Below are 244,826 nucleotides of genomic sequence, written 5' to 3'. Positions count from 1 at the left end.
GTGCAAAAAAAGAAAAGAAACCCAGCTGATGTAACATCTGAGGTCAAGATCATCGTAATAACTGCGATTGCCCCTAATTTCTCAATAGAGACAGGTGCTGTGACAGATGCTTTCCATAAATACCTGACAAGGCAGGGTTTATCAAACTCCACAGTGGAGAGCCCAAGGCTCATAGAGCTAGAGTTTGGTTTTGTGCCAAAATACTTAAGGCTGGTAAATGACAGAGCTAGGACTAGACTGCTCTAAACTACTGTAGCGTACATACTGTTCTTCTCCCCCCACCCTGAGACATACCCTTGTCTTGTCTTTTAAACAAGTACTTTTAACATTTGATATTTCATTTCCCTTGTGGCTCAGCTGGTAAAGAATCCTCCTGCAATGTGGGAGACCTGGGTTTGATCCCTGGGTTGGGAAGATCCCCTGGAGAAGGGAAAAGCTACCCACTCCAGTATTCTGGCCTGGAGAATTCCATGGACTCCATGGACTGTACAGTCCATGGGGTCACAGAGTCAGACGTGACTTTCACTTTCACATGGTAATTCTCTCTTTTGGACTTCCCTGATGGCCCAGGGAAGTCCAGATGGTAAAAGCCTCTGCCAGCAATGCAGGAGACCCTATTTAGATCCCTGGATTGGGAAGATCCCCTGGAGAAGGAAATGGCAACCCACTCCAGTACTCTTGCCTGGAAAATCTCATGGACAGAGGAGCCTGATAGGCTATAGCCCATGGGGTCACAAAGAGTCGGACACGACTGAGCAACTTCACTTTCACTTCTCACTTGTCCTTTTTCTTATTTATTTATTTGGCTGTGCTAGATCTTAGTTGCAGCACATGGGGTCTACTTCCCTGACCAGGGATCGAACCTGGGCCCCCTGCATTGGGAGCCTGAGGTATTAGCCACTGGACCACCAGGAAAGTCCCCACCCTGTAACTTTTATTTCAGTGTTTTTCTCAGTACTTCGAAATTTGTCCTAGGTGATAAAAAAGAATGTCCTTGTGCTCAAGCTACTGCATCAGAATGTGTAGCCAGAGCAGTAAGAATACCAAATATATTTAACCAGAAATGCATATCCCTTATTCAGTACTCATAGATAAATGAAAGAGACGATATTCAGTGACAGTATTAGCATGTGCATTGGCCATGTTAGATAAGCTCTGAAGACCAAGGGCTCTCCATATCATGCTTACAGTCTCTTGTCTGTAGAAAGTAAATCTACCAGAACAGAAATGACATGAGAATCTTCCCCTGGCTGATGAGATAGATTTATGTACTTTTTTCCTCTGATGGATGACCACCTATCCTGGAACTCCTGCCTTGGGCTGTAGCTTCTCCATCTCCTATCACTCCTGGGACAGGGACCCATTCATTCTCCATAGCATTGCAGAGCAAACACAGTTCAAGGGTTTGCAGAGATGTGGAATTTCCCCAGAAGCCTTTAATCCAAGACACAGAAAGCAAGATGAGGGCCCCATGTAGGAGGATTGAGGAGAGCAACACCCCAGAATATGGAGGTTGGTCACTGGAACAGCACTCCCAACTGCTCTCAGTCACAGGGGATCTCAGAACTGTTGGGCTAAGCATGGCCTCGCTTATTCTTCAGGCTTCTCAGAGACCTAAGAAACTTGGTCTTGGTGCAGAGTTCTGAGGTTGGTAGAGGAGAGAGGATCAATCTCTCAGAAATGACAGTGATTAACCTGAATGAGGGTGATGGAAAGATGCAGCCCCATAGTAGGAACCTATGAAGATATACTTGTCCTTATTGGCAAGTATATGAAGTCCAGAACAATCCGGGCTGCTGTAGTTAACACTTTCAACTCAGGTCCCTGGAAGGTAGGGATTTTGGGAATCAGCAGAGCCCTCAGCCTCAGATCAGCAGAGAATAGAGCCCCAGGAAGGGTGCAGAGTCAAAGTGAAGACCCAGGGTGTGGATATGGAAGCCCCTCGACTCACAGCCGACAGGACTACACTTAGCTCATCTTCTCCAGTTAGCCCTGGGAGGCATAGGTAAGTGCTGGCCAGCTCAAGGGCCCCGTGACTTCTGCCTGGTTGGTGTCAAGGAGATGAGGACCTTGGTTTATAGGCGGGCTGTTCATCAGAGAGTGGAAATCCCAGGTATGACAGTGGCACACTCTTGTGTGAGGAGTGTGGCAGGCAACTACCCCATTACAATAAATTCTTGGAAAGCCCTGCAAATGTAATGGGCCCTGGGAGGGAACAGGAAGGGCTTTCAGACTAAGTTTATCCCTTATTTTCTGAAGGTGAATGGCTTCAGGGCCTTAAAGTCCTTGGGCTAATGGGGAGGCCTCATTTAGCTGATGTAGGGTACCCAGTTCCTAATAGTGTTCAATTGATGGCACTGACTGACAATGAAGGATCCCTCTCAGAAAGAAGGGGGCCACGGAGGGCACTGTCCCTGTTAGGTCTTAGACTGTGCCACTTAGGCCTGGTGACATGGTGAGTCCTACTCACTTCCTCCCAGAGGATCACATGGAGGTAAGGAATCTCATCCTGATCAAACAGAGCGACCACAGGTCAGCAGATGGATGATTTCCAGTTTGTACCAGAGGGTAAGGACCCTGATGACTGAAAAGACCATCCATCTCAAAACAGTGGGGGCAGAACACATTGCTTCCACTACTGTTAGCCTCGGAAGACCACAGCCTGTTGTGGCCCGATGAGGCAAACTCCACTTCTTCCTTGGGGGTCTCGGAATTGGGGGCCTGAGGGGAGAAGCTTTAAGGCAAGTCAGGGAATATTTCCAGTTTGTGAATATTTCCAGGTTATTTCCAAATCAGAGTGAGGATGGTAAAACTGTCTAAACATACATACCAGGATGGCCACAGAGAATCTTCCCTACTGTCAGGCTAGAAGGCCACAGGTAGAGTTGTCAGGCCAAGGGGCCCTTCAGCTCTGACTGAAGAGTAGCAGGAAAGTTAGGGTTTTGGTCTGATGGTGGTGGTCCCATGTCAACAGAGGGGGGAGTCTTGGGCTTGGCTGAGAGTCAAATTTGGGACCCTGAGAGGAACCACCTGTCATCCTCAAGGAGCTTGCCACAGCTTTCATTCTTGTGAGACTATGGGGAGGGGTGGCTAGATAAGGCCACTCTTATTTCCTCCTCCAGGCTCACAGGGAGGTATTGGTCTTACTATGAGGAGATAGGCCTCAGGTCAAGAAGGAGGGAATTCCCCAGACCCCACCAGAAGTCAAATTGTGAAGCTCGAGTGGAGACTGAGGGGTCTACTCATCCCTGAATAGAGGGTACAAAGGAGAGTCCTGCCCTCCCCTTTGATGTCAGTTCTAGAAAGCTCAGGGGAAGACTGTCAGGCAAGGCTCTCCCTCACTTCTTTATACCAGGCCTTCTTCTTCTTCTTGTTGAATTGCTAAGTCATGTCTCACTCTCTTGTGACTCCATGGACTGTACCCCGCCAGGCTCCTTTGTCCATGGGATATTCCAAGAATTCCAAGAATTCTAGGCTGGGTTGCCATTTCCTCCTCCAGGGGATCTTTCTGACCCAGAGACTGAGTCTGTGTCTCCTGCAGCTCCTGTATCTCAGGCGGATCCTTTAGTGCTGAGCCACCAGGGAAGCTCGATATCAGCCCTAACGGAGGTCAGATCTTTGTTGGAAAGTGCAGGCACCAGTCATGAGAAGGGAGGGATATGGTGCCTGCCAGGCCCTGTGGCAGATGCTTTACAGTTACCACCACATGCCACCAGTCTTTCCAGACAGGGCTTGTCAAACTCCCTTCACAGTTAAAGAGCCCGAGGCTCTCTCAGTTTAATGATGTGACAAACTTTTCCATGGCTGGTAAGTGACATAGGCCCTTGATCTGAGTTAGTCTAAAGCTCACCCTCTCACTCCTGCAAGCCTGAGCTGACCTGGTACCCTTAATTCCCTTCTTATTCTCATTACTGTGAAATGCATTGGAAGCAATAAGAAGAAAGACTCTGAGGTCGAACTATTACATTGTAATACATAGCCAGAGCAATAATAATAATAATGCCAAAACAAATGTGACATATGAAGAGAGGAAAAAAGATAATATTTGCTGGCAATAAGATCATCTAGGCATACATATGAGGTTTCAAATAAGTTTAAAGATCAAGGACTCACAAAACAATCATCACATAAGCATTTTTTTTTTGTATAGAAAATATCTATTAGATCTAAAATATAAACTTTATTTATTAGAACAGAGGTTGCCTGAGAAGTCTGGCTGAAGGACAGACGGCCAGGTTACCACATTTTGTTTCTCTCATAGGTCTCTACCTGGTCCCCCTTATTTATGCCATGGATTTCCCATCTCTTATCACTCCTAGGACAGGGACTCCTTCTCTGCAAGGTTTGAAGTAGGGAAACTGATCAGGGCTTTTCAGGGATGTGGCATTTCCTAAGAAGCCTTTAATCAAAGGGCCAAGGGCTTATAGGGGGACACCCATACATCTGGACTGAGGAAAGCACACCCAGGAATATTAGGTATAAGAAGGATCCAGGGAGAGACCTCAAGTTGAACATCTCTTTTGTCTGTTGTCACAGTATAGTTGTCAGAGACTTGAAACCTTTTGTCTAAGGAGGGCAATCTCAGGTCAGAGTAGGAATTGTCAAATATATATGTGAAGCCCCTTAATAAGAAGTGAAAGAAATAGCCACCCAGAACCACTGGGGTTCTGTAGTGTCCACTTGCTGCTGTCAGCCCTCGGAGGTCCTGAATTCCATCATAGGATGAGGTAGAGAGAGGCCTTGAGAGCTGAGAGAGAGTGCTACTGCCATGGGCAGGGCACGTTCCAGATCTAAGTCCTCCAGCTCCTCCCACATAGTGACATCCAGGGCAGATCCTTCATCTTGAGGTTGAAAAGAGAAGTAGGTATTCCAAGTAATTGAGTGCCAAGATGGAGCTTAAGGGAATACATTTTATGTCTTTTTTTGTTCTTGCTTGACCTCAGTAACTGGGATATGTATCTTTTTCTGCTTAGGGCTTTCTTTTTCATAGTATTGAAATATTCTTCCTTGTAATTGAAGGTTTCTTTGACTCCCGTATCTGTGTTTATGAACAAAGTATATCCCATTTATTACTGTTTTTCAGTATAAGTATAAAGCTTTTGGTATTTTCTATAATGAATCAGATAATGAATCAGAAATCCTTGAATCTCTGTGATTCAGAGAAAGATAACATGTCAAAAGTATTGGGAGTTTCTTGCCAATGTGAATGAAGACTAAGTGAAATTGTTGATATCAGGAAATAAAGAAAAGGGTCTTGACTGTGTGGCATCTGCAATACAGTGGAACAGGAATTCCCAGCCCCTGTTTCCCTTCAGCAGCCCAGATTTTAAAATTGTATAAGTAACAAAATACCTTTATAGAAGGTCTAGAACCCAATTAAGAAATTGCAGTACCACAGGTAAGCATAAAACTTAGATCAGCTGCACTTGCAATGCATAAGCCCAGTGATTTGACTCTATTGGCATCACCCCCTGTCTCGGGCTGGTACAGCTTGGTACCAAAAGAGATTGCGACCTTTCCTGGTAGGGCAAAGTGACAGTGGGGTGAATGTTTTGAGTGTCCAGGAAACTGTTAGTACTAAGAAAGGTATTCAAGAAAGCTGCAGGACACAAAACAACACAGAAAAGTGAGTTGTGCTTCTAAATACTGACAACAAACTATCTGAAAAAGAAATTAAGAAAACAGTTCTATTTAAAATATGTCAAAAAGAATAAAATACTTAGAAATAAATTTAATCAAGGAAGTGAAATATCTATACACTGAAGGCAACAAGACACTGATGGAACAAATTGGAAAAGACACAAATAAAAAGATGTCCCAAGTATATGGATTGGAAGAAGTCATACTGTTCAAATATCCATACTGCCCAAAGTGATCTACAGACTTAATGTACTGTGTGTCATAATTCCACTGGAATTTTCCAGAGAAATAGAAATGCTAAAATTCTTATGAAACCACAAAAGACCTTGGACAGACACAATAACGTTGAGAAAGACGAGCAAAGGTGGACGCCTGGCTCTTCTTGCCTTTGTTCAAGACAATATGATACCAGCATATACATAGATACACAGACCAATGGAACAGAATAGAGCCTAGAAATACAACCATGCACATATAGTCAAGTAATCTTTGACAAAGGCACAAAGAATACACAGTGAAAAAGATAGTATCCTCAGTCAACAAATAGTGTTGAGAAAACTGAATATTTGCATGAAAAGTATCAAACTGGAGTCGTATCTTACATCATACTCAAAAAATGCAAAATGGATTTAAGACTTAAAAATGAGATCAGAAACCTTAAAACAGTTAGAAGAACACATAGGGGAGAACTCTTTGTCGTTTGTCTTGGCAATGTTCTGGGGATTTTAGTTGTTTTTGTTGTTGTTGTTCTTTTAAATTTGACAACAGAAACACAGGCAAGAAAAACAAAAATAAATGGCACTACATCAAATTAAAAAGATTCTGTATAGCAATGGAAACAATCAACTAAATGAAAAGGTGGAATAGGAGAAAAAGTTTGCAAGCCATATGTCTGATAACTTAATATAAAAGGAACTCAGACAACTCAATAACAGACTAATTAATTGAAAATAACTAAAAAAGGAGCAAAGAACCTAAATATTTTCCAAAGAAGACATACAAATGCCCAACAGCTATATGAAAAGGAGATCAGCATCACTAACCACCAGAAAGATGATAATCCACACCACGGTAAGAGATCACCTCATACCTGTTGGGAGAGCTATTATCAAAAACCAAGTGATAACACGTTTTGGCAAGAGTGTTGAGAAAAGGGAACCTTTGCACACAGTTGCTGGGAATATAAATTGTCACAGCTACTATGGAAAAGAAGTGTGGAGGTTCCTCAGAAAATCACAACTGTAACTATCCTACGACTCAGCATTGCCAATTCCTTGTATGTAGTCGACCCTTGAACAACACAAATTTCAACTGTGCAGGTCCACATATAGATGAATTTTTTCAATAAATACATTGGAAAACTATTCAGAGGTTTGAGATGATTTGAAAAAACAGGTGACTCGCATATCCTAGGGATATAAAAAGATTAAGAAAAAGCTGTCATGAATGCATAAAATTTATGTAGATACTAGTCTATTTTATCACTTCATGAGAAATAGATGGGGAAACAGTGTCAGACTTTATATTTGGGGGCTCCAAAATCACTGCAGATGGTGACTGCAGCCATGAAATTAAAAGACGCTTACTCCTTGGAAGGAAAGTTATGACCAACCTAGATAGCATATTCAAAAGCAGAGACATTACTTTGTCAACAAAGGTCCGTCTAGTCAAGGCTATAGTTTTTCCTGTGGTCGTGTATGGATGTGAGAGTTGGACTGTGAAGAAGGCTGAGCGCTGAAGAATTGAGGCTTTTGAACTGTGGTGTTGGAGAAGACTCTTGAGGGTCCCTTGGACTGCAAGGAGATCCAACCAGTCCATTCTGAAGGAGATCAGCCCTGGGATTTCTTTGGAAGGAATGATGCTAAAGCTGAAACTCCAGTACTTTGGCCACCTCATGTGAAGAGTTGACTTACTGGAAAAGACTCTGATGCTGGGAGGGATTGGGGGCAGGAGGAGAAGGGGACAACAGAGGATGAGATGGCTGGATGGCATCACCGACTAAATGGACGTGAGTCTGAGTGAACTCTGGGAGTGTGTGATGGACAGGGAGGCCTGGTGTGCTGTGATTCATGGGGTCGCAAAGAGTCAGACATGACTGAGTGACTGAACTGAACTGAACTGAATCATAAAATATACACAAATATGAAAATATTAAATTTATCAAAAGTTATGCGTGCACGAACACACACACACACACACACACTTATGGACCATGAATAGCACTATTCGTCCCTAATGAGCAGTTTCAGTAGTAAATTGTGATCTCAAAAAACTGATCACCAGTGGTTTTCAGGTAGTTCTCATTGTGTTTACTATGATATATTGTAAACCTTGAATAACATGATAGGACTCATATGAAGTGCCCCTAGTGGTGCTGGAAGTGCTCTCAAGAAGCAGAGAGAAGTCACGACATTATGCAAAAAAGTTGAATTGCTTGTTGTGTACCACAGTGTGGGTCTGCAATCGTGGTTGCCACCATTTCAAGATGAATGAATCCAGCATAAGGACCACTGTAAGAAGAAGAACAGGAAATTTAAGTGCAGCTACACCAGCAGGTGTGAAAACCTTGTGCTTTTTTGAACTACATTTTTATCTTGTGTTTAAAATATAGCTTGTATGTGGGTGCAGGATTGCTATAAGCAAGGCATACCTATAGACTCTAATATGATTGAAGAAAAATAAAAGTCATTATGACAACCTAAAGCAAAAGGTGGGTGTGAAGGATCTAAAGCTGGAGAATTTAATGGCAGCAAAGGATGGCCTGACAAATTTAGAAAGAGGTTTGACTTAGAATATCAAAATAATAGGAGAAGCAGCTCTTGCGAAATCAACAGGCAACAGATGCGTTCCCAGATGCCATTAAGAAAATCACTGGGTATTAGCTCTTCACGGGATAGCTATCCCAGAGTCTGGGTTGCTATCTCAATTTAGTTCCCTCAGATTGCCCTCGGGGCATTCAGACACGGGGTCCTTACCCTAAGCAATGCAGCCTGCGCCTCCCTGTCAAGGCCCCCCCCTGCCCCCCCACCTTGCTAGTGGCAGACGTGAGTGTCTAGGCTGCTGCTCCACTGGGAGTTGCCATTAGGCATGTAATCTGTAGGTTTTAATTATTTATGTATGTATTTTTTTTTCCTCCCGATTATATTTCCCTCTAAGATTCCTAGGCTCACCACAGACCCGCCAGTGAGAGTGTTTCGTGGTGTTCGGAAACTACTCTCTTTAAGATTCCCTTCCCGGGATGGATTTCCATCCCTACCTCTTTTATCTCTATGTTTATCTTTTATATGTTGTCCTACCTCCTTTTGAAGACAATAAACTGCCTTTGTAGGTTCCTGATGTCCTCTGCCCGCGTTCAGAAGTTGTTTTGTGGAATTTTCTCAGCATTCAAATGTTCTTTCAATGAATTTGTGGGGGAGAAAGTGGTCTCCCCATCCTATTCCTCTGCCATCTTAGGACTGCCCCTTGAAACATGGGATCCTAATTCCACAACCAGGGTTTGAACTCATACCCCTTACACTGGAAGCACAGTTTTGTTTTCTGTAATTTAAACGTTTATTTTTTGCTTGGGGATAGCCGATTAAGAATATTGTGACAGTTTCAGATGAACAGTGCAGGGACTCACCCATACATAGACATGTATCCACTCTCCCCCAAACTCTCCTACCATCAATATTGCCACATAGCACATAACCAAAAGAATTAAGAGAGATAAAGGAGAGAAAGAGATAATGCTCACTAACCATATGATTATCTGCATGTGCAAATTCAGACACCCTCAAGTTATCAAGGGCTTACAAGATTATCAGGTGCTATGCTTCTATGTAGAAAGTAAATACTTAATTTTTTTAATTAAAAATATTTATTTTTGGCTGCTCTGAGTCTTGGCTGTGACACTCGGGATCTTTGTTGCCACATGCAGGCTCTTTAGTTGTGGCATATGAAAGTTTTAGTTGTGGCACATGAATTCTTAGTTCTGGTATGTAGGATCCAATTACCTGACCAGGGATCGAACCTGGGCCCCCTTCACTGGGAGTGCAGAGTCATAACCACTGGACCAACAGGAGGGTCCTGAAAGTAAAGATTTTAGAACCACCCTAAATCTGGTGGCTCAGAAAGTAAAGAATCCACCTGCAATGTGGGAGTCCTGGGTTTGATTCCTGGGTTTGGTACATCCGCTGGAGGAGAGCAACTCACTCCAGGATTCTTGCCTGGAGAATCCCCATGGACAGAGGAGCCTGGCAGGCTACAGTCCATGGGGTTGCAAAGAGTAGGACATGACTGAGCAACTAAGCACACACCCAAAATCTGGCTGAGGAGAAGAAATATATCAGCTCTTTTTCTCTGACAGCATACCATCTGTCCTGAGTTCCTTGATTTGTGCTGCATTTTCCTAATCTTACATCACTTTGGGGACTGAGACCCATTTTCTCCAAGATTTGCTAGAGGGTAACTGCTCAAGTGTTCGTAGGAATATGCATTTCCCAGGAAGCCTTTAATCAAGCAACACAAGCTGATATCAGAACTCCATTAAAGAGGACTGTGGAGACAGTGACTCCTGATTATAGTGGTCACCCAAACAGCTATCTTAGATCAGTAGAAGGAGCAGTCTCAGGCTGTGGTAGATGTAGTAAGGATGCTGAGCAAGAGGAATCCAGAAGGACTCGAGTTGCATCCCTGCTGCCTGTTTTCAGAGGCCCTTCTGGACTACGATCACATGAGGGTCACCCTGACTTCCAACTTGGAATTCTCAAGGAGACTAGGACCTTGATGTAAGACAAGTAGCTTCAAAAAGCAGAGAGTGGAGTTACAGGGTTCGTCCTGTGTCAATGTGAGGACGTGAAAGTGCACTCACAGTAGCACACACTGCATCGAAGGAGGCCCTGGAAAATCTCTATCGCTGTGCTCCCCAGGAATCTCAGGGCACAGATGTCAGGTTGATTTCAGTCTGGAAATTCTCAGTGACGTGAGGCCTCTATCTAATAGGATCAGCCTAGTTTCGTGGGTGGACGAACCTGAGCCTAAGCAGGACCTCAGATGACAATGCTGAGTGTTAGCGGGGACCCCTGGAGAGGGAGCCAAACAGCATTCTGTAAATTCTTAGCTCTGAGAGACCCAGAACAGCTACTTCTAAGGGGTCCCCACATTCCACCTGTGTGAACTCAGGGAGGACAAGGCCTTCTTTAGCAGGATAGGGCCCCAGATCTGCAGAGGGGTTTCATCTTGACCATAACTGGACTTAGGGTGAGGACGATCAGTGCTAATGAGAGGATCTCCCCAGAGCAGTGCTCTGATTCCTTCCACTAGGGACTTGGGTTGGAGAAGGAAATGGCAACCCACTCCAGTGTTCTTGCCTGGAGAATCCCAGGGAAGGGGGAGCCTGGAGGGCTGCCATCTATGGGGTCGCACAGAGTCGGACATGACGGAAGTGACTTAGCAGCAGCAGTAGCAGGGACTTCGGAAGGCAAGGGCTTTGTTTGGGGGCTGTAGGACTTGGGTTCATAGATGGAGGCGTTCGGGGCTCTGATAAACTGCACACGTAGGACCCTGAGAGAGAATCCAGGGACAGATGAATATTGAGCTACCGGGCTTCCCGTAGCATGCTGCCCTTACTGTCGACCCCAGACGACCTCACGTAGGACCCTACGCAGCTCCCCTCCACTTCCGCTTCGAAGGCGAGGAGGTCGACCAGTAGCCGCAGCAACCGTTTGGTGGAGACTTAGTGTCCAGGACTTCTCTGGAACCAAGGTGAGGACCTGAATGTAGCTGAAGGGACTTTCCGAACCCTCCCAGTAATAAAAGTGACCCATCCACATCCCACCCCTGTGATATGGCTCTTGTGGGCCCCTCAGAGCTATCGGCTGAATGTGGTCTAGAGTCTCAGACTAAGGCGTTGGTCTGTGGGGGTAGGCCCAGATTCTACCCCGGAGGAGGTCTAGGACCTAGATTATGGCCCTGAGGGCTGAGGAGCAGAGTTCGACACTGCAAGGGGGCCCTACTGAGCGACTCCCCTATACTGGGCTCTAGGAGGCCTCGGTTAAGCTGGCCAACTCTGGTGCCCCCTGGTGTCCAATGGAGGTGGTTTTGGTGAAGTGAGAACCTTGCTCTAACAGAATAAACCCAATTCAACAGAGGGAGCTAGTCTGCAACATGATTCATGGTTGTGACGCTGAGTAAGGATGGCGGCCACTTCCTTAAGAAACGGGGCCACATAAAGCGCCAGCCCTGTTTTAAGGCCTGGGAGAATTGGGCGTTTTGACATGATACTTCCCGGGACATCTCAGGGAAATGAGCAACCAGGTCAAAGTGGTAGCCTTAGGTTAATTAAGGGAGGGTTTCAGATTTGCCAGGGGTCATGGTGAGAAACTCGGGGGCTGTGAACATGTTCCACACCACATCATTCGGACCAAATCCTCCCTGACGTCATCCCTGGCAGACCTCAAGAATACATGTCAGTCCCCACTGTGGGCTAAGGAGTGGTCAGCTAAGGCAGTGGTGAACAGAGGGAGAGCTCTTAGACCCTGTCATGTGTCAAATGTAGACCTTGGATACTTCTATGTCCTGGCTGTTGTAAATAGTGCTGCAGTGAACATTTGAGTACAAGTGTCTTTTTCAGTTAGTTTCCTCAGGATATATCCTCTGTAATGGTACTGTTGGCTTATGTGGTAGTTTTATTTCTAGTTTTTTATGCAGAGTGAATTAAGTCAGAAAGAGGAAAGCTAATATCATGTATTAATGCATGTATATGGAATCCAGAAAGATGGTACTGATGAACCTCTTTGCAGGACAGCCTGGCTCTGCAGACATAGAGAACACACTGGTGTAAACAGTGGGGGAAGGAGAGGGAGGGACAGATTGAGAGAGTTACATTGAAAACGTACACATTACCATATGTAAAATAAATAACCACTGGGAATTAGTTTTATGACTCAGGGAGCTCAAAGCCAGTGCTCTAACAGCTTAAGAGGGGTGGGATGGGGTGGAGGGGGAGAGAGTTTGGAGAGGGAGGGGACATACAGTATACCTATGGCTGATTCATATTGATGTGGGGCAGAAAATAACACAATATTGTAAAGATATCATCCTTCCATTAAAAATAAATAAATTTGTTTTTAAAAAGACATATAGAAGAAAAGAGAAGCAAAAAAAAAAATTAACTTTGAATTGGGATCTTGGATGGGACCACAGGGACATCAACCTGCCTGCAACATCTTCCATTCTTAGGAGACCGTGTTTGGGAAGATGAGGTCATCTTCACTTCCTCCTGTGGGGACACAGGGTGATTGGCTTTTACTATCAGACTGGTATCAGTTCAGGAGAAAGGGGAGGTTCTCTGCCAGGCGCCCAGTTAAGGAACCTGAGTGAGGACTCAGAGCATGCATCCCAACCCTTGGATTTCAGCCCAGGAAATCTCAGGGATGGGCTATGAGGTTGAACATCTGCTTTACTGTTTTATACCAAGTCTAGGGGAGGGGAAATGTCTTGTCTGAAGGTGCAGCCACCAGTTAGCAAATGGAGAATAGTGCCCAGCATTTTAAGGAGCCAAGGTAAGGACCTTGAATGATGATCCCAGTGAACTCAGGGTAGAAAAGACCCTACTGAGCTCTCAGCACTGGGTGTCCCCTGGGAGGGAGGTGGACTGAGGCATCCCTTCACTTGCTTCTGGATCATGTGGAGGTCTGAAGTGTCTGTATCAGAGCCAGAACTTGATGTGATAATACTGAAGATGAGCAGAGAGGACCCCACTGTCAGCACCTGGTGTCACCTCAGTAAATCCAAAGCAGGGCTGAGAGGATGCAGAGGAATAGTAAGGCCTCTGTTCTTCCTCTGGGATTCTCAGGAGACAAGCTGAGCAGGAAAACAGGAGGCTTGTGGGTTCCTAGGGCAGTGTCCTCAAGGACACCTGCAGAGGTGGCCTTTGATTAAGCCAAGGTAGAATCTCCCTGTTCTAACGTGCTCATGTCACCTCATTCTCCATCCTCCAGGTGCCCCAATCTCCTGTCTATTGGCCCAGACCCCTGCCTGCGGTCCCTGACCACAGCTGTCATGCCTCGTGGGCAGAAGAGTAAGCACCGTGCTCGTGAGAAACGTCGCCAGGCCCGGGCTGAGATCCAGGGTCTTCATGATCAGGCTACCACGTCTAGGGGAGAAGAGACCACCTCCTTCTCCCCTCCTGATTCAGAGAGTGCTCCCTCAAGCTCGTGTGCTGCTGGCACCACCACGGGTCCTCCGGGAGCCCAAGGCACCACCAGTGCTGCTGCAGGTGCTATACGCAAAAGATCTGGTGGTGGTGGCGCAGCACGCTCGAGATCTGGAGTAGGTGGCATAGCACGCTTGAAATCTGGTGGAGGTGCCGAGGGCCAAGTTCAGGGAGGTGAAAATTCCTCCCAGGCCTCAGCTGCTGCTGAGAGCTCTCACACAGATCTTCTGACCATGGAGTCAGAGAATTTGGTGAAGTACATGCTGTTAAAGTATAAGATGAGGGAGCTAATTAAGAGGTCAGAAATGGTGAAGGTTATCCACAGAAGGTACAAGGCACAATTCCCTGAGATCCTCAGCAGGGCCTCTGAGCACATGGAGATGGTGTTTGGCCTGGTGCTCAAGGAAGTCAGGCGCAACAGTCACTGCTATACCCTGGTGAGCAACCTAGATCTCAGCGACAGTGAGTCTATGAGAGGTGACTGGGGGCTGCCGAAGAATGGTCTTCTGATGCCTCTGCTGGGTGTCATCTACCTGAATGGCCATCGTGCCTCTGAGGAGGAGGTCTGGAAGTTCCTGAATATTCTGGGCATCTATGATGGAAGAATGCACTTCATCTTTGGAGACACCAGGAAGCTCATCACAGAAGATCTGGTGCAGGAAGAGTACCTGGAATACAACCAGGTGCCTGGCAGTGATCCCCCTCGCTATGAGTTCCTGTGGGGTCCTAAAGCGCTCACAGAAAACAGCAAGACGAAAGTCCTGCAATTTTTGACCAAGGTCAACAATTTGGTCCCTGACGCCTTACTGCCACATTATGAGGAGGCTTTGAGAGAGGAGGCAGAGAGAACCGGAGCCAGAGCTGCAACCGGGACCGGCCCTTCTGCCTCAGCCAGCGCTGACCCTTCTGCCTCGGCCAGACCTGGCACTTCTGCTGCAGCCAGGGCTGGCACTTCAGCCTCAGCCAGGGCTGACATGTCTGCCTTAGCCGGTGCTGGCCCTTCGGCCTCGGCCAGGGATGGCACTTCTGCTGCAGCCAGGGATGGCACTTCTGCCTCAACCAGTGCCCACTCCAGGGCCACATCCAGCCGCTCATCTGGCCCCTAGTGTGGTGTGAAGCCCATTCTTCACTTTGTGGTTGGAAAAGCCTGTCAACCTGTGTTCCGAATATGCATCAATAACTTGTTGACTTTTTATTCCTCAATTTTCAATTGTTACTTTTTACAACAAAGTTTATTTTAGGTTCATGATAGTATTTGAATTACATGGGTCTCATGCTGTTTGCTGTTTGTCAGATTTAGGATTAAGAGTTTTGTTCTTTGAAATAACATACTGGAAATCCTCAAATCACTTTTGTGATCCAAGATGAGAATAACTACACTTTAGGATAAGAATACCCATAGAAATATGCAAGACACCACACTAAGGCTCAGAACATAGATGCACAGACAAATAGCTGAAAGTTTGTCAATTTTGGGTGTGCTTTACTTACTCTCTGTTTAGTTTCCCTTTATATAAATGTAAAAGATATATACTTTGATTGGATTATATTTTTCAAGAATGTTTGAGAATATAAATTACAGCAAATGATTTATACGTGGTTCTTCTTTTACACAAACATTAATTGAGCATGTGCTCTTAAGAAAACTTCATGCTTGTACTGGCAATATTTAGTCAAAAAAAAAAAAAAGCAGTGCATGCCTCTGCCCATGCAGATACAGTTTCTCAGAGAAGCTGTCATTATTTGGAAGAGGCTGAGTTACTCTCTAAATCAGAAAGAACAACAAAGAAGCAAGGTAAAGAGGGGGTGGCGAGAACATATTACTTTGGTTTCATTGCTAAGCAGAAGTTTGGCTGATTGGGGAGGTTGGATCTTTTTTTATTTTTTATCAGTTAGAACACTGCATAGTCCCTGACATCTCTTAGATGCCAAAAAACAAAAAAACAACAACCCAGCTGATGTAACATCTGAGGTCAAGATAATCGTAGTGATAACTGCCATTGCCCCTAATGTCTCAATAGATACAGGCGCCGTGCCCAATGCTTTCCATAAATACATATATTCCACCAATCCTACCAGACAGAGCTTATCAAACTCACTTCACAGTGGAGAGCCTGAGGCTTATAGAGTTAGAGTTTGGTTTTGTGCCAAAATACTTAAGGCTGGTAATTGACAGAGCTGGGACTAGACTCCTGCCCTAAACTAACATGAGCACTCATACTATTCTCTCCCCACCCTGAGACACACCCTCGTCTTTTTTTTAAACAAGTACTTTTGACATTTCATTTCCTTTTCCTTATTTATTTACTTTTTATTTATTTATTTATTTGGCTGTGCTGAATCTTATTTGTGGCACATGGGATTTACTTCCCTGACAAGGGATCGAACCTGGGCCCCCTGCATCGGGAGCCTGGGGTGCTAGCCACTGGACCACCAGGAAAGTCCCCACCCTGTATCTTTTATTTCAGTGTTTTTCTCAGCACTTCAAAATTTGTCCTAGGTGATAAAAAAAGAATGCCCTTGTGCTCAAGCTACTGGATTGGAATGTGTAGCCAGAGCAGTAAGAATACCAGATATATTTAACAAAAAATACGTATACCTTATTCATTACTCACAGATGAATGAAAGAGACAATATTCTGTGCCAGTATAAGCATGTACGTTGGCCATGTTAGATAACCTCTGAAGACCAAGGGCTCTCCATATCTTGCTTACAGTCTCTTGCCTATAGAAAGTAAATCTATCAGAACAGAAATGCCATGAGAACCTTCACCTGGCTGATGAGGAGATAGATTGATGTACTTTTTTTTTTTTCCCTGATGGGCTACCACCTCTCCTTGGACTCCTTGGGCTATAGCTTGTCCATCTCCCATCACTCCTGGGACAGGGACCCATTCATTCTCTGTAGCACTGCAGAGCAAACACAGCTCAAGAGTTTGCAGAGATGTGGAATTTCCCCAGAAGCCTTTAATCCAAGACACAGCAAGATGAGGACCCCATGGAGGAGGATTGAGGAGAGCAACACCCCAGAATATGGGGTGGGGGGTCACTGGGAGAGCACTCCCGTCTGCTCTCAGACACAGGATCTCAGAACTGTTAGGCTAAGCATGCCTCGCTTATTTTTCAGGCTTCTCAGAAACTTGGTCTTGGGACCGAGTTCTGAGGTTAGATAGGAGAGAGGGTCAGTCTCTCAGAAATGATGGTGATAAACCTGAATGAGGGTGATAGAAAGACCCAGCCACAACAGTAGCAACTGGTAAAGACCCGTCCTCATTGGCAATCCCATGAAGTCCAGAACAATCCAGGCTGCTGTGGTTAACTCAGGTCCCGGGAAGGTGGGGACATTGGGAATCAGCAGAGTCCTCAGCCTCAGATCAGCAGAGAATAGAGCCCCAGGAAGGGTGCAGAGTCAAATTGAAGACCCAGGGTGTGGATATGGAAGCCCCTCAACCCCAGCCGACAGGGCTACACTAAGTCCCTCCTCTCCAGTTAGCCCTGGGAAGCATAGGTAAGAGCTAGCCAGCTCAAGGGCCCCCTGACTTCTGGCTGGAGGGTGTCAAGGAGATGTGGACCTTGGTTTATAGGCTGGCTTTTCATCAGAGAATGGAAATCCCAGGCATGACATTTGCACAGTCCTCTATGAGGAGTGTGTCAGCCAACTACCCCATTACAGATAAATTCTTAGAAAGTCCTGCAAATGTAATGGGCCCTGGGAGGGAAGAGGCAGGGCTTTCAGAGTAAGTGTATCCCTTATTTCCTGAAGGAGAATGGCTTCAGGGCATTAAAGTCCTTGGACTAATGGAGGAAGCCTCTATCAGCTGAGGAAGGGTACCCAGTTCCTAACAGGAATCAACAGATGGCACTGACTGACAGCGAAGGATCCCTCCCAGAAAGAAGGGGGCTACAGAGGGCACTGTTCCTGTTAGGCCTTAGACTGTGCCACTTAGGCCTGGTGACATGGTGAGTCCTACTCACTTCCTTCCAGAACATCTCATGGAGGTAAAGAACCTTATCCTGATCAAAGGGAGCAGCCACAGCTCATAGAAGTATGATTTCCAGATTGTGCCAGAAGGTAAGGTAAGGACCCTGATGACTGAAAAGACCACCCACCTCAAAACAATGGGGCAGAACTTATTCCTTCCACTACTGTTAGCCTCGGAAGACCACAGGCTGTGGTGGCCCAATGAGGCAAATTCCACCTCTTCCTCGCGGGTCTCAGGGAATTGGGGGCTTGAGGGGAGAAGCTTTAAGGTAAGTCAGTGAATATTTCCAGGTTGTAAATATTTCAAGGTTATTTCTAAGTCAGGGTGAGGATGGTAAAGAATGTGGGAACCCACATACCAGGATGACCACGTAGAATCCTCCCTAGTATCAGGCTAGAAGGCCCCAGGCAGAGTTGTCAGCCCAAGGGACCCTTCAGTTCTGACCGAGGAGTAGCAGGAAAGTTAGGGTTTTGGTCTGATGGTGGTAGTCCCATGTCAACAGAGGGGGGGATCTTGGGCTTGGCTGAGAGTCAAATTTGGGACCCTGATTAGGAACCCTGATTTGGGACCCTGAGAGGAACTGTCTTTTATCCTCAACCAGCTTCTAGAGCTTTCATCCTTGTGAGACTATGGGCAGGGGTAGCTAGATAAGGCCACCCTTATTTCCTCCTCCAGGCTCCCAGGGAGGTATGGGTCTTACTATGAGGAGATAAGCCTCAGGTCCAGAAGGAGGGGATTCCCCAGGCCCCACCAGAAGTCAAATTTTGGAGCCTGAGTGCAGATTGAGGACTGGACCCATCCTTGAATAGAGACAAAGAGTGTCATGCCATACCCTTTGATATCAGTTCTAGAAAGCTCCGGGGAGGGCTGTCAGGCAAGGCTTTCCCTTACTTCTTTATATCAGGCCTTCTTTTTGTCATTGTTGAATCACTAAGTCATGCCTGACTCTTTTTTGATTCATGGACTATAGCCCCCCAGGCTCCTCTGTCCATGGGATTCTTCAGGGAAAAACTGGAGTGGGTTGCCATTTCCTCCTCCAGGGAATCTTCCCAACCCAGGGACTGATTTAGGTCTCCTGCAGCTCCTGTACGTACCACAGGCAGATACTTTACTGCTGAGCCACTAGAGTGGTCCTATTTCAGGCCTAAGGGAGGTCAGATCTTTGCTGGAAAGTGCAGCCACCAGTCATGAGAAAGGAGGCATATGGTGCCTTCCAGGCACTGTGGTAGATGCTTTACAATTACCATGCCACCAGTCCTTCCAGACAGGGCTTCTCAAACTCACTTCACAGATAAAGAGCCTGAGGCGCTCTCAGAGAGTTTAATGATCTGACAAACTTCCCATGGCTGGTAAGTGGCAAGGATGGTTGTAGGCCCTTGAGTTGAGTTAGTCTAAAGCTCACCCTCTCACTCCTGCAAGCCTGAGCTGACCTTGTGCCCTTAATTCCCCTTTTATTTTCATTACTGTGAAATGTATCAGAAGCAATAAGAAGAAGGACTCTCAGGTCAAACTATTATATTGTAATACATAGCTAGAGCAATAATAATAATAAAACTAAAATAAATGTGACATGTGAAGAGAAGAAACAAAGCAATGATGTTTGCTGACAATAGGATCATCTGTCCATATATATGAAGTCTCGGATAAGCTTAAAAGATCTGAAAGCTTTACGGTTACACATAAGCTCCAAAGATCAGGATTCAAAAACAAGTCATCTCAGAGCCATTTCTTTGTATAAAGAAATATCTATTAGACATAAAATATAAAGTTTATGTATTCGAACATAAGTTCCCTGTGAAGTCTGGCTGAAGGAGAGAAGGGACAGGTTTGCTGGAGTCCAGCTCCAGCAGCCAGGGAATCAGCCTGAAGGGATGAGCGGTGCCGGCCAAGAATGATGTAGCCTCTGACTCGAGGTATGGGACTACATGTTTATTTCAAGCATCAGGTCTTCTTTTATACTTTGACAAAAGCATTAGGTCAGAGGTTTGACATTTTTCAGTTCCCCCTCACCCAGATTTATTGTCTCATTGTTGCCCTTTAAACAGAGTTCCTGTTTCAGCCATTCTCTCAGAATGGTGTTTACTTGTGATTACATTGTAACTCATGCTTATGTCTGGGCTGCATACCACATCCCTCAGTTTATTTCTTACCTTTCTAAATTCTGCTTGCCCCTAGGATCCTAAGCTCACTCTCTCCTAAAAAGGCTTCTCGCTATTCTTAATTATTCCTAAACCCTAAACTCAGCAAACTTCCTTTGCCATCAACATTTCCCTCACAAACAGGTCTCAGATAACAATCCTTCCCATGGCCTCAAGCTGCGGCCTACATGCTCACCCTGGGACATTCTTTGTAAAAATCCTTGAACAAATGCCAATGGTTACTTTATAGATTATTTTATGGGCACAACTGCAGAAGGCTTTGTGCTTTCTCATAGTTCTCTGAAGAACAATAAGCACCTTAACGTTCTTTCCAGCCAACTCAACCGAAGAAAGAACAAGTCAGAATCACAAAACCTAACTCTTTCATCCCGGGACTGTGCCTGCGGGATGAGGAGAGGGGTTGGGGCCATGCCTCCATTTTGTCAGTAATGCCTAACACGGCTCCCGACACAGGTTACCATGTTTGTTTCTCTCACGGGTCTCTACCTGGGCCCCCTTACCTATGCCATGGATTTCCGATCTCTCCTCAATCCTAGGACAGGGACTTCTTCTCTGCAACACTTGCAGTAGAGAAACTGCTTGGGGCTTTTCAGGGATGTGACATTTCCCAAGAAGCCATTTATCAAAGGAGCAAGGGCCTATAGGAAGATAGCCATGCATCTGGACTGAGGAAAGCAACACCCCCAGAATATTAGGTATAAGAAGGCTCCAGGCAGAGCTCTCAAGCTGAACATCTCGCTCACAGTACAGTTGTCAGGGGCTTGAGACCTTTGGTCTAAGGAGGGCGATCTCAGGTCAGAGAAGGAATTGTCAGATATATATGTAAAGCCCCTTCAAAAGAAGTGAAAGAAATAGCCACCCAGAACCAGTGGGGTTCTGTAGCGTCCATTTACTGATATCAGCCCTGGGAGGTCCTGAATTCCATCATAGGATGAGGAAGATAGAGGCCTTGAGAGCTGAGAAAGACAGAGCACTACTGCCATGGGCAGGGCACGTTGCAGAACCAAGTCTTCCAGCTCCTCCCACATAGTGACATCCAGGGCAGATGCTTCATCTTGTGATTGAAAACAGGAGTAAGTATTCCAAGTAACTGAGTGCCAAGATGGAGCTGAAAGGAACGTATTTCATGTCTTCTTTTGTTCTTGCTTGACCTCAGTAACTGGGAGATGTATCTTTTTCTGTTTAGGGCTTTCTTTTTCTTTTTTGGTACTCTTAAAATACTTTTCCTTGTAATTGAAAGTTTATTTGACTTCCATATCTGTGTTTATGAACAAAGTATATCCCACTTATTGCTGTATTTCAGTGTAAGTATAAAGGTTTTGGTATTTTGTATAATGAATCAAGTCCTTGAATCTCCCTTTGTGGTTCAGAACAAGATAACATGTCAAGAGAACTGGCATTTGCTTGCCAATGTGAATGAACACAGAAAAATTGTTGGTATCGGGAAATAAAGAAAACGGTCCTGACTGAGTGGCATCTGTAATACAGTGGAATGGGACCCAGCCCCTGTATCCCCTCAGCAGCCCGGATTTTAACATTGTATAAGTAACAAAATACCTTTATAGAAGGTCCAGAATGCAATTAAGAAATTGCATTACCACAGGTAAGCATATAGCTTAGATCAGCTGTACTCGAAATGGGTAAGAACAGCAATTTGACTTTATTGGCATTAGCCCTTGTCTCAGGCTGGCACAGTTCAGTACCAAGAGAGATTGTGACCTTTCTTGGTGGGGGAAAGTGAGAGTGGGGTGAATGTTCCGAGTGTCCAGGAAAATGTTAGAACTAAAAAATGAATTCAACAAAGCTGCAGGACACAAAATAACACGCAAAACTCAGTTGTGTTTGTAAACATTAAAAACAAACTATCTGAAAAAAATTAAGAAAACAGTTCTATTTCAAAAACGTCAAAAAGAATAAAACACTTAGAAATAAATTTAACCAAGGAAGTAAAAGATCTATACACTGAAAACAAGGAGACATTGATTGAAGAAAGTGGAAAAGACACAAATAAAATGATGTCCCAAGTATACGGATTGGAAGAATTCACATTGTTAAAATATTCATACTACCCAAAGTGATTTACAGATTTAATGTAATGTGTGTCATAATTCCAGTGGAATTTTCCAGAGTAATAGGCTAAAATTCATATGACACCTCAAAAGAACTTGAATAGATAAAGTAATCTTGACAAAGAGGAGCAAAGGTGTAAGTACGGTGCTTCTTGATTTTGAACTATAGTTCAAGACAGTGTGATACCAGGATAAACATAGACATACAGATCAACTGAACAGAATACAGCCATGTATAAACCCATGCGTATATAGGCAAGTAATCCTTAACAACGGCACTAAGAATACAAAAGGAAAAAAAAATGTATCCTCAATCAACAAATAGTGTTGAAAAAACGGAAAATCTGCCTGCAAAGAGTAAAACTAGAGTCTTATCTTGCATCATACTCAAAAAAATGGATTCAAGACTTTAAAATGAGGCCAGAAATCATAAAATTCTTAGAAGAAAACATAGGGGAAAGCTCCTTGTCATTGGTCATGGCAAAGTTTCGTGTTTTTTTGTTTTTAATTTGACAACAGAAACACAGACAAGAAAAAGAAAAATCAGTGGGGCTACATCAAATTAAAAAGATTCTGTAGAACAATGGAAACAATCAACAAAATGAAAAGGTGAAATAGAAAAACTTTGCAAGCCATATATCTGATAAGTTAATATGTAAATTATAAAAGGAACTCATACAACTCAATTACAGACTAATTAATTAAAAATAACTAAAAAACGAGCAAAGAACCTAAATATTTTCTAAGGAAGACATAGAAATGGCCAACAGCTATGTGAACAGGGGCTCAGCATCACTAATCATCAGTGAGATGGTAATCCAGACCACAATAACAGATCATCTCATACCTGTTGGGAGAACTATTATCAAAAAGCCAAGTGATAAGAAGTGTTGGCAAGGGTGTTGAGAAAAGGGAACCTTTGCACACAGTTGCTGGGAATATAAATTGGCACAGCCACTATGGAAAACAGTGTGGAGGTTCCTCAGAAAATCACAACTGTAACTATCGTACGACTCAGCATTTCCACGTCTGAGTATGTAGTTGACCCTTGCACAACACAAGATTGAACTGTGCAGGTCCACTTATAGATGAATTTTTTTCAATAAATACATTGGAAAACTATTCCGAGATTTGAGATAGCCTGAAAAAACTCACAGGTGACATGCATAGCCTAGAAATATAAAAAATTAAGGGAAAGGTGTCATGAATGCATAAAATTTATATAGATACTAGTCTATTTTATCACTTACTGCCATAAAATATACACAAATATGAAAAGGTTAAATTTATCAAAAGTTGTGCACACACAGACACACACACACACTTATGGACCATGAATAGCACTATTCATCTCTGATGAGCAGTTTCTGTAGTAAACTGTGATCGCAAAAAAAGTGATCACCAGTGGTTCTCAGGTATTTCTCACTGTGTTTAGTACGAGACCGTAAACCTTTTTTTTTTTTTTTTTTTATTTTATTTTTAAACTTTACATAATTATATTAGTTTTGTCAAATATCAAAATGAATCCATCACAGGTATACATGTGCTCCCCATCCTGAACCCTCCTCCCTCCTCCCTCCCCATACCATCCCTCTGGGTCGTCCCAGTGCACTAGCCCCAAGCATCCAGTATCCTGCATTGAACCTGGACTGGCAATAACACCGTTGAACTCATATGAAGTGCTGCTAGTGGTGCTGGAAGTGCTCTCAAGAAACAGAAGTCATGACATTATATGAAAAAGTTGAGTTACTTGTTGTGTAGCACACTTTGGGTCTGCAGTCATGGTTGCCACCATTCCAAGATGACATACTCCTTTCCCTATTTGGAACCAGTCTGTTGTTCCATGTCCAGTTCTAACTGTTGCTTCCTGACCTGCATACAGATTTCTCAAGAGGCAGGTCAGGTGGTCTGGTATTCTTATCTCTTTAAGAATTTTCCACAGTTTGTGGTGATTCACACAGTCAAAGGCATTGGCATAGTCAATAAAGCAGAAATAGATGTTTTCCTGGAACTCTCTTGCTTTTTTGATAATCCGATGGATGTTGGCAATTTGATCTCTGGTTCCTCTGCCTTTTCTAAAACCAGCTTGAACATCTGGAAGTTCATGGTTCCCATATTGTTGAAGCCTGGCTTGGAGAATTTTGAGCATTACTTTACTAGTGTGTGAGATGAGTGCAATTGTGCAGTCGTTTGAGCATTCTTTGGCATTACCTTTCTTTGGGATTTGGAATGAAAACTGACCTTTTCAATCCTGTGGCTGTCTAGGTTGATCAAAGCTTTTCTTCCAAGGAGCAAGCATCTTTTAATTTCATGGCTGCAGTCACCATCTGCAGTGATTTTGGAGGCCAAAAAAAATAATAAAGTCTCTCACTGTTTCCATCGCTTCCCCATTTATTTGTCATGATGTGATAGTATCATGTCATCTGCAAACAGTGCGTTTTACTTCTTTTTCAACTTGGATTCCTTTTATATCTTCTCTACTCTGATTGCCACAGCTAGGGCTTCTAAAATTATGTTGAGAAAACGTGGAGACAATGCACATCCTTGAGATTTTCATATTAAGTGAAGTCAGACAAAGACAAATATCACTCATATGTGGAATATAATTTTTAAAAATGATACAAAGGAACTTATTTAAAAAGTAGAAACAGACTGAACAGGTATACAAAATGAACTTATGGTTACCAAAGAGCAAATGGGGCAGGGAGCAATAAATCAGAAGCTTGAGATGAACATATATGTGTATATACACATTCTGTATATAAGGTAGATGGCCAACAAGTATCTACTCTATAGAGCAGGAAACTCAATATTCTGTAATAACTTATATGACAAAATATTCTTTAAAAGAATGGCTATATGTATAGGTATAACTGAATCACTTTGTAGTACACCTGAGACTTATACAACATTGTAAATCAACTGTACTCCAAGGAATTTAAAAAAAAAAATCCCTGAGGAGAAAACAGATCTGTCCGGACAGGTTTTAATGCAGATGAAAGTGCCCTATTCTGGGGGATTTGCCACAAAGTACACAGATTGGTAAAGAAGGGAAGTGAACTCCAGGATTTGTGACAGAAAGAGGCTACTTCTATGATTTTGTGCAAACGCTGTCAGGTTTTTGTGCAAATGATCAAGACTCCCCTAACCTATAGGGCTGCTAACCCTGAGCCTTCAAGGGAAATGATAAACACCATCTGTCAGTCTTTTGGTTGTACAACCAGAAGGCCAGACAACAGGAACCTTTGTGGGGATTGGTGTCATCAATGCTTCATCCCTGAATTCAGGAAGTACCTTGGGGGTTATTGACTGCCTTTTAAAATTCTTTTGATATCGGACAATGCCCTTGGCCACCCAGAACCCCATGAGTTCAACACTGAAGGCGTCAAAGAGTCTCCTTTCCCCTAAACACAACATCTCTAAGTCAGCCTATAGATCAGAGGGTCAAAGGGACCTTTAAGGGTCATTACACAGGGTACTCTATGAAAATGATTGTCAATACTATGGAAGAGAACCCTGATAGAATATCATGAAGTCTGGAAGGATTACACAACTGAAGATGCAATTGTTGTCACACACACACACACACACACACACACACAAAGACCATGAAAGCCCAAACAATAAATTCCTGCTAAAGAAAACTGTCCAGATGTTTTACATGCCTTCATAGGATTTGTGACAGAGTCAGTCAAGGAAATCAAGAAAGAGACTGTGGATAAGACATGAAAGGGTGGGAGGGGGTGCAGAATCCCAAAATACAGATCTTGGAAAAACCCAAGAGCTAACAGACCCTACAGCAGAGGAATTAACAAAATATGACTTGTTGGAGATGAATGGTTCCGAACCAGAGCTGGATGATGAGGAACAAGATGTAGAAGAAGCAGTGCCAGAAAACAAACTGACATTAGACAATCTGGCAGAAGCGTTCTGAGGACTCAAGACTGCTTTTGACTCTTGTATGGCATGGACCCTTCTATGATAAAGGCACTGAAATGAAAGCAAATGGTGGAAGGAGGATTGATAACACACAGAAACGTTTTTAGAGAAATGAAAAAGCAAAATCTTCAGACAGAAATTACAATGTATTTCCATAAAGATACACTGAGTGTGCCTACTTCCCCTGCCTCCCCTTCCACCTCCTCCACTCTTCCATCTCTGCCACTCATCAAGGTCAACCCCTCCTCTTCCTCCTCCTCTTCAGCCTACTCAGCAAGAAGGTGTGAGGAATGAAGACCTTCATGATGATCCACTTCCAGTCAATGAGTAGTAAATAATCATTGTGCCATATGGGTAATCAGCTTATCTGTTGAGTATGTGTGTGAGTGTCTTTGTTCTAAGAGCTAATAACTGTAGGCAAGGACTGTATGAGATGTTTCTGTGTCATCATCTTCATCATCATTACCAGCTAAGTATTCATCATGAAGAATTTGCGTGCAAGACTTGTATTGAAATGGATAGCCTACCATTGCATAGGCAGGTGAGTGATATTTAATATAAAATTAATAATGTTTCATTTTATTATTGTTTTATAACTTTAGTTTCAAAGATTTGTATTATTGCACACTGTCCCATCTCTCTCTTGTCAATGGATAAACTGCCTATCAGCCTGTCATCACAGGTAAATGTTTTCTCTTAAAGTAACAATGTTTTCAGTACTGTATTTTAAGTATTACCAAAATAGTGTATGCTATAAAAATTTTTAGCTATTCATTCATTACTGTATATGCTCCACTACCATGAAGCAATCCTATCGATTACACTAGGCTACTATAAAGCAGTCATATTGCTGCTTCATTATCAAAGCTTGAGTCATTATACCTGTAAATAAATATGAATTTCTATTCATATTATTTTTTCATGTTTGATATTTAGTGTCTCATGTGTATAGTCTTTTGTGTCATATAAGACAATATAGATGACTTGGAGCCAATTTTTCTTATAAATGGATGCTGTAAACTTACAATGTTGATAAATACAGTCCTGTGAATATATTTTCTCTTATAATTTACTTAGTAACATTTTTTCTCTAGCTTACTTTATCGTAAGAATACAGTAGAAAATACTTATAGCATACAAAATATGCCTTGACTGCTTATCAGTAAGGCTTCCAGTCAACAGTAGGTTATTATTAGTTACGTTTGGGCAGAGTCAAAATTATACAGGGATTGTGACTGTACTTCTAAACTCCACATGGTTCAAGAGTCAATTGTACATCCAAAGGAAGTGAAGTCAGTATCTCAAAGAGACATCTTCACTCCTGTGTTCATTGCACCATTATTTACAATAGCCAAGATTTGATAACAACCCAAAATCTACCAACAGATAAATGGATAAAGAACATGTGGTAGATGCAGATGATGGGATATAATTTCACCTTAAAAAGTAAAGAAATGTTGTTATATGGGACAACATGGAGAAACCACAGGGACATCATTCTAAATGAAATAAGCCAGTCTCAGAAGGACAAATGCTGCATGGTTTCACTTATATGAGTTATCTAAAGTTTATAAACACATTGAAACACAGAGGGGCCATGGGAGGGAGAAATGGGCAGTTGCTTTTCACTTGATATAATGTTTCAGTTATTCATTGAATAAATTCCAGAAATCTGCTGTGCACCATTGTGCCTGTATTTAACAATACTGTATTGTGTGCCTAAAATTTTGAGAGTAGATTTGATGTTAAATGTTTTTGCCACAACAATAATTTGACAAGTTGATTGTTTTGCTCTCTCTCCAGTAGAGAGTAAGCTGAGTAAGTGCAAGCATTTAGAAAACAACTCTTTTATGCTGTTAATGAGAATGTAATGGGTGAAACCACTGTGGAAAATAGTATTGAGGTTTCTCAAAAAATTAAAAATCGAATTATGATATGATTCAGCAAATCCACTTCTGAGTATCTATCCAAAGGAGTTAAAATTAGACTCTCCAAGAGATATCAGCATTCCCATATTTGTTGCAACATTATTCACAATAATCAATACAGGGAAACAGCCTAAATGTCCTTTGATGAATGAATGGATAAATATATGCTCTCTCGCTCGCTCTCTCTCTCTCTATATATATATCTATATATATATATATATATATATATATATATATATATATATATATATGTAAAATGGAGTGTTGTGTGTGTGTGTCCTCAGTCACTCAGTTGTGTCTGACTCTTTTTTGACCCCATGGAAGGTAGCCTGCCAAGCTCCTCTGACCATGGGATTTTCCAGGCAAGAATACTAGAGCAGGTTGCTATTTCCTCCTCCAGGGGATGTTCCCAATCCAGGGATCGATTGAGTCTCCTGTGTGTCCTGCATTGGCAGGTGGATTATTTACCACTGAGCTAACTGGGAAGCCCATAATGGAGTACTATTCAACCTTAAAAAGAAGGAAACTTTTTCATTTGCAATAACAGAGATGACCTAGAAGACATTGTGCTAAGTGAAATAAGCCAGACACAGAATGACAAATACATGATACCACTTAAATGAGGAATCTAAAACAGGCAAACTGATAGAAGCAGGGTAGGATGGTGATTGCCAGGGCCTGGGAGGAGGCGTAATGTGGAAGTGATTGTCAAAGGACACAGATTTTCAGTTATACAAGATGAATAATTTCTATAAATGTAATGTGGAGCATAGAGCCTATACTTAACAATTCCATATTGGATACTTAAAGTTTTGCTAAAAGGATTGTTAATTGTCCTTGCTCCTCCTCACCTCCACAAAAATAAATGAGTAAATCAATAAAGAGTATAGGAGGAAACTTTTGGAGGTAATGAACATGTTTATGGCATAGACTGTAGCGGTGGTTCAGAAGTGTATCAGATCAGATCAGATCAGTCGCTCAGTCATGTCCGACTCTTTGCAACCCCATGAATTGCAGCACGTCAGGCCTCCCTGTCCATCACCAACTCCCGGAGTTCACTGAGACTGACGTCCATCGAGTCAGTGATGCCATCCAGCCATTTCATCCTCAGAAGTGTATATTTATTTCCAAACATCGAGTTGTATACATTAAATGAGTACACTTTTTTTATATGATAATCATATCTCAATAAAGTGTTTTTTTTAAAAAAAGAGCAGATATTTGGTCTTATTTGGGATTGTAGTCTGAGCATAATGCAAAGTGTGCTGCTGCTGCTGCTCAGTCGCTTCAGTCGTGTCTGACTCTGTGCGACCCCATAGACGGCAGCCCACCAGGCTCCCCCGTCCCTGGGATTCTCCAGGCAAGAACACTGGAGTGGGTTGTCATTTCCTTCTCCAGTGCATGAAGGTGAAAAGTGAAAGTTAATTCGCTCAGTCCTGTCTGACTCTGTGCAACCCCATGGACTGTAGCCCACCAGGCTCCTCCATCCATGGGATTTTCCAGGCAAGAGTACTGGAGTGGGGTGCCATCTGCAAAGTGTACAGTAGGCACTTTATATTTAATCAATAAAAGCAGAAAGAAAAAGTATAAATAAGGAAAAGACTGTTAATTTTTGGTTTACCTAACTCCTTCTTGTGCTTTTTCTTCTAAAAATTAAAGTTATATGCTTGTATTTGCTTATATTATTTAGGAATGTAAGATAAATTCTAATGGATTAGGCCGCATGCTTATTCTCTTGTTTATTTCCCAATTATTATTTGAGAAGGAGCTCTTTATTTTTTCTGTTGGCTGTGAAGCATGCTGGACCATCCCCAACCAGGCATCGAACCCACCCATGCCCCCTGCATTGGGAGCAGGGAGTCGTAAACAGTGGACCAAGAGAGAAGTTCTGAGAATGACCTTTTTGGTAGGCTTACTAGTACTGTGGATGCTTTTTAAAAAACTGGAACAACAGCAACCTCCAAAACAAGATCCTGTCCATTGAATTTTAGAGTCTAGGAGGTACTATTATATGAAAAGATGGTGAGATACTCTCTATGACCAAAAGCAGGGTTCTCCAAACTTCAGGCCTCCAACCAGCACCTCCTGTGAGATCAGCAGCAGCATTTAGATTAGAAATAAAATTCACAATAAATGTAATGTGCTTGAATTATCCCCAAACCATCCCCCATTTCCAGTCTGTGGAAAAATTGTCTTCTACAAAACCAGTCCCTGGTGCCAAAAAGGTTGGGGACTGCTGAAAGAACAAGTCAAAAGCAGGGGTAAGGAGGGCAGGCAGTTGGAGTTGAAAGCAAGTGTAAATGGCCTGCGGTGAGGCAGTTTGGAGCCTTGTTGTTGTTCAGTCATTAAGTCATGTCCCACTCTTTGTGACCCCATGGACTGCAGCTCAACAGGCCTCCCTGCCCTTCACTATCTCCCGGAGTTTTCTGAAACTCAAGTGCATCGTCAGTGATGCCATTGAACCATCTTGTCCTCCGCTGCCCCCTTCTCCTCCTACCCCAAATCTTTCTTTCCTAGCATCAGGGTCTTTTCCAATGAGTTGGCTCTTTGCATCAGGTGGCCAAAGTATTGGAGCTTCGACTTCAGCATCAGTGCTTCCAATGAATATTCAGGGTTCATTCCTTGAAGATGGACTGGCTTGATCTCCTTGCAGTCCAAGGGACTGTCAAGAGTCTTCTCCAAGACCACAATCAGAAAGCATCAATTCTTCGATGCAGCTTTCTTTATAGGCCAACTCTCACATTTGTACAGGACTACTGGAAAATCCATAGATATAGGTACCTTTGTCGGCAAAATGATGTCTCTGTTTTTTAATACAATGTCTAGGTTTGGAGCCTTAGGAAAATGCAGAGCCTTCAGTGAGAAGTCATTTTAAGTGAAGTTGTCTAGTGGGCTAGAGAGACAGTGGGAGTGGTGGGCATGGCCAGATTCTCAGATGGAGGGCCTCAGAGAGTCCAGAGACTCCTGCACTGGTGACATTTACCCTGGCTTGAGGGAGCCAGAGACCTTTCCATTAAGAAGGTTACTTGATTGTTTTTATCTTGTGTGTAATTGGGCAAATTCTAGGCAAGTTCTAGATTTTCTGTTGGTACTTAAATACGTGGAAATATTGGTAATTTAGATGAAAGGGTAGCTAGGAGGGAAGATACTGGTCAATGACAAAAATTCTAAGAACTTTGAGTTGTTTGCAACTGGGAAAGATTCTACCTCAAGCACATTCTATGTTACATCCTCTGGTGTGACTATTACATGATTGTCCTTGCTAGGCAACATTTTAATTCACTGTGATTTTCTTTGTCTTGGAGTTTGGTTAATGTGCTGGAGTTCAGAAGGCTAGTGAAACAGTATGTGAAACAATTGACCAGCTTAAATTGCTTTCGCCTCCTCAAAGAGATTGTTGATTAATCACACCTTGAGTCATTTTACAAAGAAAGAACTGCATGTGTCCAAGAAGGAACCCATGACCTCAGGATGACCCTGGAGCCAAGATCCTCAATTTAGGGGAACTCAGAGAATACAAATGTTGCCCCAAGGGCCATTGCAAAATGAGAAGTCCTTCAATAAGGAAAGCCTGGCTTCCTGTAACCTGAGTAGCTGAAACAGAGTAATTGAAGACTAGCCAATTAGCTTCCAAGTTAGAAATTCCCGTGACCCCTTAGATTTCACCCAGGCTGCTGGATTGAAGACAGATTTGATACCTTGCCTCCTGCTTTGGTCGGCCTTGCAGTAAAGCTCTTTTCTCAAAAGCTCTTGCCATAAGTATTGGCTTCTGTGCACATCTGTCAGTGAGCCCATGTTCAGTGAGTTTGGGCAGCCTAGTTGAAATTTAGGACTTGTGACCATCTGCTTGATGCACTTAGCCCCTGGTGGTTCTCAGCACTCACCCTGAGTGGCCACCTCGACTGAGTTTGTCTAGAAAGTCGGCTCTCAGGTACCTGTTTCCTAGCCATGGCACTCTGGGCTCCTTGGGCTTCTTTGGTTCCTTTCCTTTTAAGAAAAGGAATAGCTCCTGGATCATATATCTTTGGGGTGAGTAACCTCATTATAATGTTCCTATAGCTAAATGTGCTATGTGTAGTTAGAATGTGCCTATAGTCTAATAACAGAGAAGGCAATGGCACCCCACTCCAGTACTCTTGCCTGGAAAACCCCATGGATGGAGGAGCTTCGTGGGCTACAGTCCATGGGGTCACTAAGAGTCAGACACGACTGAGCGACTTCACTTTCACTTTTCACTTTCATGCATTGGAGAAGGAAATGGCAACCCACTCCAGTGTTCTTGCCTGGAGAATCTCAGGGACGGCAGAGCCTGGTGGGCTGCCGTCTATGGGGTCGCACAGAGTCGGACACGACTGAAGCGACTTAGCAGCAGCAGCAGTATCTAATAATCTCATCAGGACTGTGGGTTAGAGAGGACTGGACTGCTGAATGGCATCACCAACTCAGTGGAAACGAGTTTGAGCAAACCCCAGGAGACAGTGAAGGACAGGGAAGCCTGGCATGTCATAGTCCATGGGGTGGCAAAGAGTCAGACACACCTGAGCAACTGAACAATGACAACAACCCTGTGGGTTAGGGTCCCGCCTAGTGGAGTTTCTTGCATCTGGATAAAATCCAGAGGCTAGGATGAGGGGTTGGTTAGGGACCCTCCTGAGGGGACAGTGCAAGAAGTTAGAGCTGCTGAGGTATTCAACGATTGGGTTAGAGCCCCAAACACTACTTTAAGGTCCCAGGTCTTTGGATTTATTTGCCTATGTTTAACTATGTCTGACTGTTACATGTGTTGGGATTGGCTAATAGGAAGTTGGCTATTGGATGACTGTGACAAAATTTTATTAAACCTGTTGTTAATGAGGGTCCTCTGAATCGGGAGATAAACGCCTTGCTCCTGGACTGGAAACCTTGCTTTATGGAGGTCATGGAGCTTTTTACTCATGCTTTTGGCCACCTGATGCGAAGAGCTGACTCATTTGAAAAGACACTGATGCTGGGAAAGATTGAGGGCAGGAGGAGAGAGGATGACAGAGGATGAGATGGTTGGATGGCATCACTGACTCAACAGACATGGGTTTGGGTGGACTCTGGCAGTTGGTGATGGACAGGGAGGCCTGGCGTGCTGCGGTTGATGGGGTCGCAAAGAGTCGGACACGACTGAGTGACTGAACTGAACTGAAGGTGATTGCCTGTAGATATTGTTACAGATGGATATCCTTTTTTAAAAAAATACTTTTACTGGAGAATTATTGACTTACAATCTTGTGTTTCAGGTGCACAGCAAAGTGATTCAGTTACATATATATTCAATCTTTTCCAGATTCTTGCCCATATAGGTTATTACAGAATATTGAGTAGAGTTGCCTATGCTATATAGGAGGTCCTTTTCGGCTATCTATTTTATATATTGCTGGTTTGTGTATGTTCATCCCAATTTCTAATGTATCCATCCCCCCGCCATGTTTCCCCTTTAGTCATCGTAAGTCTGTTTTCAGAATGTGAGAGTCTGTTTCTGTATTTTAAATAAGTACATTTGTGTCATATTTTAAAATTAGATAGTACCTTTGAGTGATATACTATGGTATTTGTCTTTGTCTGACTTACTTCATTCATTATGAAAATCTCTTAAGCCCATCCGGTGCTGCAAATGACATTCTTTCATTCTTTTTTATGGCTGAGTATGATTCCATTGTATTTATGTATCACATTTTTATTCATGGACCTGTAGGTAGTTTCCATGTCTTGGCTATTGTAAACAGTGCTGCAGTGACCATGGGTGTGCTTGTACCTACTCGAATTATGGTTTTCTTCAGATATATGCCCAGGTAGTCTATTTTTTAAATGTTATTGGAGTACAGTTGATTTACAATATTGTGTTAATTTCAGGTATATGGCAAAGTGATTCAGTTATACATTTATGTACATTCATTATTTTTCAGTTTCTTTTTTCATATAGGTTATCACAGAATATTGATTAGAGTTTCCTGTGCTACGTAGGAGGCCCTTGTTGGTTATCTATTTCATATATAATGGTGTGTGTATGTTTATCTCAAGCTGCTGATTTCTCCCTCCCTCACTACGTTTCCCCTTTAGTAACCATAAGTTTGTTTTCATCATCTTTCTGTTTTGTAAATAAGTTCGTTTTATCACTTTTTAAAATTAGATTGCACATATGAGGGATATACTTGTCTTTGTCTGACTTAATTCGCTTAGCGTTACAATCCCTGGGTACACCCATGTTGCTGCAGATGGCATTCTTTCATTCTTTGTTATGGTTGAGTAATACTCCTTTGTATTTACAGACCACGTCTTTATCTACTCCTCTGTTGATGGACATTTAGGTTGCTTCCATGTCACAGGTATTGTAAATAATGCTGCAATGAACATTGGGTGCTGTACCTTTTTCGAATTATGATTTTCTCTGGATATTTTCCCAGGAGTGGGATTGCTGAATATTATGGTGGTATTATTTTTTTGTCTTATTTTCCTGGAGTATAAGTGATTTACAGTGTTGTGTTAGTTTCAGGTGTATAACAAAGTGACTCAGTTATGCATACACATGTATTCCTTCATTTTCAGATTCTTTTCTCATACAGTTTATTACAGAATATTGAGTAGAGTTCTCTCTGCTATATAGTAGGTCCTTTTTGGTTATCTCTAGTATACACAGTTGTGTATGTGGACTTCCCGGGTGGTGCAATGGTAAAGAATCCACCTGCCAGTGGAGGAGACACAAGAGAAGCACGTTCGGTCCCCTGATCGGGCAGATCCCCTAGAGTAGGAAATGGAAACTCACTCCAGTATTCTGGCCTGGAAATTCCATGGACAGAGGAGCCTGTTGGACTACAGTCCATGGAGTCACAAAGAGTCCAACACGACAGTTGTATATGTTTATCCCAAGCTCCTAATGTATCCCTCCCTCAACATTTCTCCAATGGTAACCATAAGCTTGTTTTAGGTATCCCAAAGTCTCTTTCTATGTTGTAAATAAGTTCATTTGTGTCATTTTTAAAAATTGGATTCTACATATGAGTGTTGTCATATGATGTTTGTGTTTCTGTGTCTTACTTAGTATGACATTCCCTAGGTCCATCCATGTTGCTGCACATGGCATTATCTCTTTTTTTTTATGGCTGAGTAATATTCCATTGTACCACATCTGCATTATTCATTTCTCTGTAGATGGACATTTAAGTTACTTCCATGTCTTGGCTAAGGTAAATAGTGTTATAATGAAGGTTGGGTGCATGTGTATTTATGAATCATAGGTTTCTCTGGATATGTGCCAAGAGTGGGATTGCTGGATCATATGGTAACTCTATTTTTAGTTTTTCATGGAGCTTCCCTAATGTTCTCCATAGTGACTGTTCTCTACACTCCATCATTTATTGTTTGCAGATTTGGGGATGATGACCATCCTGGCTGGTGTACTTATCATTTGCATTTCTCTGATAATTAGTGATGTTGAGCATCTTTTCATATGCATTTTGGTCATCTGTATGTCTTCTTTGAAGGAATGTTTGTTTATACACTCTGCCTACTTTTTTTATGGGATTGTTTATTTGACACAGAGGTGCCTGAGCTATTTATATATTTTGGAGATTATTCCGCTGTTGTTTGCTTTGTTTGCAAATATTTCCTCTCATTCTGTGAGTTGTCTTTTTGTTTATGGTTTCTTTTGGTCTATGGAAGCTTTTGACTTCAATTAAAGGTCACCTGTTTGTTTTTCTTTTTATTTTCATTACTCCAGGAGGTGGATCAAAAACCATTTTACTAAAAGAAAAAAATACTGCTACAACTTATGTCAAACAGTGCTCTGCCTAGGTTTTCCTCTGAGAGTTTTAGAGTGTCTAGCTTTACATTTCAGTCTTTGATCCATTTTGAGTTTATTTTTATGTATGATGTTAGAGAATATTCTAAATTCATTATTTTACATGTAACTGTCCAGTTTTCAAGGCACCATTTATTGAAGAGACTGTCTTTTTGGTTCACTAGTATTTTGTTCAGGATTTTTGCATCTGTGGTCTTCAGTGATATTGGCCTGTCATTTACTTTTCTTTTTGTGTGTGTGTGTGTGTGTGTGCTTATCTATCTCGTTTTGCTCTCAGTGTGATGGTGGCCTCAAAGAATGAGCTTGGGAGTGTTCCTTCCTCTGTAATTTTTGAGCACCACAGTGGAAAAAATTGGTCAGTCAACTGTAGAGCTCAGTTTGGGCTGATGAGTGGCCAGGAAGAGCCAAGACAGATGACCCAATAGTAATAAATTCCATCCAGTCACCAAAACCCCAACGTTAAAGCAATAGCCTGTAAAGAGACATGTGAAGGAAACAAAGCCTCTGATAATCACCTTTCTTAAATACCAATTAATCCAACCTTGTCAATCCTTATATAACACTCCAGTCCTGTTGGTACAAAAATTGGGGACCTGGGATTATCATTTTCTACAGAATTTGAGACTCGTTAACTAAATTGAGGATGATTTCCCAAAAGCTTGAAGAATGTACAAAGAGAAATGGGGGGATTGAAGCATAAAGCATTGACCAGTTTAAAGTGGTTTTGCCTCCTTAAAACAGGTTGTTGATTAACCAAACCTTGAGTTATTTTTAGAGGCAGGACTATGCATGTGCCAAAAAGGAGCCTCCATTTCCAGGATGACTGCAGAACCAAGAGGGTTCAGTCTGTGGAACTCTCAGAGTAGCAATGTTGCCAGGGGAGAAATGTATGAAGTCCTTCAATACGGAAAATCTGGCTTCTAGCAGCGTGAATAGCGCACATGAATTAATTTAAGACTAGCCAATTAGGTTCCAAGTTTGCAGTTCCCCTAAACCCTTTCATTTTACCTCAAACTCTGGATTGAGGAGACAGATTTGAGAGCCCTACTTCTTGCCTTCTTGCTACTCCACCTTGGATTAAAGTTTGTCTCTCAAAAGCCCATTCCATAGTTTGGCTTCTATGTGCATCAGGCAGTGAGCCCTTGCTGGGGAACACTAGTGACTGATAGGCCTGGAATTAGATTCCTCTCTGAATTCCTCTAGATCCGACGCTGTTATATTCCTCTTGCCCTAAAGCAGAGCTTGTGTTCCTTAACACTCAAATGTATCCTGGGATAAAAGTAAGGACTCTGGATATATTCCAATACACTTCTTTAGGCAGAAAGCCTTGAACGCTACATCAATAAATGACAGGAATAACGAAGATAAAGAGATGATAGGGACAGTAAGATCGTCTCTCTGTGCAATGTCCGATAACCTCAATCAGAATAGCACAAAACCATCTTGGATGGCTTTTTTCCTTTAGAAGTGTACTCATATCTCAGATATGGTGACTTGGGTTCTAGATCACTGCCGTAAAGTGAAAATGGCCTTACAGTACATCATTAGGAATTTGGGGGATTCCCAGTGCTATAAAAGTTGTTAATCCTATTGTACACTTACTAGAAGATGTCTAAAAAATGCACATAGCTTAATTTACAAATGTGTTATAATAGTAACAAAGATAACTAATCAGAGCACCATAAGAAATAAAATAAGGAAAGAGTTTAAAATATTTAAAGAATTAACAATATGTGGAAAAAGGATCCCAAGTGAATACATGATGTTGGGAAAACCATGCCATAGACAGGTTCAAAGCATGGTTACCATAAACTTTCAGTTTGTAACGAAACACAGTATTTGTGAAGCATGATTACATGCAGTAGAATGTTTGAAAAGTATGCCTGTCAATCAATTAAAACAAGTCATGAGTAGAGACTGACTCTGGCTTTTGAAAAGGATGGAGCAGCATTTTTCTCTGGGAGCACACCCCATTCTGCCCCCTGCCTTCTGTGTTATTTTCCCCATCTCAGGTCAAGTCTGGGACATGAAACTGTAAGGTTTGTATTAGGGACACTCCTCAAGAGGTTGCTGGCATGTGGTGTTCTCCAGGAATCTTTTAATCCAAGAGCTAGACAAAATTTGGGCCCCCATAAGTGGGGCAATCCCAAAGAAAAGCAAATGCCAAAGAATGCTCAAACTACCGCACAATTGCACTTATCTCACATGCTAGTATAGTAATGCTCAAAATTCTCCAAGCCAGGCTTCAGCAATATGTGAACCGTGAACTTCCTGATGTTCAAGCTGGTTTTAGAAAAGGCAGAGGAACCAGAGATCAAATTGCCAACATCTGCTGGATCATGGAAAAAGCAAGAGCGTTCCAGAAAAACATCTATTTCTGCTTTATTGACTATGCCAAAGCCTTTGACTGTGTGGATCACAGTAAACTGTGGAAAATTCTGAAAGAGATGGGAATACCAGAACACCTGATCTGCCTCTTGAGAAATTTGTATGCAGGTCAGGAAGCAACAGTTAGAACTGGACATGGAACAGCAGACTGGTTCCAAATAGGAAAAGGAGTTCGGCAAGGCTTTATATTGTCACCCTGTTTATTTAACTTCTATGCAGAGTACATCATGAGAAACGCTGGACTGGAAGAAACACAAGCTGGAATCAAGATTGCCAGGAGAAATATCAATAACCTCAGATATGCAGATGACACCACCCTTAAGGCAGAGAGTGAAGAGGAACTAAAAAGCCTCTTGATGAAAGTGAAAGTGGAGACTGAAAAAGTTGGCTTAAAGCTCAACATTCAGAAAATGAAGATCATGGCCTCTGGTCCCATCACTTCATGGGAAATAGATGGGGAAACAGTGGAAACAGTGTCAGACTTTATTTTTCTGGGCTCCAAAATCACTGCAGATGGTGACTGCAGCCATGAAATTAAAGGACGCTTACTCCTTGGAAGGAAAGTTATGACCAACCTAGATAGCATATTCAAAAGCAGAGACATTACTTTGCCAACAAAGGTCTGTCTAGTCAAGGCTATGGTTTTTCCTGTGGTCATGGATGGATGTGAGAGTTGGACTGTGAAGGAGGCTGAGTGCCGAAAAATTGATGCTTTTGAACTGTAGTGCTGGAGAAGACTCTTGACTCAGAGTCCCTTGGACTGCAAGGAGATCCAACCAGTCCATTCTGAAGGAGATCAGCCCTGGGATTTCTTTGGAAGGAATGATGCTAAAGCTGAAACTCTAGTACTTTGGCCACCTCATGTGAAGAGTTGACTCATTGGAAAAGACTCTGATGCTGGGAGGGATTGGGGGCAAGAGGAGAAGGGGACGACACAGGATGAGATGGCTGGATGACATCACTGACTCGATGGACGTGAGTCTCAGTGAACTCTGGGAGTTGGAGATGGACAGGGAGGGCAGAAAATAACACAATATTGTAAATATATTATCCTTCCATTAAAAATAAATAAATTTGTTTTAAAAAAGACATATTGAAGAAAAGAGGAGCAAAAAAAAAAAAAATTAACTTTGAATTGGGATCTTGGATGGGACCACAGGGACGTCAACCTGCCTGCAACAGCTTCCATTCTTAGGAGACCGTGTTTGGGAAGATGAGATCATCTTCACTTCCTCCTATGGGGACACAGGGTGATTGGCTTTTACTATCAGACAGGTATCAGTTCAGGAGAAAGAGGAGGTTCTCTGCCAGGAGCTCAGTTGAGGAATCTGAGTGAAGACTCAGAGCATGCATCCCAACCCTTGGATTTCAGCCCAGGAAATCTCAGGGATGGGCTGTGAGGTTGAACATCTGCTTTACTGTTTTATACCAAGTCTAGGGGAGGGGAAATGTCTAGTCTGAAGGTGCAACCACCAATCAGCAAGTGGAGAATAGTGCCCAGCGTTTTAAGGATCCAAGGTAAGGACCATGAATGATGATCCCAGTGAACTCAGGGTAGAAAAGACCCTACTGAGCTCTCAGCACTGGGTATCCCCTGGGAGGGAAGTGGACTGAGGCATCCCTTCACTTGCTTCTGGATCATGTGGAGGTCTGAAGTGTCTGCATCAGAGTAGCAGAGAGAAGGGTGCCCAGGCTCCACTAGGACTTGATATGATAATACTGAAGATGAGCTGAGAGGACCCCACTGCCAGCCCCTGCTGTCACCTCAGTAAGTCCAAAGCAGGGCTGAGAGGACGCAGAGAAAAGTAAGCCTCTGTTCTTCTTCTGGGATTCTCAGGGGACAGGCTGACCCAGAAAACAGGAGCCTTGTGAGTTCCTAGAGCAGTGTCCTCAAGGAAACCTGCAGAGGCGGCCTTTGATGAAGCCAAGGTAGAATCTCCCTGTTTTAAGGTGCTCATGTCACCTCATTCTCCATCCTCCAGGTGCCCCAGTCTCCTGTCTATTGGCCCAGACCCCTGCCTGCAGTCCCTGACCACAGCCATCATGCCTCGTGGACAGAAGACTAAGCACTGTGCTCATGAGAAATGTCACCAGGACCGGGCTGAGACTCAGGGTCTTCATGATCATGCTACCACATCTGGGGAAGAAGAAACCACCTCCTCCTCCCCTCCTGATTCAGAGAGTGCTCCCTCAAGCTCGTCTGCTGCTGGCACCACCACGGGTCCTCCAGGAGCCCAAGGCACCACCAGTGCTGCTGCAGGTGCTATATGCAAAAGATCTGGTGGTGGTGACACAGCATGCTCGAGATCTGGTGTAGGTGCCGAGGGCCAAGTTCAGGGAGGTGAAAATTCCTCCCAGGCCTCAGCTGCTGCTGAGAGCTCTCACACAGATCTTCTGACCAGGGAGGCAGAGAGTTTGCTGTGGTACATGCTGTTTAAGTATATGATGAGGGAGCTCATTAAGAGGTCAGAAATGCTGAAGGTTATCCACAGAAGTTACAGGGAGCAATTCCCTGAGATCCTCAGCAGGGACTCTGAGTGCATGGAGCTGGAGTTTGGCCTGGTGCTGAAGGAAGTCAGGCCCAACAGTCACTGCTATACCCTGGTGAGCAACCTAGACCTCAGCGACAGTGGGTCTATGAGAGGTGACTGGGGGCTGCCGAAGAATGGTCTTCTGATGCCTCTGATGGGTGTCACCTACCTGAATGGTCATCGCGCCTCTGAGGAGGAGATCTGGAAGTTCCTGAATATGTTGAGCATCTATGATGGAAGAAGACACTTCATCTTTGGAGACACCAGGAAGCTCATCACATAAGATCTGGTGCAGGAAGTGTACCTGGAGTACCGCCAGGTGCCCGGCAGCGATCCCCCTCGCTATGAGTTCCTGTGGGGTCCTAACACGCTCACACAAAACAGCAAGACAAAAGTCCTGCAGCTTTTGACCAAGGTCAATGATTCAGCCCCAGACACCTTACAGCCACGTTATGAGGACTCTTGGAGACAGGAGGTAGAGAGCTCCGGAGCCAGGGCTACAGCCGGGAACGACCCTTCTGCCTCAGCCAGCGCTGGCCCTTCTGCCTTGGCCAGATCTGGCACTTCTGCTGCAGCCAGGGCTGACATGTCTGCCAGGACTAGGCCTGGCCCTTCTGCCTCAGCCAGTACTGGCACTTCTCCTGCAGCCAGGGCTGGCACTTTGGCCTTGGCCAGTGCTGACATGTCGGCCAGGGCCAGGCCTGGCTCTTCTGCCTTGGCCAGACCTGGCACATCTGTTGCAGACAGGGCAGGCACTTTGGCCTCAGCCACTGCTGATATTTCTGCCAGGGCCACGCCCAGCCCTTGTGCCTCAGCCAGTGCTAGCCCTTCGGCCTTGGCCAGTCTTGGCATTTCTGCTGCAGCCAGGGCTGGCACGTTGGCCTTGCCCAGTGCTGACATGTCTGCCAGGGCCAGGCCCGGCCCTTCTGCCTCAGCCAGTGCTGGCCCTTCTGCCTTGGCCAGTCTTGGCACTTCTGCTGCAACCAAGGCTGGCACTTTGGCCTTGGCCAGTGCTGACATATCTGCCAGGGCCAGGCCTGGCCCTTCGTCCTTGGCCATTCCTGGCATTTGTGCTGCAGCCAGGGCTGGCACTTTGGCCTTGGCCAGTGCTGACATGTCTGCCAGGCCCAGGCCTGGCCCTTCGGCTAAGCCAGTGCTGGCCCTTCTGCCTTGGCTAGTCCTGGCACTTCTCCCACAGCCAGTGCTGACATGTCTGCCAGGGCCAGGCCTGGCCCTTCTGCCTGGGCCAGTGCTGGACCTTCTGCCTTGGCCAGACCTGGCACTTCTGCTGCAGACAGGGCTGGCCCTTCTGTTTCAGCCAGTGCTGACCCTTCTGCCTTGGCCAGAACTGGAACTTCTGCTCCGACGAGCACTGACATATCTGCCAGGGCCAGGCCTGGCCCTTCTGCCTCAGCCAGTGCTGGCCCTTCTGCCTTGGCCAGAACTGGCACTTCTGATGCAGCCAGGGCTGGCATTTCGGACTTGGCCAGTGCTGACCCTTCTGCCTTGGCCAGACCTGGCACTTCTGCTGTAGCCAGGGCTGGCACTTTGGCCTCATCCAGTGCTGGCCCTTCTGCCTTGGCCAGGCCTAGCCCTTCTGCTGCAGCCAGGGCTGGCACATTGGCCTCATCCAGTGCTGGCCCTTCTGCCTTGGCCAGGCCTGGCCCTTCTGCCTCGGCCAGTTCTGGCCCTTCTGGCTTGGCCAGACCTGGCACTTCTGCTGCAGCCAGGGCTGGCATTTCGGCCTGAGCCAGGGCTGACATGTCTGCCAGGGTCAGTGATGGTCCTTCTGCCTTGGCCAATGCTAACCCTTCGGCCTTGGCCAGACCTGGCACTTCTGCTCCAGCCAGGGCTGACATGGCTGCCAGGGCCAGGCCTGGCCCTTCTGCCTCAGCCAGTACTGGCACTTCTCCTGCAGCCAGGGCTGGCCCTTTGGCCTTGGCCAGTGCTGACATGTCTGCCAGGGCCAGGCCTGGCTCTTCTGCCTTGGCCAGATCTGGCACTTCTGTTCCACCCAGGGCTGGTACTTCGGGCTCGGCCAGTGCTGACATGTCTGCCTGGGCCAGTGCTGGCCCTTCTGCCTTGGCCAGACCTGGCCCTTCTGCTGCAGCCAGGGCTGGCACATTGGCCTCATCCAGTGCTGGCCCTTCTGCCTTGGCCAGGCCTGGCCCTACTGCCTCGGCAAGTTCTGGCCCTTCTGGCTTGGCCAGACCTGGCACTTCTGCTGCAGCCAGGGCTGGCATTTCGGCCTGAGCCAGGGCTGACATGTCTGCCAGGGTCAGTGATGGTCCTTCTGCCTTGGCCAATGCTAACCCTTCTGCCTGGCCAGACCTGGCACTTCTGCTCCAGCCAGGGCTGACATGGCTGCCAGGGCCAGGCCTGGCCCTTCTGCCTCAGCCAGTACTGGCACTTCTCCTGCAGCCAGGGCTGGCCCTTTGGCCTTGGCCAGTGCTGACATGTCTGCCAGGGCCAGGCCTGGCTCTTCTGCCTTGGCAAGATCTGGCACTTCTGTTCCACCCAGGGCTGGTACTTCGGGCTCGGCCAGTGCTGACATGTCTGCCTGGGCCAGTGCTGGCCCTTCTGCCTTGGCCAGACCTGGCACTTGTGCTCCAGCCAGGGCTGACATGTCTGCCAGGGCCAAGCCTGGCCCTTCTGCCTCAGCCAGTACTGGCACTTCTGCTGCAGCCAGGGCTGACATGTCTGCCATATCCAGGCCCAGCCCTTCAGCCCCAGCCAGTGCGGGCCCTTCTGCCTTGGCCAGATCTGGCACTTCTGCTGCAGCCAGGGCTGACATGTCTGCCAGGGCCAGGCCTGGCCCTTCTGCCTCAGCCAGTACTGGAACTTCTCCTGCAGCCAGGGCTGGCACTTTGGCTTTGGCAAGTGCTGACATGTCTGCCAGGGCCAGGCCTGGCTCTTCTGCCTTGGCCAGATCTGGCACTTCTGCTGCAGCCAGGGCTGACATGTCTGCCTGGGCCAGTGCTGACCCTTCTGCCTTGGCCAGAACTGGAACTTCTGCTCCGACAAGCACTGACATATCTGCCAGGGCCAGGCCTGGCCCTTCTGCCTCAGCCAGTGCTGGCCCTTCTGCCTTGGCCAGAACTGGCACTTCTGATGCAGCCAGGGCTGGCATTTCGGACTTGGCCAGTGCTGACCCTTCTACCTTGGCCAGACCTGGCACATCTGTTGCAGACAGGGCAGGCACTTTGGCCTCAGCCACTGCTGATATTTCTGCCAGGGCCACACCCAGCCCTTGTGCCTCAGCCAGTGCTGGCCCTTCTGCCTTGGCCAGTCTTGGCACTTCTGCTGCAAAAAAGGCTGGCACTTTGGCCTTGGCCAGTGCTGCCATATCTGCCAGGGCCAGGCCTGGCCCTTCTGCCTCAGCCAGTGCTGGCCCTTCGGCCTTGGCCAATCCTGGCATTTGTGCTGCAGCCAGGGCTGGCACTTTGGCCTTGGCCAGTGCTGACATGTCTGCCAGGGGCAGGCCTGGCCCTTCTGCCTCGGCTAGTGCTGGCCCTTCTGCCTTGGCCAGTGCAGGCCCTTCTGCCTTGGCCAATCCTGGCATTTGTGCTGCAGCCAGGGCTGGCACTTTGGCCTTGGCCAGTGCTGACATGTCTGCCAGGGGCAGGCCTGGCCCTTCTGCCTCAGCCAGTGCTGGCCCTTCGGCCTTGGCCAATCCTGGCATTTGTGCTGCAGCCAGGGCTGGCACTTTGGCCTTGGCCAGTGCTGACATGTCTGCCAGGGGCAGGCCTGGCCCTTCTGCCTCAGCCAGTGCTGGCCCTTCGGCCTTGGCCAATCCTGGCACTTCTTTCCAGCCAGGGCTGGCACTTCGACCTCGGCCAGGGCTGACATGTCTGCCAGGGCCAGGCCCGGCCCTTCTGCCTCAGCCAGTGCTGGCCCTTCTGCCTTGGCCAGACCTGGCACTTTTTCTGCAGGCAGGGCTGACCCTTCTGTCTCAGCCAGTGCCAGCCCTTCTGCCTCGGTCAGTGCTGACCCTTCTGCTTTGGCCAGTGCTGACCCTTCTGCCTTGGCCAGACCTGGCACATCTGTTGCAGACAGGGCAGGCACTTTGGCCTCAGCCACTGCTGATATTTCTGCCAGGGCCACGCCCAGCCCTTGTGCCTCAGCCAGTGCTGGCCCTTCGGCCTTGGCCAGTCTTGGCATTTCTGCTGCAGCCAGGGCTGGCACTTTGGCCTTGGCCAGTGCTGACATGTCTGCCATGGCCAGGCCTGGCTCTTCTGCCTCAGCCAGTGCTGGCCCTTCTGCCTTGGCCAGACCTGGCACTTGTGCTCCAGCCAGGGCTGACATGTCTGCCAGGGCCAAGCCTGGCCCTTCTGCCTCAGCCAGTACTGGCACTTCTGCTGCAGCCAGGGCTGACATGTCTGCCATATCCAGGCCCAGCCCTTCAGCCCCAGCCAGTGCGGGCCCTTCTGCCTTGGCCAGATCTGGCACTTCTGCTGCAGCCAGTGCTGACATGTCTGCCAGGGCCAGGCCTGGCCCTTCTGCCTCAGCCAGTACTGGAACTTCTCCTGCAGCCAGGGCTGGCACTTTGGCTTTGGCAAGTGCTGACATGTCTGCCAGGGCCAGGCCTGGCTCTTCTGCCTTGGCCAGATCTGGCACTTCTGCTGCAGACAGGGCTGACATGTCTGCCTGGGCCAGTGCTGACCCTTCTGCCTTGGCCAGAACTGGAACTTCTGCTCCGACGAGCACTGACATATCTGCCAGGGCCAGGCCTGGCCCTTCTGCCTCAGCCAGTGCTGGCCCTTCTGCCTTGGCCAGAACTGGCACTTCTGATGCAGCCAGGGCTGGCATTTCGGACTTGGCCAGTGCTGACCCTTCTGCCTTGGCCAGACCTGGCACATCTGTTGCAGACAGGGCAGGCACTTTGGCCTCAGCCACTGCTGATATTTCTGCCAGGGCCAACCCAGCCCTTGCTGCCTCGGCCAGTGCTGGCCCTTCTGCCTTGGCCAGTCTTGGCACTTCTGCTGCAGCAAGGCTGGCACTTTGGCCTTGGCCAGTGCTGCCATATCTGCCAGGGCCAGGCCTGGCCCTTCTGCCTCAGCCAGTGCTGGCCCTTCGGCCTTGGCCAATCCTGGCATTTGTGCTGCAGCCAGGGCTGGCACTTTGGCCTTGGCCAGTGCTGACATGTCTGCCAGGGGCAGGCCTGGCCCTTCTGCCTCGGCCAGGGCTGGCCCTTCTGCCTTGGCCAGTCCTGGCCCTTCTGCCTCAGCCAGTCCTGGCATTTCTCCTGCAGCCAGGGCTGGCACTTTGGCCTTGGCCAGTGCTGACATGTCTGCCAGGGCCAGGCCTGGCTCTTCTGCCTTGGCCAGAGCTGGCCCTTCTGCTGGCCAATCCTGGCATTCTGTCCTGCGGCCAGGGCTGGCACTTCTGCCTTGGCCAGTGCTGACATGTCTGCCAGGGGCAGGCCTGGCCCTTCTGCCTCAGCCAGTGCTGGCCCTTCGGCCTTGGCCAATCCTGGCTCTTCTGCTGCAGCCAGGGCTGGCACTTTGGCCTTGGCCAGTGCTGACATGTCTGCCAGGGCCAGGCCTGGCCTCTTCTGCCTCAGCCAGTGCTGGCCCTTCGGGCTTGGCCAGTCCTGGCACTCTCTACAGCCAGGGCTGACATGTCTGCCAGGCCAGGCCCGGCCCTTCTGCCTCAGCCAGTGCTGGCCCTTCTACCTTGGCCGGACCTGACACTTCTGCCAGGGCTGGCACTTCTCGGCCAGGGCTGACATGTCTGCCAGGGCCAGGCCCGGCCCTTCTGCCTCGGCCAGTGCGAACCCTCTGCCTTGGCCAGACCTGGCACTTCTGCTTCAGCCAGGGCTGAATGTCTGCCAGGGCGGGACTGACCCTCTGCCTCAGCCAGTACTGGCACTTCTCCTGCAGCCAGGGCTGGCACTTCAGCCTTGCCCAGGCTGACATGTCTGCCAGGGCCAGGCCCTGCCCTTCTGCCTGGGCCAGTGCTGGCCCCTCTGCCTTGGCCAGACCTGGCACTTCTGCTCCAGCCAGGCTGCACTTCGACCCGGCCAGGGCTGACATGTCTGCCAGGGCCAGGCCCGGCCCTTCTGCCTGGCCTGTGCCTGGCCCCTCTGCCTTGGCCAGACCTGGCACTTCTCCAGTCAGAGCTGACATTTCTGTCTGAGCCAGGCCGGCCCTGCCTCGGCCAGGGCTGGCCCTTCTGCCCGGCCAGGCTGTCCCTTCTGCCTTGGCCAGTGCTGACCCTTCTGCCTTGGCCAGACCTGCCATCTGTTGCAGACAGGGCAGGCACTTTGGCCTCAGCCAGTGCTGATATTTCTGCCAGGGCCACACCCAGCCCTTGTGCCTCAGCCAGTGCTGGCCCTTCGGCCTTGGCCAGTCTTGGCATTTCTGCTGCAGCCAGGCTGGCACGTTGGCCTTGGCCAGTGCTGACATGTCTGCCGGCCAGGCCTGGCCTTCTGCCTCAGCCAGTGCTGGCCCTTCTGCCTTGGCCAGTCTGGCACTTCTGCAGCCAGGGCTGGCACTTTGGCCTTGGCCAGTGCTGACATGTCTGCCAGGGCCAGGCCTGGCCCTTCTGCCTTGGCCAGTCCTGCACTTCTGCTGCAGCCAGGGCTGGCACTGGCCTTGGCCAGTGCTGACATGTCTGCCAGGGCCAGGCCTGGCCCTTCTGCCTCAGCCAGTGCTGGCCCTTCTGCCTTGGCCAGTCCTGGCACTTCTGCTGCAGCCAGGGCTGACATGTCTGCCAGGGCCAGGCCTGGCCCTTCTGCCTCAGCCAGTGCTGGCACTTCTGCTGCAGCCAGGGCTGGCACTTTGGCCTTGGCCAGTGCTGACATGTCTGCCAGGGCCAGGCCCGGCCCTTCTGCCTTGGCCAGTCTGGCACTTCTGCTGCAGCCAGGGCTGACATGTCTGCCTGGGCCAGTGCTGGCCCTTCTGCCTTGGCCAGACCTGGCACTTTTCTGCAGCAGGGCTGACCCTTCTGTCTCAGCCAGTGCCGGCCCTTCTGCCTCGGTCAGTGCTGACCCTTCTGCCTTGGCCAGTGCTGACCCTTCTGCCTTGGCCAGACCTGGCACATCTGTTGCAGACAGGGCAGGCACTTTGGCCTCAGCCACTGCTGATATTTCTGCCAGGCCCACGCCCAGCCCTTGTGCCTCAGCCAGTGCTGGCCCTTCGGCCTTGGCCAGTCTTGGCATTTCTGCTGCAGCCAGGGCTGGCACTTTGGCCTTGGCCAGTGCTGACATGTCTGCCAGGGCCAGGCCTGGCTCTTCTGCCTCAGCCAGTGCTGGCCCTTCTGCCTTGGCCAGTCCTGGCACTTCTGCTGCAGCCAGGGCTGGCACTTTGGCCTTGGCCAGTGCTGACATGTCTGCCAGGCCCAGGCCTGGCCCTTCGGCTAAGCCAGTGCTGGCCCTTCTGCCTTGGCCAGTCCTGGCCCTCTGCCTTGGCCAGTCCTGGCCCTTCTCTGCAGCCAGGGCTGGCCCTTCTGCCTACAGCCAGTCCTGACATGTCTGCCAGGGCCAGGCCTGGCCCTTCTGCCTCGGCCAGTGCTGGCCCTTCTGCCTTGGCCAGACCTGGCCCTTCTGCTGCAGCCAGGGCTGGCACATTGGCCTCATCCAGTGCTGGCCCTTCTGCCTTGGCCAGGCCTGGCCCTTCTGCTGCAGCCAGGGCTGGCACATTGGCCTCATCCAGTGCTGGCCCTTCTGCCTTGGCCAGGCCTGGCCCTTCTGCCTCGGCCAGTTCTGGCCCTTCTGGCTTGGCCAGACCTGGCACTTCTGCTGCAGCCAGGGCTGGCATTTCGGCCTGAGCCAGGGCTGACATGTCTGCCAGGGTCAGTGATGGTCCTTCTGCCTTGGCCAATGCTAACCCTTCGGCCTTGGCCAGACCTGGCACTTCTGCTCCAGCCAGGGCTGACATGTCTGCCAGGGCCAGGCCTGGCCCTTCTGCCTCAGCCAGTACTGGCACTTCTCCTGCAGCCAGGGCTGGCCCTTTGGCCTTGGCCAGTGCTGACATGTCTGCCAGGGCCAGGCCTGGCCCTTCTGCCTTGGCCAGATCTGGCACTTCTGTTCCACCCAGGGCTGGTACTTCGGGCTCGGCCAGTGCTGACATGTCTGCCTGGGCCAGTGCTGGCCCTTCTGCCTTGGCCAGACCTGGCACTTCTGCTCCAGCCAGGGCTGACATGTCTGCCAGGGCCAGGCCTGGCCCTTCTGCCTCAGCCAGTACTGGCACTTCTGCTGCAGCCAGGGCTGGCACTTTGGCCTTGGCCAGTGCTGACATGTCTGCCAGGGCCAGGCCTGGCTCTTCTGCCTTGGCCAGATCTGGCACTTCTGCTGCAGCCAGGGCTGACATGTCTGCCTGGGCCAGTGCTGGCCCTTCTGCCTTGGCCAGACCTGGCACTTCTGTTCCACCCAGGGCTGGTACTTCGGCCTCGGCCAGGGCCAGGCCCGGCCCTTCTGCCTTGGCTACTGCTGGACCTTCTACCTTGGCCAGTCCTGGCTCTTCTGATGCAGTCAGGGCTGGCACTTTGGCCTTGGCCAGTGCTGACATGTCTGCCAGGGCCAGGCCTGGCTCTTCTGCCTCAGCCAGTGCTGGCCCTTCGGGCTTGGCCAGTCCTGGCACCTCTCCTACAGCCAGGGCTGACATGTCTGCCAGAGCCAGGCCTGGCCCTTCTGCCTCAGCCAGTGCTGGCCCCTCTGCCTTGGCCAGACCTGGCACTTCTTTCCAGCCAGGGCTGGCACTTCGGCCTCGGCCAGGGCTGACATGTCTGCCAGGGCCAGGCCCGGCCCTTCTGCCTCGGCCAGTGCTGGCCCTTCTGCCTTGGCCAGACCTGGCACTTCTGCTTCAGCCAGGGCTGACATGTCTGCCATGGCAGGCCTGGCCCTTCTGCCTCGGCCAGTACTGGCACTTCTGCTGCAGCCAGGGCTGACACTTCGGCCTTGCCCAGGGCTGACATGTCTGCCAGGGACAGGCCCTGCCCTTCTGCCTGAGCCAGTGCTGGCCCCTCTACCTTGGCCAGACCTGGCACTTCTGCTCCAGCCAGGGCTGACATGTCTGCCAGGGCCAGGCCTGGCCTTTTGCCAGTGCCTGGCCTGTGCCTGGTCCTCTGGCCTTGGCCAGACCTGGCACTTCTGCTCCAGTCAGAGCTGACATTTCTGCCAGGGCCAGGCCTGGCCCTTCTGCCTCGGCCAGTGCTGACCCTTCTGCCTTGGCCAGTGCTGACCCTTCTGCCTTGGCCAGACCTGGCACATCTGTTGCAGACAGGGCAGGCACTTTGGCCTCAGCCACTGCTGATATTTCTGCCAGGGCCACGCCCAGCCCTTGTGCCTCAGCCAGTGCTAGCCCTTCGGCCTTGGCCAGTCTTGGCATTTCTGCTGCAGCCAGGGCTGGCACGTTGGCCTTGCCCAGTGCTGACATGTCTGCCAGGGCCAGGCCTGGCCCTTCTGCCTCAGCCAGTGCTGGCCCTTCGGCCTTGGCCAGTCTTGGCACTTCTGCTGCAAAAAAGGCTGGCACTTTGGCCTTGGCCAGTGCTGACATATCTGCCAGGGCCAGGCCTGGCCCTTCTGCCTCAGCCAGTGCTGGCCCTTCGGCCTTGGCCAGTCCTGGCATTTGTGCTGCAGCCAGGGCTGGCACTTTGGCCTTGGCCAGTGCTGACATGTCTGCCAGGCCCAGGCCTGGCCCTTCTGCCTTGGCCAGTGCTGGCCCTTCTGCCTTGGCCAGTGCTGGCCCTTCTCTTGGCCAGTCCTGGCATTTCTCTCCAGCCAGGGCTGGCACTTCGGCCTGCAGCCAGTGCTGACATGTCTGCCAGGGCCAGGCCTGGCCCTTCTGCCTGGGCCAGTGCTGGCCCTTCTGCCTTGGCCAGACCTGGCCCTTCTTCTGCAGACAGGGCTGGCCCTTCTGTCTCAGCCAGTGCCGGCCCTTCTGCCTTGGCCAGTGCTGACCCTTCTGCCTGGGCCAGTGCTGGCCCTTCTGCCTTGGCCAGTGCTGGCCCTTCTGCCTTGGCCAGACCTGGCACTTCTGCTGCAGCCAGGGCTGGCACTTTGGCCTTGGCCAGTGCTGACATGTCTGCCATGGCCAGGCCTGGCTCTTCTGCCTCAGCCAGTGCTGACCCTTCTGCCTTGGCCAGACCTGGCCCTTCTGCTGCAGCCAGGGCTGGCACTTTGGCCTCATCCAGTGCTGGCCCTTCTGCCTTGGCCAGGCCTGGCCCTTCTGCTGCAGCCAGGGCTGGCACATTGGCCTCATCCAGTGCTGGCCCTTCTGCCTTGGCCAGGCCTGGCCCTTCTGCCTCGGCCAGTTCTGGCCCTTCTGGCTTGGCCAGACCTGGCACTTCTGCTGCAGCCAGGGCTGGCATTTCGGCCTGAGCCAGGGCTGACATGTCTGCCAGGGTCAGTGATGGTCCTTCTGCCTTGGCCAATGCTAACCCTTCGGCCTTGGCCAGACCTGGCACTTCTGCTCCAGCCAGGGCTGACATGTCTGCCAGGGCCAGGCCTGGCCCTTCTGCCTCAGCCAGTACTGGCACTTCTCCTGCAGCCAGGGCTGGCCCTTTGGCCTTGGCCAGTGCTGACATGTCTGCCAGGGCCAGGCTTGGCTCTTCTGCCTTGGCCAGATCTGGCACTTCTGTTCCACCCAGGGCTGGTACTTCGGGCTCGGCCAGTGCTGACATGTCTGCCTGGGCCAGTGCTGGCCCTTCTGCCTTGGCCAGATCTGGCACTCCTGCTGCAGCCAGGGCTGACATGTCTGCCAGGGCCAGGCCTGGCCCTTCTGCCTCAGCCAGTACTGGCACTTCTCCTGCAGCCAGGGCTGGCACTTTGGCCTTGGCCAGTGCTGACATGTCTGCCAGGGCCAGGCCTGGCTCTTCTGCCTTGGCCAGATCTGGCACTTCTGCTGCAGCCAGGGCTGACATGTCTGCCTGGGCGAGTGCTGGCCCTTCTGCCTTGGCCAGACCTGGCACTTCTGTTCCACCCAGGGCTGGTACTTCGGCCTCGGCCAGGGCCAGGCCCGGCCCTTCTGCCTTGGCCAGTGCTGGCCCTTCTGCCTTGGCCAGACCTGGCACTTCTGATGCAGTCAGGGCTGGCACTTTGGCCTTGGCCAGTGCTGACATGTCTGCCAGGGCCAGGCCTGGCTCTTCTGCCTCAGCCAGTGCTGGCCCTTCGGGCTTGGCCAGTCCTGGCACCTCTCCTACAGCCAGGGCTGACATGTCTGCCAGAGCCAGGCCTGGCCCTTCTGCCTCAGCCAGTGCTGGCCCCTCTACCTTGGCCGGACCTGACACTTCTTTCCAGCCAGGGCTGGCACTTCGACCTCGGCCAGGGTTGACATGTCTGCCAGGGCCAGGCCCGGCCCTTCTGCCTCGGCCAGTGCTGAACCCTCTGCCTTGGCCAGACCTGGCACTTCTGCTTCAGCCAGGGCTGACATGTCTGCCAGGGCGAGGACTGACCCCTCTGCCTCAGCCAGTACTGGCACTTCTCCTGCAGCCAGGGCTGACACTTCGGCCTTGCCCAAGGCTGACATGTCTGCCAGGGACAGGCCCTGCCCTTCTGCCTGAGCCAGTGCTGGCCCCTCTACCTTGGCCAGACCTGGCACTTCTGCTCTAGCCAGGGCTGACATGTCTGCCAGGGCCAGGCCCGGCCCTTTTGCCAGTGCCTGGCCTGTGCCTGGTCCTCTGGCCTTGGCCAGACCTGGCACTTCTGCTCCAGTCAGAGCTGACATTTCTGCCAGGGCCAGGCCTGGCCCTTCTGCCTCGGCCAGTGCTGACCCTTCTGCCTTGGCCAGTGCTGACCCTTCTGCCTTGGCCAGACCTGGCACATCTGTTGCACACAGGGCAGGCACTTTGGCCTCAGCCACTGCTGATATTTCTGCCAGGGCCACGCCCAGCCCTTGTGCCTCAGCCAGTGCTAGCCCTTCGGCCTTGGCCAGTCTTGGCATTTCTGCTGCAGCCAGGGCTGGCACGTTGGCCTTGCCCAGTGCTGACATGTCTGCCAGGGCCAGGCCTGGCCCTTCTGCCTCAGCCAGTGCTGGCCCTTCTGCCTTGGCCAGTCTTGGCACTTCTGCTGCAACCAAGGCTGGCACTTTGGCCTTGGCCAGTGCTGACATATCTGCCAGGGCCAGGCCTGGCCCTTCTGCCTCAGCCAGTGCTGGCCCTTCGGCCTTGGCCAGTCCTGGCATTTGTGCTGCAGCCAGGGCTGGCACTTTGGCCTTGGCCAGTGCTGACATGTCTGCCAGGGGCAGGCCTGGCCCTTCTGCCTCGGCTAGTGCTGGCCCTTCTGCCTTGGCCAGTGCAGGCCCTTCTGCCTTGGCCAGACCTGGCACTTCTTTCCAGCCAGGGCTGGCACTTCGACCTCGGCCAGGGCTGACATGTCTGCCAGGGCCAGGCCCGGCCCTTCTGCCTCAGCCAGTGCTGGCCCTTCTGCCTTGGCCAGACCTGGCACTTTTTCTGCAGGCAGGGCTGACCCTTCTGTCTCAGCCAGTGCCGGCCCTTCTGCCTCGGTCAGTGCTGACCCTTCTGCCTTGGCCAGTGCTGACCCTTCTGCCTTGGCCAGTGCTGACCCTTCTGCCTTGGCCAGACCTGGCACATCTGTTGCAGACAGGGCAGGCACTTTGGCCTTGGCCAGTGCTGACATGTCTGCCATGGCCAGGCCTGGCTCTTCTGCCTCAGCCAGTGCTGGCCCTTCGGCCTTGGCCAGTCCTGGCATTTGTGCTGCAGCCAGGGCTGGCACTTTGGCCTTGGCCAGTGCTGACATGTCTGCCAGGGGCAGGCCTGGCCCTTCTGCCTCGGCCAGTGCTGGCCCTTCTGCCTTGGCCAGTCTTGGCACTTCTCCAGCCCAGGGCTGGCACTTCGACCTCGGCCAGGGCTGACATGTCTGCCAGGGCCAGGCCCGGCCCTTCTGCCTCGGCTAGTGCTGGCCCTTCTGCCTTGGCCAGTCCTGGCCCTTCTGCTGCAGCCAGGGCTGGCACTTTGGCCTTGGCCAGTGCTGACATTTCTGCCAGGGCCAGGCCTGGCCCTTCTGCCTCGGCCAGTGCTGACCCTTCTGCCTTGGCCAGTGCTGGCCCTTCTGCCTTGGCCAGACCTGGCACATCTGTTGCAGACAGGGCAGGCACTTTGGCCTCAGCCACTGCTGATATTTCTGCCAGGGCCACGCCCAGCCCTTGTGCCTCAGCCAGTGCTGGCCCTTCGGCCTTGGCCAGTCTTGGCATTTGTGCTGCAGCCAGGGCTGGCACGTCTCAGCCAGTGCCGGCCTGTCGGCCTGGGCCAGTGCTGACATGTCTGCCTGGGCAGGCCTGGCCCTTCTGCCTCAGCCAGTGCTGGCCCTTCTGCCTTGGCCAGTCTTGGCACTTCTGCTGCAAAAAAGGCTGGCACTTTGGCCTTGGCCAGTGCTGACATATCTGCCAGGGCCAGGCCTGGCCCTTCTGCCTCAGCCAGTGCTGGCCCTTCGGCCTTGGCCAGTCCTGGCATTTGTGCTGCAGCCAGGGCTGGCACTTTGGCCTTGGCCAGTGCTGACATGTCTGCCAGGGGCAGGCCTGGCCCTTCTTCCTCGGCTAGTGCTGGCCCTTCTGCCTTGGCCAGTGCAGGCCCTTCTGCCTTGGCCAGACCTGGCACTTCTTTCCAGCCAGGGCTGGCACTTCGACCTCGGCCAGGGCTGACATGTCTGCCAGGGCCAGGCCCGGCCCTTTTGCCAGTGCCTGGCCTGTGCCTGGTCCTCTGGCCTTGGCCAGACCTGGCACTTCTGCTCCAGTCAGAGCTGACATTTCTGCCAGGGCCAGGCCTGGCCCTTCTGCCTCGGCCAGTGCTGACCCTTCTGCCTTGGCCAGTGCTGACCCTTCTGCCTTGGCCAGACCTGGCACATCTGTTGCAGACAGGGCAGGCACTTTGGCCTCAGCCACTGCTGATATTTCTGCCAGGGCCACGCCGAGCCCTTGTGCCTCAGCCAGTGCTAGCCCTTCGGCCTTGGCCAGTCTTGGCATTTCTGCTGCAGCCAGGGCTGGCACTTTGGCCTGGCCAGTGCTGACATGTCTGCCAGGGCAGGCCTGGCCCTTCTGCCTCGGCCAGTGCTGGCCCTTCTGCCTTGGCCAGACCTGGCACATCTGTTGCAGACAGGGCAGGCACTTTGGCCTCAGCCACTGCTGATATTTCTGCCAGGGCCACGCCGAGCCCTTGTGCCTCAGCCAGTGCTGGCCCTTCGGCCTTGGCCAGTCTTGGCATTTCTGCTGCAGCCAGGGCTGGCACTTTGGCCTTGGCCAGTGCTGACATGTCTGCCAGGGCCAGGCCTGGCTCTTCTGCCTTGGCCAGATCTGGCACTTCTGTTGCAGCCAGGGCTGACATGCCTGCCTGGGCCAGTGCTGGCCCTTCTGCCTTGGCCAGACCTGGCACTTTTTCTGCAGGCAGGGCTGACCCTTCTGTCTCAGCCAGTGCCGGCCCTTCTGCCTCGGTCAGTGCTGACCCTTCTGCCTTGGCCAGTGCTGACCCTTCTGCCTTGGCCAGACCTGGCACATCTGTTGCAGACAGGGCAGGCACTTTGGCCTCAGCCACTGCTGATATTTCTGCCAGGGCCACGCCCAGCCCTTGTGCCTCAGCCAGTGCTGGCCCTTCGGCCTTGGCCAGTCTTGGCATTTCTGCTGCAGCCAGGGCTGGCACTTTGGCCTTGGCCAGTGCTGACATGTCTGCCATGGCCAGGCCTGGCTCTTCTGCCTCAGCCAGTGCTGGCCCTTTGGCCTTGGCCAGTCTTGGCACTTCTGCTGCAACCAAGGCTGGCACTTTGGCCTTGGCCAGTGCTGACATATCTGCCAGGGCCAGGCCTGGCCCTTCGTCCTTGGCCAGTCCTGGCATTTGTGCTGCAGCCAGGGCTGGCACTTTGGCCTTGGCCAGTGCTGACATGTCTGCCAGGCCCAGGCCTGGCCCTTCGGCTAAGCCAGTGCTGGCCCTTCTGCCTTGGCTAGTCCTGGCACTTCTCCTGCAGCCAGTGCTGACATGTCTGCCAGGGCCAGGCCTGGCCCTTCTGCCTGGGCCAGTGCTGGCCCTTCTGCCTTGGCCAGACCTGGCCCTTCTGCTGCAGACAGGGCTGGCCCTTCTGTCTCAGCCAGTGCTGACCCTTCTGCCTTGGCCAGAACTGGAACTTCTGCTCCGACGAGCACTGACATATCTGCCAGGGCCAGGCCTGGCCCTTCTGCCTCAGCCAGTGCTGGCCCTTCTGCCTTGGCCAGAACTGGCACTTCTGATGCAGCCAGGGCTGGCATTTCGGACTTGGCCAGTGCTGACCCTTCTGCCTTGGCCAGACCTGGCCCTTCTGCTGCAGCCAGGGCTGGCACTTTGGCCTCATCCAGTGCTGGCCCTTCTGCCTTGGCCAGGCCTGGCCCTTCTGCTGCAGCCAGGGCTGGCACATTGGCCTCATCCAGTGCTGGCCCTTCTGCCTCGGCCAGTTCTGGCCCTTCTGGCTTGGCCAGACCTGGCACTTCTGCTGCAGCCAGGGCTGGCATTTCGGCCTGAGCCAGGGCTGACATGTCTGCCAGGGTCAGTGATGGTCCTTCTGCCTTGGCCAATGCTAACCCTTCGGCCTTGGCCAGACCTGGCACTTCTGCTCCAGCCAGGGCTGACATGGCTGCCAGGGCCAGGCCTGGCCCTTCTGCCTCAGCCAGTACTGGCACTTCTCCTGCAGCCAGGGCTGGCCCTTTGGCCTTGGCCAGTGCTGACATGTCTGCCAGGGCCAGGCTTGGCTCTTCTGCCTTGGCCAGATCTGGCACTTCTGTTCCACCCAGGGCTGGTACTTCGGGCTCGGCCAGTGCTGACATGTCTGCCTGGGCCAGTGCTGGCCCTTCTGCCTTGGCCAGATCTGGCACTCCTGCTGCAGCCAGGGCTGACATGTCTGCCAGGGCCAGGCCTGGCCCTTCTGCCTCAGCCAGTACTGGCACTTCTCCTGCAGCCAGGGCTGGCACTTTGGCCTTGGCCAGTGCTGACATGTCTGCCAGGGCCAGGCCTGGCTCTTCTGCCTTGGCCAGATCTGGCACTTCTGCTGCAGCCAGGGCTGACATGTCTGCCTGGGCGAGTGCTGGCCCTTCTGCCTTGGCCAGACCTGGCCCTTCTGCTGCAGACAGGGCTGCCCTTGGTCCAGCCAGTGCTGCTTTCTGCCGGGCCCTGGCTCTTCTGCCTTGGCCAGTGCTGGCCCTTCTGGCTTGGCCAGTCCTGGCACTTCTGCTCAGCCGGGCTGGCATTGGCCTGGGCCAGGGCTGACATGTCTGCCAGGGCCAGGCCCGGCCCTTCTGCCTCAGCCAGTGCTGGCCCTTCGGCCTTGGCCAGACCTGGCACCTCTGCTGCAGCCAGGGCTGGCACTTCGGCCTTGGCCAGGGCTGACATGTCTGCCAGGGCCAGGCCTGGCCCTTCTGCCTCGGCCAGTGCTGGCCCTTCTGCCTTGGCCAGACCTGGCACTTCTGCTGCAGCCAGGGCTGGCACTTTGGCCTTGGCCAGTGCTGACATGTCTGCCAGGGCCAGGCCTGGCCCTTCTGCCTCAGCCAGTGCTGGCCCCTCTACCTTGGCCGGACCTGACACTTCCTTCAGCCAGGGCTGACATGTCTGCCAGGGCCAGGCCCGGCCCTTCTGCCTCAGCCAGTGCTGGCCCCTCTGCCTTGGCCAGGCCTGGCACTTCTGCTCCGTCCGGGCTGACATGTCTGCCAGGGCCAGGGCTGGCCCCTCTGCCTCGGCCAGTCCTGGCACTTCTCCTGCAGCCAGGGCTGGCACTTCTGCCTGGGCCAGTGCTGGCCCTTCTGCCTTGGCCAGACCTGGCACTTCTGCTGCAGCCAGGGCTGGCACTTCGGCCTCGGCCAGTGCTGACATGTCTGCCAGGGCCAGGGCCGGCCCTTCTGCCTTGGCCAGTGCTGGCCCTTCGGCCTTGGCCAGACCTGGCACTTCTGCTCCAGCCAGGGCTGACATGTCTGCCAGGGCCAGGCCTGGCCCTTCTGCCTCAGCCAGTGCTGGCCCTTCTGCCTTGGCCAGCCTGGCACTTCTGCTGCAGCCAGGGCTGGCACTTTGGCCTCGGCCAGTGCTGACATTTCTGCCAGGCCAGGCCTGGCCCTTCTGCCTCGCCAGTGCTGGCCCTTCGCCTTGGCCAGACCTGGCACTTCTGCTGCAGCCAGGGCTGGCACTTTGGCCTCGGCCAGTGCTGACATGTCTGCCAGGGCCAGGCCTGGCCCTTCTGCCTCAGCCAGTGCTGGCCCTTCTGCCTTGGCCAGTCCTGGCACTTCTGCTGCAGCCAGGGCTGACATGTCTGCCAGGGCCAGGCCTGGCCCTTCTGCCTCAGCCAGTGCTGGCCCTTCTCCTGGCCAGGCTGGCACTTGGGCCCCGGCCAGGGCTGGCACGTCTGCCAGGGCCAGGCCTGGCCCTTCTGCCTTGGCCAGACCTGGCACTTCTGCTGCAGCCAGGGCTGGCACTTCGGCCTTGGCCAGTGCTGGCCCTTCTGCCTTGGCAGACCTGGCACTTCTGTTCCAGCCAGGGCTGGCCCTTCGGCCTCGGCCAGGGCTGACATGTCTGCCAGGGCCAGGCCGGCCCTTCTGCCTTGGCCAGTGCTGGCCCTTCTGCCTTGGCCAGGCCTGGCACTTCGGCCTCAGCCAGTGCTGACATGTCTGCCAGGGCCAGGCCTGGCCCTTCTGCCTCAGCCAGTGCTGGCCCTTCTGCCTTGGCCAGTGCTGGCACTTCTGCTGCGGCGCGGGCTGACCCTTCTGCCTGAGCCAGGGCTGGCCCTTCTGCCTTGGCCAGGCCTGGCACTTCTGTTGCAGCCAGGGCTGGCCTTTGGCCTTGGCCAGTGCTGGCCCTCTGCCTTGGCCGGACCTGGCACTTCTGTTCCAGCCAGGGCTGGACTTCGGCCTCGGCCAGGGCTGACATGTCTGCCAGGGCCAGGGCTGGCCCTTCGGCCTCGGCCAGTCCTGGCCCTTCTGCCTTGGCCAGACCTGGCACTTCGGCCTCGGCCAGGGCTGACATGTCTGCCAGGGCCAGGCCTGGCCCTTCTGCCTCAGCCAGTGCTGGCCTTCGGCCTTGGCCAGTCCTGGCACTTCTCCTGCAGCCAGGGCTGGCACTTCGGCCTTGGCCAGGGCTGACATGTCTGCCAGGGCCAGGCCCGGCCCTTCTGCCTGAGCCAGTGCTGGCCCTTCGGCCTTGGCCAGACCTGGCACTTCTGATGCAGCCAGGGCTGACATTTCTGCCAGGGCCAGGCCTGGCCCTTCTGCCTGGGCCAGTGCCGACCCTTCTGCCTTGGCCAGTGCTGGCCCTTCTGCCTTGGCCAGACCTGGCACTTCTGCTCCGACAGCGCTGACATTTCTGCCAGGGCCAGGCCTGGCCCTTCTGCCTCGGCCAGTGCTGGCCCTTCTGCCTTGGCCAGACCTGGCACTTCTGCTGCAGCCAGGGCTGGCACTTCGGCCTCAGCCAGTGCTGGCCCTTCTGCCTTGGCCAGACCTGGCACGTCTGCTGCAGCCAGGGCTGGCACTTTGGCCTCATCCAGTGCTGGCACTTCTGCCTTGGCCAGGCCTGGCCCTTCTGCCTCGGCCAGTGCTGGCCCTTCTGCCTTGGCCAGACCTGGCACTTCTGCTGCAGCCAGGGCTGGCACTTCGGCCTCGGCCAGGGCTGACATGTCTGCCAGGGCCAGTGCTGGCCCTTCTGCCTTGGCCAGTGCTGGCCCTTCGGCCGTGGCCAGACCTGGCACTTCTGCTCCAGCCAGGGCTGACATGGCTGCCAGGGCCAGGCCTGGCCCTTCTGCCTCAGCCAGTGCTGGCCCTTCGGCCTTGGCCAGTCCTGGCACTTCTGCTGCAGCCAGGGCTGGCACTTTGGCCTTGGCCAGTGCTGACATGTCTGCCAGGGCCAGGCCTGGCTCTTCTGCCTCAGCCAGTGCTGGCCCTTCGGCCTTGGCCAGTCCTGGCACTTCTCCTGCAGCCAGGGCTGACATGTCTGCCAGGGCCAGGCCTGGCCCTTCTGCCTGGGCCAGTGCTGGCCCTTCTGCCTTGGCCAGACCTGGCACTTCTGCTCCGACGCGTGCTGACATGTCTGCCTGGGCCAGTGCTGGCCCTTCTGCCTTGGCCAGACCTGGCACTTCTGTTGCAGCAGGCTGGCACTTGCGGCCAGTGCTGGCCCTTCTGCCTTGGCCAGACCTGGCACTTCTGTTGCAGCCAGGGCTGGCACTTGGCCTCGGCCAGTGCTGGCCCTTCTGCTTTGGCCAGAGCGGGCACTTCTGTTCCACCCAGGGCTGGTACTTCGGCCTCAGCCAGGGCTGACATGTCTGCCAGGGCCAGTGATGGCCCTTCTGTCTTGGCCAGTGCTGACCCTTCTGCCTTGGCCAGACCTGGTACTTTGTCCTCGGCCAGGGCTGACATGTCTGCCAGGGCCAGGCCTGGCCCTTCTGCCTCAGCCAGTGCTGGCCCTTCTGCCTGGCCAGACCTGGCCCTTCTGCTGCAGCCAGGCCTGGCCCTTCTGCCTCGGCCAGTGCTGGCCCTTCTGCCTTGGCCAGTCCTGGCACTTCTGCTGCAGCCAGGGCTGACATGTCTGCCAGGGCCAGGCCTGGCCCTTCTGCCTCGGCCAGTGCTGGCCCTTCTGCCTGCAGCCAGAACTGGCACTTCTGCTCCCAGGCTGACATGTCTGCCAGGGCCAGGCCTGGCCCTTCTGCCTGGGCCAGTGTGGCCCTTCTGCCTTGGCCAGACCTGGCACTTCTGCTGCGGCCAGGGCTGGCCCTTCTGCTCGGCCAGGGCTGGCCCTTCTGCCTTGGCCAGTGCTGGCGCGTCTGCCGGGGCCAGGGCTGGCCCTTCTGCCTTGGCCAGACCTGGCACTTGCCCTGCAGCCAGGGCTGGCCCTTCGGCCTGGCCAGTGCTGGCCCTTCTGCCTTGGCCAGACCTGGCACTTCTGCTGCAGCCAGGGCTGGCACTTCGGCCTCGGCCAGGGCTGACATGTCTGCCAGGGCCAGTGCTGGCCCTTCTGCCTTGGCCAGTGCTGGCCCTTCTGCCTTGGCCAGACCTGGCACTTCTGCTCCAGCCAGGGCTGACATGTCTGCCAGGGCCAGGCCTGGCCCTTCTGCCTCAGCCAGTGCTGGCCCTTCTGCCTTGGCCAGTCCTGGCACTTCTGCTGCAGCCAGGGCTGGCACTTTGGCCTCAGCCAGTGCTGACATGTCTGCCAGGCCAGGCCTGGCCCTTCTGCCTCGGCCAGTGCTGGCCCTTCTGCCTTGGCCAGACCTGGCACTTCTGCTGCAGCCAGGGCTGGCACTCGGCCTCGGCCAGGGCTGACATGTCTGCCAGGGCCAGGCCTGGCCCTTCTGCCTCGGCCAGTGCTGGCCCTTCTGCCTTGGCCAGAACTCCCCTTGTGCTGCAGCCAGGGCTAACATGTCTGCCAGGGCCAGGCCTGGCCCTTCTGCCTCGGCCAGTGCTGGCCCTTCTGCCTTGGCCAGGCCTGGCACTTCTGCTCGGCCAGGGCTGACATGTCTGCCAGGGCCAGTGCTGGCCCTTCTGCCTTGGCCAGACCTGGCACTTCTGTTGCAGCCAGGGTTGGCACTTTGGCCTCGGCCAGTGCTGGCCCTTCTGCTTTGGCCAGAGTGGGCACTTCTGTTCCACCCAGGGCTGGTACTTCGGCCTCGGCCAGGGCTGACATGTCTGCCAGGGCCAGTGATGGCCCTTCGGCCTTGGCCAGGCCTGGCCCTTCTGCCTTGGCCAGACCTGGTACTTCGTCCTCGGCCAGGGCTGACATGTCTGCCAGGGCCAGGCCTGGCCCTTCTGCCTCAGCCAGTGCTGGCCCTTCGGCCTTGGCCAGTCCTGGCACTTCTGCTGCAGCCAGGGCTGGCACTTTGGCCTTGGCCAGTGCTGACATGTCTGCCAGGGCCAGGCCTGGCCCTTCTGCCTCAGCCAGTGCTGGCCCTTCAGCCTTGGCCAGTCCTGGCACTTCTCATGCAGCCAGGGCTGACATATCTGCCAGGGCCAGGCCTGGCCCTTCTGCCTCGGCCAGTGCTGACCCTTCTGCCTTGGCCAGAACTGGCACTTCTGCTCCGCCCAGCGCTGACATGTCTGCCAGGGCCAGGCCTGGCCCTTCTGCCTGGGCCAGTGCTGGCCCTTCTGCCTTGGCCAGACCTGGCACTTGTGTTGCAGCCAGGGTTGGCACTTCGGCCTCGGCCAGTGCTGGCCCCTCTGCCTTGGCCAGACCTGGCACGTCTGCTGCAGCCAGGGCTGGCACTTTGGCCTTGGCCAGTGCTGACATGTCTGCCAGGGCCAGGCCTGGCCCTACTGCCTTGGCCAGTGCTGGCCCTTCTGCCTTGGCCAGACCTGGCACTTCTGTTCCACCCAGGGCTGGTACTTCGGCCTCGGCCAGGGCTGACATATCTGCCAGGGCCAGTGATGGCCCTTCTGTCTTGGCCAGTGCTGACCCTTCTGCCTTGGCCAGACCTGGCACTTCTGCTTCAGCTAGGGCTGACATGTGTGCCAGGGCCAGGCCTGGCCCTTCTGCCTTGGCTAGTGCTGGACCTTCTGCCTTGGCTAGTGCTGGCCCTTCTGCCTTGGCCACTCCTGGCTCTTCTGCTGCAGCCAGGGCTGGCACTGTGGCCTTGGCCAGTGCTGACATGTCTGCCAGGGCCAGGCCCGGCCCTTCTGCCTCAGCCAGTGCTGGCCCTTCTGCCTTGGCCAGTCCTGGCACTTCTGCTGCAGCCAGGGCTGGCACTTTGGCCTTGGCCAGTGCTGACATGTCTTCCAGGACCAGGCCTGCCCCTTCTGCCTCAGCCAGTGCTGGCCCTTCGGCCTTGGCCAGTCCTGGCACTTCTGCTGCAGCCAGGGCTGGCACTTTGGCCTTGGCCAGTGCTGACATGTCTGCCAGGGCCAGGCCTGGCCCTTCTGCCTCAGCCAGTGCTGGCCCTTCTGCCTTGGCCAGTCCTGGCACTTCTCCTGCAGCCAGGGCTGGCACTTTGGCCTTGGCCAGTGCTGACATGTCTGCCAGGGCCAGGCCTGGCCCTTCTGCCTCAGCCAGTGCTGGCCCTTCAGCTTTGGCCAGGTTTGGCACTTCTCGTGCAGCCAGGGCTGACATGTCTGCCAGGGCCAGGGCTGGCCCTTCTGCCTCGGCCAGTGCTGGCCCTTCTGCCTTGGCCAGAACTCCCCTTGTGCTGCAGCCAGGGCTAACATGTCTGCCAGGGCCAGGCCTGGCCCTTCTGCCTCAGCCAGTACTGGCACTTCTGCTGCAGCCAGGGCTGGCACTTTGGCCTTGGCCAGTGCTGACATGTCTGCCAGGGCCAGGCCCGGCCCTTCTGCCTCAGCCAGTGCTGGCCCTTCTGCCTTGGCCAGATCTGGCACTTTCTGCAGCCAGGGCTGGCCTTTCTGTCTCGGCCAGGCCGGCCCTTCTGCCTCGGCCAGTGCTGGCCCGTCTGCCTGGGCCAGTGCTGGCCCTTCTGCCTTGGCCAGATCTGGCACTTCTGCTGCAGCCAGGGCTGACACGTCTGCTTGGGCCAGGGCTGGCCCTTCTGCCTTGGCCAGACCTGGCACTTCTGCCGCAGCCAGGGCCGGCACTTCGGCCTCGGCCAGTGCTGACATGTCTGCCTGGGCCAGTGCTGGCCCTTCTGCCTTGGCCAGTGCTGGCCCTTCGGCCTTGGCCAGACCTGGCACTTCTGCTGCAGCCAGGGCTGACACGTCTGCCTGGGCCAGGCCTGGCCCTTCTGCCTCGGCCAGGCCTGGCCCTTCGGCCTTGGCCAGTGCTGGCACTTCTGCTGCAGCCAGGGCTGGCACTTTGGCCTTGGCCAGTGCTGACATGTCTGCCAGGGCCAGGGCTGGCCCTTCTGCCTTGGCCAGATCTGGCACTTCTGCTGCAGCCAGGGCAGACCCGTCGGCCTCGGCCAGTGCTGGCCCTTCTGCCTTGGCCAGACCTGGCACTTCTGCTGCGGCCAGGGCTGGCCCTTCTGTCTCAGCCAGTGCCGGCCCTTCTGCCTCGGTCAGTGCTGACCCTTCTGCCTTGGCCAGTGCTGGCCCTTCTGCCTTGGCCAGACCTGGCACTTGGCCTCAGCCAGTGCTGACATACCTGCCAGGGCCAGGCCCGGCCCTTCTGCCTCGGCCAGTGCTGGCCCTTCGGCCTTGGCCAGTCCTGGCATTTCTGCTGCAGCCAGGGCTGGCACTTTGGCCTTGGCCAGTGCTGACATTTCTGCCAGGGCCAGGCCTGGCCCTTCTGCCTCAGCCAGTGCTGGCCCTTCTGCCTTGGCCAGTCCTGGCACTTCTCCTGCAGGAAGTGCTGACATGTCTGCCAGGGCCAGGCCTGGCCCTTCTGCCTCGGCCAGTGCTGGCCCTTCTGCCTTGGCCAGTGCTGGCCCTTCTGCCTTGGCCAGAACTCCCCTTGTGCTGCAGCCAGGGCTAACATGTCTGCCAGGGCCAGGCCTGGCCCTTCTGCCTCGGCCAGTGCTGGCCCTTCTGCCTTGGCCAGAACTGGCACTTCTGATGCAGCCAGGGCTGGCATTTCGGACTTGGCCAGTGCTGACCCTTCTGCCTTGGCCAGGCCTGGCACTTCTGCTGCAGCCAGGGCTGGCCCTTTGGCCTTGGCCAGTGCTGACATGTCTGCCAGGGCCAGGCCTGGCCCTCTGCCTCAGCCAGTTCTGGCCCTTCTGCCTTGGCCAGACCTGGCACTTCTGCTGCAGCCAGGGCTGGCATTTCGGCCTGGGCCAGTGCTGACCTGTCTGCCTGGGTCAGTGCTGGTCCTTCTGCCTTGGCCAGTGCTAACCCTTCGGCCTTGGCCAGACCTGGCACTTCTGCTCCAGCCAGGGCTGACATGGCTGCCAGGGCCAGGCCTGGCCCTTCTGCCTCAGCCAGTACTGGCACTTCTGCTGCAGCCAGGGCTGGCACTTTGGCCTTGGCCAGTGCTGACATGTCTGCCAGGGCCAGGCCTGGCTCTTCTGCCTTGGCCAGTGCTGGCACTTCTGCCTCAGCCAGTCCTGGCACTTCTCTGCAGCCAGTGCTGACCGTCTGCCAGGGCCAGGCTGGCCCGTCTGCCTGGGCCAGTGCTGGCCCTTCTGCCTTGGCCAGGTCTGGCACTTCTGCTGCAGCCAGGGCTGACATGTCTGCCAGGGCCAGGCCTGGCCCTTCTGCCTCAGCCAGTACTGGCACTTCTCCTGCAGCCAGGGCTGGCACTTCGGCCTTGGCCAGTGCTGGCCCTTCTGCCTTGGCCAGATCTGGCACTTCTGCTGCAGCCAGGGCTGACATGTCTGCCTGGGCGAGTGCTGGCCCTTCTGCCATGGCCAGACCTGGCACTTCTGTTCCACCCAGGGCTGGTACTTCGGCCTCGGCCAGGGCCGGCCTTCTGCCTGGGCCACTGCTGGACCTTCTGCCTTGGCCAGTGCTGGCCCTTCTGCCTTGGCCAGGGCTGGCACTTCGGCTTCGGCCAGTGCTGACATGTCTGCCAGGGCCAGGCCTGGCCCTTCTGCCTCAGCCAGTGCTGGCCCTTCGGGCTTGGCCAGCCTGGCACTTCTGCTACAGCAGGGCTGGCACTCTGGCCTTAGCCAGGGCTGACATGTCTGCCAGGGCCAGGCCTGGCCCTTCTGCCTCAGCCAGTGCTGGCCCCTCTACCTTGGCCACACCTGGCACTTCTGCTCCAGCCAGGGCTGACACTTCGGCCTTGCCCAGGGCTGACATGTCTGCCAGGGCCAGGCCCGGCCCTTCTGCCTCGGCCAGTGCTGACCCTTCTGCCTTGGCCAGACCTGGCACTTCTGCTTCAGCCAGGGCTGACATGTCTGCCAGGGCGAGGACTGGCCCTTCTGCCTTGGCCAGTACTGGCACTTCTCCTGCAGCCAGGGCTGGCACTTCGGCCTGGGCCAGTGCTGACCCTTCTGCCTGGGCCAGGCCTGGCCCTTCTGCTGCAGCCGGGCTGGCCCTTCTGCCTCAGCCAGTGCTGGCCCTTCTGCCTTGGCCAGACCTGGCACTTCTGCTGCAGCCAGGGCTGGCACTTCGGCCTCGGCCAGGGCTGACATGTCTGCCAGGGCCAGGCCCGGCCCTTCTGCCTCGGCCAGTGCTGGCCCTTCTGCCTTGGCCAGACCTGGCACTTCTGCTTCAGCCAGGGCTGGCACGTCTGCCAGGGCCAGGCCTGGCCCTTCTGCCTCAGCCAGTGCTGGCCCCTCTCCTTGGCCAGGCCTGGCACTTCTGCCGCAGCCAGGGCTGGCCCTTCTGCCTGGCCAGTGCTGGCCCTTCTGCCTTGGCCAGACCTGGCACTTCTGCTGCAGCCAGGGCTGACATGTCGGCCAGGGCCAGGCCTGGCCCTTCTGCCTTGGCCAGTCCTGGCCCTTCTGCCTTGGCCAGGCTGGCACTTGCTCCGGCGCGGGCTGGCATTTCTGCCTGGGCCAGTGCTGGCCCTTCTGCCTTGGCCAGGCCTGGCATGCTGCAGCCAGGGCTGGCATGTCGGCCTCGGCCAGTTCTGGCCCTTCTGCCTTGGCCAGACCTGGCACTTCTGCTGCAGCCAGGGCTGGCATTTCGGCCTGAGCCAGGGCTGACATGTCTGCCAGGGTCAGTGATGGTCCTTCTGCCTTGGCCAATGCTAACCCTTCGGCCGTGGCCAGACCTGGCACTTCTGCTCCAGCCAGGGCTGACATGGCTGCCAGGGCCAGGCCTGGCCCTTCTGCCTCAGCCAGTACTGGCACTTCTCCTGCAGCCAGGGCTGGCACGTCTGCCCCAGGCCAGGGCTGGCCCTTCTGCCGGGCCAGTGCTGGGTCTTCTGCCTTGGCCAGATCTGGCACTTCTGCTCCAGCCAGTGCTGACATGTCTGACAGGGCCAGGCCTGGCCCTCCTGCCTTAGCCAGACCTGGCCCTTCTGCCTTGGCCAGACCTGGCACTTCTGTTGCAGCCAGGGTTGGCACTTTGGCCTCGGCCAGTGCTGGCCCTTCTGCTTTGGCCAGAGCGGGCACTTCTGTTCCACCCAGGGCTGGTACTTCGGCCTCAGCCAGGGCTGACATGTCTGCCAGGGCCAGTGATGGCCCTTCGGCCTTGGCCAGGCCTGGCCCTTCTGCCTTGGCCAGACCTGGTACTTCGTCCTCGGCCAGGGCTGACATGTCTGCCAGGGCCAGGCCTGGCCCTTCTGCCTCAGCCAGTGCTGGCCCTTCAGCCTTGGCCAGTCCTGGCACTTCTCATGCAGCCAGGGCTGACATATCTGCCAGGGCCAGGCCTGGCCCTTCTGCCTGGGCCAGTGCTGACCCTTCTGCCTTGGCCAGAACTGGCACTTCTGCTCCGACGAGCGCTGACATGTCTGCCAGGGCCAGGCCTGGCCCTTCTGCCTGGGCCAGTGCTGGCCCTTCTGCCTTGGCCAGACCTGGCACTTGTGTTGCAGCCAGGGTTGGCACTTCGGCCTCGGCCAGTGCTGGCCCCTCTGCCTTGGCCAGACCTGGCACGTCTGCTGCAGCCAGGGCTTGCACTTTGGCCTCAGCCAGTGCTGACATGTCTGACAGGCCAGGCCTGGCCCTACTGCCTTGGCCAGTGCTGGCCCTTCTGCTTTGGCCAGACCTGGCACTTCTGTTCCACCCAGGGCTGGTACTTCGGCCTCGGCCAGGGCTGACATATCTGCCAGGGCCAGTGCTGGCCCTTCTGCCTCGGCCAGTGCTGGCCCTTCGGCCTTGGCCAGTCCTGGCACCTCTGCTTCAGCCAGGGCTGACATGTCTGCCAGGGCCAGGCCTGGCCCTTCTGCCTCAGCCAGTGCTGGCCCTTCGGCCTTGGCCAGGCCTGGCCCTTCTGCCTCAGCCAGTGCTGGCCCTTCTGCCTCGGCCAGTGCTGACCCTTCTGCCTTGGCCAGACCTGGCACTTCTGCTCCAGCCAGGGCTGACATGTCTGACAGGGCCAGGCCTGGCCCTCCTGCCTTAGCCAGACCTGGCCCTTCTGCCTTGGCCAGACCTGGCACTTCTGTTGCAGCCAGGGTTGGCACTTTGGCCTCGGCCAGTGCTGGCCCTTCTGCTTTGGCCAGAGCGGGCACTTCTGTTCCACCCAGGGCTGGTACTTCGGCCTCAGCCAGGGCTGACATGTCTGCCAGGGCCAGTGATGGCCCTTCGGCCTTGGCCAGGCCTGGCCCTTCTGCCTTGGCCAGACCTGGTACTTCGTCCTCGGCCAGGGCTGACATGTCTGCCAGGGCCAGGCCTGGCCCTTCTGCCTCAGCCAGTGCTGGCCCTTCAGCCTTGGCCAGTCCTGGCACTTCTCATGCAGCCAGGGCTGACATATCTGCCAGGGCCAGGCCTGGCCCTTCTGCCTGGGCCAGTGCTGACCCTTCTGCCTTGGCCAGAACTGGCACTTCTGCTCCGACGAGCGCTGACATGTCTGCCAGGGCCAGGCCTGGCCCTTCTGCCTGGGCCAGTGCTGGCCCTTCTGCCTTGGCCAGACCTGGCACTTGTGTTGCAGTCAGGGTTGGCACTTCGGCCTCGGCCAGTGCTGGCCCCTCTGCCTTGGCCAGACCTGGCACGTCTGCTGCAGCCAGGGCTTGCACTTTGGCCTCAGCCAGTGCTGACATGTCTGACAGGGCCAGGCCTGGCCCTACTGCCTTGGCCAGTGCTGGCCCTTCTGCTTTGGCCAGACCTGGCACTTCTGTTCCACCCAGGGCTGGTACTTCGGCCTCGGCCAGGGCTGACATATCTGCCAGGGCCAGTGATGGCCCTTCTGTCTTGGCCAGTGCTGACCCTTCTGCCTTGGCCAGACCTGGCACTTCTGCTTCAGCTAGGGATGACATGTGTGCCAGGGCCAGGCCTGGCCCTTCTGCCTTGGCTAGTGCTGGACCTTCTGCCTTGGCTAGTGCTGGCCCTTCTGCCTTGGCCACTCCTGGCTCTTCTGCTGCAGCCAGGGCTGGCACTGTGGCCTTGGCCAGTGCTGACATGTCTTCCAGGACCAGGCCTGCCCCTTCTGCCTCAGCCAGTGCTGGCCCTTCTGCCTTGGCCAGAACTGGCACTTCTGCTCCGACGCGTGCTGACATGTCTGCCTGGGCCAGTGCTGGCCCTTCGGCCTTGGCCAGTCCTGGCACTTCTGCTGCAGCCAGGGCTGGCACTTTGGCCTTGTCCAGTGCTGGCCCTTCTGCTTTGGCCAGACCGGGCACTTCTGTTCCACCCAGGGCTGGTCCTTCGGCGTCAGCCAGTACTGACATGTCTGCCAGGGCCAGGCCTGGCCCTTCTGCCTCAGCCAGTGCTGGCCCTTCAGCTTTGGCCAGTCTTGGCACTTCTCGTGCAGCCAGGGCTGACATGTCTGCCAGGGCCAGGCCTGGCCCTTCTGCCTGGGCCAGTGCTGGCCCTTCTGCCTTGGCCAGACCTGGCACTTCTGCACCAGCCAGGGCTGGCCCTTGTGCCTCGGCCAGTGCTGGCCCTTCTGCCTTGGCCAGAACTGGCACTTCTGCTCGCGCCAGTGCTGACATGTCTGCCAGGGCCAGGCCTGGCCCTCCTGCCTGGGCCAGTGCTGGCCCTTCTGCCTTGGCCAGACCTGGCACTTGTGTTGCAGCCAGGGTTGGCACTTCGGCCTCGGCCAGTGCTGGCCCTTCTGCTTTGGCCAGACCGGGCACTTCTGTTCCACCCAGGGCTGGTACTTCGGCCTCAGCCAGGGCTGACATGTCTGCCAGGGCCAGTGATGGCCCTTCTGTCTTGGCCAGTGCTGACCCTTCTGCCTTGGCCAGACCTGGTACTTCGTCCTCGGCCAGGGCTGACATGTCTGCCAGGGCCAGGCCTGGCCCTTCTGCCTGGGCCAGTGCTGGCCCTTCTGCCTTGGCCAGACCTGGCACTTCTCGTGCAGCCAGGGCTGACATATCTGCCAGGGCCAGGCCTGGCCCTTCTGCTGGGCCAGTGCTGGCCCTTCTGCCTTGGCCCGAGCTGGCACTTTGGCTTGGGCCAGTGCTGACATGTCTGCCAGGACCAGGCCTGGCCCTTCTGCCTCAGCCAGTGCTGGCCGTTCGGCCTTGGCCAGTCCTGGCACTTGTTTGCAGCCAGGGTTGGCACTTCTGCCTCAGCCAGTGCTGGCCGTTCGGCCTTGGCCAGTCCTGGCACTTCTGCTGAAGCCAGGGCTGGCACTTTGGCCTTGTCCAGTACTGACATGTCTGCCAGGGCCAGGCCTGGCCCTTCTGCCTCAGCCAGTGCTGGCCCTTCAGCTTTGGCCAGTCTTGGCACTTCTCGTGCAGCCAGGGCTGGTACTTCGGCCTCAGCCAGGGCTGACATGTCTGCCAGGGCCAGGCCTGGCCCTTCTGCCTGGGCCAGTGCTGGCCCTTCTGCCTTGGCCAGAACTGGCACTTGTGCTCCGACGCGTGCTGACATGTCTGCCTGGGCCAGTGCTGGCCCTTCTGCCTTGGCCAGACCTGGCACTTCTGTTGCAGCCAGGGTTGGCACTTTGGCCTCGGCCAGTGCTGACCCTTCTGCTTTGGCCAGAGCGGGCACTTCTGTTCCACCCAGGGCTGACATGTCTGCCAGGGCCAGTGCTGGCCCTCTGCCTTGGCCAGTGCTGACCCTTCTGCCTGGGCCAGACCTGGCACTTCTGCCGCAGCCAGGGCTGACCCGTCGGCCTCGGCCAGTGCTGGCCCTTCTGCCTTGGCCAGTGCTGGCACTTCTGCTCCGGCCAGGGCTGGTACTTCGGCCTCAGCCAGGGCTGACATGTCTGCCAGGGCCAGGCCTGGCCCTTCTGCCTCAGCCAGTGCTGGCCCTTCGCCCTTGGCCAGTCCTGGCACTTCTGCTGCAGCCAGGGCTGACATGTCTGCCAGGGCCAGGCCTGGCCCTTCTGCCTCAGCCAGTGCTGGCCCTTCAGCCTTGGCCAGTCCTGGCACTTCTCATGCAGCCAGGGCTGACATGTCTGCCAGGGTCAGGCCTGGCCCTTCTGCCTGGGCCAGTGCTGACCCTTCTGCCTTGGCCAGAACTGGCACTTCTGCTCCGACGAGCGCTGACATGTCTGCCAGGGCCAGGCCTGGCCCTTCTGCCTGGGCCAGTGCTGGCCCTTCTGCCTTGGCCAGACCTGGCACTTGTGTTGCAGCCAGGGTTGGCACTTCGGCCTCGGCCAGTGCTGGCCCCTCTGCCTTGGCCAGACCTGGCACGTCTGCTGCAGCCAGGGCTTGCACTTTGGCCTCAGCCAGTGCTGACATGTCTGACAGGGCCAGGCCTGGCCCTACTGCCTTGGCCAGTGCTGGCCCTTCTGCTTTGGCCAGACCTGGCACTTCTGTTCCACCCAGGGCTGGTACTTCGGCCTCGGCCAGGGCTGACATATCTGCCAGGGCCAGTGATGGCCCTTCTCTCTTGGCCAGTGCTGACCCTTCTGCCTTGGGCAGACCTGGCACTTCTGCTTCAGCTAGGGCTGACATGTGGGCCAGGGCCAGGCCTGGCCCTTCTGCCTTGGCCAGTGCTGGCCCTTCTGCCTTGGCCACTCCTGGCTCTTCTGCTGCAGCCAGGGCTGGCACTTTGGCCTTGCCCAGTGCTGACATGTCTGCCAGGGCCAGGCCTGGCCCTTCTGCCTCAGCCAGTGCTGGCCCTTCAGCTTTGGCCAGGTTTGGCACTTCTCGTGCAGCCAGGGCTGACATGTCTGCCAGGGCCAGGCCTGGCCCTTCTGCCTGGCCAGAACTGGCACTTGTGCTCCGGCCAGGGCTGGCCCTTCTGCCTCGGCCAGTGCTGGCCCTTCTGCCTTGGCCAGAACTGGCACTTGTGCTCCAGCCAGGGCTGGTACTTCGGCCTCAGCCAGTGCTGACATGTCTGCCAGGCCAGTGATGGCCCTTCTGCCTGGGCCAGTGCTGGCCCTTCTGCCTTGGCCAGACCTGGCACTTGTGTTGCAGCCAGGGCTGACATGTCTGCCAGGCCAGGGCTGGCCCTTCGGCCTCGGCCAGTGCTGGCCCTTCTGCCTTGGCCAGACATGGCACTTCTGTCGCAGCCAGGGCTGGCCCTGCCGGCCAGTGCTGACATGTCTGCAGCCAGGGTTGGCACTTCGGCCTCGGCCAGTGCTGGCCCTTCTGCTTTGGCCAGACCGGGCACTTCTGTTCCACACAGGGCTGGTACTTCGGCCTCGGCCAGGGCTGACGTGTCTGCCAGGGCCAGTGATGGCCCTTCTGTCTTGGCCAGTGCTGACCCTTCTGCCGTGGCCAGACCTGGCACTTCTGCTTCAGCCAGGGCTGACATGTCTGCCAGGGCCAGGCCTGGCCCTTCTGCCTCAGGCAGTGCTGGCCCCTCTATCTTGGCCAGACCTGGCACTTCTGCTCCAGCCCGGGCTGACCTGTCTGCCAGGGCCAGGGCTGGCCCCTCTATCTTGGCCAGACCTGGCAATTCTGCACCAGCCAGGGCTGGCCCTTGTGCCTCTGCCAGTGCTGACCCTTCTGCCTTGGCCAGACGTGGCACTTCTGCTCCAGCCAGGGCTAACATGTCTGCCAGGGCCAGGCCTGGCCCTTCTGCCTCAGCCAGTACTGGCACTTCTCCTGCAGCCAGGGCTGGCACTTCGGCCTTGCCCACGACTGACATGTCTACCAGGGCCAGGCCTGGCCCTTCTGCCTCAGCCAGTGCTGGCCCTTCTGCCTTGGCCAGACCTGGCCCTTGTGCTGCAGCCAGGGCTAACCCTTCTGTCTCAGCCAGTGCCGGCCCTCCTGCCTCAGCCAGTGCTGACCCTTCTGCTTTGGCCAGTGCTGGCCCTTCTGCCTTGGCCAGACCTGGCACTTGTGTTGCAGCCAGGGTTGGCACTTCGGCCTCGGCCAGTGCTGGCCCTTCTGCTTTGGCCAGACCGGGCACTTCTGTTCCACCCAGGGCTGGTACTTCGGCCTCGGCCAGGGCTGACATGTCTGCCAGGGCCAGTGATGGCCCTTCTGTCTTGGCCAGTGCTGACCCTTCTGCCTTGGCCAGACCTGGCACTTCTGCTTCAGCCAGGGCTGACATGTCTGCCAGGGCCAGGCCTGGCCCTTCTGCCTCAGCCAGTGCTGGCCCCTCTATCTTGGCCAGACCTGGCAATTCTGCACCAGCCCGGGCTGGCACTTTGGCCTTGTCCAGTGCTGACATGTCTGCCAGGACCAGGCCTGGCCCTTCTGCCTCAGCCAGTGCTGGCCGTTCGGCCTTGGCCAGTCCTGGCACTTCTGCTGCAGCCAGGGCTGGCACTTTGGCCTTATCCAGTGCTGACATGTCTGCCGGGGCCAGGCCTGGCCCTTCTGCCTGGGCCAGTGCTGACCCTTCTGCCTTGGCCAGAACTGGCACTTCTGCTCCGCCAGGCTAACCCTTCTGTCTCAGCCAGTGCGGCCTCCTGCTCAGCCAGTGCTGACATGTCTGCCTGGGCCAGGGCTGGCCCTTCTGCCTTGGCCAGACCTGGCACTTCTGTTGCAGCCAGGGTTGGCACTTTGGCCTCGGCCAGTGCTGGCCCTTCTGCTTTGGCCAGACCTGGCACTTCTGTTCCACCCAGGGCTGGTACTTCGGCCTCAGCCAGGGCTGACATGTCTGCCAGGGCCAGTGATGGCCCTTCTGTCTTGGCCAGTGCTGACCCTTCTGCCTTGGCCAGACCTGGCACTTCTGCTTCAGCTAGGGCTGACATGTGTGCCAGGGCCAGGCCTGGCCCTTCTGCCTTGGCTAGTGCTGGCCCCTCTATCTGCCAGACCTGGCAGTTCTGCACCAGCCGGGCTGGCGCTTTGGCTTCCAGTGCTGGCATGTCTGCAGGACCAGGCCTGGCCCTTCTGCCTCGGCCAGTGCTGGCGTTCTGCCTTGGCCACTCCTGGCTCTTCTGCTGCAGCCAGGGCTGGCACTTTGGCCTTGCCCAGTGCTGACATGTCTGCCAGGGCCAGGCCTGGCCCTTCTGCCTGGGCCAGTGCTGGCCCTTCTGCCTTGGCCAGAACTGGCACTTCTGCTCCGACGCGTGCTGACATGTCTGCCTGGGCCAGGCCTGGCCCTTCTGCCTCAGCCAGTGCTGGCCCTTCAGCTTTGGCCAGTCTTGGCACTTCTCATGCAGCCAGGGCTGACATGTCTGCCAGGTCCAGGCCTGGCCCTTCTGCCTTGGCCAGAACTGGCACTTCTGCTCCGACGCGTGCTGACATGTCTGCCTGGGCCAGTGCTGGCCCTTCTGCCTTGGCCAGACCTGGCACTTGTGTTGCAGCCAGGGTTGGCACTTCGGCCTCGGCCAGTGCTGGCCCTTCTGCCTTGGCCAGACCTGGCACTTCTGTTGCAGCCAGGGTTGGCACTTCGGCCTCGGCCAGTGCTGGCCCTTCTGCTTTGGCCAGACCGGGCACTTCTGTTCCACACAGGGCTGGTACTTCGGCCTCGGCCAGGGCTGACGTGTCTGCCAGGTCCAGTGATGGCCCTTCTGTCTTGGCCAGTGCTGACCCTTCTGCCTTGGCCAGACCTGGCACTTCTGCTTCAGCCAGGGCTGACATGTCTGCCAGGGCCAGGCCTGGCCCTTCTGCCTCAGGCAGTGCTGGCCCCTCTATCTTGGCCAGACCTGGCAATTCTGCACCAGCCAGGGCTGGCCCTTGTGCCTCTGCCAGTGCTGACCCTTCTGCCTTGGCCAGACCTGGCACTTCTGCTCCAGCCAGGGCTAACATGTCTGACAGGCCAGGCCTGGCTCTCCTGCCTTAGCCAGACCTGGCCCTTCTGCCTTGGCCAGACCTGGTACTTGTGCTCCAGCCAGGCCCGGCTGCTCTGCCTTGGCCAGACCTGGCACTTCTGTTGCAGTCAGGGATGGCCCTTCTGCCTGGGCCAGTGCTGGCCCTTCTCCCTTGGCCAGACCTGGCACTTCTGCTGTAGCCAGGGTTGGCACTTTGGCCTCGGCCAGTGCTGGCCCTTCTTCCTTGGCCAGACCTGGCACTTCTGCTGCAGCCAGGGCTTGCACTCTGGCCTCAGCCAGTGCTGACATGTCTGACAGGGCCAGGCCTGGCCCTACTGCCTTGGCCAGTGCTGGCCCTTCTGCCTTGGCCAGACCTGGCACTTCTGCTCCAGCCAGGGCTGACATGTGTGCCAGGGCCAGGCCTGGCTGTTCTGCCTTGGCCAGACCTGGCACTTCTGCTGCAGCCTGGGATGGCCCTTCTGCCTCGGCCAGAGCTGGCCCCTCTGCCTTGGCCAGACTTGGCACTTCTGCTGCTGCCAGGCCTGGCAGTTTGTCGTTAGCCAGGGCTGACATGTCTACCATGGCCAGGTGTGGCTTTTCTGCCTCGGCCTAGCCTGGTCCTACTGCCTCGCCCAGTGCTAGCGCTTCTGCCTCGGCCAGTGCCCACTCCAGGGCCACATCGAGCCGCTCTTCTCGCCCCTGGTGTTGTCTGAAGCCCGTTCTTCCCTTCGTGGTTGGAAAAGCCTTTCAACCTGTGTTCCTAATATGCATCTATAACATGTTGACTTCCCCCCCAAATTTTCAGTATTACTTTTCTCAACAGAAACTTTATTTAGTTTAATGATAGAAGTATATTATTTACATGGGTACACATTGTTTGCTGTTTGTTCGATTTAGGGGTAAGAGTTTTGTTTTTTGAAATACATATTGGAAATCCTTAAATCACCTGTGATCCAGGATGAGAATAACATCACTTTAGGATAAGAATATGCTTAGAAATGTGAAAGACACCACACTAAAGAGGCTCAGAACATTGATACATAAATAGAGATATAGCTGAAAGCTAGTCAGTTTTTGGTTTACTTTCCTCTCTGTTTAGTTTCCCCTTTTGTAAAGGTAAAAGTTATATATCTGAATCTGCTTATGTTTTTCAAGAATGTTTGAGAATATAAATTATCACAAATGATTGATTCATGGTTCTTCTTTTACACAAACATTAATTGAGCATCTGCTCTTAAGAAGTCTTCATGCTTATACTGGTGATATTTAGTCAGAAATGTCCCAGCCTCTTCCCATTCAATTATAGTCTCTCAGAGAAGCTGTCATCCTATGGAAGAGGCTGAGATGCTCTCTACCTCAAGAAGAAAAAGAAAAAAGGGTAAAGTGGGGTTGGAAACAGCATATTACTTTGTTTTCATTGCTAGGCAGAATTTTTGCTAGATTCAGGAGGTTGGGTATTTTTTTTCCCCCTTCAGTTAGAATGCTGCATAGTACCTGATATCTCTTAGATGCAATAAAAAAACAAAAACAAAAAACCAGCTGATGTAATCCCATCTGATTATCTGAGGTCAAGATAATCATAGTAATAACCGCCATTGCCCCTAATGTCTCAGTAGAGTCAAGCACCATGACAGATGCTTTCTGTAAATACATGTATTCTACCAGTCCAATAGGACAGGGCCTATCAAACACAGTTCATGATGGAGAGCCCGAGGCGCATAGAGACAGTGTTTGATTTTTGCTGAAATACTTCTGGGTGGTAAATGTCAGAGCTGGGGCTAGACTCCTGCTCTATAAACTACTGTAGCACTCATACTATTTTCACCCCCACCCCAAGACATACCCTTGTCTTTTTAAAAAAATACTTTTAATATTTGATATTTCATTTCCTTTTTCTTATTGATTTGGCTGTACTGGCTCTTAGTTGTGGCACGGCACGTGGGGTCCACTTCCCTGACCAGGGATCGAACCTGGGCCCCCTGCATTGGGAGCTTGGTGTCCTAGCCCCTGGACCACCAGGAAAGTCCCCACCCTGTATCTTTTATTTCAGGGTTTTTCTCAGCACTTCAAAATGTGTTCTAGGTGATAAAAAGGAATGCCCTTGTGCTCAAGCTACTGGATCAGAATGTGTAGCCAGAGCAGTAAGAATACCAAATACATTTAACAAAAAATACATACCCCTTATTCATTATTCACAGATTAATGACACAGTATTTGGTGCCAGCATAAGTATGTATGTTGGCCATATTAGATAACCTCTGAAGACCAAGGGCTCTCCATATCATGCTTACAGTCTCTTGCCTGTAGAAAGTATACTGCTGTTACTGCTAAGTCACTTCAGTCGTGTCTGACTCTGTGTGACCCCGTAGACGGCAGCCCACCAGGCTCCCCCATCCCTGGGATTCTCCAGGCAAGAACACTGGAGTGGGTTGCCATTTCCCTCTCCAATGCATGAAAGTGAAAAGTGAAAGTGAAGTCCCTCAGTCGTGTCCGACCCTCAGCAACCCCATGGACTGCAGCCCACCAGGCTCCTCCGTCCATGTGATTTTCCAGGCAGGAGTACTGGAGTGGGGTGCCATTGCCTTCTCCGGGTAGAAAGTATATCTATCAGAAATAACATGAGAATCTTCACCTGTCTGATGAGGAGATAGGTTAATTTACTTTTTTCCCTGATGGGTGACCACCTGTCCTGGGACTCCTGCCTTGGGCTATAGCTTCTCCATCTCCCATCACTCCTAGGACAGGGACCCATTCTCTGTAGCACTGCAGAGCAAACATGGCTCAAGAGTTTGCAGAGATGTATAATTTCCCCAGAAGCCTTTAATCCAAGACACAGCAAGCAAGATGGGGAGGACCCCATGTAGGAGGATTAAGGAGAGCAGCACCCCAGAAAAGGAGGGAGTGGTCACTGGAACAGCATTCCTGACTGCTCTCAGACACAGAAGATCTCAGAACTGTTAGGCAAAGCATAGCCTCGCTTATTCTTCAGGGTTCTCATAGACCTAAGAAACTTGGAGTTGGGGCTGAGTTCTGAGGTTGGATAGGAGTGAGGATCAGTCTCTCAGAATTGATGGTGATTAACGTGAATGGGGGTGATAGAAAGACCCAGCCACAATGGTAGCAGCCTGTAAAGACCTGTCCTCATTGGCAAGCCCAGAAAAAATCCAGAAAAATCCAGGCTGCTGTGGTTAATGTCTTCAGTGCAGGTCCCGGGAAGGTGGGGACATTGGGAATCAGCAGAGTCCTCAGCCTCAGTTCAGCAGACAATAGAACCCCACTGCTGCTGCTAAGTCACTTCAGTCGTGTCCAACTCTGTGCGACCCCATAGATGGCAGCCCACCAGGCCCGGCCGTCCCTGGGATTCTCCAGGCAAAAACACTGGAGTGGGTTGCCATTTCCTCCTGCAATGCATGAAAGTGAAAAGTGAAAGTAAAGTCGCTCAGTCGTGTCCGACTCTTAGCAACCCCATGGACTGCAGCCTACCAGGCTCCTCCGTCCATGGGATTTTCCAGGCAAGAGTACTGGAGTGGGATGCCATAGAACCCCAGGAAGGATGCAAATTGAAGACCCAGGGTGTGGATATGGAAGCCCCTCAGCCCCAGCCGACAGGGCTACACTTAGTCCCTCCTGTCCAGTTAGCCCTGGGAGGCATAAGTGCTGGCCAGCTCAAGGGGCCCCTGACTTCTGCCTGGAGGGTGTCAAGGAGATGTGGACGTTGATTTATAGGCTGGCTCTTCATCAGAGAGTGGAAATCCCAGGCATGACATTTGCACAGTCCTGTATGAGGAGTGTGTCAGCCAACTATGCCATTACAGATAAATTCTTAGAAAGTCCTACAAATGTAATGGGCCCTGGGAGGGAACAGGCAGGGCTTTCAGACTAGGTTTATTCCTTAGTTTCTGAAGGTGAATGGCTTCAGTGCCTTAAAGTCCTTGGGCTAATGGAGGGAGCCTCTATCAGCTGAGGAAGTGTACCCTGTTCCTAACAGGAGTCAACTGATGATACTGACTGACAGCGAAGGATCCCTCCCAGAAAGAAGGGGGCTACAGAGGGCACTGTCCCTGTTGTCAGGCCTGAGACTGTGCCACTTAGGCCTGGTGACATGGTGAGTCCTACTCACTTCCTCCCAGAGGATCACATGGAGGTAAGGAACCTCATCCTGATCAAAGGGAGCAGCTGAAGCTCAGTAGAAGGATGATTTCCAGGTTGTGCCAGAAGTCAAGGTAAGGACACTGAAGACTGAAAAGAATACCTGCCTCAAAACAGTGGGGGCAGAACATATTCCTTCCACTCCTGTTAGCCTTGGAAGACCATGTGCTGAGTGGCCCATGAGGCAAATTGCACTTCTACCTTGAGAGTCTCAGGGAATTGTGGGCCTGATTGGAGAAGCGTTAAGGCAATTCAGGGAATATTTCCAGGTTATTTCCAAGTCAAATTGAGGATGATAAAGAATGTGGGAACCCACATACCAGGATGACCACATAGAATCCTCCCTAGTATCAGGCTAGAAGTCCCGAGGCAGAGTTGTCAGCCCAAGGGGCCCTTCAGTTCTGACCGAGGAGTAGCAGGAAAGTTAGGGTTTTGATCTGATGGTGGTGGTCCCATGTTAACAAGAGGGAATCTTGGGCTTGGCTGAGAGTCAAATTTGGGACCCTGAGGGGAACCATCTGTCATCCTCAAGCAGCTTCCAGAGCTTTCATCGTTGTGAGACTATTGGCAGGCATGGCTAGTTAAGGCCACCCTTATTTCTTTCAGGCTCTCAGGGAGGTATCGGTCTTACTATGAGGAGTTCAAGAAGGAGGGGATTCCCCAGGCCCCACCAGAATTCAAATTGTGGAGCCCGAGTGGAGACTACCCATCCTTGAATAGAGGGGACAAAAGAGAGTCATGCCCTACCCTGTGAAGTCAGTTCTAGTAGATTAGGGCATGGCTGTCAGCACTCTCCCTAACTTCTTTATATCATGCCTTTTTGTTATTATTGAATTGCTAAGTCATGTCTGACACTTTTGTGACACCATGGACTGTAGCCCACGAGGCCCCTCTGTCCATGAGATTTTCCAGGGAAGAATTCTGAAGTGGGTTGCCATTTCCTCCCCCAGGGGACCTTCCCGACCCAGGAACCAAATCTATGTCTCCTGCAGTTCCTGTACCACAGGCAGATACTCTACCATTGAGCCACCAGGGCAGCCCTGTATCAGGCATAAGGAAGGTCAAATCTTTGTTGGAAAGTGCAGCCACCAGTCATGAAAAGGGAGGGATATGGTGCCTGCTAGGCACTGTGGCAGATACTTTATTTACAGTTAGCACCAAGGCCACCAGTCCTTCCAGACCGGGCTTAGCACACTCAATTCACAGTTAAAAAGCTGAGGCACTCTCAGTTTAATAACGTGACAAACTCCCCATGGCTGGTAAGTGACAGTGATGGTCATAGGCCCTTGATTTGAGTTAGTCTAAAGCTCACCCTCTCCCTCCTGCAAGCCTGAGCTGACCTTATGCTCCTAATTCCCTTTTTATTCGCATTACTGTGAAATGTATCTGAAGCAATAAGAAGAGGGACTCTCATGTCCAACTCTTATATTGTAATACATAGCCAGAGCAATAAAAAAGCAATATATACGTGACATATGAAGAGAGGAAAAAAAGAGATATTATTCGCTGATCATCTATCCATACATATTAGGTCTCAGATAAGCTTAAAAGATCTGAAAGCTTTAAAGATTCAGATAAGCTCACAAGATCAGGATTCAAAAAAAAAATCATCTCACAGCCATTTCTTTGTATAAAGACATATCTATTAGATCTAAAATATAAAGTTTATTAGAATAGAGGTTCCCTGAGAAGTCTGGCTGAAAGAGAGAAGGGACAGGTTACCACATTTTGTTTCCCTCACAGGTGCCTATAGGAGGACACCGTGCACCTGGACCGAGGAATGCAACGCCCCAGAATATTAGGTGTAAGAGGCTTCAGGCAGAGCTCTCAAGCTGAACATCTCTTGCTCTGTTGTCACAGTATAGTTGTCAGGGTTTGAGACCTTAGGTCTAAGGAGGGCAATCTCAGGTCACAGAAGGAATTGTCAGATGTATATGTGAAGCCCCTTGAAAGGAAGTGAAAGAAATAGCCACCCAGAACCACTGGGGTTCTGTAGCATCCAGTTGCTGATATCAGCCCTTGGAGGTCCTGAATTCCATCATAGGATGAGGAAGATAGAGGCCTTGAGAGCTGAGAAAGACAGAGTGCTACTGCCATGGGTAGGACACATTCCAGAACCAAGTCCTCCAGCTCCTCCCACATAGTGACATCCAGGGCAGATCCTTCATTTTGTGATTGAAAAGAGAAGTAAGTATTCCAAGTAGCTGAGTGCCAAGGTGGAGCTGAAGGGAACACATTCTATGTCTTTTTTTTTGTTCTTGCTTGACCTCAGTAACTGGGAGATGTATCTTTTTCTGTTTAGGGCTTTCTTTCTGATACTCTTAAAATACTATTCCTTATAATTGAAGGTTTATTTGACATCCATATCTGTGGTTATGAACAAAGTATATCCCATTTATTGCTGTATTTCAGTATAGGTATAAAAGTTTTGGTATTTTGTATAATGAATCCGAAATCCTTGGATCTCCTTTTGTGGTTAGAACAAGACATGTCAAGAGAGTTGGGATTTTCTTGCCAATGTGAAAGAACACTGAGTAAAATAGTTGGTATCAGAAAATAAAAGGATCTTGACTGAGTGGCATCTGCAATACAGTGGAACAGGAATTCCCAGCCCCTTTACCTACAGCAACCCAGATTTTAAAATTGTACAAGTAACCAAATACCTTTATAGAAGGTCCAGAATGCAATTAAGAAAGTGCAGTACCACACATAAGCATATAACCTGGATCAGCTGCACTTGAAATGGGTAAGAACAGCAATTTGACTTTATTGGCATCAGGCCCTGTCTCAGGATGGCAGAGCTTAGTAACAAGAGAGATTGTGACCTTTCTTGGTGGGGGAAAGTGAGAGTGGGGTGAATGTTTTGAGTGTCCAGGAAAATGTTAGAACTAAGAAATAAATTCAAGAAAGCTGCAGGACACAAAATAACACTCAAAAATAGTTGTGTTTGTAAACACTAACAACAAACTATCTGAAAAAGAAATTAAGAAAACAGTTCTATTTCAAAAACATCAAAAAGAGTAAAATACTTTGGAATAAACGTAACAAAGAAAGTGAAAGATCTATACACTACAAGCAACAAGACATTGATGGAAGAAAGTGGAAAAGACACAAATAAAAAGATGTCCCAAGTATATGGACTAGAATTCACACTGTTAAAATATTCATACTACCCAAAGTGATCTGCAGATTTAATGTAATGTGTGTCATAATTCCAGTGGAATTTTCCAGAGAAATAGAAATCCTAAAATTCATATGGAACCACAGAAGACCTTGAATAGACCAAGTAATCTTGACAAAGAGGAGCAAATGTGGAAGCATGGTACTTCTTGACTTGAACTATAGTACAAGACAGTATGATACCAGCATAAACATAGACACACAGACCAACGGAACAGAAGAGAGCCTAGAAATAAACATATGCATATATAGGCATGTAAACCTTGACAAAGGCACTAAGAATACACAACGGAAAAAACCTACATCCTCAACCAAGAGTGTGGAGAAATGTGGATATCTGCATGAAAAGAGTAAAACTGGAGTCTTATCTTACATCATATTTTTTTAAAAATGCAAAATGGATTCAAGACTTAAAAATGAGACCAGAATCCATAAAATTCTTAGAAGAAAACATGGGGGAAAGCTCCTTGTCATTGGTCTTGGCAAAGTTCTGGGTGGTTTTTTGTTGTTGTTCATTTGTTTTTAATTTGACAGCATAAACCCAAGGAAGAAAAACAAAAATAAGTTGGACTACATCAAATTAAAAGATTCTGTATAGCAATGGATACGATCAACAAAATGAAAAGGTGAAATAGGAGAAAATATTTTCAAGCCATATATCTGATAAATTAATATCTAAATCATAAAAGGAAGTCATACAACTCAATAACAGAATAATTAATTAAAAATAACTTTAAAAATGAGCAAAGAACCTAAATATTTTCCAAAGAAGACATACAAATGGCCAACAGCTATGTGAAAAAGGGCTCAGCAACACTATTCATCAGGGAGATGATAATCCAGACCACCATAACAGATCACCTCATACCTGTTGGGAGAGCTATTATCAAAAAGCCAAGTGATAAGAAGCGTTGGCAAGGGTGTTGAGAAAAGGGAACCTTTGCACACAGTTGCTGGGAATATAAATTGGCACAGCCACTATGGAAAACAGTGTGGAGATTCCTCAGAATATCACAACTGTAACTATCGTACGACTCAGCATTTCCACGTCTGAGTATGCAGTTGACCCTTGAACAACACAAGATTGAACTGTGCAGGTCCACTTATAGATGAATTTTTTTCAATAAATACATGGGAAAACTATTCCGAGATTCGAGATGACTTGAAGAAAACTCACAGGGGACTCACGTAGCCTAGAAATATAAAAAATTGAGAAAAAAGTGTCATGAATGCATAAAATTTATATAGATACTAGTCTATTTTATCACTTACTACCATAAAATACACACAAATATAAAAGGATTAAATTTATCAAAAGTTATGCACACATACACTTATGGAACATGAATAGCACTGTTCATCCCTGATGAGCAATTTCTATAGTAAGCTGTGATCTCAAAGTGATCACTGATGGTGCATGGGTATTTCTCATTGTGTTTAGTACAATACCATAACCTTGAATAACACCATAGGACTCAAATGAAGTGCCCCTAGTGGTGCTGGAAGTGCTCACAAGAAACAGAGAGAAGTCATGACTTTATACAAAAAGTTGAATTGCTTGTTATGTACCACAGTTTGGGTCTGCAGTCGTGGTTGCCACCATTTCAAGATGAATGAATCCAGCATAAGGACCACTGTAAGAAAAAGAAAAGGAAATTTATGAAGCCATCACTGCAGCTACACCAGCAGGTGTGAAAACCGTGTGCTTTTTGTGACATACCTTTTTATCTTGTATTGAAAATATAGCTTGTATGTGGGTGCAGGATTGCTACAAGCAAGGCATATCTATAGACTCTAATATGATTGAAGAAAAATCAAAGTCATTATGACAACCTAAAGCAAAAGGGTGGTAAAGGATCTAAAGCTAGAGAATTTTATCCCAGTAAAGGATGGTCTGATAATTTTAGAAAGAGGTTTGACTTAAAATATCAAAATAATAGTAGAAGCAGCTTTTGAGAAATCAAGAGGCAACAGATGCATTCCCAGATGCCATTAAGAAAATCACGGGGTATTAATCTTGTATCCTGGAAATTTACCAATTTATTGATGAGCTCTAGTAGTTTTCTGGTAGCATCTTTAGGCTTTTCTATGTCTAGTATCATGCCATCTGCAAACAGTGCCAGTTTCACTTCTTTTCCAACTTGGATCCTTTCATTTTTTATCGTCTCTGCTTGCTACAACTAGTACTTCTGAAATCATGTTGAGTAAAAGTGGAGACCGTGGACATCCTTGAGATTTTCATATTAAGTGAAGTCAGAAAAAGAGAGAGATCACATCACTCATGTGGAAATATAATTTTTTTAATTGAAGGATAATTTCTTTACAGAAATTTGTTGTTTTCTGTCAAAGCTCAACATGAATCAGCCATGCTGCTGCTGCTGCTAAGTTGCTTCAGTCGTGTCCGACTCTGTGCGACCCCATAGACGGCAGCCCACCAGGCTCCCCCGTCCCTGGGATTCTCCAGGCAAGAACACTGGAGTGGGCTGCCATTTCCTTCTCCAATGCATGAAAGTGAAAAGTGAAAGTGAAGTCACTCAGTCGTGTTCGACTCTTAGCGACCCCATGGACTGCAGCCTACCAGGCTCCTCTGTCCATGGGATTTTCAAGGCAAGAGTACTAGAGTGGGTTGCCACTGCCTAGGTATACATATATCCCCTCCGTTTTGAAATTTCCTCCCATTTCTTCTCCATTCCACCCCTCTAGATTGATACAAAGCCCCATTTTAGCTTCCTGAGACAAACAGCAAATTCCCATTGGCTATATATTTTACACACAATAATGTAAGTTTCCGTGTTACACACTCCATACATCTCACCCTCTCCTCCCCTCTCCCCATGCCCATAAGTCTATTCTCTATGACTGTTTCTGCATTAAGTTCAGTTCAGTTCAGTTCAGTCGCTCAGTCGTGTCCAACTCTTTGTGACCCCATGAACCACAGCACACCAGGCCTCCCTGTCCATCACCAACTCCCAGAGCCTACCCAAACTCATGTCCATCGAGTCGGTGATGCCATTTAGCCATCTCATCCTTTGTCGTCCACTTCTCCTCCTGCCCTCTATCTTTCCCATCATCAGGGTCTTTTCAAATGAGTCCACTCTTTGCATCAGGTGGCCAAAGTATTGGAGTTTCAGCTTCAACATTAGTCCTACCAATGAACACCCACGACTGATCTCCTTTAGGATGGACTGGTTGGATCTCCTTGCAGTCCAAGGGACTCTCAATAGTCTTCTCCAACACCACAGTTCAAAAGCATCAATTCTTCAGTGCTCAGCTTTCTTTATAGTCCAACTCTCACATCCATACATGACCACTGGAAAAACCATAGCCTTGACTACACAGACCTTTGTTGGCAAAGTAATGTCTCTGCTTTTGAATATGCTATCTAGGTTGGTCATAACTTTCCTTCCAAGGAGTAAGCATCTTTTAATTTCATGGCTGCAATAACCATCTGCAGTGATTTTGGAGCCCCCAAAAATAAAGTCAGCCACTGTTTCCCCATCTATTTCCCATGAAGTGATGGGGTCAGATGCCATGATCTTAGTTTTCTGAATGTTGAGCTTTAAGCCAACTTTTTCACTTTCCTCTTTGACTTTCATCAAGAGGCTCTTCAGTTCTTCACTTTCTGCCATAAGGGTGGTGTCATCTGCAAATCGGAGGTTATTGATATTTCTCCCGGCAATCTTGATTCCAGCTTGTGCTTCTTCCAGTCCAGCATTTCTCATGATGTACTCTGCATATAAGTTAAATAAGCAGGGTGACAATATACAGTTTTTAGGTACCACTTCTCCTATTTGGAACCAGTCTTTTGTTCCATGTCATGTTCTAACTGTTGTTTCCTTACCTGCATAGAGGTTTCTCAAGAGGCAGGTCAGGTGGTCTGGTATTCCCAGCTCTTTCAGAATTTTCCACAGTTTATTGTGATCCACACAGTCAAAGGCTTTGGCATAGTCAATAAAGCAGAAATAGATGTTTTTGTGGAACTCTCTTGCTTTTTCCATGATCCAGTGGATGTTGGCAATTTGATCTCTTGTTCCTCTGCCTTTTGTAAAACCACCTTGAACATCTGGAAGTTCACAGTTCAGGTATTGCTGAAGCCTGGCTTGGAGAATTTTGAGCATGACTTTACTAGCATGTGAGATGAGTGCAATTGTGTGGTAATTTGAGCATTCTTTGGCATTGCCTTTCTTTGGGATTGGAATGAAAACTGACCTTTCCCAGTCCTGTGGCTACTGCTGAGTTTTCCAAATTTGCTGGCATATTTAGTGCAGCATTTTCACAGCATCGTCTTTCAGGATTTGAAATAGCTCAACTGGAATTCCATCACCTCCACTAGCTTTGTTCGTCTCCATTGCTGCCCTGTAAATAAATTCTTCAGTACCATTTTTCTAGGTTCTGTATACATGCCTTGGAATACAATTATTTATTTTCCTCTTTTTGACTTGCTTCACTCTGTGTAATCGGCTCTAGGTTCATCCACCTCATTAGAACTGACTCAAACGTGTTCCTTTTTATGGCTGAGTAATATTCCATTGTGTATATGTACCACGACTTCTTTACCCATTCATCTGTTGACGGACATCTTGGTTGCTTCCATGTTCTAGATATTGTAGATAGTGCTGCAGTGAACAATGGATATATGTGTCTTTTTCAATTTTGGTTTCCTCAGGGCATATGCCAGGGAGTGGGATTGCTGGGTCACATGGTGGTTTTATTCCTAGTTTTTTAAGCAATCTTTGCATCATCTTTCATAGTGGCTATATCAATTTACATTCCCACAAACAGTGCAAGAGCAATCGCTTGTCTCCACACCTTCTCCAGCCTTTATTGTTTGTAGACTTTTGGATGATGGCCATTCTGACTGGAGTGAGATGGTATCTCATTGTAGTTTTGATTTGCATTTCTCTAATAATGAGTGATTTTGCGCATCTGTTCATGTGTTTGTTAACCACCTATATGTCTTCTTTGGAGAAATGTCTGTTTAGGTGTTTTTCCACTTTTTGATTGGTTGTTTGTTTTCCTGGTATTGAGTTGTATGAGCTGCTTGTATATTTTGAAAATTAATCCTCTGTCAGTTGTTTCATCTGATATTATTTTCTCCCATTCTGAGGGTTGTCTTTTTACCTTGCTTATAGTTTCCTTTGCTGTGCAAAAGCTTTTAAGTTTAACCAGGTCCCACTTGTTTACTTTTATTTTTATTTCCTTTACTCCAGGAGGTGGGACATAGAGGCTCTTGCTTTGATTTATGTCATCAAGTATTCTGCCTATGTTTTCCTCTAAGAGTTTTATAGTTTCTGGTCTTACATTTAGGTTTTTAATCCATTTTGAGCTTATCTTTGTGTATGGTATTAGAAAGTGTTCTAATTTATTCTTTTACACGTAGCTGTCCAGTTTTCACAGCACCATTTATCGAAAAGGCTGTCCTTGCCCCATTGTATATTCTTTCATCCTTTGTGAAAAATAAGTAGGTTCATGGGTTTATTGCTGGGCTTTCTATCTTGTTCCATTGGTCTATATTTCTGTTTTTGTGCCAGTACCATACTGTCTTGATGATTGTAGCTTTGTAGTATAATCTGAAGTCAGGAAGGTTGATCCCTCTAGCTCCATTCTTCTTTCTCAAGACCGCTTTGGCTATTTGGGGTCTTTTGTGTGTTCCATATGAATTGTGAAATGTTTTGTTCTAGTTCTGTGAAAAATGCCATTGGTGATTTGATAGGGATCACATTGAATCTGTAGATTGCGTTTGGTAGGATAGTCATTTTCACAATATTGATTCTTCCTACCCAGGAACATGGAATATCTCTCCATCTGTATATGTCATCTTTGATTTCTTTCATCAGTGTCTTATAATTTTCTGTGTACAGTCATTTGTCTCCTTAGGTAAGTTTATTCCTAGATATTTAATTCATTTTGTTGCAGTGGTAAGTGGGATTGATTCCTTGATTTCCCTCTCTGATTTTTCATTGTTAGTATATAGAAATGCAAGTGATTCCTGTGTATTGATTTTGTATCCTGCAACTTTGCTAAATTCACTGATTAGTACTAGTAATCGCTGATACTATCTTTAGCGTTTTTTATGTACATTATCGTGTCATCTGCAAACAGTGAGAGGTTTACTTCTTTTCCGATCTGGATTCCTTTTATTTCTTTTTCTTCTCTGATGGCTGTAGCTAGGACTTCCAGAACTATGTTGAATAATAGTGGTGAAAGGGGACACCCTTGCCGTGTTCCTGATCTTAGGGGGAATGCTTTCAATTTTTTACCATTGACAATAATGTGTGCTGTAGGCTTATCATATATGGCCTTTACTATGTTCAGGTAGGTTCGTTCTATGCCCATTTTTTGAAGAGTTTTAATCATAAATGGGTGCTGAATTTTGTCAAAGGCTTTTCCTGCATCTAATATCATTTTTTTATGTTTCAGTTTGTTAATATGATGTATCACATTGATTGATTTGCATACAATAAAGAATTCTTGCATCCCTGAAATAAACCCAACTTGATCATGGTGTATGAGCTTTTTGATGTGTTGCTGAATTCTGTTTGCTAAAATTGTGTTGAGGATTTTTGTATCTATGTTCATCAGTGATATTGACCTGTACTTTTCTTTTTTTGTGTGTTGTCTTTGTCTGGTTTTGGTATCAGGGTGATAGTGGCCTTGTAGGATGAGTTTGGAAGTGTTCTTTCCTCTGCAATTTTTTGAAAGAGTTTTAGAAGTATAGGCATTAGCTCTTCTCTAAATGTTTGGTGGAATTCTCCTGTAAAGCCACCTGGTCCTGGGCTTTTGTTTTTTGGAAGATTTTTAATCACAGCTTCAACTGCAGTGCTTGTAATTGGGTCATTCATAATTTCTCTTTCTTCCTGTTTTATTCTTGGAAGATTGAATTTTCTAAGAATGTGTCCATTTCTTCCAGGTTATCCATTTTATTGCCATACAGTTGCTCATAATAGCCTCTTATAATCCTTTGTATTTCTACATTATCTATTGTAACCTCTCATTTTCCTTTCTAATTTTATTGATTTGATTCTTCTCTCTTTTGTTCTTGATGAGTCTGGCTAAAGGTTTGTCAGCTTTATCTTCTAAAAGAACCAACTTTTAGTTCTATTAATCTTTCCTATTATTTCTTTCAATTCTTTTTCAATTATTTCTGCTCTGATCTTTATGATTTCTTTCCTTCTTCTAATTTTGGGATATTTTTTGTTCTTCTTTTTCCAGTTGTTTTAAGTGTAGTTAAGTTGTCTATTTGATGTTTTTCTTGTCTTTTGAGGTAGGATTGTATTGCTATAAACTTCCCTCTTAGAACTGCTTTTGCTGCATCCCATAGGTTTTCAGTTGTCGTGTTTTCATTGTTATTTGTTTCTAGAAATTTTTTGGTTTCTCTTTTGCTTTCTTCAGTAACCTGTTGGATATTTAGAAACATATTATTTATTCTCCATGTGTTTCTGTTTTTTTAAGTTTTTGCTTGTAATTGGTATCTAGTCTCATAGCTGGAGAAGGCAATGGCACCCCACTCCAGTACTCTTGCCTGGAAAACCCCATGGACGGAGGAGCCTGGTAGGCTACAGTCCATGGGGTCGCTAAGTCAGACGCGACTGAGCAACTTCACTTTCACTTTTCACTTTCATGCATTGGAAAAGGCAATGGCAACTCCAGTGTTCTTGCCTGGAGAATCCCAGGGAAGGGGGAGCCTGATGGGCTGCAGTCCATGGGGTCGCACAGAGTCGGACACGACTGAAGTGACTTAGCAGCAGCAGCAGCAGCAGTCTGATAGCATTGTTGTCAGAGAAGATGCCTGATATAATTTCAGTTTTCTTAAATTTACTGAGGGTTGATCTGTGACCCAGGATGTGGTCTATCCTGGAGAATGTTCCATGTGCACTTGAGAAGAAGGTGTATTTTTCTGCATTTGGATGGAATGTGCTGAAGATATCAATGAGATCCATCTCATTTAATGTATCATTTAAGACTTGTGTTTCCTTATTAATTTTCTGTTTTGATGGTCTGTCCATTGGTGTGAGTGGGGTGTTAAAGTCTCCTACTATTATTGTGTTACTGTCAATTTCTTAATGGCACCCCACTCCAGTACTCTTGCCTGGAGAATCCCATGGGCGGAGTAGCCTGGTAGGCTGCAGTCCATGGGGTCGCTAAGAGTCAGACACGACTAAGCGACTTCACTTTCACTTTTCACTCCCATGCATTGGAGAAGGAAATGGCAACCCACTCCAGTGTTCTTGCCTGGAGAATCCCAGGGATGGGGGAGCCTGGTGGGCTGCCGTCTATGGGGTCGCACAGAGTCAGACACGACTGAAGTCACTTAGCAGCAGCAGCAGCAGCAGTGTTTGTCTTATGTATTGAGGTGCTTCTATGTTGGGTGCATAGATATTTACAATTGTTATGTCTTCCTCTTGGATTGATCCCTTGATCATTATGTAGTGTCCTTTCTTATGTCTTGTAATCTTCTTTATTTTAAGGTCTATTTTGTCTGATATGAGGATTGATACTCCAACTTTCTTTTGCTTCCCGTTTGCATGGAATATATTTTTCCATCCTCTCACTTTCAGTCTATATGTGTCTTTAGGTCTGAAGTGGGTTTCTTGTAGACAGCATATATATGGCTCTTGTTTTTGTATCCATTCAGCCAATCTGTGTCTTTTGGTTGGAGCCTTTAATCCATTTATATTTAAAGTAATTATTGATATATATGCTCCTATTGCCATTTTCTTAATTGTTTGGGTGTGATTTTGTAGATCTATTTCTTCTGTTATATTTCTTGACTATATAAGTCCTTTTAACATTTGATGTAAATATGGTTTGGTGGTACTGAATTCTCTTAACTTTTGCTTGTCTGAAAAGCTTTTTATTTCTGCATCAATTTTGAATGAGATCCTTTCTGGGTACAGTAATCTTGGTTGTAGATTTTTCCCTTTCAGAACTTTAAATATATCCTGCCCTTCCCTCCTGGCCTGCAGAGTTTCTGCTGAAATATCAGCTGTTAAATGTATGGGGTTTCCCTTGTATGTCACATGTTGCTTTTCCCTTACTGCTTTTAATATTCTTTTTGTGTGTGTGTTTAATCTTTGTTAGTTTGATTAGTATGTATCTTAGCATGTTTCTCCTTGGATTTATCCTGTATGGGACTCCTTATACCTCTTGGATTTGATTGGCTATTTCCTTTTCCATGTTAGGGAAATTTTCAACTACAATCTCTTGGAAAATTTTCTCATCCCTTTTCTATTTCTCTTCTTCTTCTGGGACCCCTATAATTCGACTGTTGGTACGTTTGATATTGTCCCAGAGGTCTCTGAGACTATCCTCAGTTCTTTTCATTCCTTTTACCTTATTCTGCTCTTCAGAAGTTATTTCCACCATTTTATCATCCAGCTCTCTGATTCGTTCTTCTGCTTCAGATATTCTGCTCTTGATTCCTTCTAGCATATTTTGAATTTCAGTAATTGGGTTGTTTGTTTCGGCATGCTTATTCTTTAATTCTTATAGAGCTTTGTTAGTTGATATTTGAATTTTCTCCATTTTGTTTTCAAGGTTTTTGATTATCTTTACTCTCATTATTCTGAATTCTTTTTCAGGTAGTTTGACTATTTCCTCTTCATTTATTTGGACTTGTGTGTTTATACTTTGTTCTTTCACTTGTGTAGTATTTTTTTGCCTTTCCTTTCTTTTTTGTTTGTTTGTTTGAGGTCTCCTTTTCCCAGGCTTCACGGTTGAATTCTTTCTTCCTTTTGGCTCATGCCCTCCTAAGGTTGGCCCAGTGGTTTGTGTAACCTTGTATATGGTGAGATTTGTGCTGAGATGTTTTGTTTGTTTGTTTGTTTTTCCTCTAATGGGCAAGGCTGAGTGAGGTTGGTAATCCTGTCTGCTGATGATTGGGTTTGTATTTTTGTTTTGTTTGTTGTTTAGATGAGGTGTCCTGCAGAGGGTGCTACAGGTGGTTGGGTGATGCTGGGTCTTGTGTTCAGGTGGTTTCTTTTGTGTGAGTTCTCACTATTTGATACTCCCTAGGGCAGCAGCAGCAGGGTTAGTTCTCCAGTTATCTAGGGTCTTGCAGTCAGTACTCCCACTCCAAAGGTTCAGGGCTTGACCTCTGTCAGGAATGAAGATTCCACAAGTGATTTGTTATGGCATTAAATGAGATTAAAACAAATACTCAAAAACAAGAAACCAAAGATGAACCCCAGGCAAATGGCAGTTACAAAATCAGGCAAATAATAATTAAAATAAGGGAATATACACATATACATATAAACCCATAAGCAAAATCAAAACAGTCCAATGAAAATAAAGTACAATAGATTGACCCAACAAACAAAAGAAACCAAAAATCATATCTACAATTTAAGAACAAAGCTTACTAAAGCACAAACTGGAAAACAAAACTAAAGCAAGATGGCAAGTGGAGAATAAAGCAATGAAAACAAAAGTAACAAATGTGTTGAGAGGAAAGGAAAGAAAGAATAGATATGTAAAGTTAAATAGAGGTAGATAAAGAGGATTTATATACATTAAAGATTAACTGCAAGGGGGAAAGAACAGTAGGAAAAGCAAACAAAGGAATATATGTAGAATAAATAATAATAGCTTTAAAAATTAAAATAGAAAAAAAGAAAGAAAAAAAAGAAAAAGGAAAACTCCACAGAACGGCAAAAACCCAACGTAGAGGCAGAGGTTTATAACAACAGAAAAAAGTGTGATTAAAAAAAAATCAAACAAACCCAAAACCTTAATTAGATTTAATAGCGCCAATAAAATTGAAAACTACAACAGAGGTAGGGGGAAGAAAAAGAAAAACATCCAAAAGAATCTACAGAACAAGTCAAAACATAAGAATAATGAATGTTTTCTTGAGTCACTGCTGTCAGAGTTCTTTCCCTCGCTGGGAGTCACAGTCCACCTCACCTCCCTACGATGCCCTCCAACACTGTGCTGGTCTCTGGACCTGCTGTGGGGGCAGCTCAGATTCTAATCTGGTCCTACTACTCTGTGTTCTTGCCTCCAATGTCCACAGCTATCAGAACTAGTGCATTTTCTTTTGCGGGAGCTCTCAATGACCTTTTATATATTCCATAGACACAGAGTCTGCCTAGTTGATTGTGTGGATTTCATCTGCAGCTTGTACAGCTGGTAGGAAGGTTTTGGGTCTTCTTCCTTAGCCACACTGCCCCTGCGTTTCAATTGTGGTTTTATTTCCACCTCTGCATGTGAGTCATCCACTGGGGTTACTCCTGAGTCTGCCCTGGAGGACTGAGGTCTGCCCCAATGAGGGCCAGATGTGGAGGTGCTGCAGCTGCTTGGGTCACAGGGGTTCTGGCATCACCAGGTACTCAGGAGAGTTGGTAGCTAGGGCAGCAGGAAATATAGTGCTCTAGAGGGGTATGGCAACCAGTATTGGCCAATATACTCCAGTATTCTTTCTTGGCTAACCCCCCTGACAGAGAAGCCTGGCAGGCTACAGTCCACAGGGTTGCAAGAGTTGGACATGAATGGAGCAACCCTACATGCATGGACACAAGACTGTTTTGCCCGTGGCAGCTTAGCCCCAGTGAGGGTTGATTGTGAAGGTGGCACACCTACTTGGGTTGTGGGGACCCTGGCATCACCAAGTGTGCAGGACATGGACTGCCTCCACTGCAGGAGTTGTGGCCCTATCAGAGTCTTTTTTCAAGTTTCTTGTAGCTGGTGATCAGAAGGCCTCTTTGGCTAGTCTTTCTCTGTAGCTCTTCCCATTCAGGCACTTAGAGGGCTCCCTTACCTGTGGTCCTTCTCTGTTGTGTACATTAGGCACATAGAGGGTCCCCCCCGGGCTGGGGCTCTACTCTGTAGATTGGCATGTCAGGCACTTAAAGGGACACCCTGGATGTGATCCTATTCTGTAGTTCAGTGCGTCAGGCGTTTGATGGGCCAGGCTTTCTATTCTTCAGCTGTCAATGCTGACATGTTGGGGGAGAGAGGCTATGGTGATGGCTCCACTCTCTATATGTGACTCAGTAGTATTGCCTTGCTTCCATGGCTGCCTATCGTTCCTCCACAGGCATTTCCCACCACAATCTCCTCTCACATCCCCCCAATTGTTCTCTCCACGGTCAACAGCAGCCCTCGCCAGAGGATTGCTCCACAATCCTTAAACTCCAGTTTCAAGCTGCTGTGCCTTCTAGGGGACCTGCATCCCTGTCTGGGGTATGTATGGGTGCGGCAAGGACTGTCTGATTCTCATTCCATTTAGGCTGCCACAGACCAGCTGTTTCACTCTCAGCCTTAAATGTTTTTCCTCTGACTCAGACAGTTGCCCTGATGTGGGGATCAAACCCCTGCTTCAGTGCCCCCACCCGCCGAGGGCAGGTCCAGTCCTACTTTTTTCCCCTAGTTCCTTCCTCCTACCAAGTTTTGCCTGGTTCTGTATATTCTTTTCTGCTGGTCAGGTACTCCTGTCCACTCTCAGCTGGTGTTCTACATGCACTTCTGTGTCTGAAGGTGTAGTCCTGATGTATCCTTGGAGAGAGATGTACTCCACATCCACCTATTCCTCTGCCATCTTGTTCTCATCTGAAAATGTAGTTCTTTAAAAAAAAATTATACGAATGAACTTCTTTAGAAAATATAAACAGACTGAACAGATATCAAAGGCGAAGTCATGGTTACCAAAGAGGAAATAGGAGAAAACGTGTCAGGGAGGGATAAATCAGGAGCTTGGGATGAACATATACATACTACTGTATGTAAGGTAGATAACCAACAAGGACCTACTGTATAGAGCAGGAAACTCAATATTCTGTGATAACTTATATGAGGTAAGATTCTCTAAAAGGATGCATATATGTATATGAATAACTGAATCACTTTGCAGTATACCTGAAACTAACACAATATTGTAAATTAAATATACTCCAATAAGATTTAAAAAAGAAAATCACTGAGGAGAAAGATCTGTCTGGACAGGTTTTAAGGCAGATGAAAGTACCCTATTCTGGACAAAATGCCACAAAGTACATTCATTGGTAAGGAAGGGAAATGAGCTCCAGGACTGAGACAGAGATAGGCTAATTCTCTGACTTTGTGCAAATGTCATCAGGTTTTTGTGCAAATGATCAGGACTCCCCTAACCTATACAGCTGCTAACCCTGAGCTTTAAAGGGAAACTATAAACATCATCAGCCAGGGTTTCAGTTGTACAAGAAGGCTGGACAGCATGAAACCTTGAGGGGGATTGGTTTCATCAGTGCTTTGTCCCTGAATTCAGGAAGTACCTTGCCAGTAAGGGACTGCCTTTTAAAATTCTTTTGATATTGGACAATGCCCTTGGTCACCAAGAACCCTGTGAGTTCAATACCGAAGGCATGAAAGTGGTCTCCTTTCCTCTAAACACAACATCTGTAAGTCAGCCTATAGATCAGAGGGTCAAAAGGACCTTTCAGGCTCGTTACACAGGGTACTGTATGGAAATGATTGTCAATGCTATGGAAGAGAACCCTGATAGAACATCATGAACTCTAGAAGGATTACACAACTGAAGATGCGATTGTTGTTACAAAAAAAAAAAAACAAAAAAAACAACATGAAAGCCCAAAACAATAAATTCCTGCTAATGAAAACAGTCCAGGTGTTGTGTATGCCTTCACAGGATTTGTGACAGAGTCAAGGAAATCATGAAAGAGACTGTGGATATGACATGAAAGGGTGGGAGGGGGTGCAGAGTCCCAAAATACAGATCTTGGAAAAACCCAAGAGCTAACAGACCCTACAGCAGAGGAATTAACAATATACCACTTGATGGAGATGAATGGTTCCCAACCAGAGCTGGATGATGAGGAACAAGATGTAGAAGAAGCAGTGCCAGAAAACAAATTGACATTAGACAATCTGGCAGAAGTGTTCTGAGGACTCAAGACTGCTTTTGACTCTTGCATGGCATGGACCCTTCTATGATAAAGGCACTGAAAAGAAAGCAAGTGGTGGAAGGAGGACTGATAACACACAGAAACGTTTTTAGAGAAATGAAAAAGCAAAATCTTTAGACAGAAATTACAATGTATTTCCATAATGGTACACTGAGTGTGCCTGCCTCCCCTTCCACCTCCTCTGCTCTTCCATCCCTGCCACTCATCAAGGTCAACCCCTCCTCTTCCTCCTCCTCTTCAGCCTACTCAGCAAGAAGGTGTCAGGAATGAAGACCTTCATGATGATCCACTTCCAGTCAATGAGTAGTAAATAATCATTGTGCCATATGGGTAATCAGCTTATCTGTTGAGTATGTGTGTGAGTGTCTTTGTTCTAAGAGCTAATAACTGTAGGCAAGGACTGTATGAGATGTTTCTGTGTCATCATCTTCATCATCACCACCAGCTAAGGATTCATCATGTAGAACGTTGCGTGCAAGACTTGTATTGAAATGGATAGCCTACCATTGCATAGGCAGAAGGTGAGTGATATTTAATATAAAATTAATAATGTTTCATTTTTTTTTACTGTTTTATGACTTTACTTTCAAGGAATTATATTATTGTGCATTGTCCTACCTCTCTCTTGTGAGTGGATGAACATAAATGCATATCAAGCTGTCATCACAGGTGTTTTCTCTTAAACCAACAATGTTTTCAGTACTCTATTATAAATATGACCATAATAGTGTATGATATAAAAAAATTTTAGTGATTCATTCACTACTGTATATTCTCAGCTACCACGAAGCAATCCTATCAAGTACACTAGGCTGCTGCTACTGTTACTTCTAAGTCACTTCAGTCGTGTCTGTGCGACCCCATAGATGGCAGCCCACCAGGCTCCCCCATCCCTGGGATTCTCCAGGCAAGAACAATGGAGTGGGTTGCCATTTCCTTCTCCAATGCATGAGAGTGAAAAGTGAAAGTGAAGTCGCTCAGTCATATCTGACTTTTAGTGACCCCACGGACTGCAGCCCACCAGGCTCCTCCCATCCATGGGATTCTCCAGGCAAGAGTACTGGAGTGGGGTGCCATTGCCTTCTCCGACACTAGGCTACTATAAAGCAATTATATTTCTTCTTCTTCATGATCAATGCTTGAATCATTATACCTGTAACTAAATATGAATTTCTTTTCACATTATGTTTTCAGTTTTGATATATAGTGTCTTGTATCTATAGTCTTTTGTGTCAGTAAGACAATATAGATGTAGGTACTGACAGACAATTCTTGTAAATGGATGCTGTAATCCTGTAGTACTGATAAACACAGTACTGTTATATTTTCTCTTATGATTTTCTTAATAACATTTTGCTGTCTCTAGCTTACTTTAGCATAAGTATACAGTAGAAAATACTTATAGTATACAAAATAAGCATTGACTGTTTGTCAGTCAGGCTTCCAGTCAACAGTAGGTTATTATTAGTTACGTGTGAACAGAGTCAAAAGAATACAGGGGGTTTTGACGGCATGGGGGTTTGGTGCCTCTAAACTCCACATGATGCAAGGGTTAATTGTTTATCCAAAGGAAGTGAAATCAGTATCTTGAAGAGACATCTTCACTCCTGTGTTCATTGCACCGTTATTTACAATAGCCAGTATATGGTAACAACCCAAATATCTACCAACAGATATATGGATAAAGAAAATGTGGTAGACACAGACAAGGAGATATAATTTCACCTTAAAAAGGAAAGAAATTTTGTTATATGGGACAACATGGAGAAACCACAGGGACATTATTCTAAATGAAATAAGCCAGTCACAGAAGGACAAATGCTGCATGGTTCCACTTATATGAGGTATTTAAAGTCTTTAAACACATAGAAACACAGACGGGCCACAGGAGGGAGAAATGGGCAGTTGCTTTTCACTTGGTATTATGTTTCAGTTATTCAAGATGAATAAATTCCAGAGATTTGCTGTGCAACAGTGTACCTGTTTTTAACAGTACTGTGCTGTGTGCCTAAAATTTTAAGAGTAGATTTAATGTTAAATGTGTTTGCCACAACAATAATTTGAAATTTTGATTGCCCTGCTCTCCAGTAGAGAGTAAGCTGATTAAGTGCAAGCATTTAGAAAAGAACTCTTTTATACTGTTAGTGAGAATGTCAATGGGTAAAGCCACTGTGGAAAACAGTATTGAGGTTCCTCAAAAAATTAAAAATTGAATTACCGTATGATTCAGCAAACCACTCCTGGGTATCTATCCAAAGGAGTTAAAATTACACTCTCCAAGAGATATCAGTATTCCCGTATTTGTTGCAGCATTATTCACAATAACCAAAACAGGGAAGCAGCCTAAATGTCCTTTGATGGATGAATGGATAAATATATGGTATATACATATCACGGAGTGTTGTGTGTGTGTGTTCTCAGTCACTCAGTTGTGTCTGACTCTTTCTATCCCATGGACTGTAGCCCACGAAGCTCCTCTGACCATGGGATTTTCCAGGGAAGAATAGTGGAATGGTTGCCATTTCCTCCTCCAGGGGATCTTCCCAATCAAGGGATTGAACGCAAGTCTCCTGTGTGTCCCAAATTGGCAGGTGGATTCTGTACCACTGAGTTACCTGTGAAGCCTATAATGGAGTATTATTCAGCCTTAAAAAAGGAAACTTTGTCATTTGCAATAACAGAGATGACCCAGAAGACATTGTGCTAAGTGAAATAATCCAGACACAGAAGGAGAAATAGATGATATCACTTAAATGAGGAATCTAAAATAGGCAAACTGATAGAAGCAGAGTAGGATGGTGATTGCCAGGGGCTGGGAGGAGGTGTAATGAGGAAGTGATTGTCAAAGGGCACTGATTTTCAGTTATACACAGTGAATAATTTCTAGGAATATACCGTGTAGCATAGAGCCTATAGTTAACAATTCCATATTGTACACTTAAAGATTTTCTAAAAGGGTAGATGTTACATTAATTGTTCAGGGGGTCTTATCCACTGGATCACCAGGGAAGTTCTGAGAATGAGCTTTTTGGATGCTTACTAGTACTATGGATGGTTTGTTTTTGTTTTTGTTTTTTTTTAAATGGAACAACAGCAACCACCAGAACAAGATCTAGCCCCTGCCCGTTGAATTTTAGAATCTAGGAGGTACTATTACATAAAAATATGGTGAGATACTCTCTGACCAAAAGCAGCAGTCCCCAACCTGCAGGCCTTGGACCAGTACCTCCTGTGAGATCAGCAGTGGCATTTACATTTGAAATAAAGTTCACAATAAATGTACTGTGCTTGAATTACCCCAAAATCATCCCCCACTCCAAGTCTGTGGAACAATTGTCTTCTACAAAACCAGTCCATGGTGCCAAAAAGGTTGGGGACTGCTGAAAGAACAAGTCAAAAGCAGGGGTAAGGGGGGGCAGGCAGTTGGAGTTGAAAGCAAGTGTAAATGGCCTGCAGTGAGGCAGTTTGGAGCCTTCTTGTTGTTCAGTCATTAAGTCATGTCCCACTCTTTGTGACTCCATAGACTGCAGCTCATCAGGCCTCTCTGTGCTTCACTATCTCCTAGAGTTTTCTCAAACTCATGTCCATTGCGTCAGTGATGCCTTCCAACCATCTTCTCCTCTGCTGCCCACTCCTCTCCTGCCCTCAATCTTTCTTTCCTAGCATCGGGGTCTTTTCCAATGAGTCGGCTCTTCATATCAGGAGGCCAAAGTATTGGAGCTTCAGCTTCAGCATCAGTCCTTCCAATGAATACTCAGGGTTGATTTCCTTTTGGATGGACTGGCTTGATCTCCTTGCTGTCCAAGGGACTCTCAAGAATCTTCTCCAGCACCACAGTTTGAAAGCATCAATTCTTCAGTGCTCTGCCATCTTTATGGTCCAACTCTCACATCCATACATGACTACCGGAAAAACCATAGCTTTGAGTACAGGGACCTTTGTCGGCAAATGGATGTCTCCATTTTTTAATACACAGTCTTGCTTTGGAGCCTTAGGAAAATGTAAAGCCTTCAGCGAAGGCTGAAGTTGCCTGGTGGGCTACTCCCAGACAGTGGGAGTGGTGAGCACAGCCAGATCCTCAGATGGAGGGCCTCAGAAAATCCACAGTCTCCTGGATTGGTGACCTTTACACTGAGTTGAGGGAGCCAGAGACCTCTCCTTAAGGACCTACTCGATTATTTTATCTTGTGTGTAATTGGGCAAATTCTAGGCAAGTTCTCAGTTTCTTGTTAGTACTTAAATATGTGGAAATATTCATTATTTAGATGAACTGGTATCTGGGAGGGAAGATAACTGGTCAATGACAAAAATTCTAAGAACTCTGAGTTGTTTCCAGCTGGGAAAGATTCTACCTCAGGCACATTCTATGTTACATCCTGTGATGGGAATGTTGCATGCTTGTCCTTGCTAGGCAACATTTAGTGCACTGTGATTATCTTTGTCTTGGAGTTTGGGTAATGTGCTGGAGTTTAGGGGGCTAGTGAAACAGCACGTGAAACAATTGACCAGCTGAAACTGGTTTGACCCTCTCAAATAGATTGTTGATTAGTCACACCTTGAGTCATTTTACAAAGAAAGAACTGCATGTGTCCAAGAAGGAACACATGACCTCAGGATGACCCTGGAGCCAAGCTCTTCAGTCTGCAAAACTCAGAGAAGAGAAATATTGCCCTGGGCCATTTACAAAGTGAGAAGTCCTTCAATGAGGAAAACCTGGCTTCCTGTAACCTGAGTAGCTGAAACAGACTAATTGAAGACTAGCCAATTAGCTTCCAATTAGAAATTCCCGAGACCCCTTCAATTGCACCCAGGCTCCTGGATTGGAGAGAGATCTGATACCTTGCCTCCTGCATTGGTTGGCCTTGCAGTAAAGCTCTTTTCTCTAAAGCTCTTGCATTAAGTATTGACTTCTCTGAGCATCGGGCTTGAGCCCATGTTCCGTGAGTTTGGGCGGCCTTGCTAAGGTTTAGGACTTGTGACCATCTGCTTGATGCACTGTAGCCCCTGGTGGGCCCTCAACACCAACCCTGAGTGGCCACCTATACTGAGTTTGTCTAGAGAGTTGGCTCTCGGGTTCCTGTTTCCTAGCCATGGCACTCTGGGCTCCTCTGGCTTCTGGGGCTCCTTTCACTTTTAAGGAAGGAAACAGCTCCTGGATCAGACATCTTTGGGGTGAGTAAACTCCTTAAAATATGCCTGTAACTAAATGTGCTATATGTAGTCTAATAATCTCATCAGGACTGTGTGTTAGGGAGGATGAGACAGTTGGATGGCATCACTGACTCAATGGGCATGAGTTTGAGCAAACCCGAGGAGAAAGTGAAGGACAGGGAAGCCTGGTATGCTGCAGTCCATTGGGTTGCACAGAGTCAGACATGACGAATTGATTGAAGAAGGACAACACCACTGTGGGTTAGAGTCCCACCTAGGAGAGTTTCTTCTGTCTGATTTGAATCCTAAGGCTACAGTCGTGGGTTAAAGACCCACCCAAAAGAGGACAATGTCAGAGGTTAGAGCTACTGAGGTGCTCGAATGATTGGGTTAGAGCTCTGAACACTGGCTTAAGGTCCCAGGCCTTTGTATTTAATTGCCTATGTTTGTCTGTGTCTGACTGTTTTATGTGTTGGGATTGGCTAATAGGAGTTGGCTCTAATGGCACCCCACTCCAGTACTCTTGCCTGGAAAATCCCATGGATGGAGGAGCCTGGTGGGCTGCAGTCCATGGGGTCGCTAGGAGTCGGGCACGACTGAGCGACTTCACTTTCACTTTTCACTTTCATGCATTGGAGAAGGAAATGGCAACCCATTCCAGTGTTCTTGCCTGGAGAATCCCAGGGATGCTGTAGCCTGGTGGGCTGCCGTCTATGGGGTCACACAGAGTTGGACACGACTGAAGTGACTTAGCAGCAGTACTGAACTACTTTGTATATTTGTGCATGCGTGATGTTAAAAATGAAATTTTACCAGGAAAAAATAGCCATTGGTTGTGGTCTTAAGGGCCATGGGCTACATAGAGTCCTTGGAGTGAATGTATTTCCCCTGGAATTTGCCCAGACATCTAGATTTGCTTGTCGGTGATCTCTGCTGGAGGGGTAAAGTATTTTGGTCATCTACCAGAAAGATTAAACCCCAGCATGCTCAGAAAGGAAGTGAGGAAATTGGTGTTTGAATGTGTGTGTCTGAAAATCAGCTCTGCCTGAGGCTAAGACAGCTTCCTCTTTCACTTTCTTCAATGGGATGCAATCACTGTCTCAGCCTCCTACTCACTAGGTAAGTTTTTCTCCGTGGAGACTGAGACAGAGCCTGAACTTCTATAGGACCCTCCTCAGTAGACAAGCATGCCCTCAGCACATGGCGGGGCAGAAATACTAGGAGCCTGTGACCAAATGGGCTCCAGTCTTGGAACTGGTGGGACAGATTCCTTGGAAGCTGGGTAGCACGTGTGCCTTTCAAGCTACAGTTTGACAACCACATATAATAATGGAAAACTTTTCAGGGTTCTTTAAGTCAACCCTCAGATCCAAGGTGGTCACCTTGAGACTATCCATTCTTCTCAGTGGCTTCTCCAGGGAACTCATACAGCCAATGCTTTCCAGAAAACAAACTAGGAGATGGAATTGGGTCCTAAATTAAGGGGCGATGCCTCAAGTTTGCCCATTTTCTTCCTAGAGAGGAACAAAGTGCTCTGAGCCACAGATAGAGAAGCCCTGAAGGCTTTCCTACAGCTCCCACGAATGCAAGGGCTTTCCAGGGAGACATCAAGTTCCTGATAAAGAGTTCTGGTTGACAACGACTTCAATCCATGAAGGCTGGGAAGAGGCAGCATGCATTGGTTAAAGACAGTAGGTCCAGGCTCTGTTTGCTGGCCAAAAGGTAAACTATTTTGAGCACCACAGTGGAAGAAATTGATCAGTCAACTGCAGAGCTCAGTTTGGGCTGAGGAGTGGCCAGGAAGAGCCAAGACAGATGACCCAATAGTAATAAATTCCATCCAGGCACCAAAACGCCAAACTTCAAGCAATAGCCTGAAAAGAGACATGTGAAGGAAACAAAGCCTCTGATAATCACCTTTCTTAAATACCAATTAATCCAACCTTGTCAGTGCTTATGTAACACTCCAGTCCTTGTGGTACAAAACTCTGGGACCTGGGATTATCATTTTCTACAGAATTTGAGACTCATTAACCAAATTGAGGATGATTTCCCACAAGCTTGAAGAATGTACAAAGAGAAATGGGAGGATTGAAGCATAAAGCATTGACCAGTTTAAAGTGGTTTTGCCTCCTTAAAACAGGTTGTTGAATAATCAAACCTTGAGTTATTTATAGAGGCAGCACTATGCATGTGCCAAAAAGGAGCCTATGTTTCCAGGATGACTGCAGAACCAAGAGGGTTCAGTCTCTGGAACTCTCAGAGTAGGAATGTGGCCAGGGGAGAACTTTATGAAGTCCTTCAATGCGGAAAATCTGGCTTCTAGCAGCATGAATAGCTTACATGAACTAATTCAAGACTAGCCGATTAGCTTCCAAGTTTGCGGTTCCCCTAAACCCTTTCATTTTACTTCAAACTCTGGATTGAGGAGACAGATTTGAGAGCCCTACTTCTGTCTTCTTGCTAGTCCACCTTGGATTAAAGTTTGTCTCTCAAAAGCCCATTCCATAGTTTGGCTTCTATGTGCATCAGGCAGTGAGCCCTCGCTGGGGAACACTAGTGCCTGATAGGCCTGGAGTTAGATTCCTCTCTGAATTCCTCTAGATCTGACGCTGTTATACTCTTCTTGCTCTAAAGCAGAACTTGTGTTCCTTAACACTCAAATGTATCCTGGGATAAAAGTAAGGACTCTGGATATATTCCAATACACTTCTTTAGGCACAAAGCGTTGAAGGCTACATCAATAAATGACAGGAATAAAGAAGAGAAACAGATGATAGGGACCATAAGATCGTCTCTCTGTGCAGTGTCAGATAACCTCATTCAGAATAGCACAAAACCATCTTGGATGGCTTTTTTCCTTTAGAATTGTACTCATATCTCAAATATAGTGACTTGGGTTCTAGATCACTGATATAAAGTGAAAATTGCCATAGAGTAAATCATTAGGAATTTGGGGGATTCCTAGTGCTTATAAAAGTTGTTAAGCCTATTGTACACTTACTAGAAGATGTCTAAAAAAATGCACATAGCTTAATTTACAAATGTAAGACAGTTACAATAGTAACAAAGACAACTGATGAGGGCACCAGAAGAAATGAAATAAGGAAAGAGTTTAAAATATTTAAAGAATTAACAATATGTGGAACAGGGACCCCAAGTGAATACATGATGTTGGGAAATGATGCCATAGACGTGTTTAATGCATGGTTACCATAAACTTTCAGTTTGTAACAAAACACAGTATTTGTGACACATGATTACGTGCAGTACAATGTTTGAAAAGTATGCCTGTCAATCAATTAAAACAAGTCGTGAAAAGAGACTGACTCTGGCTTTTGAAAAGGACGGAGCAGCATTTTTCTCTGGGAGGACACCCCATTTTGCCCCCTGCCTTCTGTGTTATTTTCCCCATCTCAGGTCAAGTCTGGGACATGAAACTGTAAGGTTTGCATTAGGGACACTGCTGAAGAGTTTGCTGGAATGTGGTGCTCCCCAGGAATCCTTTAATCCAAGAGATAGACAAAATTTGGGCTCCCATAGGTGAGGACTGGAGAGACAAGCACCGTAAAATACAGGTCATTCAGAGACCTCCCAAACTTGCTCTCAGGCCTAGAATGCCCAGACAGGACATTCCATCTTATAAGCCTTGTAGCTCTCTGTGAGGTCAAAGTCTCAGTCTAAGAAGAATGGCCTCAGTTCAGTAGAGGAGAATCTCAGGTTGGAGGGTCAGGTCCCAGGACTGGCCAGGACCATGGTGAGGTCCCTGAGTGAAGAAAGAAGTATCACTAGACCCACAAATGAGGAGGCTTTACAGACCCCTGCCCCTATTCCTAACCCCAGAGGCTCCAGGCAGAGTTATAGGGATCAGAAGCCTCTTCATTTCTATCTGGTCTCAGTGACAGAATGGATGGAACCCCAGTTCTGAGGAGGGTGGCATCTTGGCCCTCATGACTGGGAAGATGAGGACCATCAGTGCTGATGAGAGGGTCTCTCCCACAAAGGAGGAAGGCTCACAAAGTGGCTCGGCCTCTGTCAAGGAGAGATGCACAGAGAAGTGCCCTGATTCCCCACTAAGGACTTGGAGAGGTGAGGGCTTCCTTTGGGGGCAGGAGTTCTCAAGTCCATAGTGTGAAGGGTCCTGGGCTCTGACAGACGGCATGGTGAGAACCCTAAGGGATGACCCAAGGACTGCTGAACACTGAACGACGGGGTCCCCATAGAGCTCCGCCCCTTCCATCATCCCTCAGAGATCGTGCACAGGGCAGCCATAGCCGGAAGTGTCTGCAAAACTTCCGTGCTGGTGGCAAAGAGCTCGGACTGATGTTCAGCGCATTCGTGTGGCTAAGAGTGGATTCCCAGGACTGATCTGTGGGCAAGGTGAGGACCTGAATGTGGACTCAAGGGACCATTCCCCCGTCCTGTAACAAAGATAACGCCCAAAGTCTCATCTCTATGATCGGCAGGGGACGGTTCCTACAACTCTCTTAGGCCAATTTCTTCGGTACATCGTGATCTAAGACATTCTGTAAGATAAGCGATTACTTGACTCTGTAAATGAAGAAAACCTAGGCCCTAACTCCAGTCACTGGGAGAGCGCCGAGTGCGAACGAGGCATGGGGCAGTAAAGATGGAGACACAAAGCGGCACCCATGCACTCAATTCCCGGACTTCTCCCCTGCCGATCTCTAAGAGGTGAAACTTTGTTTGGAGGCTTGTTGACACAGTTCGGGAAAGGGAGCAGTGTCAGACTCTGAGAGATATGAAGATTGGGACTCTGAGGACTGTAGAACACCCTGCCAGCCTTCTTCCCCCTCCCCCAACCCCACCACTTCTGTCAGCTATCAGAGATCCTGGGTATCACAGCTTTAAGAGGCGAGGAAGAGAGGGCCCAAGCCAGCGGATGTCCCAGTGTTCCTCCAGCAATTCTTTCCACACCTAATGAAGCTGAGCCAAATTCTGGACTTTGTGGTTGAGGATAGCATTCAGTGTTCTATAAGTATTATAGAACGGGGCATCCCAGAGGGTGCACAGTGTATAATTTCTTGGGGTTTGTGTTCTGTATGAGGAATTTAGAGATAAATCTGTGTTTTTATGTTCTTGCTACTTTTCAAAGGTTGCTCCTCAATGAAAGCTTATAATCTAACTGTACGAATGACATCAGTCACACTTTCTGTTGTTTATTGGTCTTAAGAGTTTTTCTGTTGTGTAAAAGAAGTGGGAAAGGTTCCATCTTATTCAGTAAGCTGGTTCAAGATAACATGGAATTACAATATGTTATTTCCTTGACAATATGAAAACACTAAGCAGTGCAATATGTGGGATCAAGAAATAGAGGGAAAGTAAGATGGATGGTATTTTATTTCCTCATCTTTCCTAGTTGTGTTTTACAAAATTATAAGTGACTGTGTATGCTTCGTTAATTCAAAAATGTAAAATTAAATTCTAAGAAATTCATCCTCATGCTCACAGGCTCATTTATTCCCTAAACAGTAATTGAACCTCTGCTCATAGAAGACTCCATGCTAATACTTGGAGAGCTGAGAAAAAGATCTAGCCACTCACCGTAAAATTATAGAGTCGAGAAGCAGCTGTCATGTAAAGGAAATGGTGACATGACAGCAGCCAAATGTGAATTCCCTGACACAAGGTAGTGGTGGGCCTTGGGAAAGTATAAGTCTTCCGGTGGGAAGTAATTATAAGTTCTGTGCATGGCAGGCTGGATGAGGCTGTGGCAATCGTGACCAGGAACCAGGTTCTCACATGGTGGGCTACATAGTTTAAAGACAAAGCCTGGGATGGGAAACTGCCCTTAACAGTTACAGGCACACTTCACTCTGTTACACCTTGCTTTATTGTATTTCACAGGTACTGCTTTTCTTTTCTTTGTTGTTTTTCTTTACCAAATTAAAAGTTTGTGTCAGTCAAAATTGCTTCCAGCAAGTCTTTCAGCTCCATGTTTCCAACACCGTTTGCTCACTTCATGTCTGTGTCTCACGTTTTGATACCTCTTGCAATGTTCACACCCTCAGCAGCAAAAATGATGGACTCAGTGAAGGCTCACATAATGGTTAGCATCTTTTTTCTTTTAGCAATGACGTGTTTCTATTTAAGACATCTATATTGTTCTGAGGCACAATGCTATTGCCCACTTAATAACCTATAGTATAGTATAAACATAAATTTTATGAAAGCACTGGAAACCAAAAAATTTGTATGACTCAATTGTGATATGGACTTTCCTTTGGGGGTTGAGACCCAAACCTGCAGCATTTTCTGAGTCTGCCTGGGATTATGAGTAAATCAGAGAGAAATCATGTGAAGCTGGCATGGAATGTGTCCTGTGCTCTTATTCCAGTACAGGGAAACCCTGTGCAGATTAGATGGTTTATTCATGTTGTCTTCTGTCTGTGGCGTTTCCCAGAAATCAGGGTGGCACTCCCCTGAGGTGGGATGATGCCTTCAAGCCGCTGGACTGGCGCGTTCTGCCCTCGGTGGGGGATCTAGAGCCTACGCCACTAAAAAAATAATAATAATTGAAATCAAGTTATCTTGACTGTAATGTGGCAAACAACAGGGAAGGAATAGACACTTTTGGGTGGTTAAATGAATGAAAGTGGGAGTGGTTTATGTAAAAGGTCAAGTGAGAGATAGGTAAGATTGGGGCCTTTGAAACATTTTGGAGCTTTCTGTTACATCCACTGAGGATGTCTACCTCATGGCGACCTTAAGTGGCATACTCTTAACTGGGATATGCTAGGTTTCCTTGCTAACCACTATTTTTCTGATTTATTTATTGATGAGTTTGGAGATAAGTCTACTCCTGTGAAATGACCACCACAGTTTATGCCATAAACATATCCATTACCTCCAAAATTCCCTTCTTATCCTTTTTTAAATTTATTTTTAATCGGAGTGTAGTTGCTTTACACTATTGTGTTGGTGTCTGCCATATATCAACATGAATCGGCCATAGGTATACATATGTCCCCTCCCCCTTGAACATCCCCCCACCTCCCACTTCTTCCCACCCATCTAGGTTTTCACAGAGCACCAGTTTGAGCTCCCTGCATCACCCAGGAAATCCCCATTGGCTGTCGATGTTCCATATGGTAATGTGTATGTTTCAGTATTGCTCTCGGTTTGTCCCTCCCTCTCATCCACCCCTGTGTCACCAAGTCTGTCCTCTATGTCTGCATCTCCATCCTGCCCTGCAAATACATTCATCAATGCTGTCTCCTAGATTCCATGTATGTGTCAGGATACGATGTTTATATTTCTCTTTCTGACTTTCTTCACTCTGTATAATAGGCCCTAAGTTCACCCACTACATTGGAACTCACTCAAATATGGTCTTTTTATGGCTGAGTAGTACTTCATCATATACAGAAACCAGAGCTCCTTTATCCATTCAGCGATGGACATCTGGGTTGCTTCTGTGGCCTATATGTTGTAAATAGTGCTGCAATGAACATTGGAGTACATGTGTCTTATTCAGTTATGGTGTCCTAAGGGTTTATGCCCAGTAGTGGGATGGTTGGGTCATGTGGTAATTTTATTCCTAATTTTTTAGGAAACTTTATAGTCTTCTCCATAGAGGCTGTATCAATTTACATTCCCACCAACAATGCAAGAGAGTTCCCTTTTCTCCACACCCTGTCCAGCATTTATTGTTTATAGACTTTTTGATGATGGCCATTTTGACAGATGCCTTCTCACCCTTTATGTTTTGTGTCTGGGATAAGAACACTTGCCATAAGATTTGACCTCTTAGAGAGTGTACAATATAGTATTTTTAACTATAAGCTCTATATTATATAGTAGATCCCTAGAACTTATTCGTTTTGTATAATTAAACTTTGTAACTTTTGATTAATACTGAGAATTGGAATGCTGCCTGCTGTATCAGTGAATAAATACTGTCAGTTATTGACAGTTGCAGCCACCACGGATGGTGAACCCTGAGGGAACACAGCATGTAAAAATACAGGACACGGGCCCCAGATATGTGAAGTTCATATCAAAGGAATGATTTCAGTGAGCCCCGATTCTTGCATCTTTCCATATATGGAAAAATGCTAAATTCCTTAACCAGGGTTATCTGGTTTTCCTTCATTTATCATAATCTTTTGATATTCAGACTACCTGCCCTTTGTTGCAAAACTTCTATGTAACCTGGCTCCTCCCCTCCCTTCTTTGGAGGAGTTCTCTCAGGATTACTGGAGACGCTGCCTCCTGGGATGAAGTCCTAAATGTTTGTACCAAAGAGAACATACCTGTCAGCTTTTAAGCTGTGAATGTTTTTTTTTTTTCTTTTAATTTATTTATTTTAATTGGAGGCTATTTACAATATTGTAGTGGCTTTTGCCATACATTGACATGAATCAGCCATGGGTGTGCATTGTTCCCTTTCCTGACCCGGCTCCCACCTCCCTCCCCATCCCATCTCTCAGGGTCATCCCAGTGCACCAGCCCTGAACACCCTGTCTCATGTATAGACTGTGAATGTTTTTTAAGTCTACAATTCCTTCTCATTCACCCTCCCATAGACCATGGCAACCACCACTCTGCTCTCTGTTTTTTTGACTTTGAGCATTTTAGATTCTTCATATAAATGACATGCAGTATTTGTCTTTCTGTGTTTGGCTTATTTCACTCTAGCAGAAGGTCCTCTTGGTTCATGCACGCTGTAATAACTGGAGAGGTTAGCTTCTTTTTAAGGCTGAATGGTGTTCCATTATATGTGTATTTTGCATCTTTTTTATCCATTCATCTGTCACTGGACACCTAGGCTGCTTCCCTTTCTTGGCCATTGTGAGTAGTGCTGCAATGAACATGGGAGTGCAGAGCTCTCTTCGAGGTCCTGATTTCAGTTCCTTTGGATAGTAGTGGAATGTGGAAAGTATTATGTGTTATTTTTCATTTTTTGAGGAACTGCTACACTGTTTTCCCTGTAAATTGGCTGTACCAATTTATATTCGTACCAGCAGTGTTGAATATGTATAGTTTACTAAGAAACTTGCAAACTGTCTCCCAAAGTGGCTCTACCATTTTGCATCACCACCACTGAGGAATGAGTGTTCTTATTGATTCACCTCCTTACCAGCATTTGGTGTTGTCAGTCTTTGAACGCTGGCCATTCTGAAAGGCATGTCGTGGTATCTGCTTGTTTTTTTAATTTGCAGTTCCCTAATGGTATATGATGTGGAGCATCTTTCCATATGCTTGTTTGCCATCTCTGTATCTTCCTGGGCAAGGTATCTATTCCAATCTTTTGTCCATTTTTTATGAAATGTTTTCTTCTTATTAATATTAAGAGTTCTTTGTATATTTTAGATTAGAGCCTTCATCAGATATGTCTTTTGCAAATATTTTCTCCTAGACTATGGCTCATCTTGTTGTTCTATTGATGTATTTTTATAGAGCAGAAGTTTGAAGGGAATAAAATCTAGCTTATCAATTATTTCTTTCATGGATCCCCATCACTTTTTTCTGTGATGATATTTTGTGGATTGGTTTGCTATGTGGCACATGGGATCTTAATTCCCCAACCAGGGTCTGAACTCACAGCCCTTGCACTGCAGGCACAGTGTTTGTAAAATTTTAGCTTTTTTATTTTGTGTTGAGGTATAGCAAATTAACAATATTGTGACAGTTTTCAGGTGAACAGTGAAGGGACTCAGCCATACATATACACGTATCCACTCTCCCCCAAACCTCCATCAATACTGCCACATAATACTAAGCAGAGTTCCCTGTGTTACACGGTACAACCTTGTTGCTTATCCATTTTAAATATAGCAGTGTGTACATGTCCATCGGAAATCCCCTAACTATCCCTGTCCCACATCGTTCCCCAGCGGCAACCATAAATTTGTTCTCTGAGACTGTAAGTCTTTCCATTTTGTACTTAAATTCATTTGTATCATCTCTTTTTAAATTATACATCTAAGATATGTCATATAATATTTCTCCTTCTCTGAGTCACTTCAATCAGTAATGATCTCTAGGTCCATCATGTTGTAGATTGGCGGTTGCCACAAGAGGGGGTTGGAGGATGGATGAAATGGGTGTAAGTGTCCAAATGGCATAAACATTCACAACTTTCACTTACAAAATAAAGAAGCCCTAGTGTTCTTGCCTGGAGAATCCCAGGGATGAGGGAGCCTGGTGGGCTGCTGTCTATGGGGTCGCACAGAGTCGGACACGACTGAAGCAACATAGCAGCAGCAGCAGCAGCAGGGATATAATGTACAGCATTGTGACTATAGTTGATCATTGTTGTTGCTAGTGGCCAAGTGGTTTCCTACTCTCTGCAACCCCATGGATTGTAGCTTACCAGCCTCCTCTGTCTGGAATTTTCCATGCAAGAATACTGGATTGGGTTGCTGTGTCCTCCTCCAGGGCATCTTCCCGACCCAGGAATTGAACCCGTCTCTCCTGCATCAACAGGCAGATTCTTTACCACTGAGCCACCAGGGAAGCGCATAGTTAATAATACTGTATTGTATATGTGAAAGTTCCTGAGAGAATATTTATTTAATTGTATTTTATTTTTTAACTTTACAATATTGTATTGGTTTTGCCATATATCAAAATGAATCTGCCACAGGTATACATGTGTTCCCCATCCTGAACCCTCCTCCCTCCTCCCTCCCCATACCATTCCTCTGGGTCATCCCAATAACCCTGTATACGAGACAGCAAAACAGACACTGATGTATAGAACAGTCTTTTGGACTCTGTGGGAGAGGGAGAGGGTGGGATGATTTGGGAGTATATATATATTTTTAAAGTGAGGTATAGTTGTTGTGGGCTTCCCTGGTAGCTCAGATGACAAAGAATCTGCCTGCAATGTAGGAGACCTGGGTTTGATCACTTACTCAGGAAGATCTCCTGGAGAAGGGAATGGTTACCCACTCCAGTGGGTAATTCTTACTTGGAGAATTCCATCGATAGAGGAGCCTGGCGGGCTACTGTCCTTAGGGTCAAAAGGAGTTGAACAAGACTGAGCAACTAACATTTTCACTTCATTTTCATAGTTTATGTACAATATTTTGTTTCAGGGACACAACAAAGTGATTAACAATTTATGAAAGTTATGTTCCATTTATAGTTATTATAAAATATTGGTATATCCCCTTTGTTTTGCAATATACCCTTGTAGCTTATCTATTTTATACATATGAGTTTGCACCTCTTAATCTTCTATCCCTGCCCTTACCCTCCCCCTTGCTGCTCTCCCCTGGTAACCACTGCTAGCTTGTTCTCTGTATCTGTCAGTCTGCTTCATCTGTGTTTTATTTTTTAATTCTCCATATAAATGGTATTATACAGCATTTGCCTTCCTCTCTCTCACATATTTCAGTTAACATAATGCCTTCCAATCAATCCGTGTTCTTGAAAATGGCAAAAGTTCATTCTTTTTTATAACTGAGTAATATTCCATTGTATGTGTGTAGATCTTTTCAAATGAGTGTTTTTTTTTTTGTTTTTTTTTTTTAGCAGTAATTTAAAGTAAGTTGAGTGCTGAAGAATTGATGCTTTTGAACTGTGCTGTTGGAGAAGACTCTTGAGAGTCCCTTGGACTGCAAGGAGATCCAACCAGTCCATTCTAAAGGAGATCAGTCCTGGGTGTTCTTTGGAAGGAATGATGCTAAAGCTGAAACTCCAGTACTTTGGCCACCTCATGTGAAGAGTTGTCTCATTGGAAAAGACTGTGACAGAGGATGAGATGGCTGGATGGCATCACCGACTCGGATTTGAGTCTGAGTGAACTGCGGGAATTGGTGATGGAAAGGGAGGCCCGGCATGCTGCAATTCATGGGGTTACAAAGAGTCGACTGAGCGACTGAACTGAACTGAAAGTTTATTCAAGCTTTAATGCAAGTTATTCTGACTTTAAGGTAGCATCACATGGCATACTTCTGAGTACATTCCTGAAAAATTCTTTTGTACTTATTTCTGTTTTATAGATCTATGCAACCTCTGGCACTTGGTAGGCTATCATCTGGGTTCGGATCACATAGCAGTGAACAAATGGATACCAGAACTTTAGAAATCATGAAAGCAAGAGACCACAGTGATCCTAGAGTAGCGAACGGAGTGTTGCCATTAGTGTTCATGTCTGGATGATAAATTCTGTTGCAAATGCAACCTTAGGTAGTATGAACGGGTAGTCTTTAGGGAAATGAATTGTCCCAGAGAATAAACTGCCTTGATATGGGTTGCCGTTCTTTTTCGTAATTGTGATTTGCCCATGAAATGTATCATCCCCAACTGGACCTGCAGAATATTGTGCTGGAGGGTCCCTGGCGACATCACTAAGTTCCTTATTAATCCATTTCAGTGCCACCATCTGTGCTTTTTGTCTGACTCCTCACTGTCTCAGTGTGTACTCAAAGGTCCGGCCAAAACTCCTGATTATCTGGTGGCTGGGAAGGACTATCTCTTCATCTCACACTGGCTCTGCCAGGCACAGGTCCCTTCTTAATAAACAGAGAGGTTGGACTGGGGTGGGGTCACTGGCAGAGAGTAGATGAGGCTGGAGGGGAAGGGGAAACAAGCAGTGCAAACCCTTAGACTCAGACAAGCATCGAGTACCTGACGGAGACCATCCAAATTAGTGGGTTCTTTTTTATTTTTTTTTTTTCAGATATACAACCAGGAGTGCGATTGCTGGGTCATGTGTTAGTTCTCTTTTTAGATTTTGAGGACGCTCCTTACTGTTATCCATGGTGGCTGCACCAATTGACATTCCCATCAACAGTGTATAGATCTTGTCCACATGCTCACCAACATTTGTTACTTCTGTTCTTTTTGAATGATAGCCCTTCTGATAGGTATAAGATAATACCTCATTGTGGTTTAAATTTGCATTCATAGGACGATTAACGATGTTGAACATCATTTCATGTGCCTCTCAGCTATTTGTATGTCTTCTTTGGAAAAATGTGCATTTAAGTCTTCCGCCCATCTTTTTCTTGATTTTTTTTAGACTGTTATATCAACTGTTTATATATTTTGGATATTAACCCCTTATTGCTTACATCATTGGCAAATATTTTATCCGATATAATAGGTTGGCTTTTCATTTTGTTGATGGTTTCCTTTGCTGTGCAAAAGCTTTTAACTTTAATTACAACACATTTATTTACTTTTGCTTTTATTTCCCTAGCTTTCAGAGACAGATCCAAAAAAATATTGTTATGATTTATGTCAAAGAGTGTTCTGCTCATATTATCTTCTAAGAGTTTTATGGTTTTCACTCTTATAGCTAAGTCTTTAATCCCTTTTCTGTTTACTTTTGTATATACTGTTAGAGAATATACTGATCTCATTCTTTGAGAGCTACATATCAAAGAATGAGATTAGAGTGTAAATACAATTTGGTAGTCAGAAAATTAAATGTTCTTTTATATTTGAGCCAGTAATTCAGTGTTTTCAGAAATTAACTCTGAAGAGACATCCACAACCATATGAAAATACATAAATGTCCATGCACATGTTAATTGAGGGAACATGATATATGCACAGAGTGGAGTACTACAAAGCTATAAAAAGGAATGAGTACAATTTTGTAAACTAATATGGAGTGCTTCCATGATAGATATAGATATATAAAAGAATGTGGGAGTTTGGGGCTAATGTCAATGATACCAAGTCAAGTGCCTTCCCATTCTGGTATGAAGAGGCTTTGAGAGCTGAAGAAGACAGAGCCAGAGCCAGAGCTGCAGCCAGGGCTCCTATGGTGCCAGGGCCAGTGCACTTTCCCGAGCATGTCCAAATTTCCTCCCACCCCTAGTGAAGTCTGAGCAGATATTTCACATTGCATTTCAAGAAAGCAGGCAAACTTCCCACTAGTGGAGGGCCACGGTGGGGCTCATGGAAATTCAGCATATAAGGTATTTATTTGTGTTCCAATACAATATGCACAAATTGGAGGTTTTTCTTTTTTCTGTTTTTAAATATTGTTCCTTTTAATTAAAGATGTGTTTAGCTTCAGATTCCAAGTACACTAATGGCACACCTCTGACATGTACTGCAGATTATCAAGTTGAAAACTAAGAAATTTCGTATTACATAGCACAGACTGAAATCCTTGAATCATTTCTTGTCATTCGGAACAAGATAACATGATATTGCAATATGGATTTTTTTTGTGAAAATGGAAATTTTTCCACAGTGAAGTCTGTGTGATTATCAGATACAGAAAAAAATTTTAAGAAGTATTCATTTCTTCGTCTGTTTTATTTGTTTAGTCTTTCTTTGTAATATTGAAGTTTATTTACCTGGATTGGCTTCGCTTATTTAAGAATGTGGAAGAAGTGAAATCCCAGTAACATTGCTTTCTTGCACACTTGCACTATAGTTGTTCAAATATCAATTTAGCATCTGCTCTTTGGAAGGCTTCTGGGTGGTTTTGGGGATGCTAAGAAAAATAAACTCAACCCCTTCTTATAGAATTCTAGTGTCTAAGAGCAGCATTCATCTAAAGTAGCTGGTGAACTGAGATCTAGGGGCCCAATAAAAATGAGGTGTAAGGAGGTGAGGGGATTGAGGGCTTCCTCATGAGGAGTCTAGTGTAAATACACTGAGGCAAGGCACTTGGAGACTTTAGGACAATAAAAGTCTGGCAGTGGAAGGTAGTTTTAAGTTAGGCTACAGGGCGAGCCCACCAGGGAGGCTGTGGAAACACTGAATAGGGGTCAGACCCTCAGATGGCGGGTCTCAAAGTTGAGAGACTTAAGCCTGGAATGGAAAACTACCCCGAACAATTGCTTTGGAATTATGGGGCTTCCCAGGTGGCTCAGTTGTAAGGAACCCGCCTGCCAATGCAGGAGGCATGGGTTCAATCCCTGGGTCAGGAAGCTGCCCCTGGAGGAGGAAATGGCTACCCAATCCAGTATTTTTGCCTGGAGAATCCCATGGACAGAGCAATCTGTTCAGTCCATGGGGTAGAAAAGGGTCAGATACCACCGAGTGACTAAACAGCAACACAAGTAGACCAGAGAGAAATCCCCCCTAGGGAGGGGATGGAATGTGCCCTGTGCTCCTGTCCCAGTGCCCGTGAACACAGTGCACAACCTAGATGTTTCATGCATATCATCTCCAAGGAGATTCTGTGAAATAAAAGTAATAGTAGAATGAAACCGGAAACTCAGAAGCTAGTGGGCTAACACTCTTTGCTGTGAGTCGTGGAAACAGAGCTCATTTTATTGAAAGGGCATTCCATTCAGCGTTTTTGGCTACGTTGATAATTCCACCAAAGTCTATGAGGTGAGTCTATTTTAGGTGATGGTGAAATTGATGAAGATGCGGGCTTATTTTATTTAGTTACTTATGTATTTGGCTATGCTTGGTCTTACCTTTGGCATGCAGGATCCTTGATCTTCCTTGCAGCCTGCGAGTTCTTTAGTTGCAGCATGAGGAATGTTTCAGTTGTGGCATATAGGATCTTTAGGTGTGGCTTGTGAACTGTTAGTTGCGGCAAAGCTGTGGCATGTGGGACCTAGTTCCCTGATCAGCAGTGGAACCCGGGCCTCCTGCATTGGGAGTGCAGAGTCTTAACCCCTGGACCACTAAGGAAGTCTCTAGGAGTTGTTCAGATGAAAGAGCAGCCGGGAAGGAAGACAGAATTAGTCTCAGAATCAAATTTAGATTCTTCGAGTTTCATTCAGTTAAAAACATACCCCCACACTCAAAATACGATCTAGTAGTGGAAATGAAAGATTCTTTCTAAACAGCATTTTGGACTGATTTGGTGTTCCATGTGCTAGAATGCCACAGATTCTCTGACATCTCCTGGATTTAAAAGATTCCTCAGGGTCGGTGGTATCCTCCAGGATGAAACTATTCATAATCATAGTAAAAACAGATATTGTGTAAAGTCTCAGTGTGGTCCAGGCAGTGTGCCAGGTGCTTTAGCTACATGCCACTAGCCCTACAAAAGCCACTTCACCTGAGGCTCCCCGAGTTTGGGGATGGACCCAAGTCCACACAACTGATATGAGGCAGAGCTGGGACTAGAGCGCTGGTCTGAATTTAACCACAGCATGTACCCTTCCACTTGTCCCGATCTGAGGTGCTCATGAGTCAGTTAATTCACTGTCTTCTAGCACTTCAACGTGTATCTTGAGTGACAGAAAGAAGGACTCTGTGATGAAAACACTGGGATGAAATACATAGCCAAGGCAATATAAACACCATAATAATTAAGAGGTGTGAATAAAGGGGAGAAGGGGGTAATGCTCAGTTAGCATATGATCACCTGCATGTGCAATTCAAACACCCTCAAGTGATCGAGGGCTTACAAGATTATCTGGCGCTATCCTTCTATGTAGAAAGTAATTTTATATGTTTTAATTAAAAATAGTTATTTCTATTTATTTTTTGACTGCTCTGGGTCTTAGTTGTGACACTTGGGATCTTTGTTGCCACATGCAGGCTCTTTAGTTGTGGAATGTGAGATTTTAGGTGTGGCACGTGAACTCTTAGTTGTTGGATGTGAGATTTTTAGTTGCGGCAAGTGGGATCAAGTTACCTGACGAGGGATCAAACCTAGGACCCCTGCATTGGGAGCGCATAACCACTGGACCAACAGGGAGGTGCCAAAAGTAAATATTTTAGAACTACGCTGAATCTGGTGACTCAGATGGTACAGAATTCGCCTGCAATGCAGGAGACCTGAGTTCGATCTCTGGGTTGGGCACAATCCCTGGTGGAGGGCATGTAACACACTTCAGTATTCTTGCCTGGAGAATCTGCTAGGACAGAGGAGCCAGCCGGGCTACAGTACATGGGGTCACAAAGAGTGGGACATGACTGAGCGATTAAGCACACACCCTAAATCTGGCTGAAGAGCAGGAATATATCACCTCTATCTCTTTGACATCATAACATCTGTCCTGAGTTCCTTAATTTCTGCTGCATTTTCCTAATCTTACATCACTTTTGGGACTGAGACCCGTTTTCTCCAAGATTTGCTAGAGGGTACTGCTCACTATTTGTAGGAATATGCATTCCCCAGGAAGCCTTTAATCGAGGGACAGAAGCTGATATGGGAACCTCCATGAAGGAGGACTGAGGGACAATCTTCCCTGAATATAGTGGTCACCCAAAGACTAAGAAGAGGAATCTTAGCTCAGTAGAAGGAGCAGTCCCAGGCTGTGGTAGATGTAGTGAGGATGCTAAGCAAGAGGAATCAGAAGGACTCAAGTTGCATCCCCACTGTCTATTCTCAGAGGCCCTGATGGACTAGGATCACATGAGGATTATCCTGACTTCCAACTTGGAATTCTCAGGAGACTAGGACCTTGATGTAAGACAAGAAGCTTCGTAAAACAGAGTCAAGTTACAGGATTCGTCATGTGTCAATGTGAAGATGTGAAAGTGGACTCACAGTAGCATATACTCTAAAAGGAGGCCCTGGAAAATCACTGATGCTGTGGTCCCCAGGAAGCTCTGGGCACAGATGTCAGGTTGATTTCAGTCTAGAAAGTCTTAGCGAGGTGAGACCTCTGTCTAATACAATCAGCTGCAGTTTCGCAGAGGGAGAGACCTGAATCCAAGGAGGACTTCACATGCGATGCTGAGTGTTAGCGGGGACCCCTGCAGACGGAGCCAAACAGAATTCTGTAAATTCTTAGCGCACAGGAGCTCCTTCTGAGTGGTCCGCTCATTCAACCTGTGTGATCTTAGGGAGGGCTGAGTCTCCTCTAGCCAGATCAGAAGCCAGATGTGCAGATGGGGGTGTCTTGACCATAACCGGACTTAAGGTGAGGACCATCAGTGCTAGTGAGAGGATCTCTCACCCAACGAAGGAGGCTCACAGAGTGGCAACCCACCTGACAAGCAGAGATGCTCAGAGCAGAGCTGGCCTCCCACCACTAGGGACTTGGGAAGGCGAGGGCTCTGTTTGGGAGCTGGAAGACTTGGGTTCATGGGAGGGGGCATCCTGGGCTCCGATACACTGCACAAGGAGGACCCAAGGACGAATGAATATTGAGCTACCGGGGTTCCCATAGCATGCTGCCCCTGCCGTCATCCCTGGGAGACCCCACGTAGGACCTTACGCAGCTCCCCTCCACTTCCGCTTTGAAAGCCAGCGGATCGACCGGTAGCCGCGGCGACCGTATGGCGGACACTTAGTGTTCAGGACTCGTCCGGAACCAAGGTGAGGACGTGAATGTAGCTCATGGGTCTTTCCCAACCCTCCCAGTAATAAAAGTGACCCATCCACATCCCACCCCTGTGATATGGTTCTTATGAGTCCCTCAGAGCTATCGGCTGAATGTGGTCTAGAGTGTCTCAGGCTAAGGTGTTTGTCTATGGGGATAGGCCCGGATTCTACCCCCGGAGGAGGTCTAGGTCCGAGATGAGGGACCTGAGGGCTGATAAGCAGACTTCGACACCGCCAAGGGGACGACACTGAGCGGCCCCCCTGTACTGGGCTCTAGGAGGCGCCGGTTACAGCTGGCCAACTGTGGTGCCCCCTGGTGTCCACTGGAGGTGGTTTTGGGGAAGTGAGAGCCTTGCTGTAATGGAATAAACCCAGTTCAACAAAGGGACCTAGTCTGCAACAATATTAATGGCTGTGACGCTGAATGAGGATGGGGGCTCCTCCCATAAGAAATGGAGTCACATAAGGCGCCAGTCCTATTTTCAGGAGTGGGAGAATCGGGCGTTTTGACATGACACTTCCTGGGACATCTCAGGGAAGTGAGAGACCAGGTCAGTGGGGGCAGCCTCAGGTTGACAAGGGAGGGTTTCAGGTGTCCTGGTGGATGGTGAGAACCTTGGGGGATGTGAATGTTCCACACCACGTCATTCAGAGCACATCGCTCTGTTGTCATCCCTGGGAGACCTCAAGGATACATGTCGGTCCCCACTACGGGCTAATGGGGAAGTAAGGGTCTTGGTCTGAATGGAGTGGTCAGCAGAGGGAGAAACCTTAGACCCTGTCATGAGTCAAATGTAGAGCTTGGTTGCTTCTATGTCGTGGCTATTGTAAATAGTGCTGCAGTGAACACGAGTACAAGTGTCTTTTTCCGTTACCATTTCCTCAGGGTATATGACCACTAGTGGGGTTGTTGGCTTATGTGGTAGTTTTATTCCTAGTTTTTGTAAGCAGAGTGAATTAAGTCAGAAAGAGGAAAGCCAATATCATATATTAATGCATATATATGGAATCCAGAAAGATGGTACTTATGAACATATTTGCAGGGCAGCCTGGGGATGCTGACATAGAGAACACACTCATGGACCCAGTGGGGGAAGGAGAGGGAGGAGCAGATTGAGAGAGTAACACTGAAAATGTACACATTATCATATGGAAAATAGATAACCAGTAGGAAGTAGTTTTATGACCAGGGAGTTCAAAGCCAGTGCTCTGTGATAACTTAAGAGAGGTGTGACGTGGGAGGGAGTTTCCAGATGGAGGAGACATAAGATACACCTATGGCTGATTCATATTGATGTGTGGCAGAAACTTGTACACTATTATAAATTAATATTGTAATATTGCAAAAAAAATTTTACTTTCAAAAAGACATATAGGAGAAACCAGAAGCAAAAAATATTTTAGAACTTGAATTGGGATCTTGTGTGGGTCCACAGGGACATCAACCTGCCTGCACCAGATTTTGTCGTCAGGAGACCATGTTTGGTAAGATAAGGTCATCTTCACTTCCTGCTTTTGGGACATGGAGTGATTGGCTTTTACTATCAAGCAGTCATCACTTCAGGAGAAATTTGAGCTTCTCTACCGGGAGCCCAATTGAGGAACCTGAGTGAGGACTCATTGCATCCATCCCAACCCTCAGATTTCAGCCCAGGAAATCTCAGGGAAGGGCTGTGAGGCCAGGCACCTTCTTTTCTGTTTTATACGAAGTCTACGGGAGGGGAAATGTCTGAAGGTGTAGACACCAGTCCGCAAATGGATAATGGTGCCCAATGTTTTAAGGAGCCAAGGTAAGGACCCTGAATGATGATCCCAGTGAACTCAGGCTAGAAAAGACCTTAATGAACTCTCAGAACTGGTTATCAATCTCCTGGCAGGGAGGTGGTATGAGGCATCCCTTCACTTACCTCTGGATCATGGGGAGGTCTAAAGTGTCTACATCAGAGTAGCAGAGGGAAGGGTGCCAAGGCTCCGCCAGGACTTGACGTGATAATACTGAAGTAGAACTTAGAAAACCCCACTGCTGGCACCTGCTGTCACCTGAGTAAATCCAAAGCAGGGCTGAGAGGGCGCAGAGGAAAAGTAAGGCCTCTGTTCTTCCTCTGTGGGATTCTGTGGGAACGTGGGAGGAAGTTTCAAGATGGAGGAGACATAAGATATACCTATGGCTGATTCATATTGATGTGTGGCAGAAACTGGTACACTATTATAAATTAATATTGTAATACTGCAAAAAATAATTTTATTTTCCAAAAGACATATAGGAGAAACCAGAAGCAAAAAAATATTTTAGACCTTGAATTAGGATCTTGTGAGGGTCCACAGGGACATCAACCTGCCTGCACCAGATTTTGTTCTCAGGAGACCATGTTTGGTCTGAGCAGGAAAACAGGAGCCTTGTGGGTTCCTAGAGCAGTGTCCTCAAGGACACCTGCAGAGGCGGCCTTTGATTAAGCCAAGGTGGAGTCTCCATGTTTGAAGGTGCTCATGTCACCTCATTCTCCATCCTCCAGGTGCCCCAATCTCCTGTCTCTTGGCCGAGACTCCTGCCTGTGGTCCCTGACCACAGCCATCATGCCTCGTGGGCAGAAGAGTAAGCACCGTGCTCGTGAGAAACGTCGCCAGGCCCGAGCTGAGACCCAGGGTGTTCATGATCAGGCTACCACATCTAGGGGAGAAGAGACCACCTCCTCCTCCCCTCCTGATTCAGAGAGCGCTCCCTCAAGCTCGTCTGCTGCTGGCACCTCCAAGGGGCCTCCGGGAGCCCAAGGCACCACCAGTGCTGCTGAAGGTGCTATACGCAAAAGATCTCGTGGTGGTGGCGCAGCACGCTCGAGATCTGGTGTTGGTGGCGCAGCACGCTCAAGATCTGGTGTAGGTGCTGAGGGCCAAGTTCAGGAAGGTGAAAATTCCTCCCAGGCCTCAGCTGCTGCTGTGAGCTCTCACACAGATCTTCTGACCATGAAGGCAGAGCTATTGGTGCAGTACATGCTGTATAAGTATAAGATGAGGGAATTCATTAAGAGGTCCAAAATGCTGCAGAAAATCAATAGAAGGTACAAGGAACAATTCCCTGAGATCCTTAGCAAGGCCTCCGAGCACATGGAGATGGTGTTTGGCCTGGTGCTGAAGGAAGTCAGGCCCAACAGTCACTGCTATACCCTGGTGAGCAACCTAGATCTCAGTGACAGCGAGTCTATGAGAGGTGACTTGGGGCTGCCGAAGAATGGTCTTCTGATGCCTCTGCTGGGTGTCATCTACCTGAATGGCAACCACGCCCCTGAGGAGAAGATCTGGAAGTTCCTGAATATGCTGGGCATCTATGATGGAAGAAGTCACTTTATCTTTGGAGAGCCTAGGAAGCTCATCACAGAAGATCTGGTGCGGGAAGAGTACCTGGAGTACCACCAGGTGCCCGGCAGCGATCCCCCTCGCTATGAGTTCCTGTGTGGTCCTAAAGCGCTCACAGAAACCAGCAAGACAAAAATCCTGCAGTTTTTGGCCAAGGTCAAGGATTCAGTCCATCCTGCCTTGCAGCCGCAATATGAAGAGGCTTGGAGAGAGGAAATAGAGAGCACCGGAGCCAGAAGTGCAGCCAGGGCTGGCACTTCTGCCTCAACCAGGCCTGGCACTGCTGCCTCAGCCGCTGCTGGCCGTTCTGCCTCAACCAGGCCTGGCACTGCTGCCTTAGCCGCTGCTGGCCGTTCTGCTTCAGCCAGGCCTGGCACTGGTGTCTCAGCCTCTTTTGGCCATTCTGCCTCAACCAGGCCTGGCACTGCTGCCTCAGCCGCTGCTGGCCGTTCTGCCTCAACCAGGCCTGGCACTGCTGCCTTAGCCGCTGCTGGCCATTCTGCTTCAGCCAGGCCTGGCACTGCTGCCTCAGCCAGCACTGGCCATTCTTCTTCATCCAGGCCTGGCACTTCTGCCTTAGCCACTGCTGGCACTTCTGCCTTAGCCACTGCTGGCACATCTGCCTCAACCAGGCCTGGCACTGCTGCCTCAGCCATTGCTGGCACTTCTGCCTCATCCAGCCCTGGCACTGCTGCCTCAGCCAGTGCTGGCCGTTCTGCTTCGGCCAGGCCTGGCACTGCTGCCTCAGCCACTGCTGGCACTTCTGCCTCAACCAGCCCTGGCACTGCTGCCTCAGCCAGTGCTGGCCCTTCTGCTTCGGCCAGGCCTGGCACTGCTGCCTCAGCCACTGCTGGCACTTCTGCCTCAACCAGCCCTGGCACTGCTGCCTCAGCCAGTGCTGGCCGTTCTGCTTCGCCAGGCCTGGCACTGCTGCCTCAGCCACTGCTGGCACTTCTGCCTCAACCAGGCCTGGCATTGCTGCCTCAGCCACTGCTGGCACTTCTGCCTCATCCAGCCCTGGCACTGCTGCCTCAGCCAGTGCTGGCCGTTCTGCTTCGGCCAGGCCTGGCACTGCTGCCTCAGCCACTGCTGGCACTTCTGCCTCAACCAGGCCTGGCATTGCTGCCTCAGCCGCTGCTGGCCGTCGTGCCTCAACCAGGCCTGGCACTGCTGCTTCAGCCGCTGCTGGCACTTGTACCTCGACCAGGCCTGGCACTGCTGCCTCAGCCACTGCTGGCACTTCTACCTCAACCAGGCCTGGCACTGCTGCCTCAGCCACTGCTGGCCCTTCTGCTTCAGCCACTGTGCACCCCAGGGCCGCATCCAGCCGCTTATCTCGTCCCTAGTGTGATCTGAAGCCCGTTCACTTTGTGGCTGGAGAAGCCAGTCAACCTGTGCTCCTGATATGCATCAATAACTTGTTGACTTTATTTCCCCCAATTTTCAGTTGTTAAAATTTTTCAACAGAAAGATCATTTAAAGTCATGATATAAGTATATGAATAACATGGGTCACACACACTTTGCTGTTTGTCAAGTTTAGAAGTAAGAATTTTGTTTTCTCAAATAAATATTGGAAATCGTCGCATCACTTTTGTGATCCAGGATGAGAATAACATCACTTTAGGATAAGAGTGTCCTTAGAAATGCGAAAGACACCACACTAATAGAGGCTTAGAACATTGATACATTGTTAGGGAGATAGCTGAAATTTCTTCAGATTTTGGCTGGATTTACTCTCTGCTTAGTCTCCCTTTTTGTAAGTGTAAAAGACACATACTTGCCTCTGCTTATGGTTTATGGTTTTCAAGAATGAGAATATAAATTATAGCAAATGATTTATTCATGGCTCTTCTTTTACACAAACATTGAGAATCTGCTCTTAAGTCTTCATGCTTGTACTGGTGGTGATTAGTCAAAAAAAGTCCTAGCCTCTGTCCACTCATTAAAGTTTCTCAGAGATGCTGTCATTCTGTGGAAGAGGCTGAGATACTCTCTACTTCAGGAAGAACAAGAAAGAAGCAGGGTAAAGAGGGGAGAGAACATATTACTTTGGTTTCATTGCTAAGCAGAATTTTGGCTGATTTGGGAGGTTGGGTCTTTTTTTTCCCCCACTTGGAACACTGCATAGTTTCTGATATGTGATAGATTGAAAAAAAAATCCGGCTGATGTAACATCTGAGGTCAAGATATTCATAGTAATAACTGCCATTGTTCCTAATGTCTCAATAGAGACAGGCGCTGTGACAGAAGCTTTCCATAAATACTTATATTCCACCAATCTGACAAGAAAAGGCTTATCAAACTTACTTCACAGGGGAGAGCCCAAGGCTCATAGAGTTAGGGTTTGGTTTTGTGCTGAAATACATGAGGCTGGTAAATGACAGCTGGCAATAGACTCCTGCTCTACACTACTTATCACTCATACTGTTGTTCTCCCCCCAACCTGAGACATACCCTTGTCTTTGTTCTTTAACAAGTCCTTTTAACATTTGACAATTCCTTATTTATTTATCATTTATTTATTTATTTGGCTGTGCTGGATCTTACTTGCTCCACGTGTGGTCTAGTTCCCTGACCAGGGATCGAACCTGGGCCCCCTGCATTGGGAGCCTGGAGTCCTAGCCATTGGACCACCAGGAAAGTCCCCACCCTGTATCTTTTATTTCAGTGCTTTTCTCAGTACTCCAAAATTTGTCCTAGGTGATAGCAAAGAATGCCCTCGTGCTCAAGCTACTGGGTCGAAATGTGTAGCCAGAGTAGTAAGAATACCAGATATACTTAACCAACAATATGTATCCCATATTCATTACTCATAGATAAGCGAAAGAAACAATATTCAGGGACAGTACAAGCATGTACATTGGCCATGTTAGATAACTTCTGAAGAGCAAGGAGTCTCCATATCATCCTTACAGTCTCTTCCCTGTGGAAAGTAAACCTATCAGAACAGAAATGACATGAGAATCTTCACCTGGCTGATGAGATAGATTGATCTACTTTTTTCTCCCTAAAGGACTGCCACCTGTCCTGGGACTCCCGCCTTGGACTATAGCTTCTCCATCTCCCGTCACTCCTGGGACAGGGACCCATTCTCTGTAGCACTGCAGAGCAAACATAGCTCAGGAGTTTGTAGAGACATGGAATTTCCCCAAAGGTCTTTAATCCAAGACACAGAATGCAAGATGAGGGCCCCAGGTAGGAGGATTGAGGAGAGCAAGACCCAAGAATATGGGGGGTGGTGGTCAGCACTCCCTTCTGATCTCAGACACAGAGGAATTCAGAACTGGTGGGCTTAGGCTATTAGCCTTAGCATAGCCTCACTTATTCTTCAGGCTTCTCAGAGACCTAAGAAACTTGGTCTCGGCACAGAGTTCTGATGTTGGTAGAGAGAATCAATCTCGCAGAAATGATGGTGATTAACCTGAATGAGGGTGATGGAAAGACCCATCCAGAACAGAAGGATCCTGTAAAGACCCGTCCTCACTGGCAAGCCCATGAAGTCCAGAACTATCTGGGCTGCTGTGGTTAACACTTTCAACTCAGGTCCTGGGGAGGTGGGGACATTGGGAATCTGCAGAGAATAGAGCCCCAGGAAGGGTGCAGAGTCAAAGTGAGGACCCAGAGTGTGGACATGAAGCCCCTCAATCCACAGCTGACAGGACTACACTTAGTCCCTCCTCTCCAGTTAGCCCTGGGAGGCATAGGTAAGTGCTGGCTGGCTCAAGGGCCCCGTGACTTCTACCTGGAGGGTTTCAAGGAGTTGACCTTGGTTTATAGGCTGGCTCTTCATCAGAGAGTGGAAATCCTAGGCATGACATTTGTACAGTCCTGTATGAGGAGTGTGTCAGCCAACTACCCCATTACAGATAAATTCTTAGAAAGTCCTGCAACTGTAATGGACCCTGGGAGGGAACAGGCAGGGCTTTCAGACTGGGTTTATCCCTTATTTTCTGAAGGCAAATGGCTTCAGGGCCTTAAAGTCCTTGGGCTAATGGAGGGAGGCTGTATCAGCTGAGGAAGGGTACCCTGTTCCTAACAGGAATCAACTGATGATACTGACTGACAGCCAAGGATCCCTCCCAGAAAGAAGGGGGTTATACAGAAGGCACTGTCCCTGTTGTCAGGACTGGGACTGTGCCACTTAGGCCTGGTGACATGGTGAGTCCTACTCACTTCCTCCCAGAGGATCACATGGAGGTAAGGAACCTCATCCTGATCAAAGGGAGCAGCCGAAGCTCAGCAGAAGGATGATTTCCACGTTGTGCCAGAAGTTGAGGTAAGGACCCTGAAGACTTGAATAGACTACCCACCTCAAAACAGTGGGGGCAGAACATATTCCTTCCACTCCTGTTAGCCTCAGAAGACCATGGCCTGTGGTGGCCCTACGAGGCAAACTCCTCTTCCTCCTCACGGATCAGGGAACTATTGGCCTGAGTGGAGAAGCTTTAAGGCAAGTCAGGGAATGTTTCCAGCTCGGGAATATTTCCAGGTTCTTTCCAAGACGGTGAGGACAGCAAAGAATGTGGGAACATAAACACCAGGATGGCCACACAGTATGTTCCCTACTCTGCCTAGAAGGCCTCAGGCAAATTTATCAGGCCAAGGGGCCCTTCAGCTCTGACCGAGGAGTATCAGGAAAGTTAGGGTTTGGTCTGATGGTGGTGTCAACAGAAGGGGGAGTCTTGGGCTTGGCTGAGAGTCAAATTTGGGACCCTGATTTGGGCCCCTGAGAGGAACCACCTGTCATTCCCATGGAGCTTGCCACAGCTTTCATTCTTGTGAGACTACGGGTAGGGGTGGCTAGATAAGGCCATTCTTACTTCCTCCTCCAGGCTCACAGGGAGGTATCAGTCTTACTATGAGGAGATAGGCCACAGGTCAAGAAGGAGGGGATTCCCCAGGCTCCACCAGAAGTCAATTTGTGAAGCCCGAGTGGAGACTGAGGGGTCTATTCATCCCTGAATAGAGGGGACAAAGGAGAGCCATGCCCTCCCATTTGATGTCAGTTCTAGAAAGCTCAGGAGAAGACTGTCAGGCAAGGCTCTCCCTCACTTCTTATACCAGACCTTCTTCTTTTTCTTCTTCTTGAATTGCTAAGTCATGTCTAACTCTTTTGTGACTCCATGGACTGTAGCCCACCAGGCTCTTTGTCCATGGGATATTCCAAGGAAGAATTCTAGGCTGGGTTGCCATTTCCTCCTCCAGGGGATCTTCCTGACCCAGAGACTGAGTCTGCGTCTCCTGCAGCTGCTGTATCACAGGCGGATCCTTTCCTGCTGAGCCATCAGGGAAGCCCTATATCAGGCTTAAGGGAGGTGAGATCTTCGTTGCAAAGTATAGCCACCAGTCCTGAGAAGGGAGGGATATGGTTGGTGCCTGCCAGGCACTGTGGCAGATGCTTTACAGTTACCACCACATGCCACCAGTCCTTCCAGACAGGGCTTGTCAAACTCCCTTCACAGTTAAAGAGCCCGAGGCGCTCTCAGAGAGTTTAATGATGTGACAAACTTTTCCATGGCTGTTTAAGTGACAGGGATGGCCATAGGCCCTTGATTTGAGTTAGTCAAGAATACAATAGCTAATACTTATAGCTATGTCAACTAGAAAGAAAGGAATACATCAAGGTTGTGTATTGTCACCCTGCTTATTTAACTTATATGCAGAGTACATCTTGCAAAATGCTTGGCTGGATGAAGCACAAGCTGGAATCAAGATTTCAGGGAGAAATATCAATAACCTAGGATTCACAGATGATACCATCCTTATGGCAGAAAGCAAAGAAGAACTAAAGAACCTCGATGAAAGTGAAAGAGAAGAGAAAAAGCTGGCTTAAAACTCAACGTTCAAAAACCAAAGATCATGGCATCCGGTCCCATCATTTCATGGCAAATAGATGGAGAAACAATGGAAACGGTGAGAGACTTCATTTTGGGGGGCTCCAAGATCACTGCACATGGTGACTGCATGTGCATGTGCAGTTGCTTTTCACTTGGTATAATGTTTCAGTTATGCAAGATGAACCAATTCCAGAGATCTGCTGGGTAACATTGTGCCTATATTTAACATTACTGTATTGTGTGCCTAAATATTTAAGTGAGTACATCTGATGTTAAGTGGTTTTACCACAACAATCATTTGAAAAGTTGATTGTCTTGCTCCCTGTCCAGGACAGAGGAAGATGATTAAGTGCAAGCATTTAGAGAACTCTTTTATAATGTTAGTGAGAATGTCAATGGGTGCAACCATCGCGGAAAACAGTATTGAGGTTCCTCAAAAAATTAAAAATTGAATTACCATATGATTCAGCAAGCCCACTTCTGGGTTTTAATCCAAAAAATTTAAAATTAGACTCTCCAAGAGATATTTTCATTCCTGTATTTGTTGCAGCATTATTCACAATAACCGATACAGGGAAGCAGCCTAAATGTCCGTTGATGTATCAATGGATAGATATATGATATATACATATCATGGAGTGTTGTGTGTGTGTGTGTGTGTGTGTGTGTGTGTGTGCATCCTCAGTCACTTAGTTGTGTCTGATTCTTTGAGACCCCATGGACTGCAGCTCACCAGGCCTCCCTGCCTTTCACTGTCTCCAAGAGTTTTCTCAAACTCATGTCCATTGAGTCAGTGATGCCATCCAACCATCTTGCCCTCTGCTGCCCCCTTCTCCTCCTGCCCTCAATTTTTCATTCCTAGCGTCAGGGTGTTTTCTAATGAGCCAGCTCTTCGCATCAGGTGGCCAGGGTATTGGAGTCAGATTCAGCATCAGTCCTTCCAATAAATATTCAGGGTTGATTTCCTTTAGGATGGACTGGCTTGATCTCCTTGCTGTCCAAGTGTCTCTTAAGAGTCTTCTCCAAGACCACAGTTTGGAAGCATCAGTTCTTCAGCACTCAGTCTTTTTTATGGTCCAACTCTCACATCCATATATGACTACTGGAAAAACCATAGCTTTGAGTACAGGGACCTTTGTCAGCAAACGGATATCTCCGTTTTTTAATACACAGTCTCACTTCGGAGCCTTAGGAAAACGCAGAGCCTTCAGCGAGAGGTCATTTCAAGGGAAGTTGCCTGGTGGGCTAGAGAGACAGTGGGAGTGGTGAGCACAGCCAGATCCTCAGATGGAGGGCCTGAGAGAATCCACAGTCTCCTGGACTGGTGACCTTTACACTGAGTTGAGGGAGCCAGAGACCTCTCCTTAGGACCTACTCCATTATTTTATCTTATGTGTAATTGGGCAAATTCTAGGCAAGTTCTAGATTTTTGTTGGTACTTAAATACGTGGAAATATTCATTATTTAGATGAAAGGGTATCTGGGAGGGAAGATACTGATCAATGACAAAATTTCTAAGAACTCTGAGTTCTTTCCAACTGGGAAAGATTCTACCTCAAGCACTTTCTATGTCACATCCTCTGCTTTGAATGTTACATAATTTTCCTTGCTAGGCAACCTTTAGTTGACTGTGATTTACTTTGCCTAGGAGTTTCAGTAATGTGCTGGGGTTCAGGGGGCTAGTGAAACAGCATGTGAAACAACTGACCAGCTTAAACTGGTTTGACCTTCTCAAATAGATTGTTGATTAATCACACCTTGAGTCATTTTACAAAGAAAGAACTGCATGTGTCCAAGAAGGAACACATGACCTCAGGATGACCCTGGAGCCAAGCTCTTCTGTCTGCAAAACTCAGAGAAGAGAAATATGGCCCCAGGCCATTTACAAAGTGAGAAGTCCTTCAGTGAGGAAAACCTGGCTTCCTGTAACCTGAGTAGCTGAAACGGACTAATTGAAGGCTAGCCAATTAGCTTCAAAGTTAGAAATTCCCCTGACCCCTTAGATTGCACCTAGGCTCCTGGATTGAAGAGAGATTTGATACCTTGCCTCCTGCATTGATTGGCCTTGCAGTAAAGCTCTTTTCTCTAAAGCTCTTGCCATAAGTATTGACTTCTCTGAGCATCGGGCTTGAGCCCATGTTCCGTGAGTTTGGGCAGCCTTGTTGAGGTTTAGGACTTGTGACCATCTGCTTGATGCACTGTAGCCCCTGGGGGCCCTCAACAGCAACCCTGAGTGCCCACCTATACTGAGTTTGTCTAGAGAGTTGGCTCTCGGGTTCCTGTTTGCTAGCCATGGCACTCTGGGCTCCTCTGGCTTCTGGGGCTCCTTTCACTTTTAAGGAAGGAAACAGCTCCTGGATCAGACATCTTTGGGGTGAGTAAACTCCTTAAAATATGCCTGTAACTAAACAATTATGTACAGTCTAAAAATAAAATAAAATTAAAAAAAATAAATGTGCTATATGAAGTGCCTGTAGTCTAATAATCTCATCAGGACTGTGTGTTAGAGAGGATGAGACGGTTGAATGGCATCATTGACTCAGTGGGCATGAGTTTGAGCAAACCCGAGGAGAAGGTAAAGGACAGGGAAGCCTGGTATGCTGCAGTCCATTGGGTTGCAGACAGTCAGATGTGACGAATTGATTGAAGAAGGACAACACCACCCTGGGTTAGAGTCCCACCTAGGAGAGTTTCTTCTGTCTGATTAGAATCCTAAGGCTACAGTCTTGGGTTAAAGACCCACCCTAAGAGGACAATGTCAGAGGTTAGAGCTACTGAGGTGCTCAAATGATTGGGTTAGAGGTCTGAACACTGGCTTAAGGTTCCAGGCCTTTGGATTTAATTGCCTATATTTGTCTGTGTCTGACTGTTTTATGTATTGGGATTGGCTAATAGGAGTTGGCTATGGGATGAATGTGGTGAGACTTTATTCAAGCTGTAATTCATGAGGGTCCTCTGAATCGGGAGATAAAACACCTTGCTCCTGGACTGGAAACCTTGCTTTATGGAGGTGATGGGGGTTTTCCCCTTTGCCTAAGGTGACAGCACAGAGGTATTGTTACAGATGGATATTCTTTAAAAAAAAAAAAAAATCGGAGGTTTGTTGATTTACAATCTTGTGTTACTTTCAGGTGTAAAGCAAAGTGATTCAGTTACACAAATATTCAATCTTTTCCAGATTCTTTTCCCATATAGGCTATTACAGAATATTGAGTATAGGAGGTCCTGTTCAGTTATCTATTTTCTATATTGGTTGTATGTGTATGTATGTTCATCTCAAACTTCTAATGTATCCCTGCCCACAAAGTTCTGCTAGGTAACCATGAATCTGTTTCAAATTGTGAGTCTGTTTCTGTTTTGTAAATAAGTCCATTTGTGTCATTTTATTTTATTTTATTTTATTTTTATTTTTAAATTTTATTTTATTTTTAAACTCTACATAATTGCATTAGTTCTGCCAAACACCAAAATGAATCCATCACAGGTATACATGTGCTCCCCATCCTGAACCCTCCTCCCCCCTCCCTCCCCACACCATCCCCCTGGGTCGTCCCAGTGCACCAGCCCCAAGCATCCAGTATCATGCATTGAACCTGGACTGGCATCTCGTTTCATACATGATATTTTACATGTTTCAATGCCATTCTCCCAAATCTTCCCACCCTCTCCCTCTCCCACAGAGTCCATAAGATTTGTGTCATTTTAAAAAATTAGATTTTCCTGTGAGCAATATACTACGGTATTTGTCTTTGATTTACTCAGACAATCTCTAGGTCCACCCATGTTGCTGAAAATGGCATTCTTTCATTCTTTCTTATGGCTGAGTATTCTTCCATTGTATTTATGTATCACATCTTTTGCATCTGTTGATGGACCTTTAGGTTGTTTCCATGTCTTGGCTCTTGTAAACAGAGCTGCAAGGAACATGGGGGTGCTTGTTCCTATTCAAATTATGGTTTTCTTCAGATATATTCCCAGGTAGTCTATTTTTTTTAATTTATTGGAGTATAGTTGTTTTACAATGTTGTGTTAGTTTTAGGCATATAGCAAACAGACACACACATATACATATATATATATATATATATATATAAATTCATTTTTAGTTTCTTTTCTCATATAGGTTATCCCAGAATATTGATTAGAGTTCCCTGTGCTATGCAGGAGGTCCTTATTGGTTATATATTTTATATATAGGTATGTACGTACGTTGATCCCAAGCTCCTGATTTTTCCCTCCCTCACTACATTTCCCCTTTAGTACCCATAGGTTCATTTTTAGGATCGGTAAGTTTTCTGTTTTGTATTAAGTTCATTTTATCACTTTTTAAAATTAGATTCCACAGATGAAGGATATATTTGTCTTTGACTTACTTCACTTAGTATGACAATCCCTAGGTCCATCCATGTTCCTGCAAATGGCATTCTTTCCTATGGCGGAATAATATTTCTTTGTATTTCTGGACCACGTGTTTATCTACTCCTCTGTTGATGGACATTTATGTTGCTCCCATGTCTTGGGTATTGTAAATATTGCTGCAATTTACATTGGGGTGATTGTTCCATTTTTGAATTATGATTTTTTTCAGGATATATGCTCAGGAGTCAGATTGCTGGATATTATGGTAGTATTATTTTTCTATTGAATTTTATTGAGTATAATTAATTTAAAATGTTGTGTTAGTTTCAGGTGATTCAGTTATACATACACATATTCACTCATTTTCAGATTCTTTTGTCATACAGATTACTACAGATTATTGAGTAGAGTTCCCTGTGTTATACAGTAGGCGCTTTTGGGTTATTGCTATTATATATATTAGTTGTAGATGTGGGCTTCCCAAGTGGCACAGTGGCAAAGAATCACCTGCCAATGCAGGAGACACAAGAGAAGTGGGTTCAGTCCCTGGGTCAGGAAGATCCCCTAGAGCAGGAAATCGCAACTCACTCCAGTATTCTGACCTGGAAAATTCCATGGATGGAGGGTCCTGGTGGACTACAGTCCATGGAGTCACGAAGAGTCAGACACAACAGTCGTCTATGTTTATCTCAGGCTCCTAAAGTATCCCTCCCCCAACATTTCTCCAGTGGTAATCATAAGCTTGTTTTCGATATCCATAAGTTGGTTTCTATTTTGTAAATGAGTTTATTTGTGAAGTGAAATGAAAGTCGCTGTCTTATCCAACTCTTTGCGACCCCATGGCCTATACAGTCCATGGAATTCTCCAGGCCAGGATACTTGAGTGGGTAGCTCTTCCCTTCTCCAGGGGGTCTTCCCAACCCAGGGATCAAAGCCAGGTCTCCCACATTGCAGGTAGATTCTTTACTAGCTGAGCCACCAGGGAAGCAAGTTCATTTGTGTCACTTTTTAAAAATTAGATTCCACTTCCGAGTGATAACATATGCTATTTGTCTTTCTCTGTCTTACTTTACTTAGTATGACATTCCCTAGGTCCATCCATGTTGCTGCACATGTCATTAATTAATTCTTTTTATGGCTGAATAATATTCCATTGTATATATATACAACATTTGCTTTATTCATTTCTCTGTTGATAGACATTGAGGTTACTTCCATATCTTCGCTAATGTATATAGTGCTGCAATGAATATTGGAGTGCATGTATATTTATGAATCATGGTTTTCTCTGGATATGTACCAGGAGTGGGATTGGTAATCATATGGTAACTCTATTTTTCATTTTTCAAGGAACTTCCATAATGTTCCCCATAGTGACTGTGTCAATTTGCATTCCCACCGAGAGTGCAACAGTGTTCCCTTTTTTCCACACTCCATCATTTGTTGTTTGCAGATTTGGGGATGATGACCATTCTGGCTGGTGTGAGGTGATACCTCACTGTACTTTTGATTTGCATTTTTCTGATACTTAGTGATGTTGAGCATCTTTTCTGGTCATCTGTATGTCTTCTTTGAAGGAATGTTTGTTTATACACTCTGCCTACTTTTTTTTTTCTAATTTTATTTTATTTTTAAACTTTACATAATTGTATTAGTTTTGCCAAATATCAAAATGAATCCACCACAGGTATACATGTGTTCCCCATCCTGAACCCTCCTCCCTCCTCCCTCCCCATACCATCCCTCTGGGTCGTCCCAGTGCACTAGCCCCAAGCATCCAGTACCGTGCATCGAACCTGGACTGGCAACTCGTTTCTTACATGATATTTTACATGTTTCAATGCCATTGTCCCAAATCTTCCCACCCTCTCCCTCTCCCACAGAGTCCATAAGACTGTTCTATACATCAGTGTCTCTTTTGCTGTCTCGTACACCGGGTTATTGTTACCATCTTTCTAAATTCCATATATATGCGTTAGTATACTGTATTTATGTTTTTCCTTCTGGCTTACTTCACTCTATATAATAGGCTCCAGTTTCATCCACCTCATTTTTTTTATGGGATTGTTTATTTGACACAGAGGTGCATGAGCTATTTATATATTTTGGAGATTATTGCGCTGTTGTTTGCTTTGTTTGCAAATATTTCCTCTCATTCTGTGAGTTGTCTTTTTGTTTTTGGTTTCTTTTGCTCTGTGGAAGTTTTTGACTTTAATGAAAGGTCACCTGTTTGTTTTTCTTTTTATTTTCATTACTCCAGAAGGTGGATCAAAAACCATTTTACTAAAAGAAAAAAAATACTGCTGCAACTTATGTCAAACAGTGTTCTGCCTAGGTTTTCCTCTGAGGGTTTTATAGAATCTGGGTTTACATTTCGGTCTTTGATCCATTTTGAGTTTATTTTTCGTATGGTGTTAGAGAATGTTCTAAATTCATTATTTTACATGTAACTGTCCAGTTTTCAAGGCACCACTTATTGAAAAGACTGTCTTTTTTGGTTCGCTAGTATTTTGTTCAGGATTTTTCCATCTGTGTTCTTCAGTGATATTGGCCTGTCATTTTCTTTTTTCTTTTGTTTTCATGTGTGCTTCTCTGTCTGGTTTTGCTCTCAGGGTGATGGTGACCTCATAGAATGAGCTTGGGAGTGTTCCTTCCTCTGTAATTCTTTTTGGAAGAGGTTGATAGAATCTCTAATTGTTGGACAGAATTATCCGAGAAGCCACCTGGTCCTGGACATTTTTTTGGAAAATTTTAAATCACTGTTTCAGTACTTGTGATCCGTCTACTCACATTCTCTATTTCTTCCTTGTTTAGTCTTGAAAGGCTGTACCTCTCTAAGTATCTGTGCATTTCTTCTAGATTGTCCATTTTATTTGCATATAATTCTTTGTAGTAGTCTCTTATGATACTTGGAGTTCCACATGAGTGTATTCTTAATGAAACCAGCCCTGATTACCTTGTTGTGGTCTAAGCATAAATGTAAGATGAGGGAGTATAAACCAGGAAAAGTCTCCGCCCCACACACAGAAGAATGCACCCTAATCTGGCTAAGGAATTTCTTTTTTTTTTTCTCCTTCCAGTTCTATTGCAATATAATTGACTTATAGCACTGGGTAAGTTTAAGGTGTACAGCACAATGACTTGACTTACACACACAATGAAATGATTGCCACAGTAAGTTTGGGGAACATCCGTCATCTCATATAGATATAAAAGAAAAGAAAAAATATTTTTCCTTGTTTCGATGCACAATACTGGATGCTTGGGGCTGGTGCACTGGGATGACCCAGAGGGATGGTACGGGGAGGAAGGAGGGAAGAGGGTTCAGGAAGGGAAACACGTGTATACCTGTGGCAGATTCATATTGATATATGGCAAAACCAATACAATATTGTAAAGTTAAAAATTAAATGAAATAAAAATAAAGAAAAAAATCAGATGAAGGAAGTAAAAACGTCACACTTCCAGTTATAAGATAAATCAGTACTAGGGATGCAATGTCTTTGGGCTTCCCCCCATTAGATCAGATGGTAAAGAACCTGCCGGCTAAGGAATTTCATACAATAGGACTCATACTGGTGTTTCCTCACTAACAAGTCTAGTCCTATTCTGTATCAGCCAGAATAGCAGGGAGGTAGTACTGAACTACTTTTATATATTTGTGCATGCGTGATGTTAAAAATGAAATTTTACCAGGAAAAATAGCCATTGGTTGTGGTCTTAAAGGCCATGGACTACATAGAGGCCTTGGAGTGAATGTATTTCCAGACACCTAGATTTGCTTGTTGGTGATGTCTGCTGGAGGGGTAAAGTATTTTGGTCATCTACCAGAAAGATTAAACCCCAGCATGCTCAGAAAGGAAGTGAGGAAATCGGTGTTTGAATGTGTGTGCTCCTGAATTGCTCTCTGAAAGTCAGCTCTGCCTGAGTCTAAGACAGCTTCCTCTTTCACTTTCTTCAATGGGATGCAGTCACTGTCTCAGCCTCCTACTCACCAGGTAAGTTTTTCTACGTGGAGACTGAGACAGAGCCTGAACTTCTATAGGACCCTCCTCAGTAGACAAGCATGCCCTCAGCACATGGCGGGGCAGAAATATTAGGAGCCTGTGACCAAATGGGCTCCAATTTTGGAACTGGTGGGACAGATTCCTTGGAAGCTGGGTAGCACGTGTGCCTTTCAAGCTACAGTTTGACAAGCACATATAATAATGGAAAACTTTTCAGGGTTCTTTAAGTGAACCCTCAGATCCAAGGTGGTCACCTTGAGACTGTCCATTCTTCTCAGTGGTTTCTCCAGGGAACTCATACAACCAATGCTTTCCAGAAACCAAACTGGGAGATGGAATTGGGTCCTAAATTAAGGGGCGATGCCTCAAGTTTGCCCATTTTCTTCCTAGAGAGGAACAAAGCACTCTGAGCCACAGAGAAGCCCTGAAGGCTTTCCTACAGCTCCCAAGGATGCAAGGACTTTCCAGGGAGACATCAAGTTCCTGATAAGACTGCTGGTTGATGTCAACTTCAATCCATGAAGGCTGGGAAGAGGCAGCAAGCATTGTTTAAATACAGTTGGTCCAGGCTCTGTTTGCTGGCCAAAAGGTAAACTATTTTGAGCACTACAGTGGAAGAAATTGGTCAGTCAACTGCAGAGCTCAGTTTGGGCTGAGAAGTGGCCAGGAAGAGCCAAGACAGATGACCCAATAGTAATAAATTCCATCCAGGCACCAAAACGCCAAACTTCAAGCAATAGCCTGAAAAGAGACATGTGAAGGAAAGAAAGCCTCTGATAATCACCTTTCTTAAACACCAATTAATCCAACCTTGTCAGTGCTTATGTAACATTCCAGTCCTGGTGGTAGAAAACTCTGGGACCTGGGATTATCATTTTCTACAGAATTTGAGACTCATTAACCAAATTGAGGATGATTTCCCACAAGCTTGAAGAATGTACAAAGAGAAATGAGGGGATTGAAGCATAAAGCATTGACCAGTTTAAAGTGGTTTTGCCTCCTTAAAACAGGTTGTTGAATAATCAAACCTTGAGTTATTTATAGAGGCAGCACTATGCATGTGCCAAAAAGGAGCCTGTGTTTCCAGGATGACTGCAGAACCAAGAGGGTTCAATCTGTGAACTCTCAGAGTAGGAATGTTGCCAGTGAAGAACTGTATGAAGTCCTTCAATATGGAAAATCTGGCTTCTAGCAGCATGAATACTTACATGAACTAATTCAAGACTAGCCAATTAGCTTCTAAGTTTTCAGTTCCCCTAAACCCTTTCATTTTACCCCAATGTCTGGGTTGAGGAGACAGATTTGAGAGCCCCACTTCCTGTCTTCTTGCTACTCCACCTTGGATTAAAGTTTGTCTCTCAAAAGCCTGTTCCATAGTATTGGGTTCTAGGTACATCAGGCAGTGAGCCCTTCCTAGGGAAAACCAGTGACTGATAGGCCTGGAATTAGATTCCTCTCTGAATTCCTCTAGATCCGATGCTGTTATACTCCTCTTATCCTAAAGCAGAGCTTGTGTTCCTTAACACTCAAATGTATCTTGGGATAAAAGCAAGGACTCTGGATATATTCCAATACACTTCTTCAGGCACAAAGCCTTGAAGGCTACATCAGTAAATGACAGGAATAAAGTAGAGAAACAGATGATACGGACAGTAAGTTCGTCTCTCTGTGCAGTGTCCGATAACCTCAATCAGAATAGCACAAAACCATCTTGGATGGCTTTTTTCCTTTAGAATTGTACTCATATCTCAGATATGGTGACTTGGGTTCTAGATCACTGCCATAAAGTGAAAATGGCAATAGAGTAAATCATTAGGAATTTGGGGGATTCCCAGTGCTTATAAAAGTTGTTAATCCTATTGTACACTTACTAGAAGATGTCTAAAAAATGCACAGAGCTTAATTTACAAATGTAAACAGTTACAATAGTAACAAAGACAACTGATCAGAGCACCATAAGAAATAAAATAAGGAAAGAGTTTAAAATATTTAAATAATTAACAAGGTGTGGAACAGGGACCCCAAGTGAATACATGATGTTGGGAAAATGATGCCATAGACGTGTTCAGTGCATGGTTACCATAAACTTTCAGTTTGTAACGAAACACAGTATTTGTGAAGCATGATTACATGCAGTACAATGTTTGAAAAGTATGCCTGTCAATCAATTAAAACAAGTCATGAAAAGAGACTGACTCTGGCTTTTGAAAAGGATGGAGCAGCATTTTTCTCTGGGAGCACACCCCATTCTGCCCCCTGCCTTCTGTGTTATTGTCCCCATCTCAGGTCAAGTCTGGGACCTGAAACTGTAAGGTTTGCATTAGGGACACTGCTCAAGAGTTTGCTGGATGTATGTTGCCCAGGAATCCTTTAAGCCAAGAGAGAGACAAAATTTGGGCCCTCATAAGTGGGGTCTGGAGAGAAAACCACCATAAAATACAGGGCATTCAGAGACCTACCCAAACTTGCTCTCAGGCCTAAAATGCCCAGACAGGACATTCCCTCTTATAAGCCTTGTAGTTCTCTGTGAGGTCAAAGTCTGTCTAAGAAGAATGGCCTCAGTTTAGTAGAGGGAGAATCTCAGGTTGGAGGGTCAGGTCCCAGGACTGGCCAGGACCATGGTGAGGTCCCTGAGTGAAGAAAGAAGTATCACTAGACCCACAAATGAGGAGGCTTTACATACAGACCCCTGCCCCTATTCCTAACCCCAGAGTCTCCAGGCAGAGTTACAGGGATGAGAAGCCTCTTCATTTCTGTCTGGTCTCAGCGAGGGAATGGATGGAACCCCAGTTCTTAGGAGGGTGGCATCTTGGCCATCAGCACTGGGAAGATGAGGACCATCAGTGCTGATGAGAGGGTCTCTCCCACCAAGGAGGAAGGCTAATGGAGTGGCGCTGCCCCTGTCAAGGAGAGATGCACAGAGAAGCCCTGTGATTCCCCACTAGGGACTCGGAGAGGTGAGGGCTTCGTTTGGGGGCAGGAGGACTCCAGTCCGTAGTGCGAATGGTTCCGGGCTCTGACAGATGGCATGGTAAGGACCCTAAGCGATGACCCAGGGACTGCTGAACACTGAACGACGGGGTCCCCACAGAGCCCCGCCCCTTCCATCATCCCTCAGAGATCGTGCACAGGGCAGCCATAGCCGGAAGTGTCTCTGCAAAACTTCCGTGCTGGTGGCAAAGAGCTCGGACTGATGTTTAGCACATTCGTGTGGCTAAGAGTAGATTCCCAGGAATGATCTGAAGGTAAGGTGAGGACTTGAATGTGGACTCCAGGGACCATTGCCCCATCCTGTAACAAAGATAATGCCCAAAGTCTCATCTCTGTGATCTGCAAGGTTATGGTTCCTACAAATCTCTTAGGCCGATTTCTTTGGTATATCTTGATCTAAGACATTCTGTAAGATAAGCAATTACTTGATTCTGTAAATGAAGGAAACCTAGGCCCTAACTCCAGTCACTGGGAGAGCGCCAAGTGCGAACCAGGCATGGGGCAGTAAAGATGGCGACACAAAGCGGCACCCATGTGCTCAATTCCCGGAGTTCCCTGCCGAACTCTTAGAGGTGAAACTTTGTTTGGAGGCTTGTGGACACAGTTCGGGAAAGGGAGGAGTGTCAGATTCTGAGAGATATGAAGATGGGGACTCTGAATGAGGACTGTAGAACACCCTGCCAGGCTTCTCACCGCCCCCTCCCCCCCAATCCTACTCCTTCTGTTAGCTATCAGAGATCTTGGGTATCACGGCTTTGAGAGGTGAGGAAGAGAGGGTCCAAGCCAGCAGATGTCCCAGTGTTCCTCCAGCAATTCTTCCCACACTTAATGAAGCTGAGCCAAATTCTGTACTTTGTGGCTGAAGATAGCATTCAGTGTCCTATAAGTAGTATAGAACGGGGCATGCCAGAGGGTGCACAGTGTATAATTCCCTGGGATTTGTGTTATGTATGAGGAATTTAGAGATAAATCTGTGCTTTTATGTTCTTGCTACTTTTCAAAGGTTGCTCTTCAATGAAAGCTTATATTCTAAGTGTACGAATGACAGCAGTCACACTTATTGTTGTTTATCGGTCTTAAGGATAAGAGTTTTTCTGTTGTGTAAAACAAATGGGAAAGCTTCCATCTTATTTAGTCAGCTGGTGCAAGATAACAAGGCATTAAAATATGTTATTTCCTTGACAATATGAAAAAATTAAGCAGGGCAATATGTGGGATCAAGAAATAGAGGGAAAGTAAGATGGATGGTATTTTGTTTCCTCATCTTTTGTAGTCTGTGTTTTACAAAATTATAAGTGACCGTGTATGCTTCCTTAATATAAAAATGTAAAATTAAATTCTAAGAAATTCATCCTCATGCTCACAGGCTCATTTATTCCCTAAACAGTAATTGAGCCTCTGCTCATAGAAGACTCCATGCTAGTACTTGGAGAGCTGAGAAAAAGATCTAGCCACTCACCGTGAAATTATAGAGTTGGGAAGCAGCTGTCATGTAAAGGAAATGGTGACATGACAGCAGTCAAATGTGAATTCCCTGATGCAAGGGAGTGGTGGGCCTCAGGAAAGTATAAGTCTTCCGGTGGGAAGTAATTATAAGTTGAGTGCATGGCGGGCTGGACGAGGCTGTCGTAATCATGACCAGGGACCAGGTTCTCACATGGTGGGCCGCATAGTTTAAAGACAAAGCCTGGGATGGGAAACTGCCCTTAACAGTTACAGGCACACTTCAGTCTGTTGCACGTTGCGTTATTGTATTTCACAGGTACTGCTTTCTTTTCTTTGTTCTTTTTCTTTACCAAATTGAAAGTTTGTGTTAGTCAACCTTGCTTCCAGCAAGTCTTTCGGCTCCATGTTTCTATCACCGTTTGCTCACTTCATGTCTGTGTCACTTTTTGACACCTCTTGCAGTGTTCACACCCTCAGCAGCAAAAATGATGGACTCAGTGAAGGCTCACATAATGGTTAGCATCTATTTTCTTTTAGCAAAGAGGTGTTTCTATTTAAGATATCTATATTGTTCTGAGGCATAATGCTATTGCCCACTTAATAACCTATAGTATAGTATAAACATAAATTTTATGAAAGCACTGGGAAACCAAAAAATTTGCTGGACTCAATTGTGATATGGACTTTCCTTTGGGGGTTGAGACCCAAACCTGCAGTATTTTCTGAGTCTGCCTGTGCTTTGTGATTATGAGTAAATCAGAGAGACATCATGTGAAGCTGGCATGGAATGTGTCCTGTGCTCTTATTCCAGTACAGGGAAACCCTGTGGAGATTTGATGCTTTATTCATGTTGTCTTCTATCTGTGGAGTTTCCCAGAAGTCAGGGTGGCACTCCCCTGAGGAGGGATGATGCCTTGAAGCCACTGGACTGGCACACTCTGCCGTCTAGTTGGGAGAGCCAGAGCCCACGGCACTAAAAAATTAATAATAATTGAAATCAAGTTATCTTGACTGTAATTTGGCAAACAATAGGGAAGGAATAGACACTTGTGGTGGTTAAATTAATGAAAGTGGGAGTGGTTTATGAAAAAGGACAAGTGACAGATAGGTAAGTTTGGGGCCCTTCAAACATTTTGGAGCTTTTAGTTACATCCACTGAGGATGTCTACCTCATGGTGACCTTCAGTGGCATACTCTTAACTGGGATATGCTAGTTTTCCTTGCTAACCAGTATTTTTCTGATTTATTTATTGATGAGTTTGGAGATAAGTCTATTCCTGTGAAATGACCACCACAGTTTATGCCATAAACATAACCATTACCTCCAAAATTTCCCTCTCATCCTTTTTTAAGTTTATTTTTAATCGGAGTGTAGTTGCTTTACACTATTGTGTTGATTTCTGCCATATATCAACATGAATCGGCCATAGGTATACATATGTCCCCTCCCCCTTGAACATCCCCCCACCTCCCACTTCTTCGCACCCGTCTAGGTTTTCACAGAGCACCAGTTTGAGCTCCCTGCATCACCCAGGAAATCCCCATTGGCTGTCGATGTTCCATATGGTAATGTGTATGTTTCAGTATTACTCTCGGTTTGTCCCTCCCTCTCATCCACCCTGTGTCACCAAGTCTGTCCTCTATGTCTGCATCTCCATCCTGCCCTGCAAATACATTCATCAATGCTGTCTCCTAGATTCCATGTATGTGTCAGGATACGATGTTTATATTTCTCTTTCTGACTTTCTTCACTCTGTATAATAGGCCCTAGGTTCACCCACTACATTGGAACTCACTCAAATATGGTCTTTTTATGGCTGAGTAGTATTTCATTGTATACATGAACCAGAGCTCCTTTATCCATTCAGCGATGGACATCTGGGTTGCTTCTGTGGCCTATATGTTGTAAATAGTGCTGCAATGAACATTGGAGTACATGTGTCTTATTCAGTTATGGTTTCCTAAGGGTTTATGCCCAGTAGTGGGATGGTTGGGTCATGTGGTAATTTTATTCCTAATTTTTTAGGAAACTTTATAGTCTTCTCCATAGAGGCTGTATCAATTTACATTCCCACCAACAATGCAAGAGAGTTCCCTTTTCTCCACACCCTCTCCAGCATTTATTGTTTATAGACTTTTTGATGATGGCCATTTTGGCAGATGCCTTCTCACCCTTTATGTTTTGTGTCTGGGATAAGAACACTTGCCATAAGATTTGACCTCTTAGAGAGTGTACAATATAGTATTTTTAACTATAAGCTCTATATTATATAGTAGATCCCTAGAACTTATTCGTTTTGTATAATTAAACTTTGTAACTTTTGATTAATACTGAGAATTGGAATGCTGCCTGCTGTATCAGTGAATAAACACTGTCAGTTATCGACAGTTGCAGCCACCATGGATGGTGAACCATGAGGGAACAACAGGATGTAAAAATACAGGATACGGGCCCCAGATATGTGAAGTTCATATCAAAGGAATGATTTCAGTGAGCCCCGATTCTTGCATCTTTCCATATATGAAAAAGGTCTAAATTCCTTAACCAGGATTATCTGGTTTTCCTTCATTTATCATAATCTTTTGATATTGAAGAGACTTTCTTTTTGGGTTGCTAGTATTTTATTCACTATTTTTGAATTTATGTTCTTTAGTGATATTGGCCTGTCATTTTCTTTTTGTGTGTGTTTCTCTGCCTGGTTTTGCTATCAGGGTGATGGTGGCCTCATAGAATGACCTTTGGAGCGTTCCTTCCTCTGCAATTTTTTGGAAGAGTTTGAGATGGACAGGCATTAACTCTTCTCTAACTGTTTGATAGATTCACCTGTGAAACTGTCTGGCCCTGGGCTTTTTATTGGAAAATTTTAAATCACTGTTTTACAGTACTTGTCATTGGTCTCTTCACATTCTCTGTTTCTTCCTTGTTCAATCTTGGAAGGTTGTACCTCTAAGAATCTGTCCATTTCCTCCAGATTGTCCATTTTATTTGCATATAGTTGTTTGTAGTAGTCTCCTATGATCCTTTGAATTTCACACAAGTGTATTCTTAAAGAAACCAGCCCTGATTACCTTGTGGTGTGAGCATAAAGGTAAAATGAGGGAGTGTAATGCAGGAAAATTCTCCCCCCGCCCGCAGAAGAACATACCATGAGCCCATGTTAGAGGAATTTTATACAATTGGACACATTCTGGTGTTTCCTCACTAAAAAGTCTAGTCCTCTTTTGTATCAGCCAGAATAGCAGGGAGTTAGAATTGAATTGCTTGTGTGTGTGTGTGTGTGTGTGTGTGTGTGTGTGATGTTAAAAATCAAATGTTACCAGGAGAAATAGCCATTGGTTGTGGTGCTAAAGGCCATGGGCTACATAGAGGACTTGCGGTGAATGTATTCCCCCTGGAAATTGCCCAGACATCTAGACTCGCATGTCTGTAGTCTCTGCTGGAGGGGTAAAATGATTTGGTCATCTACCAGAAAGATTAAACCTCAGCATGCTCAGAAAGGAAGTGCAGAAATCAGTGTTTTAACATGTGTTCTCCTGAGTTGCTCTCTGAAACTCAGCTCTGCCTGAGTCTAAGACAGCTTCCTCTTTCACTTTCTTCAATGTGATGCAATAACTCTTTCACCCTCCTCCTCACTAGGTAAGATTTTCAAGGTGGAGAGTGAGACAGAGCCTGACATTCCATGGGCCTGTCTTCAGTAGACAAGCTGGTCCTCAGCACATGGCAGGGTGGAAATATTAGGAGCCTCTGACCAAATGGGCTCCAGTCATGGAACTGGACAAATTCCTTAGAAGTTGGGTAGCACGTGTGACTCTCAAGCTATGGTATGACAGCCACCTCTAATGGAAAACTTTTCAGGGTTCTTTAAGTGAACCCTCAAATGCAAATTGGTCACCTTGAGACTGTCCATTCTTCTCAGTGGCTTTCCAGGGAATTCATACGGCCAACTCTTCCCAGAAACCAAACTAGGAGATGGAATTGGGTCCTAAATTAAGGAGAGATGCCTCTAGTTTGCCCCTTTTTCTTCTTAAAGTAACAAAGTGCTCTGAGCCAAGATAGATAAGTCCTGATGGCTTTCCTACAGCTCCCATGAATGCAAGGGTTTTCCAGGGGAAGCCAATATTTCGGCGTCATCCAGAGACATCAATTTCCTAATAAGAGTGTTGGTTGATGATGGCTGCAATCCATGAAGGCTGGCAAGAGGCAGCAAGCATTGGTTAAAGACAGTTGGTCCAGGCTCTCTGCTGGTCAAGATGTAAACTATTTTGAGCACTAGAGTGGAAGAAATCAGTCAGTCAACTACAGAGCTCAGTTAGGACTGATGAGTGGCCAGGAAGAGCCAAGACAGCTGACCTAATAGTAATAAATTCCATCCAGGCACCAAAACTCCAAATTTAAAGCAATAGCCTATAAAGAGAAATGTGAAGGAAGCGAAGCCTCTGATAATCACCTTTCTTAAATACCAATTAATCCAACCTTGTCAATGCTTATATAACACTCCAGTCCTGTTGGTACAAAAATCTTGGACCTGGGATTATCACTTTTTATACAATTTGAGAACCATTAACCAAATTGAGGATGATTTCCCACAAGCTTGAAGAATGTACAAAGAGAAATGGGGGGATTGAAACATAAAACACTGAGCAGTTTAAAGTGGTTTTGCCTTCTTAAAACAGGTTGTTGATTAATCAAACCTTGAGTTATTTTTAGAGGCAGCACTGTGCATGTGCAAAAAGGAGCCTATGTTTCCAGGATGACTGCAGAACCAAGAGGGTTCAATCTGTGGAACTCTCAGAGTAGGAATGTTGCCAGGGGAGAACTGTATGAAGTCCTTCAATATGGAAAATCTGGCTTCTAGCAACATGAATAGCTTAAATGAACTAATTCAAGACTAGCCAAATACTTTCCAAGTTTGCAGTTCCTCTAAACCCTTTCATTTTACCCCCAATTTCTGGGTTGAGGAGACAGATTTGAGAGCCCCGCCTCATGTCTTCTTGCCACTCCACCTTGAAATAAAGTTTGTCTCTCAAAAGCCTGTTCCATAGTATTGGCTTCTAGGTGCATCAGGCAGTGAGCCATTGCTGGGGAACACTAGTGACTGATAGGCCTGGAATTAGATCCCTCTCTGAATTCCTCTAGATCCGACGCTGTTATACTCCTCTTGGTCTAAAGCAGATCTTGTGTTCCTTAACACTCAAATGTATCTTGGGATAAAAGTAAGGACTCTGGATATATTCCAATACACTTCGTCAGGCACAAAGCCTTGAAGGCTACCTCAGGAAATGACAGCAATAAGGAGGAGAAATGGATGATAGTGACAATAAGATCGTCTTTCTATGCAGTGTCAGAGAACTTCAATCAAAAGAGCAGAAAACCATATTGGACTGCTCCTTTCCTTTAGAAATGTGCGCATATCTCAGATATGGTGTGTTGGGTTCTAGATCACTGCAATAAAGTGAATATTGCCATAAAGTAAATCATAGGAATTTTGGGGATTCCCAGTGCTTATAAAAGTTGTTAATCCTATTGTACACTTACTAGAGGATGTCTAAAAAATGTACATAGCTTAATTTAAAATTAGAATACAACTACAATAGTAACAGAGACCTGATCAGAGCACCATAAGGAATACAATACTGGAAGAGTTTAAAATATTTCACAAATTTAAAAAATGTGGCACAAGGACCCCAAGTGAACACACGGTTTTGGGGAAATGATGCCATAGTTATGTTCAATGCAGGGTTACTGTAAACTTTCAGTTAGTAATGAAACACAATATATGTGAAGCATGGTTAAGTGAAGTACAGTTTTTTAAAGGTATGCCTATAAATCAGTTAAAACAATTCACATAAGAGACTGACTCTGGGTAAGGTATTTTTTTGTTTGTTTTAAATTAATTTAATTGGAGATTAATTACTTTACAATATTGTGGGTTTTGCCATACATTGACATGAATCAGCCACAGGTGTACATGTGTCCCCCCATCCTAAATCCCGCCCCCTCCAGAAACAGAGAGATCAACATTTTTCTCTGGGAGCGTACCCCATCCTGCCCCCTGCCTTCTGTGACATTTTCCCCATCTCACATGAAGTCTGGAACATGAAACTGTAAGGTTTGCTTTAGGGACACTGCTCAAGATTTTGCAGGGATGTGGTGTTCCCCAGGAACCTATTATTCCAAGAGTAGACAAAATGAGGGCCCACATGAGTGAGGACTGGAGGAACAACCACCCTAAAATATAGGTCATTCAGAGACCTGCCCATACTTGTTCTCAAACCTAGAACGCACAGACAGGATACTTGTAATTCCCTATTACAAGTCTTAGAGTTCTCTATGAGGTCAAAGTCTCAGTCTAAGAAGAATGGCCTCAGTTCAGTAGAGGGAGAATCTCAGGTTGGAGGGTCAGGTCCCAGGACTGGCCAGGACCATGGTGAGGTCCCTGAGTGAAGAAAGAAGTATCACTAGACCCACAAATGAGGAGGCTTTACAGACCCCTGCCCCTATTTCTAACCCCAGAGGCTCCAGGCAGAGTTATAAGGATGAGAAACCTCTTCATTTCTGTCTGGTCTCAGTGAGGGAAGGGCTTTTTCTCTCAGGATCAGACCTCAGTTCTGCAGAGGGGGGCGTCTTGGCCATCACCACAGTGAAGGTGAGGCCCATCGGTGCTAATGAGAGGGTCTCTCCCACCAAGGAGGAAGGCTCACAGAGTGGCACTGCCACTGTCAAGGAGAGATGCTCAGAGACACGTCCTGACTCCCCACTAGGGATTTGGGGAGGCTAAGGCTTTGTTTGGGGGCAGGAGGACTCAAGTCCATGGAGTAAGGGGACTCGGGCTCTGACAGACAATGCAGGGAGGACCCTAGGGGATGACCCAGGGACCGCTGAACACTGAACGATGGAGTCCCCACAAAGCCCCACCCCTGCCATCATCCCTCAGAGATCCCGCACAGGGTAGCCATCACCAGAATCGGCTCCCCCCAACTTCCGTGCTGGTGGCAATGAGCTCTGATTGTTGTTCAGGGTGTTCGTTTAAACGAGAGTGGATTCCCAGGACTGATCTGAAGGCAAGGTGAGGACCTGAATGTGGACTCATGGGACCGTTGCTCCTCCTGTAACAAAGCGAAATCCACCAAGTCTCACCTCTATGATAGCAGGGGATGGTTCCTACAACACTGTTAGGCTGAATTATCAGTAAATCTTGATCTAAGAGATTGTGTAAGATCAAAGAGATTACTTGATTCTATAATAGAAACCTAGGCCCCAACTCCAGCCATGGGGAGGGGTCTGAGTGCTAACTCAGCACTGGCAATAAAGATGGTGACACAAAGCAGCACCCATGCGCTCAATTCCCTGACTTCTCCTCTGCTGAACTCTAGGAGGTGAAGCTCTGTTTGGAGGCTTGTGGACAGAGTTCAGGTAAGGGACGAGTGTCAGACTCTAATAGACATAAAGATGGAGACTCCGAATGAGGACCATAGGACACCCTCCCACGGCTTTCCCCAACCCCACCCCCCGTGTGCCCCCATCCTCCCCGTGCCCCCGCATCCCCGAGCTATCTGACACCCTGTGCATCGTGGCCAGAAATGAGTCATCCTGACTTCCGTTTTACACTTTCCTGGAAGTAAGGACTTCTATCCGGCAATCAGGCCTCTGGCTGGCAGAAGGTGGATTCCCAGTGCTGGTCCAGAGTCGAGGTGAAAACTGAGTTGGGACTGAGGCAGGGGCCACTCAGCCCATAAGCAAGAGGGCCGCACTAAGTTTCACTGCTGCTGTGAGCCCTGGGAAGCTCCGGCAGAGCCATCAATTTGAGTTCTGCCTGGGGAAGTCTCAGGGATGGGAGGGCTTTGGTCAGGCGTAGCCCCTGCTTGCAGATGGAGGATACCTCTGTCCTAACTGCAGTGCATTGAGCACCCCAAGTACTGATTGGGGGGCCTTCCCCATTTAGGGGTGGTATCACAAAGCAGAGTGCCTACATATCTAGGGGGCTCCAGTGAAGGGTAGTCATGTATATCTTATCCTGACTTTGCCCCTCCAGGAACTCGGGGAATTCAGGACTTTGCTCTGAGGCTGAATTACCCAGGTTATTGGTGGGAGGAGTCCTGAGTTCTACCCAGACCAGAACGAGGTCTAAGGTGAACACCAACTCGAAACGTAAGTTGTCATAAATTTTGGCTCTTTTCCAAGTGGAAATCTACCGTATCTATGAAGCTGAGTGAGTCTTCTCACTTTTGTCTGGAGAGTTCAGAGATATGAGGATGTTGGAATATGTGAATGGCGTCAATTATGCCAAGGGAGGAGGCCCAGGGCTTCAGAGGAGTCAGCATGACGACCCTGAAAGAACAATGTTGATCACTCTCACCCTACAACAGGGAAAACAATAGAGAGCACCATCCCCCACCCCCACCCACCACACAGCACTGAGAAGCCCAGTCATGGAAGTCAGGTGTATCTGAACTCTCCTTCTTTCTGATGGTATGGGATTGGTGAGAGCCTTTGTCTGACAGGAGGTACACCAGGGCAGCAGACACCAGTGTCCCAGGCTCTGGGTTTGTAGAGCAGTGCCCACATGGAAACCTGCAGAGTGGGCCTTCTTAAAGGCTGAGTGCTGCCTCCATGCCAAGGGCACTCACACCCTCTCATCCTCTCTCCTCTCTGCCCAGATCACGTGCTGTTCTACCTTCACTCCTGCCTGTTGTCCTGACCACAGTCACCATGCCTCGGGGTAAGAAGGCTAAGGTCTACACCTGTGAGAAACACCACCAGGCTCAGCATGGCACCCAGGATCTGAGGGGTGCTCAGGTCACTGCCACCACGATGGAAGCACTTTCATCTTCCTCCAGTCCTGGTCCTGGGGTTGATGCTAAGGGAAAGTCCAGTGCTAGGTCTTGGAACCATCTCAAGTGTCCTCAGGGGGCCTTTGCCACCACCACTGTGCCTGCAGGTGTTTCTCCCACAAGATCATCCAAAAGAGCCCTTGGGAAAATTGGGAAAAAGCGAAATTCCTCTCAATCCCCTGTCTCCAATGTGCGGTCTGGAAAACACTCATTAACCAGGCAGACAAGTCTGTTGGTGCAGTTCCTGTTATGCATGTATAAGATAAAAAGCCCTTTAAGAAAGCAAATATCCTGAAGATCATCGATAAAAAGTACCAAAATTGATTCCTCAGGATCCTCAAAAGAGCTTCTGACAGCATGGAGGTGGTATTTGGTATTGACGTGAAGAAAGACAACACTGCCAAGCATTCTTATGTCCTTGTCAGCAAGATGAATCTCCCCCACAACGGGATCGTGCACCGTGGCAGGGGTTTTTCCAAGACCGGTCTCCTGATGAATCTCCTGGGTGTGATTTTCATGAAGGGCAACTGCACCACAGAGGAAGACATCTTGGATTTCCTGGGTAAGATGAATATCTATGCTGGGAAGAGGCACTTCATATTTGGGGAGCCCAAGAAGGTCATCACCCAAGATTTGGTGCAGATGAAGTATTTGGAATATCAGCAAGTGCCCGGCAATGATCCAGCATGCTATGAGCTCCTGTGGGGTCCGAGAGCACACGCTGAAGCAAGCAAGATGAGAGTCCTGGAGTTCCTGGCCAGGATTAACAATTTGGATCCCAGTGCCTTCCACTTTGGGTATGAAGAGGCTTTGAAAGATGAGGAAGAGAGGGCCCAAGCTAGCGGATGTCCCAGTGTTCCCCCAGCAGTTCCTTCCACACCTAGTGAAGCTGAGGCAAATTCTGCACTTTGTGGCTCAAGAGAGTAGTCAGTGTTCCAAGTAGTATAGGACTGGACGTCACCGAGGATTCATAGTGTAAAATACCTTGGTGTTCCTGTTCTGTATGGGGAATTTAGAAAGAAACTTGTGTTTTTAAGTTCTCTACTTTTCTAATGCTGCTCCTAAATGAAAGCTTACCTAGCTTATAATCTAAGTGTATGAATAACATCAGTCACACTTTTATTGGTCTTAAGGATAAGAGTTTTTCTGTTGTGTAAAGCAAATGGGGAAGCTTCCATCTTATTTAGTAAGCCAGTTCAAGACAAAATGGCATTGCAATATGTTATTTCCTTGAAAATATTAAAAAGTTAAGCAGTAAAATATGTGGGATCAAGAAACATAGGAAAAGTAAGATGGTATTTGGATTCCTCATGCCTTGTACTCTGTTTTACAAAATTATAAACAACAGTATATACTTGGTTAATTCAAAATGTAGAATTAAATTCTAATAATTTCAACCTCATGCTCACAGGCTCATTTATTCCCTGAACATGAACTGAGCCTCTGCTCATAGTAGGCTCCATGCTAGTACTTGGAGAGCTGAGAAAAAGATCTAGCCACTGACCATAAAATTACAGAGGCGAGAAGCAGCTGTCATGTAAAGGAAATGGTGACATGACAGCAGTCAAATGTGAATTCCCTGATGCAAGGGAGTGGTGGGCCTTGGGAAAATAGAAGTCCTTAAGTGGGAAGTAATTATAAGTTGAGTGCATGGCGGGCTGGATGAGGCTGTGGCAATCGTGACCAGGGACCAGGTTCTCACATGGTGGGCCGCATAGTTTAAAGACAAAGCCTGGGATGGGAAACTGCCCTTAACAGTTACAGGCACACTTCACTCTGTTGCATGTTGTGTTATTGTATTTCACAGGTACTGCTTTTCTTTTCTTTGTTCTTTTTCTTTACCAAATTAAAAGTTTGTGTCAGTCAACCTTGCTTCCAGCAAGTCTTTTGGCTCCATGTTTCCAACATCGTTTGCTCACTTCATGTCTGTGTGTCACGTTTTGATACCTCTTGCAATGTTCACACCCTCAGCAGCAAAAATGATGGACTCAGTGAAGGCTCAGATAATGGTTAGCATCTTTTTTCTTTTAGCAAAGAGGTGTTTCTATTTAAGATATCTATATTGTTCTGAGGCATAATGCTATTGCCCACTTAATAGCCTACAATATAGTATAAACATAAGTTTTATGAAAGTACTGGGAAACCAAAAATTTGTTGTGACTCAATTGTGATATTGACTGTCCTTCAGGGGTTGGGAACCAAACTTGCAGGATTTTCTGGGTCTCCCTGTGCTTTGGGATTGTGAGTAAATCAGACAGAAATCGCGTGAACCTGGCGTGGAATGTATCCTGTAGCTCTTGTTCCGGTGCAGGCAAGCAATGTGCAGATTAGATGTTTTATCCACGTTGCCTTCTCTCCAGAGAGTTTCTGAGAAATCAGGGTGAGGTCTCCACGGCGGCTGCAACCCTAGAGCGCACAACGCGCAGGCACGCAATCCGCCGCCGATGGCACCTCTACCCTGGCCTCGCGCCCCTGTCGCCCTTTGTGGCCGCCGGCTCGCCGGTGCAGTCGTATGCGCCGCGGCAGCCCTGGGCCCCGGTTCAGAGGCTTCCGGCAGAGAGGAGGCGGCCCGCCCGGCCAGGGACCCTGCGCGAGGTGGTGGCCGGCCGAGGGGTTACGTAGTCCCCGCCCGGCCAGGCCCAACCGGGCCCTGAACAGAGACAGGGCGGGGCATTGTTCATGCACTGACGGACCTTAGCACCCCTGGCATGACCTCAGGGAACGGAAACTCTGCCTCCAGCATCACTGGCACTGCCCCCAAGAATGGTGGGACGCTCATCTCTGCTGGTGGGGAATCTCAAGAAGTATGCACAGGGGTTCTTGCCTGAGAAACTTCCTCAGCAGGACCATACCACCACCACTGACTCAGAGATGGAGGAGCCCTATCTGCAAGAATCCAAAGAGGAGGGTACTCCCCTCAAACTCAAGTGTGAGCTCTGTGGCTGGGTGGACTTTGCCTACAAGTTTAAGCGTTCCAAGCACTTTTGTTCCATGGCTTGTGCAAAAAGGTACAACGTGGGGTGCACCAAACGAGTGGGGCTTTTCCACTCAGACCAGAGCAAGGTGCAAAAGGTGGGAGCCACGACCCACAACCGCCATCAGGCCAGCAAAGCCAATCTGCCAACACTTACCAAGGATACCAAGAAGCAGCCAACAGGCACCATACCCCTTTCAGTTACTGCTGCCCTGCAGCTAACACACAGCCAGGAAGACTCCAGCCGTTGCTCAGATAACTCAAGCTATGAGGAACCCTTGTCCCCCATCTCAGCCAGCTCGTCCACCTCCCGCCAGCAACAAGGCCTGCGGGACCTGGAGCTCCCTGACATGCACATGCGGGACCTGGCAGGCATGGGACACCACTTCCTGTCAAGTGAGCCCACCAAGTGGAACGTGGACGATGTCTACGAATTCATCCGCTCTCTGCCAGGCTGCCAGGAAATCACAGAGGAGTTTTGTGGCCAGGAGATCGATGGGCAATCTCTGCTGCTGCTCAACGAGGATCACCTGATGAGTGCCATAAACATCAAGCTGGGGCCCACCCTCAAGATCTACGTGTGCATCAGCATGCTCAAGGAGCAGGGCGGTGGAGGGAAGGGCCCCCCGCTGTGGGGCGTGGCTGGGGAGGAGGTCTCGGGACCTCCTTGGTGGCTCTCAGGGGCCTTTCTTTCTGTGGGAGGGGCAGAGAGGTAGGTGGCACAGAAGATGGGGCTTTATGCTTGTAAATATTTGATAGCACTGGCTTCCTCCAAAGTCCCACGACTCTAGCCCCGCTTCTCTTCCTCTCTTTCTGTCCCCCATTTTCCAGGGGGTATGTGGTTAGGGCTCCCAAGCTGAGTTGGGTCACTTCCCAGGGCAGCCGTCGGGCCTGGAGAGAGGCTTCGGAAGCCCTCGCCTGCCTTCTTCCTCTTCTTTCTCGGGGCCCAGCTCGCTCTTCCGTTGCCAGCTTCTCCCACTTCACCCTGTTACTGAAGCCGCCAGAAGGGTTCTCCCCCCTTACCCCTGCAGGTGGAGGGAGAGAAGCTGGGCCCGCTTTGGCCACCCCTGCGAGTACAGACGCCTTAATGCTATGTGTGTGACTGTGTGGGAGCCTGGACTGACTGACGGGCCGAGAGCCCCCCTGGCATCTCCAGGTGTTTTGTAACAAACAGCCACTTAGTGCTTTGTCCTGGACTCCACTCAGCCTCGGGATGGGGAATAGGAAAAAGGGCTGCCCCGGTGCAGAGGCAGGATCAAAAAGCGATGCAGGTTAGCAGGAGATTTTCCTTTCCAGATTATCGTGGTGTCTCTGCAGCCCTTTCCTTCACTGTTGACGCCCCCCGCCCAAACTGCCCTGCTGTGTCACAGACGGCATTAAGGAAGCTGCCAGTGGGCTGGGCCAAGCTGCGCCTCCTGGTCTTGCCTGTCCACTCACCCTGAGAGCCCAGTGGTGGGGCCCAGAGAACGTCCAAGGGCGGAAGAGCTGGAGTGACCGCCAAGGTGAAGAAGGCAGCCTTCGGCCTCGGCTCCCACACTTCTTTGCCTCTGGAACTTGCTGGCAGCAGTGTGAGCTGCCTATGGAGGAGGCAGGGCAAGAAGGGCAAGGGCCGGCCTCTGACCTGCCCTGCACACTGCTTGCTCCCGGGGAAGAGTTGGACTCTCCCCAGGGGAGGGTGGGTGCCTTTCTCAGTTCGTTCTATTCCCCACTCATACCCCCAGGCAGGGTTGGAAATGAAGGACTTTTTAAACCTTTTTTTGTTTTTAAAAAACAAATACGTAAAATCCATTCCTTCTGTGCCTTTCTCCCCTGGGGATGCCTTTCTGTGATCCTGAAGAGCTACTTTTCACCTGCAGGGAGAGGGTAGGTCCCTGGGCTGGTAGGGGGACGACCACCTTAACTGGACAGCATATCCTCCACGCTTTGCCGCATCATTTGAGGGCACACTCAGCCCCGGTTCAGATCCCACCTGTTCTTCATGGGTATTCCTTGGGATTGCAAGGGTCCAGGGCCTCTTCAACTCTGAGCCTCCCCGACCCACCACTGCCGCTGGGGAGACAGGATGCTGTTCGTCAGCAATACCTGGCTCACCGGAGGCAGAGCCCAGAGCTCCCCACCCTCACACACACACCTGTGGTGCGTGCAGCTCCGTGTCCAGCACCACCCTTGGGGTAACTCTGCCTCACTCAACAGCTGAGCATTCTTTGGATGCTGGAATAGCAAACTGTTAGGAGTCTCTGCCTCAGGAGGCAATTGCCTAAGCCTCGAATAAAGAAGGGGCCTTCCAAACACAGGCTGCTTGTGCACTCAATTAGTCTGTAACAGAGGGGCCCAGGGAGACTGATTAGCAGGGACCTTTTAAGAACTAATACCCACATCTTGATGACAACTGCAGAAAACCTTTAAGATGTAACTACTTCCTGGAGGAAGAGGAGAAACAAACAACTGACTAGTTGACCACCCACAGGATGGAGCTAGGACTTGGGAAGTCTGGTCTGCAGAAGGTCGGGAATGGCTAGCCAGACCGGGGCCAGCATGGGACCCTGGGCTGAGGGGGAGTGGGGAATGTCCCCCAGGAAGACCCCCATATTGCCCACCCCACTCCAGGGCAGGGGAGTGGGCCACTGTGGCCCGTGCAGCTTGGCGAGTCCATGCTGGACCTTGACTTTCGCTTTCTGGAGGACAAAGCCAGGCCCAGCCAGAGTCTGTCCTTGTATGTGAGGTGGGAGAGGGAGCTGAAACTCCTGAAAGAGGATAGGTTGGATCTGCAGGGCTGACTGACACAGGTAAATACACCCCTGCTGTCTCTTCACTCTGGGTGGAAGGCCTCAGTCTGAAGGGTGCTTCCTTCAACATATATTCGCTCCTGATGTTCATGCCTTACATAGAATTTTGCAAAACTTTTGATCGTGACTGACAGTTTTTTCCCCACACTCATATATGTACTGAGATGTATGTAACTGAAGCAAAACAGAATAATACCTACCCTGATGTATTAAAAAAAAAAAAAAATCAGGGTGACAGTCCTCTGAGGTGGGATGATGCCCAGAATCCGCTAGAATGGTACACTCTTTCCTCGCTGGGCATAACTGTCAGCTTTTAGGTTGTGAATATTTTTTAAATCTACAGTTCCTCATTCACCCTCCCATAGCCCCTGGCAACCACCACTCTACTGTCTGTTTCTTTGACTTAGACCATTTTAGATTCCTCATGTAAAGGACATGCAGTATTTGTCCTTCTGTGTCTGGCTTATTTCACTGTACCATAATGTCCTCTAGATTTATCCACGCTGTCATGACTAGAGAGGTTAGCTTCTTTTTAAGGCTGAATGATATTCCACTGTATGTATATTTTACTTATTTATCCATTCATCTGTCACTGGACAAGTAGGCAACTTCCCTGTCATGACTATTGTGAGTAGTGCTGCAGTGAACATGGGAGTGCAGAGCACTCTTCAAGGTCCTGATTTCAGTTCCTGTGGATAGTAGTGGAATTGCGGAAAGTATTATGTGATATTTTTGATTTTTTGACGAACCCCTATACTGTTTTCCATACTGGCTGTACCAATTTACATTCCTACCAGCCGTGTTGAATGTGTATAGTTTACTAAGAAACTTGCAAACTGTCTTCCAAAGTGGTTCTCCCATTTTGCATCACCACCACCAAGGAATGAGAGTTCTTGTTGATTCACATCTTTACCAGCATTTGGTGTTTGTAGTCCTTTGGATGTTGGCCATTCTGAAAGGCATGTCGTGGTATCTGCTTGTTTTTTTTAATTTGCCGTTCCATAATGGTATATGATGTGGAGCATCTTTTCATATGCTTGTTTGACATCTGTGTTTCTTCCTTGGTGATGTATCTATTCCTATCTTTTGTCCATTTTTTATTAGATGTTAGTTTTCTTCTTATGAATTTTAAGAATTCTTTGTATATTTTAGATTAGAGCTTTCATCAGATATATCTTTTGCAAATATTTTCTCCCAGACTATGACTCATCTTGTTCTCTTGATGGTGTATTTTTACAGAGCAGAAGTTTAAAGAGAATGGAATCTAGCTTATCAATTATTTCTTTCACGGATCCCCATCACTTTTTTCTTTGATGATCTTTTGTTGATCGATTGATTTGCTATGTGGCACATGGGATCTTAATTCCCCAACCAGGGTTTGAACTGACACCCCTTGCACTGGAAGCACAGTTTGTGTGTGTGTGTGTGTGTGTGTGTGTATGTGTGTGTGTGTGTGTTGAGGAATAGCAAATTAACAATATTGTGAACAGTTTCAGGTGGACAGTGAAAGGACTCAGCCATACATATGCACATATCCACTCTCCCCCAAACTCCCTTCCCATCAATACTGCCACATAACACATAACCAAAATAATTAAGAGTGATAATTAAAGGAGAGAAATAGATAATGCTCAGTAACCATATGGTAATCTGCATGTGCAAAATCAGACACCCTCAAGTGATCAAGGGCTTACAAGATTATCTGGTGCTGTCCTTCTATGTAGAAAGTAAATATTTTATTATTTGGACTAAAAATATTTTTTTCAATTTATTTTTTGGCTGTGCTGGGTCTTAGTTGTGACACTCAGGACCTTTCCTGCCATGTCTGCAGGCTCTTTAGTTGTGGCATGTGAGATTTTTAGTTGTGGCACATGAACTCTTGGTTGTGACATGTGGGATCCAGTTACCTGACCAGGGATTGAACCCAGGCCCCCTGCATTGGGAGCACAGAGTCTTAACCACTCGGTTTAACCACTTAACAACAGGAGGGTACTGAAAGTAAAGATTTTTAAACTACCCTAAATCTGGCGGCTCATATGGTAAAGAATCTGCCTGCAATGCAGGAGACCTGAGTTCAATCACTGGGTTGGGGAGATCCCCTGGAGGAGGGCAACCCACTCCAGTATTCTTGCCTGGAGAATCCCCATGGACACAGGAGCCTGGCAGGCTGCAGTCCATAGTGTTGTAAAGTGTCAGATATGACTGAGCAAATAAGCAGACACCCTAATCTGGCTGAAGAGAAGGAATATATCAGCTCTTTTTCTCTGACAGCATAACCTCTTTCCCGAGTTTCTTGATTTCTGCTGCATGTTCCTAATCTTAGATTACTTTTGGGACCAAGACCTGTTTTCTCCAACATTTGCTAGAGGTTAACTGTTCAATGTCTGTAGGAATATGCATTTCCCAGGAAGCCTTTAATCAAGTGACAGATGTTGATATGGGAACCTCCATGAAGGAGGGCTGTCACTGCTGAATATAGTGGTCATCCAAAGACTAAGAAGAGGAATGTTAGATCAGTAGAAGGCAGAGACCCAGGTTGTAGTAGATGTAGTATGTTGAGCAAAAGGAATCCGAAAGGACTAGAGTTGCATCCCCACTGTCTGGTCTCAGAGGCCCTGATGGACTACGATCACATGAGGATCACACTGACTTCCCACTTGGAATTCTCAGGAGACTAGGACCTTGATGTAAGACAAGCAGCTTCATAAAAATAGAGAGTGGAGTTACAGGATTCGTCATGAGTCAATGTGAGGACCTGAAAGTGAATGCATGGTAGCACACACTATAAAAGGAGGCCCTGGAAAATCGCTGATGCTGTGGTCACCAGGAAGCGCTGGGCACAGATGTCAGGTTGATTTCAGTCTGGAAAGTCTCAGCGAGGTGAGGCCTTTGTCTAATAGGATCAGCCTGTTTCACAGAGGGACGGACCTGAACCCAAAGAGGACCTCACATGCGATGCTGAGTGTTAGACAGGACCCCTGGAGAGGGAGCCAAACAGATTTCTGTAAATTGTTAGCCCTGAGAGACCCAGAAGAGCTACTTCTGAGTGGTCCCCTCATTCAACCTGTGTGATCTTAGGGAGGACAGGGCCTCCTCTAGCAGAATCGGACCCCAGATCTGCAGAGGGGGGCATCTTGACCATAACCGGACTTAAGGTGAGGACCATCAGTGCTAGTGAGAGGGTCTCTCCCCCTACGAGGGAGGCTCACAGAGTGGCGCCCCCTCCTGACAAGCAGAGATGCTCAGAGCAGCAACCTGACTCCCGACACTAGGGACTTGGGAAGGCGAGGGCTTCGTTTGGGAGCTGGAGGACTCGGGTTCATAGAAGGAGGTGTCCTGGGCTCTGATACACTGCACAGGAGGACCCAGGGCTGGATGGATATTGAACTACCGGGTTTCTGTAGCGCCCCGCCCCCGCCTCCTGCCCCTGCCTCGCCCCCGCCTCCTGCCCCTGCCCCACCCCTAGGAGACCCCACGTACGAACGTATGCAGGGCCCCTCTTTTCCGCTTCCAAGGCGAGGAGCGCGACTGGTAGCTGCAGCGTCTGTTCAGCGGAGATTGTGTGCTGGACTCGTCCGGAGCCAAGGTGAGGACCTGAATGTAGCTGAAGTGAATTTCCCAAGCCCTCCCTGTAAGAAAAGTGACCCAACCGCATCCCACCCCTGCAATCTGCAGTGTAAGATCCCCTGTCCGGAGTTGCGGGCCGAGGAGCCATCTTGTTGCCACGTGAAGGGTCGGTGGCGGCTCGGGCGGCTTTGTTGAAAGAGGATGGACTCTTTATGCGTTGGAAGTGGTATTTGCCCTCAACAGGTGAAAAGATGGGGCTTTCAGTGCTCACAGGGCTATCTCCTTCCAAAGTGGTGGCTGCACAGAAGCCATTCCTGCCACCAATGCTGCAGTGCCGCGCAGTAGTGGCCCCCAATCTTTTTGGCACCAGGGGACCGGTTTCTTGGAAGACAGTTTTTGCATGGGGTGGGGTGCAGTGTGGGATGGGGTGTGATGCGGTGGACAAAGGAGGGTGGGGTGGCATGAGGGTAGGGTAGGGTAGGCTAAAGGGATGGTTTCAGGATGCTTCAAGCGCATTACATTGTTTACTTTATTTCTGTTATTATTACATCCCCTCCCGCTCAGATCATTAGGCATTAGAATGGGAAGGTTTGGACCCCATAGGAGTCCATAGGGGTCCAAATTACCATAGAGTAATTCAGGCTGAGAGAACCCGTCATTTTTTGCATGGTGTGCGGGGGCTGGCAGGCGTTGTGGATAAGGGACGTTCAGGTAGAGAAAGGCCTTTATATAAAAGGATATGGACCTAGAGGGTATTATGTATGTTTAGTGAAATGAGTCAGAGAAAACGAAATACTATATGATTTCACTTCTGTGAGGAATCTGAAAAACAGAAACAATTGTAGAAGCAAGAGAGAAAAAACAGATGGTTGATGGGGGTTAGGGTTAGGGGCGTGGGGGAGAAGAGAAATAGGTGAGAAAGGTTAAGATGTAACTACCAGTTACATAATAAAAAGCAATGGGTGTGAAAGGTAAATAAATAAAGACATAGAATGATAGATAAGGTAACCCATTAGGCTTAGGGAGGAGTCTCAGCCTTAGAAGGAGTCAAGTTAGGACCTTCAGTGCTAGTCAGCAGGCCTGGCATCCAAGTGGATTGCTACACTAAGGACCAGCCCCGCTCTCAGATCTGGGCATCCCCAAACAAGGTAGCTGGATATGGAGCCCCCAGCATCTCCTCTAGGCACTCAGGGAGGTGAGAGCTTTGCTCTGGGGCATGCAGACTCAGGTCAGCAGAGGGAAGACCCCAAACCCTACCCAAACTGGAGGCCAGAATCCTGAGTGAGGACTGAGGGAGCCCCTGACTCCAGAACTGGGGCAGGGGGTGGGGGTCGAGAGTGCTGCCCTTTTGGTTAGCAGCATAGCCCCAAATAATTTTTGGTGGAATGTGTCTCACTCTGTCAGCTTGGGTCCGGGAAAGGTGAAGACTTTTCACAGGGTCTTGGGCTCAGGTCTGCAGAAGGCAGAGTCCCAGGAAGGATGTGGTGTCGAGGGGAAGATCCATACACGGTAGAGAGAGCCACATCTGATGCCCCCTCAGGTGTCAGCTCTGGGGGTCCAGGGAAGAGCTGGCCAGTTCTGGTGCCCCTGACTTCTTCCTGTGGGGTCTGAGGGAGATGAGGGCCTTGGTTTCAGGTCTGCCTGCCCAGGTTAGGAGAAAACGAGGAGTCCTAGGCCGTGAGAGATGTTGAAGCACCAATTCTATGTAAGGAAGGAGACAACTGACTCCCCCAGCACAGAGGAGCCCACACAGAGTGCCAGCTCTGCCATCGCCCTGGGAAGCTGGGTTAGAGCTCTCAGGCAGAGACACCCTCTCATTTTCTCCAAGGATGGTTTCAGGGATATTCAGGTTTGACGCTGATGGGTGAGGCCTCATTCAACATAGGGAGGAAGCCCGGTTCCTAAAAGGAGTCACAGTGGTAACACTGAATGAACATGTGAGAACCCCACCCAGAAGGAAGTGAACCACATAGTACATCACTCCTCTCAGACCTGGGAGACCCAGGCATGGGGATCAGATGACCCCCACTTGCTTCTGCGCAGAGCCTCGCAGGGAGATGAGGAACCTCGTTGATGGGGGTATGGGTTCAGGTCCGCCACTGGAGCATTTGCAGCTATTACCAGGAGCCCAGAAGAGGACCTAAGAATTGAGGGACCATCCAGCTACCCCGCAACAACAGAGGGCAGTGCAGAATCTCTTCCTGACTGTCCGCATGAGGAATCCACACACAGCTGTAGCTAGAGATCGGGAAAATGTCGCTGCTTTCTAGTGGGTCTCAGGGAGATGGGGGACTTAGTAGGAGGGGAGAGATCTCAAGAAGAGACAGAGATTTCCTGGTCTTGCCAGGAGTCACAGAGTCATGATAAAGACCCAGAGAGATGACTTAGTTGAGCACCTACCCAAAGCAGTGGGGGCCTGCAAAGTCCCAGTCCCTGTCTGCCCAGGGGCGCCTCAAGCAGAGATTGCCAGATGTCACCCCTCACTTTCAGCCCCAGGAACTCAGGGAGATGTGGGCCTTGATCTGAGGCCAGAAAACTCAGTGTGGACTAAGGGAGGAACATAAATCACATCCAAGTGAGGACGAAAGGGGCCAGTGATGACAGAACAGTGAAGTCCCACAGAGTCCAGCCCCTGCTGCCATCCCAGGGAGGTCAGGGACAGGGATGACTAGAGGTGGCTCACACTTTCTTTCACCTTGGGAACCTCAGCGTGCTCAGGTCAGCAGAGGGAGAATTTCTAACATTTTCCAGGACTCACAGAGAAGATGCTGAGGACTTTGGGAAACTCCCAGAATTCCTCGCACTGTCACTCCTTGGTGCCCCCAGGCATACATGGCGGGCAGAAGTGTGTGTGCCTCACTCACAGCTAACAGGGAAGTGAGGGTCTTAGTCTAATGAGTCAGCAGAGGAAGGAATCTTAGACTCTCCCCTGAGTAAAATCTGGGGACCTTGCATGAATAGCACCCATTACAGGGCCTCAACCTCCTGCTGCAGTTCTTCAGGCCCCAGGGACCATGGGTGGTAGGGCCAGGTAAGGCCACCCTGGCTTTCCCCGTTTGATCTTAGGGAGCCGTTGGCCTTGCTGTGAAGAGAGGTCCTCAAGCCAGGAGAGAAAGGAGCCCCCAGATGCTCCCAGGAGTCAAAGTGGGGACTGCGAATGAGGACTGAAGGTAGCACGCTCCCCCTTGCAGCTAATCAAACGAACACTAGAGTCTTGCCTGATCCTCTGCTGAGGCCCCTCATTTCTTTGTGTCATTTCTAAGGGAGATGAGGTTCTTCACCTGAAGGGGCAGCACCAGAGGCAGGAGGGAGGGGCCCACACCCTTGGTGTTGACAAGATGAGGACCCTGAATGGTGGAGAACCGAGTTCAGGACAGAGCAGGCCCCCAGAACTGCCAGTGCCATCCACCCCTACAGTGTCCATGACTTGGCTCCTTCTCATGGGTCCCAGGGAGCTTTGAGGTGTCGCCTTTCAAGCAGCACATGGCAGGGGTCCCGGCCCCACTAAGAGCTGATGTGACAGTTGTGTGTGTGAATGAAGGGACCCAGAAAGGGCCCCACTCCCAGGATCTTCTGTCATTGGAGGCAGCCACAGGCAGGCTGTGGCCTGAGGCTGGAACGCTCTCACTTCTACACAGGGTTCTCAGGGGATAGGCTGACCAAGAACAAGAGGCCAGCGGTTCCTAGAGTAGGGCTCTCAAGGAAACGGGCAGAGCAGCCTTATTCCCTCCATGCTGAAGGAGCTCATCCACTCATCTTCCCTTCTCCAGGTTCCAGCATCACCTACTTGCCTGCCTGCTTCCCTGCCAGCTGTGCCTGCTGATAGTAATGCCTCGGAGGCAGAAGAGCAAGCACCGTGGGCGTGAGAAACGCCGCCAGGCACGCATGGAGACCAAGGATCTCGGGAATGCTCAGGCTGCTGCCACCCCCACCCCTACTTCTGGGAGTACGCCCCCAGGCTCCCCACCTGCCGGTGCGGGCCAGAAGCCTCAGGGAGCTGCAGCCACTAGCTCTCCTGTTGCAGGGGCTTCATGCCCCAGATCTAAAGCACGTGGCAGGGGCCAAGTTGAGGAACGTGAAAATTCTTCCCGGGCCTCAACCTCTGTTAAGACCGCTCCTCTAGATCCTCTGACTGAGAAGGCAGGAGTGTTGGTCAATTTCCTGCTTGATCAGTTTAAGATGAAAGAGCCCATTAGGAAGATAGATATGCTGAATCTTTTTCACAAAAGGTACAAGACACGCTTCCCCGAGATCCTCAGGAGAGCAGCTAAATGCATGGAGCTGTCATTCGGTCTTGAATTGAAGGAAGTCAAGCCAAATGGTTACTCCTATACCCTGGTCAGCAAGATAGGCCTCATCAGTGATGAGGTGCTGAGCAGCAGCTGTGAGGTGCCAAAGAATGGGCTTCTGATGCCTCTGCTGAATGTGATCTACGTGAATGGCAACCGCGCCTCTGAGGCTGATGTCTGGGAGTTCCTGAATGTTCTGGGCATCTATGATGGAAAGCAGCATGTAATCTTTGGGGATCCCAGGAAGCTCATCACGGAAGAGTGGGTGCAGCAGAATTACCTGGTGTATCGTCAGATTCCCGACAGCGATCCCCTGAGCTATGAGTTCCTATGGGGCTCAAGAGCCTACGCTGAAACCAGCAAGATGAAGGTGCTGGAGTTTTTGGCCAAGATCAGTAGTACCATCCCCAGTGCTTTCCCGTTCCATTATGCTGAAGCTTTGGGAGAAGAGAAGAGATCCCGAGGCAGATCTCTAGTTAGGTCTCGTGGTGCTGCCAGGGCCACTGCCCGCTCCAGGGTCCCACCCAGAGATCCGTCCAGTGCCCAGTGAGTTCTCAGGCAGCAGCTTCACTTTGTTTGACCAATACTGCCAACCTTTCAAGAAGTGAGAGGCTAAAGTAGGGCTGGAAATGTCAATACGTATCTTCTTTGTATTCCTGTTTTACACTATTACCTTTCAAACGTTGTTTCATTTCCTAGCATGTTTGTTTAGATTCAGAATCCAAATTTACGAATGACATGGATCACAGATTTGTTGTTGTCTGTCAGATCTAAGAGTAAGAGTTTTGGTACTGTGTAGTGTAATTCAGAAAATCCTTCATCTTTTGGGGATCCAGAACAAGATAACATAGCTTTGGAATAGTAATTTTCTTGGAAATGTGAAAGAACGTTGTAGTTTTAAAACAGATGAAAACGAAGTAAGCTGTAGTCAAGTTTTGATTTATGTTATTCACCTTTATCTCTCTATAACATTCAGTAGTACCCTTAGCGATATATTTAGATGTTGTTAGCTTATTCAAGAATGCCAATAAAAACAATAAGAAACTACATTCCTTGCTTGGTGGCTCCTTTATTCCCATCTTTACTTGAGCATCTGCTCTTCAGAAGGTTCTGTGCTGGTGGGGGTGATGCAAAGATAAAGGAGACCCTGTACCTGCCTGTAGATGTGTTGAGTATATGAGCAGTGATTCCATAAGGAAGGTGGTGTGATGATCTAAGACAAGTGACAAAAATCAGGGAGGATGCTGGGGAGGGAGTTGGGATGAGAGCAGTGAGGTATAAATTCTCTCAGCCTTTATTCTCTTAAACCAAAACTTTGAGGTTTGGTATTTTGGCCAAGGTCAATGGTAACATCCCCAGTGCCTTCCCACCCGATTATGAAAAGGCTCTGAGAGAGGATGACGAGAGAGCCCGAGCTGCAGTCAGGGTTTATAGTCCTGCCAAGGCCAGTGTGTGCTCCAAAGTCACGTCTAGCAGTCCCTCCAGCCCCTAGTCAGGCCTGAGGCAACTATTTCACTGCGTTCGACCAACACTCCCAACCTTTTAAGTTGTGAGAGGCTAAGGTGGGGCTGGAAAGCTAATCATAATATACATCTTCTTTGTCTTCCTGTTCCTTCCTGGGAGGTCATTTTAAGTTGGCTGCGTGGTGGGCTGGATGAACCTGTGATAATGGTGAGCCGGGCCCAGATCCCCAGATGGTGGGCCTCAAAGTTGGGAGGCTGAGACAAATGAGAAGCTTCCCTGAACAGTTACCCTGAGATTGTGAGTCAACCAGAGGGAATCTCCACCTGGGGGAAAGAACAGATGGTGTCCAGTGCTCCTGCCCCAGTGCAGGTGAACACAGTCCACAAACCAGGTGTTTGATGCATATTACTCTCTCCTTTGTGATGGGATGTTGAGACGTCACCGTACTGGCACTCTGGGCCCTGAACGGAAGAAGCCCCAGCACACTCCAAACATGAGGGTATCTCGAGTGTAATCTAGTAGACCTCCTGAGCAGGGCTAGATTTTAGTGGTGGTGAAATACATGAAAATCGGGGTGTTTTGTCGGGAGGGCTTTGGGAGGCAGGGGAATTACTGGTCCTTGACACAAATTCTATAAGGTTTTGCATTGCATCCTGGTAAAACACTTGCCTCTAAATTCAATAACATATTCTCTGATAGAGAAAATTTACTTAGGATTACTTGTTTAGTTGCTAAGTCGTGTCTGACTCATTGTGGGCCCATGGACAGTAGCCTGGCAGGCTCCTCTGTCCATGGAACTTTGCAGGCAAGAATACTGGAGTGGATTGCCAATTCCTTCTCCAGGGGATCTTCACAACCCAGGGATTGAACTGACATCTGGTTGTCAGGTAGATTCTTTACCACTGAGCCACCGGGGAAGCCCTACAGCAGTTTGATTGACTTAGCTTTCTTTGTTTAGAAGACCACATAGTCTCTAGTTTCTCCTGGGTAAAGAAAAATTCCCATAGATGAAGGTAGAAATTCCCATAGATTTTCTTCTGGTATGAAAATAAGCATCATAAGACCTAAACATTGCCAGCTGCAGTGCCAGGTGCTTTGCACAAGCTACATATGTTCTGATACTTCTGTAAGACAAGGCTTATCAAATTCACTTAGCAGACAAAGAACTTCTATTCTCCAGGCTGATAAAGTGATGGAACTGAGTGTAGAGCCTGGTCTGAATTGCTCTAGAGTCCATAATGTTCCACTCCTCCCAGTCTGAGGCTGACATATTGTCAATTCATTTCTCTTCGCACTGCCTGGTCACAATCCCCCTGCCTGGCCGCGATCCCCCTCGCTATGGGGGGATACGAGAGCACTCCTGTGGGGTCTGAGAGCCACTATGGAAACCAGCAAGGTAGAAGCCCTGGAGTTTTTGGCCAAGGTCAAATATACTGTCCCCACTGCATTCCTGCCCCCATTATCAGGCGACTTGGAGAGAGGACGTAGAGAGCACTGGAGCCAGGGCTGCAGCCAGGGCTGGCACTTCTACCTCGGGCAGTGATGGCCCTACTGTGGCCAGTGCCCAATCCATGGCCGCATCCAGCCACTCGTCTCACCTCTAGTGTGGTCTGAAACTGTTCTTCACTTTGTGATCAGAAAAGCCTGTCAACCTGTGTTCCTGATATGCATCAATAACTTTTTGACTTATCCTTTTCTTGCGGGGGGTGAGGCGGTAATTTTCAAGTGATTTTCTTTTCAGTACTAAGTTTATTTAGATTCAGATCATAAGCTTATGAATGACACGGGGTCACACACTTATTGCTGTTTACCAGGTATAGAAATAAGAATTTTGCTTTCTGAAATACAAACTGAAAACTTTTAAATCATCTGTGTGATCCAGAGCAAGATTACATGGCATTGGAATAGGGGTATCCTTGGTAATGTGAAAAACCCCACACTAAGATAGGATAAGAAGAGAAAAAAAATTTAAAGTGGTTCAGTTATGGGTCTAGCTTACTGTATTCAGTCTCTCATTCCTAAATTTCAAAGATACATACCTTTTAAATTTTGGAGCATATATAACTTTTGCATTTAGGATATACTTAAATTATTAAAGAAAATGTGGGTTTATGAAAATGTAAATTGATGCAGCCACTATGGAAAATAGTATAGATGCTCATAAAAAAATTGAAAATAGAACTACCATGTGATCTGGCAAGTCTACTCCTGGAAATTTAGCTGAAAGAAATGAAGCCAACACCTGGAAAAGATATCTGCACCCCCCATGTTCATTGAAACATTATTTACCATAACCAAGTTATGAAAACAACATAACTGTCCATTAATGGATGAATGGATAAAGATAGTGTCACATAGAGACACACACACACACACACACACACACACACACACTCTCATCCTCACTCAGATATTATTTAGCCAATAAAAAAAAGAGGAAATCTGGCCATTTGCAGTAACACAGTTGCACCTTGAGGGCATTATGCTAAGTGAAATAAGTCAGACAAAGACAAATACTATATAATCTCACTTATGTGTGAAGATTTTTGAAAAATGAACTCACAGAGAATAGATTAGTGGTTGCCGCAAGTGGGGGTTGGAGGATGGATGAAATGGGTGTACGTGGCCAAACGGCATAAACGTTCACAACTTTCATGTACAAAATAAAGAAGTCCTGGAGATATAATGTACAGCATGGTGACTAGTTAATCATTGTTGTTAAGTCGCCAAGTGGTTTCCTACTCTCTGCAACCCCATGGATTGTAGCTTGCCAGCCTCCTCTGTCTAGGGAATTTTCCATGCAAGGATACTGGATTCAGTTGCCATGTCCTTCTCCAGGGGATCCTCCCGACCCAGGAATCAAACCCTCATCTCCTGCATCAACAGGAAGATTCTTTACTGCTGAGCCACCAGAGAACCCCATAGTTAATAATACTGTATTGTATATGTGAAAGTTCCTGGGAGAGTAGATTTTTTTAAAGTGAGACATAGTCGATGTGGGCTTCCCTGGTGGCTCAGATGGCAAAGAATCTGCATGAAAGGCAGGAGACCTGGGTTCAATCCCTGGGTCAGGAACATCCCCTGAAGAAGGAAATGGTTACCCACTCCAGTATTCTTGCCTGGAGAATTCCATGGACAAAGGGGCCTGGTATGCTACAGTCTATGTGGTCAAAAAGAGTTGGACAAGACTGAGCAACTAATACTTTCACTTCATTTTCATAGTTGATGTACAATATTTTATAAATTACAGATGATTAACAAAGTGCTTCATAGTTTTTAAAGGTTATGTTCCATTTACAGTTATTATAAATATTGGCTATATCCCCTTTGTTGTACAATATATCCTTGTTGCTTATTGTATACATATTAATTTGCACCTCTTAGTCTTCTGTCCCTGCCCTTCACCTCCTGCTTGCCACTCCCCACTGGTAACCACTAGCTTGTTCTCTATATCTGTGAGTCTGCTTCATTCCCCTAGTCTTTTATTTTTTAAATTCTCCATGTCAGTAGTATCATACAGCATTTGTCTTCCTCTGTCTCACTTATTTCATTAATACCATCCAACTATTTACTAATTAATAGCATAATATCCTCCAACTCCATACATGTTGTTGAAAGATTGCAAAAGTTCATTCTTTTTAATGACTGAGTAATATTCCATTATGTGTGCACACACGCGTGCGTGTGTGTGTGTGTGTGTGTGTGTGTAGGTTGTATACATATAGATTACTTTTGTACCTTGGCAAATGTCAGTAATGCTGCTATGAACATTGGAGTGCATGGAATTTTTGAATTAGTGGATTTTTTTTTTCATTTTAAACAGTAATTTAAAGTTTATTCAAGCTTTAATGCAGGTTATTCTGACTTTAAGTTAGCATTACATGGCATACTTCTGAGTCCATTCCTGAAAAATTCTGTTGTACTTATCTCTGTCTGTTTTATAGATCTGTGCAACCTCTGGCACTAGGGAGGGGGTCATTGGGGTTCGAAACACAGCAGGGACAAATAGATACCAGAACTGTAGAAATCATGGAAGCAAGAGACCACAGTGATCTTAGAGTAGCGAACCTAGTGCTGCCATTAGTGTTCATGTCTGGATGATAAATCTGTTGCAAATGCAACCTTAGGTAGTGTGAACGGGTAGTCTTTAGGGAAATGAATTGGCACAGAGAATACACTGCCTCAATACGGGCTGCCATTCTTTTTCATAATTGTGGTTTCCCAGTGAAATGTATCATCCCCAACTGGACCTGTAGAATATTGTGCTGGAGGGTCCCTGGCCACCTCACTAAGTTCCTTATTAATCCATTTCAGCGCCACAGTCTGTGCTTTTTGCCTGACTCCTCACTATCAGTGTGTGAAGGTCCGGCCAAAACTCCTGACTATCTGGTGGCTGGGAAGGACTATCTCTTCATCTCACACTGGCTCTGCCAGACACAGGTGCCTTCTTAATAAACAGGGAGGTTGGACTGGGGTGGGGTCACTGGCAGAGAGTAGATGAGGCTGGAGGGGAAGGGGAGACGAGCAGTGGAAACCCTTAGACTCAGACAAGCATCGAGTACCTGACGGAGACCATCCAAATTAGTGGGTCCTTTTTTTTTTTTTTTTCAGATATACACCCGGGAGTGGGTTTTCTGGGTCATGTGTTAGTTCTGGTTTTAGATTTTGAGGACCCTCCTTACTGTTATCCATGGTGGCTGTACCAATTGACATTCCCACCAACAGTGTACAGATCGTGTCCACATGCTCACCAACATTTGTTACTTCTGTTCCTTTTGGATGATAGCCCTTCTGCTGGCATAAGATAATACCTCATTGTGGTTTAAATTTGCATTCATATGATGATTAATGATGTTGAACATCTTTTCACGTGCCTCTCGGCCATTTGTATGTCTTCTTTGGAAAAATGTGTATTTAAGTCTTCTGCCCATTTTTTAAATTCTTTTTTTAAATTGTTGAGTTATGTAAGCTGTTCATATATTTTGGATATTAACCCCTTATTGGTTATATCATTGGCAAATATTTTTTCCCATATAGTAGGTTGTCTTTTCATTTTGTTGATGGTTTCCTTTGCTGTGCAAAAGTTTTTACCTTTAAATACATCTCATTTATTTATTTTTGCTTTTATTTTCCTAGCATAAGGAGACAGATCCAAAAAAATATTATTATGAATTATATCAAAGAATGTCCCACTCATAGTGCCTTCTAAGAGTTTTATAGTTTCCACTCATATTAGGTCTCTAATCCATTTTCAGTTTATTTTTGTATATAGTGTTAGAGAATGTACTAATGTCATTCTTTGACAGCAACATGCCAAAGAATAAGATTAGAGCCTAAACACATCTTGGTATTATCAGAAAACTAAATATGCTTTTACATTTGAGCCAGTAATTAGAGTTTTCAGAAAATAACCCTGAAGAGACATTCACAACCGTATGAAAATACTTACATATCCATGAACATGTTAACTGAAGGAACATGATATATATCCACAGAGTGGAGTACTATACAGCTATAAAAAATAATGAGCATGATCTTTGTAAACTAATATGGAGTGCTTCCATGATAGATATAGATATATAAAAGAATGTGGGAGTTTGGGGCTAATGTCAGTGATACCAAGTGCAGTGCCTTCGCATCCTGGTATGAAGAGGCTTTGAGAGCTGAAGAAGAGAGAGCCAGAGCCAGAGCTGCAGCCAGGGCTCCTATGGTGCCAGGGCCAGTGCAATTTCCAGAGCATGTCCAAAGCTCCTCCCACCCCTAGTGAAGTCTGAGCAGATACTTCACATTGCATTTCAAGAAAGCAAGCAATCTTCCAACTAGCAGAGGGCCAAGGTGTTTCTCATGGAAACACAGCATGTAATGTATTTCCGATCCTATACAATATGCAAAAATTAGAGGTTTTTCTTTTTTTCTGTTTTTAAATGTCGTTCCTTTTAATTAAAGATGTGTTTAGCTTCAGAGTCTAAGTATACTAATGGCACAGCTCCCCCTTGTACTGCAGATTATCAAGTTGAAAAATAAGAATTTTCATATTACATAGCACAGACTGAAATCCTTCAATCATTTCTTGTCATTCAGAATAAGAAAACATAATATTGAAATATGGATTTTTTGCAAAAATGGAAATTATTCCACAGTGAAGTCTGTGTGATTATCAGATACAGAAAAAAAAGTCTTGAGAGGTATTCACTTCTTGGTTTGTTTTATTCCTTATAGTCTTTCTTTGTAAAACTGAAGTTATATACCTGGATTGGCTTAGCTTATTTAAGAATGTGGGAGAAGTGAAAACCCAGTAAACTTTACTTCTTGCACACTTTCACTGTAATTCTTCAAATATCAATTTAGCATCTGTTCTTTGGAGGCTTCTGAGTAGTATTGGGGATGCTAAGAAAAATAAACCGAACCATTTCCTATAGAATTCTAGAGTCTAAGAGAACAATTCATATAAAGTAGCTCATGAATAAAGATCTAGGGGCCCAATAAAAATGAGGTGTAAGGAGGTGAGGAGATTGAGGGCTTCCTCATGAGGAGTCTAGTGTAAATACACTGAGGCAAGGCACTTGGAGACTTTAGGACAATAAATGTCCCTGAGAGGTAATTTTAAGTTAGGCTACATGTTGAGCCCACCAGGGAGGCTGTGGAAACACTAAATAGAGGCCAGACCCTCAGATGGTGGGTCTCAAAGTTGAGAGACTTAAGACTGGAATGGAACAATTCCTGAACAATTACTTTTCAATTATCAGGCTTCCCAGGCCGCTCAGTGGTCAAGAATCCACCTGCCAATGCAGGACATGTGGGTTCATTCCCTGGATCAGGAAGATCCCCTGGAGGAGGAAATGGCTACCCAATCCAGTATTTTTGCCTGGAGAATCCCATGGACAGAGCAATCTGTTCAGTCCATGGGATAGAAAAGGGTCAGACACTACCAAGTGACTAAACAGCAACTTGAGTAGACCAGAGAGAAATCCCCCCTGGGGAGGGGATGGAATGTGCCCTGTGCTCCTGTCCCAGTGCCCGTGAACACAGTGCACAACCTAGATGTTTCATGCACATCATCTCCAAGGAGATTCTGTGAAATAAAAGTAATAGTAGAATGAAACCGGAAACTCAGAAGCCAGTGGGCTGACACTGTGCTGTGAGTCGTGGAAACAGAGCTCATTTTATTGAAAGAGCATTCCATTCAGCAGTTTTGGCTGTGTTGATAATTCCGCAAAGTGTATGAGATGAGTATATTATAGGTGATGTGATGGTGAAATTGATGAAGGTAGGGGCTTATTTTATTTAGTTACTTATTTATTTGGCTGTGCTTGGTCTTATCTTTGGAATCCAGGATCCTTGATCTTCCTTGCACCCTGAGAGTTCTTTAGTTCCAGGATGAGGAATGTTTTAGTTCTGGTATATAGGATCTTTAGTTGTGGCATGTGAACTATTACTTGTGGTGTGTGGGGTCTAGTTCCCTGATCAGGGGTGGAACCCAGGCCCCCTGCATTTGGAGCACAGATTCTAAGCCACTTAGCTACTGGGCCACTAGGCAACTCTCTAGGAGTTGTTTAAATGAAAGAGCAGCTTGGAAGAAAGAGTTAGTTTTGGAACCAAATTCTAGATTATTTAAATTTCATTCAGTTAAAAAACTACACCCACACTCAAAATATGATTTAGTAGTGGAAATGAAAGATTCTTTGTAAACAGCATTTTGGACTGATTTGGTGTTCCATGTGCAAGAATGCCACAGATTCTCTGACATCTCCTGGATTTAAAAGATTCCTCAGGGTCGGTGGTATCCTCCAGGATGAAAATAATCATGATCATAGTAAAAAGAGATATTGTGTAAAGTCTAAGTGTGCTCTAGGCAGTGCGCAAGGTGCTTTAGCTACTTGCCACTAGCTCTACAAAAGCCACTTCACCTGAGGTTCCTGGATTTTGGGGATGGACCCAAGTCCTCACAACTGATAAGAGACAGAGCTGGGCCTAGTGTGCTGGTCTGAATTTAACCACAGCATGTACCCTTCCACTTGTCCCGGCCTGAGGTGCTCATGAGTCAGTTAATTCACTGTCTTTTAACACTCCAACATGTATCTTGAGTGACAGAAAGAAGGACACTGTGACGAAAACACTGGGATGAAATACATAGCCAAGGCAATACAAACACCAAAATAATTAAGAGGTGTGAATAAAGGAGAGAAGGAGATAATGCTCAGTTAGCAAATGATCACCTCCATGTGGAAATTCAGACACCCTCAAGTGATCAAGGGCTTACAAGATTATCTGGCGCTATCCTTCTATGTAGAAAGTAAACATTTTATTTGTTTTAATTAAAAATAGTTATTTCTATTTATTTTTTGACTGCTCTGGGTCTTAGTTTGGACACTTGGAATCTTTGTTGCCACATGCAGGCTCTTTAGTTGTGGAATGTGAGATTTTAGGTGTGGCACGAGAACTCTTAGTTGTTGGATGTGAGATTTTTAGTTGCGGCAAGTGGGATCAAGTTACCTGACTAGGGATCAAACCTAGGACCCCTGCATTGGGAGCGCATAACCACTGGACAAACAGGGAGGTGCCGAAAGTAAATATTTTAGAACTACCCTAAATCTGGTGACTCAGATGGTACAGAATGCGCCTGCAATGCGGGAGACCTGGGTTCAATCTCTGGGTTGGGCACAATCCCCGTGGAGGGCATGTAACACACTTCAGTATTCTTGCCTGGAGAATCTGCATGGACAGAGGAGCCTGCCGGGCTACAGTATATGGCATCACAAAGAGTGGGACATGACTGAGCGATTAAGCACACACCCTAAATCTGGCTGAAGAGCAGGAATATATCACCTCTATCTCTTTGACATCATAACATCTGTCCTGAGTTCCTTAATTTCTGCTGCATTTTCCTAATCTTACATCACTTTGGGGACTGAGACCCATTTTGTCCAAGATTTGCTAGAGGGTAACGGCTCACTGTTTGTAGGAATATGCATTCCACAGGAAGACTTTAATCAAGGGACAGAAGCTGATATGAGAACCTCCATAAAGGAGGACTAAGGAGATAATCACCCCTTGATATAGTGGTCACCCAAAGACTAAGAAGAGGAATCTTAGCTCAGTAGAAGGAGCAGTCCCAGGCTGTGGTAGATGTAGTGAGGATGCTAAGCAAGAGGAATCAGAAGGACTCAAGTTGCATCCCCACTGTCTATTCTCAGAGGCCCTGATGGACTAGGATCACATGAAGATCATCCTGACTTCCAACTTGGAATTCTCAGGAGACTAGGACTTTGATGTAAGACAAGAAGCTTCATAAAACAGAGAGTAGAGTTACAGGATTCGTCATGTGTCAATGTCAGGACCTGAAAGTGGACTCACAGTTGCACACACTATAAAAGGAGGCCCTGGAAAATCACTGATGCTGTGGTCCCCAGGAAGCTCTGGGCACAGATGTCAGGTTGATTTCAGTCTAGGAAGTCTTAGCGAGGTGAGACCTCTGTCTAATACAATCAGCCACAGTTTCACAGAGGGAGGGACCTGAATCCAAGGAGGACTTCACATGCGATGCTGAGTGTTAGCGGGGACCCCTGCAGACGGAGCCAAACAGAATTCTGTAAATTCTTAGCCCACAGGAGCTCCTTCTGAGTGGTCCGCTCATTCAACCTGTGTGATCTTAGGGAGGGCTGAGTCTCCTCTAGCCAGATCAGAACCCAGATCTGCAGATGGGGGTGTCTTGACCATAACCAGACTTAAGGTGAGCACCATCAGTGCTAGTGAGAGGATCTCTCCCCCAACGAAGGAGGCTCACAGAGTGGCAACCCACCTGACAAGCAGAGATGCTCAGAGCACAGCTGGCCTCCCACCACTAGGGACTTGGGAAGGCGAGGGCTTTGTTTGGGAGCTGGAAGACTCGGGTTCATAGGAGGGGGCATCCGGGGTCTGATACACCGCACAAGGAGGACCCAAGGACTGATGAATATTGAGCTACTGGTGTTCCCATAGCGCGCTGCCCCTGCTGTCATCCCTGGGAGACCCCACGTAGGACCTTATGCAGCTCCCCTCCACTTCAGCTTTGAAACCCAGCAGATCGACTGGTAGCCGCGGCGACCATATGGCGGAGACTTAGTGTTCAGGACTCGTCCGGAACCAAGGTGAGGACCTGAATGGAGCTGAAGGGACTTTCCCAACCCTCCCAGTAATAAAAGTGACTCATCCACATCCCACCCCTGTGATATGGCTCTTAAGAGTCCCTCAGAGCTATCGGCTGAATGTGGACTAGAGTGTCTCAGGCTAAGGTGTTGGTCTGTGGGGGTAGGCCCGGATTCTACCCCCGGAGGAGCTCTAGGACCTAGATGAAAGCCCTGAGGGCTGATGAGCAGACTTCGACACCGCCAAGGGGGCCACACTGAGCGGCTCCCCTGTACTGGGCTCTAGGAGGCCCTGGGTAGAGCTGCCCAACTCTGGTGCCCCCTGGTGTTCACTGGAGGTGGTTTTAGGCAAGTGAGAGCCTTGCTGTAATGGAATAAACCCAGTTCAACAAAGGGACCTAGTCCCCAATATTAATGGCTGTGACGCTGAGTGAGGATGGAGGCTCCTCCCATAAGAAATGGAGTCACATAAGGCGCCAGTCCTATTTTGAGGACTGGGAGAATCAGGCGTTTTGACATGACACTTCCTGGGACATCTCAGGGAAGTGAGAGACCAGGTCAGTGGGGGCAGCCTCAGGTTGACAAGGGAGGGTTTCAGGTGTCCTGGTGGATAGTGAGAACCTTGGAGGCTGTGGATGTTCCACACCACGTCATTCGGACCACATCTCCCTGTCGTCATCCCTGGGAGACCTCAAGAATACATGTCTGTCCCCACTGCGCGCTAATGGGGAAGTAAGGGTCTTGGTCTGAATGGAGTGGTCAGCAGAGGGAGAAACCTTAGACCCTGTCATGAGTCAAATGTAGAGCTTGGTTGCTTCTGTGTCCTGGCTATTGAAAATAGTTCTGCAGTGAAGACGAGTACAAGTGTCTTTTTCCATCCCCATTTCCTCAGGGTATACGCCCACTAGTGGGTTGTTGGCTCGTGTGGTAGTTTTATTTCTAGTTTTTGTAAGCAGAGTGAATTAATTCATAAAGAGGAAAGCCAATATCATATATTAATGCATATGTATGGAATCCAGAAAGATGGTACTGATGAACCTATTTGCAGGGCAGCCAGGAGATGCCGACATAGAGAACAGATTGGTGGACCCAGTGGGGGAAGGAGAGGGAGGGGCAGATTGAGAGAGTAACATTGAAAACATGCACATTACCGTATGGAATATAGATAACCAGTAGAAAGTAGTTTTACGACCAGGGAGCTCAAAGCCAGCACTCTGATATCTTAAGAGGGGTGTGACGTGGGAGGGAGTTTCAAGATGGAGGAGACATAAGATATACCTATGGCTGATTCATATTGATGTGTGGCAGAAACTGGTACACTATTATGAATTAATATTGTAAAAAAATTATTTTCAAAAAGACGTATAGGAGAAAACAGAAGCCAAAAAATATTTTAGACCTTGAATTGGGATCTTGTGAGGGTTCACAGGGACATCAACCTGCCTGCACCAGATTTTGTTCTCAGGAGACCGTGTTTGGTAAGATATGGTCATCTTCACTTCCTGCTTTTGGGACACAGAGTGATTGGCTTTTACTATCAAGCAGTCATCACTTCAGGAAAAAGTTGAGCTTCTCTACTGCTACTGCTAAGTCACTCCATTCCTGTCCGACTCTATGTGACCCCATAGATGTCAGCCCCCAGGCTCTCCCGCCCCTGGGATCCTCCAATCAAGAACACTGGAGTGGGTTGCCATTTCCTTCTCCAATGCAAGAAAGTGAAAAGTGAAAGTGAAGTTGCTCAGTCGTTTCCGACTATTAGCGACCCCATGGACTGCAGCCTACCAGGCTCCTCCATCCGTGGGATTTTCCAGGAAAGAGTACTGGAGTGGGGCGCCATTGCCTTCTCCGAGCTTCTCTACTGGGAGCTCAATTGATGAACCTGAGTGAGGACTCAGTGCATCCATCCCACCCTTGGATTTCAGCCCAGAAAATCTCAGGGAAGGGCTGTGAGGCTGAGCCCCTTCTATACTGTTCTATACGAAGTCTACGGGAGGGGACATGTCTAGTCTGAAGGTGTAGACACCAGTCCACAAATGTATAATTGTGCCCAACGCTTTAAGGAGCCAAGGTAAGGACCTTGAATGATGATCCCAGTGAACTCAGGATAGAAAAGACCCTAATGAGCTCTCAGCACTGGTTATCTATCTCCTGGCAGGGAGGTGGTATGAGGCATTCCTTCACTTACCTCTGGATCATGGGGAGGTCTGAAGTGTCTACATCAGAGTAGCAGAGGGAAGGGTGCCAAGGCTCCTCCAGGACTTGACGTGATAATACTGAAGTAGAACTTAGAAAACCCCACTGCTGGCACCTGCTGTCACCTGAGTAAATCCAGAGGAGGGCTGAGAGGACGCAGAGGAAAAGTAAGGCCTCTGTTCTTCCTCTGTGGGATTCTGTGGGAACAGGCTGTGCAGGAAAACAGGAGCCTTGTGGGTTCCTAGAGCAGTGTCCTCAAGGACAACTGCAGAGGCAGCCTTTGATTAAGCCAAGGAAGAGTCTCCCTGTTTTAAGGTGCTCATGTCACCTCTTTCTCCATCCTCCAGGTGCCTGAATCTCCCGTGTATTGGCCCAGGCTCCTGCCTGCAGTTCCTGACCACAGCCATCATGCGCCATGGGCAGAAGAGTAAGCACTGTGCTCATGAGAAACGTTGCCAGGCACGAGCTGAGACCCAGGGTCTTCATGATCAGGCTACCACATCTAGGGGAGAAGAGACCACCTCCTCTTCCCCTCCTGATTCAGAGAGCACTCCCTCAAGCTCGTCTGCTGCTGGCACCGCCACGGAGCCTCAGGGAGCCCAAGGCACCACCAGTGCTGCTGCAGGTACCATATGTAAAAGATCTGGTGTCGGTGGCATAGCACGCTCAAGATCTGCAGTGCCTGGCACAGCATGCTCAAGATCTGGTGTAGGTGCAGAGGGCCAAGTTCAGGAAGGTGAAAATTCCTCCCAAGCCTCAGGTGCTGCTGCGAGCTCTCACACAGATCTTCTGACCAGGAAGGCAGAGATATTGGTGCAGTACATGCTGTTTAATTATAAGATGAGGGAGCTCATTAAGAGGTCCAAAATGCTGCAGGAAATCAATAGAAGGTACAAGGAACAATTCCCTGAGATCCTTAGCAGGGCCTCTGAGCACATGGAGCTGGTGTTTGGCCTGGTGCTGAAGGAAGTCGGACCCAACAGTCACTGCTATACCCTGGTGAGCCACCTAGATCTCAGTGACAGCGAGTCTTTGAGAGGTGACCGGGGGCTACCGAAGAATGGTCTTCTGATGCCTCTGCTGGGTGTCATCTACCTGAATGGCAACCACGCCCCTGAGGAGAAGATCTGGAAGTTCCTGCATATGCTGGGCATCTATGATGGAAGAAGTCACTTCATCTTTGGAGAGCCCAGGAAGCTCATCACAGAAGATCTGGTGTGGGAAGAGTACCTGGAGTACCGCCAGGTGCCCGGCAGCGATCCCCCTCGCTATGAGTTCCTGTGTGGTCCTAAAGCGCTCATAGAAACCAGCAAGAAGAAAGTCCTGCAGTTTTTGGCCAAGGTCAAGGATTCGGTCCATCCTGCCTTGCAGCAGCATATGAAGAGGCTTGGAGAGAGGAAGTAGAGAGCACCGGAGCCAGAGGTGCAGCCAGGGCTGGCATTTCTGCCTCAACCAGGCCTGGCACTGCCGCCTCAGCCGCTGCTGGCCCTTCTGCTTTGGCCAGGCCTGGCACTGCTGCCTCAACCTCTGCCTGCACTTCTGCCTCAATCAGGCCTGGCACTGCTGCCTCAGCCAGCGCTGGCCCTTCTGCTTCGGCCACTGCGCACCCCAGGGCCGAATCCAACTGCTCATCTCGCCCCTAGTGTGATCTGAAGCCTGTTGTTCACTTTGTGGCTGGAGAAGCCGGGCAACCTGTGTTCCTGATATGCATCAATAACTTGTTGACTTTATTTCCCCCAATTTTCAGTTGTTAAAACTTTTCAACAGAAAGGTCATTTAGAGTCATGATATAAGTATATGAATAACATGGGTCACACACACTTTGCTGTTTGTCAAATTTAGGAGTAAGAATTTTGTTTTCTCAAATAAATATTGGAAATTGTCACATCACTTTTGTGATCCAGGATGAGAATAACATCACTTTAGGATGAGAGTGTCCTTAGAAATGTAAAAGACACCACACTAATAGAGGCACAGAACATTGATACATTGTTAGGGAGATAGCTGAAATTTCTTCAGATTTTGGCTGGCTTTACTCTCTGCTTAGTCTCCCTCTTTGTAAATGTAAAAGACACTTGCCTCTGCTTATGGTTTATGGTTTTCAAGAATGTTTGAGAATATAAATTATAGCAAATGATTTATTCGTGGCTCTTCTTTTACACAAACGTTGACAATCTGCTCTTAAGAAGTCTTCATGCTTGTACTGGTGATGTTTAGTCAAAAAAAGTCCTAGCCTCTGTCCACTCATTATAGTTTCTCAGAGATGCTGTCATTGTATGGAAGAGGCTGAGATACTCTCTACTTCAGGAAGAACAAGAAAGAAGCAGGGTAAAGAGGGGTTGGAGAGAACATATTATTTTGGTTTCATTGCTAAGTGGAATTTTGGCTGATTGGGGAGGTTGGGTCTTTTGTTTTTTCCTCACTTGGAACACTGCATAGTTTCTGACATCTGATAGATTGAAAAAAGAATCCAGCTGATGTAACATCTGAGGTCAAGATAATCATAGTAATAACTGCTGTTGCTCCTAATTTCTCAATAGAACAGGTGACGTGACAGAAGCTTTCCATAAATACTTATATTGCACCAATCTGACAAGAAAGGGCTTCTCAAACTTACTTCACAGGGGAGAGCCCAAGGCTCATAGAGTTACGGTTTGGTTTTGTGCTGAAATACATAGGGCTGGTAAATGACAGCTGGCAATAGACTCCTGCTCTACACTACTTTACCCACTCCAGTGTTTTTGCCTGGAGAATCCCAGGGACAGGGGAGCCTGGTGGGCTGCCGTCTATGGGGTCGCACAGAGTCAGACACGACTGAAGCGACTTAGCGGTCGCAGCTACACTACTTATCACTCATACTGTTGTTCTCCTCACAACCTGAGACATACCCTTGTCTTTGTTCTTTAACAAGTCCTTTTAACATTTGACAATTCCTTATTTATTTATCATTTATTTATTTATTTGGCTGTGCTGGATCTTAGTTGCTCCACGTGTGGTCTAGTTCCCTGACCAGGGAGCGAACCTGGGCCCCCTGCATTGGGAGCCTGGAGTCCTAGCCATTGGACCACCAGGAAAGTCCCCACCTTGTATCTTTTATTTCAGTGCTTTTCTCAGTACTCCAAAATTTGTCCTAGGTGATAGAAAAGAATGCCCTCGTGCTCAAGCTACTGGATCGAAATGTGTAGCCAGAGCAGTAAGAATACCAGATATACTTAACCAACAATATGTATCCCTTATTCATTACTCATAGATAAGTGAAAGAAACAATATTCAGGGACAGTACAAGCATGTACATTGGCCATGTTAGATAACCTCTGAAGAGCAAGGAGTCTCCATATCATCCTTGCAATCTCTTCCCTGTGGAAAGTAAACCTATCAGAACAGAAATGACATGAGAATCTTCACCTGGCTGATGAGATAGATTGATCTACTTTTTTCTCCCTAAAGGACTGCCACCTGTCCTGGGACTCCCGCCTTGGACTATAGCTTCTCCATCTCCCGTCACTCCTGGGACAGGGACCCATTCTCTGTAGCACTGCAGAGCAAACATAGCTCAGGAGTTTGTAGACATGTGGAATTTCCCCAAAGACCTTTAATCCAAGACACAGAAAGCAAGATGAGGGCCCCAGGTAGGAGGATTGAGGAGAGCAACACCTAAGAATATGGGGGATGGTGGTCACTGGGACAGCATTCCCTTCTGATCTCAGACACAGAGGAATTCAGAACTGGTGGGCTTAGCCTATTAGCCTTAGCATAGCCTCACTTATTCTTCAGGTGTGTCAAACTCCCTTCACTGTGCCACTTAGGCCTGGTGACATGGTGAGTCCTACTCACTTCCTCCCAGAGGATCACATGGAGGTAAGGAACCTCATCCTGATCAAAGGGAGCAGTCAAAGCTCAGCAGAAGGATGATTTCCACGTTGTGCCAGAAGTCAAGGTAAGGACCCTGAATTCTTGAAAAGACCACTAGCCTCAAAACAGTGGGAGCAGAACATATTCCTTCCACTCCTATTAACCTCAGAAGACCATGGCCTGTGGTGGGCCTAGGAGGCAAACTCCTCTTCTTCCTCAGGGATCAGGAAACTAGTGGCCTGGGTGGAGAAGCTTTAAGGCAAATCAGGGAATGTTTCCAGTTGGGGAATATTTCCAGGTTCTTTCCAAGACAGTGAGGACAGCAAAGATCGTGGGAACACAAATACCAGGATGGCCACACAGTATGTTCCCTACTCTCAGCTTAGAAGGCCTCAGGCAGACTTACCAGGCCAAGGTACCCTTCAGCTCTGACGGAGGAGTAGCAGGAAAGTTAAGGTTTGGTCTGATGGTGGTGTTCACATGTCAATAGAAGGGGGAGTCTTGGGCTTGGCTGAGAGTCAAATTTGGGACCCTGATTTGAGCCCCTGAGAAGAACTGTCTGTCATTCCCAAGGAGCTTGCCACAGCTTTCATTCTTGTGAGACCATGGGTAGGGGTGGCTAGATAAGGCCACTCTTACTTCCTCCTCCAGGCTCACAGGGAGGTATCGGTCTTACTATGAGGAGACAGGCCTCAGGTCAAGAAGGAAGGGATTCCCCAGGCCCCACCAGAAGTCAAATTGTGAAGCCCGAGTGGAGACTGAGGGGTCACTCATCCCTGAATAGAGGGAACAAAGGAGAGCCATGCCCTCCCCTTTGATGTGATTCTAGAAAGCTCAGGGGAAGACTGTCAGGCAAGGCTCTCCCTCACCTATTATACCAGGCCTTCTTCTTATACCAGGCCTTCTTCTTCTTGTTGATTTGCTAAGTCATGTCTGACTCTCTTGTGACTCCATGGACTATAGGCCGCCAGGCTCCTTTGTCCATGGGATATTCCAAGGAAGAATTCTAGGCTGGGTTGCCATTTCCTCCTCCAGGGGATCTTCCTGACCCAGAGACCGAGTCTGCGTCTCCTGCAGCTCCTATATCTCAGGCAGATCCTTTACTGCTGAGCCATCAGGGAAGCCCTATATCAGGCCTAAGGGAGGTGAGATCTTCGTTGCAAAGTATAGCCACGGGTCCTGAGAAGGGAGGGATATGGTTGGTGCCTGCCAGGCACTGTGGCAGATGCTTTACAGTTACCACCACATGCCACCAGTCCTTCCAGACAGGGCTTGTCAAACTCCCTTCACAGTTAAAGAGCCTGAGGCTCTCTCAGAGAGTTTAATGATGTGACAAACTTTTCCATGGCTGTTTAAGTGACAGGGATGGCCATAAGCCCTTGATTTGAGTTAGTCTAAAGCTCACCCTCTCACTCCTGCAAGCCTGATCTGACCTTATGCCCTTAATTCCCTTTTTATTCTCCTTACTGTGAAATGTATGAAGCATTAAGAAGAGGAACTCTCAGGTCCAACTATTATATTTTAATACATAGCCAGAGCAATAATAATAATAATGCCAAAATAAATGTGACATATAAAGAGAAGAAAAAAGAGATAGTGTTTGCTAACAATAGGATCATCTGTCCATACATATGAGGGTTCAGAAATCTTAAAAGATCTGAACATTTTAACTTTCAGATAAGCTTATAAGATCAGTAAGGGACGCAAAAAAATCATCTCACAGCCATTCCTTTGTATAAAAAATATCTATTAGATCTAAAATATAAAGTTTATTTATTAGAACAGAGATTGTCTGAGAAGTCTGGCTGAAGGAGAGAAGGGACAGGTTACCACGTTTTGTTTCTCTCACAGGTCTCTGCCTGGGCCCCCTTACTTATGCCATGGATTTCCTATCTCTTATCACTCCTAGGACAGGGATTCCTTCTCTGCAAGGTCTGCAGTAGAGAAAGTACTCAGGGCCTTTCAGGGATGTGGCATTTCCCAAGAAGGCTTTAATCAAAGGGGCAAGGGCCTTTAGGAAGACACCCATGCAACTGGACTGAGGAATGCAACGCCCCAGAATATTAGGTGTAAGAAGGCTTCAGGCAGAGCTCTCAAGCTGAACATCTCTTTTCTCTGTTGTCTCAGTACAGTTGTCAGGGACGTGAGACCTTTGGTCTAAGGAGGGCAATCTCAGGTCAGAGTAGGAATTGTCAAATATATATGTGAAGCCCCTTAAAAAGAAGTGAAAGAAATAGCCACCCAGAACCACTGGGGTTCTGTAGTGTCCACTTGCTGCTGTCAGCCCTTGGAGGTCCTGAATTCCATCATAGGATGAGGTAGAGAGAGGCCTTGAGAGCTGAGAAATACAGAGTGCTACCGCCGTGGGCAGAGCACATTCCAGAACCAAGTCTGCCAGCTCCTCCCACATAGTGACATCCAGGGAAGATCCTTCATCTTGAGGTTGAAAAGAGAAGTAAGTATTTCAAGTAATTGAGTGCCAAGGTGGATCTGAAGGGAACACATTTTATGTCTTGTTTTGTTCTTGCTTGACCTCAGTAACTGGGAAATGTATCTTTTTCTGTTTAGGGCTTTCTTTTTGGCACTATTGAAATACCCTTCTTGTAATTGAAGGTTAATTTGACTTCCGTATTTGTGTTTATGAACAAAGTATATCCCATTTATTGCTGTATTTCAATATAAGTCGTGTCCGACTCTGTGCGACCCCAGAGACGGCAGCCCACCAGGCTCCCCCGTCCCTGGGATTCTCCAGGCAAGAACACTGGAGTGGGTTGCCGTTTCCTTCTCCAATGCATGAAAGTGAAAAGTGAAAGTGAAGTCGCTCAGTCGTGTCTGACCCTCAGCGACCCCATGGACTGCAGCCTACCAGGCTTCTCCGTCCATGGGATTTTCCAGGCGAGAGTACTGGAGTTGGGTGCCATCGCCTTCTCCTTAAGTGAAGTCAGACAAAGACAAATATCACATCACTCAAATGTGGTGTGATAGAATTCTATTACTATACACTGTCCCATCTCTCTCTTGTGAATGGATAAACGGCACATCAGCCTGTCATCACAGGTAAGTGTTTTCTCTTAAAGTAACAATGTTTTCAGTACTTTATTATAAATATGACTGAAATAGTGTAGGATATAAAAATTTTTAGTGATCCATTCATTACTATATATGCTTGGCTACAATGAAGCAATCCTATCAGTTACACTAGGCTACTATAAAGCAATCATATTGCTGCTTCTTCATTATCGATGCTTGAATCATTGTACCTGTAACTATGAATTGCTTTTCACATTATTTTTTCATTTTTGATATTTAGTGTTTTGCATCTATAGTCTTTTTGTCATATAAGGCAATATATTTATATGACAATATATGTAATATTGTCAATAAGGCAATTGTCAGTTCTTGCAAATGCATGCTGTAAATTTATAATATTGATTAATACAGTCCTGTGAATATATTTTCTCTTAAGATTTTCTTAATAATATTTTGTTTTCTCTAGCTTACATTATTGTAAGAATACAATAGCTAATACTTATAGCTATGTCAACTAGAAAGAAAGGAATACATCAAGGTTGTGTATTGTCACCCTGCTTATTTAACTTATATGCAGAGTACATCTTGCAAAATGCTTGGCTGGATGAAGCACAAGCTGGAATCAAGATTTCAGGGAGAAATATCAATAACCTAGGATTCACAGATGATACCATCCTTATGGCAGAAAGCAAAGAAGAACTAAAGAACCTCGATGAAAGTGAAAGAGAAGAGAAAAAGCTGGCTTAAAACTCAACGTTCAAAAACCAAAGATCATGGCATCCGGTCCCATCATTTCATGGCAAATAGATGGAGAAACAATGGAAACGGTGAGAGACTTCATTTTGGGGGGCTCCAAGATCACTGCACATGGTGACTGCATGTGCATGTGCAGTTGCTTTTCACTTGGTATAATGTTTCAGTTATGCAAGATGAACCAATTCCAGAGATCTGCTGGGTAACATTGTGCCTATATTTAACATTACTGTATTGTGTGCCTAAATATTTAAGTGAGTAGATCTGATGTTAAGTGATTTTACCACATCAATCATTTGAAAAGTTGATTGTCTTGCTCCCTGTCTAGGACAGAGGAAGATGATTAAGTGCAAGCATTTAGAGAACTCTTTTATAATGTTAGTGAGAATGTTGATGGGTGCAACCATCGTGGAAAACAATATTGAGGTTCCTCAAAAAATTAAAAATTGAATTACCATATGATTCAGCTAGCCCACTTCTGGGTTTTAATCCGAAAAAATTAAAATTAGACTCTCCAAGAGATATTTTCATTCCTGTATTTGTTGCAGGATTATTCACAATAACCAATACAGGGAAGCAGCCTAAATGTCCGTTGATGTATCAATGGATAGATATATGATATATATATATCATGGAGTGTTGTGTGTGTGTGTGTGTGTGTGTGCGTCCTCAGTCACTCAGTTGTGTTTGATTCTTAGAGAGCCCATGGACTGCAGCTCACCAGGCCTCCCTGCCCTTCACTCTCTCCAAGAGTTTTCTCAAACTCATGTCCATTGAGTCAGTGATGCGATCCAACCATCTCGCCTTCTGCTGCCCCTTCTCTTCCGGCCCTCAATCTTTCATTCCTAGCGTCAGGGTCTTTTCCAATGAGTCGGCTCTTTCCATCAGGTGGCCAAAGTATTGGAGTCAGATTCAGCATCAGTCCTTCCAATAAATATTCAGGGTCGATTTCCTTTAGGATGGACTGGCTTGATCTCCTTGCTATCCAAGAGACTCTCAAGAGTCTTCTCCAAGATCACAGTTTGAAAGCATCAGTTCTCCATCACTCAATCTTCTTTATGGTCCAACTCTCACATCCATACATGACTACTGGGAAAACGATAGATTTGACTACAGGGACCTTTGTCGGCAAACTGATATCTCCATTTTTTAATACACTGTCTCGCTTTGGAGCCTTAGTTAAAAGCAGAGCCTTCAGCGAGAGGTCATTTCAAGGGAAGTTGCCTGGTGGGCTAGAGAGACAGTGAGAGTGGTGAGCAAGGCCAGATCCTCAGATGGAGGGCCTCAGAGAATCCACAGTCTCCTGGACTGGTGACCTTTACCCTGGGTTGAGGGAGCCAGAGACCTCTCCTTAAGGACCTACTTGATTATTTTATCTTGTGTGTAACTAGGCAAATTCTAGACAAGTTCTAGACTTTTTGTTGGTACTTAAATACGTGGAAATATTCATTATTTAGATGAAAGGGTATCTGGGAGGGAAGATACTGATCAATGACAAAATTTCTAAGAACTCTGAGTTGTTTCCAATGGGGAAAGATTCTACCTCAAGCACATTCCATGTCATATCCTCTGGTGTGAATGTTATATGATTGTCCTTGCTAGGCAACATTTTAATTCACTGTGATTTTCTTTGTCTTGGAGTTTGGGTAATGTGCTGGAGTTCAGGGGGCTAGTGAAACAGCATGTAAACAATTAACCAGCTTAAACTGGTTTGACCTTTTCGAATAGATTGTTGATTAATCACACCTTGAGTCATTTTACAAAGAAGGAACTGCATGTGTCCAAGAAGGAACACATGACCTCAGGATGACCCTGGAGCCAAGCTCTTCAGTCTGCAAAACTCAGAGAAGAGAAATATTGCCCTGGGCCATTTACAAAGTGAGAAGTCCTTGAGGAGGAAAACCTGGCTTCCTGTAACCTGAGTAGCTGAAACAGACTAATTGAAGACTAGCCAATTACCTTTCAAGTTAGAAATTCCCCTGACCCCTTAGATTGCACCCAGGCTCCTGGATTGAAGAGAGATTTGATACCTTGCCTCCTGCATTGATTGGCCTTGCAGTAAAGCTCTTTTCTCTAAAGCTCTTGCCCTAAGTATTGACTTCTCTGAGCATTGGGCTTGAGCCCATGTTCCCTTAGTCTGGGCAGCCTTGTTGAGGTTTAGGACTTGTGACCATCTGCTTGATGCACTGTAGCCCCTGGTGGGCCCTCAACAGCAACCCTGAGTGGCCACCTATACTGAGTTTGTCTAGAGAGTTGGCTCTCGGGTTCCTGTTTGCTAGCCATGGCACTCTGGGCTCCTCTGGCTTCTGGGGCTCCTTTCACTTTTAAGGAAGGAAACAGCTCCTGGATCAGACATCTTTGGGGTGAGTAAACTCCTTAAAATATGCCTATAACTAAATGTGCTATATGAAGTTAGAATGTGCCTGTAGTCTAATAATCTCATCAGGACTGTGTGTTAGAGAGGATGAGATGGTTGGATGGCATCACTGACTCAATGGGCATGAGTTTGAGCAAACCCAAGAAGAAAGTGAAGGACAAGGGAAGCCTGGTATGCTGCAGTCCATTGGGTTGCACAGAGTCAGATGTGACGAACTGATTGAAGAACAACACCACCACTGTGGGTTAGAGTCCCACCTAGGAGAGTTTCTTCTGTCTGATTAGAATCCTAAGGCTACAGTCCTGGGTTAAAGACCCACCCTAAGAGGACAGTGTCAGAGGTTAGCGCTACTGAGGTGCTCAAATGATTGGGTTAGAGGTCTGAACACTGGCTTAAGGTTCCAGGCCTTTGGATTTAATTGCCTATATTTGTCTGTGTCTGACTGTTTTATGTATTGGGATTGGCTAATAGGAGTTGGCTATGGGATGAATGTGGCGAGACTTTATTCAACCTGTAGTTAATGAGGGTCCTCTGAATCGGGAGATAAAACACCTTGCTCCTGGACTGGAAACTTTGCTTTATGGAGGTGATGGGGGTTTTCCCCTTTGCCTAAGGTGACAGCACAGAGGTATTGTTACAGATGGATATTCTTTGAAAAAAAAAAATTATTGGAGATATGTTGATTTACAATCTTGTGTTAGTTTCAGGTGTACAGCAAAGTGATTCAGTTACACATATATTCAATCTTTTCCAGATTCTTTTCCCACATAGGCTATTAGAGAATATTGAGTATAGGAGGTCCTGTTCAGTTATCTATTTTCTATATTGGTTGTATGTGTATGTTCATCTCAAGCTTCTAATGTATCCTTGCCCACAAAGTTCTCCTTTGGTTACCCTAAATCTGTTTCAAACTGTGCGAGTCTGTTTCTGTTTTGTAAATAAGTCCATTAGTGTCATTTAAAAAAATTAGATTTTCCTGTGAGCAATATACTACGGTATTTGTCTTTGACTTACTCAGACAATCTCTAGGTCCATCCATGTTGCTGAAAATGGCATTCTTTCGTTCTTTCTTATGGCTGAGTATTCTTCCACTGTATTTATGTATCACATCTTTTGCATCTGTTGATGGACCTTTAGGTTGTTTCCATGTCTTGGTTCTTGTAAACAGTGCTGCAAGGAACATGGGGGTGCTTGCTCCTATTCAAAGTATGGTTTTCTTCAGATATATGCCCAGGTAGTCTATTTTTTTTAATTTATTGGAGTATAGTTTTACAATGTTGTGTTAGTTTTAGGAATATAGCAAAGTAGTACTGTTACACACACACACACACACACACACACACACACACACACATATATATATATATATAAATTCATTTTCAATTTCTTTTCTCATATAGGTTATCACAGAATATTGATTAGAGTTCCCTGTGCTATGTAGGAGGTCCTTATTGGTTATATATTTTATATATAGGGGTGTATGTATGTTGATCCCAAGCTCCTGATTTATCCCTCCCTCACTACATTTCCCCTTTAGTACCCATAAGTTCGTTTTCAGGATCTGTAAGTTTTCTGTTTTGTATTATGTTCATTTTATCACTTTTTAAAATTAGATTCCACATATGAAGGATATATTTGTCTTTAACTTACTTCACTTAATATGATAGTCCCTAGGTCCATCCATATTGCTGCAAATGGCATTCTTTCCTATGGCTGAGTAATATTCCTTTGTATTTCTGGACCACGTGTTTATCTACTCCTCTGTTGATGGACATTTAGTTTGCTCCCATGTCTTGGGTATTGTAAATATTGCTGCAATTTACATTGGGGTGATTATTCCATTTTCGAATTATGATTTTCTCAGGATATATGCTCAGGAGTCAGATTGCTGGATATTATGGTAGTATTATTTTTCTATTGTGTTTTATTGAGTATAATTAATTTAAAATGTTGTGTTAGTTTCAGGTGTATAACAGAGTGATTCAGTTATACATACACATATTCACTCATTTTCAGATTGTTTTGTCATACAGGTTACTACAGATTATTGAGTAGAGTTCCCTGTGTTATACAGTAGGCGCTTTGGGGTTATTGCTATTATATATATATATATATATATATATATATATCTTAGTTGTAGATGTGGGCTTCCCAAGTGGCACAGTGGTGAGGAATCACCTGCCAATGCAGGAGACACAAGAGAAGTGGGTTCAGTCCCTGGGTCAGGAAGATCCCCTAGAGCAGGAAATAGCAACTCACTCCAGTATTCTGACCTGGAAAATTCCATGGATGGAGGGTCCTGGTGGACTACAGTCCATGGAGTCACGAAGAGTCAGACACAACAGTCGTCTATGTTTATCTCAGGCTCCTAAAGTATCCCTCCCCCAACATTTCTCCAGTGGTAATCATAAGCTTGTTTTTGATATCCATAAGTCGGTTTCTGTTTTGTAAATGAGTTTATTTGTGAAGTGAAATGAAAGTCACTGTCTTATCCAACTCTTTGCAACCCCATGGCCTATACAGTCCATGGAATTCTCCAGACCAGGATACTGGAGTGGGTAGCCATTCCCTTCTCCAGGGGGTCTTCCCAACCCAGGGATCAAAGCCAGGTCTCCCACATTGCAGGTAGATTCGTTACTAGCTGAGCCACCAGGGAAGCAAGTTCATTTGTGTCATTTTTTAAAAATTAGATTCCACTTACGAGTGATAACATATGCTATTTGTCTTTCTCTGTCTTACTTTACTTAGTATGACATTCCCTAGGTCCATCCATGTTGCTGCACATGTCATTAATTAATTCTTTTTATGGCTGAATAATATCCTATTGTATATGTGTATGACATTTACTTTATTCAATCCTCTGTTAAGAGACATTTAGGTTACTTCCATATCTTTGCTGCGATTCATGGGGTCGCAAAGAGTCGGACACGACTGAGCAACTGAACTGAACTGAACTGATATCTTCGCTAATGTAAATAGTGCTGCAATGAAGACTGAAGTGCATGTATATTTATGAATCATGGTTTTCTTTGGATATGTACCAGGAGTGGGATTGGTAAATCATATGGTAACTCTATTTTTCATTTTTCAAGGAACTTCCATAATGTTCTCCATAGTGACTGTGTCAATTTGCATTCCCACCGAGAGTGCAACAGTGTTCCCTTTTTTCCACACTCCATCATTTATTGTGTGCAGATTTGGGGATGATGACCATTCTGGCTGGTGTGAGGTGATACCTCATTGTACTTTTCATTTGCATTTTTCTGATACTTAGTGATGTTGAGCATCTTTTCATATGCTTTTTGGTCATCTATATGTCTTCTTTGAAGGAATGTTTGTTTATACACTCTGCCTACTTTTTTATGGGATTGTTTATTTGACACAGAGGTGCATGAGCTATTTATATATTTTGGAGATAATTGCACTGTTGTTTGCTTTGTTTGCAAATATTTCCTCTGATTCTGTGAGTTGTCTTTTTGTTTTTGGTTTCTTTTTGCTGTGTGGAAGCTTTTGACTTTAATTAAAGGTCACCTGTTTGTTTTTCTTTTTATTTTCATTACTCCAGGAGGTGGATCAAAAACCATTTTACTAAAAGAAAAAAATACTGCTGCAACTTGTGTCAAACAGTGAGTGTTCTGCCTAGGTTTTCCTCTGAGGGTTTTATAGAATCTGGGTTTACATTTCAGTCTTTCATCCATTTTGAGTTTATTTTTTTGTATGGTATTACAGAATGTTCTAAATTCATTATTTTACATGTAACTGTCCAGTTTTCAAGGCACCACTTATTGAAGAGACTGTCTTTTTTGGTTCACTAGTATTTTGTTCAGGATTTTTCCATCTGGGTTCTTCAGTGATATTGGCCTGTCATTTTCTTTTCTTTTCTTTTCTTTTTTTTGTTTTCGTGCGTGCTTCTCTGTCTGGTTTTGCTCTCAGGGTGATGGTGGCCTCATAGAATGAGCTTGGGAGTGTTCCTCCCTCTGTAATTCTTTTTGGAAGAGGTTGATAGAATCTCTAAGTGTTTGTTTGAATTACCCGAGAAGCCCCCTGGTCCTGGACATTTTATTGGAAAATTTTAAATCACTCTTTCAGTACTTGTGATCCATCTACTCATGTTCTCTATTTCTTCCTTGTTTAGTCTTGAAAGGCTGTACCTCTCTAAGAATCTGTGCTTTTCTCCTAGATTGTCCATTTTATTTGCATATAGTTGTTTGTAGTAGTCTCTTATGATACTTGGAGTTCCACACGAGTGTATTCTTAATGAAACCAGTCCTGATTACCTTGTAGTTGTGTGAGTATAAATGTAAGATGAGGGAGTATAAAGCAGGAAAAGTACCCTCCACCACCACACAGAAGAATGCACCGTAATCCAGCTAAGGAATTTCATACAATAGGGCACATTCTGGTGTTTCCTCACTAAAAAGTCTAGTCCTATTCTGTATCAGCCAGAATAGCAGGGAGGTAGTACTGAACTACTTTTATATATTTGGGCATGCGTGATGTTAAAAATGAAATTTTACCAGGAAAAATAGCCATTGGTTGTGGTCTAAAAGGCCATGGGCTACACAGAGGCCTTGGAGTGAATGTATTTCCCCTGGAAATTGCCCAGACATCTAGATTTGCTTGTCGGTGATCTCTGCTGGAGGGATAAAGTATTTAGGTCTTCTACCAGAAAGATTAAACCCCAGCATGCTCAGAAAGGAAGTGAGGAAATCGGTGTTTGAATGTGTGTGCTCCTGAATTGCTCTCTGAAAGTCAGCTCTGCCTGAGTCTAAGACAGCTTCCTCTTTCACTTTCTTCAATGGGATGCAATCACTCTCTCAGCTTCCTACTCACTAGATAAGTTTTTCTACATGGAGACTGAGACAGAGCCTGAACTTCTATAGGACCCTCCTCAGTAGACAAGCATGCCCTCAGCACATGGCCGGGCAGAAATACTAGGAGCCTGTGACCAAATGGGCTCCAGTCTTGGAACTGGTGGGACAGATTCCTTGGAAGCTGGGTAGCACATGTTCCTTTCAAGCTACAGTTTGACAAGCACATATAATAATGGAAAACTTTTCAGGGTTCTTTAAGTGAACCCTCAGATCCAAGCTGGTCACCTTGAGACTATCCATTCTTCTCAGTGGTTTCTCCAGGGAACTCATACAGCCAACGCTTTCCAGAAACCAAACTAGGAGATGGAATTGGGTCCTAAATTAAGGGGCGATGCCTCAAGTTTGCCCATTTTCTCCCTAGAGAGGAACAAAGCGCCCTGAGCCACAGATAGACAAGCCCTGAAGGCTTTCCTACAGCCTGAATGTAGGAATGAATGCAAGGGCTTTCCAGGGAGACCTCTAGTTCCTGATAAGAGTGCTGGTTGATGTCGACTTCCATCCATGAAGGCTGGGAAGAGGCAGCAAGCATTGGTTAAACACAGTAGGTCCAGGCTCTGTTTGCTGGCCAAAAGGTAAACTATTTTGAGCACTACAGTGGAAGAAATTGGTCAGTCAACTGCAGAGCTCAGTTTGGGCTGAGGAGTGGCCAGGAAGAGCCAAGACAGATGACCCAATAGTAATAAATTCCATCCAGGCACCAAAACGCCAAACTTCAAGCAATAGCCTGAAAAGAGACATGTGAAGGAAACAAAGCCTCTGATAATCATCTTTCTTAAATACCAATTAATCCAACCTTGTCAGTGCTTATGTAACACTCCAGTCCTGGTGGTACAAAACTCTGGGACCTGGGATTATCATTTTCTATAGAATTTGAGACTCATTAACCAAATTGAGGATGATTTCCCACAAGCTTGAAGAATGTACAAAGATAAATGGGGGGATTGAAGCATAAAGCATTGACCAGTTTAAAGTGGTTTTGCCTCCTTAAAACAGGTTGTTGATTAACCAAACCTTGAGTTATTTTTAGAGGCAGCATTATGCATGTGCCAAAAAGGAGCCTATGTTTCCAGGATGACTGCAGAACCCAGAGGATTCAGTCTATGGAACTCTCAGAGTAGGAATGTGGCCAGGGGAGAACTGTATGAAGTCCTTCAATATGGAAAATCTGGCTTCTAGCAGCATGAATAGCTTACATGAACTAATTCAAGACTAGCCAATTAGGTTCCAAGTTTGCAGTTCCCCTAAACCCTTTCATTTTACCTCAAACTCTGGATTGAGGAGGCAGATTTGAGAGCCCCACTTTCTGTCTTCTTGCTACTCCACCTTGGATTAAAGTTTGTCTCTCAAAAGCATGTTCCATAGTATTGGCTTCTAGGTGCATCAGGCAGTGAACCCTTGCTGGGGAACACTAGTGACTGATAGGCCTGGAATTAGAGTCCTCTCTGAATTCCTCTAGATCCAACGCTGTTATACTCCTCTTGGCCTAAAGCAGAACTTGTGTTCCTTAACACTCAAATGTATCTTGGGATAAAAGCAAGGACTCTGGATATATTCCAATACACTTCTTCAGGCACAAAGCCTTGAAGGCTACATCAATAAATGACATGAATAACGAAGAGAAACAGATGATAAGGACAGTAAGATCGTCTCTCTGTGCAGTGTCCAATAACCTCAATCAGAATAGTACAAAACCATCTTGGATGGCTTTTTTCCTTTAGAATTGTACTCATATCTCAGATATGGTGACTTGGGTTCTAGATCAGTGCAGTAAAGGTAACATGGCCATAGAGTTAAGCATTAGGAATTTGGAGGGTTCCCAGTGCTTATAAAAGTTGTTAATCCTATTGTACACTTACTAGAAGATGTCTAAAAAATACACATAGCTTAATTTACAAATATGTTACAATAGTAACAAAGACAACTGATCAGAGCACCATAAGAAATAAATAAGGAAAGAGTTTAATATGTTTAACGAATTAACAATATGTGGAACAGGGACCCCAAGTGAATACATGATGTTGGGAAAATGATGCCATAGATGTGTTCAATGAATGGTTACCATAAACTTTCAGTTTGTAACGAAACACAGTATTTGTGACGCATGATTACATGCAGTAGAATGTTTGAAAAGTATGCCTGTCAATCAATTAAAACAAGTCATGAAAAGAGACTGACTCTGGCTTTTGAAAAGGATGGAGCAGCATTTTTCTCTGGGAGCACACCTCATTCTGCCCCCTGCCTTCTGTGTTATTTTCCCCATCTCAGGTTAAGTCTGGGACATGAAACTGTAAGGTTTGCATAAGGGACACTGCTCAAGAGTTTGCTGAGATGTGGTGTTCCCCAGGAATCTTTTAATCCAAGAGAGAGACAAAATTTGGGCCCCCATAAGTGGGGTCTGGAGAGAAAACCACCATAAAATACAGGTCATTCAGAGACGTGCCCAAACTTCCTCTCAGGCCTAGAATGCCCAGACAGGACATTCCCTTTTATAAGCTTTGTAATTCTCTGTGAGTTCAAAGTCTCAGTCTAAGAAGAATGGCCTCAGTTCAGTAGAGGGAGAATCTCAGGTTGGAGGGTCAGGTCCCAGGACTGGCCAGGACCATGGTGAGGTGCCTGAGTGAAGAAAGAAGTATCACTAGACCCACAGATGAGGAGGCTTTACAGACCCCTGCCCCTATTCCTAACCCCAGAGGTTCCAGGCAGAGTTATAGGGATGAGAAGCCTCTTCATTTCTCTCTGATTTCAGCGAGGGAATGGATGGAACCTCAGTTCTGAGGATGGTGGCATCTTGGCCATCACCACTAGGAAGATGAGGACCATCAGTGCCCATGAGAGGGTCTCTCCCACCAAGGAGGAAGGCTCACAGAATGGCGCTGCCCCTGTCAAGGAGAGATGCACAGAGAAGTGCCCTGATTCCCCACTAGGGACTCTGAGAGGTGAGGGCTTCGTTTAGGGGCAGGAGGACTCAAGTCCATAGTGCTAAGGGTCCTGGGCTCTGACAGATGGCACGGTGAGGACCCTAAGTGATGACCCAGGGACTGCTGAACGCTGAACGACGGGGTCCCCACAGAGCCCCGCCCCTTCCATTATCCCTCAGAGATCGTGCACAGGGCAGCCATAGCCGGAAGTGTCTCTGCAAAACTTCCCTGTTGGTGGCGAAGAGCTCGGACTGATGTTCAGCGTGTTCGTGTGGCTAAGAGTGGATTCCCAGGACTGATCTGTAGGCAAGGTGAGGACCTGAATGTGGACTCAAGGGACCATTCCCCCGTCCTGTAACAAAGATAAGGCCCAAAGTCTCATCTCTGAGATCAGCAGGGGACGGTTCCTACAACTCTCTTAGGCTGATTTCTTTGGTACATCTTGATCTAACACATTCTGTAAGGTAAGCGATTACTTGATTCTGTAAATGAAGGAAACCTAGGCCCTAACTCCAGTCACCGGGAGAGCGCCAAGTGCGAACCAGGCATGGGGCAGTAAAGATGGCGACACAAAGCGGCACCCATGCACTGAACTCCCAGAATTCTCCCCTGCCGAAACTCTAAGAGGTGAAACTTTGTTTGGAGGCTTGTGGACACAGTTCGGGAAAGGGAGGAGTGTCCGATTCTGAGAGATATGAAGATGGGGACTCTGAATGAGGACTGTAGAACACCCCGCCAGTCTTCTTCCCCCCGCCAACCCCACCCCTTCTGTCAGCTATCAGAGATCCTGGGTATCACAGCTTTGAGAGGTGAGGAAGAGAGGGCCCAAGCCACCGGATGTCCCAGTGTTCCTCCAGCAATTCTTCCCACACCTAATGAAGCTGAGCCAAATTCTGTACTTTGTGACTGAAGATAGCATTCAGTGTTCTATAAGTAGTATAGAACGAGGCATCCCAGAGGGTGCACAGTGTATAATTCCTTGGGGTTTGTGTTCTGTATGAGGAATTTAAAGATAAATCTGTGTTCTTATGTTCTTGCTACTTTTCAAAGGTTGCTTCTCAAAGCTTATAATCTAAGTGTACCAATGACATCAGTCACACTGTTGTTTATCGGTCTTAGGGATAAGAGGTTTTCTGTTGTGTAAAACAAATGGGAACACTCTTACACTGTTGGTGGGAATGCAAACTAGTACAGCCACTATGGAGAACAGTGTGGAGATTCCTTAAAAAACTGGAAATAGAACTGCCTTATGATCCAGCAATCCCACTGCTGGGCATACACACTGAGGAAACCAGAAGGGAAAGAGACACGTGTACCCCAATGTTCATCGCAGCACTGTTTATAATAGCCAGGACATGGAAGCAACCTAGATGTCCATCAGCAGATGAATGGATAAGCAAGCTGTGGTACATATACACAATGGAGTATTACTCAGCCATTAAAAAGAATACATTTGAATCAGTTCTAATGAGGTGGATGAAACTGGAGCCTATTATACAGAGTGAAGTAAGCCAGAAGGAAAAACACCAATACAGTATACTAACGCATATATATGGAATTTAGAAAGATGGTAACAATAACCCTGTGTACGAGACAGCAAAAGAGACACTGATGTATAGAACAGGCTTATGGACTCTGTGGGAGAGGGAGAGGGTGGGAAGATTTGGGAGAATGGCATTGAAACATGTGAAATGTCATGTATGAAACGAGATGCCAGTCCAGGTTCAATGCACGATGCTGGATGCTTGGGGCTGGTGCACTGGGACGACCCAGAGGGATGGTATGGGGAGGGAGGAGGGAGGAGGGTTCAGTATGGGGAACACATGTATACCTGTGGTGGATTCATTTTGATATTTGGCAGAACTAATACAATTATGTAAGGTTTAAAAATAAAATAAAATTTAAAAAAAAAACAAATGGGAAAGCTTCCATCTTATTTAATAAGCTGGTGCAAGATAGCATGGCATTACAATATGTTATTTCCTTGACAATATGAAAAAATTAAGCAGGGCAATATGTGGCATCAAGAAATACAGGGAAAGTAAGATGGATGGTATTTTGTTTCCCCATGTTTTATAGTCCGTGTTTTACAAAATTATAAGTGACTGTGTATGCTTCATTAATTCAAAAATGTAAAATTAAATTCTAAGAAATTCATCCTCGTGCTCACAGGCTCATTTATTCCCTAAACAGTAATTTAACCTCTGCTCATAGAAGACTCCATGCTAGTACTTGGAGAGCTGAGAAAAAGATCTAGCCACTGACCATAAAATTATAGAGTCGAGAAGCAGCTGTCATGTAAAGGAAATGGTGACATGACAGCAGTCAAATGTGAATTCCCTCATGCAAGGGAGTGGTGGGCCTTGGGAAAGTATAAGTCTTCCGGTGGGAAGTAATTATAAGTTGAGTGCATGGCAGGCTGGATGAGGCTGTGGTAATCGTGACCAGGGACCAGGTTCTCACATGGTGGGATGCATATTTAAAGACAACGCCTTGGATGGGAAACTGCCCTTCACAGTTCCAGGCACACTTCACTCTGTTGCATGTTGTGTTATTGTATTTCACAGGTACTGCTTTTCTTTTCTTTGTTCTTTTTCTTTACCAAATTAAAAGTTTGTGTCAGTCAACCTTGCTTCCAGCAAGTCTTTCGGCTCCATGTTGCCAACACCGTTTGCTCACTTCATGTCTTTCTGTCACGTTTTGATACCTCTTGCAATGTTCACACCCTCAGCAGCAAAAATGATGGACTCAGCGAAGGCTCAGATAATGGTTACCATCTTTTTTCTTTTAGCAAAGAGGTGTTTTTAATTTAAGATATCTATATTGTTCTGAGGCATAATGCTATTGCCCACTTAATAACCTATAGTATAGTATAAACATAAATTTTATGAAAGCACTGGGAAACCAAAAAATTCGTATGACTCAGTTGTGGTATGGACTTTCCTTTGGGGGTTGAGACCCAAACCTGCAGTATTTTCTGAGTCTGCCTGTGCTTTTGGGATTGTGAGTAAATCTGAGAAAAATCATGTAAAGCTGACATGGAATGTGTCCTGTGCTCTTATTCCAGTACAGGGAAACCCTATGGAGATTAGATGCTTTAATCATCTTGTCTTCTGTCTATGGAGTTTTTCAGAAATCAGGGTGGCACTCCCCTGAGGTGGGATGATGCCTTGAAGCCACTGAACTGGCGCTCTCTGCCCTCGGTGGGGGAGCCAGAGCCCACGCCACTAAAAAATAATAATAATTGAAATCAAGTTATCTTGACTGTAGTTTGGCAAACAGTAGGGAAGGAATAGACACTTGTGGGTGGTTAAATGAATGAAAGTGGGAGTGGTTTATGAAAAAGGGCAAGTGAGAGATAGGTATGTTTGGGGCCCTTCAAACATTTTGGAGCTTTGTGTTACATCCACTGAGGGTGTCTACCTCATGGTGACCTTCAGTGGCATACTCTTAACTGGGATATGCTAGTTTTCCTTGCTAACCAGTATTTTTCTGATTTATTTATTGATGAGTTTGGAGATAAGTCTACTCCTGTGAAATGACCACCACAGTTTATGCCATAAACATATCCATTACCTCCAGAATTTCCCTCTCATCCTTTTTAAGGTTATTTTTAATCGGAGTATAGTTGCTTTACAATATTCTGTTGGTTTCTGCCATACATCAACATGAATCGGCCATAGGTATACATATGTCCCCTCCCCCTTGAATATCCCCCCACCTCCCACTCCTTCCCACCTGTCTAGGTTTTCACAGAGCACCAGTTTGAGTTTCCTGCATCACACAGCAAATCCCCATTGGCTGTCGATATTCCATATGGTAATGTGTATGTTTCAGTATTACTCTCGGTTTGTCCTTCCCTCTCGTCCAGCCCTGTCACCAAGTCTGTCCTCTATGTCTGCATCTCCATCCTGCCCTGCAAATACATTCATCAGTGCTATCTCCTAGATTCCATGTATATGTGTCAGGATACGATGTTTATATTTCTCTTTCTGACTTTCTTCACTCTGTATAATAGGCCCTATGTTCACCCACTACATTGGAACTCACTGAAATATGGTCTTTTTATGGCTGAGTAGTACTTCATTGTATACAGAAACCAGAGCTTCTTTATCCATTCGGTGATGCACATCTAGGTTGGTTCTGTGGCCTATCTATTGTAAACAGTGTGGCAATGAACATTGGAGTACATGTGTCTTATTCAGTTATGGTTTCCTAATGGTTTATGCGCAGTAGTGGGATGGTTGAGTCATGTGGTAGTTAAGTCCGAATTTTTAAGGAAACTTCATACTCTTCTCCATAGAGACTGTATCAATTTACATTCCCACCAACAATGCAAGAGAGTTCCCTTTTCTCCACACCCTCTCCAGCATTTATTGTTTATAGACTTTTTGATGATGGCCATTTTGACAGATGCTATCTCACCCTTTATGGTTTGTATCTGGGATAAGAACACTTACCATAAGATTTGACCTCTTAGTGTACAGTATAGTATTCTTAACTATAAGCTGTATATTATATAGTAGATCCCTAGAACTTATTCATTTTATAAAATTAAACTTTGTAACTTTTCATTAATACTGAGAATTGGAATACTGCCTGCTGTATCAGTGAATAAACACTGTCAGTTATCGACAGTTGCAGCCACCACGGATGGTGAACCCTGAGGGAACACAGGATGTAAAAATACAGGATACGGGCCCCAGATATGTGAAGTTCATATCAAAGGAATGATTTCAGTGAGCCCCGATTCTTGCATCTTTCCATATATGGAAAAGTGCTAAATTCCTTAACCAGGGTTATCTGGTTTTCCTTCATTTATCTTAATCTTTTGATATTCAGACTACTGCCCTTTGTTGCAAAACTTCTATGTAACCTGGCTCCTCCCCTCCCTTCTTTGGAGGAGTTCTCTCAGGGTTACTCGAGATGCTGCCTCCTGGGTTGAAGTCCTAAACGTTTGTACCAAAGAGAACATACCTGTCAGCTTTTTCTGTGATTTTTTTTTCTTTTAATTTATTTATTTTAATTGGAGGCTAATTACTTTACAATATTGTAGTGGCTTTTGCCATACATTGACATGAGTCAGCCATGGGTGTACATTGTTCCCTTTCCTGACCCCCACTCACACCTCCCTCCCCATCCCATCTCTCAGGGTCATCCCAGTGCACCAGCCCTGAGTACCCTGTCTCATGCATAGGTTGTGAATGTTTTTTAAGTCTACAATTCCTTTGCATTCACCCTCCCATAGACCATGGCAACCACCACTCTACTCTGTTTTTGTGACTTTGACCATTTTAGATTCTTCATATAAATGACATGCAGTATTTGTCCTTCTGTGTCTGGCTTATTTCACTGTAGCAGCAGGTCCTCTAGGTTTATCCATGCTGTAATAACTGGAGAGATGAGCTTCTTTTTAAGGCTGAATGGTGTTCCATTATGTGTATATTTTGCACCTTCTTTATCCATTCATCTGTCACTGGACACCTAGGATGCTTCCCTTTCTTGGCCATTGTGAGTAGTGCTGCAATGAACATGGGAGTGCAGAGCTCTCTTCGAGGTCCTGATTTCAGTTCCTTTGGATAGTAGTGGAATTGCGGAAAGTATTATGAGTTATTTTTGATTTTTTGAGGAACTGCTACAGTTTTCCCTGTAAATTGGCTGTACCAATTTATATTCCTACAAGCAGTGTTGAATATGTACAGTTTACTAAGAAACTTGCAAACTGTCTGCCAAAGTGGCTCTACCATTTGCATCACCACTACCGAGGAATGAGAGTTCTTGTTGATTCACGTCCTTAGCAGCATTTGGTGTTGCCAGTCCTTTGAATGCTGGCCATTCTGAAAGGCATGTCATGGTATCTGCTTGTTTTTTTTTAATTTGCAGTTCCCTAATGGTATATGATGTGGAGCATCTTTCCATATGCTTGTTTGGCATCTCAGTATCTTCCTGGGCAAGGTATCTATTCCTATCTTTTGTTCATTTTTTATTAGATGTTAGTTTTCTTCTTATTAATATTAAGAGTTCTTTGTATATTTTAGATTAGAGCCTTCATCAGACATGTTTTTTGCAAATATTTTCTCCCAGACTATGGCTCATCTTCTAGTTCTCTTGGTGTATTTTTATAGAGCAGCAGTTTAAAGGCACTGAAATCTAGCTTATCAATTATTTCTTTCATGGATCCCCATCACTTTTTTCTGTGATGATATTTTGTTGATTGGTTTGCTATGTGGCACATAGGATCTTCAACCAGGGTTTGAGCTCACAGCCCTTGCACTGGAGGCACAGTGTTTGTAAAATTTTAGCTTTTTTATTTTGTGTTGGGGTATAGCAAATTAACACTATTGTGACAGTTTTCAGGTAAACAGTGAAGGGACTCAGCCATACATATACACGTATCCACTCTCCCCCAAACTTCCATCAGTACTGCCACATAATATTAAGCAGAGTTCCCTGTGTTATACAGTACATCCTTGTTGCTTATCCATTTTAAATATAGCAGTGTGTACATGTCCATCAGAAATCCCCTAATTATCCCTGTCCCACATCGTTCCCCAGCGGCAACCATAAATTTGTTCTCTGAGACTGTAAGTCTTTCTATTTTGTAGTTAAATTCATTTGTATCATCTCTTTTTAAATTATACATCTAAGATATGTCATATAATATTTCTCCTTCTCTGTCTGAGTCACTTCAGTCAGTATGATGATCTCTAGGTCCATCATGATGCAGATTGGCGGTTGCCACAAGAGGGAGTTGGAGGATGGATGAAATGGGTGTAAATGACCAAATGGCATAAACATTCACAACTTTCACTTACAAAATAAAGAAGCCCTAGTGTTCTTTCCTGTAGAATCCCAGGGACGGGGAGCCTGGTGGGCTGCCGTCTATGGGGTCGCACAGAGTCGGACACGACTGAAGTGATGTAGCAGCAGCAGCAACAGCAGCAGGGATATAATGTACAGCATGGTGACTGTAGTTAATCATTGCCATTGTTAAGTTGCCAAGTGGTTTCCTACTCTCTGCAATCCCATGGATTGTAGCTTACCAGCCTCCTCTGTCTGGAATTTTCCATGCAAGAATACTGGATTGGGTTGCCGTGTCCTCCTCCAGGGCATCTTCCTGACCTAGCAATTGAACCCACATCTCCTGCATCTACAGGCAGATTCTTTACCACTGAGCCACCAGGGAAGCACATAGTTAATAATACTGTATTGTATATGTGAAAGTTCCTGAGAGAATATATATGTTTTTAAACCGAGCTATAGTTATAGTGGGCTTTCCTGGTGGCTCAGATGGCAAAAAATCTGCCTGCAATGTAGGAGACCTGGGTATGATCACTTAGTCAGGAAGATCCCCTGGAGAAGGGAATGGTTACCCACTCCAGTGGGTAATTCTTACTTGGAGAATTCCATCGCTAGAGGAGCCTGGCGGGCTACCGTCCTTAGGGTCAAAAAGAGTAGAACAAGACTGAGCAACTAACACTTTCTCTTCATTTTCATAGTTGATGTACAATATTTTATGTTTCAGGGACACAACAAAGTGATTCTCAATTTATAAATGTGATGTTCCATTTATAGTTATTATAAAATATTGGCTATATCCCCTTTGTTTTGCAGTATATTCTTGTAGCTTATCTATTTTATACATATGAGTTTGCACCTCTTAATCTTCTATCCCTGCCCTTACCCTCCCCCTTGCTGCTCTCCCCTGGTAACCACTGCTAGCTTGTTCTCTGTATCTGTGAGTCTGCTTCATCTCCCTAGTCTGTTTTATTTTTTAATTCTCCATATAAATGGTATTATACAGCATTTGTCTTCCTCTCTCTCACATATTTCAGTTAACATAATGCCTTCCAATCAATCCATGTTCTTGAAAATGGCAAAAGTTCATTCTTTTTTATGACTGAGTAATATTCCATTGTGTGTGTGTGGATCTTTTCAAATTAGTGGGTTTTTTTTTTTTTTCATTTGTAGCAGTAATTTAAAGTAAGTTGAGCGCCAAAGAACTGATGCTTTTGAACTGTGCTGTTGGAGAAGACTCTTGAGAGTCCCTTGTACTACAAGGAGATCCAACCAGTCCATTCTGAAGGAGATCAGCCCTGGGATTTCTTTGGAAGGAGTGATGCTAAAGCAGAAACTCCAATACTTTGGCCACCTCATGTAAAGAGTTGATTCATTGGAAAAGACTCTCATGCTGTGAGGGATTGGGAGCAGGAGGAGAAGGGGAGGACAGAGGATGAGATGGCTGGATGGCATCACCGACTCGATGGATGTGAGTTTGAGTGAACTGCGGGAGTTGGTGATGGAGAGGGAGGCCTGGCGTGTGCAATTCATGGGGTCACAAAGAGTTGGACACGACTGAGCGACTAAACTGAACTGAAACTTTATTCCAGCTTTAATGCAGATTATTCTGACTTTAAGGTAGCATCACATGGCATACTTCTGAGTACATTCCTGAAAAATTCTTTTGTACTTATTTCTGTTTTATAGATCTATGCAACCTCTGGCACTGTGGAGGCTATCATCTGGGTTCAGATCACATAGCAGTGAACAAATGGATATCAGAACTTTAGAAATCATTAAAGCAAGAGACCACAGTGATCTTAGAGTAGTGAACTGAGTGTTGCCATTAGTGTTCATGTCTGGATGATAAATTCTGTTGCAAATGCACCCTTAGGTAGTGTGAAGGGGTAGTTTTTAGGGAAATGAATTGTCAGAGAGAATACACTGCCTCAATATGGGCTGCCGTTCTTTTTCATAGTTGTGGTTTGCCAATGAAATGTATCATCCCCAACTGGACCTGTAGAATATTGTGCTGGAGGGTCCCTGCCCACCTCACTAAGTTCCTTATTAATCCATTTCAGCGCCACAGTCTGTGCTTTTTGTCTGACTCCTCACTGTCTCAGTGTGGGCTCAAAGGTCCAGCCAAAACTCCTGATTATCTGGTGGCTGGGAAGGACTATCTCTTCATCTCACACTGGCTCTGCCAGACAAACGTGCCTTCTTAATAAACAGGGAGGTTGGACCTGGGTGGGGTCACTGGCAGAGAGTAGATGAGGCTGGAGGGGAAGGGGAAACAAGCAGTGGAAACCCTTAGACTCAGACAAGCATCGAGTACCTGATGGAGACCATCCAAATTAGTGGGTTCTTTTTTTTTTTTTTTTTTCCTTTCAGATATACACCCGGGAGTGGGTTTTCTGGGTCATGTGTTAGTTCTGGTTTTAGATTTTGAGGACCCTCCTTACTGTTATCCATGGTGGCTGCACCAATTGACATTCCCACCAACAGTGTACAGATCGTGTCCACATGCTCATCAACATTTACTTCTGTTCTTTTTGGATGATAGCCCTTCTGATAGGTATAAGATAATACCTCATTGTGGTTTAAATTTGCATTCATATGATGATTAACGATGTTGAACATCTTTTCATGTGCCTCTTAGCCAGCTGTATGTCTTCTTTAGAAAAATGTGTATTTAAGTCTTCTGCCCATCTTTTTCTTGATTTTTTAAAAACTGTTATATCAACTATTTATATATTTTGGATATTAACCCCTTATTGGTTATATCATTGGCAAGTATTTTCTCCCATATGGGAGGTTGGCTTTTCATATTGTTGATGGTTTCCTTTGCTGTGCAAAAGCTTTTAACTTTAATTTGCTTTTATTTCCCTAGCTTTAGGAGACAGATCCAAAAAACTATTGCTATGATTTATGTCAAAGAATGTTCTGCTCATATTATCTTCTAAGAGTTTTATGGTTTCCACTCTTATAGCTAGGTCTTTAATCCCTTTTCAGTTTACTTTTGTATATAGTGTTAGAGAATATACTGATCTCATTCTTTGAGAGCTACATGTCAAAGAATGAGATTAGAGCATAAATACAATTTGGTAATGTCAGAAAATTAAATGTGCTTTTACATTTGAGCCAGTAATTCAGTGTTTTCAGAAATTAATTCTGAAGAGACATCCACAACCATATGAAAATACGTAAATGCCTATGCACATGTTAATTGAGGGAACATGATATATCCACAGAGTGGAGTACTACGAAGCTATAAAAAGGAATGAGTACAATTTTGTAAACTAATATGGAGTGCTTCCATGATAGATATAGATATATAAAACAATGTGGGAGTCTGGGGCTAATGTCGATGATACCAAGTACAGTGCCTTCCCATTCTTGTATGAAAAGGCTTTGAGAGCTGAAGAAGAGAGAGCCAGAGCCAGAGCTGCAGCCAGGGCTCCTATGGTGCCAAGGCCAGTGCACTTTCCAGAGCATGTCCAAATTTCCTCCCACCCCTAGTGAAGTCTGAGCAGATACTTCACATTGCATTTCAAGAAAGCAGGCAATCTTTACATTAGCGGAGGGCCACGGTGGGGCTCATGGAAATTCAGCATATAACGTATTTGTGTTCCTATACAATATGCACAAATTGGAGGTTTTTCTTTTCTCTGTTTTTAAATGTTGTTCCCTTTAATTAAAGATGTGTTTAGCTTCAGAGTCCAAGTATACTAATGGCAGAGCTCCCACATGTACTGCAGATTATCAAGTCGAAAAATAAGAAATTTCATATTACATAGCACAGACTAAAATTCTTGAATCATTTCTTGTCATTCGGAACAAGATAACATGATATTGGAATATGGTTTTTCTTTTGTGAAAATGGAAATTTTTCCACAGTGAAGTCTGTGAGATTATCAGATACAGAAAAAAATCTTAAGAGGTATTCACTTCTTCATTTGTTTTATTTGTTTTAGTCTTTCTTTGTAATATTGAACTTTATTTACCTGGATTGGCTTCACTTATTTAAGAATGTGGGAGAAGTGAAATCCCAGTAAATTGCTTTCTTGCACATTTGCACTGTAATTGTTCAAATATCAATTTAGCATCTGCTCTTTGGAAGGCTTCTGGGTGGTTTTGGGGATGCTAAGAAAAATAAACTCAACCCCTTCTTATAGAATTCTAGAGTCTAAGAGCAGCATTCATCTAAAGGAGCTGGTGAACTGAGATCTAGGGGCCCAATAAAAATGAGGTGTAAGGAGGTGAGGGGATTGAGGGCTTCCTCATGAGGAGTCTAGTGTAAATACACTGAGGCAAGGCACTTGGAGACTTTAGGACAATAAAAGTCTGGCAGTGGAAGGTAGTTTTAAGTTAGGCTACAGGGCGAGCCCACCAGGGAGGCTGTGGAAACACTGAATAGGGGTCAGACCCTCAGATGGCGGGTCTCAAAGTTGAGAGACTTAAGCCTGAAATGGAAAACCACCCTGAAAAATTGCTATGGAATTATGGGGCTTCCAAGGTGGTTCAGTGGTAAAGAACCCACCCACCAATGCAGGAGACATGGGTTCAATCCCTGGGTCAGGAAGCTGCCCCTGGAAGAGGAAATGGCTACCCAATCCAGTATTTTTGCCTGGAGAATCCCATGGACAGAGCAATCTGTTCAGTCCATGGGGTAGAAAAGGGTCAGACACAACCGAGTGATTAAAGAGCAACAGGAGTAGACCAGAGAGAAATCCCCCCTGGGGAGGGGATGGAATGTGCCCTGTGCTCCTGTCCCAGTGCCCGTGAACACAGTGCACAACCTAGATGTTTCATGCATATCATCTCCAAGGAGATTCTGTGAAATAAAAGTAGTAGTAGAATGAACCCGGAAACTCAGAAGCCAGTGAGCTGACACTCTTTGCTGTGAGTCGTGGAAACAGAGCTCATTTTATTGAAAGGGCATTCCATTCAGCGTTTTTGGCTACGTTGATAATTCCACCGAAGTCTGTGAGGTGAGTCTATTTTAAGTGATGGTGAAATTGATGAAGATGGGGGCTTATATTATTTAGTTACTTATTTATTTGGCTATGCTTGGTCTTATCTTTGGCATGCATGATCCTTGATCTTCCTTGCAGCCTGAGAGTTCTTTAGTTGCAGCATGAGAAATGTTTCAGTTGTGGCATATAGGATCTTTAGTTGTGGCTTGTGAACTGTTAGTTGCGGTGAAGCTGTTATGTCTGTGGGACCTAGTCCTCTGATCAGCAGTGGAACCCGGGCCTCCTGCATTGGGAGTGCAGAGTCTTAACCCCTGGACCACTAAGGAAGTCTCTAGGAGTTGTTCAGATGAAAGAGCAGCCGGGAAGGAAGACAGAATTAGTCTCAGAATCAAATTTAGATTCTTTGAATTTCTTTCAGTTAAAAAAGTACCCCCACACTCAAAATACGATCTAGTAATGGAAATGAAAGATTCTTTCTAAACAGCATTTTGGACTGATTTGGTGTTTCATGTCCAAGAATGCCACAGATTCTCTGACATCTCCTGGATTTACAAGATTCCTCAGGGTCGGTGGTATCCTCCAGGATGAAACTAATCATAATCATAGTAAAAACAGATATTGTGTAAAGTCCAGTGTGGTCCAGGTCGTGTGCCAGGTGCTTTAGCTACATGCCACTAGCCCTACAAAAGCCACTTCACCGGAGGCTCCCCGAGTTTGGGGATGGACCCAAGTCCACACAACTGATAACAGACAGAGCTGGGACTAGAGCGCTGGTCTGAATTTGTCCACAGCATGTACCCTTCCACTTGTCCTGGCCTGAGGTGCTCATGAGTCAGTTAATTCACTGTTTTCTAGCACTCCAACATGTATCTTGAGTGACAGAAAGGACTCTGTGACGAAAACACTGGGATGGAATACATAGCCAAGGCAATACAAACACCAAAATAATTAAGAGGTGTGAATAAAGGAGAGAAGGAGATAATGCTCAGTTATCAAATGATCAACTGCATGCGGAAATTCAGACACCCTCAAGTGATCGAGGGCTTACAAGATTATCTGGCGCTATCCGTCTATGTAGAAAGTAAACATTTTATTTGTTTTAATTAAAAATAGTTATTTCTATTTTTTGACTTCTCTGGGTCTTAGTTGTGACACTTGGAATCTTTGTTGCCACATGCAGGCTCTTTAGTTGTGGAATGTGAGATTTTAGTTGTGGCAGAACTCTTAGTTGTTGAATGTGAGATTTTTAGTTGTGGCATGTGGGATCAAGTTACCTGACGAGGGATCAAACCTAGGACCCCTGCATTGGGAGCGCATAACCACTGGACCAACAGGGAGGTGCCGAGAGTAAATATTTTAAAACTACCCTAAATCTGGTGACTCAGATGGTACCGAATGCGCCTGCAATGTGGGAAACCTGGGTTTGATCTCTGGGTTGGGCACAATCGCTGGTGGAGGGCATATAACACACTTCAGTATTCTTGCCTGGAGAATCTGCATGGACATGGGAGCCTGGCGAGCTACAGTACATGGGGTCACAAAGAGTGGAACATGACAGCGATTAAGCACACACCCTAAATCTGGCTGAAGAGCAGGAATATATCACCTCTATCTCTTTGACATCATAACATCTGTCCTGAGCTCCTTAATTTCTGCTGCATTTTCCTAATCTTACATCACTTTTGGGACTGAGACCCATTTTCTCCAAGATTTGCTAGAGGGTAACTGCTCACTGTTTGTAGGAATATGCATTCCCCAGGAAGACTTTAATCGAGGGACAGAAGCTGATATGGGAACCTCCATGAAGGAGGAATAAGGAGACAATCACCCCTGAATATAGTGGTCACCCAAAGACTAAGAAGAGGAATCTTAGCTCAGTAGAAGGAGCAGTCCCAGGCTGTGGTAGATGTAGTGAGGATGCTAAGCAAGAGGAATCAGAAGGACTCAAGTTGCATCCCCACTGTCTATTCTCAGAGGCCCCGATGGACTAGGATCATATGAGGATCATCCTGATTTCCAACTTGGAATTCTCAGGAGACTAGGACCTTGATGTAAGACAAGAAGCTTCATAAGACAGAGAGTGGAGTTACAGGATTCCTCATATGTCAATGTGAGGACCTGAAAGTGTACTCACAGTAGCACACCCTATAAAAGGATGCCCTGGAAAATCACTGATGCTGTGGTCCCTAGGAAGCTTGGGCACAGATGTCTGGTTGATTTCAGTCTAGAAAGTTTTAGCGAGGTGAGACCTCTGTCTAATACAATCGGCTGCAGTTTCGCAGAGTGAGGGACCTGAATCCAAGGAGGACCTCACATGCAATGCTGAGTCTTAGCGGGGACCCCTGCAGACGGAGCCAAACAGAATTCTGTAAATTCTTAGCCCTGAGAAGCCCACAGGAGCTACATCTGAGTGGTCCGCTCATTCAACCTGTGTGATCTTAGGGAGGGCTGAGTCTCCTCTAGCCAGATCAGAACCCAGATCTGCAGAATGGGGTGTCTTGAACATAACTGGACATAAGGTGAAGACCATTAGTGCTAGTGAGAGGATCTCTCCCCCAACGAAGGAGGCTCACAGAGTGGCAACCCACCTGACAAGCAGAGATGCTCAGGGCAGAGCTGGCCTCCCACCACTAGGCACTTGGGAAGGCAGCGGCTTTGTCTGGGAGCTGGAAGACTCGGGTTCATAGGAGGCGGCATCCTGGGCTTTGATACAGTGCACAAGGAAGACCCAAGGACGGATGAATATTGAGCTACTGGGGTTCCCGTAGCACGCTGTCCCTGCCGTTATCCCTGAGAGACCCCACGTAGGACCTTACGCAGCCCCCCTCCACTTCCGCTTTGAAAGTCAACGGATTGACTGGTAGCCGCGGTGATTGTTTGGCGGAGACTTAGTGTCCAGGACTCATCCAGAACCAAGGTGAGGACCTGAATGGAGCTGAAGGGACTTTCCCAACCCTCCTAGTAATAAAAGTCACCCATCCACATCCCACCCCTGTGATATGGCTCTTATGAGTCTCTCGGAGCTATCGGCTGAATGTGGTCTAGAGTGTCTCAGGCTACGGTGTTGGTCTGTGGGGGTAGGCCCGGATTCTACCCCTGGAGGAGCTCTAGGACCTAGATGAGGGCCCTGAGGGCTGATGAGCAGACTTCGACACCGCCAAGGGGGCCACACTGAGCGGCCCCCCTATACTGGGCTCTAGGATGCCCTGGGTAGAGCTGGCCAATTGTGGTGCCCCCTGGTGTCCACTGGAGGTGGTTTTGGGGAAGTGAGAGCCTTGCTGTAATGGAATAAACCCAGTTCAACAAAGGGACCTAGTCCCCAACAATATTAATGGCTGTGACACTGCGTCAGGATGGGGGCTCCTCCCATAAGAAATGGAGTCACAGAAAGCGCCAGTCCTATTTTGAGGACTGGGAGAATCGGGCGTTTTGACATGACATTTCCCAGATCATCTCAGGGAAGTGAGAGACCAGGTCAAAGTGGGGAGCGTCAGGTTGGGAAGGGAGAGTTTCAGGTTCCCTTGTGGGATGGTGAGAACCTCTGGGGCTGTGGGGATGTTCCACACCACATCATTCAGACCACATCCTCCCTGTCATCATCCCCTTGAGACCTCAAGAATACATGGCAGTTCCCACTGCGGGCTAAAGGGGAAAAGCAACACCCCTCAGACCACTCCGCCCTGGTCCGAGGGGTGTGGTCAGAGAAATTTTTCTCTGGTCAGAGAAATTTTACACCCTGTCATAAGTCAAATGTAGACCTTTGTTGCTTCTGTGTACTGGCTATTGTAAAGAGTGCTGCAACGAACATTGGAGTACAAGTGTTTTTTAAGTTACTGTTTCCTCAGGGAATATGCCCAGTAATGGGATTGTTGGCTGATGTGGTAATTCTAGTCCTAATTTTTTATGCAGAGTGAATTAAGTCAGAAAGAGGAAAGCCAATATTGTATTTTAACACATATACATGGATTTCAGAAAGATGGTACTGATGAACCTATTTGCAGGGCAGCAGTGGAGATGCAGACATAGAGAACACACTCGTGGACACAGTGGGGGAAAGAGAGGGAGGGACAGACTGAGAGAGTAACATTGAAAACATACACATTACCATATGTGAAATAGATAACCGGTGGGAATTAGTCGTATGACACAGAGAGCTCAAACCCAATGCTCTGTAATAGCTTAGGGGAGTGGGATGGGGTGGGAGGTGCGAGGGAGTTTCAAGAGGGAGGGGACATAAGCTATACCTATGGTTCATTCTTATTGATGTGTGGCTGAAACAAACACAATACTGTAAAGTGATCATCCTCTAATCAATAGTAAATACATTTAATTTTAAAAAAACATAGAGAAGAAAAGAGAAGCAAAAAAATACTATAGGCCTTGAATTGGGATCTGTGTGGGACCACAGGGACATCAACCTGCCTGTAACAGCACCTGTTCTTAGAAGACTGTGTTTGATAAGATAAGGTCATCTTAACTTCCTCCTGTTGGGACACAGAGTGATTGGCTTTTACTATCACCCAGGCATCAATTCAGGAGAAAGTGGAGCTTCTCTGCCAGGAGCCTAGTTGAGGAACCTGAGTGAGTACTCAATGCATTTATCCCAACCCTTGGATTTCAGCCCAGGAAATCTCAGGGAAGGACTGTCAGGTTGAGCATCTACTTCACTGCTTTATAGCAAGTGTAGGGGAGGGGAAATGTCTAGTCTGAAGGTGCAGCCACCAGTCAGCAAATGGAGAATGGTGCCCAGTGTTTTAAGGAGCCAAGGTAAGGACCTTGAATGATGATCCCAGTGAACTCGGGATGGAAAAAACCCTACTGAGCTCTCAGCACTGGGTATCCCCTTGGAGGGAGGTGGACTGAGGCATCCTTTCACTTGCTTCTGGATCATGTGGAGGTCTAAAGTGTCTGTATCAGAGTATCAGAGAGAAGGGTGCACAGGGTCTGCCAGGACTTGACATGGTAATACTAAAGATGAGCTGAGAGGACCCCACTGCTGGGACCTGCTGTCACCTCAGTAAATCCAAAGCAGGGCTGAGAGGATGCAGAGGAAATGTCTAAGGCCTCTGTTCTTCCTCTGTGGGATTATGTGGGGACAGGCTGAGCAGGAAAACAGGAGGCTTGTGGGTTCCTAGGGCAGTGTCCTCAAGGACACCTGCAGAGGTGGCCTTTGACTAGGCCAAGGTAGAATCTCCCTGTTTTAAGGTGCTCATGTCACCTCATTCTCCATCCTCCAGGTGCCCCAATCTCCTGTCTACTGGCCCAGAATCCTGCCTGTAGTCCCTGACCACAGCCATCATGCCCCGTGGGCAGAAGAGTAAGGTCCGTGCTCGTGAGAAATATCACCAGGCCCGGTCTGACATCCAGGTTCTTCATGATCAGGCCACCACATCTCGGGGAGAAGAGACCACCTCCTCCTCCCTTCCTGACTCGGAGAGTGCTCCCTCAAGCTTGTCTGCTGCTGGCACCCCCAAGGGGCCTCCGGGAGCCCAAGGCACCACCAGTGCTGCTGCAGATGCTATACCCAAAAGATCTGGTGGTGGTGGCACAGCACGCTCGAGATCTGGTGTAGGTGCCAGGGGCCAAGTTCAGGAAGGTGAAAATTCCTCCCAGGCCTCTGCTGCTGCTGCGAGCTCTCACAGAGATCTTCTGACCAAGAAGGCACAGATGTTGGTGCAGCACATGCTGTATAAGTATAAGATGAGGGAGCTCATTAAGAGGTCTGAAATGCTGAAGGCAATCGGTAGAAGGTACATGAAGCAATTCCCAGAGATCCTCAGCAGGGCCTCTGAGCACATGGAGATTGTGTTTGGCCTGGTGCTGAAGGAAGTCAGACCCAACAGTCACTGCTATACCCTGGTGAGCAACCTAGATTTCAGCGACAGTGAGTCTATGAGAGGTGACTTGGGGCTGCCTAAGAATGGTCTTCTAATGCCTCTGCTGAGTTTCATCTACCTGAATGGCCCCCGTATCTCTGAGGAGCACATCTGGAAGTTCCTGAATATTCTGGGCATCTATGATGGAAGAAGGCACTTCATCTTTGGAGACACCAGGAAGCTCATCACAGAAGATCTGGTGCAGGAAGAGTACCTGGAGTACCGCCAGGTGCCTGGCAGCAATCCCCCTCGCTATGAGTTCCTCTGGGGTCCTAAAGCGCTTACAGAAACCAACAAGAATAAAGTCATGGAGTTTTTGGCCAAGGTCAATGATACAGTCCCTGATGCCTGCCTGGCGCAGTATGAGGAATCTTTCAGACAGGAAGTAGAGAGCACCGGGGCCAGAGCTGCAGCCAGGGTTGGCACTTCTGCCTCGGGCATGGCTGGCACTTCTGCCTCGGGCATGGCTGGCACTTCTGCCTCGGGCATGGCTGGCATGTCTGCCTGGGTTACTGCAGGCATGTCTGCCTCGGTCTGGGATGGCCCTTCTGCTGCAGCCCAGGCTGAGTATCTTGCCTCAGCCAGGCCTGGCATTTCTGCTGCAGCCAGTGCTGGCCCTTCTGCCTCGGCCAGTGCCCACGCTAGGGCCGTATCCAGCCACTCATTTCGCCCCTAGTGTCGTCTGAAGGCCGTTCTTCACTTTGTGGTCAGAAAAGCCTGTCAACCTGTGTTCCTGTGATTTCTCCACCCCCCCCCCTCGTTTTCAGTTCTTTGTTTTTTCAACAGAAAGTTTATTTAGGTTCATGATAGAAGTATTTGAGTAAAATGGGTCCCACACACCTTGCTGTTTGTGAAATTTATGAGTAACAATTTTGTTTTTTGAAATGCATATTGGAAATCCTCATATCACTTTTGTGATCCCGGATGAGAATAACATCACTTTAGGATAAGAATATCCTTAGAAATGTGAAAGACACCACACTAATAGAAGCTCAGAACATAGATACATAGAGAGATAGCCAAAAGTTCTTCAATTTTTGGTTTGCTTTACTCTCTGTTTAGTCTCCCTTTTTGTAAATATAAAAGATATATGCTTGGATCTGCTTATGGTTTTCAAGATTGTTTGAAAATATAAATTAAAGCAAATGATTTATTTGTGGCTCTTGTTTTACACAAACATTAATTGAGCATCTGCTTTTAAGAAGTCTTTCATGCCTGTACTGGCGATGTTTAGTCAAAGAAACTCCCAGTTTCTGCCCATTCAATTATAGTTTCCAGGGAAGCTGTCATTCTATGGAAGAGGCTGAGAGACTCTCTACTTCAAGAAGAACAAAAAAGAAGCAGGGTAAAGAGTGGGTGGAGAGAATGTATTAATTTGGTTTCATTGCTAAGCAGAATTTTGGCTGATTGGGGAGGTTGGGTCATTTTTTTTTTTTTTTCTTTTGGTTAGAACGCTGCATAGTTTCTGACATCTGATAGATGCAAAAAAAGAAAAGAAACCCAGCTGATGTAACATCTGAGGTCAAGATCATCGTAATAACTGCAATTGCCCCTAATTTCTCAATAGAGACAGGTGCTGTGACAGATGCTTTCCATAAATACCTGACAAGGCAGGGTTTATCAAACTCACTTCACAGTGGAGAGCCCAAGGCTCATAGAGTTAGAGTTTGGTTTTGTGCCAAAATACTTAAGGCTGGTAAATGACAGAGCTAGGACTAGACTGCTCTAAACTACTGTAGCGTACATACTGTTCTTCTCCCCCCACTCTGAGACATACCCTTGTCTTGTCTTTTAAACAAGTACTTTTAACATTTGATATTTCATTTCCCTTGTGGCTCAGCTGGTAAAGAATCCTCCTGCAATGTGGGAGACCTGGGTTTGATCCCTGGGTTGGGAAGATCCCCTGGAGAAGGGAAAAGCTACCCACTCCAGTATTCTGGCCTGGAGAATTCCATGGAATCCATGGACTGTACAGTCCATGGGGTCACAGAGTCAGATGTGACTTCACTTTCACATGGTAATTCTCTCTTTTGGACTTCCCTGATGGCCCAGGGAAGTCCAGATGGTAAAAGCCTCTGCCAGCAATGCAGGAGACCCTATTTAGATCCCTGGATTGGGAAGATCCCCTGGAGAAGGAAATGGCAACCCACTCCAGTACTCTTGCCTGGAAAATCTCATGGACAGAGGAGCCTGATAGGCTATAGCCCATGGGGTCACAAAGAGTCGGACACGACTGAGCAACTTCACTTTCACTTCTCACTTGTCCTTTTTCTTATTTATTTATTTGGCTGTGCTAGATCTTAGTTGCAGCACATGGGGTCTACTTCCCTGACCAGGGATCGAACCTGGGCCCCCTGCATTGGGAGCCTGAGGTATTAGCCACTGGACCACCAGGAAAGTCCCCACCCTGTAACTTTTATTTCAGTGTTTTTCTCAGTACTTCGAAATTTGTCCTAGGTGATAAAAAAGAATGTCCTTGTGCTCAAGCTACTGCATCAGAATGTGTAGCCAGAGCAGTAAGAATACCAAATATATTTAACCAGAAATGCATATCCCTTATTCAGTACTCATAGATAAATGAAAGAGACGATATTCAGTGACAGTATTAGCATGTGCATTGGCCATGTTAGATAAGCTCTGAAGACCAAGGGCTCTCCATATCATGCTTACAGTCTCTTGTCTGTAGAAAGTAAATCTACCAGAACAGAAATGACATGAGAATCTTCCCCTGGCTGATGAGATAGATTTATGTACTTTTTTCCTCTGATGGATGACCACCTATCCTGGAACTCCTGCCTTGGGCTGTAGCTTCTCCATCTCCTATCACTCCTGGGACAGGGACCCATTCATTCTCCATAGCATTGCAGAGCAAACACAGTTCAAAAGTTTGCAGAGATGTGGAATTTCCCCAGAAGCCTTTAATCCAAGACACAGAAAGCAACATGAGGGCCCCATGTAGGAGGACTGAAGAGAGCAACACCCCAGAATATGGAGGTTGGTCACTGGAACAGCACTCCCAACTGCTCTCAGTCACAGGGGATCTCAGAACTGTTGGGCTAAGCATGGCCTCGCTTATTCTTCAGGCTTCTCAGAGACCTAAGAAACTTGGTCTTGGTGCAGAGTTCTGAGGTTGGTAGAGGAGAGAGGATCAGTCTCTCAGAAATGATAGTGATTAGCCTGAATGAGGGTGATGGAAAGATGCAGCCCCATAGTAGGAACCTGTAAAGATATACTTGTCCTTATTGGCAAGTATATGAAGTCCAGAACAATCCGGGCTGCTGCAGTTAACACTTTCAACTCAGGTCCCTGGAAGGTAGGGATTTTGGGAATCAGCAGAGCCCTCAGCCTCAGATCAGCAGAGAATAGAGCCCCAGGAAGGGTGCAGAGTCAAAGTGAAGACCCAGGGTGTGGATATGGAAGCCCCTCGACTCACAGCCGACAAGACTACACTTAGCTCATCTTCTCCAGTTAGCCCTGGGAGGCATAGGTAAGTGCTGGCCAGCTCAAGGGCCCCGTGACTTCTGCCTGGTTGGTGTCAAGGAGATGAGGACCTTGGTTTATAGGCGGGCTGTTCATCAGAGAGTGGAAATCCCAGGTATGACAGTGGCACACTCTTGTCTGAGGAGTGTGGCAGGCAACTACCCCATTACAATAAATTCTTGGAAAGCCCTGCAAATGTAATGGGCCCTGGGAGGGAACAGGAAGGGCTTTCAGACTAAGTTTATCCCTTATTTTCTGAAGGTGAATGGCTTCAGGGCCTTAAAGTCCTTGGGCTAATGGGGAAGCCTCATTTAGCTGATGTAGGGTACCCAGTTCCTAATAGTGTTCAATTGATGGCACTGACTGACAATGAAGGATCCCTCTCAGAAAGAAGGGGGCCACTGAGGGCACTGTCCCTGTTAGGTCTTAGACTGTGCCACTTAGGCCTGGTGACATGGTGAGTCCTACTCACTTCCTCCCAGAGGATCACATGGAGGTAAGGAATCTCATCCTGATCAAACAGAGCGACCACAGGTCAGCAGATGGATGATTTCCAGTTTGTACCAGAGGGTAAGGACCCTGATGACTGAAAAGACCATCCATCTCAAAACAATGGGGGCAGAACACATTGCTTCCACTACTGTTAGCCTCGGAAGACCACAGCCTGTTGTGGCCCGATGAGGCAAACTCCACTTCTTCCTTGGGGGTCTCGGAATTGGGGGCCTGATGGGAAAAGCTTTAAGGCAAGTCAGGGAATATTTCCAGTTTGTGAATATTTCCAGGTTATTTCCAAGTCAGGGTGAGGATGGTAAAACTGTTTAAACATACATACCAGGATGGCCACAGAGAATCTTCCCTACTGTCAGGCTAGAAGGCCACAGGTAGAGTTGTCATGCAAAGGGGCCCTTTAGCTCTGACCGAAGAGTAGCAGGAAAGTTAGGATTTTGGTCTGATGGTGGTGGTCCCATGTCAACAGAGGGGGAGTCTTGGGCTTGGCTGAGAGTCAAATTTGGGACCCTGACTTGGGACCCTGAGAGGAACCACCTGTCATCCTCAAGGAGCTTGCCACAGCTTTCATTCTTGTGAGACTATGGGGAGGGGTGGCTAGATAAGGCCACTCTGATTTCCTCCTCCAGGCTCACAGGGAGGTATTGGTCTTACTATGAGGAGATAGGCCTCAGGTCAAGAAGGAGGGGATTCCCCAGGCCCCACCAGAAGTCAAATTGTGAAGCTCGAGTGGAGACTGAGGGGTCTTCTCATCCCTGAATAGAGGGTACAAAGGAGAGTCCTGCCCTCCCCTTTGATGTCAGTTCTAGAAAGCTCAGGGGAAGACTGTCAGGCAAGGCTCTCCCTCACTTCTTTATACCAGGCCTTCTTCTTCTTCTTGTTGAATTGCTAAGTCATGTCTCACTCTCTTGTGACTCCATGGACTGTACCCTGCCAGGCTCCTTTGTCTATGGGATATTCCAAGGAAGAATTCTAGGCTGGGTTGCCATTTCCTCCTCCAGGGGATCTTTCTGACCCAGAGACTGAGTCTGTGTCTCCTGCAGCTCCTGTATCTCAGGCGGATCCTTTACTGCTGAGCCACCAGGGAAGCTCGATATCAGCCCTAACGGAGGTCAGATCTTTGTTGGAAAGTGCAGGCACCAGTCATGAGAAGGGAGGGATATGGTGCCTGCCAGGCCCTGTGGCAGATGCTTTACAGTTACCACCACATGCCACCAGTCTTTCCAGACAGGGCTTGTCAAACTCCCTTCACAGTTAAAGAGCCCGAGGCTCTCTCAGTTTAATAATGTGACAAACTTTTCCATGGCTGGTAAGTGACATAGGCCCTTGATCTGAGTTAGTCTAAAGCTCACCCTCTCACTCCTGCAAGCCTGAGCTGACCTTGTACCCTTAATTCCCTTCTTATTCTCATTACTGTGAAATGTATTGGAAGCAATAAGAAGAAAGACTCTGAGGTCAAACTATTACATTGTAATAAGTAGCCAGAGCAATAATAATAATAATGCCAAAACAAATGTGACATATGAAGAGAGGAAAAAAGAGATAATATTTGCTGGCAATAAGATCATCTATGCATACATATGAGGTTTCAAATAAGTTTAAAGATCAAGGACTCACAAAACAATCATCACATAAGCATTTTTTTTGTATAGAAAATATCTATTAGATCTAAAATATAAAATTTATTTATTAGAACAGAGGTTGCCTGAGAAGTCTGGCTGAAGGACAGATGGCCAGGTTACCACATTTTGTTTCTCTCACAGGTCTCTACCTGGGCCCCCTTATTTATGTCATGGATTTCCCATCTCTTATCACTTCTAGGACAGGGACTCCTTCTCTGCAAGGTTTGGAGTAGGGAAACTGATCAGGGCTTTTCAGGGATGTGGCATTTCCTAAGAAGCCTTTAATCAAAGGGCCAAGGGCTTATAGGGGGACACCCATACATCTGGACTGAGGAAAGCACACCCAGGAATATTAGGTATAAGAAGGATCCAGGGAGAGACCTCAAGTTGAACATCTCTTTTGTCTGTTGTCACAGTATAGTTGTCAGGGACTTGAAACCTTTTGTCTAAGGAGGGCAATCTCAGGTCAGAGTAGGAATTGTCAAATATATATGTGAAGCCCCTTAATAAAAAGTGAAAGAAATAGCCACCCAGAACCGCTGGGGTTCTGTAGTGTCCACTTGCTGCTGTCAGCCCTCGGAGGTCCTGAATTCCATCATAGGATGAGGTAGAGAGAGGCCTTGAGAGCTGAGAGAGAGTGCTACTGCCATGGGCAGGGCACGTTCCAGATCTAAGTCCTCCAGCTCCTCCCACATAGTGACATCCAGGGCAGATCCTTCATCTTGAGGTTGAAAAGAGAAGTAGGTATTCCAAGTAATTGAGTGCCAAGATGGAGCTTAAGGGAATACATTTTATGTCTTTTTTTGTTCTTGCTTGACCTCAGTAACTGGGATATGTATCTTTTTCTGCTTAGGGCTTTCTTTTTCATAGTATTGAAATATTCTTCCTTGTAATTGAAGGTTTCTTTGACTCCTGTATCTGTGTTTATGAACAAAGTATATCCCATTTATTACTGTTTTTCAGTATAAGTATAAAGCTTTTGGTATTTTCTATAATGAATCAGATAATGAATCAGAAATCCTTGAATCTCTGTGATTCAGAGAAAGATAACATGTCAAAAGTATTGGGAGTTTCTTGCCAATGTGAATGAAGACTAAGTGAAATTGTTGTTATCAGGAAATAAAGAAAAGGGTCTTGACTGTGTGGCATCTGCAATACAGTGGAACAGGAATTCCCAGCCCCTGTTTCCCCTCAGCAGCCCAGATTTTAAAATTGTATAAGTAACAAAATACCTTTATAAAAGGTCTAGAACCCAATTAAGAAATTGCAGTACCACAGGTAAGCATAAAACTTAGATCAGCTGCACTTGCAATGCATAAGCCCAGTGATTTGACTCTATTGGCATCACCCCTGTCTCGGGCTGGTACAGCTTGGTACCAAAAGAGATTGCGACCTTTCCTGGTAGGGCAAAGTGACAGAGGGGTGAATGTTTTGAGTGTCCAGGAAACTGTTAGTACTAAGAAAGGTATTCAAGAAAGGTGCAGGACACAAAATATCACAGAAAAGTGAGTTGTGCTTCTAAATACTGACAACAACCTATCTGAAAAAGAAGTTAAGAAAACAGTTCTATTTCAAATATGTCAAAAAGAATAAAGTACTTAGAAATAAATTTAATCAAGGAAGTGAAATGTCTATACACTGAAGGCAACAAGACACTGATGGAACAAATTGGAAAAGACACAAATAAAAAGATGTCCCAAGTATATGGATTGGAAGAAGTCATACTGTTCAAATATCCATACTGCCCAAAGTGATCTACAGACTTAATGTACTGTGTGTCATAATTCCACTGGAATTTTCCAGAGAAATAGAAATGCTAAAATTCTTATGAAACCACAAAAGACCTTGGATAGACAAAATAACGTTGAGAAAGACAAGCAAAGGTGGAAGCCTGGCTCTTCTTGCCTTTGTTCAAGACAATATGATACCAGCATATACATAGATACACAGACCAATGGAACAGAATAGAGCCTAGAAATACAACCATGCACATATAGTCAAGTAATCTTTGACAAAGGCACAAAGAATACACAGTGAAAAAGATAGTATCCTCAGTCAACAAATAGTGTTGAGAAAACTGAATATTTGCATGAAAAGTATCAAACTGGAGTCGTATCTTACATCATACTCAAAAAATGCAAAATGGATTTAAGACTTAAAAATGAGATCAGAAACCTTAAAACAGTTAGAAGAACACATAGGGGAGAACTCTTTGTCGTTTGTCTTGGCAATGTTCTGGGGATTTTAGTTTTTTTGTTGTTGTTGTTCTTTGTAATTTGACAACAGAAACACAGGCAAGAAAAACAAAAATAAATGGCACTACATCAAATTAAAAAGATTCTGTATAGCAATGGAAACAATCAACTAAATGAAAAGGTGGAATAGGAGAAAAAGTTTGCAAGCCATATGTCTGATAACTTAATATAAAAGGAACTCAGACAACTCAGTAACAGACTAATTAATTGAAAATAACTAAAAAAGGAGCAAAGAACCTAAATATTTTCCAAAGAAGACATACAAATGCCCAACAGCTATATGAAAAGGAGCTCAGCATCACTAACCACCAGAGAGATGATAATCCACACCACAGTAAGAGATCACCTCATACCTGTTGGGAGAGCTATTATCAAAAACCAAGTGATAACACGTTTTGGCAAGGGTGTTGAGAAAAGGGAACCTTTGCACACAGTTGCTGGGAATATAAATTGTCACAGCCACTATGGAAAAGAAGTGTGGAGGTTCCTCAGAAAATCACAACTGTAACTATCCTACGACTCAGCATTGCCAATTCCTTGTATGTAGTCGACCCTTGAACAACACAAATTTCAACTGTGCAGGTCCACATATAGATGAATTTTTTTCAATAAATACATTGGAAAACTATTCAGAGATTTGAGATGACTTGAAAAAACAGGTGACTCACATATCCTAGGAATATAAAAAGATTAAGAAAAAGCTGTCATGAATGCATAAAATTTATGTAGATACTAGTCTATTTTATCACTTCATGGGAAATAGATGGGGAAACAGTGTCAGACTTTATTTTTTGGGGCTCCAAAATCACTGCAGATGGTGACTGCAGCCATGAAATTAAAAGACGCTTACTCCTTGGAAGGAAAGTTATGACCAACCTAGATAGCATATTCAAAAGCAGAGACATTACTTTGTCAACAAAGGTCCATCTAGTCAAGGCTATAGTTTTTCCTGTGGTCATGTATGGATGTGAGAGTTGGACTGTGAAGAAGGCTGAGCGCCGAAGAGTTGATGCTTTTGAACTGTGGTGTTGGAGAAGACTCTTGAGAGTCCCTTGGACTGCAAGGAGATCCAACCAGTCCATTCTGAAGGAGATCAGCCCTGGGATTTCTTTGGAAGGAATGATGCTAAAGCTGAAACTCCAAGTACTTTAGCCACCTCATGTGAAGAGTTGACTCACTGGAAAAGACTCTGATGCTGGGAGGGATTGGGGGCAGGACGAGAAGGGGTCGACAGAAGATGAGATGGCTGGATGGCATCACCGACTCAATGGACGTGAGTCTGAGTGAACTCTGAGAGTTTGTGATGGACAGGGAGGCCTGGTGTGCTGTGATTCATGGGGTAGCAAAAAGTAAGACATGACTGAGTGACTGAACTGAACTGAACCATAAAATATACACAAATATGAAAATATTAAATTTATCAAAAGTTATGCGTGCATGCACACACACACACACACACACACACACACACACACACACTTATGGACCATGAATAGCACTATTCGTCCCTGATGAGCAGTTTCAGTAGTAAATTGTGATCTCAAAAAACTGACCACCAATGGTTTTCAGGTAGTTCTCATTGTGTTTACTATGATATATTGTAAACCTTGAATAACATGATAGGACTCATATGAAGTGCCCCTAGTGGTGCTGGAAGTGCTCTCAAGAAGCAGAGAGAAGTCACGACATTATGCAAAAAAGTTGAATTGCTTGTTGTGTACCACAGTGTGGGTCTGCAATCGTGGTTGCCACCACTTCAAGATGAATGAATCCAGCATAAGGACCACTGTAAGAAAAAGAACAGGAAATTTAAGTGCAGCTACACCAGCAGGTGTGAAAACCTTGTGCTCTTTTGAACTACATTTTTATCTTGTGTTTAAAATATAGCTTGTATGTGGGTGCAGGATTGCTATAAGCAAGGCATACCTATAGACTCTAATATGATTGAAGAAAAATAAAAGTCATTATGACAACCTAAACAAAAGGCGGGTGTGAAGGATCTAAAGCTGGAGAATTTAATGGCAGCAAAGGATGGCCTGACAAATTTAGAAAGAGGTTTGACTTAAAATATCAAAATAATAGGAGAAGCAGCTTTTGCGAAATCAACAGGCAACAGATGCGTTCCCAGATGCCATTAAGAAAATCACTGGGTATTAGCTCTTCACGGGATAGCTATCCCAGAGTCTGGGTTGCTATCTCAATTTAGTTCCCTCAGATTGCCCTCGGGGCATTCAGACACGGGGTCCTTACCCTAAGCAATGCAGCCTGTGCCTCCGTGTCAAGCCCCCCCCCTGCCCCCCCACCTTGCTAGTGGCAGACGTGAGTGTCTAGGCTGCTGTTCCACTGGGAGTTGCCATTAGGCATTTAATCTGTGGGTTTTAATTATTTATGTATGTATTTTTTTTTTTTTTCCTCCCGATTGTATTTCCCTCTAAGATTCCTAGGCTCACCACAGACCCGCCAGTGAGAGTGTTTCATGGTGTTCGGAAACTACTCTCTTTAATACTCCCTTCCCGGGATGGATTTCCATCTCTACCTCTTTTATCTCTATGTTTATCTTTTATATGTTGTCCTACCTCCTTTTGAAGACAATAAACTGCCTTTGTAGGTTCCTGATGTCCTCTGCCCGCGTTCAGAAGTTGTTTTGTGGAATTTTCTCAGCATTCAAATGTTCTTTCAATGAATTTGTGGGGGAGAAAGTGGTCTCCCCATCCTATTCCTCTGCCATCTTAGGACTACCCCTTGAAACATGGGATCCTAATTCCACAACCAGGGTTTGAACTCATACCCCTTACACTGGAAGCACAGTTTTGTTTTCTGTAATTTGAACGTTTATTTTTTGCTTGGGGATAACCGATTAAGAACATTGTGACAGTTTCAGATGAACAGTGCAGGGACTCACCCATACATAGATATGTATCCACTCTCCCCCAAACTCTCCTACCATCAATATTGCCACATAGCACATAACCAAAAGAATTAAGAGAGATAAAGGAGAGAAAGAGATAATGCTCAGTAACCATATGATTATCTGCATGTGCAAATTCAGACACCCTCAAGTTATCAAGGGCTTACAAGATTATCAGGTGCTATGCTTCTATGTAGAAAGTAAATACTTAATTTTTTTAATTAAAAATATTTATTTTTGGCTGCTCTGAGTCTTAGCTGTGACACTCGGGATCTTTGTTGCCACATGCAGGCTCTTTAGTTGTGGCATATCAAAGTTTTAGTTGTGGCACATGAACTCTTAGTTCTGGTATGTGGGATCCAATTACCTGACCAGGGATCGAACCTGGGGCCCCTTCACTGGGAGTACAGAGTCATAACCACTGGACCAACAGGAGAGTCCTGAAAGCAAACATTTTAGAACCACCCTAAATCTGGTGGCTCAGAAAGTAAAGAATCCACCTGCAATGTGGGAGTCCTGGGTTTGATTCCTGGGTTTGGTACATCCGCTGGAGGAGAGCAACTCACTCCAGGATTCTTGCCTGGAGAATCCCCATGGACAGAGGAGCCTGGCAGGCTACAGTCCATGGGGTTGCAAAGAGTAGGACATGACTGAGCAACTAAGCACACACCCAAAATCTGGCTGAGGAGAAGAAATATATCAGCTCTTTTTCTCTGACAGCATAACATCTGTCCTGAGTTCCTTGATTTCTGCTGCATTTTCCTAATCTTACATCACTTTGGGGACTGAGACCCATTTTCTCCAAGATTTGCTAGAGGGTAACTGCTCAAGTGTTTGTAGGAATATGCATTTCCCAGGAAGCCTTTAATCAAGCAACAGAAACTCATATCAGAACTCCATAAAAGAGGACTGTGGAGACAGTGACTCCTGATTATAGTGGTCACCCAAACAGCTATCTTAGATCAGTAGAAGGAGCAGTCTCAGGCTGTGGTAGATGTAGTAAGGATGCTGAGCAAGAGGAATCCAGAAGGACTCGAGTTGCATCCCTGCTGCCTGTTTTCGGAGGCCCTTCTGGACTACGATCACATGAAGGTCACCCTGACTTCCAACTTGGAATTCTCAAGGAGACTAGGACCTTGATGTAAGACAAGTAGCTTCACAAAGCAGAGAGTGGAGTTACAGGGTTCGTCCCGTGTCAATGTGAGGACGTGAAAGTGCACTCACAGTAGCACACACTGCATCGAAGGAGGCCCTGGAAAATCTCTATCGCTGTGCTGCCCAGGAATCTCAGGGCACAGATGTCAGGTTGATTTCAGTCTGGAAATTCTCAGTGAGGTGTGGCCTCTGTCTAATAGGATCAGCCTATTAGATGGGTGGAGGAACCTGAGCCTAAGCAGGACCTCAGATGACAATGCTGTGTTAGTGGGGACCGCTGGAGAGGGAGCCAAACAGCATTCTGTAAATTCTTAGCTCTGAGAGACCCAGAACAGCTACTTCTAAGTGGTCCCCACATTCCACCTGTGTGAACTCAGGGAGGACAAGGCCTTCTCTAGCAGGATAGGGCCTCAGATCTGCAGAGGGGTGTCATCTTGACCATAACCGGACTTAAGGTGAGGACGATCAGTGCTAATGAGAGGATCTCCCCAGAGCAGTGCTCTGATTCCTTCCACTAGGGACTTGGGTTGGAGAAGGAAATGGCAACCCACTCCAGTGTTCTTGCCTGGAGAATCCCAGGGAAGGGGGAGCCTGGAGGGCTGCCATCTATGGGGTCGCACAGAGTCGGACATGACGGAAGTGACTTAGCAGCAGCAGTAGCAGGGACTTCGGAAGGCAAGGGCTTTGTTTGGGGGCTGTAGGACTTGGGTTTATAGATGGAGGCGTTCGGGGCTCTGATAAACTGCACACGTAGGACCCTGAGAGCGAATCCAGGGACAGATGAATATTGAGCTACCGGGCTTCCCGTAGCATGCTGCCCTTGCCGTCGACCCCAGACGACCTCACGTAGGACCCTACGCAGCTCCCCTCCACTTCCGCTTCGAAGGCGAGGAGCTCGACCAGTAGCCGCAGTAACCGTTTGGCGGAGACTTAGTGTCCAGGACTCGTCTGGAACCAAGGTGAGGACTTGAATGTAGCTGAAGGGACTTTCCCAACCCTCCCAGTAATAAAAGTGACCCATCCACATCCCACCCCTGTGATATGGCTCTTGTGGGCCCCTCAGAGCTATCGGCTGAATGTGGTCTAGAGTTTCTCAGGCTAAGGCGTTGGTCTCTGGGGGTAGGCCCAGATTCTACCCCGGAGGAGGTCTAGGACCTAGATTATGGCCCTGAGGGCTGAGGAGCAGAGTTCGACACTGCAAGAGGGCCACACTGAGCGACTCCCCTATACTGGGCTCTAGGAGGCCTCGGTTAAGCTGGCCAACTGTGGTGCCCCCTGGTGTCCACTGGAGGTGGTTTTGGTGAAGTGAGAACCTTGCTCTAACCGAATAAACCCAGTTCAACAAAGGGAGCTAGTCTGCAACATGATTCATGGTTGTGACGCTGAGTAAGGATGGCGGCCACTTCCTTAAGAAACGGGGCCACATAAAGCGCCAGCCCTGTTTTAAAGCCTGGGAGAATTGGGCGTTTTGACATGACACTTGCCGGGACATCTCAGGGAAATAAGCAACCAGGTCAAAGTGGTAGCCTTAGGTTATTAAGGGAGGGTTTCAGATTTGCCAGGGGTCATGGTGAGAACCTCGGGGGCTATGGATATGTTCGACACCACATCATTCGGACCAAATCCTCCCTGACGTCATCCCTGGCAGACCTCAAGAATACATGTCAGTCCCCACTGTGGGCTAAGGAGTGGTCAGCTAAGGCAGTGGTGAACAGAGGGAGAGCTCTTAGACCCTGTCATGTGTCAACTGTAGACCTTGGATACTTCTATGTCCTGGCTATTGTAAATAGTGCTGCAGTGAACATTTGAGTACAAGTGTCTTTTTCAGTTAGTTTCCTCATGATATATCCTCTGTAGTGGTACTGTTGGCTCATGTGGTAGTTTTATTTCTAGTTTTTTATGCAGAGTGAATTAAGTCAGAAAGAGGAAAGCTCATATCATATATTAATGCATATATATGGAATCCAGAAAGATGGTACTGATGAACCTCTTTGCAGGACAGCCTGGCTCTGCAGACATAGAGAACACACTGGTGTAAACAGTTGGGGAAGGAGAGGGAGGGACAGATTGAGAGAGTTACATTGAAAACGTTCACATTACCATATGTAAAATAAATAACCACTGGGAATTAGTTTTATGACTCAGGGAGCTCAAAGCCAGTGCTCTAACAGCTTAAGAGGGGTGGGATGGGGTGGAGGGGGAGAGAGTTTGGAGAGGGAGGGGACATACAGTATACCTATGGCTGATTCATATTGATGTGGGGCAGAAAATAACACAATATTGTAAAGATATTATCCTTCCATTAAAAATAAATAAATTTGTTTTAAAAAAGACATATAGAAGAAAAGAGAAGCAAAAAAAAAAAATTTTAACTTTGAATTGGGATCTTTAATGGGACCACAGGGACATCAACCTGCCTGCAACAGCTTCCATTCTTAGGAGACCGTGTTTGGGAAGATGAGGTCATCTTCACTTCCTCCTGTGGGGACACAGGGTGATTGGCTTTTACTATCAGACAGGTATCAGTTCAGGAGAAAGGGGAGGTTCTCTGCCAGGCGCCCAGTTAAGGAACCTGAGTGAGGACTCAGAGCATGCATCCCAACCCTTGGATTTCAGCCCAGGAAATCTCAGGGATGGGCTGTGAGGTTGAACATCTGCTTTACTGTTTTATACCAAGTCTAGGGGAGGGGAAATGTCTTGTCTGAAGGTGCAGCCACCAGTTAGCAAATGGAGAATAGTGCCCAGCATTTTAAGGAGCCAAGGTAAGGACCATGAATGATGATCCCAGTGAAGTCAGGGTTGAAAAGACCCTACTGAGCTCTCAGCACTGGGTATCCCCTGGGAGGGAGGTGGACTGAGGCATCCCTTCACTTGCTTCTGGATCATGTGGAGGTCTGAAGTGTCTGCATCAGAGCCAGGACTTGATGTGATAATACTGAAGATGAGCAGAGAGGACCCCACTGTCAGCACCTGGTGTCACCTCAGTAAATGCAAAGCAGGGCTGAGAGGATGCAGAGGAATAGTAAGGCCTCTGTTCTTCCTCTGGGATTCTCAGGGGACAGGCTGAGCAGGAGGCTTATGGGTTCCTAGGGCAGTGTCCTCAAGGACACCTGCAGAGGCGGCCTTTGATTAAGCCAAGGTAGAATCTCCCTGTTCTAACGTGCTCATGTCACCTCATTCTCCATCCTCCAGGTGCCCCAATCTCCTGTCTATTGGCCCAGACCCCTGCCTGCGGTCCCTGACCACAGCTGTCATGCCTCGTGGGCAGAAGAGTAAGCACCGTGCTCGTGAGAAACGTCGCCAGGCCCGGGCTGAGATCCAGGGTCTTCATGATCAGGCTACCACATCTAGGGGAGAAGAGACCACCTCCTCCTCCCCTCCTGATTCAGAGAGTGCTCCCTCAAGCTTGTCTGCTGCTGGCACCCCCAAGGGGCCTCCGGGAGCCCAAGGCACCACCAGTGCTGCTGCAGGTGCTATACGCAAAAGATCTGGTGGTGGTGGCACAGCACGCTCGAGATCTGGAGTAGGTGGCACAGCACGCTCGAGATCTGGTGTAGGTGCCGAGGGCCAAGTTCAGGGAGGTGAAAATTCCTCCCAGGCCTCAGCTGCTGCTGAGAGCTCTCATACAGATCTTCTGACCATGGAGTCAGAGAATTTGGTGAAGTACATGCTGTTAAAATATAAGATGAGGGAGCTAATTAAGAGGTCAGAAATGGTGAAGGTTATCCACAGAAGGTACAAGGCACAATTCTCTGAGATCCTCAGCAGGGCCTCTGAGCACATGGAGATGGTGTTTGGCCTGGTGCTCAAGGAAGTCAGGCCCAACAGTCACTGCTATACCCTGGTGAGCAACCTAGATCTCAGCGACAGTGAGTCTATGAGAGGTGACTGGGGGCTGCCGAAGAATGGTCTTCTGATGCCTCTGCTGGGTGTCATCTACCTGAATGGCCATCGTGCCTCTGAGGAGGAGGTCTGGAAGTTCCTGAATATTCTGGGCATCTATGATGGAAGAATGCACTTCATCTTTGGAGACACCAGGAAGCTCATCACAGAAGATCTGGTGCAGGAAGAGTACCTGGAATACAACCAGGTGCCTGGCAGTGATCCCCCTCGCTATGAGTTCCTGTGGGGTCCTAAAGCGCTCACAGAAAACAGCAAGACGAAAGTCCTGCAATTTTTGACCAAGGTCAACGATTTGGTCCCTGACGCCTTACTGCCACATTATGAGGAGGCTTTGAGAGAGGAGGCAGAGAGAACCGGAGCCAGAGCTGCAACCGGGACCGGCCCTTCTGCCTCAGCCAGCGCTGACCCATCTGCCTCGGCCAGACCTGGCACTTCTGCTGCAGCCAGGGCTGGCACTTCAGCCTCAGCCATGGCTGACATGTCTGCCTTAGCCGGTGCTGGCCCTTCGGCCTCGGCCAGGGATGGCACTTCTGCTGCAGCCAGGGATGGCACTTCTGCCTCAACCAGTGCCCACTCCAGGGCCACATCCAGCCGCTCATCTGGCCCCTAGTGTGGTGTGAAGCCCATTCTTCACTTTGTGGTTGGAAAAGCCTGTCAACCTGTGTTCCGAATATGCATCAATAACTTGTTGACTTTTTATTCCTCAATTTTCAATTGTTACTTTTTACAACAAAGTTTATTTTAGGTTCATGATAGTATTTGAATTACATGGGTCTCATGCTGTTTGCTGTTTGTCAGATTTAGGATTAAGAGTTTTGTTCTTTGAAATAACATACTGGAAATCCTCAAATCACTTTTGTGATCCAAGATGAGAATAACTACACTTTAGGATAAGAATACCCATAGAAATATGCAAGACACCACACTAAGGCTCAGAACATAGATGCACAGACAAATAGCTGAAAGTTTGTCAATTTTGGGTGTGCTTTACTTACTCTCTGTTTAGTTTCCCTTTATATAAATGTAAAAGATATATACTTTGATTGGATTATATTTTTCAAGAATGTTTGAGAATATAAATTACAGCAAATGATTTATACGTGGTTCTTCTTTTACACAAACATTAATTGAGCATGTGCTCTTAAGAAAACTTCATGCTTGTACTGGCAATATTTAGTCAAAAAAAAAAAAAGCAGTGCATGCCTCTGCCCATGCAGATACAGTTTCTCAGAGAAGCTGTCATTATTTGGAAGAGGCTGAGTTACTCTCTAAATCAGAAAGAACAACAAAGAAGCAAGGTAAAGAGGGGGTGGCGAGAACATATTACTTTGGTTTCATTGCTAAGCAGAAGTTTGGCTGATTGGGGAGGTTGGATCTTTTTTTATTTTTTATCAGTTAGAACACTGCATAGTCCCTGACATCTCTTAGATGCCAAAAAACAAAAAAACAACAACCCAGCTGATGTAACATCTGAGGTCAAGATAATCGTAGTGATAACTGCCATTGCCCCTAATGTCTCAATAGATACAGGCGCCGTGCCCAATGCTTTCCATAAATACATATATTCCACCAATCCTACCAGACAGAGCTTATCAAACTCACTTCACAGTGGAGAGCCTGAGGCTTATAGAGTTAGAGTTTGGTTTTGTGCCAAAATACTTAAGGCTGGTAATTGACAGAGCTGGGACTAGACTCCTGCCCTAAACTAACATGAGCACTCATACTATTCTCTCCCCACCCTGAGACACACCCTCGTCTTTTTTTTAAACAAGTACTTTTGACATTTCATTTCCTTTTCCTTATTTATTTACTTTTTATTTATTTATTTATTTGGCTGTGCTGAATCTTATTTGTGGCACATGGGATTTACTTCCCTGACAAGGGATCGAACCTGGGCCCCCTGCATCGGGAGCCTGGGGTGCTAGCCACTGGACCACCAGGAAAGTCCCCACCCTGTATCTTTTATTTCAGTGTTTTTCTCAGCACTTCAAAATTTGTCCTAGGTGATAAAAAAAGAATGCCCTTGTGCTCAAGCTACTGGATTGGAATGTGTAGCCAGAGCAGTAAGAATACCAGATATATTTAACAAAAAATACGTATACCTTATTCATTACTCACAGATGAATGAAAGAGACAATATTCTGTGCCAGTATAAGCATGTACGTTGGCCATGTTAGATAACCTCTGAAGACCAAGGGCTCTCCATATCTTGCTTACAGTCTCTTGCCTATAGAAAGTAAATCTATCAGAACAGAAATGCCATGAGAACCTTCACCTGGCTGATGAGGAGATAGATTGATGTACTTTTTTTTTTTTCCCTGATGGGCTACCACCTCTCCTTGGACTCCTTGGGCTATAGCTTGTCCATCTCCCATCACTCCTGGGACAGGGACCCATTCATTCTCTGTAGCACTGCAGAGCAAACACAGCTCAAGAGTTTGCAGAGATGTGGAATTTCCCCAGAAGCCTTTAATCCAAGACACAGCAAGATGAGGACCCCATGGAGGAGGATTGAGGAGAGCAACACCCCAGAATATGGGGTGGGGGGTCACTGGGAGAGCACTCCCGTCTGCTCTCAGACACAGGATCTCAGAACTGTTAGGCTAAGCATGCCTCGCTTATTTTTCAGGCTTCTCAGAAACTTGGTCTTGGGACCGAGTTCTGAGGTTAGATAGGAGAGAGGGTCAGTCTCTCAGAAATGATGGTGATAAACCTGAATGAGGGTGAGAGCAAGACCCAGCCACAACAGTAGCAACTGGTAAAGACCCGTCCTCAATGGCAATCCCATGAAGTCCAGAACAATCCAGGCTGCTGTGGTTAACTCAGGTCCCAGGAAGGTGGGGACATTGGGAATCAGCAGAGTCCTCAGCCTCAGATCAGCAGAGAATAGAGCCCCAGGAAGGGTGCAGAGTCAAATTGAAGACCCAGGGTGTGGATATGGAAGCCCCTCAACCCCAGCCGACAGGGCTACACTAAGTCCCTCCTCTCCAGTTAGCCCTGGGAAGCATAGGTAAGAGCTAGCCAGCTCAAGGGCCCCCTGACTTCTGGCTGGAGGGTGTCAAGGAGATGTGGACCTTGGTTTATAGGCTGGCTCTTCATCAGAGAATGGAAATCCCAGGCATGACATTTGCACAGTCCTCTATGAGGAGTGTGTCAGCCAACTACCCCATTACAGATAAATTCTTAGAAAGTCCTGCAAATGTAATGGGCCCTGGGAGGGAAGAGGCAGGGCTTTCAGAGTAAGTGTATCCCTTATTTCCTGAAGGAGAATGGCTTCAGGGCATTAAAGTCCTTGGACTAATGGAGGAAGCCTCTATCAGCTGAGGAAGGGTACCCAGTTCCTAACAGGAATCAACAGATGGCACTGACTGACAGCGAAGGATCCCTCCCAGAAAGAAGGGGGCTACAGAGGGCACTGTTCCTGTTAGGCCTTAGACTGTGCCACTTAGGCCTGGTGACATGGTGAGTCCTACTCACTTCCTTCCAGAACATCTCATGGAGGTAAAGAACCTTATCCTGATCAAAGGGAGCAGCCACAGCTCATAGAAGTATGATTTCCAGATTGTGCCAGAAGGTAAGGTAAGGACCCTGATGACTGAAAAGACCACCCACCTCAAAACAATGGGGCAGAACTTATTCCTTCCACTACTGTTAGCCTCGGAAGACCACAGGCTGTGGTGGCCCAATGAGGCAAATTCCACCTCTTCCTCGCGGGTCTCAGGGAATTGGGGGCTTGAGGGGAGAAGCTTTAAGGTAAGTCAGTGAATATTTCCAGGTTGTAAATATTTCAAGGTTATTTCTAAGTCAGGGTGAGGATGGTAAAGAATGTGGGAACCCACATACCAGGATGACCACGTAGAATCCTCCCTAGTATCAGGCTAGAAGGCCCCAGGCAGAGTTGTCAGCCCAAGGGACCCTTCAGTTCTGACCGAGGAGTAGCAGGAAAGTTAGGGTTTTGGTCTGATGGTGGTAGTCCCATGTCAACAGAGGGGGGATCTTGGGCTTGGCTGAGAGTCAAATTTGGGACCCTGATTAGGAACCCTGATTTGGGACCCTGAGAGGAACTGTCTTTTATCCTCAACCAGCTTCTAGAGCTTTCATCCTTGTGAGACTATGGGCAGGGGTAGCTAGATAAGGCCGCCCTCATTTCCTCCTCCAGGCTCCCAGGGAGGTATGGGTCTTACTATGAGGAGATAAGCCTCAGGTCCAGAAGGAGGGGATTCCCCAGGCCCCACCAGAAGTCAAATTTTGGAGCCTGAGTACAGACTGAGGGGTGGACCCATCCTTGAATAGAGACAAAGAGTGTCATGCCATACCCTTTGATATCAGTTCTAGAAAGCTCCGGGGAGGGCTGTCAGGCAAGGCTTTCCCTTACTTCTTTATATCAGGCCTTCTTTTTGTCATTGTTGAATCACTAAGTCGTGCCTGACTCTTTTGATTCATGGACTGTAGCTCCCCAGGCTCCTCTGTCCATGGGATTCTTCAGGGAAAAACTGGAGTGGGTTGCCATTTCCTCCTCCAAGGAATCTTCCCAACCCAGGGACTGATTTAGGTCTCCTGCAGCTCCTGTATGTACCACAGGCAGATACTTTACTGCTGAGCCACTAGAGTGGCCCTATTTCAGGCCTAAGGGAGGTCAGATCTTTGATGGAAAGTGCAGCCACCAGTCATGAGAAAGGAGGCATATGGTGCCTTCCAGGCACTGTGGTAGATGCTTTACAATTACCACCACATGCCACCAGTCCTTCCAGACAGGGCTTCTCAAACTCACTTCACAGATAAAGAGCCTGAGGCGCTCTCAGAGAGTTTAATGACCTGACAAACTTCCCATGGCTGGTAAGTGGCAAGGATGGTCGTAGGCCCTTGAGGTGAGTTAGTCTAAAGCTCACCCTCTCACTCCTGCAAGCCTGAGCTGACCTTGTGCCCTTAATTCCCCTTTTATTTTCATTACTTTGAAATGTATCAGAAGCAATAAGAAGACGGACTCTCAGGTCAAACTATTATATTGTAATACATAGCTAGAGCAATAATAATAATAAAACTAAAATAAATGTGACATGTGAAGAGAAGAAACAAAGCAATGATGTTTGCTGACAATAGGATCATCTGTCCATATATATGAAGTCTCGGATAAGCTAAAAAGATCTGAAAGCTTTACAGTTACACATAAGCTCCAAAGATCAGGATTCAAAAACAAGTCATCTCAGAGCCATTTATTTGTATAAAGAAATATCTATTAGACATAAAATATAAAGTTTATGTATTCGAACATAAGTTCCCTGTGAAGTCTGGCTGAAGGAGAGAAGGGACAGGTTTGCCGGAGTCCAGCTCCAGCAGCCAGGGAATCAGCCTGAAGGGATGAGCGGTGCCGGCCAAGAATGATGTAGCCTCTGACTCGAGGTACGGGACTACATGTTTATTTCAAGCATCAGGTCTTCTTTTATACTTTGACAAAAGCATTAGGTCAGAGGTTTGACATTTTTCAGTTCCCCCTCACCCAGATTTATTGTCTCATTGTTGCCCTTTAAACAGAGTTCCTGTTTCAGCCATTCTCTCAGAATGGTGTTTACTTGTGATTACATTGTAACTCATGCTTATGTCTGGGCTGCATACCACATCCCTCAGTTTATTTCTTACCTTTCTAAATTCTGCTTGCCCCTAGGATCCTAAGCTCACTCTCTCCTAAAAAGGCTTCTCGCTATTCTTAATTATTCCTAAACCCTAAACTCAGCAAACTTCCTTTGCCATCAACATTTCCCTCACAAACAGGTCTCAGATAACAATCCTTCCCATGGCCTCAAGCTGCGGCCTACATGCTCACCCTGGGACATTCTTTGTAAAAATCCTTGAACAAATGCCAATGGTTACTTTATAGATTATTTTATGGGCACAACTGCAGAAGGCTTTGTGCTTTCTCATAGTTCTCTGAAGAACAATAAGCACCTTAACGTTCTTTCCAGCCAACTCAACCGAAGAAAGAACAAGTCAGAATCACAAAACCTAACTCTTTCATCCCGGGACTGTGCCTGCGGGATGAGGAGAGGGGTTGGGGCCATGCCTCCATTTTGTCAGTAATGCCTAACACGGCTCCCGACACAGGTTACCATGTTTGTTTCTCTCACGGGTCTCTACCTGGGCCCCCTTACCTATGCCATGGATTTCCGATCTCTCCTCAATCCTAGGACAGGGACTTCTTCTCTGCAACACTTGCAGTAGAGAAACTGCTTGGGGCTTTTCAGGGATGTGACATTTCCCAAGAAGCCATTTATCAAAGGAGCAAGGGCCTATAGGAAGATAGCCATGCATCTGGACTGAGGAAAGCAACACCCCCAGAATATTAGGTATAAGAAGGCTCCAGGCAGAGCTCTCAAGCTGAACATCTCGCTCACAGTACAGTTGTCAGGGGCTTGAGACCTTTGGTCTAAGGAGGGCGATCTCAGGTCAGAGAAGGAATTGTCAGATATATATGTAAAGCCCCTTCAAAAGAAGTGAAAGAAATAGCCACCCAGGACCACTGGGGTTCTGTAGCGTCCATTTACTGATATCAGCCCTGGGAGGTCCTGAATTCCATCATAGGATGAGGAAGATAGAGGCCTTGAGAGCTGAGAAAGACAGAGCACTACTGCCATGGGCAGGGCACGTTGCAGAACCAAGTCTTCCAGCTCCTCCCACATAGTGACATCCAGGGCAGATGCTTCATCTTGTGATTGAAAACAGGAGTAAGTATTCCAAGTAACTGAGTGCCAAGATGGAGCTGAAAGGAACGTATTTCATGTCTTCTTTTGTTCTTGCTTGACCTCAGTAACTGGGAGATGTATCTTTTTCTGTTTAGGGCTTTCTTTTTCTTTTTTGGTACTCTTAAAATACTTTTCCTTGTAATTGAAAGTTTATTTGACTTCCATATCTGTGTTTATGAACAAAGTATATCCCACTTATTGCTGTATTTCAGTGTAAGTATAAAGGTTTTGGTATTTTGTATAATGAATCAAGTCCTTGAATCTCCCTTTGTGGTTCAGAACAAGATAACATGTCAAGAGAACTGGCATTTGCTTGCCAATGTGAATGAACACAGAAAAATTGTTGGTATCGGGAAATAAAGAAAACGGTCCTGACTGAGTGGCATCTGTAATACAGTGGAATGGGACCCAGCCCCTGTATCCCCTCAGCAGCCCGGATTTTAACATTGTATAAGTAACAAAATACCTTTATAGAAGGTCCAGAATGCAATTAAGAAATTGCATTACCACAGGTAAGCATATAGCTTAGATCAGCTGTACTCGAATTTGACTTTATTGGCATTAGCCCTTGTCTCAGGCTGGCACAGTTCAGTACCAAGAGAGATTGTGACCTTTCTTGGTGGGGGAAAGTGAGAGTAGGGTGAATGTTCCGAGTGTCCAGGAAAATGTTAGAACTAAGAAATGAATTCAACAAAGCTGCAGGACACAAAATAACACACAACAATCAGTTGTGTTTGTAAACATTAACAACAAACTATCTGAAAAAAATTAAGAAAACAGTTCTATTTCAAAATCGTCAAAAAGAATAAAATACTTAGAAATAAATTTAACCAAGGAAGTAAAAGATCTATACACTGAAAACAAGGAGACATTGATTGAAGAAAGTGGAAAAGACACAAATAAAATGATGTCCCAAGTATACGGATTGGAAGAATTCACATTGTTAAAATATTCATACTACCCAAAGTGATTTACAGATTTAATGTAATGTGTGTCATAATTCCAGTGGAATTTTCCAGAGTAATAGGCTAAAATTCATATGACACCTCAAAAAGCCTTGAATAGATAAAGTAATCTTGACAAAGAGGAGCAAAGGTGTAAGTATGGTGCTTCTTGATTTTGAACTATAGTTCAAGACATTGTGATACCAGGATAAACATAGACACACAGATCAACGGAACAGAATACAGCCATGTATAAACCCACACGTATATAGGCAAGTAATCCTTAACAACGGCACTAAGAATACAAAAGGAAAAAAAAATGTATCCTCAATCAACAAATAGTGTTGAAAAAACGGAAAATCTGCCTGCAAAGAGTAAAACTAGAGTCTTATCTTGCATAATACTCCAAAAAATGGATTCAAGACCTTAAAATGAGGCCAGAAATGATAAAATTCTTAGAAGAAAACATAGGGGAAAGCTCCTCGTCAGTGGTCATGGCAATGTTTTGTGTTTTTTTGTTTTTAATTTGACAACAGAAACACAGACAAGAAAAAGAAAAATCAGTGGGGCTACATCAAGTTAAAAAGATTCTGTAGAGCAATGGAAACAATCAACAAAATGAAAAGGTGAAATAGAAAAACTTTGCAAGCCATATATCTGATAAGTTAATATCTAAATTATAAAAGGAACTCATACAACTCAATTACAGACTAATTAGTTAAAAATAACTAAAAAACGAGCAAAAAACCTAAATATTTTCTAAGGAAGACATAGAAATGGCCAACAGCTATGTGAACAGGGGCTCAGCATCACTAATCATCAGTGAGATGGTAATCCAGACCACAATAACAGATCACCACATACCTGTTGGGAGAGCTATTATCAAAAAGCCAAGTGATAAGAAGTGTTGGCAAGGGTGTTGAGAAAAGGGAACCTTTGCACACAGTTGCTGGGAATATAAATTGGTACAGCCACTATGGAAAACAGTGTGGAGGTTCCTCAGAAAATCACAACTGTAACTATCCTACGACTCAGCATTTCTACTTCTGAGTATGCAGTTGACCCTTGCACAACACAAGATTGAACTGTGCAGGTCCACTTATAGATGAATTTTTTTTCAATAAATACATTGGAAAACTATTCCGAGACTTGAGATAACCTGAAAAAACTCACAGGTGACACGCATAGCCTAGAAATATAAAAAATTAAGGGAAAGGTGTCATGAATGCATAAAATTTATATAGATACTAGTCTATTTTATCACTTACTGCCATAAAATATGCACAAATATGAAAAGGTTAAATTTATCAAAAGTTGTGCACACACAGACACACACACACACACTTATGGACCATGAATAGCACTATTCATCTCTGATGAGCAGTTTCTGTAGTAAACTGTGATCGCAAAAAAAGTGATCACCAGTGGTTCTCAGGTATTTCTCATTGTGTTTAGTATGAGACCGTAAACCTTGAATAACACCGTTGAACTCATATGAAGTGCTGCTAGTGGTGCTGGAAGTGCTCTCAAGAAACAGAAGTCATGACATTATATGAAAAAGTTGAATTACTTGTTGTGTACCACACTTTGGGTCTGCAGTCATGGTTGCCACCATTCCAAGATGACATACTCCTTTCCCTATTTGGAACCAGTCTGTTGTTCCATGTCCAGTTCTAACTGTTGCTTCCTGACCTGCATATAGGTTTCTCAAGAGGCAGGTCAGGTGGTCTGGTATTCTCATCTCTTTAAGTATTTTCCACAGTTTGTGGTGATTCACACAGTCAAAGGCTTTGGCATAGTCAATAAAGCAGAAATAGATGTTTTCCTGGAACTCTCTTGCTTTTTTGATAATCCAATGGATGTTGGCAATTTGATCTCTGGTTCCTCTGCCTTTTCTAAAACCAGCTTGAACATCTGGAAGTTCATTGTTCCCGTATTGTTGAAGCCTGGCTTGAAGAATTTTGAACATTACTTTACTAGCGTGTGAGATGAGTGCAATTGTGCAGTCGTTTGAGCATTCCTTGGCATTGCCTTTCTTTGGGATTTGGAATGAAAACTGACCTTTTCAGTCCTGTGGCTATCTAGGTTGATCAAAGCTTTTCTTCCAAGGAGCAAGCATCTTTTAATTTCATGGCTGCAGTCACCATCTGCAGTGATTTTGGAGGCCAAAAAAATAAAAAATAAAGTCTCTCACTGTTTCCATCGCTTCCCCATTAATTTGTCATGATGTGATAGTATCATGTCATCTGGAAACAGTGCGTTTTACTTCTTTTTCAACTTGGATTCCTTTTATATCTTCTCTACTCTGATTGCCACAGATAGGGCTTCTAAAATTATGTTGAGTAAACGTGGAGACAATGCACATCCTTGAGATTTTCATATTAAGTGAAGTCAGACAAAGACAAATATCACTCATATGTGGAATATAATTTTTAAAAATGATACAAAGGAACTTATTTAAAAAGTAGAAACAGACTGAACAGGTATACAAAATGAAATTATGGTTACCAAAGAGCAAATGGGGCAGGGAGCAATAAATCAGAAGCTTGAGATGAACATCTATGTGTATATACACATACTGTATATAAGGTGGATGGCCAACAAGTATCTACTCTATAGAGCAAGAAACTCAATATTCTGTGATAACTTATATGACAAAATATTCTTTAAAAGAATGGCTATATGTATAGGTATAACTGAATCACTTTGTAGTACACCTGAGACTTATACAACATTGTAAATGAACTGTACTCCAAGAAATTTTTTAAAAAATCACTGAGGAGAAAACAGATCTGTCCGGAAAGGTTTTAATGCAGATGAAAGTGCCCTATTCTGGGGGATTTGCCACAAAGTACACACATTGGTAAAGAAGGGAAGTGAACTCCAGGATTTGTGACAGAAAGAGGCTACTTCTATGATTTTGTGCAAATGCTGTCAGGTTTTTGTGCAAATGATCATGACTCCCCTAACTTCTAGGGCTGCTAACCCTGAGCCTTCAAGGGAAATGATAAACACCATCTGTCAGTCTTTTGGTTGTACAACGAGAAGGCCGGACAACAGGAACCTTTGTTGGGTTGGTGTCATCAGTGCTTCATCCCTGAATTCAGGAAGTACCTTGGGGGTTATTGACTGCCTTTTAAAATTCTTTTGATATTGGACAATGCCCCTGGCCACCCAGAACCCCATGAGTTCAACACTGAAGGCGTCAAAGTGTCTCCTTTCCCCTAAACACAACATCTCTAAGTCAGCCTATAGATCAGAGGGTCAAAGGGACCTTTAAGGGTCATTACACCCGGTACTCTATGAAAATAATTGTCAATACTATGGAAGAGAACCCTGATAGAATATCATGAAGTCTGGAAGGATTACACAACTGAAGATGCAATTGTTGTCACACACACACACACACACACACACACACACAAAGACCATGAAAGCCCAAACAATAAATTCCTGCTAAAGAAAACTGTCCAGATGTTTTACATGCCTTCATAGGATTTGTGACAGAGTCAGTCAAGGAAATCAAGAAAGAGACTGTGCATAAGACTTGAAAGGGTGGGAAGGGGTGCAGAATCCCAAAATACAGATCTTGGAAAAACCCAAGAGCTAACAGACCCTACAGCAGAGGAATTAACAAAATACCACTTGATGGAGATGAATGGTTCCCAACCAGAGCTGGATGATGAGGAACAAGATGTAGAAGAAGCAGTGCCAGAAAACAAATTGACATTAGACAATCTGGCAGAAGCGTTCTGAGGACTCAAGACTGCTTTTGACTCTTGTATGGCATGGACCCTTCTATGATAAAGGCACTGAAAAGAAAGCAAATGGTGGAAGGAGGACTGATAACACACAGAAACGTTTTTAGAGAAATGAAAAAGCAAAATCTTCAGACAGAAATTACAATGTATTTCCATAAAGATACACTGAGTGTGCCTACTTCCCCTGCCTCCCCTTCCACCTCCTCCACTCTTCCATCTCTGCCACTCATCAAGGTCAACCCCTCCTCTTCCTCCTCCTCTTCAGCCTACTCAGCAAGGAGGTGTCAGGAATGAAGACCTTCATGATGATCCACTTCCAGTCAATGAGTAGTAAATAATTATTGTGCCATATGGGTAATCAACTTATCTGTTGAGTATGTGTGTGAGTGTCTTTGTTCTAAGAGCTAATAACTGTAGGCAAGGACTGTATGAGATGTTTCTGTGTCATCATCTTCATCATCACCACCAGCTAAGTATTCATCATGAAGAATTTGCGTGCAAGACTTGTATTGAAATGGATAGCCTACCATTGCATAGGCAGAAGGTGAGTGATATTTAATATAAAATTAATAATGTTTCATTTTATTATTGTTTTATAACTTTAGTTTCAAAGATTTGTATTATTGCACACTGTCCCATCTCTCTCTTGTCAATGGATAAACTGCCTATCAGCCTGTCATCACAGGTAAGTGTTTTCTCTTAAAGTAACAATGTTTTCAGTACTGTATTTTAAGTATTACCAAAATAGTGTATGCTATAAAAATTTTTACTTATTCATTCATTATTGTATATGCTCCACTACCATGAAGCAATCCTATCGAATACACTAGGCTACTATAAAGCAGTCATATTGCTGCTTCATTATCAAAGCTTGAGTCATTATACCTGTAAATAAATATGAATTTCTATTCATATTATTTTTTCATGTTTGATATTTAATGTCTCATGTGTATAGTCTTTTGTGTCATATAAGACAATATAGATGACTTGGAGCCAATTTTTCTTATAAATGGATGCTGTAAACTTACAATGTTGATAAATACAGTCCTGTGAATATATTTTCTCTTATAATTTACTTAGTAACATTTTTTCTCTAGCTTACTTTATCATAAGAATACAGTAGAAAATACTTATAGCATACAAAATATGCCTTGACTGCTTATCAGTAAGGCTTCCAGTCAACAGTAGGTTATTATTAGTTACGTTTGGGCAGAGTCAAAATTATACAGGGATTGTGACTGTACTTCTAAACTCCACATGGTTCAAGAGTCAATTGTACATCCAAAGGAAGTGAAGTCAGTATCTCAAAGAGACATCTTAACTCCTGTGTTCATTGCACCATTATTTACAATAGCAAAGATTTGATAACAACCCAAAATCTACCAACAGATAAATGGATAAAGAACATGTGGTAGATGCAGATGATGGGATATAATTTCACCTTAAAAAGTAAAGAAATGTTGTTATATGGGACAACATGGAGAAACCACAGGGACATCATTCTAAATGAAATAAACCAGTCTCAGAAGGACAAATGCTGCATGGTTTCACTTATATGAGTTATCTAAAGTTTTTAAACACATTGAAACACAGAGGGGCCATGGGAGGGAGAAATGGGCAGTTGCTTTTCACTTGATATAATGTTTCAGTTATTCATTGAATAAATTCCAGAAATCTGCTGTGCACCATTGTGCCTGTATTTAACAATACTGTATTGTGTGCCTAAAATTTTGAGAGTAGATTTGATGTTAAATGTTTTTGCCACAACAATAATTTGACAAGTTGATTGTTTTGCTCTCTCTCCAGTAGAGAGTAAGCTGAGTAAGTGCAAGCATTTAGAAAACAGAACTCTTTTATGCTGTTAATGAGAATGTAATGGGTGAAACCACTGTGGAAAACAGTATTGAGGTTTCTCAAAAAATTAAAAATCGAATTATGATATGATTCAGCAAATCCACTTCTGAGTATCTATCCAAAGGAGTTAAAATTAGACTCTCCAAGAGATATCAGCATTCCCATATTTGTTGCAACATTATTCACAATAATCAATACAGGGAAACAGCCTAAATGTCCTTTGATGAATGAATGGATAAATATATGCTTTATTTATGGAGTAAATGGAGTGCTGTGTGTGTGTGTCCTCAGTCACTCAGTTGTGTCTGACTCTTTTTTGACCCCATGGAAAGTAGCCTGCCAAGCTCCTCTGACCATGGGATTTTCCAGGCAAGAATACTAGAGCGGGTTGCTATTTCCTCCTCCAGGGGATCTTCCCAATCCAGGGATCGATTGAGTCTCCTGTGTGTCCTGCATTGGCAGGTGGATTATTTACCACTGAGCTAACTGGGAAGCCCATAATGGAGTATTGTTCAACCTTAAAAAGAAGGAAACTTTTTCATTTGCAATAACAGAGATGACCTAGAAGACATTGTGCTAAGTGAAATAAGCCAGACACAGAATAACAAATACATGATACCACTTAAATGAGGAATCTAAAACAGGCAAACTGATAGAAGCAGGGTAGGATGGTGATTGCCAGGGCCTGGGAGGAGGCGTAATGTGGAAGTGATTGTCAAAGGACACAGATTTTCAGTTATACAAGATGAATAATTTCTAGAAATGTAATGTGTATTTCTCTGATAATGAGTGATGTTGAGCATCTTTTCATGTGTTTGTTAGTCATCTGTATGTCTTCTTTGGAGAAATGTCTATTTAGTTCTTTGGCCCATTTTTTGATTGGGTCGTTTATTTTCTGGAGTTGAGCTGTAGGAGTTGCTTGTATATTTTTGAGATTAGTTGTTTGTCGGTTGTTTCATTTGCTATTATTTTCTCCCATTCTGAAGGCTGTCTTTTCACCTTGCTAATAGTTTCCTTTGATGTGCAGAAGCTTTTAAGGTTAGTTAGGTCCCATTTGTTTATTTTTGCTTTTATTTCCAATATTCTGGGAGGTGGGTCATAGAGGATCCTGCTGTGATGTATGTCTGAGAGTGTTTTGCCTATGTTCTCCTCTAGGAGTTTTATAGTTTCTGGTCTTACGTTTAGATCTTTAATCCATTTTGAGTTGATTTTTGTGTATGGTGTTAGAAAGTGGTCTAGTTTCATTCTTTTACAAGTGGTTGACCAGATTTCCCAGCACCACTTGTTAAAGAGATTGTCTTTAATCCATTGTATATTCTTGCCTCCTTTGTCAAAGATAAGGTGTCCATATGTGCATGGATTTATCTCTGGGCTTTCTATTTTATTCCATTGATCTATATTTCTGTCTTTGTGCCAGTACCATACTGTCATGATAACTGTGGCTTTGTAGTAGAGCCTGAAGTCAGGTAGGTTGATTCCTCCAGTTCCATTCTTCTTTCTCAAGATCGCTTTGGCTATTTGAGGTTTTTTGTATTTCCATACAAATTGTGAAATTATTTGTTCTAGCTCTGTGAAGAATACTGTTGGTAGCTTGATAGGGATTGCGTTGAATCTATAAATTGTTTTGGGTAGTATACTCATTTTCACTATATTGATTCTTCCAATCCATGAACATGGTATATTTCTCCATCTATTAGTGTCCTCTTTGATTTCTTTCACCAGTGTTTTATAGTTTTCTATATATAGGTCTTTAGTTTCTTTAGGTAGATATATTCCTAAGTATTTTATTCTTTCCGTTGCAATGGTGAATGGAATTGTTTCCTTAATTTCTCTTTCTGTTTTCTCATTATTAGTGTATAGGAATGCCATTATGAGAGAAATGCAAATCAAAACCATTATGAGGTACCATTTCACACCAGTCAGAATGGCTGCGATCCAAAAGTCTACAAATAATAAATGCTGGAGAGGGTGTGGAGAAAAGGGAACCCTCTTACACTGTTGGTGGGAATGCAAACTAGTACAGCCACTATGGAGAACAGTGTGGAGATTCCTTAAAAAACTGGAAATAGAACTGCCTTATGATCCAGCAATCCCACTGCTGGGCATACACACTGAGGAAACCAGAAGGAAAGAGACACGTGTACCCCAATGTTCATCGCAGCACTGTTTATAATAGCCAGGACATGGAAGCAACCTAGATGTCCATCAGCAGATGAATGGATAAGCAAGCTGTGGTACATATACACAATGGAGTATTACTCAGCCATTAAAAAGAATACATTTGAATCAGTTCTAATGAGGTGGATGAAACTGGAGCCTATTATACAGAGTGAAGTAAGCCAGAAAGAAAAACATAAATACAGTATACTAACGCATATATATGGAACTTAGAAAGATGGTAACAATAACCCGGTGTACGAGACAGCAAAAGAGACACTGATGTATAGAACAGTCTTATGGACTCTGTGGGAGAGGGAGAGGGTGGGAAGATTTGGGAGAATGGTATTGAAACATGTAAAATATCATGTAAGAAACGAGTTGCCAGTCAGGTTCGATGCACGATACTGGATGCTTGGGGCTAGTGCACTGGGACGACCCAGAGGGATGGTATGGGGAGGGAGGAGGGAGGAGGGTTCAGGATGGGGAACACATGTATACCTGTGGCGGATTCATTTTGATATTTGGCAAAACTAATACAATTATGTAAAGTTTAAAAATAAAATAAAATTAGAAAAAAAAAAAAGAAATGTAATGTGTAGCATAGAGCCTATACTTAACAATTCCATATTGGATACTTAAAGTTTTGCTAAAAGGATTGTTAATTGTCCTTGCTCCTCCTCACCTCCACAAAAATAAATGAGTAAATCAATAAAGAGTATAGGAGGAAACTTTTGGAGGTAATGGACATGTTTATGGCATAGATTGTAGCGGTGGTTCAGAAGTGTAGCAGATCAGATCAGATCAGTCGCTCAGTCATGTCCGACTCTTTGCAACCCCATGAATTGCAGCACGCCAGGCCTCCCTGTCCATCACCAACTCCTGGAGTTCACTGAGACTCACGTCTGTCGAGTCAGTGATGCCATCCAGCCATTTCATCCTCAGAAGTGTATATTTATTTCCAAACATCGAGTTGTATACATTAAATGAGTACAGTTTTTTTATATGATAATCATATCTCAATAAAGTGTTTTTTTTTTTTTAAAGAGCAGATATTTGGTCTTATTTGGGGTTGTAGTCTGAGCATAATGCAAAGTGTGCTGCTGCTGCTGCTAAGTCGCTTCAGTCGTGTCTGACTCTGTGTGACCCCATAGACGGCAGCCCACCAGGCTCCCCCATCCCTGGGATTCTCCAGGCAAGAACACTGGAGTGGGTTGTCATTTCCTTCTCCAGTGCATGAAGGTGAACAGTGAAAGTTAAT

General features: G+C 46.6%; 5 protein-coding genes and 7 pseudogenes across 8 annotated transcripts; 9 read left to right on the top strand and 3 right to left on the bottom strand.

The window, feature by feature from the left end:
- Window positions 1-10,141: 10,141 nt before the first annotated feature.
- Window positions 10,142-213,431, top strand: LOC133243529 (melanoma-associated antigen B2-like). Of its 3 annotated transcripts, none has more exons than XM_061410509.1 (3): window positions 10,142-11,385; window positions 13,623-13,957; window positions 13,988-15,426. In XM_061410509.1, the coding sequence occupies exons 2-3, from the start codon at window positions 13,684-13,686 to the stop codon at window positions 14,941-14,943; spliced, it is 1,230 nt and encodes a 409-aa protein (XP_061266493.1). In that variant the 5' UTR covers window positions 10,142-11,385; window positions 13,623-13,683; the 3' UTR covers window positions 14,944-15,426. The 3 variants fall into 3 exon arrangements, 2 of the variants coding, with proteins under 2 accessions (XP_061266493.1, XP_061266491.1); XR_009735104.1 differs by adding an exon at window positions 213,082-213,431 and having other exon boundaries at window positions 10,143-11,385; window positions 13,623-15,078; XM_061410507.1 differs by having other exon boundaries at window positions 10,143-11,385; window positions 13,623-15,426.
- Window positions 37,825-42,922, top strand: LOC133242665 (melanoma-associated antigen B4-like; annotated as a pseudogene).
- LOC133242878 (ubiquitin-conjugating enzyme E2 D3-like) lies at window positions 112,230-113,538 on the bottom strand (annotated as a pseudogene).
- On the top strand, window positions 118,393-123,562 carry LOC133243528 (melanoma-associated antigen D2-like). The gene is made up of 2 exons (XM_061410506.1): window positions 118,393-118,618; window positions 121,138-123,562. The coding sequence occupies exon 2, from the start codon at window positions 121,199-121,201 to the stop codon at window positions 123,329-123,331; it is 2,133 nt and encodes a 710-aa protein (XP_061266490.1). The 5' UTR covers window positions 118,393-118,618; window positions 121,138-121,198; the 3' UTR covers window positions 123,332-123,562.
- Window positions 148,176-150,740, top strand: LOC133243527 (melanoma-associated antigen B3-like; annotated as a pseudogene).
- On the top strand, window positions 152,017-154,211 carry LOC133243525 (polyhomeotic-like protein 2; annotated as a pseudogene).
- Window positions 158,653-164,114, top strand: LOC133243524 (melanoma-associated antigen B1-like). The gene is made up of 2 exons (XM_061410505.1): window positions 158,653-158,795; window positions 162,547-164,114. The coding sequence occupies exon 2, from the start codon at window positions 162,605-162,607 to the stop codon at window positions 163,613-163,615; it is 1,011 nt and encodes a 336-aa protein (XP_061266489.1). The 5' UTR covers window positions 158,653-158,795; window positions 162,547-162,604; the 3' UTR covers window positions 163,616-164,114.
- Window positions 168,331-169,992, bottom strand: LOC133242664 (ubiquitin-conjugating enzyme E2 D3-like; annotated as a pseudogene).
- Window positions 176,958-178,840, top strand: LOC133243523 (melanoma-associated antigen B2-like; annotated as a pseudogene).
- LOC133242662 (ubiquitin-conjugating enzyme E2 D3-like) lies at window positions 202,694-203,902 on the bottom strand (annotated as a pseudogene).
- LOC133243530 (melanoma-associated antigen B2-like) lies at window positions 209,165-213,431 on the top strand. 2 transcript variants are annotated; one of them, XM_061410510.1, is made up of 3 exons: window positions 209,165-209,323; window positions 210,931-210,987; window positions 211,644-213,431. In XM_061410510.1, the coding sequence occupies exon 3, from the start codon at window positions 211,705-211,707 to the stop codon at window positions 212,956-212,958; it is 1,254 nt and encodes a 417-aa protein (XP_061266494.1). In that variant the 5' UTR covers window positions 209,165-209,323; window positions 210,931-210,987; window positions 211,644-211,704; the 3' UTR covers window positions 212,959-213,431. The 2 variants fall into 2 exon arrangements, with proteins under 2 accessions (XP_061266494.1, XP_061266495.1); XM_061410511.1 differs by lacking the exon at window positions 210,931-210,987.
- An 11,035-nt stretch (window positions 213,432-224,466) lies between these two features.
- LOC133243522 (melanoma-associated antigen B2-like) lies at window positions 224,467-229,205 on the top strand. Its single transcript, XM_061410504.1, has 2 exons — window positions 224,467-225,168; window positions 227,402-229,205. Exon 2 carries the CDS (start codon window positions 227,463-227,465, stop codon window positions 228,720-228,722), a length of 1,260 nt encoding a protein of 419 aa, XP_061266488.1. The 5' UTR covers window positions 224,467-225,168; window positions 227,402-227,462; the 3' UTR covers window positions 228,723-229,205.
- The last annotated feature ends 15,621 nt before the right edge of the window (window positions 229,206-244,826 follow it).

The sequence above is a fragment of the Bos javanicus genome, chromosome X (genome assembly GCF_032452875.1).
Source record: "Bos javanicus breed banteng chromosome X, ARS-OSU_banteng_1.0, whole genome shotgun sequence".
Classification (NCBI taxonomy): domain Eukaryota; kingdom Metazoa; phylum Chordata; class Mammalia; order Artiodactyla; family Bovidae; genus Bos; species Bos javanicus.
Note: the sequence above shows the minus strand (reverse complement) of the source record. Positions and strands in the feature narration are given on the sequence as shown.

Excerpts from the sequence above, each read along its gene's own strand:
- LOC133243528 (XM_061410506.1), top strand. The coding sequence starts at position 121,199 with ATGCCTCGTGGGCAGAAGAGTAAGCACCGTGCTCGTGAGAAACGTCGC.
- LOC133243524 (XM_061410505.1), top strand. The coding sequence starts at position 162,605 with ATGCCTCGGAGGCAGAAGAGCAAGCACCGTGGGCGTGAGAAACGCCGC.
- LOC133243530 (XM_061410511.1), top strand. The coding sequence starts at position 211,705 with ATGCCCCGTGGGCAGAAGAGTAAGGTCCGTGCTCGTGAGAAATATCAC.
- LOC133243529 (XM_061410507.1), top strand. The coding sequence starts at position 13,684 with ATGCCTCGTGGGCAGAAGAGTAAGCACCGTGCTCGTGAGAAACGTCGC.
- LOC133243522 (XM_061410504.1), top strand. The coding sequence starts at position 227,463 with ATGCCTCGTGGGCAGAAGAGTAAGCACCGTGCTCGTGAGAAACGTCGC.